The sequence below is a fragment of the Salvelinus fontinalis genome, chromosome 4, assembly GCF_029448725.1.
Source record: "Salvelinus fontinalis isolate EN_2023a chromosome 4, ASM2944872v1, whole genome shotgun sequence".
NCBI classification, from domain to species: domain Eukaryota; kingdom Metazoa; phylum Chordata; class Actinopteri; order Salmoniformes; family Salmonidae; genus Salvelinus; species Salvelinus fontinalis.
Window position 1 is genome coordinate 34792527 of NC_074668.1, and position 234380 is coordinate 35026906.

At 43.2% G+C, this 234380-nt stretch overlaps 8 protein-coding genes and 1 pseudogene across 17 annotated transcripts in view; 6 read left to right on the forward strand and 3 right to left on the reverse strand.

The window, feature by feature from the left end:
* The window catches only part of LOC129853616 (MOB kinase activator 1A), a 7975-nt gene extending 761 nt beyond the window's left edge, over nt 1–7214 (forward strand). Inside the window, exons 2-6 of the mRNA XM_055919828.1 lie at nt 36–202; nt 461–554; nt 4486–4619; nt 4728–4891; nt 5153–7214. Of these exons, the coding sequence (XP_055775803.1) occupies nt 36–202; nt 461–554; nt 4486–4619; nt 4728–4891; nt 5153–5230 (637 nt within the window). The 3' untranslated portion in view covers nt 5231–7214. The remainder of the gene's footprint in view (nt 1–35; nt 203–460; nt 555–4485; nt 4620–4727; nt 4892–5152) is intronic.
* Nucleotides 7215–7605: 391 nt separating this feature from the next.
* LOC129853615 (TRAF-type zinc finger domain-containing protein 1-like) lies at nt 7606–18318 on the forward strand. Of its 2 annotated transcripts, none has more exons than XM_055919825.1 (12): nt 7606–7942; nt 8311–8347; nt 8446–8581; nt 8725–8778; nt 8875–9316; nt 9514–9813; nt 10016–10080; nt 14681–14935; nt 15176–15335; nt 15936–16143; nt 17489–17555; nt 17649–18318. In XM_055919825.1, the coding sequence occupies exons 2-12, from the start codon at nt 8313–8315 to the stop codon at nt 17685–17687; spliced, it is 1761 nt and encodes a 586-aa protein (XP_055775800.1). In that variant the 5' UTR covers nt 7606–7942; nt 8311–8312; the 3' UTR covers nt 17688–18318. The 2 variants fall into 2 exon arrangements, with proteins under 2 accessions (XP_055775800.1, XP_055775801.1); XM_055919826.1 differs by having other exon boundaries at nt 7626–7942; nt 15197–15335.
* Nucleotides 18319–20302: 1984 nt separating this feature from the next.
* LOC129853617 (smoothelin-like) lies at nt 20303–109538 on the forward strand. Of its 6 annotated transcripts, none has more exons than XM_055919829.1 (21): nt 20303–20644; nt 20739–20803; nt 44754–44917; nt 46635–46713; nt 46962–47040; nt 47496–47575; nt 57644–57746; nt 63359–64167; nt 66804–66849; nt 73847–74500; nt 80290–80363; nt 98506–98700; nt 98997–99072; nt 99690–99722; nt 100703–100885; nt 101012–101074; nt 101192–101261; nt 101378–101533; nt 101620–101746; nt 102027–102178; nt 105945–109538. In XM_055919829.1, the coding sequence occupies exons 2-21, from the start codon at nt 20753–20755 to the stop codon at nt 106114–106116; spliced, it is 3366 nt and encodes a 1121-aa protein (XP_055775804.1). In that variant the 5' UTR covers nt 20303–20644; nt 20739–20752; the 3' UTR covers nt 106117–109538. The 6 variants fall into 6 exon arrangements, with proteins under 6 accessions (XP_055775804.1, XP_055775805.1, XP_055775806.1 ...); XM_055919830.1 differs by adding an exon at nt 104134–104314 and having other exon boundaries at nt 20303–20803; nt 105945–106034; XM_055919834.1 differs by lacking the exon at nt 99690–99722 and adding an exon at nt 104134–104314 and having other exon boundaries at nt 20304–20803; nt 105945–106034.
* Nucleotides 109539–110030: 492 nt separating this feature from the next.
* On the reverse strand, nt 110031–110644 carry LOC129852856 (selenoprotein M-like; annotated as a pseudogene).
* An 8434-nt stretch (nt 110645–119078) lies between these two features.
* Nucleotides 119079–162884, forward strand: LOC129853618 (phosphatidylinositol 4,5-bisphosphate 5-phosphatase A-like). Its single transcript, XM_055919835.1, has 13 exons — nt 119079–119661; nt 142180–142741; nt 146029–146136; nt 146440–146548; nt 155175–155291; nt 156445–156620; nt 156917–157028; nt 157176–157285; nt 157407–157614; nt 157845–157982; nt 158132–158215; nt 159915–160019; nt 160269–162884. The coding sequence occupies exons 2-13, from the start codon at nt 142194–142196 to the stop codon at nt 160590–160592; spliced, it is 2139 nt and encodes a 712-aa protein (XP_055775810.1). The 5' UTR covers nt 119079–119661; nt 142180–142193; the 3' UTR covers nt 160593–162884.
* Nucleotides 162885–172649: 9765 nt separating this feature from the next.
* On the forward strand, nt 172650–185325 carry LOC129853619 (S-adenosylmethionine synthase-like). Of its 2 annotated transcripts, XM_055919837.1 has the most exons (8): nt 172650–172898; nt 174162–174239; nt 174443–174678; nt 174795–174938; nt 175334–175552; nt 177464–177646; nt 181029–181162; nt 181879–185325. In XM_055919837.1, exons 1-8 carry the CDS (start codon nt 172805–172807, stop codon nt 181979–181981), a joined length of 1191 nt encoding a protein of 396 aa, XP_055775812.1. In that variant the 5' UTR covers nt 172650–172804; the 3' UTR covers nt 181982–185325. The 2 variants fall into 2 exon arrangements, with proteins under 2 accessions (XP_055775812.1, XP_055775813.1); XM_055919838.1 differs by having other exon boundaries at nt 181029–181972.
* A 7460-nt stretch (nt 185326–192785) lies between these two features.
* Nucleotides 192786–197282, reverse strand: LOC129853622 (UPF0561 protein C2orf68 homolog). The gene is made up of 4 exons (XM_055919843.1): nt 197022–197282; nt 196513–196628; nt 196284–196429; nt 192786–196204 (listed from the first exon to the last, which is right to left on the reverse strand). Exons 1-4 carry the CDS (start codon nt 197129–197131, stop codon nt 196082–196084), a joined length of 495 nt encoding a protein of 164 aa, XP_055775818.1. The 5' UTR covers nt 197132–197282; the 3' UTR covers nt 192786–196081.
* A 363-nt stretch (nt 197283–197645) lies between these two features.
* Nucleotides 197646–205278, forward strand: LOC129853620 (U4/U6.U5 tri-snRNP-associated protein 2). Of its 2 annotated transcripts, none has more exons than XM_055919839.1 (13): nt 197646–197896; nt 201591–201669; nt 201746–201840; nt 201948–202084; nt 202282–202434; nt 202703–202928; nt 203065–203139; nt 203312–203379; nt 203526–203714; nt 204231–204373; nt 204486–204621; nt 204781–204867; nt 204999–205278. In XM_055919839.1, the coding sequence occupies exons 1-13, from the start codon at nt 197848–197850 to the stop codon at nt 205050–205052; spliced, it is 1491 nt and encodes a 496-aa protein (XP_055775814.1). In that variant the 5' UTR covers nt 197646–197847; the 3' UTR covers nt 205053–205278. The 2 variants fall into 2 exon arrangements, with proteins under 2 accessions (XP_055775814.1, XP_055775815.1); XM_055919840.1 differs by lacking the exon at nt 197646–197896 and adding an exon at nt 200926–201274.
* Nucleotides 205279–205335: 57 nt separating this feature from the next.
* LOC129853621 (prosaposin-like) lies at nt 205336–212875 on the reverse strand. 2 transcript variants are annotated; one of them, XM_055919841.1, is made up of 11 exons: nt 212685–212875; nt 211166–211227; nt 210650–210724; nt 210122–210247; nt 209834–209968; nt 209602–209682; nt 209315–209498; nt 208949–209091; nt 208638–208718; nt 207624–207734; nt 205336–206079 (listed from the first exon to the last, which is right to left on the reverse strand). In XM_055919841.1, the coding sequence occupies exons 1-11, from the start codon at nt 212734–212736 to the stop codon at nt 206044–206046; spliced, it is 1086 nt and encodes a 361-aa protein (XP_055775816.1). In that variant the 5' UTR covers nt 212737–212875; the 3' UTR covers nt 205336–206043. The 2 variants fall into 2 exon arrangements, with proteins under 2 accessions (XP_055775816.1, XP_055775817.1); XM_055919842.1 differs by lacking the exon at nt 212685–212875 and having other exon boundaries at nt 211106–211179.
* Between the last annotated feature and the right edge of the window lie 21505 nt (nt 212876–234380).

A 234380-nucleotide genomic window follows, 5' to 3' on the forward strand; every position in this document is an offset into this window, starting at 1 on the left:
TGATATTACTCTTTCCCCCTCATCCCTTGATCCAGTGGCAGTCGTTCCTCTAAAACCTTCAAGCCGAAGAAGAACATCCCAGAGGGCTCCCACCAGTATGAGTTGTTGAAGCATGCCGAGGCAACACTGGGGAGTGGGAACCTGAGGCAGGCTGTCATGCTGCCAGAGGGGGAAGATCTCAATGAGTGGATTGCTGTTAATAGTGAGTGAAAGGGGTGATTGAGGGAGGAGAGCACTGGAGATTGAAAGGACACATCTTCTTAATAACAGCCTTCAGGTCCTATTGGCTGTAGCACAGTGTCTATATATGTGGCCTGAGAGGAGATTTGAGTCTGACTATTCAGTCTATGTGGTAATTGCCTCTTTCATATCAAGTACTTTGTCATTGGGAATTTAGTTGCCTGTTCAGTTGTGCTTTTACAAGAAATAATATGGGCCTTTGGTCTGCTCTACGTTTCAGCTGTGGACTTCTTCAATCAGATCAACATGCTCTACGGCACCATTACTGAGTTCTGCACTGAGACGAGCTGCTCTGTGATGTCTGCCGGGCCCAGGTAAGACAGGCAGACAGACAATTCAAATGGAAAAGGAAGCTGAACGCTCATCTATCTTTGCTGTGGATTTATTTGACCAATGTTTTGGCTAAAGAACCTTTATCAGGGTAACATACAGACAGACATTTGATACATGTGCCCTCTATTTCAATTCTAGTATTCTCTGAAATTACCTGAAAAGATTGATGAAAATGTTAAACTTTAATATGTTTATTTATCCATAAGCTACTGCTATGGTCAGCCCAGCGCAGACTCTCCCCACATACACATAGAAATGTTTTATTTTGGTCCCTAGTTTTAAACTTTGGTTCAGTGTGTTGGTTTCACTTCATGTTTTTACAATGTAAGTGCAGTACAAAACAAATAGTTTCTGGAGGAGGCTCGTATTCACAAAGCATCTCAGAGGAGTGCTGATCTAATCATGCAAACTTATTCGTTATGATATTAAAGGGGATACTGATCCTAGATCAGCAGTCCTTCTCTGATGTGCTTTGTGAATACTGATTCCTCTGTCAACTGAATCCACTTAAGTACTGTCATTAGTTTAGTGGTATCTAGTTTAGGCACTTCCTCAGTTCCTTCCCCGGCTCTATTTTTGGTCTCTAATCAGGGGGAAGAGACCTGTGCCAAATACCTGCCAAAATGGCCATGATCAAGGTCACTGTAGCATTTGACCTAGTCTCATCTGCTCCTTTCCAGCTCCAGAAACTTACTCTAGCATACTCTGTACTAATAATTTATGGTCAATAATTGAAAGTAACTGATTTTAATGCTATAAGTGTGTAATAGGACAACGTTTTGACCCCAAACTGGCTCTTGCCAAAGTCTTCTTTAACACTAGAATCCCTGGGCCTCGCGGGACCCCCATTCAAACTAATGAGCAGTCATTCTGGCTGCAACATTCTAACATTGTAATTAATACATTTCATATATTCTATCACAAAATAATCATTTGGTTGTGTATATGAAGGTCTTAAGTAACAACAATTGAATTATCATTCGTTTGTTACTGTAGACCAGGGGTTCCCACGCTTTTTTTGGCCCACAGCCCATTTTTTATATCTGAAAATTATCGCGACCCCAACCATGTGAGAAAAAAATCTATGACAGTCAATTGCAAGATAGGACATCATGCTAGACTAAATCTCACTACCACTAATGAGATGGGTTTGCTTGATGCATGTCGGGGCGTGGTCGACGGTGCACACGTCATCTCTGCTGTCACATCCAACCTGGATTGATACTGTATTTGGTTTTAATGCAGTCGAGAGCACTAAATCCAGTTTCACGCAGATATGAGCTGGCAAGGGGAGTCTACCATGAATTTATGGTGCTTTCCATACAACTGGGAGGTCAAATCATGACGTCAGTGATCTTTAGGTCGGAGCTCTAGAAAGAGACCCGAGTTGGAATTCTTAATTGGATGACCATTCAAAACGTATTTTCTCAATCTAAACCCATTTTTTTCTGAGTTCCAAGTTATTGTGAATGCCGCATTAATGCTCAGAGGGAGACGGCAGAGTATTCAGCTGTTCAATCAGACTTACCGGCATGTCAACTGAGCCAGGATCACAGTCAAACGGATTGGGAAGTAGGACCCAAAGTGCTCTTCCAAGCATTGGAGTTGGGCTGTCATCACTGGTGTGGGACACCTACTGATGCTGTTTTCTGTTCTTTTCTTTTCATTACACAGAAAGTCAACCAAGTCTTTTTTTATTTTATCTTTTATATAAATATTTCCTCAATGTGAAAAATCCAATAGTCCCCCTTGATACAACCAAGCCTTGGTGTGAAATAGAACATTGTCATGCTCTGATCCCATATATCCACTTAGTTTTGAGAACAGGAGTGGGCACAGTGGATGTAGTTTACAGTCCAAGTTACCTGCTGCAGTATTTCTCAAGAGTTTTGTGCTCAGCTCTTTTGCTGCCAGTTGCGCTCGGTGTATCATACAATGAATGTGTTCATATAGCAGAGGGTGATGCATTCATAACTAGAGTGCAGAGGCCTGCCTGCCATAGATGGAGCCCCATCTGTGCAAAAGACTACCATTTTGATCCCGAATGAAATCTGTTTTTCGGCAATATAGCCACGCAGAACACTGAACATCCCCTATGTCGTTTCATGCTTGGAAATCGTGAGCCAGAACAATATATCCTCGTGAATAGCATCCCCCGACATGTATAGGGAACAAAAATCAATGCATGGCCGTCTCGGCCCTCACAGCTAACGTCAATTTAGAGAGCAAAAGCTGGGGAGTTTTTGAGTTGTTCAGTCAGAGCATAAATTATTTTAGTCTTATCTGACAAACGTATTGATGTGAGTTTCTGTGCCTCTGCCTTGCCACACATTGTTTTCACCATATCAATTGTGGCCCGTAACATCAAAGTCTCTGCAATAGTGTGTGGTTTCATAGCATAGCGGGCCTAGCCACTCATCGTGGGAATGATTCAAGTGCTGCCTTTTCCCATGATCAAAGGGTGCACTCTGGTTGAATTTTGTCTTTTAGATTTGAATTATTTTCATTTAGATTTTTAAGGTTAAAAACATTACAGTGATTTTGAGGAGTGCCTTTGGTACAACTATGAAACAGAAAGCATATGTGTTGGAATGCGGTAACAGCTTATTTTTATGACAAAATAAATAAAATACTCCAACCACCAAGATGCACGGTCGAATGATAACATCTGTAGCCTCAACATCATTATAAGCGTCAAGTGTGCGTGATAGTGAAAATCAGCACACAAGCAATAATGGAATTATAATTAATGTGTCGATATGACAGCAGTCAATTGCCATCTTGTGCTTACATGGTGTGCGTCTTCATGCAATGGCATCAGTTGGAGCATGTCCATGTCACATAAACAACTCAAGCTGGTGAGTGCGTTGCTGATGTTTATTTTTGCTTGAAATGTAGGGCCCGCTCTCTGTGATGACATTTTGTGCTCCCAATCGGCCCGGAGCATTGTCACCGGCTTGTTCTATCCAAACTGTGCTCTCCCTTCTCTCCCGTTTCACTGTTTTCATTTGGTGGTGGCGCGGGCACCTACTCAATGCGTACCATTCTGGCTTTTTTGCGCTTAGGCCTCGGTGGTGTAGGTTCAGGTTGAGGCTCAGAAGAATAATCATCAGAGATGTCACGATTCATTTCTTCCCCGCCATCTGAGTCATTTTCATTCAGATTTAGTAGCGACGCTAACACGGCATGTGCATCCATTCGTCTTGGGCTTCTTGCCATTGTAAATTCCTCACGCTCTCACTGTCTACTCCAAGTAGACCAGAGTAGACTGAGAAGACTGCTTGGATTTGGTGGACTGATATAAGGCACATACCACTTTGAGATTAGAAATTATAATGGCTCAACACAATAGAATGGCCCATCCTGTTCTTCATTCACAATTAGGGATTACATAACAATGCATGTTCACTTCCCCTTGTTCATCAACTCACCCATCATACTTAACTTTAATCTGTTGTGTGAAATTAGTTTTGGCATAGTTAAGGTTTAGTTTTGAATAAATTATTGGGGTGATTATCAACTGGGCACAATACCTTCAACTGTTGTGAGAAGGAGGGGAGCAGCAGGACCTACTGTCAGGAAAAGGAGGGCAACAGGGAGGAAACCATTGCAAAAAATGACATGCCCTCCTCAATCTGGTTATTCCTCCGGGTTCTGTTTTTGATATTAAGATTCTAACAACGACAGTGTGTTATATAGACTTATTTTGTGAAATTCAAGGATAGAGGGGGGGTTACTTAAATGGCAGAGTAATATTTTTGTTTTATACATGAGCAGTCCAAATGACTGCTTTAGCAGGTCTAGTATTAAGCCAAGTGTGACATTGTCCAACAAACAGTGATGTTGAATTGTGCCAAAAACAGAGGAAGTCAGAATTGCATGTTATTAAAATTCCATCTCACCTCCCTCAAGGTATGAATACCACTGGGCTGATGGCACCAACATTAAAAAGCCCATCAAGTGCTCTGCTCCCAAGTACATAGACTACCTGATGACCTGGGTGCAGGATCAGCTGGATGATGAGACACTCTTCCCCTCCAAGATAGGTCAGTTGACATTTCACATTTGTGCAGATTAATTTTAAACCTTCACAACCTTAGCCTAGACCTTTGGCTTTGAGACAATGATAGAACTCCCCTGCTCTGTCTCCCCAGGAGTGCCCTTTCCTAAGAACTTCATGTCTGTGGCCAAGACCATTTTGAAGCGCCTGTTCAGAGTCTATGCCCACATCTACCATCAGCATTTTGACTCTGTGATGCAGCTGCAGGAGGAGGCCCACCTCAATACCTCCTTCAAACACTTCATCTTCTTTGTCCAGGTGACACTGCTAATACATTCGAAATATCAAATATTCTCTTTTATTGGTGTTTAGAAATGATTGTCATGATTCTATCACAGGGGTTCTTCATGTTTCCATGGATGTAGTAAATAGTATTATATTCCCATTGATGCATTGTGCAATTATTATTCAGTTAACAGGCGTAATTGTTACTATCCTGTGTAAATATAGCAGGAACCTTGATTTTATGTTCTATCACGGTCACGTATGGTCTTTTACCTTGGTTGTGTGTATGTTTAGGAGTTCAACCTCATTGATCGTCGTGAGCTGGCCCCCCTGCAGGACCTCATTGAGAAGCTGGGCTCCAAGGACAGATAAACTCCTTCCTCTCTCTCTTTTTCCTCCTCCCTCTCTCTATCTTGCTCTCTCTGTGCCTACCACCTCTCTGGGTTTTGGTAATTGTCCACTCTTTCACTTTGTGCCTTTTTTCTTTCTCCCTCCATTCATTACCTGTATGTTTTTTTTGTTCTGTTCCAGTTTCTTGCTCTCTCTCTCGTCTGTCCGCATTGTTTCAGAGCTTGTATTGTTAGAGTGAGCTCTATCTAGTCTTTAAGGTAAGATACCAGAGTGTAGTATATAAAAGGTGTATTTTGTAATTTTGGTAAACAAGTTATATAATTGGGACCTACTGACCTGTACTGTGGACCAAGATGTTTAAAGAGTTGAAATGGACACCAGCGTTTCTTTCCTATAAGATTTGGGTCAGTTTAAAGTATATCTATATTCTAAAACAGTTTTACATGCTTTTAAAAAAATGTTTTAACTCTCACGTTTTCAGTTGAAGTTTGGGTCAATAATGTACTAGAATACAGTTTTTTGGATCTGCATCTGACACAGTTTTAGATTTGTAGATTTTTTTTTTCTCTCTTAGGGTGAAAGAAGTTGCAAAAGCCAGGGAATGATCAATAAATATTTGCTGTGACACTTGATATACTTGTGAAATAGATAATCCTCCATAGTTCATAAACAATCAGTGATCATATTTGTATGCTTTACTTGACTACTTAGACATTTATAATATATGGTATTTTATGAAAAAGCAATCAAAGTATCAGAGGATACATTTGAAAATGTATATGAAATGTCAAAAATGAAATGTAGTATAATGTGAATATTTTGATCTTACTCATTCTGTCATTTCACTCAAATAGCACAAATGTGCCTCTGATGTTTTAACTGTGTCAAATTCCTTGGATATCTTTGTCCTTCCTACATGCTGGTACTTAATTTTAATATCAGTATCAAGTCAAACATTGTTTTATTGTTTATTAAACAATTTTACTTTACTCATGTATGCAAAATGCAATAATAGCAATAGTGCTTGCACCGATACATGACAAGGGTCAATGTACAGGATATTATTTTTTTTAGGTTATATTTTCTGTTATTTGTCTTATCTGAGTGTGACATGTTAATTCACCCAAGTCATTATCTATGTTCAATCTTGGCACACAGGGCTAAAGCAGCAGGGCTGTTTGTTGTGCCACCTTGACACAAATGCAATTTTGATCACCAAAATGGAATCTTAGGCAATGTAAATACATGTTACACTGCTTCTCTCTTTTGGCCCCCAGTTTGGAAAATACATCCTTGTAGAAATATGGTCTACTAGTCAACATTAAGCAGTTGTGAGATTGGCGTGTCTTTTCAAAACCCCAGCATGTTTGTGATATTCATCTTTCCTAATATGTGCTCATATGTTTGATCTGTCTGGATAAAGTGACCTAATATACCGCCGGTATGTGTACTTAATGATTTTATTGCATTCAACATTGTAATTTTGAATCTGGAGTTAGTACCTATAGGTAATGAGCTGTTGGGAATAATAAGACCATACACACTCCATATGTTTCTGGAATATATCAGGTGTAGTTTTCTTAATTTTGGGTGGAAAAGATGCGTACTTATGTTTCTTATTTTGATCTCATATGATTTATTTGACAGATTTACTTAATTTTGTCTACCTTTTTCTCCCATATATCCAATGCCATAGATTTGGAGTTCAATTTAATCTTTTTTTATTTTTATTGCTGTAAAATTAATTGTAACTTTGAGTAAAGAATTCGAAAAGGGTTAGATTTTTTATATATATATTTAGATGGTTATAGACCTTTTGAGGTAGCCTAATTTGTGGGAAATGAATGTTACAACTGTGAGTCCAATACTCTGCTGTAAATAAGATAATTTACAGTACATTTTGTGAACAAAACTGTGCCTTAGAAAAGAGAAAATAATGTGTCTGAAATTACAGTATTGATGGCACAATAGTTTGATAAACATTAAAAGGAATTTGTGGAGATTGTATGTGTCTGTTTTGAAAGTATTTTAAATGTGTATGAGAGCCTCAGAAAACATTTAATTGGTTGCTCAACGGATCAAAAAGAGTAGGGAAACTAAATTACACCTTTCTTGATAATAACTTTGCCTGGTGTAAGATCGCATCTACTATTTTTAACAACCACTCCCATCCATTATGTCTTAGGCTATTGGTTATTTATATCAACATTCTGTCAATTTAAATGTTTTTCTGAAGACAACATATTCACAAAGACTATATTAATTTTGTCAAAGTCTTTGCTAGGCGGGACCTTGGGACGTCGGAACTCGGAAGTTATCCCATTGAAGTTTACATTTACAAGGGTTAATGAAGGTTAGGTGGGGGTTAAGGATTTAGGATATGGACGTCCCAATGATCAAATGAGAAAATTTCACTCGGGTGATCTCATTGGTCAACTGTCTTTCGATGACTAGCGAATCAGATTTGTGCGTCAATAGTACTTTCAAGAAACGCTCTCACTTCGCTAGCTAGCACCCTAAAATGGCTTGCTTGGAAAGTAGCTAGCTAGGGTCAAAATCATACAAAGTTAGCAGCAGAAGAGCGTTATTTTCACCCCGGAAGTTTACTCTGACATTTAGCTATTCAAAACGGGGATTTAAAGCCGCCCTCCATATTTAACTAGCGTCTAGAGATACCTAAAGTTACGTTAGCCAAGTACAGTAAACAAACAAGGGACTGAACTCACAGCACAGGTAAACTATGTGACTTTCTCATTTATAGATACCGGTACAATCTGGTAAATCGAAACTACCAGCATCGAACTGAAACAATAGCTAGCTACGTTCTATGTTTGCTTGGTCATTGTCAGCCAAATGACGATAGTAGCTAAATGGGAACGTTTTCTAGCTAGCTAACGTTACTATTTATTTTGGTCAGATTGCTAGCTAGCGATAATGTGGGTCATTGTAACGTTATCTGTACATTCTGTAGTAAACTAACTATAAAAGGCGATATTTGATGCCACATACTTTTTCGGGGGATTGTTTGCCACCAGAGTTTTTCAAATGCCTATTGACAATTTCAACCTATTTTTCTTTCTCTCTTTTTATGTCAATACAAGCCATGGCAGATGAAAGCACAACGTTCTGTGCCAATTGGTAAGTATGAATATTCAGGGAAGTTGAGGGACAATGTGGATAAATGGACATTAGGGCTCTTAATCTGTCTCATTTTTTCTTTCTATCCCACTCTCTAGTCAGCATGACATTCCAGAGGCTAATTTCACTACTCATGAGATTCACTGTTGCCAGAACATTGCTCTGTGTGAGGTGTGCCAAGAGCCAGTGCCCCGTTCAGATCTTAAGCAGCACAAGGAGCAGGAGCATATGCAGGTACAGTGCTAAACACGGAGAGGGCGGGAGCCGGGAGGTGGTTAGGCTAGTCATAAGTTAGCATATTCAAAGCTAGGGAGACAACCCTAAGTTGCTGTACAGTTGTTGCAAAGGAGGCTTCAAACTTTTTCTTTAAATTTCAGGTGAAATGTAAGTGTGGTTTAAAGGTTGAGAAAAGCCGTATCGAATCCCACCAGGTATGTGAAACTTGTATCAGGATGGAGACTTCATCTACCTGACATGTGATGGTCATGTATTATACATTACATTATCTGACCTCCTCTCTTTTCCAGAGCTCTGACTGCAATCAGCGGATGGTGCCGTGTCAGTACTGTGACCTGGAGCTGGTTTTCAGTCAGTCTAAGGAGCATGAGGATTATTGTGGTACGCGCACAGAGCCCTGTCCATTCTGCATGTGCAATGTAATGTTGAGGGAGCAGGCTGTCCACCCAGCCTGGTGTGGTAGCCTCACGCCTCCTCAAGAGAGGAACAACAGCCGGGCAAGTCACAGCCCAGCAGAACCCCAGTCCCCAGGAGCCTGGTTTGAAGCCTACTCCATCCGTAACCTGTTGAGGGCCAAGGAGGGAGGAGGCCACAAGAACAACAACGCCATTTCATCTGACCGCAGGGCCCTACCACGGCCCCTGGAGGCCAGAGTGCACAACAGCACCCGGGGGCAAGTGGGCCTGGGAGGAAGGGGGGACATTGCCCTGAGGAATACAGACTTCAGCCACTGTACGTCAGCCAATGGCTCATACAACGTGTTCAAGTTTTTCTTGTCCCTTTAAATTATTCAAAAAACATCTATTAGAATTTGTATTCTGGTATTGACAAACTTCCCTGGCCTATATTAAAGTGGAACATTGCTTAAATGGAATATTTTTTGGTGTGATTTGTAAAAACATATTTCACTTGTGGTTTCACCTCCCCAGTGCTGGAACAGGAAGCATCAGTGGTGGGCAACAACAATTACAGCATGGCATCATTGGTATGGCCTACAGGCCAATCACTGGGAGAGGACTCTGCCAACCTGGACTACCTGCTGGCCCTCAGCCTGCAGAGTGATGGGGACACTGGGGATCTAGGGGGAGGAGAGGGGGCCTTGTGGACAGATGTCTGGGACCACAAACTTGGAAGGATGTCCAACACCGGCTCCCTCATCTCTCCCATCTCTCCCCCGAACAACTACCAACATATCACCACAGGCACCAATACAGACCTTGACCAGACAGGTGAGATACTATACAAAATACCACTTATTGTCCCAGTTTGTTTTCATGTGAGAATTATTTTCTGTTACAGTATGTTGCCCTCCTCTGCCTTTTACATTTTGATGTTTCCACCCCTCTTTACATTCAACCCTGTGATGTTTCTAAATAAATCTTGTGTTTTCTACTGTACCCATTATTCCTCTGCTCTTTTTCTCCTATGTAGACACCATGTTGCCCTGTGAATTCTGTGAGGATCTGTTTCCTGAAGTGGACCTCATTTTACACCAGGTTAGAAGGATCTTTTGACTCTTAGCCTACAAGTCAGGCTAACTCAGCGGCGGCTGAGTCTGATGAGACCTGGGAATACATTTCCTTTATAGGCTGCATCAGTTAGTTTTAAACTCAGGCCCTCTCCTCCCCCGTATTTCCTTCCTGTGGATGTTGTTTTTCTTTTGTTCACTCCCTCTGGTCTAATTTCTTAGTTTTCCCTCCTGATAACAGTTCATACTTGGTCACCGTTCATTTTGTGTCCTGCACTTGGTATTAGGATTGGGCGATGTCAACCTTTGTCCTATCGTGATTATGTACGTATAAAACGTGATGTACGATGGTATTTCTCCCTTTTGATTCAGAGGGGTTGTGTTAAATGGGGATAACACCTTTCAGTTGAATGCATTCAGTTGTGCAACTGACTAGGCATCCGCTTTGCCCCCCCAAAATACATTATACAAAAATAAAAACAGCTAAGACCACAGTAATGCTATAGCGTGAAATCACATGCTACAACTGGATGAATCAGGAAGAAAGATAATGTTGTTGAAAGCCTTGGCAGAGGCGAAGTGCAGGCAAATCTTTTCTAATATTTTTTTCTGGTAGAACGTGTGTGTCTGTCTCACGCACAATGGAGCAAAGTGACAGTCAACTGATAATGCACAGGCTGTCTTACCTTAGTGTGTTAGGTTATAGTCCATGAGCCAGGGCGTCGGTCGGGCTGACTTGGGCCGACGATGTCTCAGGGATTTCTTTGAAGGTCTATGTCTCTAGAGGTGGACAATGTGTGATAGCAGTGGAGCAATAGTAGCTCTCTTTGTGCTATCACTCTTTCTTTCATCACGCCATCAGATACATTTTTTCCATAGGGATTTTACCCTATGACAAACAGTCAGTATACAACAAGCCATTGCTCACTTATACACTTTAGTCATATCATTGTAAAGCTTAGATTCACTGCTATCCATCAGTTTTCAGAACTTTGACCTCTGTTAAATATCATAATTACCTGGTATAAATGGCTTTTAAAAAGCAAACATGATACATTTTAAACTTTGTTTGACAAGTGGAAATTATGTATATATACACTACCATTCAAAACTTTGGGGGTCACAGAAATGTCCTTGTTTTTAAAGAAAAACATTTTTTTTTGTTAATTTAAAATAACATCAAATTGAACAGAAATACAGTGTAGATATTGTTAATGTTGTAAATCACTATTGTAGCTGGAAACGGCTGATTTTTAATGGAATATCTACATAGTCATACAGAGGCCCATTATCAGCAACCATCACTCCTGTGTTCCAATGGCACGTTGTGTTAGCTAATCCAAGTTTATAATTTTATAAGGCTAATTGATCATTAGAAAACCCTTTTGCAATTATTTTAGCTCAGCTGAAAACTTGTGCTGATTGAAGAAGCAATGAAACTGGCCTTCTTTAGACTAGTTGAGTATCAGGAGCATCGGCATTTGTGGGTTCGATTACAGGCTCAAAATGGCGGGAAACAAATAACTTTCTTCTGAAACTCGTCAGTCTATTCTTGTTCTGAGAAATGAAGGCTATTCCATGTGAGAAATTGGCAAGAAACTGAATATCTCGTACAACGCTGTGTACTACTCCCTTCACAGAACAGCGCAAACTGGCTTTAACCAGAATAGAAAGAGTGGGAGGCCCCGGTGCACAACTGAGCAAGAGGACAAGGACAAGCCTTAATTTCTCATCATAGTGATGTAGAATACACAACCATGTGTGCCAGATATATAAAGATTATTCACATAAATGTGGTAATGTTCCCAAAAAGCTCTCTGAAACACTGATTTCTGAAGATGCTAAGATCAATAATTGCAATATTTAATCTTCAACCATGGTAAATGAATATGTACATGTGAATAGGCATGGATGTGATCTGATTAAAATGATATATGATGTTATCCAAGTAGCTGTTTTCATTATGAGGACTATACCGTGCATTCGGAAATTATTCAGACCCCTTCACTTTTTCCACATTTTGTTACGTTACAGCCTTATTCTAATATGGATAAAAAATCCCAAAAATATTAATCAATCTATACACAATACCCCTTAATAACAAACTGAAAACAGGTTTTTAGATATTTTTTCAAATGTATTAAAAATTACAAATACAGACCCTTTACCGTGAAACTCAAAATTGAGCTCCGGCACATCCTGTTTCCATTGATCATCCTTGATGTTTCTACAACTTGATTGGAGTCCACCTGTAGTAAATTCAATTGACTGGACATGATTTGGAAAGGCGCACACCAGTCTATATAAAGTCCCACAGTTGACAGTGGATGTCAGAGCCAAAACTAAGCCATGAGGTCGAAGGAATTGTTAGTAGAGCTCCGAGACAGGATTGTGTTGAGGCACAGATCTGAGGAAGGGTACCAAAACATTTCTGCAGCATTGAAGGTCCCCAAGAACAGTGGCCTCCATTCTTAAATGGAAGAAGTTTGGATCCACCAAGACTCTTCCTAGAGCTGGCAGTGCGGCCAAACTGAGCAATCGGGGGAGAAAGGTCTTGGTCAAGGAAGTGACCAAGAACCCGATTATCACTCTGAAAAAGTGAGTCTGTGTAGATGGTTGTCCTTCTGGAAGGTTCTCATCTCTGCAGCACTCCACCAATCAGGCCTTTATGATGGCCCGACGGAAGCCACTCAGTAAAAGGCATGTGACAGCCTGCTTGGAGTTTGCCAAAAGGCGCCTACAGGACACTCAGACCATGAGCAACAAGATTCTCTGGTCTAAGGTAACCAAGATTAAACTCTTTGGCCTGAATGCCAAGCGTCACGTCTGGTGGAAACCTGGCACCCCTCATCACCTGGCCAATACCATCCCTACAGTGAAGCATGGTGGTGGTAGCATCATGCTGTGGGGATGTTTTTCAGTGGCAGGATCAAGGCAAAGATGAACGGAGCAAAGTACAGAGATCCTTGATGAAAACCTGCTCCAGAACACTGAAGATCTCAGACTGGGTCTAAGGTTCACCTTCCCACAGGACAACAACCCTGAGCACACAGCCAAGACAACACAGGAGTGCCTTTGGGACAAGTCTCTGAATGTCCTTGAGTGGCCCAGCCAGAGCCTGGACTTGAACCTGATCAGACATCCTCTGGAGAGAGCTGAAAATTGCTATGCAGTGACACTCCCATCCAACCTCACAGAGCTTAAGATGATATGCAGAGAAGAATGGGAGGAACTCCCCAAATACAGGTGTGCCAAGCTTGTAGCGTCATACCCAAGAAGACTCAAGGCTGTAATCTCTGCCAAATGTGCTTCAACAAAGGTACTGAGTGAAGGTTCTGAATACTTATGTAAATGTAATATTTCAGTTTTCTTATTTAATACATTTGCAAACATTTCTAAGCCTGTTTTTGCTTTGTCATTATGGGTTATTGTGTAGATTTTAATCAATTTTAGAATAAGGCTGTAACGTAACAAAGTGTGGGGAAAAGTGAAGGGGTCTGAATTCTTATCGAATGCACTGTGTACCAAACACCTTACATTCCATTACAGTGTAGTAAAATCCAATGTTGTGCTTTTTGGTTTATTACATTACTTTAATATTCTAGTAACAGACCAATCTGCTTTGGCCCCATAGTAAGAACTTTAATGAACTACATATAATAGTTTGCTGCTCACATCAGGTGAAAACGGATTGGCATTCCAATGGAATTTTACGTTGTAATGTATTTAGCAAGTGTCTAGTACTCTACTACCGTTGCTGCACTGCTATTACATATTTTCCAACTCTATGGACATAAAACAAATTGTGGGCCCAAGTGAGCCTGAGAACACAAGTTTGGGGGTTTGGCTCATCGACTATTATATATCATGGTCTGGATAGAAGCAAAGTCTACCGTCTTCAGAACTGGATAATTGCTTTGCATCATCCTCTTCTCTTAAGGGAGAAATTACCCAAAATCAAATAACTCCAAAGTGATTTCATACATTGAAACTATTTCAGTGGAGTTTTTCCTCTCTCTCACTGTAGTGCTGTATTTAAATGGCTGCAAAAACGTAAGCGAGGTTTTAAAATCAAGTTATTCTGACAAAAAGTGATTGAATTCAAATGGATTGTGTCTGTTCTAAAACAGATTCTCGGTTTCAGCTATAAGGCCCATGCACCCGAGAGAGAGAAACAATATTTTCTGACTGGACATTTTGCGCCTCCCTGTCTAGCCTACATTCCTCTGTTCTGTAGGCCTATATAACATGTGCTATTTATTGAAATAGGACTAGGTAGATTACTCAGAATGTCACTTGTGTGCTGCCCTTGCCAGTCAAGTTCAAATAGGACAAACCATCGTTCGTCACATCACGATGTCATCATCGTCGATAGATGATACTACCGTAATATCACTCTACTTGGTATCCCACCCCCGCACCTTTTAAATTCACAATTATGTAACGTCGGTAGTTATGGTGGGATGCCACAATATGTAAATGTTTATAACTGTTAGTCATTTTCTATCTGAGGGCTGATTTGATAGGTAATTACCATACGATCCACACTGAGGGTAGGTAGCTAGCCACCTGATCTATCTGGTGAGCAGAAATACATTTTCCCCCTCATGGCTGTTTTTGTCTTTCAGACTGGCTGTAGTCCAGCCTCAGCCTTTGCATCTTTCAGCAAGCGTCCTCCATCTCCACGCTATGATGACAGGATTGCTAGGGGTGCTGTTGGTCTTCTGCACATTCCACCTGACACCCCTAGCTTCCCCACTGTGCCCCGTTCAGTCTCCCCGCTCTCCTACAGTTCACCTGCCAGTCCACTAGAGGGGGACGTGGTCATTCCCTGTGAGTTCTGTGGAGTGGCCTTGGCGGAGGCCGTTGTCTTTTACCACCAGGTAGGCCTATATTATTTGCTGTGCAAGATGTTGTACTGTAAGAACTAACGATCATATTCAAAGAGTGTATTCCAATAATTTAAAAAAGTCCTTAGTCACAATACAAATGAGAGAAGTCCTTTTGATGGGTAGAAAATCTGGTAACTTTGCTCCTATACCTGTGTATTAACATTGTAATTACTCAAGTATTGTTATTGCACTAACATGTTGCTCCATAGTAATTTCCTAATAATCGAGTAGAGCATGACACTTTTTTTACAGGATAAGTGTGACCTCCGACCCTGCTCTGTTCACTCAGTGGATAAGGTCAGCAAAGTGTCCTTTCAGAAACCATCTCTTCCTCCAAAAGAGAGCTGCGGACAGAACTCCCCTGAGGTGCAGAGGAGACTCAAGCACCAATGTAAGACACTGAACCCCATGTTCACCAATGCTCAATTTTTTTTTTGCTTGAGTTACATCTATCCACCTATGTTTTATTAAACCCTTATTTTACAAGGTAGGTTGATTGAAAACACATTCTCATTTACAGCAACGACATGGGGAATAGTTACAGGGGATAAGGGGGGAGATGAATAAGCCAATTGGAAGCTGTAGATAAGGTGGCTATGATGGTATGAAGGCCAGATTGGGAATTTAGCCAGGACACTGGGGTTAACACCCCTTCTCTTACTATAAATGCAATGGGATCTTTAGTGACCACAGAGAGTCAGGACACCTGTTTAACATCCCATCCAAAAGACTGCACCCTACACAGGGTTATGTCCCCAATTACTGCAATAGGTTATTGGGATATATTTTTTTAGACCATAGGAACGAGTGCCTCCTACTGGCCCTCCAACACCACTTCCAGCAGCATCTGGTCTCCCACATCGGGACCAACTCTGCTTCGCTTCAGACAAGGCAGCAGTGGGATGCAGGGTGGTATGCTGCTGTGTATAATTTGTACATCAAATTCAGAGAGACTGACTAATTTTGTGTGTGTACTCACTTGCATCTAAAGTGGACTCCTTGAGTGGGCTGGACAGAGAGAGGCCCCCGGTGCGAAGCCCAAACGAATGGCAGAGAGACCACAGTGGGCTGCCCATTACAGGGAAGATCTCAAACTGTGATCCCCAGGTGAAGAACAGACTCCAGCATGGCAGAGAGGCAGATGGGGGCCACTCACTTTTCAGTGAAGGCCACAAATCCAACTCTGCAGCAGATGTGGGGTAAGAACAATGACATACCTTCCATAATGTAAATTTAACAAACAATTTGTTTTGGTACAAAAACTTAATTTAAAATAGTTTGGATACCTAATATCTGGATTATGTTTTGTGTTACAGAATTAGTGTTAAAAGTTTTCATTAGTATAATATAGTGATGATAATTAAAGGATGTAACGATTAACCAATACACATCGATCCCTGGTTCAAATGTTTAATATATGAGTGTACATGTGGGAGCCCAAACCGATCCAAATTAAGCATGCATCGGTTAGAAAAAAATGACTCAAACGTTACAAATCGCCTGTTTACCAATGTGTTTTACTCATATTGTTTTATTCCAAAAATACCTCTTATCTGTTGTGACTGAATTGATGCCGCCTTCAGTTCAGTAGCCTATCGAACTTTTATGCATGTTTTGACTGTCAGATAACAACTGTGCTCAATGTGCAGGAGACACAGCTTCTCGCGCAAACGAGAGGTGGACCTATCCCCTGTTCTAATATCTGGCACTTCAGCATTCAGATGCTTGTACAATGGCTTTTACAATGTCAAATGATAGGCTTTATTAGTTACAACCTATGTAGTTTGCTGGATCATTGTTACCGAATGCACAGTAGAAAGTTGTTTTACCGGAGTTGTGTAGTCTACCAGAGTGGATGCAACTCACATCCAACTGCTGATTGGGGTTTTAAATAATTCTGATTTTATTTAGATTGTTCAGGTTCACCATAAATCATTTTGGTAGTTTTGCTTTAAACAGTTAGTATATTTGGTCATTTTTACATGAACATGGTAATTTCATAAAGGACAGCAATCATTTCGCATTCGTTGGTTAAAGCGGTAAAAACAGTCTTAACCATTCGGTTTCAAAAGCGGGGTAAAATCCAAAACTACATTGTTAAATGGCTAAATGAAATGCTAATATCTAAATATAAATTGACATAGTACTAGCTCAGCATTTTCAATCTGTTTAAAATGACAAGTTAATCAGTGGGTGATGGTGATCTCAGGTAAAAAGTGGGGGGGGACCGGACCAAAAGCATACATTTACCCCACCCCTAATCTGATAGTGGGATTGTAGATGCTCAGGCTGCCCATTGGCTGGGCTCAGGTGTCTACACACACTAACAGAGGGCCTCTCAGTTTAGGGAAGTAATCTCAGACAGATCCACCTCCTAATCAAAACGAATTGCACCAAATCATTTCAAACTAAAAAGTATCGTTCCTGTATCATATTGGAGCCAATGCATCTAGATAGGTGTCGAATCGTTCATGAAAGGAGAGATGCACGTCCCTAATGATAATGCTTCCAAATGAAATTCAATATTTTTCCTCTTTCCACCAGACCACCCCTAAGAGAAAATAATGGGGGAAGAAGGAATAAGTTACTAAGGAATGCAGGGCCATCAAAGGTAAACAAACAATCCTTGTTTCTTTAGAGCTTCTATGGGGGGGTCACCTTTTAAGTAAATTTGAATGTTTTATGTGACCACATTCATTTTTAGGTGCCTAAGAAGCTAAACAAAGAACAGGACGAGGAATGAGGTCGAGACTGTCGATGGAAAGAGCAGCAGGCAATCACCAAATGCTTTTGTGTGAGCTGTGGTCTGTCACTCTAAAAGTGGTGTTCCTGGCTGACAACATTGAAGACACCTCTGAGGTCTCACCATGCTTAAGTTGGTGTTTAACACTGATGCCCAACTGCGCAGCAGATTACGTGGTGCGCAACCAGTGGTTGATAAAATCCAATATAGTTGGCCTGGAACAGGACCAGTCTCTTTATTGCCTGTGTGTGTGTCGGTATGTATCAGTCGCTCTACCTTTTAAAAAAAAGAATAAGTATAAACAGTCGAACTGACATTTTTGTGATTCCAATATTTTGTTATAACTTTAAGCTTCTTATTGTAATCCTTTGTTTTAAACTTTTAATATAAATTGTATAGAATTGAAAACCCACCTTAATATACTCTTGAAAAAACAATGTAAAAAATATAAAATGTATATGTAAGACATTTTGAAGCGCCACAAAGTAATTGTACTGTTCTCTGAATAATGGAAAATCAATGACAAATAAATGCATTATCTAAGCATTATTTGTATTTCGGACTGCACCTATACGTAAAAAAAAAATGCTTTGTCATCTTCATACTTTTAATAAATCCTAGTATTGATGCATAGGTGCTTGTGGATTACTCTTAATGTAAAAGAATGTCCTAAATACAAAGTATTTATTCATCACATGGCCATCCTAGAATTGTAATATGCTAAAATGCTTTGAAACCTACACATATCACATTGGTTACTGCAGTATGACCAGAGAGTGAGATTTGCAGAGATTCAAAATTAGTACTTGGTCAATGGTCCTCTATTTTCCCCACCTGTAAAAGTATAGTTTGCAGACCATTGACATTCATTTCTTCAGTTCAGTGTTGGCTGTATCCCTCATTTTAATAGGTTAAATATCATCTGAATTATACTGAACAAAAATATAATATAACATGCAACTATTTCAAAGATTTTACTGAGTTAGAGTTCATAAGGAAATCAGTCAGTTTAAATAAATTCATGAGGCCCTAATCTATGGACTTCACATGACTGGGAATACAGATATGCACCTGTTGGCCACAGATATCTTTACAAAAAAAAGGGTAGGCATGGATCAGAACTAGTCATTATCTGGTGTGACCACCATTTGCCTCATGCAGTACATCTGCTTCGCGTAGTGTTGATCAGGCTGTTGATTGTGGCCTGTGGAATGTTGTCCCACTCTTCAATGGCTGTGCGAAGTTCCTGGAAATTGGTGGGAACTGGAAAACGCTGTCGATCCAGAGCATCCCAAACATACTCTATGGGTGACATGTCTGGTGAGTATGCAGGCCATGGAAGAAGTGGAATTGTGTACAGATCCTTGTGACATGGGGCCATGCATCACGATGAAACATGAGGTGATGGCAGATGAATGGCACGACAATGGGCCTCAGGATCTCGTCACGGTATCTCTCTGCATTCAAATTGACATTGATAAAATGCAATTGTGTTCGTTGTCCGTAGCTTATGCCTGCTAATACCATAACCCCACCTACACGATGGGGTACAGTAGCCTAGTGGTTAGAGCGTTAGGCCAGTAACCAAAAAGCTGTCGTTCTGCCCCTGAGCAAGGCAGTCAATCCACTGTTCCCCGGGCGCCGAAGATGTGGATGTCGATTTAAGGCAGCTCCCCGCACCTCTAATTGAGAGGTTGGGTTAAATGCGTAAGACACATTTCAGTTGAAGGCATTGTTGTACAACTGACTAGGTAAACTCCTTTCACACGATGCCAGACACATGGTCTGCGGTTGTGAGGCCGGTTGGACGTAGTGCTAAATTCCCTAAAATGACGGAGGCAGCATAGGGTAGATAAATGAACATTCTATTCTCAGGCAACAGCTTTGGTGAACATTTCCACAGTCAGCAAGCCAATTGCACGCTCCCTCAACTTTAGACATCTGAGGCATTGTGCTGTTTAATCAGCTTCTTGATATGCCACACCTGTCAAGTGGATGGATTATTTTGGCAAAGAAATGCTCACTAACAGGGATGTAAATATTTGTGAAAAATGTGAGAAATAAGCTTTAAGTGCATATGGATCATTTCTAGGATATTTTATTTCATCTCATGAAACATGGGACCAACACTTTACATATTGTGTTTATATTTGTGTTCAGTGTAAGTCAAAAGTTAAGCGTTGCCTGCTGGTAGTTCACATATTGTTCACTGGTGGGCAGAGTCTACTCATCTATTTCTGACATTCAGCACCTGAATGTTTAAGAGAGGTTCATGAGGTTCACATGATATCTAGCCAACGATTCCATCACGTTTAGGCGAAACAATATTTTCCAAGCCAAATATATTATAGCCTACTTTATTGACCATATCTAGTAGATATTGGATTTCAAAATGATTAGATAATATTTATTAAATACATTGTATCTAATAAAGGAAACATAATGATACTGTTTATCTAAATATTTTTGTCCTCTAGGCCTAGTTGTTTTTTTCAGAACGTAATTACGTTTGACTTATTGATTGTAATAAATACATCTTGAGTACGCACGAAGGGCCGCGGTTTTGAATAAGTTATTCAATTGGTCGATGAGTCTTTCAGGGGCGGGGCAGACATCAAATCTAGTGGGATTCCGTATTCAAACTCCTCAAACTCTGGTTCGCTTATTATAAAAATGTTAGGAGTGAGAGAAAAGTGAAGGAAGCCAGATAGAGTTGAGGTTTTTAAATATGTTTTCCATCTCTAAATCACTCCAATCGTTTTTTATTGACATAATCCAAAAGTTATTTTGAGGCAGGGATTTTCATTGTGATCAGACTCTCATAAATTATTTGTAAAGTTGCTTTGAAGAAACTCCGATTCGAGCAGGTGGAGCATCAATTCGGACTTGGATCTTCTTTTGGGATATAACTGTTATCAGCATTTCTATGCTACTGGTCTACGTTATTACATTGATAGGTCAGTTATTTGTTTGAAGGACGTTTCCAAAACAAAAGCCTGCTTTTTGTTCGTCGTTGAGTTTGAGCTTTTTACCTTTCACCTGTCATTGTAGCCTAAAGACTGAAAATGTCTGCTGACAGATATTCAACTTTGGATGAACCGTCGCTTCGGAATCTGGTGAGTATGGTGTGAAATACAAACGGCTTTATTTATCTTGTGTCTACCTCGGCTCATATAATAACACGTTACTAGAGGCTAATATGAACGTTTTCTTTTTTACACACCTGAGTATAATTGGGCATGGAATCTCAGGTTCTCCCCCAGTACCTATGAAAAGGGAGCCACAATGATTAGCCACAATAGTGGAATCTGCGATTTGCCTTCAAAATAAAAGTCACGCATTAAGTGATGCAAACTGTTACAAATAGTGTAATCATGCCGTATTTGGACTAGAATTATGAATTGGAATGTTACATAATTTAAAATGGAATCCAATTCATTTTACAATAAACAGAACTTTGAAATCACACTGTGGATGTATTAGACTGCATAATTGTATTGGGGGAATAATTCCAGTGTCAGAAAGCATTCACACTCGTTTACTTTTTCCACATTTTGTTGTTACAGGCTGAATTTAAAATGGATTACATTTAGATTTTGTGCCACTGGCCTACACACACTACCCCCATACTATGAAAGTGCATTTATGAAAACATTTTTATTAGTTAAGTCACAAGTTGCATGGACTCACTGTGTGCAATAATGGTGTTTTAACATGATTTTTGAATAACTACCTCATCTATGTACCACACAAATACAGTAAATTGTAAGGTCCCTCAGTCAAGGAGTGCATTTTAAACACAGATTAATCCACAAAGAAAAGGGAGGTTTTACATTGCCTCGCAAAGAAGGGCACCTATTGGTAAAAAAAAGAGAGAAAAAAGATTTTGAATATCACTGAGCAAGGGGAAGTTAACAATACACCCAGTCACTACAAAGATACATGCGTCCTTCCCAGAGTAAGGAAACCACTCAGGGATTTCACCATGTAGCCAATGGTGACTTTAAAACAGAGTAGCAGGAGAAGAACCTAAAACACAAGGCTGGAGTTTCTGAGTGGCCTAGTTCCAGTTTTGACTTAAATCGTCTTGACAATCAACAGCAATACTTGAAAATGGCTGCCTAGCAATGATCAACATCCAACTCGACAGAGCGTGAATCATTTTTAAAAGAATAATGTGCAAATATTGTACAATCCAGGTGTGCAAAGCTCGTACAGACTTAGCCAGAAAGACTTACACCTGTAATCACTACTAAAGGTGAGTCTAACATGTATTGCCTCAGGGGTGTGAATACTTACGTAAATGAGATTTGTATATTTAATTTGCAATACATTTACAAAAATGTCTAAAAACAAGTTTTCACTTTCGTTATGGAGTATTGTGTGTAGTTGGGTGATAAATTATATTTAATCCATTTTGAATTCACGCTGTAACACAACAAAATGTGGAATAAGTCAAGGGGTATGAATACTTGCTGAAGGCACCGTCTATGCACTGTACAGCCTTACTCCGTTTCATTGACTCACACTCCATAGGTTTCAGCTTACTCGGTGACACCCACAGAACAACTCTGAAGAGTACACAAGTATTAGCGTCGTAGCTCTTATTGCAGGACTTTGACACCATGCTAACCAGTCAGCCTATTATATGTATTGAACATTCATATTGGACTGTACTGCTTTACCTATGGAGTGTGCACCAATGACTATATACAGTTGAAGTTTGAATTTTACATACACCTTAGCCAAATACATTTAAACTCAGTTTCACAATTCCTGACATTTAATCCTAGTGAAAATTCCCTGTCTTAGGTCAGTTAGGATCACCACTTTATTTTAATAATGTGAAATGTCAGAATAATAGTAGAGAGAATGATTTGTTTCAGCTTTTATTTCTTTCATCACATTCCCAGTGGGTCAGAGGTTTACATACACTCAGTTAGTATTTGGTAGCATTGCCTTTAAATTGTTTAACTTGGGTCAAATGTTTCGGGTAGCCTTCCACAAGCTTCCCACAATAAGTTGGGTGAATTTTGTCCCATTCCTCCTGACAGAGCTGGTGTAACTGAGTCAGGTTTGTAGGCCTCCTTGCTTGCACACGCTTTTTCAGTTCTGCCCACAATTCTTTTTATAGGATTGAGGTCAGGGCTTTGTGATGGCCACTCCAATACCTTGACTTTGTTGTCCTTAAGCCATTTTGCCACAACTTTGGAAGTATGCTTGTTCATTGTCCATTTGGAAGACCCATTTGAGACCAAGCTTTAACTTCCTAACTGATGTCTTGATGTTGCTTCAATATATCCACATCATTTTACTTCCTCATGACGCCATCTATTTTGTGAAGGGCACCAGTCCCTCCTGCAGCAAAGCACCCCCACATGATGCTGCCACCCCTGTGCTTCACGGTTGGGATGGTATTCTTCGGCTTGCAAGCCTCCCCCTGTTTCCTCCAAACATAACAATGGTCATTATGGCCAAACAGTTCTATTTTTGTTTCATCAGACAAGAGGACATTTCTCCAAAAAGTAAGGTCTGTGTCCCCATCTGCAGTTGCAAACTGTAGTCTGGCTTTTTTATGACAGTTTTGGAGCAGTGGCTTCTTCCTTGCTGAGCGGCCTTTCAGGTTATGTCGATATAGGACTCGTTTTACTGTGGATATAGATACTTTTGTACCTGTTTCCTCCAGCATTTTCACAAGGTCCTTTGCTGTTGTTCTGGGATTGATTTGCACTTTTCGCACCAAATTACGTTTATCTCTAGAAGACAGAACGTGTCTCCTTCCTGAGCGGTATGATGGCTGCGTGGTCCCATGGTGTTTATACTTGGGTACTATTGTTTATACAGATGAACGTGGTACCTTCAGGCGTTTGGAAATTGCTCCTAAGGATGAACCAGACTTGTGGAGGTCTACAATTGTTTTTCCTGAGGTCTTGGCTGATTTCTTTTGATTTTCCCATGATGTCAAGCAAAGAGGCACTGAGTAGGAAGGTAGGCCTTGAAATACATCCACAGGTACCTCTCCAATTGACTACAATGATGGCAATTAGCCTAACCGCAACTTCTAAAGCCATGACATAATTTTCTGGAATTTTCCAGCTGTTTAAATGCACAGTCAACTTAGTGGTACATAAACTTCTGACCCATTGGAGTTGTGATACAGTGAAATAATCTGTCTGTAAACAATTGTTGGAAAAGTTACTTGTGTCATGCACAAAGTAGATGTCCTAACCGTCTTGCCAAAACTATAGTTTGTTCACAAGAAATTTGTCGAGGGGTTGAAAAATGAGTTTTAATGACTCCAACCTAAGTGTATGTAAACTGCTGACTTCAACTTTATCCCTCGAACTCAACCCTGGACCTCGAAGCCAGTTCCACTCTAATCAGGGACTGATTTAGACTTGGGACACCAGGTGGGTGCAATTTAATTAACAGGTAGAATAGAAAACCAGTAGGATCTGGACCTCGTAGGGTAAGAGTTGAATACCCCTAGTATATATGAATGGACAATGCCATCAATCACGTGACACTAATTATTGCTATGTGAAGACTCAATAGCGCATTGAAACCAAGAAGTCGGTTTATATGGCATCTCATTGACTCCAGCCACCCAATCCCATAGACTGTTCTCTCTGCTCCGCAAGCGGTACCGGAGCCGCCTGATACCAAGAGGCTCCTGAACAGCTTTCTATCCCCAAGCCACAAGACTGCTAAAAAGCTAACAAAATGGCTACACTCATGGTCTGCATTGACCCTCTGTTTTTTGCTCTGACCATACATATTTAACCCTACCACTCCAGTATCCCGGCACATTGTAAATATGGTATTGGCATTGTCCCTGTATATAGCTAGCTTACATTCTCAGGTTCTTATTTATATTTCTTGTGTTTCTGTTCTTCTTTACTTATTTAATTTTTTATAGTACTATAAATTACAGTGTTGAGAAATAGCAAGCAAGAAAGACATTTCACTGTGCACGTGACAATTGAAACATAACATGCGCAGTTTTAGCTACTCCAGGAAGTTAAGTTGCAGGCTAGCTAGTATAAGATGGCGCTGCTGTGGATAGCAGCCGTTTTATTCTATTTAAAAAAATAAGAATTTACGCTGAGCCTTACTTTTTTTTGGACATAATGTCTCCGCCATCATTTCCTATGACCAAAAACAGCTTCTGGACATCAGAACAGTGATCACTAACCTCGATTTGGATGACAATTTCTACGAGTCGTCAGCTCTGGACGTTGTGCTTATTCCGGACCAGGCCCTAATACCCAAGACTCTAAAGAGGAAACAACGGCGCAAGAGATGCAAATGAGCCGGCATCCTGATGTGACTATGTTGGCGAGCAAATAAACTGCCTCTACCCACTGTTCTATTGGCGAACGTACAATCATTAGAGGACTAACTGGACGAGCTCTGCTTGAGACTATCCTGTCAACAGGTCCTGAAGAACTGTAATATTCTGTTTTTCTGAGTTGTGGCTGAACAAGGACATGGATAATATACATCCCTGTTTTTTTTCATGCCTTTTCTAGACCGTACAGAAGCCTCTGGGAGGGGTGTATCTCTTTGTTAACAGCTGGTGCGCAATCTAATGTTAAGGAAGTCTTGAGTTTTTGCTCGCCTAAGTTAGAATACCTCATGATAAGCTGCAGACCATACTATTTACCAAGAATTGTCATATTTTTTTGTAGCTGTCTATTTACCTCGCATGTCAAACTCATTCCACGGACGGGCGAGCGTTTGCAGGTTTTCGCTCCACCCTTGTACTTGATTGATTGAATTAAGGTTATTAATTAGTAAGGAACTCCCCTCCCCGGGTTGTTTAACCCGCAGACACTCGGCCCTCTGTGAAATTAGCTTGACACCCCTGATTTACCACCACAAATCGATGTTGAGCACACACATTCCTCAATGCACCCCTTGACCCCTTAGGATGCATGTATTTGTAGCAGTTTGATCTACTGGTTCTAGAGTCTAGACACCCATTTAGAAGTATTTTAGCCAGATTGGTATTGCCTTGCTGAACACTAACAGACAGTACCTTTTTAAAAATCCCAGTTGCGGTGGAGGTGACATGACAGACAATGTTGCTCAACAGGCTTAGTCATAAAAGCTTCCAGACAGAAATGCTGATGGACAGGACACCCAGAGACGGGGCTTAATGGTGTTTACTTAAAGGCCCAGAGCAGTCAGCATTCAGTTTTCCTGTGTTTCATATGATATTGTACAACAGCTGATGACACCAACTGTCAAAGTGTGTTATTTGCTGATAATTGCTGGTTAAAAATACAATCTACACAGATTGTATCAGCAGGTTTGCATGGGGGAGAGTTCCGGCTTTTCATGGTGACATCACCATGCGATAAATTGGTTAATAGACCAATAAGAAAGAGTTCCAAACCTCTCTCCCAATAGTTTTCAGCTTTCCCCTCCCCACTCAAACCACCCCGACATTCCTTGCAAATGTCTTGCTTGAAAAAGTGTTTTGCTAAAAAGCCATTTTTGCCAATTTCTTTTTAATGGAAATCTGTTGCAGTAAAGTACTTCATTGTTTCCCAGAAAATATGTGATATTGATATAAAAATCGCTGCATTGGGCCTTTAAGAAAACTGCCGTAACATTAGTGTCTTATGCCTCATAACACCTGTCTGTGTGTGATCATTGGAGATGTATTAGGCACCTGGGCCTTATCAGACACTCTTACTCTCTGTATCTCCCACACACATACAACCATAAAACCAACTACTGTACACACTTCTACACTTCCACACTCAAGGGTTGTTGAGGACCATTACACCTTGGAATGAGGAAGGTATAACTGCTCTATTTCCAGCATGTATTTGAGGAACACAATATTACATCAGTCATATCACTATTTAAGTCACAGGTAATAATCCCCCAGTGACATCTGATACTGCTGATAAAGAGAGAATCCCTGCCTTGTCTAGTGCTGTTCTATGCTGCTGTGCTGGTAAAACACTTAACATCTGGGCTAGCTGAGGTCAGTTTGATTAGCTGGCCAGCTATCAGATGGGACTCAAGTTCTCCTTTTGTGGCAAGAAATAATGCTCAGGGTTGTTATCATTATAGGCCACTTTCCCAAGAATTGGTGTTCCGATACAAACACAGTCTGTCTACACGAAAAAGCAAAAAGGCCATCTTAAAATAACGTTATGATTTGCACTGTTAAAATTGCTCATTTTGGTAGAGGAATGCAAGCTGTTTGTGCAGAGGCGGATAGGGGTGTGATGATTTGTTGACCTGCTGAGGCTTATTTGATATTTTCCTGAATACCATGACTCATGAATCCCCTTCAGAAATATCAGATGGGAGGTATTGCCTGGGCAGGGACAGTGTTACTTTATCCAAGTAAATCTCGAGAGGGCAAACTTTTACCACAGGCAGGAATCTGACAGAGTGTAAACAGTACTAACGTAATATTCCCTCTCATGACTTTCTTTAATGTCCTCAGCTTGAAAATGATCTGAATTCAGTATGGACTATATATGGAATAGTTAGGCACGGGAATATGCACATCTGTAGCTTTAATCGTTTTTCCTCTTCACACTTCCCGCGCCTTTGTTCTTGACTGATTATATTTCCCAAATGAAAGGTGTATGTATTTTCCAGGATGGGAAGAAGATTGGAGGTTTACAAAATGTTGATCAAACCACAGCAGAGGAGGAATTGGAGGAACCTTTCTATACAAATGTAAACCCATGAGCCAGTAGAACAAAAGTAGACTGACAGTGAAGGAAAATATACCCTAAGGAATATACAATATCGACTGAACAAACATTTAAACGCAACAGGTAAAGTGCTGGTCCCATGTTTCATGAGCTGAAATAAAATATCCCACAAATGTTCCATACGCACAAAAAGTGAATTTCTCTCAAATGTGCACAAGTTTGTTAGTGAGAATTTCTCCTTTGCCAAGATAACCCATCCACCTGACAGGTGTGGCATATCAACAAGCTGATTAAACAGAATGATCATTACGCAGGTGCACCTTGTGCTGGGGACAATAAAAGGCCACTAAAATGTGCAGTTTTGTCACACAGCACAATCTCACAGATGTCTCAAGTTTTGAGGGAGTGTGGAATTGGCATGCTGACTTCAGGAATGTGCACCAGAGCTTTTGCCATATAATGTAATGTTAATTTATCAACCATAAGCTGTCTCCAACATTGTTTTAGAACATTTGGCAGTACGTTCAACCCGGCCCCACGTGTAACCACGCCAGCCCAGGACCTCCACATCCGGCTTCTTCACCTGCTGGAACATCTGAGACCAGCCACCTGGACAGTTGATAAAACTGTGGGCTTGCACAACAGAAGAATTTGGGACAAACTGTCATAAACCGTCTAAGGGAAGCTCATCTGCGTGCTCGTCGTACTCACCAGGGTCTTGACCTGACTGCAGTTCTGTGTCGTAACCAACTTCAGTGGGCAAATGCTAACCTCCGATGGCCACTGGCATGCTGAAGTGTGCTCTTCATGGATGAATCCTGGTTACAACTGTACCGGACAGATGGCAGACAGCGTGTATGGCGTCGTGTGGGCGAGCAGTTTTCCGATGTCAACGTTGTGAACAGAGTGTGGTGGCTTTGGGGTTATGGAATGGGAAGGCATAAGCTACAGACAACAAACACAATTGCATTTTATCGATGGCAATTTGAATGCACAGAGATACTGTGATGAGATCCTGAGGCCCATTGTCTTGCCATTCATCCACTGTCATCACCTTATGTTCCAGCATGATAATGCTGGAACATAATGCACATAATAGACCCCAGTGCAGTATGTATGGGGCTGAGCTAGGCCTTCACTGGTGCCTGCCCCCCCTCCCCCCATCTTGGTTGTGACCACAAACAAGGGTCGCAGAGCTCCCAGACCCCCCTGAGCTCTACAAAGACGCTTGATGTTTTAAGTGTCACTTTGTTCCATGGAAGAATCATCTCCAAAGGAAACAAAAGGCTGTCTGGGGCTTATTGCTCCAGTTGAGTTGTTGATATGGAGGTCTGATCTGATTTGGCCCTGCTGCTGAAGAGAAGGATGAATGGCGCCAAATGTTTTTTTTTGTTTTTTTTTCTTCAGCTGAATTATTTTCTTTCCCAATGAAAGATGGCCCACAGCATCCAAAGGTCTGTTTTTAAAAAGACTCCAGCAGCAGGGTAGCAGTTTGTGAACATAGGATTTGTAACATGTTGCTACTCAGGAAGATGGTAAAAAAATCCATTGACAAGAATTTAACGGTAGAACTGTGATTGGCCTATATTTACAACAGGCACTGTGGAGTGCGGGGTGTGGTTGATACAAAAACACATTTGGAATAACCTCACACACACACACACACACACACACACACTAACGGTACTTATCTCATGAATACTCTTGCATTCAGTTCACTGCCAGCTGCCTGCCTGCTGGTATAGTGCTCATTTGTTCCCCTCCACAGCAACCAGGAATAAACTTTTCAGTTGGACTCAGCTCCTTGAACACACACACAATCAGTTGGTGTCCTCTCTGGCTTTTTGACACCAAACTACTGGAGGCTGGTTCCGAGAGCTTAACTACATCTGTCTAGTGTGAAATGCAGAAAATAAGGCCATGGTCACAGAGCAGTGACAATTGCTAGGGTCAAGATTCCTTTGAAAACATGTCCCCTAATACTCATAAATGAACATGGTTTCCTTGCGATTTTTCATTTGTGACCTGAGTGTTTGTGCTGATCTGAAATATTTATGAAAGCAATAGGGGGGAAACGCTAAACTTGTTATTGCTATATCTTTCATAATTAGCTGCCCCAAAGGAAAGAAAAAAGGAAGCTGTTTAAAAAAATTGGGAAACAGACATGTTTTCTTTTCCGCCAATAGTCCCCATAGAGGCATTTTTTGATTACAAGCAAGTGTCACTTTCGAGTGATGTGCACACCCCGGCACCAAAAAGCTCTGTAGCAGCATAGCTAATGCTAAAGTCAGGACCTTGATAAACTTAAAGATGCACTATGCAAAAATTGCTCCGCCATTTCCTAGTTGCAAAAATGTGAATAGTTCACATTAATTTCAGTTTTCTGTGACCAAAACAAGCAAATATAGTGTAGAGAATCATTGTACCATTTTAAACCACTGTGAAAAATATTTTCCATGATCCAAAATATTGCAATTTGAGCTGTTTGAAGCTGGTGTACAAACACAAAAACTAAACTTAAGAAAGGGAAGCATAGACATAGTGGATATAAAACAGATCAACTGCTTCTTAGACTTGCTTTTTTAAATGTAACCTTTATTTAACTAGGCAAGTCAGTTAAGATCAAATTCTTATTTACAATGATGGCCTACCAGGGAACGGTGGGTTAACCTCCTTGTTCAGGGGCAGAACGACAGAGTTTTACCTTGTCAGCTCGTGGATTCGATCCAGAAACCTTTCGGTTACTGGACCAACACTCTAACCACTGAGCTACCTGCCACCCAAAGAGAATGATAGATCTATAACACCCATTTCTATGTTAATTTGCATAAGCTGCAATTTGAAGTTGAGTTTGATCGTATCAAACAAAGATGTTTCTGATGACAACTTTTCATTTGAACCTTTCCACGCGGCTGGGAATATAATAATCCATGATATTAAATAAACAGTAACCCAGTTTTTCAGTTAAGCTGGTTACTAGCTAGCTGTGTATGATGATTATTAGTCATTATGCTCTAAGCTGTGAGCCAATGTGACAGACGTGTAGGATGGGCCAGCCCACAGATGTTTTAGACAAGGGTACTATCAGTGCTGTGATCCCCTCCCTCTTGCCAGGGGCTGCTTTGTCACACCAGCACAGGAGGCAGGGCGCACCTGCTCACTCACATGAGATTGACAGTCTGACAGATCCCTGGCGTCAAGCAGCCTTCCCACCCTCTCTGCGATGCTTTGACCCTGCAGCGGTTACTCTCTCCCTCCTTCCTTCTGTGCTCTAGCCTGTGTGCAGGTGATCATCTGACCATTAGTTAACAAACCTTTTATATCTTATCTCTGAAGTTCGGATAATTAGCTGAAGATAGTGTACAAGCTTGGGCATTGAGCTCAACTTTCCCTTTGAACTGATGTTGGTGTTAAGATGGCACTTTCTGTGTCTCTAGTGCCAGATTTACAATACAGGGCTATTAGATTTTCTTTTCACATTGTTCTTGCCAGCATAAATCCAGCAACTATGGGAGACGCCTAACCAGGCCAGTCCAGTGCAGCTCGGTTCTGTTTTGCTCAGTGGCGTGAAAAGCGTATTAATCTGTATTGTGTTTTGTCACTGGATAAAGGGAAGGAGGATACCTAGTCAGTTGTACAACTGAATGCATTCATCTGAAATGTGTCTTCCTCATTTAACCCCACCCCTCTGATAGACATGATTGATATGAGGTCTCTCTGCCCCAGGCGCCATGTGGGCTGATCAGCTGTGTAGGATGTCCTGCATGGTGATTTGTGACTGGGCTTGCAGGCTCTGTGACCCACCATTTCTCTCCAGCGAGAGATTCACATGTTAAAAATAGAGTAATTACACTGTGTGGTTCAGGTCCGGCGATATATGGGACCCCTGGGCTGGAGGTTTATGGCTCTCTGGGCCTTTCTCTGTGTTGACAGGGGCTTGGGAGGTAAAGAGTGGAGAGAAGGAATGGGTTTGTTTTGGAGACTCACACACCAGTCCCATGTCCTCAGGTCCCAAGAGGCCTGCTCGGGAAATGCCAGCTCCATCATCAGAGAAAATTGGAAGAATTACACAGAATTATAAAGTCAGTCTTTATTTATATATGTTTTAGATAAAAGTGGGTATTCTGTTTTCATGTTTGTTATTCGCAGTAAGTCTGTTACATCCAGAGGCCAAGATTTTGGTTACAGCACACTGGCATTGGAAGGATAGAAATTCATTTTTGACTGAAGCCAACCTTTGAGGCATCAAGAAAACCAGCCCTGCCCTGGTTTCCCTTCTGAGGGGCTGTAAGAGGCTGAGGGAAGATGGTGTAGTTAATACTCACGTGTTTTCCAAGTAGGCTCCGGATTCAAGCTGCTGCATGCCTTACAGATACTCTCACAGCTCCAGGCTGACACGCACGTGTGCGCGGATAGGATTCCAGGTAGTGTCCGAGCAGAAACCATCGAGTCTTAGTTTACACCAACCCAGTAAACTGCTGATTAGTAGCTGAAATTACCTTTGACCTCTGGCTGTTTAGAACGTTTTATGGCTGGTGTTTTCCTCACCCAGAGTGAGCAAAGCTGTAAATGATGTGAGCAGAGTTCAGACGGCAGACGTGATTCTCCACTGGACCTGTTGTCATTCTCAGGCGTTACTAGTCACTTTATGTTGGACACAGCGCCTCTATTATTATTCCCATTCTCAAGTAGAACAAATGTATTCTCTACCTAGTGACCACTGTCTTACATCAGACAATGCCCAATGACTGTGTTGTCATTGGACTTGTGTGTGACAGCCACAATGCTTTGTCCCACTACTTAACTGACAACAGTGTATCACGTCATTGACTGACAGCAGTGTGGTGGTGGTGTCGTACATACGCTCTGACTATAACGTTAGAACACACTGGAACCAGAGCCAGCGAGATAAGGCAGAGCATATTTATTCGTTAAGATGGGACATTTCTGTCTCTGACAAGTGCTTAAAATAGTATTTTTGGCTCAGAAGTGGTGAGAAAAAATGCAATGAACTTTGAGATGGGCTATATTTATAGTAAGGGTTATTTTTAGTCCATTGTTTTGCACAATGTTTTTTATACAAGAACAAACGCTTTGAGTAAATATAGTATGGATGTTTAGTTTCATTTATTAAATATACTATGTGCTGTAGACTATTATGTATTAATTGAAACAAAATACCATGATATTCAGTCAAATATATTCTATTTGTAAATCGTGACTCCTTGAAAACCATAAGTGTACATGAAGTTCTTTGTATATTGGCAACAGAATAAGTTCTGTTACCCATTTGTCCTGCAGTTCCTGGAGAGGTTAGAGGAAAAGACCAGGCTTGAGCGATAAATTGAGGCTTTGGTCCCTTTCACTACCTGTCTCTCGGTGCTCTGGATATCTGTGTGTATGTGTGCCTCCCAGTCTGACTATGCTTGCTGCAGTTCGGTGCAGTGTTGACAGACTAAAGGGAGGACATCTAGAAAGCTGCAGGTTGAAAAGCAAGAGAGACCTCTACACAGCTGGTCTCTTCTGCAAGACTCTTAACCTGAACCACATCTGTAAGTGGCCAATGCATAACGGCATGTAATAATAAAACATATGTATAATCCCTCTTGAGAGAGGGGTGTCAGACAAGCTCTTAAATCCTAATTGATAGGTTAGTTAGCACTAGATCTTAGAGATATTCCACTGTCAGGGCTCAGCCCTGGTCTGTACTGGCTCTATAAAGTGAAGCAGCAGGCATGGCTTTGGGGGCTGCTCCCTGCTTGTCTGCAGCAACACCCAGTCAAACGGAAAGCTCTGGATAAGGGATTTTCTTCTCCTAGACGGATGGATAGGGACCTGGTTTGGCCCAGTGTTCCCAGTCTGACTTCATGCTTTGGGGGTGTTGAGTTTGGAAAGAATGTCTGTCTTCTGCTTCCTCTGGCTAATACTTGTGTCAGATTCATGGAGCAGGTGTTGTGATCCCAGTGGGGACATTCAACAGATATTTAGAGTCCTGTGTGACAACCCTCAGCCAGCCGTTGTCAGTGACTGCTGGTCCCCCAGCTGCCCTCTCCCTTCAGCCTGGCCATGACAGCCCTGACACTCCATGCCCAGCCAGCCTGGAAACTTATTGCATTTGTGGGGGGAAATGATGATGGATGCAGAACTGTCCCCTGTCCTCTATTACAATATCTTGTCTCTTTTCATCACTTCTAGGATCATCTTTGGCTATAGCTCCTTAGCAGCTCTCCTCTCTTCCACCAGGAGCTGTATATCAGACAGGCCTGTAAAGATCATCTCCAGGTGTAAGATGGGGATTTGCAGACCCCTTGTGACACACCACACACATAGTGATGTCATGGTCTCTACCCTCACTTGCCATAACCAATGTCAAGCATAACTTATTAACATGAAAAAACTTTTGCAAAAGAAACCATCGTCAAAACTAAAAACAAAACGGACAGACAGGCTAGTTATTTACAGACAGGGAGAGAGGGAAAGCACATAACTGTGGTTTTAGCCTTCCTGTCTGGAATCCCTCAGGATAGAGGCATTTCCTGAGATCCACCAAAGATGTCCTCGAGCGGATGTTGATATTTTCCTTTCCTTGTTACAGTGTTTAAAATGGTGGCGCTCCCTAAATAAACACAGCTGATTTGTAGATTGTGTTTTTTTTTCTGTCTGCCTGCCACTCTCTGCTCCTATCCATGTTGCGGTGGAGGAGAGGAGGAGGCTGGACTCACAGGGTTTATGGATCCAGCTGATCACCATGTTCCAGTTCTAGAACCTTCCAGTGTGCTACAATCACTGTGTTCCATCCCATGGTGCTTCCCTCTGTTGCCTCCGTGATTACGACAAACAAGTCATTCATGCAGAGCAACCCATCATGCTCCAGTTGGTCCAAGTTGCCGTGCTCTGGGACTTTAGAGTGTACAACGGCAGCAAGAGTTAAGAACCATAGCTTAGAAAGCTAATGTGACATGGTGTACAATGACGTTCTTTACAAAGATGAGGGGTCCTCTCCCTTTCTTTTGGGCCTGTTCACTCCTCTAATGTAAAGCCATGATGACAACATTAATACGTTGCTCTAAGCTGCGTGTAGTTGTGAACTTGGCAATACGTTTAAGATCACGTCGTCGTGAACTCCCATCTCATGTGCTGCACAATACGTTTAAGATCAGGTATGGAGATAATGGTCAGAAGAAAACGATATCAACAAAGCAAATGGAAACCGAGAACATGGTGATTTTGAGTGGGAGGCAGAAGATTGACGCCGGTGAAGATGAATAGATATCGAAGACAAACTAGGCAGGTCTGAAATGTCTTTACTTGGATTGGATAAGGATATATAGCGGACATTGGACTGGACAATGAATGCTAGTTTGATATTTGAGGGAGGAAAATGAACATGAGATATCAAGATTTTATGTTAAAAACAAAGATGGTTGAAATCAAGGAGGGAGGTGCAGAAGACTGAGGGAGAGGACAGTGAATGTGAAAATGTCTGAGCGTTGTAGGGATGAGGATATGGCATGGAATAGAACCATGTATCCTTGAACTCTCTTAGTTTGCCTGTACACCAGAGGAGGCTGGTGAAAGGAGCCATCCTTTTTAGAGAGTTGGTCCAGATCACGTGAACCATGTTTTCATTGGACATACAGTATTTAGAAAGTCTATACCCCCCTTGGATTTCTTCACATTTTATTGTGTTACAAAGTGGTATTAAAATGGATTTAATTGTCTTTTTTTTGGTCAACTATCTACACAGAATACTCATGTCAAAGTGGAAGACAAATTCTATAATTAGAATATTCATTTAAACAATAAACTAATATACACTACATGACAAAGTGTGTGGACAAATGCTTGTCGAACATCTCATTCCAAAATCATGGGCATTCATGTGCAGTTGGTCTCTCCTTTGCTGCTATAACAGCTTCCACTCTTTTGGGAAGGCTTTCCATGAGGTTTTGGAACATTGCTGCGGGCACATAGGCATGGCTAGCAGTCGGCATTCCAATTAATCCCAAAGGTGTTCGATGGGGTTGAGGTCAGGGCTCTGTGCATGCCAGTTAAGTTTTTCCACAACGATCTTGACAAACCATTTCTGTATGGACCTCGCTTTGTGCATGTGGGCATTGTCATGCTGAAACAGGAAAGGCCTTCCCCAAACTGTTGCCACAAATTTGGAAGCACAGAATCGTCTAGAATGTCATTGTACGCTGTATCGTCAAGATTTCCCTTCACTGGAACTAAGGGGCCTAGTCCGACCCATGAAAAACAGACCCAGACCATTATTCCTCCTCCACCAAACTTTACAGTTGGCACTATGCATTGGGGCAGGTATTCGTCCGTCGGACTGCCAGATAGTGAAGCGTGTTTCATCACTCCAGAGATCGCATTTCCACTGCTCCAGAGTCCAATGGTGGCAAGCTTTACAGCCCTCCAGTCGACGCGTGGCATTGCACATGTTGATCTTAGGCTTGTGTGCGGCTGCTCGTCCATGGAAACCCATTTCATGAAGCTCCAGACGAACAGTTCTTGTGCAGACGTTGCTTCCTGAGGCAGTTTGCAACTCGATAGTGAGTGTTGCAACCGAGGACAGACTTGCTACGTGCTACAAACTTCAGCACTTCAGTCCCATTCTGTGAGCTTGTGTGGTCTACCACTTTGCGACTGAGCTGTTGTTGCTACTAGACATTTTCCCTTCACAATAACAGCACTTACAGTTGACCGGGGCAGCTCTAGCAGGGCAGAAATTTGATGAACTGACTTGTTGAAAAGGTGGCATCTTATGATGGTGCCATGTTGCAAGTCACTGAGCTCTTCTGTAAGTCCATTCTACTGCCAATGTTTGTCTATGGAGATTGCATTACTGTGTGCTCGATTTTATACACCTGTCAGCAACGGGTGTGGCTGAAATAGCCAAATCCACTCATTTGAAGAGGTGTCCACATACTTTTGTGTATATATATAACTCCCTGAGTCAAAACGTAATAAACACATTTGGCAGCATTTACAGCAGAGTCTTCTTGTGTAAGTCTCATGAGAGATTACCACACCTGTATTGTGCAATATTTGCCTATTTTCTTTTCAAAATTCTACAAGCTCTGTCAAGGTGTTGGGGATCATGGCTGAACAGCAATTTTCATATCTTGCCATATGCTATATGTTTAAGCAGATTTAAGTCAAAACTGTAACTCGGCTAATTAGGAACATTCACTGTCTTCTTGGTAAGCAACTCCAGTGTAGATTTGGCTTTGTGTTGTAGGTTATTGTCCTGCTGAATGGAGAATTCCTCTCCCAGTGACTGGTGTAAAGCACACTTAAGCAGGTTTTCCTATAGGATTTTGCCTGTGCTTAGCTCCATCCATTTCTTTCATCCCGAAAAACTTTGCCGATGTCAAGCATACCCATACCATGATGCAGCCACTACCATGCTTGAAAATAAGGAGACAGTTACTCAGTGATGTGTTGGATTTGCCCCAAACATAAGGCTTTGCATTTAGGCCAAAAAGTGTATTCCTTTGCCATGTTTTATTTGCAGTATTACTTTAGCGCCTTGTTGCTTGCATGTTTTGGAAAAATGTTATTCTGTATATTTGTAGTCTTCTTTTCACTCTGTCATTATAGTGGAGTCACTACAATGTTGTTGATCCATCCTCAGTTTTCCCTAAGCGGATACCTTTCTGTCCTGTAGCTCAGTTCAAACAGACTACTGCATCATGTGTCTGGGTGGTTTAATACATCATCCACAGCATCATTATTAACTTGACCATGCTTAAAAATGTATTCAATGTCTGATTTGTTATTGTTACCCATCTACCAATCACTGCTCTTCTTTGAGGCTTTCGAAAAGCTCCCTGGTCTGTGCTTGAAGTTCAATACTTGACTAAGCGTCCTTACAGATGTTGTATGTACATGTATGGGGGACAATCCCTGTTATTTCACACTGAGTGAGTCCATATGACTTATGTGATTTGTTAAGCCAAATTATACTTTAATTTAGGGTTTGCCTAAACAAAGGAGGTGAATACTAATGCAACAACTATATTTTAGGTAATTATTTTGGATTCTTTTTTCTTTTTTTTCCTTTTCACTTTGACATTATGCAGTGTTTTGTGTAGATAAATGACAATGTAATCTATTTCAATGCCACTTTGTAACACAAGAAACAGTTCAAGGGGGTGTAGACTTTCTATTGAAAGGGTTGCATTGGACCCTTGACAATGGCCTCGCTGTAGGACTGAACCTACAGTGCAGCTGGGGCCACTGACCTCACGTCAACACTCATGTCCATGTGCCTCGCTAATGATTGACTACCTGCACATGCAACACTACCAGAACGTGTGACTGTACTTTGGACTCTAACACACCCAGCATGATCAGGCCCGATTACAGATCACACAATAGCATGAGGTCTCCAATCCTCTCTCAGTGCGTCATTACTCTCCCGTAGGGCTTTCCTTCATATCCTGTCCTCTCCTCTGACACACACACACACACACACACACACACATTCCTCCTATATCTACCATATCTTTATTCATGCTCACCAGAGTGGAAAGAGGGACACTGTTCCTCCTGGCCTGGTCCTCTGACTGTCCTGCCAATTAACTCTGAGGTGGGATAATTTCCCGCTTGCGTGGAACTTCCCTGACAACACAGGCCTGCATGAAGAGGATCCGTTTTCCCTCCCTCTTTCATATCTCATCTCTCTTTCTTGCTCTGTCTTCCCCCTCTCCAGACAATGGCTGCACAGTATAGTGAGGTGCAATCTGACCCTGGATTCTTCGGTACATAATAGAGGCCTTTGTTTTGGGTGTGGTACTGTATGTAGGACTTGCGTTGTTTCCTAGTGGCACCAGGGAATGGTTCATAAGGTTTTACCTGTCTTTTATGATGGACTTTGTTCTCTTTTATGACCGTCGATGGCTAGTGGAGGGATGCCAAGGTAATAACATGATGTTGGAGAGCAGGACACCAAGGCCCTCCAGTTATATATGTTGTTTATCTCTGTTGTCTCGATCACTCTCTCCTCTTTGTTTGTTTGTTTGTTTCTGTCTATCTCTTGGCTTGTGCCAGGCTGGCTTCCTCAGTGGCAGCTGGTAATCTGCTCAGGCTCTGACTCGCTTCGAGTGTCCTGTGACCTTATAAGGACAAACTGTTTCTGGGCTAACACTGGATTCTAAAGCAATGATCCGATCTGCTGCTTTGGCTGCACTCTAACCCCCGTGCTGGAAATTATTACACCCCCTTCACCATACACACAAACACCCGCACACATTTTTCATCATTTGTTTTTAATGTTTTTTTCAGCCGTATTCACTTGAGCTCTTGCTGGCTGCCCGTCAGGGTTCCCACCCTAAACACTCATTTTGATATACCTGTCAAATGATCTAGGTAAAAACAGTTGAACTGTAAATGAGAAATACTTTTTCATTTACAAACACCCGCTGTCAGTCAAAAGGTTAACGACACAGCCTGAGGGTCTGTTGTACTCTGAGACCGTTGTGGGAGGAGGAGAGGGGGATTCCTGCCAGACGTAGGCTGTGATGTAGCTAGAGACTGGAGTGGAGCAGCAGCATGACGTTGCTCAGGCCGTGTGATTGTGAGTCACTCAGTACCATGGAGAGGCTGGTGGCTGGTCCTCCTCTGCCCTGACTCACAGCAGTGAGACACTGTGTCTTTGTCGGTTTGTTTGCCTGGCCGTCAGCCTACAGGGAGAGGGACCAGAGCAGGGCTATATGTCTTTTGGTTAAGACACAGACTGCACTGAACATAAGTGTAGAACACTACAGAACATTCAGTCCTGACTATGTCTTACACGTTGTGGTGGTATGTAGACGCTCTGGTTTGTTTTCCCTACTGTAGTGTTTCACCACAGGCAGGCAGAGACTGGCATGGGCTGGGTGCTGGGCATCCTCAGGAGCCTTTCCCCAGCTGGTGGGCATTATGAGCGGGCTCTGGTGCACCATAATCACCCTCTATTTGACTGTTATTGATTGAGCTACAGCTGAATGCCTTTATGGACAATTTGGGAGTTTTAATTCCATGGAGATTTATTTATTTGGTGTGCTGTTAATCTACAGGAAGTTGACTCATAGAGGGCTGCGTGCCTTAACGAGGTTTCTTATGAAAAAGTAGGATTGTCTGTTTTTTTTTATCCTCGTGTTTACCACAGTATATTTACAGAGAAATTTGACAGGGTTCCTGTGGGCCATTCAAACAGGGTTTCCAGCTTTGCTCATAACTTTTTTGATGGAGGAAATGAAAAGTGTTGAAATGTCATTTGTTTGCTACTTCAATAACTTGACTTCGAGGCTGTATGGTAGAATCCACTGGCTATCACATGATTGGCTTCCTGCCCATCTTCCTCACCCTCTTCTCTCCTGTCTGCGGGAACCCCCCCCCCCCCCCCCCCCCCCCCCCTCCGTCCTGTTTCCTAACGCATCACTCTTCGTGCCCCAACCCTACCCCTAACCACCTGAATCAGGAGACTCCATCAAGGCCAGAGTTTAGTTTCCTGAGAGACTGGTTGTGTCATAACATGTCTCTCTCTGTTGTGACTCAGCATGCTCACGTTCTAATGATGTTTACTGTAGCTTTCTACTGTGTGTGACCCATTGCTAATCTCTTGTACTTGACTCATGCACATTTCCTCCAGATGTCGTGAACTGTGACATAGCATTTTGGCTTCCTTCCTTCCCACCAGTGTCACGGTGCTCAGGACAGAACAATCCGGTAGAGCGGAGTGCTCTTGGTCCAGCAGAGAGCTCAGTACTGGCTACAGAACATTCAGTCCTCTGAGCATAGGGCCTTGGCTCAGGAAACCCTGCCTTCTCCATCAATATTGTTTGGTTTGACCAAAGTGACGGTTGGTAATCCGGGAGCAACAGTGGTTCAGTTTGATAAATGCACGTTGGAGCACGTTCTGAACTGTGGACCTGTTCAATACTTTCCTTCTTTGAATCTCCCTTCTCTCCTGCCATATTCCAGTACAGTGGGTTCCCTGTATATGGGTTGACCTCTAGGGGTCAAAAGTCAAAGAACTCTGTGTGTGTTTCCGTGTCTGGTTTAGCAAAAATTATTTTGTGTTTTTCTTGGCAGACGCCCAAGTGAAAGGTGTGTTTTATTTGCTTTATCATTACTCAACCTTCCTGTACCGGCCCAGTCACTGGCCTGCTGCCAACAGACAGTAATATCCTCGCCCCCACATGTCTGGACCAATCAGCGTTGACGTTAGGTTAAGCTTTTTCAATTTACTGGCCAGTTGGAGGCTGTTTGGAACCCACCTGATGCTGTTAGTTGGTAAAGTGCTGTGGGCATGGGGGAAAGGTCAAAGTCCTGATGATCACAAGTTGTGGGTTATGTTTCATCTTGTACCATCACCCTGTGATCTTAATCCCTGTCTGTCTGTTTGTGTTGGGCAGGATTGGGGTAATTCATCTGGGCAGCTGGTAATGCCAGCCAGACCACTGTCAATCTGCAGTCCATCGCATTCTCTGTTCATCGGATTAATAAAGTTTTTTCATGGCATTCTTCATATTGGACTTGTTTTTTTAAACTGATCATCAACAGAAATTTATGTAATTTGGAAGTATTTGATGACCTCCCTCCCACACAGGCAGCGTGTGGTGGAGGACTTGGTGTGCTTGATTCATGCTCTAGCTAGACTACCTCTCACCTTTTGTCTCTCATTTTTCTCTCAGGCTCCAGGCGCTTTCTCTGTTATCTGAAACATGTATAAATACATCTCTAATCACTAGAAATAGATCACAAAATCCTGGTTAACAACTTGGCAGCATATTGGGACATGTAATCAAATTAAGGCATTCATGCAGCAATAAGCTCAATTGTGCAGAAAGGGAGAGCTGTCTGTGGTGTAAGTGTGTGAGAGAGAAACAGAGTGGAAGTGAGAGTGTGTTTTTCATTTACTCCTCTTCCTTCTGCACCCTCGACCCTCTCCTACTCTGGCCATGCTTCCAGCCCATGTGTCATCTGTGTAGGTCTGCCTGCCTGCCTGTCTGTCGGTCTGCCTGTCGGTCTGCCTGTCTGTCCCAGTGCCTGTCTGTAGCTGATTTCTCTCTCCTCCTGAGTCAGCAGGAATGTGAGGAATGACTGAACCTTTCCCACCCTACTCTTGTCTGCCCATTTTTAGGCATGACCGACTCTCTCTTTCTGCTTCATTCCTCTCTCTCCCTCTGTCATCCTATCCCACCATTAACTACTAATGTATTTAGCCTCCCACCTCTCCTTCCCTCCCCGTCATTTATATCCTTTCTCTTCTCTTAACCTCTCTGTCTCTACTCCTCTTACACATTTTCTCCTCGGCCAGCTCAACACCCCAAATTTCTCCAAATTACATGCGAGCCTATATTGGCTCTATATTCTACCAAACCGCAGAGAGGCCTCGAATCCAGCGACCCCCCCCCCCCCGTCCCCCGTCCCGTCCCCCCCCCCGTCCCGTCCCATCCCGTCCCGTCCCTCCCCATGAAGAGTACTGTACCTCCTCTGGTTCCTCCTTTACGATTACAGGGCTGTTCATGGGTGGTCTGTTTGATCTCCGGTTGTAAGTTATTACACCATTATGACGTGGCTGGGCCATGTGGGCTGGTCCAGGAAAGTGTTAAGTCTCCCAGTGCAGTCTGTCTGCCAGAGGAAATGGAGCTGTTCATCCCTCGTGCATTTGTTGACAGGTTTCTACAGTCAGTGCTGGAGTAGAGCTCTGCTACCTGTCATACCTGACAGAGAACTGCTCCCTCTCCTCCCTTTTCTCTCCCTAATCCCTCCCTCACTTTGTGCTGCTATCACTCACATTAATGCAGGCAGGTTGATTGGGATGAATCGTGTTCTGGAGACAAAGCGGAGCAATTTCCACTACATGGGCCAGCTGCAAAGTCAAAATTGACAATATATCCTAAGAATTCATGAATACAAAAATGTGCTTTTTGGTCTTAATTTAAGGTTAGGGTTAGGTATAAGGTTAACAGTGTGGTTAAGGTTAGGTTTAAAATCAGATTTTATGACTTTGTGGCTGTGCCTGCTAGTGACTACCCTGCAGAGCTGCCTCCAGTACATGAGTCATCCCAATAAATCTAGAAATCTAGAATTGGCTTCCTATTCCGCAACAAAGCATCCTTCACTCATGCTGCCAAACATACCCTTGTAAAACTGACCATCCTACCAATCCTCGACTTTGGCGATGTCATTTACAAAATAGCCTCCAATACCCTACTCAATAAATTGGGTGCAGTCTATCACAGTGCCATCCGTTTTGTCACCAAAGCCCCATATACTACCCACCACTGCGACGCCAAACCCACTGGCTCCAGGTCATCTACAAGACCCTGCTAGGTAAAGTCCCCCCTTATCTCAGCTCGCTGGTCAACATAGCAGCACCCACCTGTAGCACGCGCTCCAGCAGGTATATCTCTCTGGTCACCCCCAAAACCAATTCTTCCTTTGGCCGACTCTCCTTCCAGTTCAATGACTGGAACGAACTACAAAAATCTCTGAAACTGGAAACACTTATCTCCCTTTACTAGCTTTAAGCACCAGCTGTCAGAGCAGCTCACAGATTACTGCACCTGTACATAACCCATCTATAATTTAGCCCAAACAACTACCTCTTTCCCTACTGTATTTATTTATTTATTTATTTTTGCTGCTTTGCACCCCAGTATTTCTATCTCTACTTTGCACATTCTTCCACTGCAAATCAACCATTCCAGTGTTTTACTTGCTACTTCGCCACCATGGCCTTTTTTTTGCCTTCACCTCCCTTATCTCACCTCACTTGCTCACATTGTATATAGACTTATTTTTCTACTGTATTATTGACTGTATGTTTGTTTTACTCCATGTGTAACTCTGTGTTGTTGTATGTGTCGAACTGCTTTGCTTTATCTTGGCCAGGTTGCAATTGTAAATGAGAGTTCTCAACTTGCCTACCTGGTTAAATAAAGGTGAAATAAAATAAATGCCAACCTGCTTAATTAAAGCAGTTGGCTTTCATGGCTTCTGTGTGTGCCTGCACACATACAGACACATGCACACATGTACACTTCCTGTCTCTGTAGAATTAATACCTCTAACAGATGGAGCAACTTGAGGATGGGCACACAAACATTTTTCTCGAGGCAAGTCGAAGTTGATAGCCGAAGTCTCCACCCCTTCGTCGGTGATTGTTCAAAAGTAGGGATTCTTTAATGACGTGTTTTGTCATTTAACAAGAGACTAATTGTTTTCATGCACATTCTTCACTTGGGAAATACTGCACTAAACATCTTATTTAGATGTAAAATTGCGCGACAAAGATCTCCATGGCAAAAATGTAAATAATGTATGACAGATTTCTTGAGTTATCTTAGATTAACTCGGACTATGGGGGGAGGCTGGCCCAGCCTCCCTCCTACAGCCCAGTAGGTTTACAGTCAGATTGGCCCAGCCTCCCTCCTACAGCCCAGTAAGTTTACAGTCAGCCTGGCCCAGCCTCCCTCCTACAGCCCAGTAGGTTTACAGTCAGATTGGCCCAGCCTCCCTCCTACAGCCCAGTAAGTTTACAGTCAGCCTGGCCCAGCCTCCCTCCTACAGCCCAGTAAGTTTACAGTCAGCCTGGCCCAGCCTCCCTCCTACAGCCCATTAGCTCAGCAGCAGCTGGGAAGCTGTGGTCCTCACTCTGTGCTTTATTGAAGTTAAATCACTTGTCGCCAAATTATAAAAGCTCATGTAAGCCCCGCTGACCCCATGACTCCCCACCACACTCTGGAAGCTAAAAAAGGACCCACCTGCAGCAACAGCACAATGCTGCCTGGCTCTCACAGACATATACTACTGACACTTCCTTCTGCTCATGCTCCATGAACCTCCTTTTGACTCATTAAAGTAGAATTCCATGTAACTTTGTGGTCTACGACTGATCAGAGATCAGGGATAAAATGTTGCTGGGGATTCTGCCGTGTGTGCTCGGCGGGGCAGGGGCGCCAAAACTCTGGCCTCATGTAAACGCACATGTCTTAGCGAGCTTGAGAGTGGGTTAATTACAGAGGGCCAGAGGGCTACCATGCAAAGCAGGCTGGGGAGAAGAGAAGAGGGTAGGGCCTGTTTCCCATGGAGAGACTGGGATGAACTTGAAGAGGCTGTTCCAGAGGGGCTTCGACTGCCCTGCCTGCCACAGTGGTTTGACTTTACAGGGCAGAGGACACGGCGTGATATAAGCAGAATTCAATATAATTCCAATGCAAGAACTGCCCCCAAAATTGTGCCCCCGCACTGATTTCAACTGCCCCCTTAGTAACTTTATCCTGGTGCTGAGTCTGTCTCTTAGATGTGTGTGTCCCTATGTGCTTGCTCTCCATTGCTGACACTCCTACTCTTCCCCTCTGTGTGTGTGTAGCTGGATGGGACGATGGACCTGGATGAGCGGCGGCTGATCCGTTCAGCCATCAGAGAGCTGAGGAGGAGAGAGATAGAGGACATGGAGGCAACCCTGGCCAGCAAACGCTTCCGGCACAAACGCCTCAACCAGAATGACGACAAAGAGAACCAGCTCACAAATAGGTGAGCCGCCTGAATCTGAATACACACACACACACACACACACACACACGCTCTTGCACACAGACCCATTATCCATGACAGATTGTAGCAGTCCAGATGAGCTGCCTGGAAACTGAGACAACAAGCACACAAATCCAGATGCAGCACTCCCTCTCCTTCTCCAGGGAGGCCTTCTGGGAAGTTGGGCCACAACACTGCAGATCTGGAAAAACCATGACAGGGAGTCCATAAAAACAGGGGAGGTAGAAGAACTCATATGCAATTTTTCGTTATGCAAATACACACCTGTGTAGGCAACGTTTAATAAGTTGTGTGTACTGTATATATTCTCATACATTTACTCATACCTTTTAATTTCATATTCCTGACAGTATCACTGTCATGTAGCCTACAGACGAATCCACACACATTCTATTAGGCGGCTACCAGCCATATCCCTGGTGGTAAAGACGGCAATACAGTCGTTTACGTGTGTTTGATTTCTTTTGTATTTCATTAGTCTTTATTGACCCGTTACAGCAGGCTTGAACGTTTTACCGGTTCAGCGATGCGCGGCCGCCAGAACCCGTCACGCCGCGCAGCCATAGCAGATGGAAAAACTGACGAGTCTGCAGTCGTTGCCTCCTGTCATCTGTTTTTTACACCCATTTGTTTTTCATTAGAACCCAATCAGAAACAGGACTAACAAGACAACAACATCCCTTCGTGTGTCAATCATCATCACCATTGTACTTTTTACTGGTTTTCATTTGGCTGTAATGGTAGTGAGTGAGTTCAGGCTAGAGTGTCTAGGCTGAACCCTGTGGGCCATGCTGGTTTGCTGCTCCTCTCTGCTAATTCATGACTGGCTCTACTACAGCAGCTTACGGGAAGGGCCAGACGGGAAGGGCCCCAGCAGACAACTGCTCCTAGTTGACTCGTGTTCTGGGCTGCAGATCCACAACATGAGGAGGACGCTGGCCCTCCTACATCTCTGCTCCTACTGGATCATATTAGGGACGATGACTGTTAAATGGGATCCGTTTGCTGGGTAGTTGGATTACTTGGGTTACATAAATAACAGAGGTTCCCCTTTTTAAAGCTGGAAGAATATGTCTATTCGCCACATGCATGCACGTGTCCATACAGGCTTGCGAGCGAGCGCATACACACACACACACACACACACACACACACACACACACACACACACACACACACACACACACACACACACACACACACACACACACACAGCCTCCTGAAAGCAATATTATCCTTTTCTACTCACTGCGGGAATGTCAAATATTCTATTCCAAGTTCCACACATCCTCCAATCCCAATGAGGAGAGGGGGAATGAGTCCAAGAGGAAGAAAAAAGAGGCAGAGAAATGGAGAGCTATATGAGGATAGAGAGGAAGAAGATGTTTTTGCCTGGCAATGTGCTTCTCTCTCCTTTACATGTCTATCATGCTGTCACTTTTTCTAGGCTGGATTTGTGAATCTTTTTCTCAGAAAAAAAAGTTTTCTTCCCGGCCAAGAAAAACTGTCTGGCGTCTTGATTTACTCCAGGAGTGGAGCCAGTGAGGCCAACAACACTGCAGGATGCCTCTGAATGTGGATTACACTGCCCTTCTGGCCACCTTAACACATGAACAGGGTCAAGCATCACCAACTACCATGAAAGCAGCACTCTGATGTGTCAGTGTGTGTTTCTGTTTGTGTGTCTGTATCTCAGGTCAGATTTGGGTGACTCCCTAAACATCCTCTCTGTGAAACTACAAGCCATCCAGGACATCGAGGAACTGTCTGGACTGGTGAGAACAGTGATGTACACCACACACATTACTTGTGAATTTACAGTTAGACATCATCAATATCAATCTTTCACAAACCTCTATGCACATACTGCCCTAGATTAGTAAATCAATTACAAGTCAGCCAGTCTCACTCATCTGTTTCTTTATCTCTCTCTGTGGCCCTCTGAGTTTGTCTCCCCATCCACATGAATGATTCTGAGCATCACTCTCCCTGTGCTGATGGCTGTCCTGCCTGTGTATTCCAGCTGCGTGGGGCCACTGAGTATGAGGAGAGGAAACTGATCAGAGCTGCCATCCGCCGCCTCCGAGACGAGGAGCAGCAGGGTGAGTACAGAGGAGGAGGAGAAGGAACAGAGAGGGAGGTAGAGGAGGAGAAGGAACAGAGATGGAGGAGGAGAGGGAACAGAGATGGGGAGGAAGAGGAGAACACTTACAGTACACACATCTCTCCAGGGGGGCAGGCATACAGCACTCCCCTGCTACCTGATAAGTTGAAGGACATGTTAGGATACTACTCTCTAATAATCCTATCCCCTGTTGCCCAGAGGTTCTCCCTTTCTCTTTCCCTCTCTCTATTTCCACCCTCTTGTTCTCTGTCCTTCTCACCCTCTCTGGCTTGTTCATTCAGTAGTAAGCCCCTGTCTTGACAAATAAACAACTTTAGCTTCTCTTCTCCGTACGTGTGTCTCCTCAGCTCCCATTTGAGATTTGATAGGTTTGTATTGTCTCCCCCCCTCATCAGTCAGTGTGTAACCAGTTGGATGTGGTGTGTGTTTCAGGTACAGGGCAGAAAGGGAGAACCACCGACCGATGTCTAGAATCTGAGGGCCTGGATCTCCAAAACAGCCTGGGAGCAGGGGTGAGTTAAGAGAGAGAAAGAAGGGGTGAGTACAGACAGGCAGACAGACAGAGAGAGAGAGAAAGGGTGAGTACAGACAGACAAACAGAGAGAGAAGGGGTGAGTACAGAGTGGAAGAGGAGGTGGCAAACAGGTTTGATGATGACAGCTGTATGAAATATAGATAAACGGGAAGGTGATGAACTGATTAGGGCTGTGATCTGACTGGCTGTCAATGCCTCAAACTTTTTTATATGAAGAGAGATCATGTTCCAACTTACACGTCAACTTTAGTTAGCAGCACAGACTCAGTTGTGGGTGTTGAGTATATGTTTGCAGAGAACAGTGACCATTTAGGTTTTGTGCTGCCACAATGAAGAATGCAGACAACAACAACACCCAGGCATGTGACTCCGTCAGACACTGTCTGTCTCATGACTGTGTCTTCTCTTCACCATGTTCCAAACACATAAACTGACAGACACGCAGACGAGCTTGCGCCAAAGTGGCTGCCACGACGCAAGGAATGTATTTTCATTCTTCATACCTCATTCATTTCTGGCTAAGTACACCCAGAGACTGAGAGGAGAGGAGATTTGCTCAGGCTCTGGTGTTTGGTATAGGCAGTAAATCCTTGGTGATAAGAACACCCTGCGAGCCAGGCCTGTCATTCTACACACTACTAGTTACCCAGGCTGTCACTCTCCAAACTCTCACATCACACTGAAGGGAAATGATTATGTTTTGATTATGTGTGGCAACCAGAACTTGGGCGTGTTGTGCGTGCCTATCTGTCCATCTGTCTGTCGGAGATTGGAAGGGAAGAGTGATGGTAGTCTCTCTCCTATTCTATATTCCTCCTTCTCTCCTCTTTGGTTTTCTCTTTCCTCCTTTCAGACTTGAGGCTTTGCATGTCTAAGCCCTTTACACATTTGGTTAGGAGAGGCCCCCTTGTGGTCAGTGAAGTGAACTACTGTATTCATAACCCTAATAGCTACAGTTATATTCAATATGACAGTTTCCTGTGAAAGCATTGCAGATTGACTGATGAGTTTATGTGCTGAAAATGCTGAAAGACGAAATAGTAACAACGTAATAATTGCCTGGGGCTAGATGCTATCTTATCACTGTTGCTTGATCAGTTTGTCTGTACTCCCTGCTCTGTTTTCTTACAGGATCTCTGTTGGGTGAAGTTCATTCCTATTGTATGCCGTCATACCTGTAAGAATTGGGTTGGTGATGCGGGTTAGGCTGTATGCTCAGCCGGGAAGCTGTACCAACATGAAAAAAATACGACAGTTTACTATAGAATACGACAGTACTTATTATAGAATCCTATAGTAAACTGTAGTATACTCTAGAATACTATACTACAAATTGTAGTATCCCTCGATCATGTGTAGTACTTAATATAGAATTTGAATGCTACAGTATTATCTGCAAAAAAGCACTGTTGTAAATACTATATTAATGTAAAAAAAAAACACTACAGTCCATAAAAACACAACACTTTTAGTAGTGCTGAGCGATTAGTGCTTATTTTAGGTCGGTTCGATTTCAGTTTGATTATTAAAATTACTTGAATAAAAATTTCAGTTTTGTATCAGACCTCAGGATAAGACCCAGATACAGACAGTTCGAAAGTAACACAAGTTTATTACTAGAACAGGGGGCAGGCAAATGACAGGTCAGGGGCAGACAGAGGTTCAATTGAAGGTACAGAACGGCAGGCAGGCTCAGGTTCAGGGCAGGCAGAGGTCAGTAATTCAGAGCAGAGTCTGAAAGGTACAGAACGGCAGGCAGGCTCAGGTTCAGGGTAGGCAGAATGGTCAAAACCAGGAAAACTAGAAAACAGGGACTAGAGAGAAAAACAGGAGTACGGTTAAAACGCTGGTAGGCTTGACGAGACAAGACGAACTGGCAACAGACAAACAGAAAACACAGGAATAAATGCACAGGGGATAATGGGGAATATGGGTAACACCTCGAGGCGGGTGGAGACAAGCACAAGACAGGTGAAACTGATCAGGGTGTGACAGTTTTGTATATTACATTTATTTTATTTGATGACTTTATTATTTAATTCCAAGTCATCATCTCATCTCTGCCTATGCTGTCTGACAAAATCACTATTTTGTAGTTCTTCAAAGTAAATAAGGCATACCTCTATGACTGCTGAATACCAACTATCAATCAAAGATCATGTATTTTCATTTTAGAGATACCTCACGAAGCAACTGTTTTTCTATCCCTCTCGATTGCTCTTTCTCACTTCTCTCAGTGTCTGCTCCACACAGACTGGACAAGTAGGCAGGCGCACAATGGATTATGGCTATTGTAGGTAATTAATAACCATTTCTGAACTCCCTACTACATTGCACAGTTTGGGCTTGATCTGATTGATCTCTAGAGGAACTGCGAGTCGAACCCCCCCCCCCCCCCCCAAAAACAAACAAAATGGAATTCACCGACGTTGGTCAATTCCTTGTTGAAAAAAGAACAGACATTTTGGTTAATCGCTCAGCACTAAACTATAGTAAATACTTAAGTATTGAATTTGCATATACCCTGCCTATTTCTCTCCCCCATACTCCAATTTGTGTCACCCATAAATTAGAAACCTACATGCCAAGTATAGACCATATATTGTGTTCCCTGCAGGTTATAGAAAAGAGCAGAAGCTCTGAACTCTCTGTTCAGACCCCAGTCCTACCTTCCTACAGGTTATAGAAAATGTGCTATTTTAGTATTTCTGTGGTAGGTTTCCTGATAGGCCTCCACTTCTATGTCAAAGATAATAAAACACAAATACTACAGTAAATACTACAGGGATGTCTGCAATAACAATAGAGTAAAGACTACAGTATACTACATTTTGCTAAAACAATACATTACTATAGTATTTAGGGGCTCCCGAGTGCCACAGCGGTCTAAGTCACTGCATCTCAGTGCTAAAGGTGTCACTACATACACCCTGGTTCGAATCCAGGCTGTATCACAACCGACCGTGATTGGGAGTCCCATAAGGCGGCGCACAATTGGCCCAGTGTCGTCCGGGTTTGGCCGTTGTAGGCCGTCATTGTAAATAAGAATTTGTTCTTAACTTTTATTTTTGTATATGCTAGTTTTCCTTTACTACAGTATTTAAACTATAGGTAATTGTAAATACTACAGTGTACTACAGTAAATACTACAGTAAAAATACTACAATATACTATAGTAAAGTCTGCAAAAACACTACAGTGAATACTGTAGTATTTATACCATATATTATTTTTTCCATAGTATACTATAGTATGGGAAAAAAGTATGGAAATGTATGAACTCAGTACTGTAAGTTGCTCTGGATAAGAGTGTCTGCTAAATGACTGAAATCTTAATGTAAAATGTAAAGTACTTGTGGCTATACAGTAACTACGATGTAGCAATGCTTAACGCTCTAGTAGTCTTGTGTTGCTTCCTAACAAAATGCTTTAAGATGAGTTAGTCACCTTTTGCTCCTTCGTAAACTGTATTTCCTTTAGGTTTGGTTTTGTTTGTCATATATTTTGGCAACATATACTGGATTTAGTATTGTGTGAAACTATGCAATTGTAAGATGTTGGAGGTAACAATTCAGACCACACATTTAGCAGATAAGAATGATTGGTTAGAACAATCTAGAAAGGTTGTATGGTATACTCTGTATGTGGCTGTTCTTGTTCTTGGCTGTCTAGTTGTCAATGTTGGAGTGGGTCCCATATGCATTGGATATCTGAGCCAGTGTCTGTATGTTTGGAGTCTGGCGTTCTAGTCAGGAAGAAGCAATAGCTTCAGGTCATGGGGTACAATGCCTGCATCCTCTCAGGTGGAGGGGCTGACATGGCCCTCGTGCTGTCAGAGAGGGGCTACAGGTGTGGGTGGATGGGGTGAGGTGATGGGGGCAGACAGACATATCCAGCCCACTAGCTGTGCTCCAGCAGTCTGTCTTGAGTCAGTCTGCTATGTCTGTAATGGAGCTGTAGCCAACAACAACAGCAGCAACTGGCAGCAGGGCTCCTTCCATACATCACAGGAGTGGATCTCTTTGAGCTGCGCTCAATTGTCCCCAGGCAGATGGAGGCCCCAGATAATGGTCTATAGTTCACATAGATATACAGTACCAGTCAAAAGTTTGGTCAAACCTACTCATTCCAGGGTTTTTCTTTATTTCTACTATTTACTACATTGTAGAATAATAGTAAAGACATCAAAACTATGAAATAACACATATGGAATCATGTAGTAACCAAAAAAGTGTTAAATAAATCCAAATCTATTTTATATTTGAGATTCTTCAAAGTAGCCACCCTTTGCCTTGATGACAGCTTTGCACACTCTTGGCATTTTCTCAACCAGCTTCATGGGGTAGTCACCTGGAATGCATTTCAATTAACAGGTGTACCTTGTTAAAAGTTAATTTGTGGAATTTATTTCCTTAATGCGTTTCAGCCAATCAGTTGTGTTGTGACAAGGTAGGGGTGGTATACAGAAGATAGCCTTATTTGGTAAAAGACCAAGTCCATATTATGGCAAGATCAACTCAAATAAGCAAAGAGAAATGACAGTCCATCATTACTTTAAGACATGAAGGCCAGTAAAACCTGAAAATGTCAAGAACTTTGAAAGTTTCTTCAAGTGCAGTCGCAAAAACCATCAAGCGCTATGATGAAACTGGCTCTGTGGACCGCCACAGGAAAGGAGACTCAGAGTTACTTCTGCCGCAGAGGATAAGTTCATTCGTCTTTGTGAGACGCAGAGTAAGTGAACGGATGATCTCTGCATGTGTGGTTCCCACCGTGAAGCATGGAGGAGGAGGTGTGATGGTGTGGGGGTGCTTTGCTGTTGACACCATCAGTGATTTATTTAGAATTCAAGGCATACTTAAACAGCATAGCTACCACAGCATTTTGCAGAAATACACCATCCCATCTGGTTTGCGCTTAGTGGGAGTGTCATTTGTTTTTCAACAGGACAATGACCCAACACACCTCCAGGGTGTTTAAGGGCTATTTTACCAAGAAGGAGAGTGATGGAGTGCTGCATCAGATGACCTGGCCTCCACAATCCCCTGACCTCAACCAAATTGAGATGGTTTGGGATGAGTCAGACCGCAGAGTGAAGTAAAAGCATGGGAATTCCTTCAAGACTGTTGGAAAAGCATTCCAGGTGAAGCTGGTTGAGAGAATGCCAAGAGTGTGTAAAGCTGTTATCAAGGCAAAGGGTGGCTACTTTGAAGAATCTAAAATACAAAATATATTTTGATTTGTTTAACACTTTTTTGGTTACTACATGATTTCATATGTGTTATTTCATAGTTGTGATGTCTTCACTATTATTCTACAATGTAGAAAATAGTAAAAATAAAGAAAAACCCTTGAATGAGTAGGTGTGTCCAAACTTTTGACTGGTACTGTATGTGTGTGTGTGTGTGTGTACATATATACAGTGTGTGTATACATATATACTGTGTGTGTGTATATGTATGCAGTACACACACACACAGAGCGAGAGAGAAAAGGTCTACGGCAGCAAACTATAGACACACGGAGTGTAGTGATCAGCTGCTGACAAAGCAGTGTAGCTCCTTCAAATCTCACATTCAAATTAGAAATATGTATATACATGTTCAAGAATGGAGGGAGTTTTTATTTTATTTCGACTGTTTATGTATGCTTAGTTTTTTGCCAGACACCAGTAGGCCTGCTAGTGGTTACTGATGACTATGTTTATAATGAATGTGCTTGAATTGAGAGAGGATAGCTGAGGTAACCGTTTCCATATGGTAAGGAAAGAGAAGTTTGCACACCTAGCAGCTCAAAAATGTAATTGCATGTATGGGTGAAGGAATGTTGGCAAGAAATAACTACTTTTGTGGGACAAAAAAATATATATAATTTTTTTGGGGGGGGGGTACAGCTGTGCAGCTGTTTTATGCTAAATGTATCTTTTGTCTGAAGTAACATGCCAATTAAGGCAGACTCAGTCATCACAAAAACAATGTAGTATGCCTTGGTCAAAAGAGTGTGTCAAAAGTTAACTTGTCAACCAAGCAACCTGCTAACCTGTAAAGCCTGTCGGATGTTTCCAGTCGAAACTGCATATTTTGGGATGTTTTTGTTCATTTTGGTGTTCGGCAGACTGCGACCTCCTCCGCAAAAAACGTAAACATTTAATACAGATTTCTTGATTTATCTTAGCTTAATTCTGACTATTTTGAAGAAGTGTTACTGGCTATGTTGTTGCTACAGTGGCTCAAGGGGGACCAACAACAGTAATAGTGCCATTTTTCAATTGAAGGTCTTTAGGGAGTATGCATTGAGTTCTGCTAGGTGCAAACCGAACCTATGTATGCGGACGTCTTAAGGGTTGCAATATCGAGAGGAAGGAGAGGGGGAGGGAGAAGGAGGCTTAGAAGGAGCCCTGTGGAGACAGAAGGGGAGGGTGAGGGAAGTGAAGGGAGTGGCCTGTTGGTGGGTGTGTGTGGTATGTAGGATTGTGTGTGGTGACTGAGGGAGTGGAGAGGTAGAGTAGAGGATGTCATGACTACTAGAGTGCGAGCAGAGCGAGAGAGAGAAGACAGACAGACAGGTAGCAGGGCCAGGGAAAGAAGGTAATTGACACATTCTAGTTCTTCCACTCTCACAGACCTAGTTCTCTCTGAATACTTGTCCTTTTTTCAGACTTTTTTCCTCCTTGTCAAATTCCATCTACTTCTCTTTACACAATTTGTGCCTGTTTCTTTTTGTTTCTCATTGCGCTGAGACCCGAGGAGCTGCCTCTAAGGTTTAACTGAGGTTTAATTTTGGGATAATTGGGCAGTCATTTAGACCGTTTCTATCAGTTGATTTCATAAATCCAGAGTTAATAGTATACAGGTGTGTATTTTTTGGTACATTGTTGCAATTTTACAAAATGGTAATGTATCAGATCTGTCTCCATGGCCAGGTGTGTGTTGAATGGAGCAGGTGAGGTAGACCAGACTGGGGGCAGAGACGCTGTTTGTTTACTAATCTGATATGATCATAAACCTGTAACAAACTGATACTAGCAGTTTATGATGACAAGTATAATGGTAAGTAAGATCTGCTGTAGTGAGAGGATGGATGATGGAGAAAGGGGAAAAGAAACCGACACGCAAAGGGAGATAGATGGCAAAAATTGAGAGTTGGATGGAGGGAGGGAGGGAGAAACGGCTTTAACTGGACTTTGAATGATGTGTTAGTAAGTGAAATACGGGAATGAGGCTTATGGGTGAATTCTCTGAGTGTGTGTGATGCAGAAAGGATTGCTACTTCATTCCTGCTAATGTACTTCACTTACTGGAGGTCGGCCGAGTGTGTGGTTCCTCAGGTTTTGCCATGAAGTCATGGAAAAGGATCCTGTCAGACTTCCCTCAGAGAGCCATGCAGAGGAAAGCCTGACCTCATTGCATTCTGATCTCATTTGCACAATAATGGATTCTGCTTCCTTGGAAAATGTGTCCATTCTAACCCAGGTAGCTGAAGTAATCCCTGGTTTAGTTGAGCTGCCTTTGCTCTGCTCTACTCTGGGTGGTGCAGTAATCCGTAGTAGTCTGCCTCTGCTCCGTGCCTGTTTGTTCCGCCTCATTGTTGTTTCTGTGGCTCTGAGGGTTCAGATGAGTCCAGATGGCCCACGCCTTGGCTGTGGTCAGGCCAAAGGACAGTTGTCATGTTTGTGCATTTACGGGCCAGAGCTTTCACAATTAAAATCCTGACCGACCGAAACAGACTCGTGAACCCGTATGATGAGGCCACGAGCACCACAGGAGAGGAGCTCAGCTCTGATTCTGAGGCCTAAGAGCTGATGAGGCCAGGGTGCTGCAGTGGGACTGCCTCGGTTCCACTCTGTCAGGTCTGCACTGTCAGTCTGGGCCAGAGGCCAGTGATGACAGCGTGGGATTGGCAACAGGTCCTGGGATGGGATTATCTTGGGTGTATTCATTAGTCGCAGACCATTGCAAAATGGTTGGTCTGTTTCATGTTTTACAATGGAGACCATTTACCTCTTGCTAACAGAAGCAATCGGAACAAAACGGAACGAAACGCCGAGGGTCCTATCTGGATTTGTCCAATAGAAACGCAAATCGTTTTCCGTTTGGAGTTAACAGTTTCCGTTACAAAACATTTTGCAACAGCCCAAACATTTTGCAAAAATCTTTGACTAATGAATACACCCCTGCTCTCTCTTTCTCTCTCAAACACCACTATCAATGTTTTCCTTCTTTCTGCCTCTGTGAGAAGTATGTTCCCTGTGGTATAAGGGAGCTGTGAAATGATCACTGTCTGGGTGTTTGTCTCCTGTTTGTGGCAGCTGAGGGGAGGAAAGTGAAGAAGCGGGGTAGATGGGGGGGTTATTTCCAGCTCAAACGTCATTATTTCCCCTCAGCTTCTTTGAATGAAGAACCTTCCCCAGGGAGAGTATTTTAAAGCAACTTCTCTCATTCTTCTACATTTTTCTCCCTGAGACTTTCTCTGGATTAGCTATTCAGTTTTTTTGGTTTTTGTTGCTATAGTCACATTCTGGTCCAGGCTCATCAGACACAGGCTAACAAGTGATTAAGCTCTCTATCCCTCTCTCCCTTCCTCTATCGCCCAGGTGTGTTTGTGTTGTACCAGGCTTTGTGTTTGTTCACTCCCTCACCTGACACTCTCTCACTTCTCTCTGATCACAGCCTGATTTGATTGACTCTACTCACAAGGCTGTGATTTTTAACCTCCTCAATCTCCTGACACCTTTATCAGCCCCAGGATAACGTACATTAAGCAAATGTGCCGTGTTTGTTTAAAGATGGTGGATTTGAATCAAGTATGCTCCAGGCCTGTGTGTGTGTTTGTGTGTTTCGTTACACTAGGTATACATGTATTAGTAGTGGCACTCTGCTGTAATTCTGGCATTATGTCGTTTCAGGGCAGAGTATTTCTCATGATACCCGTTTATAGACCAGTGAACCAGACACAGATCTGGTTTGACTATTCTTGGATGCAATATGCGAAATACCTTGTGGTTATGAAGAAAAACTGGGAAGTTATTTATATATTTCTAAATAAGCGTGTGTAGAAAGCCCATAAAACCACCCAATCCTTTTCCACACAGATGCACTTCAGTGGAGAGGTTTGGGGTGCACTGGAGGGAGAGTGTGGTCGTGTGTAGGAGGGAGAGTGTGGTTGTGTGTGTGTCCGTGCGTGTGTTGGCCTTGGTGTTTGTACAGCTGCTCCTCCTGTAGAGTCTCTCAAGGTCAGGCAGCAGGGGCCTACAGCAGTGGCAGCCTCTACATTGCTCCCTTTCTCTCTCCTTCTGTCTCCACCTCCCATTTCCTTTCCATATGCCGAAACGTTGTGCGCTCGATTCTACCGTCTCCCTCCTACTGTGTCTTTCCTCTCTCATGGCAGATTTTGAGGCCCTGTGTGTTTCTCATGTCTGGGCTGGCTGTGCAGTGTGTACTGCTCTGTCTGTACTAAGGACCAGATGTTACTAACACGGCAGCCCAAGGTGGAGGAGTGAGGGGTCAGAGGTCAGGCAGATGCTAACCCAACCCAGCACAGTTTAATCATTACCCCCAACAGAAGGCCAAGTCCATACAGCTGGCTCACTAACTCCCTTGGTGTATTATGGGATGGTTGGTTGGTTGATTTACCTGCCTGGCTCTCAAGTGTGTTGTGCTGCGCTGTGTCTCTCCCGGGGTGAACAGGGACAGGGTAGAGGCAGCCAACAGCTGTCTTATCATCTCATCCGTAGGCAGGGCCTCATCATGGCCTCTCTCTTTTGAGGAGCGTTTGACCCTGACACACAACACTGTTCTGATTGGCCTATACAGACAGAGAACTTTGTGCACCTGATGGTACAACATATCTTCTGATCAGACCATTGAGAGGGATGGGATGGGTTCAGCTCACTGTTGTATCTGGGCTGACTGACTGTGTTCTGTCTATGTCATACTGCCTGTGAAAAGAACTAAATGCCCTCGTTTCGACTCCGTTGTCTCTGCATTGATGCGATGATGTATTGAAAAGCACCGAGTGTCTTTGATTTACTGTGTTGTTTCTGCAGGACACAGAGAGGGAGAGCTTTGGTGAGCGAGAGAGAATCAAGTCACAGATCCGGGAGCTGCGCAGCCACCAGACGCAGCAGGGCAGAGAGCTACATAGGACAGGTGAGCAACGTCAAAGACCATCTGAATGAGTGGTTGACTGTTCCTTTCCTCTCAGCCTGTCCATAGGTCCAACACACACACACACACACACACACACACACACACACACACACACACACACACACACACACACACACACACACACACACACACTTGCACTCAGACACATACAGTTTATATGCTTCCTACCATTTAAATCTGTTATATATATGACATGCTTTTATGATCATGTTTGCATTAGTTTAAGGGTCGAGTTTGGATAGGAAATTCTACTTAAACACAACATTGATTGAAATAATTTCCAGTATTTCCACACTTATGCACTTAGATGCAATTTCCTCTGGCCTCCAAGTGAAAATAGCCAGCCAATAGAGCCATTCTGCTGTAGGGGAGGGGAGTGAAGCTGAGGCGGTCGGTCGGTCACATTGGTTTAGCTCCTCCTTTTTATTTTGAGGTTAGAGGCACCCACGGTCATGGGACTAACACTGGTTTTGGGTGTGTAGTCATTTCATTAACCACAGTTAGCAAACACAGTGAATGCTAGGTGTACTGTAGGTGTGCTATTTTCATCCATGACCTTTTGACTTGTACACCCACTCCCTACACAAAGTGATCGAAATGTAAATGTTTAAATGAGAAAGGACCGATAAAAGGGCTAGAGTGAAAGAGCAGGATATAGGAGAGAGGAATAGTTGAGTGAAGCATGCAGTAGAATAGATCATTTGTTTACGCCCATACTGATTTGAATACCTGAATGTAAAGTGAGTATTTGTTGAACAAATATACCCGCCTCTAATACTTAAATCATTGTGTGCGTCCCAAATAGCACCCTATTCCCTATATAGTGCACTACTTTTGACCAGAGCCATACGAGCCTATGAGAATAGAGTGCCATTTGGGACGCACACCGTGTGGTCTGGCCTGCCCTTGGACCTCAGCATTCCACTCATCAGCCAGTGTCTGGTAGTAGTGGGGTTATGAGACGGAAAAGGAATATCATCTGTTCAAGGGGGAACCCACAGCCAGTAGTGATACCTCTGTTATTTAAACCACATACCAGAACTAGAACAGAATCCTTTCTTGACATGGACCAGAAACACCCAGCTCTCCTTGCTCTGCCCTCGCCCTACAATTTGTACCGGGTTGAAGTCAGGGCCAGCAGCTGTCAGGAGCAGACCTCCACAGAGCAGAAGGATTGAGGGTAGGAGCTGTTTGAAATGGATGCTGATACACAAAGACACAGGAAGTTAGAGGCTGGGAACAAACAGGATAGGGTGGGGTGGGTTCGGCCAGTGGCAAGGGGGGTGAGATGTCCTTTTTAACAGAGAGAAGTGGCTAGAAAGAGAGAACTAAACTTTGAAGATTAGGGGGTTACAATGGCACACACATACCTCTCTCTCTCTTTTCACACACACACACACACACACTTAAATATACAGCAGCATGTCCTGCACACATATGTATACATGCTCACAGTCCACAGTGTTGGTGACAAGGCTGTGATTTAGGAAATTACCCGTTTGAGAGACATGGCACGTTCCACTGAGCCCCTCTGAGTGACAGGGTGCCAGACTCCTCAAATTTGAACTTGACACTGAAAAGCCTGCTTTTGTTGTTGTTGCTATTTAAAGAAGGGTTAGAGGAGGGGGGCTCTCTGCATTATGCACTAGTGTGGTTATTTAAAACCATTCTCCAAGAGCAGTAGGGGTTTTCCGAGAAACCCTCACAACAGGGCACAATGGACTGGACACAATGATTTACAAACATCCTCCCTTTAACTATAGTTCTCTTTTCATTGGTGTTGACTGGGGCCTTCATTAGATCACGTGGTCTATTTTATAGGGCCTCATGTGAGAAAGGCAGCCATGTTGTGATTTTTGAAGTGAATGCATATAATTAAGCACATTTCTTATTCAGACCCCAGTCTATAACTATTTAATCAATCAATCAAGTGAACCTCATCCTGCTCCTGGCTCTGGGAGGCCTTTCGAGGGTCTTGAAAAGGCTGCGGAGGCTGTGGACGTCTTAGGCCAGAATGGGGCTTTCCCTCACTAATTTGGTTTGTAAATGACAGACCTGCACGCTTTGTGAACTCTGGATCGAACACATAGCTAGGGTATGCAGAGATGTGTTATCATACAATGATGTGTCTCTTGTAAGGACACTGTGATTTTCCACTCTGTCAGTGTCTTTTATGCAGCTAGTCTGTGGTCCCTGTACAGCCATCCAGAGTTAAAGGCACTGACCAGTGAGCATCACAGGGTAAGAGGTAGGTTGAGAGAGCAAGAGACGGAGCGAGGTAATCTGGATCTTGGAGGGGGAGGATGTGGGCACTGCAGTGTTGTTTGGAGTGTGGTTTCCTGATGAATGGAGGAGGAATGGAGGATGTTGGATAGGGACCGGGGGAGGGGAAGTACTTATCCTAGTCTCTATTTCACCCCCCCACTTCCCCCTATACTTCCTACTGCTCGGTTACCACCTACTGTTGTGACGCTTTCTCTCTCACATACGAACACGCACACGTAGACATCTGGTCCAGGAATTAAGTCAGACCTGGAGGAAATGCCTCCATCCTATTATGTCTCCATGTGTCTCCTCTCGTATACCCAATGACGCTCACATGTCTCTCCCACGCTCTTGGGGATTTGGCATATGCAGAAACCTTTCATATCCATCAGCAATCCACAAGTTCTCCCGCAACCAACCTCTCACGTGACCCCACATTCCATATTTTTTTATGTTCGGTCAGAGAAACAAAAAAAAAATGCAAGAACAGAATTGTACAGAGCAGAGCTGTATTTCCATAGTGTTCCTCTGCACTATAATCAAATTACATTTTATTGGTCACATACATATGGTTAGCAGATGTTAATGCGACTGTAGCGAAATGCTTGTGCTTCTAGTTCCGACAGTGCAGTACAGGAGAGGGCTGAGAATGCACCCTTGTGGGGCCCCAGTGTTGAGGATCAGAGGGGTGGAGATTTTGTTTCCTACCTTCACCATCTGGGGGCGGCCGTCAAAGTCCAGGACCCAGTTGCACAGTTCGGTGTCGAGACCCAGGGTCTTGAGCTTAATGACGAGTTTGGAGGATTCTATGGTGTTGAATGTGAAGTTGTAGTCAATGAACAGCATTCTTACATAAGTATTCCTCTTGTCCAGATGGGAAAGGGCAGTGTGATTTGCAATTGCGTTGTCTGTGGACCTATTGGGGCGGTAAGCAAATTGGAGTGGGTCTAGGGTGTCAGGTAGGGTGGAGGTTATATGATCCTTGACTAGTCTCTCAAAGCACTTCATGATGACAGAAGTGATTGCTACTGAGTGCACAATACGATAGTCATTTAGTTCAGTTACCTTAGCTTTCTTGGGAACAGGAACAATGGTGGCCATCTTGAAGAATGTGGGGACAACAGACTGGGATAGGGATCGATTGAAAATGTCCGTAAGGGGCCTCCCGGGTGGCGCAGTGGTCTAGGGCACTGCATCGCAGTGCTAACTGCGCCACCAGAGTCTCTGGGTTCGCACCCAGGCTCTGTCGCAGCCGGCCGCGACCGGGAGGTCCGTGGGGCGACGCACAATTGGGCTAGCGTCGTCCGGGTTAGGGAGTGTTTGGCCGATATCCTTGTCTCATTGCGCTCCAGCGACTCCTGTGGCGGGCCGGGCGCAGTGCGCGCTAACCAAGGGGGCCAGGTGCACGGTGTTTCCTCCGACACATTGGTGCGGCTGGCTTCCGGGTTGGAGGCGCGCTGTGTTAAAGAAGCAGTGCGGCTTGGTTTGGTTGTGCTTCGGAGGACGCATGGCTTTCGACCTTCGTCTCTCCCAAGCCCGTACGGGAGTTGTAGCGATGAGACAAGATAGTAATTACTAGCGATTGGATACCACAAATTGGGGAGAAAAGGGGGTAAAATGTATTTAAAATAAAAATTAAAAAAAATGTCCGTAAACACACCAGCCAGCTGGTCTGCGCATGCTCCGAGGACGCGGCTAGAGATGCCGTCTGGGCTGGCAGCCTTGCGAGGGTTAACACGTTTAAATGTTTTACTCACGTTGGCCATGGAGAAGGCGTGCCCACAGGCTTTGGTAGCAGGATGTGTCAGTGGCACTGTATTGTCCTCAAAGTGAGCAAAGAAGTTGTTTAATTTGTCTTGGAGCATGACGTCGATGTCTGCGACGGAGCTGATTTTATTTTTGAAATCCGTGATTGTCTGTAGACCCTGCCACATACGTCTCGTGTTTTAGCCGTTGAATTGCAACTCTACTTTGTCTCTATACTGAAGCTTTGGTTGTTTGATTGCCTTGCGGAGGGAAAAACTACACTGTTTGTATTCGGTCATGTTTCCAGTTGCCTCGCCATGATTAAAAGCGGTAGTTTGCGCTTTCAGCTTTGCGTGAATGCTGCCATCAATCCACGGTTTCTGGTTAGGGAAGGTTTTAATAGTCACAGTGGGTATAACATCTCCGATGCACTTGCTAATAAACTCACTTACCGAGTCAGCCTATACGTCAATGTTATTGTCCGAGGCTACCCAGAACATATCCCAGTCCATGTGATCAAAGCAATCTTGAAGCGTGGAATCCGATTGGTCAGACCAGCGTTGGATAGACCTGAGCACCGGCATTTCCTGTTTTAGTTTCTACCTATAGGATGGGAGCAACGAAATGGACTCATGGTCAGATTTGCCGAAGGGAGGGCGGGGGAGGGCTTTATATGCATCGCATTCAATATGCTGATAGAATTTAGGAAGCCTTGTTCTCAGATTAGCTTTGTAAAATCCTCAGCTACAATAAATGCAGCCCCAAGATATATCGTTTCCAGTTTACATAGAGTCCAGTTCTTTCAGGGCCGTCGAGGTATCTGCTTGGGGGGGTATGCACGGATGTGACTATAATCGAAGAGAATTCTCCCAATGTGGACGGCATTTGATTGTATGGAATTCTAAGGTCAGGTGTTGTTATGATTACACCATGAGTTGTTAATAATAAGGCATACACCCCGCCCTTCTTACCAGAGAGATGTTTGTTTCTGTCGGCGCAATGCATGAAGAAACCTGGTGGCTGTACCAACTCTGACAACATGTCCCGAGTGAGCCATGTTTCCGTGAAACAGAGAATGTTACAATCTCTGATGTCTCTCTGGAAGGTAACTCGTGCCATATTTTCATCCACCTTGTTTTCTAGAGATTGGACATTGGCGAATAATATACTCGAAAGCGGTGGATGGTGTGCTCGCCTTCTAAGTCTGACCAGTAGGCCGCTCCGTCTGCTTCTCCTGCGGCGACCGCGTTGTTTTGGGTCGGCCTCTGAGATTAGATTCCATGTCCAGAGTGGAGGTCCGAACAAAGGATCCGCTTCGGGAAAGTCGTATTCCTGGTCGTAATGTTGGTAAATTGACGTCGCTCTTATATCCAATAGTTCTTCCTGGCTGTATGTAATAACACTTGAAATTTTCTGGGCTAACAATGTAAGAAATAATACATTAAAAAACTATTTACTGCATAGTTTCCTAAGGACCTGAAGCGAGGTGACCATCTGTCGGCGCCATCTTGCACTCCAACTAAATCATGGGTATGTTCCACTGTGTCCACTCACTGTATTGTTGTGGTTGTGTTCCGTAGGCTCCAACTCAGGCATGGTTCTGGTTCTGGACCCCCTGGTGAGGAAAGAGGTCTCCGGCCCTCTGCTGAACCATCCAAAGATCTGGGACCCTGTGACATCATCAGAGCTGGATGTGGTCCTGTCCCACCGCCAGTGCTCTGATTTGACATCCTCGGACTACACCCTGGCCTCCAGGCCCCGTCTCGACTCAGGAGCCTCAGAGAAGAGCCTGGGTCTGGGCTCAGCCTTCGGAACCAGGGTAGACTCAGGAGCGTCAGAAAAGAACCTGGGTCTGGGCTCAGCCTTCAGGACCAGGGTGGACTCAGGAGCATCAGAAAAGACCCTGGGTCTGGGCTCAGCCTTCAGGACCAGGGTGTACTCAGGATCGTCAGACAGAAGCCAGTGTTCAGTCCACAGAGGCAGACTGGACTCTGGGGCCTCTGAGTCCTGCTTCAGACCGAGACTAGACTCTGCCACGTCAGACTCCAGCACGGAACCGCCAGCCCCTCTAGGCTCTGAGACCTCTGACAGCACAGGGCTGCTGTCACGGAAACGACGGGACTCTGGGACTTCTGACCTGAGTGTGGGTGTGTCTTCTGTTGAGCAGGGCCGTGTGGAAGAGCCAGAGGTGACCATGAGTAGCTCCTCCTCCAGCACAGATTCAGAGGCTGAGAGCACCAACCACCATTCAGCCCAACCCCGCCAAGACCGCTCCACTACCAACTGTGATCAGCCTGGTGGGGCCGTCCTATCCAGGAAAGCCTCAGACTCCCACAGTACCCTGCTCAATGGCAGTTCCAAGGGAAGAGGAGACATCCAGGAACAGAAGGTACACTCTTGTTTAATCTTCCAGGGTGATGCTTGCTGGTATGATCTGCTGTGTCTCTAGGTAGAACAGGAGAATATGTACAGTATATCACAAAAGGGAGTATACCCCTCACATTTTTGTAAATATTTGAGTATATCTTTTCATGTGACAACACTGAAGAAATGGCACTTTGCTACAATGTAAAGTAGTGAGTGTACAGCTTGTATAACAGTGTAAATTTGCTGTCCCCTCAAAATAACTCAACACACAGCCATTAATGTCTAAACCACTGGCAACAAAAGTGAATACACTCCTACGTGAAAATGTCCAAATTGTGCCCAAAGTGTCAATATTTTGTGTGGCCACCATCATTTTCCAGCACTGCCTTAACCCTCTTGGGCATGCAGTTCACCAGAGCTTCACAGGTTGCCACTGGAGTCCTCTTCCACTCCTCCATGACGACATCACGGAGCTGGTGGACGTTAGAGACCTTGCACTCCTCCACCTTCCGTTTGAGGATGCCCCACAGATGCTCAATAGGGTTTAGGTCTGGAGACATGCTTGGCCAGTCCATCACCTTTACCCTCCGCTTCATTAGCAAGGCAGTGGTCGTCTCGGAGGTGTGTTTTGGGGTCATTATCATGTTGGAATACTGCCCTGCAGCCCAGTCTCTATGAAGGGAGGGGATCATGCTCTGCTTCAGTATGTCACAGTACATGTTGGCATTCATGGTTCCCTCAATGAACTGTAGCTCCCCAGTGCCGGCAGCACTCATGCAGCCCCAGACCATGACACTCCCACCACCATGCTTGACTGTAGGCAAGACACACTTGTCTTTGTACTCCTCACCTGGTTGCCGCCACACACGGTTGACATCATCTAAACCAAATAAGTTTATCTTGGTCTCATCAGACCACAGGATATGGTTCCAGTAATCCATGTCCTTAGTCTGCTTGTCTTCAGCAAACTGTTTGCGGGCTTTCTTGTGCATCATCTTTAGAAGAGGCTTCCTTCTGGGACGACAGCCATGCAGACCAATTTGATGCAGTATACGCCGTATGGTCTGAGCACTGACAGGCTGACCCCCCACCCCTTCAACCTCTGCAGCAATGCGGGCAGCACTCATACGTCTATTTCCCAAAGACAACCTCTGGATATGACGCTGAGCACGTGCACTCAACTTCTTTGGTCGACCATGGCGAGTCCTGTTCTGAGTGGAACCTGTCCAGTTAAACCGCTGTATGGTCTTGGCCACCGTGCTGCAGCTCAGTTTCAGAGTCTTGGCAATCTTCTTATAGCCCAGGCCATCTTTATGTAGAGCAACAATTCTTTTTTTCAGATCCTCAGAGAGTTCTTTGCCATGAGGTGCCATGTTGAACTTCCAGTGACCAGTCAGTATGAGGGAGTGTGAGAGCGATGACACCAAATTTAACACACCTGCTCTCCATTCATACCTGAGACCTTGTAACACTAACAAGTCACAGGACACCGGGGAGGGAAAATGGCTAATTGGGCCCAATTTGGACATTTTCAATTAGGGGTGTACTCACTTTTGTTGCCAGCGGTTTAGACATTAATGGCTGTGTGTTGAGTTATTTTGAGGGGACAGCAAATTTACACTGTTATACAAGCTCTACACTCACTACTTTACATTGTAGCAAAGTGTCATTTCTTCAGTGTTGTCACATGAAAAGATATACTCAAATATTTACAAAAATGTGAGGGGTGTACTCACTTTTGTGATATACTGTAGGTATATGTACACCACTAGAGGGGGATGTTGAGCAATGATGATGAGGCTACAATGTTCGCTCACTCTCCTAGTGTTCCTCTCCTACACCTCTCTGATTCAGAGGGCTTGGGTTAAATGTGGATGACACATTTCAGTTGAATGCATTCAATTGTGCTCCTGACTAGGTATCCCGTTTCCCTTTCCTTCCACCCCTCCCTCTATTTTGAAACACCAGTTCTCAGTACCTTCATCATGTCGGCAACTATAAACATCTCATCTTTCTCTGTATGTCTTTAATAGCTTTGATAAGCTATGGTTAATTTGCTACACAAATAAACTCAGCACCTCAGAGCCGGGCCCAAGTCCTTTGTTGTGCTCAACTGGTTCTGGTTCCCCTCACATCTCTGTCTCCCTCACCTTCTGTCAGAGGGAGAGCTGCTGGGGCTGGCTAGAAACAGCCAAACACACAGGCAGGGGAATGCTGTAGCATTCTGAGTCTCTCTATTGTTTGCTCAAAGCCCTCATCAGGGACTTGGGTCACCATGACACCAGGTCGTCGCCCTTATCGGGAGTGTTTACCTAACACAGGCTACAGGCTCTTTTATAGGGGCCTGCAATATAATATGCTTGTGTTCTGTATGTTTACATTACGCTGTGGAAGTTCAGGCACATCGTGGCCCCATGGTCCCTTGATCAGCCCAAAAAAGAACAGAGACACAAACTTGTCTCCCTCGCTCGAAACACTGTTACATAATGCAAACACTACCCTGGTCACCTGTATGTGTGTTCACGTGGTTGTCACGATGACCAGTCTGATCCTCCCTGCCCCCAGTGCCTTGCCATCCCATGGATCTGCACTATTGCCCTGTGATGCTTTACTGCGTTTTATTTTCATCTAAACTCTCTCTCTCTCTCTCATTTTCAGGTCAGAGATACTTTATTCACTACTCTCAGCAAAGCAAGCGATGCAGGTGAGCATGTTTACAGATAAAAAAAACGAATCTATGTGTGTACAGTGCCTTTAGAAAGTATTCCTAACCCTTGACTTAATTGACACTTTGTTTTTGCAACCTGAATTCAAAATGGATCAAATATATTGTTGTCACCCATTTACACACAATACCCCATCATGCCAAAGTGAAAATATGTTTTTAGAAATATTTTCTTATTGAAAATGAAATACAGAAATATCTTATTTACATACTGTACCTATTCACACGCCTTTGCTATGACAGTCCAAATTGAGCTGCCTCCAATTTCCTTTGATCACCCTTGAGATGTCACTACAACTTGAGTCAACTTTTGTCCAATTCACTTGTTTGGACATGATTTAGAAAGAAACACACCTGTCTATATAACGTCCCACTGTTGACAGTGCATGTCAGAGCAGAAACTATACCATGAAGTCCAAATAACTGTCCGTAGAGCTCCAAGATATTATTGTGATGAGGCATATATCTGGGGAAGGGTATAAATCAATTTCTAGAGTGTTGACAGTTTCCAAGAGCACAGTGGTCTCCAGCATTTGGAAATTGAAAAAATACGGAGCTACTAGACTATGCCTAGAGCTGGCTGTCCGACCAATCTGAGAAACCAGGAAAGAATTACCTTTTTCAGGGAGGTGACCAAGAACCCAATGACCTCTGTTGTAGTCAGTTTCTATATTTATTTGGTTATGCAAATATTTGTTTATTATACAACGGGTGGGTCTAATCCTAAATGCGGAATGGTTTAAACCGCATTCCAGCCGGTGTCTATTCCACAAGTTACAACTGGATAAATCTATGACGTTTAAAATGCTTATTTACTCTGTTCCATCTGACTGCGCAATAAACTGTTTTATCAGCCCAGACAGGCAATTTATAAACTTGATCTCCACCATAAAAACCATCTAGACATTATCTCACATTTTTTTAGGTTAACATTTAGTTTTCAACAGTGGAGATTTGTATAAACCTTGCCGTCTGTCCCTCCGACATTTGCAACATTCTTTCAATATTCTAATTAGATCTCCAGCTTTCGCACAGTAGTAATAAACATGTCGAGAGTCGGGATGAGACAGACAGGCAGGCAGCTTTTCTCAGCCAGTCGAAATCAGGAATCGGCCACATTTTTATGCATATATACAAAGAAATATCAATAGAAAACAGGTCAAATGAAACAAAGTGGAGCTCGTTTGCAGTCTTTGTAGCTTTAGTTTTAAGTGATTTTGTTAGCTGGTTTGTTTGGTAGCTCCTCTTAACAACCGTGTCCGGACGAGACAGCCCATTTTCTATGTCAGGTGAAATCATGCCTCATTATCTCATTGTTATGGATCTATCCAAATAAATGTCACTAGAAAACAGATTATGCAAATGTAGCTACTTTGTTGTTATTCTGGCTGCACTGTTTGACGTGACTGTAAATTAGCTGTAGTTGGCTAGCTAGCGAGGGATAAGAACGTTGCCAGCCAGTAACGTTATGCCAATAGAACATTTAAAATTAACGGCTGGGTCGCGTCCATATGTAAATCATTATTTTAATATGTTGGTAACCCGTTGTAATAAAAGTGATAATGCCCTCAAAGCTGGTGTTTGGAGGATATATACCTTCATAGGATGCCACCTTTCCAACAAGTCAGTTCGTCAAATTTCTGCCCTTCTAGAGCTGCCCTTGTCAACTGTAAATTCTGTTATTGTGCAGTGGAAACGTCTAGGAGCAACAACGGCTCAGCCGCGAAGTGGTAGGCCACACAAGCTCGCATAATTGGACTGCTAAGTGCTAAAGCCCGTAGCGCCTTCATTTTTTTGTCCTCGGTTGCAGCACTCACTACCGAGTTCAAAACTGCTCATCTGGAGCTTCATGAAATGGGTTTCCATGGCCGAGCACGCAATCCTAAGATCACCATGTGCAATGCCAATCGTCGGCTAGAGTGGTGTAAAGCTTGCCCAACCATTGGACTCTGGAACATTGGAAATGCATTCTCTGGAGTGATGAATCACGCTTCACCATCTGGCAGTCCGATGGACAAATCTGGGTTTGGAGGTTGCCAGGAGAATGCTACCTGCCCAAATGCATAGTGCCAACTGTAAAGTTTGGTGGAGGAGGAATAATGGTCTGGGGTTGTTTTTGATGGATCGGGCTTGGCCCCTTAGTTCCAGTGAAGGGAATCTTAAGGCTACAGCATACAATGACATTCTAGACGATTCTGTGCTTCCAACTTCGTGGCAACAGTTTGGGGAAGGCCCTTTCCTGTTTCAACATGACAATGCCCCTGAGCACAAATCGAGGTCCATACAGAAATGCTTTGTTGAGATTGGTATGGAAAAGCTTGACTGGCCTGCACCGAGCTCTGACCTCAACCCCATCGACAGAGTTTGGGAAACCCTGCTTTAGAGACCTTCACCAATCTGGGCTTTATGGGAGAGTGGCCAGATGGAAGCCACTCTTGAGAAAAAAGCACAAGTTTGCAAAAAGGCACGTGAAAAACTTTGAGAGCATAAGGCAAAAGATTATGTGGTCTGATGAGAAATGTTATTCTTGGGCCTGAATGCAAAGCGCTATGTCTGGAGAAAACCAGGCACAGCTTATCACACGTCTAACACCATCCCTACCGTGAAGCATGGTGGTGGCAGCATCATGCTATGGGGATGCTTTTCAGCGGTAGGGACTGGGAGACTGGTAAGAAGAGAGGGAACAATGAATTGATGAGAACCTGCTTTAGCGTGCAAACAACCATAGACTGTGGCAAAGATTTATGTTCCAACAGGACAATGACCCCAAGCATACAGCCATAGCAACGCTGGAATGGCTTCAGAACAATAATGTGAAAGATCTTGAGTGGCCTAGCCAAAGCCCAGACTTGAATCCCATTGAAAATCTGTGGAGAGACTTGAAGATTGCTGTTCACTGCCGCTCCCCATCTAATTTAACAGAGCTTGAGGAATTCTGCAAGGAAGAATGGGAGAAAATCCCCAAATCCAGACATGCAAAGCTGATACAAACATACTCAAGACGACTCAAAGCTGTAATCGACGCCAAATATTATTCTACAAAGTATTGACTCAGGGGTGTGAGTACTTATGTAAATTAGATATTTATGTATTTCATTTTAAATATATTTGCAACAATTTCTAAAAACATGTTTTCACTTTGTCTTGGGGTATTGTGTGTAGATGTGTGATTTATTTTTTCTCATGAATTTTGAATTCAGGCTGTAACACAACAACATTTGGAATAAGTCAAGGGGTATGAATACTTTCTGAAGGCACTACAAGATCATGTATTTTTTTGTCCTGTATACTTTGTAAATTAATCGTTAGGGTGAAATTGGTGGACAATGTGCACAATTATCGATATATTCTATACTAGTTATTGTACAAATAATTATTTAAAGTCCCACCCATGGCTGCACCTCTGCCCAGTCATGGGAAATCCATAGATTAGGGCCTAATGATTTATTTAAATTGACTGATTTCCTTATATGAACTGTAACTCACTAAAATCTTTGAAATTGTTGCATGTGGTGTTTATTTTTTTATCAGTACCTGACCAAATTCACATAGAAATGTGTGTTATATATATACACTGCTCAAAAAAATAAAGGGAACACTTAAACAACACAATGTAACTCCAAGTCAATCACACTTCTGTGAAATCAAACTGTCCACTTAGGAAGCAACACTGATTGACAATAAATTTCACATGCTGTTGTGCAAATGGAATAGACAACAGGTGGAAATTATAGGCAATTAGCAAGACACCCCCAATAAAGGAGTGGTTCTGCAGGTGGTGACCACAGACCACTTCTCAGTTCTTATGCTTCCTGGCTGATGTTTCGGTCACTTGAATGCTGGCGGTGCTTTCACTCTAGTGGTAGCATGAGACGGAGTCTACAACCCACACAAGTGGCTCAGGTAGTGCAGCTCATCCAGGATGGCACATCAATGCGAGCTGTGGCAAGAAGGTTTGCTGTCTCTGTCAGCGTAGTGTCCAGAGCATGGAGGCGCTACCAGGAGACAGGCCAGTACATCAGGAGACGTGGAGGAGGCCGTAGGAGGGCAACAACCCAGCAGCAGGACCGCTACCTCCGCCTTTGTGCAAGGAGGAGTACTGCCAGAGCCCTGCAAAATGACCTCCAGCAGGCCACAAATGTGCATGTGTCTGCTCAAACGGTCAGAAACAGACTCCATGAGGGTGGTATGAGGGCCCGACGTCCACAGGTGGGGGTTGTGCTTACAGCCCAACACCGTGCAGGACGTTTGGCATTTGCCAGAGAACACCAAGATTGACAAATTCGCCACTGGCGCCCTGTGCTCTTCACATATGAAAGCAGGTTCACACTGAGCACATGTGACAGAGTCTGGAGACGCCGTGGAGAACATTCTGCTGCCTGCAACATCCTCCAGCATGACCGGTTTGGCGATGGGTCAGTCATGGTGTGGGGTGGCAATTCTTTGTGGGGCCGCACAGCCCTCCATGTGCTCGCCAGAGGTAGCCTGACTGCCATTAGGTACCGAGATGAGATCCTCAGACCCCTTGTGAGACCAAATGCTGGTGCGGTTGGCCCTGGGTTCCTCCTAATGCAAGACAATGCTAGACCTCATGTGCCTGGAGTGTGTCAGCAGTTCCTGCAAGAGGAAGGCAATGTTGCTATGGACTGGCCCGCCCGTTCCCCAGACCTGAATCCAATTGAGCACATCTGGGACATCATGTCTCGCTCCATCCACCAACGCCACGTTGTACCACAGACTGCCCAGGAGTTGGCTGATGCTTTAGTCCAGGTCTGGGAGGAGATCCCTCAGGAGACCATCCGCCACCTCATCAGGAGCATGCCCAGGCGTTGTAGGGAGGTCATACAGGCACGTGGAGGCCACACACACTACCGAGCCTCATTTTGACTTGTTTTAAGGACATTACATCAAAGTTGGATCAGCCTGTAGTGTGGTTTTCCACTTTAATTTTGAGTGTGACTCCAAATCCAGACCTCCATGGGTTGATAAATTTGATTTCCATTGATCATTTTTGTGTGATTTTGTTGTCAGCACATTCAACTATGTAAAGAAAAAAGTATTTAATAAGAATGTTTCATTCATTCAGATCTAGGATGTGTTATTTTAGTGTTCCCTTTTATTTTTTTGAGCAGTATATGTCATTCTCATCTAAGAAGCGGTAGATCTGTTTTATGTGCGCTATTTCTATATTTCCCGAACTTACATTTTGTTTTTGCCTTTCAATTCTGGTTTTGGACACCAGCTTCAATCAAAATACAATATTTTTGGTTATAGAAAATATATTTCAGTGGTTTAGATGGGACAATGATTCTCTACACTGTACTTGCTTGTTTTACCACAGAAACTGAAATTAAGCGAACTATTAGAATTTTAGCCACCAGGAAATGGCAGAGCGATTTCTGCATAGTGCGTCTTTAAAATATTTCTGAGATATGTGATGTAGTTGTTTATTTTCTCGAGCCTAAATGGTCAACAATGTTTTCTGTGTGTGTGTACAAAATGTTCTGTACATTGTGCCGCAGTAAAGGGGTGTCCATTCTACTCAGGAGCACTTCTAGTTTCCAAATCCACAGAGTTTACACCCCAGTCATCGCTGCTAATTTTGCGGCCCGTAAAGCCCCCATGCAGTCTTTTTAATTGTATTTTTAAATGATCACTCTGTCTAATAAATCATTCTGTGTGTTTATTTCATGAAAACAACTCCAATATATATATATTTATCATTTATTTCCCTTAGCCTCTTTTGGCCATTGTAATGCTCAGTCTGATCATGTGGGAGTTAGGAAACAAATTTGAAGATATTTTCATACTCGGCCCTGATTTTGTCATTATGGGGTATTGTTTGTAGATGGGTGAGAAACTAAATCTATTTAATCCATTTTGAATTCAGTTTGTAACAAAACAAAATGTGGATTGAGTCAAGGGTTATTAAATACTTTGAGGGCACTATAGATGTAATAACCTAACATTTAAAGTGGGAGCCAGCCAGGATGTGTGCCTCATTACTTGTGCTTTACTGTTAAACTCCACCGGCAGTGTTGATAACATCACACCAGAGGACCTGTGAGCTGGAAGCCCTTAGTGCTGCTGAGTTATAGCTGTTATAGTTCCTCTAATATCAAGACGCCCTGCTCCCTAAGTCCTATCAGTTGAATGGCTTCCATTCGAAGGAGCTTTCCAGGGCCAGCATGGCCGTATAGGGCCTTTCATACAGGGGAGGGTGAGGGTGCACCACTAGAGGACTGGATAGAGATAGAATATGGAAGATACGAGTGCACAGGATCGTCTGTGTGTGTGTGTGTGCACGTTTGTCTTTTAACTCTCTATCCCGTGTAAACACTGGTCTGTGTCCGCAAATGTTTTGCCTCCATAAGGGAGACGTTGTCTTTCGCTCCCTAGTGCTTCTTTATAATCTCCTCTCTGTGGCCCCACTGCTCCTAAAAGCTTGTGATTCTCAAGCACACTAAATCGAGATTATTAAGCGGGAGGGAACTTCCCTAAATGAGTGTGGAGCTTTTCCCTATATGTGATGAAAGCAGACCATCATTTTACTGTACATAAAGTAGCAGGAATCCAGAAACACTCAGGCAACCTAGACATCTGTCAGCTTATGGCCAAAGCTGATGCACTAAAAAAAGAGGGAGAATGAGGGAGGGCGAGTGAAGAAAAGGAGGGGGGCTGGAAAAAGGAAGAGAGAGAGAGGGAGTGTGAGAGAAGGGAAATAAAATAAAGGGATTTGCAGAGAGCTTTAGGATGAGGAGACAAAGGCAGTGAGTGTGCTGTTTTGAGTTTTGGAGATTTTAGTCATGTTGCCCTGCTGAAGACTTTGAAATGTTTCCAGTCTTTGTGTGTCAGCTGTACCGGGGAGCTGGGTAATTAACTACTGACTTTGTATTACTTGACTGTGTCTGTGGTCCTCTGTTCTTTGCTACTGTGTGTAAGTAATTTACACTAATGTGTTGTCTGTGTTTTGCAGTGCCTGAAAAGGAGCCGGTTGTCTTGGCCCCATTTGGCCGGGCTAACTCTGTGCGGGACCGTATGCGTAAGTTCACAGAGCCCAGCCCAAGCCCCAGTGTCCCGTTCCTGAAGAGGGGCTCTCAGTCTCTAAGGAATGGGACAGCCCCCAGTGCCCGAGTCCTAGGCAGAGCCACCGAGCTGAGTGTGGGACGAGCAGCAGCGCCAGTCAACCAAACAGCAATGACCACAGCAGAATCCATCAGATCCCTTACAGACAGGCACGGGAGACCCCATGTAGGTTCTACATCGTACTCTTCATCCTCCTCCTCCTCAGAGAACCTTGTCCAATGCCAGGGCACAATTCAGCCAGGGGGCGTGGCCACCAAAGATCTGCAAACCGCTGCTCAATCCATGAGCACAGTAGGCGGGGCGAAGCAGCCGGCTAAAAAGCTGCAGCACTCCTCGGGCATCTCAAAGGAAGACAAGACCCTAGGGAACCAGGGAGAGGCAGACCCCGACATGAAGACCTTCCTAACTATCGAGATCAAAGATGGACACACCATCACCACCTCCTCCTCCTCCTGCTCCTCCTCCTCTTCCTCTAGAGGCAACCTGGCCTCCATGACCCCCATGGCCCCACGCATCACCACCAACTCCATGGGACAGAGAGCAGGTAGGAGCACTGCCTAATGGATGCTAGATAGACTTCTGGTTCCAGATTCTTTGTATGTACAGACCATAGCTTTTGATAGATTTGTGTTAAATCCAAAAACAGAAGTTGATATTTGAAATGATGCGTTACCAGTGGTACCAGGCGGACTGAGTGCCTTGAGCCTACATCAGTCATAGACTTGCCTTTAAATATTTTTCTCCCTTTTAAATCTTAGAATAGATCAGCAAACATTAACAGTGGAGCCATTTTTCATCCCTTCAGCCCAGTGTACTGCAGCAGATCATAGGAACTGTGTCTGTTTGTGGAGACAGATTGTGTAGATACTGGATGTTTCCTGTTCTGTCCCAGCTCCACCTCTGCATGCTAATATCAGCCTTGAGATCAGGGACAGGGTTCAGTCCATAGAAATAGAATGCATTTGTATGGGTAAGTCAGCAGGGCTGAACCCCAGGCTGGGGACAGACCAGGGCCAGGGTTAGGGCCAGGGAGTGTGTGTATATATGTGTGTGGGAGCAGGGTTCTGCTGTGGACGAGCAGCATTGTCTCTATGATGAGCAGGCACGCTGTGTGGAGGTGGAGGGGGGATGGAGGGTGGTAAGGGATCAAGGACACACAACAATGGGCAATTATTGAGTAAACTGTATGGTCTAACAGCACAATACACTGTAGTCTTTCTGTTGCATTCCTGCAGTGTTGGCAACATCCACAACAGACTATGGTCTGTATACCACTCTGTAAAAGCCATACAAACACTCACACTGTACTCCAGTACTCGGGCATACGTTGTCAACACAAACGTTGAAAACAGGTGTTATCGCTAAACGGTACTTTATCCTACTCCTGAGGGGTATGTTGGCAAGGTAACGTTAGTCAACTCTCAGTTCAACTTTGGATAACCAGTCATATGAAAGTGGCTCACCTTTTAGCCAGGTAAATTTCTATGGCAAGAAATCCTTCAGAACTAACCTGCTCCGGGGCAGGCTAACTCGTGGCTAACTCCACTTACCCTGAATGAAATGACTGAGCCGAGAGTTGAGGACCAATGAAATCGGATTCCTTCCCTCTTGCAAAGATCTCTTAATAAGGAAGACAACTGATAAAATATTTTATTAATAAAATGTTTTGTTTTTTATATGTTAAAATATATCACTTTGCACATTTAGTAAACTTCACACAATGTAACACTTTCTTATGACTTAATAAAAATATATATTGATATGAGTGGGGGAAAAGGTGTTTGTGCATTGATAAGCACACCAAAGACTGTATTAACGATAATAATAAGTAATAAAATAAAGACTGTATTAACGATAATAAGTCATAAAAAAACAAAGATTGTGTTAACGATAATAATAAGTAATAAAATAGACTGTATTAACAATAATAAGTAATAAAATAAAGACTGTATTAACGATAATTATAAGTAATAAAAACACAAAGACTGTATTAACGATAATAATAAGTAATAAAATAAAGACTGTATTAACAATAAGTAATAAAAACACAGAGACTGTATTAACGATAATAATAAGTAATAAAATAAAGACTGTATTAACGATAATAATAAGTAATAAAAAACAAAGACTGTTAACGATAATAATAAGTAATAAAATAAAGACTGTATTAACGATCGATAATACAGTCTTTATTTTATTATTTATTATTATTGATCGTTAATACAGTCTTTATTTTATTACTTATTATTATCGTTAACAGTCTTTGTTTTTTTATTACTTATTATTATCGTTAATACAGTCTTTATTTTATTATTTATTATTAACGATAATAATAAGTAATAAAAAAGTACGACTGTATTAACGATGATAATAATAAGTAATAAAAAAGACTGTATTAACGATGATAATAATAAGTAATAAAAAATAGGCTGTATTAACGATGATAATAAGTAATAAAATAAAGGCTGTATTAACGATGATAATAATAAGTAATAAAATAAAGACTGTATTAACGATAATAATAAGTTATAAAATAAAGACTGTATTAACGATAATAATAAGTAATAAAAAAACAGACTTAACGATAATAATAAGTAATAAATAAAGACTGTATTAACAATCAATAATAATAAATAATAAAATAAAGACTGTATTAATGATGAGAATAATAAGTAATAAAATAAAGACTATTAACGATAATAATAAGTAATAAAATAAAGACTGTATTAACGATAATAATAAGTTTTAAAAAATAAAGACTTAACGATAATAATAAGCAATAAAATAAAGACTGTATTAACGATAATAATAAGCAATAAAATAAAGACTGCACTTCTAAAAGCCTATTTCACAACATGAATTTGCAAGATAACATTTCCATCATTTTGTTTTCGGCACAAATTAAAATATGATGTTTCAGCATTATCTCAGTTAAGATTTTCGACGTTCAACTAGCCATCTGCGACATGCACGCACAATTACAGACAAGCAATATCCACCTTTCTAATACGTACAGTATGATGTCTGAGCTGGAATGTGAAGCTAACTGGAGCTGGTTAGCTTCAGAAAACCCTGAGTAGATCTACCTTTCTTCATCCCTCTGGACACCTACTTGTCTGGTTATGTTTCTGTTCATCTTTCTGTGTATGTGGATGTTAGTGTTTTGGTGTGTCTCAGAAGCGGCCTGTTCACAGCTGCTGTGGACATCTGTCCAAACAACCAGTCTTGTGCTCCAGCACTTTCCAATCACCAGGACCTCCAACCCAAACAGTTTACTTAAGACCCTGCCTGGAGCAGGACTATTACAGCACCCAGTCAGACTCTGATTAGCCCCCTCGTCTCATCTCCCTCCTCCCAGACCCTCTGACAGCTGCACTGGGCTTCTTCAAGAGGCCGGCTTTAAGCCCAATTTTGCTCTAATGCCTTTGGGTTCCTTTTTTGGAAGCTCCCTGCCACTGACTGAAGACCGGTTTGGAGAATGTCTTGTGGTCACCCAGCAGCTCCTAACAACAGTCCTGAGTGTACAGTACAGAACACTGGTACGGATCAAACAGGCACTTCTGTTTTACAGATGTGGTTAAACTGACATAGCTGCTGTCTTATGTAGGGATTTGTCTGCTATTGAAATCCTAAGAGAAAGCCTAAGAGTTTCAGGAAGCCTAAGTCCAAACAGTGTAAAAATATATACAGTGCATTCGGGAAGTATTCAGACGCCTTGACTTTTACGTTACAGCCTTATTCTAAAATTGATTAAATTCATTGTTTTCCTCATCAATCTACAGACAAAACCCCATAATGACAAAGAGAAAAAAATGGTTTTTAGACATTTTTGCAAATGTATTAAAATAAAAAAATTACGGAAATACCTTATTTACATAAGTATTCAGACCCTTTGCTAAGAGACTCAAAATTGAGCTCAGGTGCATCCTGTTTCCATTGATCATCCTTGATGTTTCTACAACTTGATTGCAGTCTACCTGTGGTAAATTAAATTGATTGGACATGATTTGCAAAGGCACTCACCTGTCTATATAAGGTCCCACAGTTGACAGTGTATGTCAGAGCAAAAATCAAGACAGAAGCTACTCCTCACTAAAAGCAGGTAGCCTAGTGGTTAGAGCATTGGGCCAGTAAACGAAAAGTTGCTGGATTGAATCCCCGAGCTGACAAGGTACAAATCTGTTGTTCTGCCCCTGAGCAAGGCAGTTAACCCACTGTTCCCTGCGCGCCGAAGACGTGGATGTCGATTATGGCAGCCCCCCGCCCCTCTCTGATTCAGAGGGGTTGGGTTAAATACGGAAGACCCATTTAATTTGAATGCATTCAGTTGTACAACTGACTAGGTATCCCCCTTTTGCTAACCCTGAAAGGCACCTAACAGCCCACATGGAGTTTGCCAAAAGGCACTGAAAGACTCTCAAACCATGAGAAACAAGATTCTCTGGTCTGATGAAACCAAGATTGAAGTCTTTGGCCTGAATGCCAAGCGTCACGTCTGGAGGAAACCTGGCACCATCCCTACGGTGAAGCATGGTGGTGGCAGCATCATGCTGTGGGGATGTTTTTCAGTGGCAGGGACTGGAAGACTAGTCAGGAATGAGAGAAAGATGAACGGTGCAAAGTACAGAGAGACCATTGATGAAAACCTGCTCCAGAGCGCTTAGGACCTCAGACTGGGACGAAGGTTCACCTTCCAACAGGACAATGACCCTAAGCACACAGGTTCACCTTCCAACAGGACAACAACAAAGGTTCACCTTCTAACATGAAAACAACCCTAAGCACACAGCCAAGACAACGCAGGACATGCTTCAAGACAAGTCTCTGAGTGGGCCAGCCAGAGCCCGAACTTGAACCCTATCTAACATATCTGGAGAGACCTGAAAATAGCTGTGCCTCGACGCTCCCTATCCAACCTGACAGAGCTTGAGAGGATCTGCAGAAAAGAATGGGAGAAACTCCCCAAATACAGGTGTGCCAAGCTTGTAGCATCATTCCCAAGAAGACGCGAGGCTGTGATCGCTGCCAAAGGTGCTTTTAACAAAGTACCGAGTAAAGGGTCTGAACACCTATGTAATGTGTTATTTCATTTGTTCCTTTTTTATAACTTTGCAAAAATGTCTAATTTCTTTGTCGTTATGGGGTATTGTGTGTAGAATGTTGAGGGACAAAAAACAATTGAATCAATTTTAGAATAAGGCTGCAATGTTGTTACGTTCTGAATATTTTCCGAATGCACTGTATATTTTTTTTAATTCATTTTCAGAATGGAAAAACGCTTAATTAACTTATCTATATATTGTTTAATAATCTAATATTTGAATACTATCAATCACCTAAATAAAAGCTAGACAGTCGGGGAGAATTGAAAATTGCCAAAACAATGAATTTAGCAGTATTGATTTGATTATGTTTGAACAAAGGAACACAGCATTTGCCATGTCAAAATGCATAGAATTGCAGGAAATTAGCTTTAAAACGGCTAAATTTTCTCTCTGCTCTATGAGAAAATGTGTAGGATTGCAGAAAATGCTTTAAAACTGAAACATGAAACAATTCCTCTTCATCTTCATGGAGAAATTTTGAGAATTACAGGTTATTGGCTTAAATATTAAAGCATTTCCCTACACTGCCAAGGTGGAGGACTCTAAAATGTTCTCCACCGGGCTGACCGTGCCCATTACCACGCCCCCCTGCCACTCCCCTTGCCACGCCCAACCACCTAAGCCCCTTTTTGATCCAGAAAAAAACGTATTATGTTGGTCCCCAGTTTACTGTGTGTGTGTGTTGGTGTTGGTGCACAGGTCACATGACATTGTATGTGTGCAGAGAAAGATGGAACATGGGTGTTTGTATTAGCGGTGGCAGGGCCCATAGTGTGACTCACTACCATCCTTTATGACACCATTTAAAGTTTTTTTATTAGTCATATGCTCAGGATACACATGGTTTACCCCGTCCAAAGAAATGCTTACTCGCAGGTTCCTTCTCAACAATGCAACAACAATAAGAAATAATACAAGGTATGAATATTATATAAAGTAAATGGCTCAGTAGAATATTTTTTGGTTTGTTGCATAAGTATAATACAGGAAGGCACCATGACGGCTTAAGTGAGTGATGGTCCCCTCATGGACACTCAGAGCCATAGGCACATCATCATGTACAATATACAAAACGAATACTGTATGCTTTGGAGACTTGAGTCCATTTAACATGTAACTATTTATGGTTAAACACTGGTGGTGTGCTGTGACATTGTTTTATAGAGATTTTGACACGTCAGCTCCATGTAAGTCTCTCACTGTATGGCTCTCTCTTTCTCCCTGGCAGAGTTGACCATGGATCTGAGAGCGACCCCCTTCAAGACCTCCTCCTCCAGCCTCACTTCTGGATCCTCTTTCAAGGTACTGTAACACTCCACTCCTCCTGTCCTGGCAGAAACGCCGGGTTAAAGACACACTACAGCAATTTTTTGACTTTTCCAATTGAAAAACAGTATTCCAAGTATAAATACAGTAATGTGTACACACTGAAGGGTAAAAATATATATATTTTCAGCAAATCATTTTTTTTGACACAACTGCAAAATTCAAGGAATAGGGCATTTAAGTAGATGGTCTGATGTGATGTCATCGGCCTCCCCTCTTGCTTGACAAACAATAGAGGAGCAAAAGAGAACAAAAGAGGAAAGCCCCCCACTTGTGCCATGACATGTCATACCTGGACCACCTATTGAGGTGTGCCTTTTGTTAAGTAAATCAGATGTTAAATGAGGTGAAAAGGAGACTGGAGTAGGACTTTAAATGACTGTAACGTGTCAAACCTGAGTTATGCATGTGATGCCTTTAAAAGCTATCAATAAATGTTGGACTCTAAGTTGAACATTCATGGTTTACCTCTTGCCTTAAAATGTCATACTTATTTCTATTCTATTCTTAATTCCCCCAAAAATGTATCATCGTTGTCGCAAAGCACTTGCTTTGCCCCTGAAAGCAAGTGCCTCATGCGCCTTATAAGAGAGGGAGGGAGGGAGGGAGGGAGGGAGGGAGCGAGCAGGGAGGACTTAATGTTTATCAAACAAAGAGTGTCCTTGTAGGGTATGAGAAACAGACAGAGAGGGAGGGAGGTGCACTGGGCACTTCATTCTGTCTATGCCCCATCCCTCCTGAGATTTATCTCTGCACCTCCCTACAGTCCATGCCACCTCCCTACAGTCCATGCCACCTCCCTACAGTCCATGCCACCTCCCTACAGTCCATGCCACCTCCCTACAGTCCATGCCACCTCCCTACAGTCTATGCCACCTCCCTACAGTCTATGCCACCTCCCTACAGTCTATGCCACCTCCCTACAGTCTATGCCACCTCCCTACAGTCTATGCCACCTCCCTACAGTCTATGCCACCTCTCTACAGTCTATGCCACCCCTCTACAGTCCATGCCACCTCCCTACAGTCTATGCCACCTCCCTACAGTCTATGCCACCTCTCTACAGTCTATGCCACCTCCCTACAGTCTATGCCACCTCCCTACACTCCATGCCACCTCCCTACACTCCATGCCACCTCCCTACACTCCATGCCACCTCCCTACACTCCATGCCACCTCCCTACAGTCCCATGCCACCTCCCTACAGTCCCATGCCATCTCCCTATAGTCCATGCTACCTCCCTATAGTCCATGCTACCTCCCTATAGTCCATGCTACCTCCCTACAGTCCCATGCTACCTCCCTACAGTCCCATGCTACCTCCCTACAGTCCCATGCTACCTCCCTACAGTCCATGCCACCTCCCTACAGTCCCATGCTATCTCCCTACGGTCCCATGCTATCTCCCTACGGTCCCATGCTATCTCCCTACGGTCCCATGCTATCTCCCTACAGTCCAATGCTACCTCCCTACAGTCCCATGCTACCTCCCTACAGTCCATGCCACCTCCCTACAGTCCCATGCCACCTCCCTACAGTCCCATGCCACCTCCCTACAGTCCCATGCCATCTCCCTACAGTCCCATGGCACCTCCCTACAGTCCCATGGCACCTCCCTACAGTCCCATGGCACCTCCCCACAGTCCATGCCACCTCCCCACAGTCCATGCCACCTCCCTACAGTCCCATGCTATCTCCCTACAGTCCCATGCTATCTCCCTACAGTCCCATGCTATCTCCCTACAGTCCCATGCTATCTCCCTACAGTCCCATGCCACCTCCCTACAGTCCCATGCCACCTCCCTACAGTCCCATGCCACCTCCCTACAGTCCCATGCCACCTCCCTACAGTCCCATGCCACCTCCCTACAGTCCCATGCCACCTCCCTACAGTCCCATGCCACCTCCCTACAGTCCCATGCCACCTCCCTACAGTCCCATGCCACCTTCCTACAGTCCCATGCCATCTCCCTACAGTCTATGCCACCTCCCTAAAGTCCTAGCCACTCAACTAGACGATGACACAGGGATTGTTTCACAAAATAGGTGCCTTTTGCGTACCTATGATATTTTTCAGTAGAAATTGTGCACCAATATGATATTTTAAAAGCCTGTTATATAAATTAAGTGACCTTTTATATAGACCACATAGAGAATTCAATACATCTGCAAAATTCAGCAAATTCACAAGTCCCTCCGTCAACCCTGTGTCATTTCTAGGAAGATTTGAACCCACTTAATTCCAACATTTCTCCAAGTTTCACCATCATTGTAAAGCCCTAGATGCTCTGACAGTCATTTCTGAAGATGATTACAGGTATCCCTCGTTTATCGCGGGGGTTACGTTCCGAAAATGACCCGCGATAAGTGAAATACGCGAAATAGAAAACTTTTTTTTTTTTTTTACAATTAGCAACTATTACATGTATACAAATACAGTGACTCACGTGTAGGCCGTTTCACTGCTCTTCAGAGCGTTTCGTCGACATTATGGGTTTAGGAGATGTTCGAAATTACAAGATAATTTGGCCAACTTAATGTAAATTTGCCAAGCTGTTTTATGTACGTACACATAACTGCACGAGACGACAAAATGATAGCACAATTCGTAGCATGTTTTGATACAAGAAGCGGGAGTGAGTTTTTAGCGAATCAGAATGCAGAGCACAATGCACCAAAAAAAAAAAAAAAATGCATTATGAAAATCCGCGAAATAGCGAATCCGCGATAAGTGAACCGCGAAGTGGCGAGGGATCACTGTATTTGTTTCATGTGATTATTGATTCATCTACGTCTGTCCCTCATTTTAAGGTAATTCTGTCATGTGAACTAAACTCTTGTTTTAATGTGCTGAATCTATTCCTTACAAAATATATATTTTAAAAAGAAACTTTGAACCTAACATTAAATCCAATAGTCAAATCATATAGTAAAAGCATGTGAGCTGGTTCTACTCTATTTGGCCTTTCCTGGTGTTTTGTGGTGGGAAACTGAGTGGGTATGATCATAACATGTCAACCATGTTACCCATACATTTTTTTCTCAATTGCCACTCCCTGTTGCACACAACAAGCTTAATTTCCCCCTGTCACAAGGGGATTTATGTCTGACTTAAGAAATAACCCTGTTACTTTGCGGCACCTACTGTAATAGGCACTTACTATAGTTTTTTTAACATTTTTTATAAGAAAACGTGTTATTTGCTATACATTTGAACATGCACTGTTAATGACAGAATGTTACAATTTAGATCAAAGTTACACTTCTTAAACGGCACTTCTTAAAAGGAAAAAGCTCTGTCATGAGTGAATGAAGGGAAGCGAATGTAGGGTAAGGGAAAAGTGTAGTCTAGTTTCCTCACTCCTTAATGGTTTTCTGTTCCACCCCCCATGTAGAGCGGAGCAGTAATCTGGTTAGGGGATCAGGGCTGGGCTGGGAGGACGCTGCCTGGGATTGGGGCTGGGAGGCGCGGGGGGGGGGGGGGGGGATTAAAGATGTTGCATAGAGACTGTCTCTATCAGTTAACCCTGCAGTTACACACATCCAGACGGATACAGACACCGATAGGTGGCTCTTACACACAGACAGACTGAGCGAGATGCTGGGGCAAGAAGACATGTATTCATTCTGCAGAAGATGAGGTGTGTGCTTGACCCGTGCTAGGCATAATAGGTAACTGGTCGAGAGGCTTGCATGGCTGTGTATGTGATGTGTTACAATTTAATTGAAAACATTTCCCATTTTCAGTGGTAAACTTTGGTGGCTCGTTGTGAAAGTCATGGATACGACCATTGGATTCTTTTGATGTCCTTTTTGTAAGGGTTTACACCGAGACAGTTGCGCTACATATGTGCACTTGTCCTTGTTTCCAGGTACTGAGACCATGTGTTGAGGTTTAGAATGTGTTTGTGAATAAGAGCACAAGACGTGCTCCTTGTTGTGTAGGCAAACAGGGGACACTTTTTCAGCCCAAGCCACCAGCATGGTATATCAGCCGGGCTTATTCAGGTTATTAGACATGGTATATCAGCCGGGCTTATTCAGGTTATTAGACATGGTATATCAGCCAGGCTTATTCAGGTTATTAGACATGGTATATCAGCCGGGCTTATTCAGGTTATTAGACATGGTATATCAGCCGGGCTTATTCAGGTTATTAGACATGGTATATCAGCCGGGCTTATTCAGGTTATTAGACATGGTATATCAGCCGGGCTTATTCAGGTTATTAGACATGGTATATCAGCCGGGCTTATTCAGGTTATTAGACATGGTATATCAGCCGGGCTTATTCAGGTTATTAGACATGGTATATCAGCCGGGCTTATTCAGGTTATTAGACATGGTATATCAGCCGGGCTTATTCAGGTTATTAGACGTGGTATATCAGCCGGGCTTATTCAGGTTATTAGACGTGGTATATCAGCCGGGCTTATTCAGGTTATTAGACGTGGTATATCAGCCGGGCTTATTCAGGTTATTAGACATGGTATATCAGCCGGGCTTATTCAGGTTATTAGACATGGTATATCAGCCGGGCTTATTCAGGTTATTAGACATGGTATATCAGCCGGGCTTATTCAGGTTATTAGACATGGTATATCAGCCGGGCTTAGTCAGGTTATTAGACGTGGTATATCAGCCGGGCTTATTCAGGTTATTAGACATGGTATATCAGCCAGGCTTATTCAGGTTATTAGACACACGTGGAAATAACTCTGTTAATGAGATTTGTGAAGGGAAGCTGGCAGATGCTATACCTCGCTCTAGGTTAGCATCAAGCAGGGCTGCTGCACTGTACCTCTGTCCTGGGTCTAGGCCCCACCACCTGTCCCACATAGTCTCTCAGGCCCATGGAAGTTCAAGGGTGCGTGATAATGATGGACGATGGATTTGTCTGGATTGGCTTCCAGTCCCACCGTTAACAGGCATTGACATTGATCCTCATTCACATTCCTCTGTCCTCAATAGGATCGTAGGGTTGTATACACACTGATGGAAGAGTCCTATTATGGAGGTCTTGCAATCTAAGCTGTGTGATAAGAGGGTTGTTTTGGATGAGTTAGTCTTTATTGGTGTTTGGTAAAGGAGAAGCCATGGGGTACACAGACGGTTTGTGATCTGTGTGGGTGGTCCTCTGCTCCTCTCTGGTGGTATGTACTCAAACCTTATCATCGTTATCACCCCTATACACAACCAGTTACTTAATGACGGCTCAGGTTCAGATAGGCTTTTAGACTGGGATAATGCAGTGAAGGTAGCATTGAATCTTACAATGTGCAGAATAATCAAAACACATCAACTCTGAAGAAAGCGAGCAAGAAGCGGGTTAGGGAGAGATGATAAATAATGGTAATGACAAGGACAGAAAAGGTGGGAGCATTAAGGATGGAAATGGAGGGTAAGATCAACAAACAGGTGAAAGGTGGAACGGAGACTTAAGCTAAGTGAGAAAGAGGGAGTGCTGTTGGAATAGCTCTGGGTGTGTGTAGCAGATGGGACCGGCCGTTGGTGTTATTGATGCCCACGTCGGCCCTGGATTAAGTACCCTCACCTGTGCCCACTCATCTCTGCCACCCGTCCAGGCTGTCTGCTGACCCGTGCCCTCGGGCGTAAATAATGCCGTCGTTCTATCTCTGCGGCGACGACGGACAAGCAGTGGCTCTCCTGCGGGCATGGAGATTACAGCAGAGCCCTGGGTCACGCTGGTAACGCTGGACAGGGGTTTATTGCCACGGTCCCACAGTGAATGATCAACTGTCAGTCCTGGCCACTCACTGTCATACAGCACACTAATCTCCCTATTGTCAGCACAGCCTGAACAAACACTGAGCACGGGTTACCCAACCAGCACACATGTTCCCTAGTATATGGCCCCTGTACAGGGCTTTTATGGAGGACAAGAGAAAGAGAGAGAGAGATGAGGTCTCTTTTGGAGATGATCCTGGTCTGTGGATTTTGTTAGTGGAGCCGTAAGTCAGATGCAGTGTGTTACTGTTTTATCCCTGGAGTTTTATGGCTATATGACTTAAAGCTGTGGCCTGAGATCATTTATCTCACTGTGCTGTTCTTCTCTGGAGGGGGGCCAGGGTGAATTCCCAGATGAATTTTATTGGTGTGTTCTGGATAAAGCTGCTGACTATTTTTAGACACTCTCTTGTAAATAACTGCAGCGGGGTCACAACTAGAGGTCGACCAATTATGATTTTTCAACGCCGAAACCGCTTATTGGAGGACCAAAAAAAGCCGATAGCGATTAATCGGACGATTTTTGAAATTATTTTTATTTAAATTTTCTCCCCAATTTTCGTGGTATCCAATCGCTAGTAATTACTATCTTGTCTCATCGCTACAACTCCCGTACGGGCTCGGGAGAGACGAAGGTCGAAAGCCATGCGTCCTCCGAAGCACAACCCAACCAAGCCGCACTGCTTCTTAACACAGCGCGCCTCCAACCCGGAAGCCAGCCGCACCAATGTGTCGGCGGAAACACCGTGCACCCGCCCCCCTCGGTTAGCACGCTCTGCGCCCGGCCCGCCACAGGAGTCGCTGGAGCGCGATGAGACAAGGATATCCCTACCGGCCAAACCCTCCCTAACCCGGACGACGCTAAGCCAATTGTGGGTCGCCCCACGGACCTCCCGGTCACGGCCGGCTGCGACAGAGCCTGGGCGCGAACCCAGAGACTCTGGTGGCGCAGCTAGCACTGCGATGCAGTGCTCTAGACCACTGCGCCACCCGGGAGGCGCTAATCGGCCGATTTATATATATATTTTTGTAATAAATTACAATTACAACAATACTAAATGAACAATGAACACTTATTTTAACTTAATGTTCAATTTGGTTAAAATAATGCAAAAAAACTGTGTTGGAGAAGAAAGTAAAAGTGCAAGATGTGCCATGTAAAAAAAAGCTAACTTTTTAAGTTCCTTGCTCAGAACATGAGAACATATGAAAGCTGGTGGTTCCTTTTAACATGAGTCTTCAATATTCCCAGGTAAGAAGTTTTAGGTTGTAGTTATTATAGGAATTATAGGACAATTTCTCACTATACCATTTGTATTTCATATACCTTTGACTATTGGATGTTCTTATAGGCACTTTAGTATTGCCAGCGTAATCTCAGGAGTTGATAGGCTTGAAGTCATAAACAGAGCTGTGCATCCCAGCATTGCTAAGAGCTGCTGTTTGAATGAAGCCTGCTTCTGCCTACCACCGCTCAGTCAGACTGCTCTATCAAATATTAAATCGTATACTTAATTTTAATATAATAAACACAGAAATACGAGCCTTTGGTCATTAATATGGTCAAATCCGTAAACTCTCATTTCGAAAACAAAACGTTTTTTCTTTCAGGGAAATAGGGAACCGTTACCTATTTCATCGAACGGGTGGCAACCCAAAGTCTAAATATTACTGTTTGTTACATTGCGCAACCTTCAATGTTATGTCATAATTATGTAAAATTCTGGCAAATGAATTACGGTCTTTGTTAGGAATAAATGGCCATTCAACAGTTCGCAACGAGCCAGGTGGCCCAAACTGCTGCATATACCTTGACTCTGCTTGCACTAAACGCAAGAGAAGTGACACAATTTTCCTAGTTAATATTGCCTGCTAACATGAATTTATTTTAACTACATAACAGGTTTAAAAAATATAATTGTGTACTGATTTTAAGAAAGGCATTGATGTTTATGGTTAGGTACATTATTGCAACGATTGTGCTTTTTTCGCGAATGCGCTTTTGTTAAATCATCAAGTTGAAGTAGGCTGTGATTCGATGATAAAATTAACAGGCACCGCATTGATTATATGCAACGCAGGACAAGCTAGTTAACCTAATATCATCTAATATCTAGTAAAATCATCAACCATGTGTAGTTAACTAGTGATTATGTGAAGATTGATTGTTTTTTATAAGATACGTTTAATGCTAGCTAGCAATTTACCTTGGCTCCTTGCAGCCACAAGGTCCTTTTGATGCTGCACTCGTGTAGCAGGTGGTCAGCCTGCCACGCAGTCTCCTCGTGGATTGCAATGTAATCAGCCATAATCGATGTCCAAAAAGGCTGATTACCGATTGTTATGAAAACTTGAAATAAGCCATGTTGATTAATCGGTCAACCTCTAGTCACAACGATCAAAGACATTGTCACTTCTCTGAGACGGAGGCAATTAATGTCTATCTGATTTACACAGGAATGCCTTAGGGCATAAATACAGTCACTTGCTTATTATACAGATACATAACATTTAGAGATATAGAGAACATTCACACGCACAACACATGCTCTCTCTGTCTCTATTTGTCCCTCTGCCTCTTTCTCGCTCTCCCTCTCCAACACACATGCTCAAATATGCACAAACAAAACAGACTGTGTTTTGACAGACACACACACACACACAAACACAAACCTTGTTGCAGTGTTCAGATGTGTGTGTGTGCGTGTGTGTGTGCACCAGACTAAAGTGATGTCCTTGATGGGGTCTGACCCACTTCTCCTGGCCTGCATGGCCACAGTCTCTCTGGCCTGCTCCCCGTTCCTGGAAGCCGTTCTGCTGTCCTCTAAATCCCAGGATCAGTAGCTCAGTTACACACTCAATATAAATATTAAGGAATGACTAGGGGTTTGATGAAATCACCAGGGTTGGGGTCAATTCCATTTAAATTCCAGTCAATTCAGGAAGTACAATGATATTCCATTTCTAATTCTCATCAATGCTTTTCAATTAGGAACGTTTTGAATTAGAATTAGAATTTTGTTTACGTACTGAATTTAAATGTAACTGAACCCAACCCTGGAAACCACCATGCCAAATAACTACAAAAATTCTGGCTTTTCAGTGAACACAGTTTTAGCTATATTGCTTATTAGTCAAGCACTATTTAGGTGTGTGTACCAGAGATTAAGAACAACATTACGTGCTAAGAGGGCTTGCTTGTATGGCGCTGACCTTGTTCACCTGATATCACTGTAGATCACTGTAGTTTGAGTTCAAATGATTTGATTCATGCAGACCTACAGTGCTATAATTTTCTAAAATTGGAATGGTTATAACCATTCCATACATATACACAAATGCATGCTGGAGCCACACATTCATATAGACACAGACTGTTCAACACTCTCTCAAAGCATTCAACTTGACACACAAAGCACTTGAAGAATGCACACGTAACAGCAGCTGGTCAGACCACTGTGATATTATATTCTATCAGCAAGTTCCAAAGCAAGCACACGGCAGAGAGCAGCTGGCCTTTAACAAGAGCCTTCCCCACGGCCAGGGTCAACCAGAACCAGGTTCAGGTTGTCAATAGCCCAGCACATTGACCACCCTCTGTCTCTCACAGCTCGATGTGCTTCTTAGGTTCTCCTAACCCCTGGTGACCTGTCCTCTGACCTGACCCATGCAGCTCAACTGACTCATAATGTCAAGCCTGAGAGGCTGCAGTTTGTCAAACACTTTAAGTAAAATTCTGTCGGCCCTCTGTCGGCCAGACACAGACACAGCCCATCCAAACCCCAGTCGCCTGCCAATCGAGGTGTGAAGGACAAGGGTTCTAAATAAAAGGGGAGTTGAGAGGGGGGGGGGGGGGTCTATGAATTGTTGTCACCCGTATTTCCCCTCTGGCCCCCCACCAGACACCCAGGCCCTGACTGGCTCAGTGGAATAATAGATGGGGCTAGTGATAAATACACATGTCTATGGCACCTGAGGGAAAAAAAGGGGTGGGGGCCTCTGCTGCCTTGGAAACGGGATTCCGTGAATGCTCATTGGCTGTCTGGGGTTTGTGGGGGGTATAAAGAACTAGAGTTGTTTTGGAGGGTCTTTATAAACAGGCAGACTGAGAGAGAGCCTACTGTCTTCTTCTCCCAGGGGATACGTACTGAAAACTCAACAAACATCGCTCTTGGATTGTTTAACTCTTAGCTCGATTTGGTTCCTAGCGCTTAGTTGAAAGAGAGGGACTTTGCATCTCATTGTAACGAGATCCGACCTTCGGTGTGACTTTTGATATTGAAAGCAGTTACCCACCATGCCTGGAGTGAACCTGGACTTCCTGTCGGCCTCAGAGGCTCCACAGCCCCTGGTGGGCAATCCAGACAGCCTGTGTGCTGAGTCTGGTTTGGAGGAGGTGATTGGTGACCTGCTAGCCCAAGATCAGGTTGAGGAGGAGGAGAGTGAGGGTGGTGAGTGTGGGCTGGAGCTGACACTGCGCTGTGCCGTGGGGGAGATCCACAGTGACCTGCAGGCCTTTGGGAAGCGGGTGGATGCACGGCTCGAGGAGGCTGCGGCGCGTGTGGCTCCTCTGTCTACAGCTTTGGCAGCTCTGCAGGAGGAGAACTTGAGGCTGCGTATCCAGCAGGAGAGGCTGGCCCGCCAGGTGGAGGCTCTGTGTCAGGCCATGGGCCTGCCTGAACCACCACCTTACACAGCCTTCGTCCCGGAGCCATCACCCAGTACTCCCAATGACCTCCAACTTTCATCCAGCACACCCCTCAGCCCTAAAACACCCGATGGACCAGATTGTGAACCTGAGGCCACACCAGTCCCACACTGTCCCACCTTTGCCACACGTCGTTCTTCCTCCACCTCCTCCCTGATAGGACTAGGAGGCATCTCGCACAGCAACAGCATGGTATGCCTCTATCTCTATGCCTGTATGGATCCCCTCCTGACAAAATATTTAGAATCAGTTCCAGCCTTTTATTCTTTACTGACACTCTCTTCCCTATCCCTCTTTGATGCCTAGATTTTCCTCTAATCTTGGATGACAGGTTTTCGCATCTATAAAGAGCATCTGATCAGTCTAGGTTAGTTTCTGGTTTTAGTGTTCAGCTTGACAGCAGATTAGAGCACATTGTCAGTACAGATGGCTGGTTACAGGGTTAGGGGTATCATTGTGAAGAAGGGGATTTGACCGTAACCAATCAACTCGCCAGCTTTATCTGCATGCCTTTCTGTAGCCCCTCCTTCTCCCCTGCTGTCTTTTCCCACCCTCTACTTATGAGAACAGTTCCAACAGGATCTCTATCATCCCACATCATCCCCTCCCATCCACATCATCCCCTCCCATCCACAAAGCATGACCTTTTCTCTCTTCCCTCACTGTTTCGTGCCAGACCCTCTCTCATTGTCTGTGAGTGTGTGATACCTGCGTTTGTCACTGAAATGCATTAATCCCATTGGGTGGATGTTGGGGTTTGTGGAGGGGCCCTCACTGCCCTGAGTGTTTGTGCAGGTTTTCTTGTTTGTTTCCGTGTTCTGTCAGGGGACACACATCCTGCGGTGCCACAGAGGAAGTATCCTGTTTGCTGTCATTTAATCTTCTGAGTAACCGCCTGGTCATGATGAAATCCTCTGGTCTACTGCCCAAACACTGGGCTCCTAAGATCTCTGTGGCACTATCCTCCTAAAATAGGTCCCTAACATTGTGTTGGACTTGGACTACCCTTCAGTCTTTTAGGAACTCCTCACCTCTCTTTGACATTACCATTTGATTTGGGATACGTGGCTCAGAGTTCACACTTCACACACAGTGATCCTGGTCAGATACTGAACCATACCCTTCTCTGTGGCCAAATGATGGTTCACAGCCTGGGTGCTCTCTCTGATTACATCTCAGGTGTGTGACACACCAATGGCACTCCATCAGCCCCCCCCCCCCCCCCCCCCCCCCCACGTGGTCCAGACCCTTTGTGATTAGACGACTCTAGGGATTGGACCTGATGTGCTCCTTAGCCTTCTAGAGGCAGTCAGACTGCTCTTGAACCCTGCAGCCTGCTGTAGTCCAGGTCAAGAAGGTCAGCTCTGCTCTGTGTTTTGACTGGGGTAAAGGGAACCCAGCCAAGGAGCTGGCAATGTAGAGGCTCTCTCTCTGTCCTATATTATTTACCTTCTAATTACTCTGATGGTATTAGTCTGGTATTATGTACATACTCGTATTCATTCCTTTACACTTCTGTGTAAAAAGTAGTTGTGAAATTGTTGGATTACTTGTTAGATATTACTGCATGGTCGGAACTAGAAGCACAAGCATTTCACGACACTTACATTAACATCGGCTAACCATGTGTATGTGACAAATAAAATTTGATTTCATTTTGATTTGAACACCGGTACCGCTAACACTGACACAGATAGGCTCTGAAACCTGTTGACCTCTCTGCTCTGTTGGTTGGGAAATCAGACTGTATGTTTCTGTAGATTGGTGTGTGTGAAGGTTTGCCAAGTATGTTATTCCTAATAATGTAATGTATTCTGAGCTGCTCTGAGTGACAGAGCATCCTGGCTTTATAGTGTATGTTTATTGTTGTATGTTGATGACATTTTGAGGGATATTGAAGGGAATTGATGTGGTATTATTCAGCTGGACAGGGTCCTTAGCCCAGTAATGCTCCCAGACCAGCTGGTCCTGTCCGTCAGGACTCTCCCACCCAGAGGGAAGCTGTTCTCCTTTACTTCAGTCATGTCACAGACTGGAAGCTGATCTTACCCGACCCCTACGCTTCACAATGCCGTACTATATAGATCCGCTTCTGCTTCAACACCTCTTATATAACCGAGTCCTGTAGGTCTAGAGTGTACGCACACTCTCAATGGCGTAGTGTTAGACTCAACCGGACACCCTTAGCACAATGTCCACTCTCATGCCCATGAAAGAAGATAAGAAAGCCTGTCTCTTTCTAATCATCAATGAATTAGAGATGGGGTTCTGTTTTCCCAGCTCTTATATAACCCAGTGCTAAAGGTGTACGGACACGTCACACAATGGCATAGTGTTAGGCACACCAGCCACTCTTAACCTATGTCCACTCTCACAGAAGAAAATAACCCCATCTCTCGTCCTAGGGTACTATAACTGGTACCCTAATCACTAATTAATTATATAACAAGCCATTTAAAGTGGATCGGTCCTCTCCCTCACCCCTAACCCCACAATGCCCACACATGTCCAAGCATCTGTTCCAGTGAGGCCCTGTTTGTTTTGGTGTTTTGTTGCAGGGCTGTGTCCAATAACATTCCACTGCGGTCAAGTGGCTCTCACTCTGACCTGTCCCATGGGTCAGACCCCTGAGTCTCAGTCCAGACCTCCAGAACCAGAGGCCACCCTGGATCACACAGCTCTGTCTGCGCTGGGGCTGGGTGGGGCACCCTCTCCCTGGCTGGTCTCTCTGGGAGGAGAGGGGGTGGGGGGGCTGATGGGGTCAGTGCCAGCAGTCTGGGGCTAAATCTGGACCTGGACATCTACAACAAAAGCATTAAAGTCTAGCAGACCAGCCCAGCCTCTATAGTCTGCAAAAGGCATGTGGCACGATATGAAAATCTATTTAAGAGGTGTTATCTATAGGCTTCATGCCCTCTTAATAGAAATGGTTACAAAGCCAGTGGTATCTTAATGGAAGACTGTGCTGTGTTTATGTCCATGTCTCATTTCCTTTCTTCGTCTGTCAGCAGTGGGAGGACACAAAAAGCCTACATCTCTCCTGTCTGTAACAGCACTGACTGAGGTGCACCATCTGCTCCTGGACATTGTGCTTGTGCTTTTACAGTACTGTAGTGTGTGTACTACTATAGGAGTAAAGCTGGCTTCAATCCTACACAGTTTACATTATTGCACCTCTACAGGCCCATAGGCAAAGTAGTGCTTTACTCCTGTCACATGACATGAGCCCTCTGTTCCTCATCATACTGCTTAGACAGACTGAGAGGGCCAATGATGGGGGAGCTAACTGTTGCTTGGCAGGGCAGGTCAAACCGCTGTATCTCTCTGCCCAATAATAATCCTCACGCTCTGTGGCAAGGCAGGAAGACCGAGGAGCTGGAGGGCCTGGGGAATCATGAGGGGTGCAAAGGTGTACATCAAGTTTCCCCAACTGGTGGCCCGCAGGCTGAATTTGAGCAACAAAAAAATATATATACGGTGCCTTCGGAAAGTATTCAGACCCCTTGATTTTTTCCACATTTTGTTAGGTTACAGCCTTATTTTAAAATGGATTAAAATGTTTTTCCCCTCATAAATCTATACACAATAGCCCATAATGACAAAGCAAAAACAGGTTATTATTTTTGCTAATAAAAAAATTAAATGAATACTGAAATATCATATTTGCATAAGTATTCAGACCCTTTACTCAGTACTTTGTTGAAGCACCTTTGGCAGCTATTATAGCCTTGAGTCTTCTTGGGTATGACGCTACAAGCTTGTCACACGTGTATTTGGGGAGTTTCTCCCATTCTTCTCTGCAGATCCTCTCAAGCTCTGTCAAGTTGGATGGGGAGTGTTGCCGCACAATGATTTTCAGGTCTCTCCAGAGATGTTCGATCGGTTTCATGTCCAGGCTCTGGCTGGGCCACTCAAAGGCATTCAGAGACTTGTCCTGAAGCCACTCTTGCATTGTCTTGGCTGTGTGCTTAGGGTCGTTGTCCTGTTGGAATGTGAACCTTCAACCCAGTCTGAGGTCCTGAGCGCTCTGGAGCAGGTTTTCATCACAGGATCTCTCTGTACTTTACTCCGTTCATATTTCCCTCGATCCTGACTAGTCTCCCAGTCCCTGCCGCTGAAAAACATCCCCACAGCATGATGCTGCCACCCCCATGCTTCACCATAGGGATGGTGCCAGCTTTCCTCCAGACGTGGCGCTTGGCAATCAAATCAAATGTTATTTGTCATGCGTCGAATACAACAGTGAAATTTTTACTTACAAGCCCTTAACCAACAATGCCGTTTTAAGAAAATACCTAAAAAATATATTTAAAAAATTTAAAAAGTAAGAGATAATAATAACAAATAATAATAGTAAAAATTAGCAGTAAATAACAATAGCGGGGCTATATTCAGGGGGTACCGTTACAGAGTCAATGTGCAGGGGCACTGGTGTCGAGATAGTTGTGGTAATATGTACATGTACAGTAGGTAGAGTTATTAAAGTGACTATGCATAGATAATAACAGAGCAGCGTTCCAGAGGGGGGTAGCCAAAGACTTCAATCTTGGTTTCATCAGACCAGATAATCTTATTTCTCATGGTCTGAGAGTCTTTAGGTGCCTTTTGGTAAACTCCAAGCGGGCTGTCATGCGTTTTACGGAGAAGTTGCTTCTGTCTGGACACTTTACAATAAAGGCCTGATTGGTGGAGTGCTGCAGAGATGGTTGTTCTTCTGAAAGGTTCTCCCATCTCCACAGATGGTGACCATCGGGTTCTTGTTCACCTCCCTGACCAAGGCCCTTCTTCCCCGATTGCTCAGTTTGGCCGGGCGGCCAGCTCTAGGAAGAGTCTTGGTGGTTCCTAACTTCTTCTATTAAAGAATGATGGAGGCCTCTGTGTTCTGGGGGACCTTCTTTATTTTTTTATTTAACCTTTATTTAACCAGGTCGGCTAGTTGAGAACAAGTTCTCATTTACAACTGCGAACTGGCCAAGATAAAGCAAAGCAGTGTGACACAGACAACAACACAGAGTTACACATGGAATAAACAATAAACCAGCCAATAACACAATAAACAAGTCAATGACACAGTAGAAAAAAATAATGTATATATACAGTGTGTGCAAAAGGCATGATGAGGTAGGCAATAAATATGCCATAGTAGTGAAGAATTACAATTTAGCAGATTAACACTGGAGTGATAAATGAGCAGATGGTGATGTGCAAGTAGAGATACTGGTGTGCAAAAGAGCAGAAAAGTAAATAAAAACAGTATGGGGATGAGGTAGGTAGATTGGGTGGGCTATTTACAGATGGACTATGTACAGCTGCAGCTATCGATCGGTTACCTGCTCAGATAGCTGATGTTTAAAATTGGTGAGGGAAATAAAAGTCTCCAGCTTCAGCGATTTTTGCAATTTGTTCCCGTCACTGGCAGCAGAGAACTGGAAGGAAAGGCGGCCAAATGAGGTATTGGCTTTGGGGAGGATTAGTGAGATATACCTGCTGGAACGTGTGCTACGGGTGGGTGTTGTTATCGTGACCAGTGAACTGAGATAAGGCGGAGCTTTACCTAGCAAAGACTTATAGATGACCTGGAGCCAGTGGGTCTGGCGACGAATATGTAGCGAGGGCCAGCCGACGAGAGCATACAGGTCGACAGTGGTGGGTGGTATAAGGGGTTTTGATAACAAAACAGACGGCACTGTAATAGACTGCATCCAGTTTGCTGAGTAGAGTAATGGAAGCTATTTTGTAAATGACATCGCCGAAGTCGAGGATCGGCAGGATAGTCAGTTTTACGAGGGTATGTTTGGCGGCGTGAGTGAAGGAGGCTTTGTTGCGAAATAGAAAGCCGATTCTAGACGATAGGGGACCTTCAATGCTGCGGAAATGTTTTGGTACCCTTCCGCAGATCTGTGCCTCGCCACAATCCTGTTTCTGAGCTCTACTGACAATTCCTGTGACCTCATGGCTTGGTTTTTGCTCTGACATGCACTGTCAACTGTGGGACCTTATATAGACAGGTGTGTGCCTTACCAAATCATGTCCAATGAATAGAATTTTCCACAGGTGGACTCCAATGAAGTTGTAGGAGCATCTCAAGGATGACCAATGGAAACAGGATGCATCTGAGCTCAATTTCAAGTCTCATAGCAAAGGGTCTGAACTTTTTTTCTGTTTTTTTTAATACATTTTCAAAAAAAATCTAAAAACCTGTATTCGCTTTGTCATTATGGGGTATTGTGTGTAGATTGCTGAGGATTTAAAAAATAAATAATTTTAGATTAAGTCTGTAATGTAACAAAATGTGTGTGTGTGTACTACCGTTCAAAAGTTTGGGGTCACTTAGAAATGTCCTTGTTTTTGAAAGAAATGCACATTTTTTGTCAATTAAAATAACATAAAATTTATCACAAATACAGGGTAGACATTGTTAATGTTGTAAATTACTATTGTTGCTGGAAATGGCTGATTTTTAATGGAATATCTACATAGTCGTACAGAGGCCCATTATCAGCAACCATCACTCCTGTGTTCCAATGGCATGTTGTATTAGCAAATCCAAGTTTATCATTTTATAAGGCTAATTGATCATTAGAAAACCCTTTTGCAATTCTGTTAGCACAGCTGAAAACTGTTGTTCTGATTTAAAGAGGCAATAAAACTGGCCTTTAGACTAGTTGAGTATCTGGAGCGTCAGCATTTGTGGGTTCGATTACATGCTCAAAATGACGGGAAACTTTCTTCTGAAACTTTCTTCTGAAACTCGTCAGTCTATTCTTGTTCTGAGAAATGACGGCTATTCCATGCAAGAAATTGCCAAGAAACTGAAGATCTCGTACAACGCTGTGTACTACTCCCTTCACAGAACAACGCAAACTGTCTCTAACCAGAATAGAAAGAGGAGTGGGAGGCCCCCGGTGCACAACTGAGCAAGAGGACAAGTACATTAGAGTGTCTAGTTTGAGAAACAGATGCCTCACAAGTCCTCAAATGTCCTTCTTTTTCCTTGTTGCAAGTAAAAAACACTAGGAAATCAACTTCAAGTGATTTAATTTTGGAAATCTGTTCCGAAGTATTACCACGCAAAGACACGTGATCAAATACAAATGTAAACAAGGTTTGAAATGGTTATGTTTTAGTCAAATATGATCTGTTTGGCCTTCTTGCGGTCAATTTGCAGCCTACAACTTATTTATAATTATGTTCCGGACTCCCCGACCATCCACTCAAGAACAAATCATCCCGCGGCTGAGTCTAGTTGATCCCTGGTGTACATGCTCCCCCTCCCACCTCCAAAAGTTCCAGGAAGTTTTCCTGAAATCCTCCAGTGCTCATTCCATCCTAAATGTCAGCAAGCCTCTGTGTCTTTTCTGTAAACACAGCTGTAGGGGTTGACGGATCAGAAGCCTCCCTTGTCTGTCCCTCCCCTTGCCTTGTGTGTCCTGGTCCCATGGTTTCTCACCAGCTGGAGAATGGTCTTTGAGTATGATCGACCACCTTTTGTATCTGTTTATGTCTGTGCTGCCACTAACATTGACCCTCAGCTGAGGATAAAACATTATTAACACTCACAGTCTAAAATGGATACCAATCCTGATTTAAAAAGCTGTATAACCTGAAAATAACCCATCATTCCCTCGCCCTCTCTCTCTCTCTCTCTATCTGTCGGTGTAGATGGAGACAGAGCCTGTGATGGCCTCAGAGCCAGTGTTTGCAGTGGAGCCCTCGGTGCAGGTGGCATGCTGTCAGGCCCCGGCTACTGTACCCAACGGCTCTTCTGCAGCTCGGGCCAAAGTCGAAGAACGCTCCGGAAAACTGACTGCAGAACAGCTGGCCGCCATCGACGACGAGGAGCTCCTGGATAAAATGGTACCTCCCCCTCCCCCATATCACACATGCTTACAGTCCTCAAATCCTCAAACGTAAATGTGTTGCAATGTGGTGGTGTTGTTGTTTTTGTGTATTAGTGAAGAGTTTAATCTGATCTGCTGAGAGAACTTATATTTGGGAAAGTCATACCTTTACATTTCAGTGTGTGTCTGTGGGTCTGTGTGTGTACACTACACTCTGTGTGAGTGTGCTGTGTGTATTTGGAGCTGTATGACTGAGTTTGTCTGAAGACCGACCCCTCTAATTCCTTCCGTCTGTCCTGTTCTTTCCGACAGCTGGATGAGTCCAGGGACTTTGAGGAGAGGAAGATGATCCGACAAGCCATGAGAGATCTGCGTAAGAGGAAGAGAGGTGAGAGACCACAGCCAGACTAACCAACCTCGTGGCCCTTCCCTCTCTCCAACCTCGTGGCCCTTCCCTCTCTCCAACCTCGTGGCCCTTCCCTCTCTCCAACCTCGTGGCCCTTCCCTCTCTCCAACCTCGTGGCCCTTCCCTCTCTCCAACCTCGTGGCCCTTCCCTCTCTCCAACCTCGTGGCCCTTCCCTCTCTCCAACCTCGTGGCCCTTCCCTCTCTCCAACCTCGTGGCCCTTCCCTCTCTCCAACCTCGTGGCCCTTCCCTCTCTCCAACCTCGTGGCCCTTCCCTCTCTCCAACCTCTAACACCTTTCCATTTTTCACTCTCTCTACTTACTTGACCACTCTATACTTCAACCTCATTTCTTTATTTACCTCCTTTATTTTCTTCCTTATCCATCTCTGTGTTATTTTCCCCCTCTGGTTTCATATTTGTAGCTGTTGTCTTTTCTCCATCGTTGTCTTATTTTAATTATGATATTAACTGCTGGGTCTTTCTGCTGGTAGTTTGACCTTCATCAAATCTAGTCTGCATTATGTACCTGCCTCATCTCTCGCCATTTTCCATCCTTATTTTCTGATCTTATTTTCACGTTCTCCCATCCTGCTCTCAGAGGCCGTACTGGGATGTACACAGGAGGAAATAGGTAGGAACATCCTGTGTGTTTGCGGACTATGTTAATACAGTATATGCATCCGTGTTAGTCATTTATCAATGTCCCACTTGGCTGTATCCCCTCATTGTTAACCATACTGTCCCACCAGTGCTGTTTCGAGCTTGTCACTTGAGTTTTCTCAATGATACACATTGATCATGAACTGACCAGCAGCAACCATGAACATGCGGAACCTGTATGGTGGACGATGAGGGAACGCATGAGTCTTCATGTTTTCTGTAGATGTTGGAGTGACTACCCAGCACTCACTACAGTGCCATATGTGATCTATCAGGATGATGCGGGACTTTATGATTCACTCACTGTCTTAGGGCAAACACACCTCATGCTGTTCCACATATGGATGGCTGGGTGCAAAGTGCTGACTGTTTGTTGAGACTCCAGACAGGACTCGGAACTCTGTATCAGAGACGTTTCCATGGGCATAGTAGCTAGCCAACCAGTTCATCCCTGTATTACCCTTAACCCTAGCCAATCTGTTGAAACAGTAAGTGAGAGACCGGAGGTATTTAGTTCCATTATAATGAGCGCTTAACTGTGTCTCTGGGGATTAGGAAGGTATATGGACAGGTAAGACTGCTAGAGCTCCCAGGCATCGGGTAACAGTAGTGTTGGACAGTGTTCAATAGCCTTTCTATGCCAGTGTCTCACTGGTCTGACGTGACGTTCAGGGTCTCTGTTTGCACTCTTTGATGTTTGTTCAGCACATGCCCCACCACAGCACAGCCTGGGGTTGCTTCTGTTTGTCTTTCACCTGTGGGTGGCTGTTTGTGTTCCAAGGCATTTGATGGTGCTTTGGAAAGAATCTTGAAATGTACTGCCGCAAACATTCAACCCATGTTTAGTTTGGCTTTGTAGCAGATGAGATGCTGTCAACTTGTTGAGTGCCTCTTCTCCCTCTTTTTCCACTGACCTTTTCCTCCTGTCATCCCTCCTCTCCTCTATCTCAGACCAGAGAGAAAAGGAGAGAGAGGTTCGTCTTGTGGAGCTTCGGCAGCAGAGAGAAGAGCGCGCTCAGAAGGGTCGTACGGGAGGAGGAGGAGCTGAAGAGGTCGTGATGAGGAAGGTGGAGAAGTCAGCTGATGGCTCCACCCTCAGCCAAGTCACCAAGACAAACCACTTCGCCCAGTCTGGTAGGCCAATCATACACCATGTCTTAGGCTGACAACATGGCTGATACATTTGGGCAGTACACTAGCTCGTGCATGATCTTCCCAGGTCAGTTGAAATGGTTCTAATGTGTGTGTTTGTGTGTCTAGGGGATGGCAGCAGGACAGCTCACAGCACCATCATGGAGGCCAGTTATGTGAAGAAAACAGACAGTGAGTCATCAATGCATCTTCCTCCTCATTTAAATCATCATCATTTGATTGCTATCTGTTCTCATCCATATATGGTGTTGTGTGATCTCACCACCACCACCTCCCTGTGTTCTCTAGTGGGGACAGTCCAGTCGAAGTCCTACAGCTACTCGTCTACCTCTTCCAGCTCCGCCAGGAAAGTGGGCAGGTGAGAACTGAACCCATTGAATTCTGTGCCTAAACCCTCCTCCTCTGCAACCCCTATAGGATTAACGGACATTGTGTTGAACTGTAATTTACCCCTTCTCTATCTTCCTCCATCAGTGTGTTTGACCGTGAGGATGACTCGGCGTCCCGTGCTGCGGAGCGCCGGCAGGCAGAGAAGCGTAAGGAGCTGATGAGAGCCCAGAGTCTGCCCAAGACGTCCGCCGCACAGTCCCGCAAAGCCATGATCGAGAAGTTGGAGAAGGAGAGCGGAGGGTAAGGATAGAAAGAACTGAGAATAGCAAAGAATGAGAAGAGTTTAAACAGGTCTATACTAACATAAACCAATCCCCCTTCTTCAGTCCAGGGAATAAAGCGGTTGCCAAGGTGAACATGGTCCAGCGCTCCGCTAGCTGTGTGGTGCCCAATGCCAACTCCATCAAACAGATGCTGCTGGACTGGTGCCGCGCCAAGACACGCTCATACGAGGTGAGTCAACCCACTATGGCACTATGCTGAGTGTCCAGTCTCCTTAAAGATCAGAGGCATTCACACTTCACACTAGCTCATCCTGCTATGAGGCTTAGGCCTTTATATAACCCCTCTACTGCAATCAAAACCTGCCACCATGTCTTCTCTGTCAGCAATGCTGTGTTCTCTCACATACTCTTGAGTCTAGTCTGAGGTAACTAATGACATTTGGAAGTATCGGTTAATGCTTTGTGATTTGAATATAGTATTCCTCTCTTCTTCTTCTTTCCTCCTGCAGAATGTGGACATTCAGAACTTCTCGTCCAGTTGGAGTGATGGCATGGCGTTCTGTGCCCTGGTCCATAACTTCTTCCCAGAGGCCTTTGACTACTCCTCTCTCACCGCTGCCAACCGCAGACACAACTTTGAGGTGGCCTTCAGCACTGCAGAGTGAGTACACACATACACTTGTAAACTGTACATCATGCGTGCGCTCATAGACGTACTGAATGTGATGAAGTATGACATGCAGCCAGAACTTCAGCCCTGGGTTAAATGGAAGCTTCACTCTTGGAGTTGTTCCATGGCCATTTACAGCAGAATGGACCAGGGTCTGAGTGAACCATCCTCCGTCCCAAAGACCATCAATCGCCTGACCACCCCAAGGTTCTGTAAGTGGGAAATTAGATCCACTGTAGCTGTCTAGCCAACCCCCCCCTCCCCCCAATTGAACTCAAAATCCGTCAAACATCTTGAGAACCAGAACTTCCCTCGCCTTTCTCTGCCCCAGACCCCCACACTCCTCTTTCTCTGCCCCAGACCCCCACACTCCTCTTTCTCTGCCCCAGACTCCCACACTCCTCTTTCTCTGCCCCAGACCCCCACACTCCTCTTTCTCTGAACAGATATGATCCCTCTATTGGGTATGTTTGTTTGACCTCTGTAAAATCAACACTGAGCTGCCAGTCTATGGATTCCTCAGGCTCAGCAGGACAGGACCTCTGGGTTCTCACCATCATCTCTTAGCCTTAAAACCACCTAACTACCACCTAACTACCCATTCATGTACAGTAAGAATGCCTGCCTGAGGAAGGAAAAGAATGTGAATCCACAGGATACAGCCTTTGGATTCAGCTATTGGACTCAACTCACTGTTTCCAGAGGCCCTACAGTAAGAGGGTTGGGGTGGGCCTGGGCCCAGTGCTATTTTGTTTTATCCCTCGTCTCTCTCATGTCTGTACAGTCAGCTCCTGGATCTGTTACCACTACTACTACTACTATCTCCTGTACCTTTAAACCTCCACTCTCCATCCACTCTCTCCTCTCAGAGACGTTCTCCTCAGTAACCGCTGTGTGATGTGACCCTCCATCCACCAACCCTGATCTAAACCAGGAAACTCCTGAGACTGACCCCTCCCCAAACAACAACCACCAGGTTACTACAGTACAGGAAGAGCACTCGAGTAACTTCCTCCCAGACCCCTCTCCTTCCCTCTCTCCTTTAATCTGTCCCTCTCCTCCTCCTCCTCTTCCTCACTCCACCTCTGTCATCTCCTCTTTTGATGAGGTCATGTACTGCCGACCTCTGTCCTGTCACCCACCAGTGTCTGCTGTGTTCACCTGTCCTTAGAGCCACTGTGATGATGCTGCTCATGACGAGGACCATGATGACGTAAACACCGGATTGTCAAACACGTTTTCCTCCTAGCTAGACCCCCAACCCCCTCTTTGCCACTGTGCTGCACTGTCACTCCCTTACCAACCTCACCCCCCCGCCACTGTGCCTCATCTGGAACCCTCTCTCACACCCCTCCAACACAAACACACCACCCTGTGCACCACCAGTGTGCTTCTCTTCTAGGTTCACCCTGTGGTCCATGTCTTTATGTCAGTGTAGGATTCTTCTTGTTTTTTCCTTGTCTCTTGTTTTGGTACTGGACAAAACAAAGCCAATGTTCTACCGTTGATGTCTCTATAACCCCATGCCCAAGTCTTTTGTCTCAGTGCACAGAAAAATAGAACAAAACAAACAAAAAGGCAAAATGGACGTCGCCTGACGCTTCATTTGCCATTTTGTTGTGTCTGCGTGTGTGCACATATGTGTCATGTTGTTCATGAAGCATGTCAACTCATGGATATGTTTGTCAACACAAGGAATGTAATGTTATGGTGTGTTTTTGTGTCTTCTCTCTCCCTCTCTCCACACCCTGGCTATTCCTCTCATTTGGCTGCTCACTGCTCACTCTCTCATCCTCCTTCCTTCTGTCTCCCTCACTTTACTTCTACCTGTTCACTTTTCATATATCTGTATTTTCTCTATTTTCGGCTTTCCTCCCTCTTCTCTTTCTCTCCCCCTCCCTCACCCCCCTCTCTCCCCCTGCTCCCTCTCCGGGGTGCGGGTGCAGGAAGCTGGCTGACTGTCCCGAGCTGTTGGACGTAGAGGACATGGTGCGGATGCGTGAGCCAGATTGGAAGTGTGTGTACACGTACCTGCAGGAGTTCTACAGGGGCCTGGTGACCAAGGGCCTGGTTAAAACCAAAAACTCCTCCTAGAGTCACACCCCTAGGACCCCAAATGCACTCATGGTGAGAGAGGGAACAGGCCCACGGAGGAACCTCACGCTGGTGCTGGGGGTTTATGGAGTGGGATTGGTGTGAGTGGGAGATTCTCAATTGAGGGAAAGTCTATACTCTACTCGTGTCCTCCGTCCTCTTCTCCGCCATGACCCAGAAACCAATAAATGGTCGCCATATGTAGGATAATTCATTAATTGGTTAACCGAGGAGTTTCCTCATCTCCTAGATTGCCTCATCCAGCGGAGGATACCAGAGTTTTTCCCTCAAACCCTTGAATCAGCTGTTGTTTACTCTGAGAATAAAAACATACACACATTTGAAACAATACGCTACTTATACATTTATCCATAAAATGTCTAGCACAACTAGCTAAATGTATTTTTACCACTTTACACATGACATTTGCGTGATGACCAGCTAGTTGCGAAGGAGAGTCTTATTTCATACATGAGCATTTGTTTCCACGTTTCCTCTCCTCGATGACTCCTATCCTCGATTACCACTGACCTTTTTCAAAAGGAGGCGAGGAGAGGACGTGAGGAATTGAACAAATCCAATTGAGATTCTCCCAGTGTGTGACTGTGGGTGTATGAGTGCATGTTGTCGGGGGGGCAGGATCAACAACAGTGCCACCAGTTCCATCATATAATGATGGTGAAGTCAGACAGGAGAAGAGTGAGCCATCCAATAATACAATCAAGATCATTATCCTGCAGGAAGTCATATGAAGTTGTAGGAAGCGTACTCTTAGTGTAGGTCAGAGCTCAGTTTTCTCCGCCCTGTGAGCCAGTGCTGGGGTCCAGAGGCCCAAACATGGACTGTGAGTGTGTGACTGCAGTCAGAGCCAGGTTCCAGGCTCCAGCCAGGCAGAGGGCCAGCCATCAGCACACCCCATCTGCAGCTCCACACTTTAAAAGGAGCTGCCGCAACACAACACTGGAGTGGAAACAGAGATTGGAAACAAAGTGGAGAGGAAAAAGAAATGTCAGACCTGTGCTGTGTGAAGCATGTGTATCATCTCCCCTCATTTAGTGACTTCAGAATTACTGATGTTTTTCTACTTGAAGTGTATAAAGCCCGGTCAGTTTATATCAGCCATTGCTGAATGACATAAATAGACTTATCTCCTTAGTATCGAACACAACAAAGAAAAACTTCATACAGAGTTTTACAGGGTTGACATTTGTGTTTGTCTTTGAGGGGCTAGGTTACTATCTGCTGGTATAGTAGCTGTGCTCTCTGTGACTCCCTCCCACCTTGCAGCTGTTTCCCAGAGCTCTCCCTCTCCTCCTGCTCTGCGCTCCTGGTTGGGCAGCTCACACTGCCATACTGTTGTCTTTGTCAGTCAACTACAGTACTTTTAGGATTTAGTAGTCAAGTGGGCCTCCATGTGGTTATATGCATGCATTGCACATAGATTATTTGGTTTACCAAATGGCAGAATATGTTTGGAACAAATACTTTGTAGTGTCTCCCTCTTGCCTGGTTAGGTTGGGTGGATAAAAAAGCTTTTGTGAGAGAAGTGTTTGTGGAGAGTGTCATATTTTATCCTTACCATCACTCTGTTCATCTCTCTCTTTCGCCATCTCCCCACCTTTCCCTTTCTCCATCTCACCATCTCTCCATCTCCGTTCCTTAGGGAATGTGCCAACTGCATGCCCCTACTGGAAGTGGAGGACATGATGATCATGGGGAGGAAGCCTGACTCCAAGTGTGTGTTCACCTACGTGCAGTCACTGGTCAACCACCTGCGCAGGCACGAGATGAATCTCGCCAAGGCCTTTGCCAAACTCCAGGCCACCGACTTCTGATCTGCCCCTGAGCTCACAGTGTGTCCTCTCCCATCACACCACTATACTGTACCCCTCCTGTCCTCCTGAGCCCTGTCCCTCAACACCACCCCTGTCCCAACAGGCTGACAGCAGCCCAGACTCTGAGTGAGGGGTGTTACTGATTTGCACATCTCTGATGGCCAACGACAGAAGAGTGTTTGTGTAGGAGTGTCTATCTCTGATGATTATCTTTGTTGACAGTGGTGGCATGTCAGACAGAAATTCCCCTCCTCTGGACACACATTTGTTCAGGCTGTGCGAACCTTCCCAATGGAAAACTCCACCGTTTTCATTATAGAGAATCTTTTTAAGCTTTAATTGATACGTTATACTGAAATGTAGTTGTAGTCCATCAGTAGGCAATTCTATTCATGCTTTGGAAGTCCTAGGTTTATGGCACCAACAAAACCCTGCATGAAATGAACATGAGAAAAATATGCATTTTATTGTACTCACTCACCTTAATGCCTACATTTTTTTTTCTGTGACAATTGTAAGATGTTACTCAAGCTGTTGGTGATGATGAAGAAAAATAATATGCATCTGTTTTATATTCCTTCAGTCCCCACTCTGGTTCTGTTTAAGGTGTTAACAAATCTGCTTGCTTTTTAAAACACATCTACTTGAATTGTTTTAAATAGTCCTTATTCCTATTTTGTTGTTAATAATTATCATTATTACTATTTAAGTTCATTCATAAGCACTGGTATGGAGGGATGTTATTCAGTCATTGTGTTCTATAGTAGTTAGCATTATGACATTGGTGGATCTGTTTGTACAGCCCTATGCTGAGTAAGAACCATATCTGAATCTACAAACCCAGATGACGTTAAAGCCAGACTAGGTTGTAATAGCCATTTTCTAATACTGAAATGTTATGAAAGTAGTTGTGTAACTATAATTAATTGTGTATTTACACCACTCATATTTACATCATTCTGGTCAGAGTGGAGAAACACCCGTGTTGAAAAGTAGGTGCCCAAGTGCTTCTCAAACAGGTAAAATCACACATTGGTGTTGTTTCTAGATTATCATGTCTTTATTTCAGCTTTTCTCCCTGTCCTTACCTCAGTTTGTTACATTGGGTCATCAAAAGAATCAGCATAGGGTTGTCACATTCATGTTTGAGATGCCAGCAAGAATAAGGCTGTGACCTCAACGATTTCCCTTCAAAATAAAAGTCCAACAATGAAGATGCTAGAAAAATAATACAAATGGTCGAAACTCGTAACATTTTATTAGGACATTTTCTTTCCTAATAACAATTTTTTATTTTGTTTAACAATATATAAAAAAGGAAAATAGTTTCCCAAAGCCCATACGATCAGACTGAGCATTCCAATGGCCAAAATAGGCGCAGGGAAATAAATGATAAAAAATATTTTTTAGTTATTTTCTTTAAATAAACACACAGACTGATTTATTAGACAGAGTAATGATTTAAAAATACAATTAAAAAGACTGCATGGGGGCTTTAAGGGCCACAAAATTAGCAGCGATAACTAGGGTGTAAACTCTGTGGATTTGGAAACTAGAAGTGCTCTTGAGTAGAATGGACACCCCTTTTACTGTGGCACAATGTACAGAACATTTTGTACAGTCCAATAAATTATAGAACATACACAAAAAAACATTGTTGACCATTACGCCTGGAAAAAAAAGACATATATCATAGAAATAATTTAAATAATTATTTGTTTGATAATGTATAAAATATATTGATAATTGTGCACATTTTCCATAATTTTCTCCCTAATTATTAATATACAAAGTATACAGGACAGGACTCAAAATCCGTGACCTGGAAGTGCTTAGTTATTTTTGCCAGCTTCACAATGGTGTCACATTCACACTGCCAGCACCATATGCTTTGAAGTTTTGTTTCATGAGTGTTTCTTTTCTATGAATCAAACCTATAGCCAGAACAAAGTTTATGGTAATGTAATTATTTGATTGAATATGAAAGGTTTGTTGGCGAGGCCAACTTCTCTTCTCTACATCCTTTGGCCCAATGAAGGCTGGCTTTCAGCTCAGTCGATTCTATGACCGATGAACAGGAGAGTATTACTGATAAAGGCTAAATGTACTTTATTTCCAATGTATATTTTCTGAACTTAAGTGAAGAAAAAAATATATATTCCATTATATATTATGATTTATTTATCAAGAATTGTAATACTTTTCAATTAGATGTAGAACTGGTTTTGATGTAATTAACTGCTTTGTTATCTGTAATTGAGACTTGAGAAAGTTACACTTTTTCGATATTCCGCTCCTGCCAATTTAGCAACCAGAGAGAGCTTTCTCAAACTAGTGAATCCTGTACTGTACATGCAGTGCATTCAGAAAGTATTCAGACCCCTTCACTTTTCCCACATTTTGTTATTTTACAGCCTTATTCTAAAATTGATTAAATAAATACAAATCCTCAGCAATCTACACACAATACCCCATAATGACAAAGCGAAAACAGGTTGGTAGAAATTTTAGCAAATGTATAAAAAGAAGAAACATAAGTATTCAGGTCTTTTGCTATGAGACTCGAAATTGAGCTCAGGTGCATCCTGTTTCCATTGATCATCCTTGAAATGTCAGGATCGAGGGAAAGATGAACTGAGCAAAGTACAAAGAGATCCTTGATGAAAACCTGCTCCAGAGCGCTCAGGACCTCAGACTAGGGCGAAGGTTCACCTTCCAACAGTACAAAAACCCTAAGCACACAGCCAAGACAACGCAGGAGTGGCTTCGGGACAAGTCTCTGAATGAGTGGCCCAGCCAGAGCCCAGACTTGAACCCAGTTAAACATCTCTGGAGAGACCTGAAAATAGCTGTGCAGCGATTCTCCCCATCCAACCTGACAGAGCTTGAGCGGATCTGCAGAAAAGAATGGGAGAAACTCCCCAAATACAGGTGTGTTATGCTTGTAGCGTCATACCCAAGAAGACTCAAGGCTGTAATCGCTGCCAAAGGTGCTTCAACAAAGTACTGAGTAAAGGGTCTGAATAAATTTGCAGAAATTTCTATAAACCTGTTTTTGCTTTGTCATTATGGGGTATTGTGTGTAGATTTCATATATTTTAGAATAAGGGTGTAACGTAACAAAATGTGAATGCACTGTACATGCTTGGACACATTGTTATAATTCCTTGTTTTTGTAGAAGAGTACTGGCCACCCCTCAGTGCCTGGTTCCTCTCTAGGTTTCTTCTGAGGTTCCTGCCTTTCAAGGGAGTTTTTCCTAGCCACTGTGCTTCTACATCTGCATTGCTTGCTATTTGGGGTTTTAGGCTGGGATTCTGTATAAGATCTTTGTGACATCTGCTGATGTAAAAAGGGCTTTATAAATTCATTTGTACTCCACAATTAATTGTAAATTAACAATTAAAACCAATTTAAGACAAAATATTTGTTGATTGTTTGTCTTTAAATGGTCTGTTACTGTAAACATTTTTCTTTTACAACTATTTGTCATCCCCTTCACTTTAATCCCCTTGTGCCTAAGCCCCACACACCAGGACACGTTACATCAGCCCCAAGCCAATCAGGAGATGTTACAGCTAGAGGCGTCATTCAGTTCCACAGTGTACAGGAAATCATTTTACACACGAGATCAGCAGAGAGACCCCATACTTGACACTTTGTGGTTAACCAACACATCACCAGAAATAAATGGACAAAGAGCAGAAAAAAATGTACATGCAATTTTAGTGTGACCTTCAAAACCTTTGCTGATGCTACAGAGACTGTTCCCCCAAGTGCAAATCCAGGACCTGCTTGTCATTCTGATCCAAAACATTTCTGTTATGAGATGCAGAAACAAACTGGTCTTGGACCAGACCTGGGGGAGAGTAGCCCTGTCTGTCCAGGTCCACACTCCTCTTTACTGCTGTGAGGGTTATAGGTCAGAGTGTTTGGCCTCTCCGTCGGACTCTGAGGAAGCGTTGTCTGTGGGGGCTGAGGGGGAGGACTGGGACTTGGGGGTGCCTTTGAAGGGGCTGTTCTTGGCGGGGGAGAAGCAGAACTCCACTGGGACCTCATCCTCAGGCTGAGCCTTCTTGTAGAAGCCCAACTTCTCCAGCAGATCGCTGATCTCAGAGCAGGCCATGTCAGACAGGGCGATGCACTGAACAGGGCAGTCATACAGGTGAGACGCATATCCTCACAAGAACTCTCTATACCCTATTCTTTCACAAGATATATCATTGCACAAATAGGGTTTTCATACAATTTCTGTGCAATAGTAGGCCCACCCTTTACATGCTTGCATCTCTATGACAAATATTTTATTAACCATTATAACTCACTAGTGGAAACCTACAAACAGCACAGAAAAGTATTAACACCAGAGATGTGATAAAGATACAGTAAAACTTCAGGGTGTTTCAGCAGCTCACTTATGTCCAGCTCTTCGTAGTAGTGGTTAAGGAGGACAAGCTCAGGTTCGGCCCCAGGGATGTGCTACATTACCAGGTTATGGCTGGGGTGGCATGGGTCAGGGGTCACAAACATAAAAAGAAGGCAAACAGGGAAATGCAATGCCCGTGGACAGGCTTCTGACACCCCAGTCCAGAACAACTTCCTTCACGCCCTAGTGCCCTGCCTGCTGTCTTGTCAGACTAGCTATACTGAGCAAAACTATTAACGCAGCATGTAAAGTGTTGATCCCATGTTTCATGAGCTGAATATATATAAGATCCCAGAATGTTCCATGCACACACAAAGCTTATTTTGCTCAAAAGTTGTGCACAAATCGGTTTACCTCCATGCTAGTGAGCATTTCTCATTTGCCAAGATATTCCATCCACGTGACAGGTGTGGCATATCATTAAGCTGCATGTTCATTACACAGGTGCACCTTGTGTTAGGGACAATAAAAAGCCACTCTAAAATGTGCAGTTGCCACAGATGTCTCAAGTTTTGAGGTAGCATGCAATTGGAATGCTGACTGCAGGAATGTCCACCAGAGCTACTGTCAGATAATTTAATGTTTATTTCTCTACCATAAGCTGCCTCCAATGTCGTTATAGAGAATTTGGCAGTACGTCCAACCGGCTTCACAACCGCATACCACGTGTAACCACGCCAGCCCAGGATCCACATCCAGCTTCTTCACCTGCGGGATCATCTGAGACCACCCACCATGGATAGCTGATGAAACTGTGGGTTTGCACAAGTGAAGAATTTATGCACTAACTGACAGAAACCGTCTCAGGGAAGCTCATCTGCGTGCTCGTCGCCCACACCAGTGTCTTGACCTGACTGCAGTTCAGTATCGTAACTGACTTCAGTGGGCAAAGGTATGGTATGGTATGGGCAGGCATAAGCTATGGCCAACGAACACAATTGCATTTTATCAATGGCAAAGAGATACTGTGATGAGATCCCGAGGCCCATTGTTTTGCCATTCATCCGCCGCCCTCCCCTCATGTTTCAGCATGATAACACACAGCCCCATGTTGTACACAATTCCTGGAAGATGAAAATGTACCAGTTCTTCTATGACCTGCATACTCACCAGACATGTCACTCATTGGGCACGTTTGGGACGCTCTGGATCGACGCATACGACAGCGTGTTCCAGTTCCCACCAATATCCAGCAACTATCCACAGCCATTGAAGAGGAGTGGGACAACATTCCACAGGCCACAATCAATAGCCTGATCAACTCTATGCGAAGGAAATGTGTCGCTCTGCATGATGCAAATGATGGTCACACCAGATACTGACTGGTTTTCAGATCCACGCTCCTACCTTTTTTTAAGGTATCTGTGACCAACAGATGCATTTTTGCATTCCCAGTCATGTGAAATCCATAGATTAGGGCCTAATGAATGTATTTTATTTGGCTGATTTCCTCATATGAACTGTAACTCAGTAAAATCTTAGAAATTGTTGCATGTTGCGTTTATATTTTTGTTCAGGTAGTAGGAAGGTCTTTCATGTGAGGTTTGGACATTGTGCTCCATACAGGACAGGGATCCTGAAGTGTCAGCACAAGAACTGTTCTTCGGGAGCTTCATGAAATGGGTTTCCATGGTCGAACAGCCGCACATAAGCCTAAGATCACCATGCGCAATGACAAGTGTTGCTTGGAGTGGTGTAAAGCTTGCTGCCATTGGACTCTGGAGCAGTGGAAAATGCGTTCTCTGGAGTGATGAATCAAGCTTCACCATCTGGCAGTCGAACAGACAAATCTGGGTTTGGCGTATGCCAGGAGAATGCCACCTGCCCCAATGCATAGTGCCAACTGTAAAGTTTGTTGGAGGAGGAATAATGGATGGGCTGTTTTTCATGGTTCGGGCAAGGCCCCTTAGTTCCATTGAAGGGAAATCTTAACGCTAAAGCAAACAATGACATGCTAGACGATTCTGTGCTTCCAACTTTGTAGCAACAGTTTGGGGAAGGCCCTTTCCTATTTCAGCATGACAATGCCCCAGTGTACAAAGCGAGGTCAATACAGAAATAGTTTATCGGTGTGGAAGAACTTGACTGGCCTGCACAGAGCCCTGACCTCAACCCCATAAAACACCTTTGGGATGAATTAAAACGCTGACTGCGAGCCAGGCCTAATCGCCCCAACATCAGTGCCGACCTCATTAATACTCTTGTGGCTGAATGGAAGCAAGTCCACGCAGCAATGTTACAACATCTAGTGGAAAGCCTTCCCAGAAGAGTGGAAGCTGTTATAGCAGCATAGGAGGGACCAACTCCACATTAAATCCCATGATTTTGGAATGAGATGTTCGACGAACAGGTGTCCACATACTTTTGGTCATGTAGTGTAGTTTATAAATCAGTGAAAAGGCTGTTAATGATTTATTCTAAGGTGGCTAAATCAGATATAAACATGGTCAGCAAGTTAATCCAGACCTTATCCAGTACATGGCTTCCATATCACGGCAGAGCCCCTACCTACCACATCTCTGCACGTCTGCCATCACAAGCACCAAAATGAAAAATATTCTAAAGAGGAATATCCTGTATCACAAAGGCTTTGACCTGAGGGAAGAAGAGTGTATGATTAGTGTATCTCTGCTTTTTTGGGCAAACCGCTATACATTTTACAAATCCTTCAGCACTTGCAATACATCAATCAACAAACCTATACAATGTTGGCTGGAGTAGTGTAAAGCTCGCCGCCATTGGACTCTTGAGCAGTGGAAACGTATTCTCTGGAGTGATGAATCACGCTTCACCATCTGGCAGTCGGACAGACAAATCTGGGTTTGGCGGATGCCAGGAGAATGCTACCCTCCCCTATGCATAGTGCCAACTGTAAAGTTTGGTGGAGGAGGAATAATGGTCTGGGGCTGTTTTTAATTTTTAATTTGTTTACAATAACCATATAATAGATTAGAATATATGAACACAACTGCATACGATATCCTACCTCCAGCTTTGCTTCTGCGAGACCATCCAGTTTCTTCAGATCTACACCGACACACAGTGAAGTAAGCTGGCAAAAATGAACAAAAACATAATTTCCTTTGATTCCTGCACGACGAGTAGATTCGTGCAGAGCAGACGGTCTTGCTCATTCGGATTCGTGCAGAGCAGACGGTCTTGCTCATTTGGTCTTGCAGCAGGTACTCTTGAAAAACACAATGTGCTGCTAATGTTCAACTACTGTCTAGTCCGGACCCTTTGACACGTCAATCGCATTCCTGGGCCACATTCAGTTGCAAAACGTTTTTGAACGTTGCAGATAGAAATCCCATGAATAGAGTTGCCGCGATTCCTTATTCTACATGTTGGAGTGGCATGTTTGTTCTACATAGCACATTTACAGTTCATTTGGAAAGTATTCAGACCCCCACTTTTTCCACATTTTGTTACGTTACAGCCGTATTCTAAAAGGATTAAATAATTTTTCCCCCTTATCAATCTACACACAATACTCCATCATGACAAAGCGAAAACAGGTTTTTAGACATTTTTCAAATGTATTTAAAATCAAAAACAGATTACATAAGTATTCAGACCCTTTGCTACGAGACTTGAAATTGAGCTCAGGTGAATCCTGTTTCCATTGATCATCCTTGAGATGTTTCTTCAACTTGATAAATTCAATCGATTGGACATAATTTGGAAAGACACACACTTGTCTATATAATGTTCCACAGTTGACAGTGCATGTCAGAGCAAAACCCAAGCCACGAGGTTGAAAGAATTTGTCTTAGAGCTCCGTGACAGGATTGTGTCGAGGCACAGATCTGGGGAAGGGTACCAAAAAATGTCTGCAGCATTGAAGGTCCCCAAGAACACAGTGGCCTCCATCATTCTTAAATGGAAGAAGTTTGGAACTACAAAGACTCTTCCTGAAGCTGGCCGCCCGGCCAAACTGGGGGAGAAGGGCCTTGGTCAGGGAGGTGACCAAGAACTTGATGGTCACTCTGACAGAGCTCCAGAGTTCCTCTGTGGAGATGGGAGAACCTTCCAGAAGGACAACCATCTCTGCAGCACTCCGCCAATTAGGCCTTTGTGGTAGAGTGGCCAGACGGAAGCCACTCCTCAGTAAAAGGCGCATGACAGCCCGCTTGAAGTTTGTCAAAAGGCACCTAAAGGACTCTCAGAACATGAGAAACAAGATTCTCTGGTCTGATGAAACCAAGATTGAAGTCTTTGGCCTGAATGCCAAGCGTCACATCTGGAGGAATCCTGGCACCATCCTTACGGTTAACCATGGTGGTGGCAGCATCATGCTGTGGGTATGTTTTTCAGCGGCAGAGACTGGTAGACTAGTCAGGATCGAGGGGGAAATGGGAAAAGTCTCTGAATGCCTTTGAGTGCCCCAGCCAGAGCCCAGAGTTGAAACCGATCGAACATCTCTGGAGTGACCTGAAAATAGCTGTGCAGCAACATTCCCCAGCCAACCTGACAGAGCTTGAGATGATCTGCAGAGAAGAATGGGAGAAACTCCCCAAAAAGAGGTGTGCCAAGCTTGTAGCGTCATACCCAAGAAGACGCAAGGCTGTTATCGCTGCTGTACTGAACAAAGGGTCTGAATACTTATGTAAATGTGATATTTCAGTTTTACATTTTTTATACATTTGCACACATTTCTAAAAACCTGTTTTTGCTTTGTCATTATGGGGTATTGTGTGTAGATTGATGAGGTAAAAAACAAACAATTTAATAGATTTTAGAATAAGGCTGTAACAAAAATTGTAGCCTAGAGCCGTTGCTCAATTCCTCATGTACATTTTACTACACCACTTTTATATTCAAGAGGGGAGGTCCACGGGACCAAGGTTGATTACGAATAAGACACAGTAATAAATACAAGTCATAGATCCCACAGTCACACACACACACTCACTGGCTAGACTTACAGTGCATTTGGAAAGTATTCAGACCCCTTGACTTCCTCCACAATTTGTTTACATTACAGCCTTATTCTAAAATTAATTAAATACATTTTTTCCTCAGCAATCTACACACAATACCCCATAATGACAAAATGAAAAACTGTTTTTTTTTAATGTTTGCACATTTATTTAAAATAATAAACAGAAATACCTTATTTATGTAAGTATTCAGACCCTTTGCTATGAGACTCAAAATTGAGCTCAGATGTGAGCTCAATGTTTCTACAACTTGATTGGATGCCACCTGTGGTAAATTACATTGATTGGACATGATTTGGAAAGGCAAACACCTGTATATATAAGGTCCCACGGTAGATAGAACATGTCAGAGCAAAAACGAAGCCATGATGTTGAAGGAATTGTGCGTAGAGTTCCAAGACAGGATTGTGTCGAGGCACAAATCTGGGGAAGGGTACCAAAAAATGTCTGCAGCATTGAAGGTCCCCAAGAACACAGTGGCGCTCCGCCAATCAGGCCTTTATGGTAGAGTGGCCAGATGGAAGCCACTCCTCAGTATTAAGCACATGACAGCCCGCTTGGAGTTTGCCAACAGGGACCTAGAGGACTCTCAGACCATGAGAAACAAGATGATCTGGTCTGATGAAACCAAGATTGAACTCTCTTTGATCTGAATGCCAAGCGTCACGACTGGAGGAAAATTGATAAAAACCTGTTTTTGCTTTGTCATTATGCGGTATTGTGTTTAGATTAATGAGGGGGGAAAACAATTTAATACATTTTAGAATAAGGCTGTAACATAACTAAATGTGGAAAAAGTCAAGGGGTCTGAATACTTTCCGAATGTACTGTATACATGGAGAACACACAAATCATTAGCAGCAGGGAGCAGGGTGGGATAAATAAAACATTATGCACACTCTTTAAGATGAACACATGATGATTAAACACTCTTGATATGATAGCACGCTGATGCAATACTTTTGTGGATAACATACTTGTGGTAATTAGCATGCAGGCACCCACTTGAATACATCACACTGGGCACACACTGGTTGAATCAATGTTGTTTCCACATAATTTTAACAAAATTACGTTGAACCAACGTGGAATAGATGTTGAATTGATTGTCTGTGCCCACTGGGATAGGACTCGCCTCTGCTCTCCAATCAAATAGCTTTCTCTGAAGAAAAGCCTGATGTAATGGACACAAAGTAAACCTGATAGTAAGAGCAGCAAAGGCTTCTCTGAAGCTCTGACAAATACAAACATAATTATACCCCGGCTCGTTTACAAAATAGCAATACCAAAACTTTTATACTTTATTAAATACACAACATTATCAAATAGACTCAATTCACATTATAATGTTACAAGCAATGCTGGTAGGCTATACTTTCTCGGCCTACACAATCATCAAAACGGTGTCAATACCACATCTTGCAGACAGCGTTGATCATGTCACTGAAACACAAATCATTGTTTTACATGATGGCTGTCATATACTTTAGCAAGCGGTATAACATTCACAGAACCAGAAACCAAAGTTATCTTACCCAAAGTTCGACAAACATTCATAAACACAGTCAAAAGGTGTGAACAGGGAATGTGCACCCTTCGCTGTCCTCTGGGGTGGAACCAACACTCCTCCTAATAAGTACGCTTTAGTTATATGTGGAAATTGCTCAACTCATCTCATAGCAGCCGCTAGGTGCCACTGACTACACTCATTTTACCAAACAAAAGTGGGTCAGACTGTTGAAATTACATATTGTACCGTTGAAATTACAGATAGTACCTTTAAACAGTAGCTTATTGGTGGGTAAACAAGTGAGAATAATAAAGTATACAGGTGCTATGCCCCATGGCCACATTGGGGATAGAACTGAGCCAGACTCATCCACAACAATAAATGGGGGAAGGTCATGAATTTTACAGAGGTTTTACACTGTCATTCAGGAAGTCATACAGTAGGCCTTATGTGGTGGACAGGAACCCTGGGATGTTGCCTTGGTAACTTAATGTTGCTGGTAATCACAGCTTCAGAACAAGGTTATATGTGGGTTATAGCTCATTAAAAGTGAAAATTTCATTAGTGTTGATGCTGACGTTAGGATTCTGTTTTTTAAAGGTTTAAAGGTTCCTAGGCCGTCATTGAAAATAAGAATTTGTTCTTAACTGACTTGCCTAGTTAAATAAGGGTAAAATAAAAATAAAAACCTGGAGTCTACTTAGTGTCATTTCAGCTCAAAGATTCATAGCTATTTGTCATAGGATATACACAGTGCTTATGCATACAGACAGTGGGTAAACCTATTCATGAATATGAATAATTAATCATTTTCAATTATGAATGCCTGTCTCCTTGTTGCATTGCAAATTATCTCTGTATTGTCACTAGAAAAGCAGAGCTTGTATTCTGTGACCATTATGGCCTAGGCCTACTCCACTATAATTTTACGTTATTGTCATTTTAATAGATGGTGAACATATGTTTAATGATAATACATTTTGCAATATTATAATGCTGTCGCTTTAAATGAGACATTCTATTCCCTCATTATCAAGAGCTTGATGGTTTAGCTCCGGCCCGAGGTAATTCTTTATTGTGTAGTTCGTGGGAACTGAAGTGTAGCCTACTGCCTCTCCTAACTGAGAAACACAAGAAGTCCACACTCGGCCCATGTTTACATAATAGGCCACATGAGACATAACAAAACCTGCTCTAGTATCAATATGACATTTAAATATGGATACGTCGCGCATGGAGTCTTTGAATGGACGCACGTGTAGGATAGTGGGCGGCCTGTAGCCTAGGTATACAGACCCCTGAGAGGGGTATAGACTAGCCCTTGTGTAACAGTATAACTTTAGTACGTCCCCTCGCGCGAACCAGGGACCCTCTGCACACATCAACAACTGACACCCACGAAGCGTCGTTACCCATCGCTCCACAAAAGCCGCGGCCCTTGCAGAGCAAGGGGCAACACTACTAATAGGTTTCAGAGCAAGTGACGTAACTGATTGAAACGCTACTAGCGCGTACCCGCTAACTAGCTAGCCATTTCACATCCGTTACACTCACCCCCCTTTCAACCTCCTCCTTTTCCGCAGCAACCAGTGATCCGGGTCACGGCACCAATGTAACAGTATAACTTTAGTATGTCCCCTCGCCCTGACCTCGGGCGCGAACCAGGGACCCTCTACACACATCAACAACTGACACCCACGAAGTGTCGTTACCCATCGCTCCAAAAAAGCCGCGGCCCTTGCAGAGCAAGGGGCAACACTACTTCTAGGTTTCAGAGCAAGTGACGTAACTGATTGAAATGCTAGGAGCGCGTACCCGCTAACTAGCTAGCCATTTCACATCCGTTACACTTGCACACGGATAGGACTGAATGTAATACATTGTAAATAAAAGGTATCAAGGCACATTTATTATATTGTTAATAAAAATAAAATAAAAATATTGTAAAGATGTGCAAAGACGCACGTTCCACCTCGCCAAATTGCACGACATTGAGCAACCTTCACGGTTCCATTTCTGTAAAGAGCCAGTTCACAAATCTAACCGCTGTGCGGCGGTAAAGCTCCACAATCGCTACTGTAGGCTGTCTGAGTAGCTACTCATCATCAACAGAGCAACGCGTAGTCGTAGTGGACGTTCGCGTACGGAACCGTCCGACAGGGTGTTCACATTCATAATTTAAAGGGCAAAGGCTACCAAACAGTCCAAGAAATAACGGTTTAATCGACGCAGTACTTGCATTCGGCGTGTAACGGTTGTTTTATCATTCAGTCTATAAACTGATAAGCGCAACGGGTGAATATGAACGTACGCCTGCTTTGTTTATGAAATGTAGCCTGTCTTTTTCTCGTGAGCGTGTATTTGGAACCTTGCAAAAGTTCACTTGGTAGCTCACCTGCTCTCTATCGCCAGTGTGGAACGCGCTGTGATGCCAATGGTTTCATTTGAAGAACGTCAGGCAGGTCTGATATTATAACAGTATTGTAACCTGGAAGGCTATTTAAACCTCATCCTCTGACAAGGCGTAAATACAGTAATAGCTCAGACCTATTCATCCTCAGGAGAGGAACAAGCATCCGGCTATACTCTACATTAACTAACCAACCCTTCATTCGGAGGGTTTATCTCGTCGCCTGTCATCCGTTCATCTGTGATATTGACTGAACAGGTAATTTAGTTCTGTAACTGTGTTATAGTAAAGACACGTCATTGCATGATGCCGCCAATCCTAGACATTTACATTTTAGTCATTTAGCAGACGCTGTTATCCAGAGTGACTTACAGTAGTGAGTGCATATGTTTTCATATTTGTTCGTATTATATTATTTCGGATGTTTAAATGTATTTAATCTGGTGTCCTCTGACTCACTGTAACATCCAGAGTTATTACCTAACATAACCATGACCACTACAAGCTGTACAGTAAAAAGAAAATCTTGATCACTTGATTGTAGGGTACTAGGGGGTAACTAGCCCCTGGGGTAACTGCCAACCCCCCCCCCCACACACACACACACAGTATTTTGCTCTTGAATGTCATTTTAAAGACTGCTGGGATTCAATCTTGATTTATTCAAATAATATTTAGTGTAATTGTACATAATGGATTGTATAGAAAATAAACAAAGAAAATAAATGTGCAGGTGAGTTAAAAAGAGTATCTTTACATCAAATATCCTCATAGTGCGGATATTAATGGTGACATATGCAACCCCATTTCCCCCCATATTATATTTAAATTATTATTACTATATAAGTATTACTATTAGTATTACTAGTGTAACGGATGTGAAATGGCTAGCTAGTTAGCGGGTACGCGCTAGTAGCATTTCAATCAGTTACGTCACTTGCTCTGAGACTTTAAGTAGGGTTGCCCCTTGCTCTGCAAGAGCCGCGGCCTTTGTGGAGCGATGGGTAACGATGCTTCGTGGGCAACCGTTGTTGATGTGTGCAGAGGTTCCCTGGTTCGCGCCCGTGTCGGGGCGAGGGGACGACGTAAAGTTAAAACTGTTACATTGATGCTGTTGACCCGGATCACTGGTTGCTGCGGAAAAGGAGGAGGTTGAAAGGGGGGTGAGTGTAACGGATGTGAAATGGCTAGCTAGTTAGCGGGTACGCGCTAGTAGCATTTCAATCAGTTACGTCACTTGCTCTGAGACTTTAAGTAGGGTTGCCCCTTGCTCTGCAAGGGCCGTGGCCTTTGTGGAGCGATGGGTAACGATGCTTCGTGGGCAACCGTTGTTGATGTGTGCAGAAGGTTCCTGGTTCGCGCCCGTGTCGGGGCGAGGGGACGACGTAAAAGTTATACTGTTACACTAGTTATTAGTATTACTAGCACTACTAGTATTATTATAAGTATTACTTACTAAAGAATTTCTAAATAAAACGGATTAAATTATATTAACACACTTGTGTGAAACCCTTAATCTTCTACCCATGGGGGGTGTCACAACCTGGCTTTTAGACGGTGACAAGCAAGGGAGTCTACACGTTGGCAGTTAAGGAGTAACAAAAATATTTATTTAAATAACTAACAAAGTGTAAAACTACAAAGGAAAACTAACCTGTGAAGTGTGAAAGTAGGCATGTGAGGGGTGTAATGGAGATGCATGGATGAAGGTAAAATGTGTGTAAGTGTTGAAGGGTGCACCTAATCCAAAAACATAATCAACCAGATCACAAAACAAAATGGTGCTTGTGGAGAGAGAGAGAGCCAGGACTGGGCACCAGGAACTTTTATCTCCTAGATCCAAAACCCAGGTGCAACTTGTCACCTTAAAAAACTTATTTGGGCTGCAAGCCCGAAGCCGGGCACAATATGACAAGAGCCACTTCAAGTGCAGGGCGCGAAATTCAAAATATATATTTTTTAGAAATATTTAACTTTCACACATTAACAAGTCCAATACAGCATATGAAAGATAAACATCTTGTGAATCCAGCCAACATGTCCGATTTTTAAAATGTTTTACAGCGAAAACACCACGTATATTTATGCTAGCTCACCACCAAATACAAAAAAGGACACATTTTTCACAGCACAGGTAGCATGCACAAAACCAACCTAACTAACCAAGAACCAACCAAACTAACCAAGAAACAACTTCATCAGATGACAGTCTTATAACATGTTATTCAATAAATCTATGTTTTGTTCGAAAAATTTGCATATTTGAGCTATAAATCAGTTTTACATTGCAGCTACCATCACAGCTACCGTCAGAAATAGCACCGAAGCAGCCAGAGTAATTACAGACACCAACGTCAAATACCTAAATACTCATCATAAATCATTTCTGAAAAACACATGGTGTACAGCAAATGAAAGACAGGCATCTTGTGATTCCAGCCAATATTTCCGATTTCTTAAGTGTTTTACAGCGAAAACACAATATAGCATTATATTAGCTTACCACAATAGCCAGAAACACAAGCCATTCCCCAGCAGCAAAAGTTAGCGATCGTAACAAACCAGCAAAAGATATATAATTTTTGACTAACCTTGATAAGCTTCATCAGATGACAGTCCTATAACATCAGGTTATACATACACTTATGTTTTGTTCGGAAATGTGCATATTTAGAGCTGAAATCAGTGGTTATACATTGTGCTAACGTAGCATCTTTTTCCCACAACGTCCGGATATTTTTCTGACACCCACATATCCTGACCAAATAACTATACATAAACGTTACTAAAAAATACATGTTGTATAGGAAATGATAGATACACTAGTTCTTAATGCAATCGCCGTGTTAGAATTCTAAAAATAACTTCATTACGACATCCAGCTTAGTTATAGCGAGAGAGTGCCCAAAATCTGGGCGCAAACTACTAGTACAACATGTTCGACAGATATATGAAATAGCATCATAAAATGGGTCCTACTTTTGATGATCTTCCATCAGAATGTTGTACAAGGGGTCCTTTGTCCAGAACAATCGTTGTTTGGATTTAGAATGTCCTCTTCTCCAGTCAATTAGCACGGAAAGCTAGCAAAGTGGCGCGAAGCTCTCCTTCCTGAACATACGCAGACAAAGCAACACGCCTAACGTCCCGAAAAAAGTTCAATAATCTAATAAAACTATATTGAAAAAACATACTTTCCGATGATATTGTCACATGTATCAAATAAAATCAAAGCCGGAGATATTAGTCGTCTATAACGACAGCTTTACAGAAGGCAATACCAGGTCCCTTCTCGCGCGTTCCAGGAAACAGGAAATTGGGGTCACGTCATGCCAAGAGCTTTTATTCGACCCCAGATCAAGTTATACACTCCATTTCTTCTCTCACTCCCTGTTGACATCTAGTGGAAGGTGTATGAAGTGCATGTATACTGATATATATGAAGGCCATTTATAGGCAGGCACTAGAACAGAGCATCGATTTCAGATTTTCCACTTCCTGTCAGGAAGTTTGCTGCAAAATAAGTTCTGTTTTACTCACAGATATAATTCAAACTGTTTTAGAAACTAGAGAGTGTTTTCTATCCAATAGTAATAATAATATGCATATTGTACGAGCAAGAATTGAGTACGAGGCCGTTTGAAATGGGCACCTTTATCCAAGTTACTCAATACTGCCCCTGCAGCCATAAGAAGTTTAACAACCCAATCAGCTCCACCTGTCCCCAATCTACAAATAAAAGCACAAAAACACAGTGAAGGAGGCAGGGAGAGCGTAACAGGGGGTACTTACAAGTACAGTTACCCTGGTACTTTAAAAAAAACTCCCCTTTTCTAAAAACAACATTTCATGAAATAACTAAAAAAGTGTAAAATGTAGCCATTTATTTTCCTTTATAATTTATTTGTCTAAGCATGACCTTAAATCACATACCAATTTTTTTCTCCAAACGTTGCTTTTTTGTGTCGGCAATTAGACGTTTTTTTTGGGGGGGGGGCTAGTTACCCCCTAGTACCCTAACATGCAAGGAATAATGTAAATAAACATTGACAGTGTTCTTCTTTACATTATCAGATTCAGTTGTCTTACTCAGAAGAGTGGTACAAATCATATTATGCTAATAATACTAGACTGATGTTCCCTCATGCATCCGTGTTTGTACACATTTGCACTAATTAACATGGTCTAACTCTTGATTGAAATAGCCACAACACCCATATACTGGTCATGATTTATAATCATGTTGTTAAAACACACAGATGCACTCTCTCTGTTGTTATCTACCTGACATATAGACAAACATGCTCTGAGATAAGATCTGAGACTGAAACACCAAATTAAACTAACCTTCAATTTTTCTCTCACAATGCCCTTGAAATAGGAGCAGAAATAGGCCACACAAGCGACTGGCCTCATTCAGTCATTGGATGATTGGATTCCTGAAGAAATCCATTTATACATCTCTTCAGTCAGTCACTTAATTTAGAACATGCGGACCAATGGTTGTTGCACACAATTCAACTTGCCAAGAGATCTGTGTTAGGCTAAAGTACATGAGACTGAAGTCAAGATATCACCTCAGAATGGCTTATTTCATTCAGTTAGCTTTCTTTTTCTACTATACTTAACTTGCTGTAGCTTTTTTTTCTTCTTTTTTTTCTCTCTGACTGGCAGAAAGCATTTACAACCCCGGTTACTGTTATTTTATTAGCGTGGCCTATGCCCTCTGGCCTGATGAACTAGTGAACTCACAGTGCTGACCTTTTTCCCTTTTTCACATTTTATGGATTTTTTCAAACGATTTACAGATTGATATTGTTTCCTGCTGACATTCAATTATTTTTAATGCCAAAAGTACATACAAAATACATTCACTATAGTTTGAAGAAGTAATTAACCCATTTACATGTACATGACATATTGCTACACGTGTTATAAGAACAGGATGTTTTTTATATCATAACTTCCAAACACAACTTCCAAAGGCATCTGCAATTCAAATAATGTATAGGTAGTTTTGTGTTTCCAGTTTATAAATATGCTTATTGTACTGTATCTAATGGCTCCCAGACATTCACACCCCTAGTGTCTCATCATCAGCCTGTTAGACTCCTCGACTGGGTCACTGCAGCTCCTGCCAATAGCTCTGTCCTACAGGCCTCTCATGGTCTCATTCTGCTGCCCACAGACTGAACAACCCTTAGCAGATAGGGATTCACTTTTTTGTTGTTAATGTGCAGCTATACGCCTCTGTTTGCCTAAAGAGAGAGATAAATTATTTCAGTATGTGTCCTATTTTCTGTTCAAGACAAGAACCAAAATATTTTGTGCCTATCCAATCCTGCTCCTGTAACCACAGGCCCACCAGTTAAATTGTAGTGTCCAGATTATGAAGTCACCCCCCTTCACTCTCATCCACTATCACAAACCCAAAACCCCAAATCATGTTGTGTTGTTACATCCTCTGGCAAGGCCTTTTAAAGGGAATTCATATTTCTAATTTTAAAAGATAGCAGCGGGGCAAGAAGGAACTCTTGGGTATTTAATTGACTTCCCTTTAAGATTGCAAAAGCCTTTGATTCCACGCACATGCAGGCATTAGTCGTCCAGATCCATGGAGCCTGTCTAATGTTCCAGTCATCCAAGCACAACTTCCTTGTGTTCTGCCTCTACTGATTCTCCTTAATGACTGGAGCCCTTTATTTTATATTTTGACACTATCCGGTACAATTTGTTGGATTCCATCAGGTGACTGGCATCGGACATGGTGCCTCTGCATAAAGACCAAATCCTATTACCCAGACATGACTTGTCCTTCACAGTTAACATCATGAGCAGTCTTCTACTACTCTGTCCAGCCAAAGTATACCAGCTTCTCAAACCCTACTGAGGATCGTTTCTTCCATTTCTCGGGTATAGAATACCTATTCACTTTAATTTTCAGACAGTCATGTTGAGAGTTGTCAGGACTGCATGCAGTGGTTCTAGTTAGACTAGTTAAGTGAGACAAGAGGTATGGCCTGGGGTCTTGCAACGAAGGAGGATACATTTACAACATTATAGAATATCTCTGGTTCAGCCTCCCGAGTGGCGCAGTGGTCTAAGGCACTGCATCGCAGTGCTAGCTGTGCCCCTAGAGATCCTGGTCAGAGTCTAGGCTCTGTCGCGGCCAGCCGTGACCAGGAGACCCATGGGGTGGCACACAATTGGCCCAGCATCGTCCGGGTTAGGGGAGGGTTTGGCCGGCAGGGATGTCCTTGTCTCATCGCGCTCTAGCGACTCCTGTGGCGGGTCGGGCGCAGTGCACGCTGTCACGGTCACCAGGTGTACGGTGTTTCCTCATTGGTGCGTCTGGCTTCCGGGTTAAGCGGACATTGTGTCAAGAAGCAGTGCAGCTTGGCTGGGTCGTGTTTCGGAGGACGCACGGCTCTCGACCTTTGCCTCTCCCGAGTCCGTACGAGAGTTGCAGCGATGGGACAAGACTGTAACTACCAATTGGATACCACGAAATGGGGAGGAAAAGGGGTAAAAATAATAAATAAAATAAAAAGAGTCTCTGGTTCCATGACGAGGTTCCCCCTTGTATTTGAGTTTTCTGAAAACCAGGGTCTGGGATGTGGGGGGGGTGGGTGGGTGGGGGCAGTTTCTTCTGACTCCCAGTAGCACTTTCCAACAAAGGCAGATTCACATGCAGTGGTTCTAGATAGACTAGTTAGATAGACAGTTAGGGCCTGGGGGGTCTTGCGAGGGAGGATACGTTTCCATGACAGGGTGGCCCTTCACCCCCATTATAATTGAGGTTTCTGGAGACAGAGGTCCTGGATGTGGGGTTGGTTTCTTCTGGGTCCCATTAGCACTAGGACCTTGAGGAGGTTGGTCTACAGTGGTGGCTGCAGCTGGAGGTGCCACTTCTTTGTTCCAGGACATCATTTGTATCTCTGTCAGGAGGGACATATGGCCCTGGAGGGCGGCAGAGCAGAGCAGCACGCTCTTCAGCTGTAATTTTAACCATGAGCACTGAAGATGTAGGCTGAATGTGATCAGTCTTAACAATTCTGCCAGAGTGATTTACTTTAATGAAAACCTGTGGAGAGACCACCACTGTTCAGGATAGGGGTTTATTGCTTTGGTTTAGGTAATGATATGCTACATAAGGACGTATATAGGACTTTATTCAGAATAACCTTGAATAGAATGAGATACGGTATTGAGTTATTTAAATGCTATATCTGGGATGGCCATTTCAAATCATCAATATAAGACACCTCGCATGGAAAGCTTTGGTTATGACTGGTAATGTAGGGCCATTTGTTTTTGTTATTTGTTCTACAGTCTTTACTTAAGCTATACGGCCTGAGGAGGTGTGGTAAATGGCCAATATACCACGACTAAGGGCTGTTCTTATGCACGGCGCAACACGGAGTGCCTGAGTAAAGCCGTTAGCCATAGTACAGTGCATTCGGAAAGTATTCAGACACCTTGAATTTTTCCACGTTTTGTTACGTTACAGTCTAACTCAAAAAATATATATATATATTTTTTTACCCCCCATCACTCTTCACACAATACCCCATTATGACAAATAAAAAACAGGTTTTTGGAAAATTTTGCAAATCTATAAAATAGAAAAATGGAAATATCACATTTACATAAGTATTCAGACCCTTTACTTTCAGGTCTCTCCAGAGATGTTCGGTCGAGTTCAAGTCTGGGCTCTGACTGGGCCACTCAAGGACATTCAGAGACATTCAAAGCCACTCCTGCGTTGTCTTGGCTGTGTGCTTAGGGTCGTTGTCCTGTTGGAAGGTGAACTTTTGGCCCTGTCTGAGGTGTGAGGTGCTCTGGAGCATCAATGATCTCTCTGTACTTTGCTCAGTTCATCTTTCCCTCGATCCTGACTAGTCTCCCAGTCCCTGCCGCTGATAAACATCCCCACAGAATGATGCTGCCACCACCATGCTGCACCGTAAGGATGGTGCCAGGTTTCCTCCAGACGTGACGCTTGGCATTCAGGTCAAAGAGTTCAATCTTGGTTTCATCAGACCAGAAAATCTTGTTTCTCATGATCTGAGAGTCCTTTAGGTGCCCTTTGGCAAACTCCAAGCGGGCTGTCATTTGCCTTTTACTGAGGAGTGGCTTCCGCCTGGCCACTCTACCATAAAGGCCTGATTGGTGGAGTGCTGCAGAGATGGTTGTCCTCCTGGAAGGTTCTCCCATCTCCACAGAGGAACTCTGGAGCTCTATCAGAGTGACCATCGAGTTCTTGGTCACCTCTCTGACCAAGGCCCTTCTCCACCAATTGCTCAGTTTGGCCAGGTGGCCAGCTCTAGGAAGAGTCTTGGTGGTTCCAAATTTCCTCCATTTATGAATGATGAAGAACAATTTTTGGGAACCTTTCCCCAGATCTGTGCCTCGCCACAATCCTGTCTCTGAGCTCTATGGACAATTCCTTTGACTTCATGGCTTAGTTTTTGCTCAGACATGCACTGTCAACTGTGGGACCTTATATAGACAGGTGTGTGCCTTTCCAAATGATGTCCAATCAATTGACTTTACCACAGGTGGACTCCAATCAAGTTGAAGAAACATCTCAAGGATGATCAATGGAAACAGGATGCACCTGAGCTCAATTTCGAGTGTCATCGCAAAGGGTCTGAATACTTATTTAAATAATGTATTATGATTTTTGTTTTTTGGGGGGGGGGCAAAAATGTCTAAAAACCTGTTTTCACTGGGGTGATGTGTGGGGTATTGTGTGTATGGGGTATTAGGGGTATTGTGGCGCAGTGGGGTATTGTGTGTAGATTGATGAGGGAAAAAAATAATTTAATCCCTTTTAGAATAAGGCTGTAAGGTAATAAGGTAATAAAAAGGAAAGGGGTCTTAATAATTTACGAATGCACTGTATACCACAAATCCCTGAGGTGCCTTATTGCTATTATAAACTGGTTCCAAATTTTTATTAGAACAGTAAAAAGTCTTTATTTTGTTAAATACATGGTATACTGTCTGATATACCACAGCTTTCAGCCAATCAGCATTCAGGGCTTAAATCAACCAGTTTATAATTAAGCTATAAAGCCGAAGGAGGTGTGGTATATGGCCAATATATGGCCAATATACTACTGCTAAGGGCTGTATCCAGACACTCTGCGTTGTGTCGTGCATAAGAACAGCCCTTAGCCGTGGTATATTGGTAATTTATACAATGGGTGGGTCTAATCCTGAATGCTGATTGGTTAAAAACGCATTCCTGGGCCTCCCGTGTGGCGCAGCGGTCTAAGGCATTGCATCGCAGTGCTTGAGGCGTCACTACAGTTCCAGGTTCAATCCCAGGCTGTGTCGCAGCCGGCTGTGACCGGGAGACCCATGAGGCGGGGCAAAAATGGCCCAACAACACCCGTGCCAATATATCCTCCAAACACCGGCTTCTCGGGCATTATCACTTAAATACCACAAACCCCCAAGGTGTCTTATTGCTTATTATAAACTGGTTACAGTACAAATAAATACCAGTACAAATAAATACCCATGTCAGCCAATCAGCATTCAGAGCTGAAACCATCCAGTTTAAAATTCTGTTTATACTTATTTGTGCTGTATTCTTGTCTGTTGTTTGCTGTACGCACTCCCTCTCTTTTGCTCTCGCTGTCACTCTTGCTCCTGCTCATTCAATGGAGGTGCATGTAAACATCATAACAGATTTGCTATTATTAAATCATTCCGCTCTCTCTCCCTGTAGAACGTGTGTGGAATGAGAAGTAGCTGCTGTCAGTCAGAGCCTGTCTATTCAGGCCCATGTGTAGTCCTCAGGAGGAAAGACATTAGTAAATATTTTCTTAACTCTATTTTCTTTAAACTGCTTTGTTGGTTAAGGGCTTGTAAGTAAGCATTTCACGGTTGTATTCGGCGTTTCCTAGGACATTTACGCCTTTCCTAAGCACGCCTTTCCTATGCACTTCTAAGATGGCGCCGACAGAGATGGTCGCCTCGCTTCAGGTCCTTAGGAAACCATGCAGTAATTTGTTTTTTCATGTATTATTTCTGACATTGTTAGCACAGGAAATCTTAAGTGTTATTACATACAGCCAGGAAGAACTATTGGATATAAGAGCGACGTCAACTTACCAACATTACGACCAGGAATACAACTTTCCCGAAGCGGGTCCTTTGTTTGGACCTCCACTCTGGACATGTGATTTAATCCCAGAGGCCGACCCAAAACAACTTTGTCGCTGCAGGAGAGGCAGAAGGAGCGGCCTCCTGGTCTGTCACGCCCTGACCTTATCTATGTTTTCTTTATTATTTTGGTTAGGTCAGGGTGTGACGAGGGTGGGTATGCTTGTTTTGTATTGTCTAGGGGGTTTTGTATGTCTAGGGGTTTTGGTAAGTCTAGGTATATGTATGTCTATGGTGGCCTGAATTGGTTTCTAATCAGAGTCAGCTGTTTATCGTTGTCTCTGATTGGGGATCATATTTAGGTTGCCATTTCCCTTTTGGTTTTGTGAGTTCTTATTCTGTGTTTAGTTGCCTGTCTGCACTAGCCATATTAGTGTCACGGTTCGTTTTGTTATTTTGTTCGTTTTGTTCAGTGTTCATTCTTTAAATAAAGAAGAATGTACGCTTATCACACTGCGCCTTGGTCTCCTCCCTACGACGGCCGTGACATGGTCAGACTTAGAAGGAGAGCACACCATCCACCGCTTCCAAGCATAATACTCGCCAATGTCCAATCTCTAGACAACAAGGTGGACGAAATTATGCCACGAGTTGCCTTCCAGAGAGACATCAGAGATTGTAACATTCTCTGTTTCACGGAAACATGGCTCACTCGGGACATGTTGTCAGAGTCTGTACAGCCACCTGGGTTCTTCATGCATCGCGCCGACAGAAACAAACATCTCTCTGGTAAGAAGAAGTGTAGGGGTGTATGCCTTATGATTAACGACTCATGGTGCAATCATAACAACATACAGGAACTCAAGGCCTTTTGTTCACCTGACCTAGAATTCCTTAAATCAAATGCCGACCGCATTATCTTCCCATAGAATTCTCATCGATTATAGTCACAGGCGTGCATATCCACCCCCAAGCAGATACCTCGACGGCCCTGAAAGAACTTCACTGGACTCTATGTAAACTGGAAACCATATATCTTGAGGCTGCATTTATTGTAGCTGGGGATTTTAACAAAGCTAATATGAGAACAATGTTACCTAAATTATACCAGCATATCGAATGCGTGACAAGATCTGATAGCATTCTTGACCATTGCTACTCTAACTTCCGCGATGGATACAAGGCCCTCCCTTCGGAAAATCTGACCATGACTCCATTTTGTTGCTCCCCGCCTATAGGCAGAAAACTTAAACAGGAAACGCCCGTGCTCAGGTTTATCCAACGCTGGTTTGACCAATCGGATTCCACACTTCAAGATTGCTTCGATCACGTGGACTGGGATATGTTGCGCATAGCCTTAGACAACAACATTGGCGCATACGCTGACTCAGTGAGTGAGTTTATTAGCAAGTGCATCGGAGATGTTGTACCCACTGTGACTATTAAAACATTCCCTAACCAGAAACCGTGGATTGATGGCAGCATTCGAGCAAAACTGAAAGCGCGAACCACCGCTTTTAATCATGGCAAGGCGACTGGAAACATGGCCGAATACAAACAGTGTAGTTATTCCCTCCGCAAGGCAACCACACAAGCAAAGCGTCCGTATAGAGACAAAGTAGAGTTGCAATTCAACGGCTCAAACACAAGACGTATGTGTCACGATCGTGTGGTGGATTGACGGACCAAAATGCAGCTCTTGGAAAATAAGCCATCTTCTTTATTAACACACAACACGAAGATGAACACGAAACGAAAAAACACTATTACAAACAAACAAAACAACAAAACGACCGTGAAGCTACAAACGTTGTGCACATACAAACAGGCTACAAACGTTCTGACATAGACAATTACCCACAATTAATGAGAGCCTATGGCTACCCTAAATAAGGCTCCCAATCAGAGACAACCGACATCAGCTGTCTCTAATTGGGAACTCATTCAGGTAACCATAGACTCTTCTAGATCACTCACCAACATAGACAACGCTAGACATCTACACTAAACACAAAACCATATTTTACACCCCATAACCCCTTTACCAAATAAACATCCAAAACCAACAAAACATAAACATTACCCATGTCACACCCTGACCTAACTAAAATAATCAAGAAAACAAAGAATAATAAGGCCAGGGCGTGACATAACCCCCCCCTTGAGGCGCGAACTCGGGGCGCACCATACACAGTCTAGGGGAGGGTCTGGGTGGGCTCCCCTCCACGGTGGCGGCTCCGGCTCTGGTCGTAGTCCCCACGTCACCACAGTACCTAACCACCTCCTAGGCCTCCTCCAAACGACCCCCCTCCACATTAACCCCATTGCATTCAGGGGCAGTTCCAGACTAAGGGGCAGTACCAGGGTAAGAGGCAGTACCAGGGTCAGGGGTAGTACCAGGGTCAGGGGCAGTACTAGGGTCAGGGACAGTACCAGGGTAAGGGGCAGCACCAGGGTAAGGGGCAGCACCAGGGTAAGGGGCAGCACCAGGGGAAGGGGCAGCTCCAGGGTAAGGGGCAGCTCCGGACTGAGGAATGGCAGCTCCGGACTGAGGGACTGCAGCTCCGGACTGAGGGACTGCAGCTCCGGACTGAGGGACTGCAGCTCCGGACTGAGGGACAGCCCATGGCTGGCTGACAGATCTGGCTGCTCATGGCTGGCTGACGGATCTGGCTGCTCATGGCTGGCTGACGGATCTGGCTGCTCATGGCTGGCTGACGGATCTGGCTGCTCATGGCTGGCTGACGGATCTGGCTGCTCATGGCTGGCTAACTGATCTGGCTGCTCATGGCTGGCTGACGGATCTGGCTGCTCATGGCTGGCTGACGGATCTGGCTGCTCATGGCTGGCTGACGGATCTGGCTGCTCATGGCTGGCTGACGGATCTGGCTGCTCATGGCTGGCTGACGGATCTGGCTGCTCATGGCTAGCTGACGGATCTGGCTGCTCATGGCTAGCTGACGGATCTGGCTGCTCATGGCTAGCTGACGGATCTGGCTGCTCATGGCTAGCTGACGGATCTGGCTGCTCATGGCTAGCTGACGGATCTGGCTGCTCATGGCTAGCTGACGGATCTGGCTGCTCATGGCTAGCTGACGGATCTGGCTGCTCATGGCTAGCTGACGGATCTGGCTGCTCATGGCTAGCTGACGGATCTGGCTGCTCATGGCTAGCTGACGGATCTGGCTGCTCATGGCTAGCTGACGGATCTGGCTGCTCATGGCTGGCTGACTGATCTGGCTGCTCCTGTCTGGTTGGCGGCTCTGGCAGATCCTGTCTGGTTGGCGGCTCTGGCAGATCCTGTCTGGTTGGCGGCTCTGGCAGATCCTGTCTGGTTGGCGGCTCTGGCAGATCCTGTCTGGTTGGCGGCTCTGGCGGATCCTGTCTGACGGACGGCTCTAGCGGCTCCTGTCTGGCTGGCGGCTCCTGTCTGGCTGGCGGCTCTAGCGGCTCCTGTCTGGCGGACGGCTCAGTGGGCTCATGGCAGACGGGCGGCTTTGCAGGCTCATGGCAGACGGGCGGCTTTGCAGGCTCATTGCAGACGGATGGCTCAGATGGCGCTGGGGAGACGGATGGCTCAGATGGCGCTGGGGAGACGGATGGCTCAGATGGCGCTGGGGAGACGAGCAGTTCAGTCAATGCTGTGCAGACGGCAGACTCCTGCCGGCTGAGGCGCACTGTAGGCCTGGTGCGTGGTGCCGGGACTGGTGGCACCGGGCTGGGGACACGCATCTCAGGGCTAGTGCGGGGAGCAGCAACAGGACGCACAGGACTCTGGGGACACACAGGAGGCTTGGTGCGTGGTTTAGACACTGGTGGTAAAGGGCTGGAGACACGCACCATATAGCTAGTGCGTGGAGGAGGCACTGGTGGTACTGGGTTGGGGCGGGGAGGTGGCGCCGGAAATACCGGACCGTGCAGGCGTACTGGCTCCCTTGAACGCCGAGCCTGCCCAACCTTACCTGGTTCTCTGCTCCCCGTCGCCTGACCAGTGCGGGGAGGTGGAATAACCCGCACCGGCCTATGTAGGCGAACCGGGGACACCATGCGTAAGGCTGGTGCCATGTACGCCGGCCCGAGGAGACGCACTGGTGACCAGATGCGTTGGGCCAGCTTCATGACATATGGCTCAACGCTCAGTCTAGCCCGGCCGATACGTGGAGCTGCAATGTACCGAACCGGGCTATGCACGCGTACAGGAGACACCGTGCGCTCTACTGCGTAACACGGTGTCTGCCCGTACTCCCGCTCTCCACGGTAAGTACAGGGAGTAGGCGCAGGTTTCCTACCTGACTTCGCCACCCTCCCTTTAAGGCCCCCCCCAAGAAATTTTTGGGGTGTACTCACGGGTCTCCAGCCTTGTCTCCGTGCTGCCTCCTCATATCGCCTCCTCTCGGCTTTCGCTGCCTCCAGCTCTTCACGAGGGAGGCGATATTCTCCAGGTTGTGCCCATGGATCTTCTTCCAATTCCTCCTCCCAACTCCAGAGATCCTGTGTAGGTATGTCCTGTTGCCGCCTTCCATGCCGCTTGGTCCTATGGTGGGTAATTCTGTCACGATCGTGTGGTGGATTGACGGACCAAAATGCAGCTCTTGGAAAATAAGCCATCTTCTTTATTAACACACAACACGAAGATGAACACGAAACGAAAAAACACTATTACAAACAAACAAAACAACAAAACGACCGTGAAGCTACAAACGTTGTGCACATACAAACAGGCTACAAACGTTCTGACATAGACAATTACCCACAATTAATGAGAGCCTATGGCTACCCTAAATAAGGCTCCCAATCAGAGACAACCGACATCAGCTGTCTCTAATTGGGAACTCATTCAGGTAACCATAGACTCTTCTAGATCACTCACCAACATAGACAACGCTAGACATCTACACTAAACACAAAACCATATTTTACACCCCATAACCCCTTTACCAAATAAACATCCAAAACCAACAAAACATAAACATTACCCATGTCACACCCTGACCTAACTAAAATAATCAAGAAAACAAAGAATAATAAGGCCAGGGCGTGACAGTATGTGGCAGGGTCTACAGACAATCACGGATTACAAAAAGAAAACCAGCCCCGTTGCGAACATTGACGCCTTGCTCCCAGACAAATTAAACAACTTCTTTGCTCGCTTTGAGGACAATACAGTGCCACTGACACGGCCCGCTACCAAAGCCTTTGGGCTCTCCTTCTCCGAGGCCAACGTGAGTAAAACATTTAAACGTGTTAACCCTCGCAAGGCTGCCGGCCCAGACGGCATCCCTAGCCGCATCCTCAGAGCATGTGCAGACCAGCTGGCTGGTGTGTTTACGTACATATTCAATCGATCCCCATCCCAGTCTGTTGTCCCCACATGGTTCAAGATGGCCACCATTATTCCTATTCCCAAGAAAGCTAAAGTAACTGAACTAAATGACTATCGCCCCGTAGCACTCACTTCTGTCATCATGAAGTGCTTTGAGAGACTAGTTAAGGATCATATCACCTCCACCCTACCTGATACCCTAGAGCCACTCCAATTTGCTTACCGCCCCAATAGGTCACACTGCACACTGCCCTATCCCATCTGGACAAGAGGAATACTTATGTAAGAATGCTATTCACTGACTACAGCTCAGCATTCAACACCATAGAACCCTCCAAATTCATCATTAAACTTGAGACCCTGGGTCTTGACCCCGCCCTGTGCAACTGGGTCCTGAACTTTCTGATGGGCCGCCCCCAGGTGGTGAAGGAAGGAAACAACATCTCCACTCCACTGATCCTCAACACTGGGGCCCCTTAAGGGTGTGTTCCAAGCTCTCTCCTGTTCTCCTTGCTCACCCATGACTGCGTGGCCATGCACGCCTCCAACTCAATAATCAAGTTTGCAGATAACACTACAGTGGTAGGCTTGATTACCAACAACGTCGAGACGATCTACAGGGAGGAGGTGAGGGCCCTCGGAGTGTGGTGCCAGTAAAATAACCTCTCACTCAACGTCAACAAAACAAAGGAGATGAGCAGAGGGCGCACCCCCTCATCCACATCGACAGGACAGTAGTGGAGAAGGTGGACAGTTTTAAGTTCCTCTGCGTACACATCACGGACAAACTGAAATGGTCCACCCACACAGACGGCGTGGTGAAGAAGGCGCAACAGTGCCTCTTCAACCTCAGGAGGCTGAAGAAATTTGGCTTGTCACCTGAAACACTCACAAACTTTTACAGATGCACAATCGAGAGCATCCTGTCAGGTTGTAGGGCGGTCTGCACAACGCATCACCGGAGGCAAACTACCTGCCCTTCCATTACACCTACAGCACCCGATGTCACAGGAAGGTCAAAAAGATCATCAAGGACAACAACCACCCGAGCCAGCCACTGCCTGTTCAACCCGCTATCATCCAGAAGGAGAGGTCAGTACAGGTGCATCAAAGCTGGGACCGAGAGACTTAAAAACAGCTTCTATCTCAAGGCCATCAGACTGTTAAACAGCCATCACTAACATAGAGAGGCTGCTGCCAACATACAGACTCAAATCTCTGGCCACTTTAATAAATGGATTAATGAAGGTATCACTAGTCACTTTAAATAATGCCACTTTAATAGTGTTTACATATCCTACATTACTCATCTCTTATGCATGTACTGTATTCTATACCATGGACTGCATATTGCCTATGCCGCACAGTCATCACTCATCCATATATTTATATGTGCATATTCTTATTCATCCCTTTACATTTGTGTGTATAAGGTAGTCGTTGTGATTTTGTTAGATTACTTGTTAGATATTACTGCACTGTCGGAAATAGAAGTACAAGCATTTCGCGACACTCAGATTAGCATCTGCTAACCATGTGTATGTGACCAATAAAATTTGATTTGATATTTGGTATTCAGATTTACCTTATTCAGTCGTGTAACACGCTCTGCAGGTGTGGCTACCTTGCACGCTCTGAATAAATGTATTTCAACTGCTGAAGACCTTCCCAACTGATGACCAACAGATTTTTTTTATTGAGTTTTCGTTCAATAGGGTTTTCAGTACATTTATCTTTAAATTAAATAAGGTGTATTTTTTTGTTGTACATTTTGTCGATAGACTCAAATAAAATGTAATGTTATTTGTCACATGCACCGAATACATGCTCACTTACAAGCTCTTAACCAACAATGCAGTTTTAAGAAAATAGAGTTAATTACTAAATAAACTAAAGTTTAAAAAAAGTTACACAATAAAATAACAATAATGAGGCTAAATACAGGGGTACCGGTACCGAGTCAATGTGTCGGGTTACAGGTTCGTAGAATAGTAGAATATAATATTTAGTAGATTATTTCGAGAGGTGTTCAGAATATTCTAGATCAATGAAAGAAAGCTAGCTAAATATATGCATATTCCTCTCCGTTTCAGCACCAATTGGTAGATTTAAAAATACTCTGATCTTGTAGATTATTTAGGGTTAGGAAAATATTTCTGAATCATAAAAAACAGGTTTGTAGTGCCTTTATACACTAAATATATTAATTAATAAAAAATACAGTGGTTTGATTAATCCTGAAAGTTGCCACATTCAGTTCTTCAACCCATGATATTATTGGAAGATTATTGTACAAACGTGTAAAATTATAATAGGAAGAAAAGTGTACAATAGTAGGCTATACCCTCTTCTGTTGCCTGCTCTAACTATGGAACTGTGTGATGACACCGCCAAGTATTGCGCCATGTGTTGGGTTCAAACTGTTACGACTTGGTCAGCGCTCTGCTCCATAACGATTTAATTAGCCTACATTTCAACTGTTACTAATGATACTCAGCAACAACCACACCGCGGTGACCGCGTTTACAGAGGAAGCAAATGAAGGTAAACGAAACAATGTAATTAAATGGAAGGATAATGTAGGCTATACCAAATGAAGCGAACTAACAGTAAATTAGCAGTTGAATATGTATGTTTATTAGGCCTACTGACTGTCGATTTCTGTTATTGGCTAATATTGAACATGATAGAAATAGGAAACCGAGAAAGTCGGGCTAGCCTACAATTAAGACATTCGAGAGTGCCCATCCCTGCGAGTTTAAAGGCCGTACAATTTAAATTCTGCCAAGTGGCACAGCATTTCATGAACTTTACTGTGGGAAAGTTGATATGTTGATATGCTTCAGTTTTCACATTTCACATTTACTGCCATTTCACGATTATAAGGTAAAATAGATCTAAAACAAGTGTAATTTATATTTACAATTCCCTTATCCAAACGGATGACTCATTTACCTGGCTCTTATCAATAGCCATTATCAAGTTGTAAATTATAGTGCATAGATAATGGTGTTATTTCCTGCGAAAAAAATAGATGCTTTTTCCACTTGGAACCGGTAGGTTCGCAAGACCTTATTCATAGTTTCCTTGCTCGTAAAGGTGGTGGAATTTTTAGGGAATTACGTCAAGGTCAGAATATGGGGTATCTATAGACACAACGCAGCCACACCTTCAATGATTCGATCACCCCAAACGAATAGCTGTTGAATAGCATGCTATTCTCATGCTTACATTCAAGGTCAGAATACACGTAGAGAGAAAAGTGCATCAATGTGAATAAATGAAACGGCAAAACAGATATGTATGAGAATACCATCAAATAACTGGCAACCTTCTGTACTGTCGCCTCATATGAAACATTAGCTCTTTAATCCAAAATGCTGGAATATAGAACCAACGTTTTAGCTTCACTGTCCAAATAAATACGCAGGGAAGTGTAGGTATAAAATACCATTCCTTTACTTGTTAGTTACTGTGATTGCATTTTTCCCAAATAATATTCACAATTTCATATTTTCTTACTTTCCATATTGTTCACTAGCAGTCATACTACCACTACCTCCCATATACTCCCTTTTCAGTCATCCAGCATTTCTTTCCAGACCTCACCCCCTCCCGTTCCTCCATTGGCTGCTGATAGTTATCTCTAGCTGTATGTGAAAGCGGCCATGGGGACTGTGACAGCCAGCCGAGTGCACAGCACATGTGTCATCTTGGCGTGGAGAGAGACGGAGAGGCAGAGCGTAGGGTAATTTTAGGTATAGAATTAGATAGACAGAGAAAATGACAGGGATGAGGCAAAATATAGGATAATAAATAAGAGAGATACAGTGTGTGTGAGATGGAGACGAACAATGACGGCAGAGGAGACGTTGGAAGTACAATGGAAGATAAGGAGTCGGAAGAGCGGGGGTTAAGGCATGGTAAATGAGATAGGACCAGAGGATATGTGTACAAATGGGAAAGGAACAAACATGAGATAGGCTACTGTATATGCACGGTTGACAGACATTGAATGTTGTCATCGTAGGTACTGTCCAGCCTGCCTGACTCATCCCCAGTCAGCGCTGCTCGTTTTGTACCCACCCTCTCCCACGTGTGCCGAATCACCAGACACCCCCCTCCGCATTCCTCCACAAAAACACCATACATGGACTATAGGCATGTGCCCAGGGACCAAGCTATTGGCCCACATACAAAACAAAATGTTACCATGCATGTACAGCTCAGGGGGACTTGTCACGTGAGTTGAACTAACCTCCAGGAGCTGTAGCTCCACTATCAGCTCTGCATCAAGGTCACAACCCTGCCTCCAGAAGGTCTTGTAACATATTTTAAAAGCAGATGACAAAAAGTATTCACACCACTTGAATTTTTCCACATTTAGTTGTGTTATGAAGTGGGATTAAAATGGATTTAATTGTAATTTTTTTGTCAACGATCTACACAAAATACTCTGCAATGTCAAAGTGGAAGAATTACATATACACTACTGGTCAAAAGTTTTAGAACGCCTTCTCATACAAGGATTTTTCTTTATTTTGACTATTTTCTACATTGTAGAATAATAGTGAAGATATCAAAATTATGAAATTACACAAATGGAATCATGTAGTAACCAAAAAAGTGTTAAACAAATCAAAATATATTTGAGATTTAAGGTTCTTCAAATAGACGCCTTTTGCCTTGATGACAGCTTTGCACACTCTTGGCATTCTCTCAACCAGCTTCACCTGGAATGCTTTTCCAACAGTCTTGAAGGAATTCCCATGCTTTTACTTCACTCTGCGGTCTGACTCATCCCAAACCATCTCAATTTGGTTGAGGTCGGGGGATTGTGGATGCCAGGTCATCTGATGCAGCACTCCATCACTCTCCTTCTTGGTAAAATAGCCCTTACACAGCCTGGAGGTCTGTTGGGTCATTGTCCTGTTGAAAAACAAATGAAAGTCCCACTAAGCCCAAACCAGATGGAATGGTGTATCACTGCAGAATGCTGTGGTAGCCATGCTGGTTAAGTGTGCCTTGAAGTCTAAATAAATCACTGACAGTGTCACCAGCAAAGCATCCCTACACCATAACACCTTCTCCTCCATGCTTTATGGTGGGAAATACACATGCAGAGATCATCTGTTCACCCACACCACGTCTCACACAGACACGGCTGTTGGAACCAAAAATCTCAAATTTGGACTCCAGATCAAAGGGCAGATTTCCACCGGTCTAATGTCCGTTGCTCGTGTTTCTTGGTGTCCTTTAGTAGTTGTTTCTTTGCAGCAAATCGACCACAAAGGCCTGATTCACGTAGTCTCCTCTGAACAGTTGATGTTGAGATGTGTCTGTTACTTGAATTCTGTGAAGCATTTATTTGTGCTGCAATATCTGAGGTTGGTAACTCTAATGAATTTATCCTCTGCAGCAGAGGTAACTCTGGATCTGCCATTCCTGTGGCGATCCTCATGAGAGCCAGTTTCATCATAGCGCTTGATGGTTTTTGCGACTGCACTTGAAGAAACAAAGTTCTTGAAATTTTCCCTATTGACTGATCTTCATGTCTTAAAGTAATGATGGACTGTCATTTATCTTCTGTATACCACCCCTACCTTGTCACAACACAACTGATTGGCTCAAATGCATTAAGAAGCTAAGAAATTCCACAAATTAACTTTTAACAAGGCACACATGTTAATTCAAATGCATTCCATGTGACTACCTTATGAAGCTGGTCGAGAGAATTCCAAGAGTGCAAAGCTGTCATCAAGGCAAAGGGTGGCTATTTGAAGAATCTCAAATATAAAAATATTTTGATTTGTTTAACACTTTTTCTGTTTACTACATGATTCTATATGTGTTATTTCATAGTTTTGATGTCTTCACTATATTCTACATTGTAGAAAATAGTTAAAATAAAGAAAAACCCTTGAATGAGTAGGTGTTCTAAAACTTTTGACCGGTAGTGTATATATTTTTTAATGAATGGAAAATAAAACACTAATATATCTTAATTAGATATGTATTCAAACCCCATGACTCAATGAATTAGTAAAAAATTCTAAAAACCTATTTCCAAATTATGGGGTATTGTGTGTAAATCTAAATGAATCTAAATTAACATAATAACCCTTTTTGGTTCCAGGTAGAACCCCTTTTCTGTTCTATGCAGAACCCTTTCCACAGAGGGTTATACATGGAACCCAAAAGGGTTCTACCTGGAACTAAAAAGGATTGTACCTGGAACCAAAAAGGGTTCTTCGCTTCTGAGATTGTTCTGTTACACTGCACTGGCATTTGCTTTGTAATATAGGTACAATATAGTGTCAGTACTTTCAGATATACCTTATAGAGGGTGAGGTGATGTTGTGTTGGATGGATGCCCAGCAGTCTTGGCATTCAAGAGGTGCCCTCCTTATATCTCCTGGTCCAGTCTGAGAGATGGCATCTCTCCTCACGTCTCTGTCTCCCAACCACAGTGGATGAGTTATGTGTATGGCCAGTGTCCCAGACTTGTCATGAGTCACCTCTCTCAGGCCCAGGGGCACTCACAGGCCAGAGGCTGGCTCATACTCCACGTGCACCCCCCCCCCCACCCCCCCCACCCTCTCTCAGTTGTTATTACCATGCTATCAGGTTGTTTTGCTGCAGACCCTACAGCGGTTTCTGTGACTTGTGTCTATCAGGTGTTCTGAGCTGATATGAACTGTCTCTGCGTCTCCGTGGTTACCGGGGAATGACAGACGAGGTGGCTCAGGTACAAAGAGAGCTGCTGAGATAAGCCACGCCCTGTCTTGTTCTCCTCATTCTATTTCTGAGTTGGTCCAAGACCTGTGTGAGGTGTGAAGTGTAGGAGGTTATAAATAAGAGTGTGAAGTGGATGACCCGTCCTTTGCGCTCTTTCTCTCTTTTCTCTCCTGTTTTTACCTCCTCTGCTCATCACCTGCTGCGTCTCACCCTCTCCTCCCCACCCACTTCCTCTTATTCCCCTCGATGCTCTGCTCTCATAAAACACCTTCACCCTTCTCTCTCTCACTGTCTCTCTTCCCTCTCTCTCTCTTAATTACCTGTTTCAGACGCTCTCAGTCGCCCACGAGAGGGCAGACAGCCAAACACTCAGGGCTGGCATTATGCTGCCAGAGCAGCCTAGGAATGGGGAGAATGTGAACTGCTCAATCACATGAACAGCTGAGTCAGTGAGAGCACATGATAACCCTCCCCACCCTCACCAGACATTTGGAATTCTTGTCTCCGATTGCTTCTTTAGCATCTAGTCTGTCTATACTGCGTGGCACACTGATGGAATATGGTGAACATGGCTTTCCCCTGCTATTGTTTTTCAGTGAGCTTCTGGGAGATGGATCCAGACAACCAGAACCAATGCCAGCCCCACCCTGAGAACCCATCTGGACTATCAGAGGTTTTAACCCCCACTCCAGCAGCACCTCCAGGCACAGAAACGCCAACCTCTGAACCCTGCGCCAATGCTCCTGCTCCTCAGCCGTCAGTCCCAGCCCGGCCTCGACGGCCTCAGAGGACCCCCAGAGTAGAGGGCTCTGTAGATATCTGTGAGCCCAAACCTGACCCCACAGAGGCTAACCAGGACAGATCCACGCCTGATGCTCCAGCTGGGGCCAGCGGTCATAAGCCCATGCGCCCTGGAGCAGCCAAGCCCCCTGGGGGACCTGGAGAGACAGTGGGGTACACTGAAACCACTCTGAAGGCTGGCCCTAAAGTCCCAGGCCACCCCCCAGGGGCCCGGAACCCCATCTCAATGAGGGCAGCCTCAATGCCCCAGCCACCGTCCTCCAGGCCTATACCTCCCCACCTCAACCCTCATGCCCAGAGGGCCTTCTCCGTGTCGGGCACCGCGGACACACAGGCCCAGGTGGTAGAAGACTTCAGGTGAGCTCCAGGCTCTGTGTGTTATCTGTCCAATCCAGCTTTCACTAATGCATAATAGTTTTTTAAAAACATGAACAGAAAACGCTTTTTAAGAGCAGGCTTCAGACCTTCAGTGTTGTGGGGGCCCAGTCATTTGTCAATACATAGCTCTAAGCACCATAGTAAAGGCTGCAGTGGCACTAAACTTTTACTGGGGTGTAGTTTCCATTAACAAAGTGAAAGGGGCAGGGAACTGATTGACTACTGTACATACCACCAGAGTACAATAAGTTCCTGGTTTAGTGACTACTTCTTCTCAAGGTCTCTTCCTCCTCTCTTAACTCAAGCTCAACTCAAGTCAGTGGGTGTTTCTCAATATGCATTCTACCGTGCTCCACACTCTCATGCTCCAAGTGCATTCTCCAAGGACGTTCACTTGAGTACATTCTTGTGAGGATGAGAGTGTGGAGAACGCATTAAACATTACATTTGAGAAGCACTCACACTTCCCCTACTGTATTAGCTTATGCTGCATCTCCCCATTCACTGAACATTTTTCCAGTCAGGACAATGGAAACAATAGAGACGTAACAAGATATACACAAAGCAAACGTTTTACTTCATAATTATTAGCTAGATATATGTGAATCGTTGTAATCTAGCTAGCCAGCTTATACTAATGTTATGCAAGGTACAGTAGATGTCAATTCTTCGTGGGTAGCTAGCTAACAATTATTCGTGGCTAGCTAGCTATGGATTTACCCATTCACTGAACCTTCCTTCTAGCCAGGACAATGGAAATAGAGACGAAAAAAGATATACACAAAGCAAACATTTTACGTCATAACTATCAGCTAGCTATATGTGAATCATAATAATGAAGCTAACCAGATAGTATAACAGGCAAAAATTACCTAAAACCAATGTTATCCAAGGGAGATGTTAATTCTTTGTGGGTAGCTAGCTAACAATTATTTGTGGCTATCTGGCTAGCTAACAGTAGTAACTATTGACTTACTATGAGCTTGCGACCTACGCACACTACAATGGGTATTGTAGGCATGTAACCATGACAAAATTAACACAGCATGTAATTATTCATGTATCAAGATAAAATAGTGTAGTCAGGTAACATACAGTGCATCCGGAAAGTATTCAGACCCCTTCCCCTTTTCCACATTTTGTTACATTACAGTCTTATTCTAAAATGGATTAAACTAATTTATTTCCTCATCAATCTCCACACAATACAACATCAGGACAAAGCGAGAACAGGTATTTAGAAATGTTTCGTAATTTAAAAAAAACAAACAACAGAAATACATTGTTTACATAAGTATTCAGACCCTTTGCTATGATATTTGAAATTGAGCTCAGGTGCATTATGTTTCCATTGATCATCCTTGAGATGTTTCTACAACTTGTTTGGAGTCCACCTGTGGTAAATTCAATTGATTGGACATGATTTGGAAAGGCACACAACTGTCTATATAAGGTCCCACAGTTGACAGTGCATGTCAGAGGTCGAAGGAATTGTCGAAGGCACTCCGAGACAGAGGTCAGAGGTCGAAGGCACTCCGAGACAGGATTGTGTCGAGGAACAGATCTGGGGAAGGGTACCAAAAAATGTCCGCAGCATTGAAGATCCCCAAGAACACAGTGGCCTTCATCATTCTTAAAGTTTGGAACCACCAAGACTCTTCCTAGAGCTGGTCGCCCGGCCAAACTGAGAAATCGGGGGAGAAGGGCCTTAGTCGGGGAGGTGACCAAGAACACGATGGTCACTCTGACAGAGCTCCAGATTTCTACTGTGGAGATGGGAGAATCTTCCAGAAGGACAACCATCTCTGCAGCACTCCACCAATCAGGCCTTTATGGTAGAGTGGTCAGACGGAAGCCACTCCTCAGTACAAGGCACATGAAAGCCCGCTTGGAGTTTGCCAAAAGGCACCTAAATGACTCTCAGACTGATAAAACCAAAATTGTCTTTGTTCTGAATGCCAAGTCTTTGACCTGAATGCCAAGCATCACGTCTGTAGGAAACCTGGCACCATTCCTACTGTGAAGCATGATGGTGGCAGCAGCCTTCTGCTGTGGGGACGTTTTTCAGCTGCAGAGACTGGAAGGTTCACCTTCCAACAGGACAACGACCCTAAGCACACAGCCAAGACAACGCAGACGTGGCTTTGGGACAAGTCTCTGAATGTCCGTGAGTGGCCCAGCCAGTGCCTGGACTTGAACCCGATCAAACATCTCTGGAGAGACCTGAAAATATTTGTGCAGCAATGCTCCCCATCCAACCTGACAAAGCTTGAGAGGATCTGGGAGAAACTCCTCAAATACAGCTATGCCAAGCTTGTAGCGTTATACCCAAGAAGACTTGAGGCTGTAATCGCTGCCAAAGGTGCTTCAACAAAGTACTGAGTAAAGGGTCTGAATGCTTATGTAAATGTCATATTTAGTTTTTTTGTCAACGAGTTTTTTTGTCAACAATTCTAAAAAACGTTTTTTTTGCTTCATCAGTATGGGGAAGCAAAAAAAATGTGTGTAGATTGATGAGGGGGGAAAACTATTTAATTAATTTTAGAATAAGGCTGTGATGTAACAAAATGTGGAAAAAGTCAAGGGGTTGAATAATTTCCGAATGCACTGTGTGAGATGTGGATAGGCAGTCAGAGTATATTTTCTCTCGCGTTAGCTAAAATAATGATCTGTTGTTTCAAGAAAATGTGCGTTCTTTTAACGTGGTTGCGTCATATTTTTTTGCTTACTTTCCTTTGAAGCTTGCACCGATGCATGCTTCAAAATATGTACAAGCGTATACTCATTCGAGAAGTGCCCTCCGTGGTCCGTTTCGCGTACTTTGATTTGGACTCATTCTCCGGTCCTACCCTGCTCCAATTTGTGTGCTGGGAGCACAGTAGTATGTATGTTGAGAAGCACCCGTCTTTGCCACTGAAACGATGAAATCGAGCAGTCCCACTCTGTGTTGTTTTTGTGTTATTTTCTACTCACAGCACAGACCCAGTGTCCCGAGGCTTTGTCAGAGCTCTCTGCTAACCTCTCTCATTTATGATGCTAATTAAGCTAATGGAGAGAGTGGATAATCAGTAGATCAATAGAATTATGTCAGAGAAAGACTTTGTATGTGTACAGTATGTTAAATGCTTAAGGATGTGCCCACCCAAGTCCTGAAATATGAATTAAATGTTCTGCAGTTCATTAAGAATCTGTTGCCTAATTATTTGGTTACGGGTTGAACCAAGCTTCTATTGATTGTGAGTTTCTGTGTTCCTGCTCTATGATAGAGTGCACATAATCACATGGAATGTGGGCGGTGCCATGCCGCCGGATGACATCACTGCTCTGCTGGGATTGCACGTTGGGGATGGAAACACAGACATGTATATCATTGGGTGAGCTTTTCCCAGGTGGCAGTCAGCCAACCATCTCCCCATTGCCAACTATTCCAGAAGACCTCTCTTGTCCCTTATATCCATCCCCCTTCGATATACAGTCCCCTAGGTTATGAGTGGTTGGGTTTACTGTCAAACAACATTGATCCATCTATCTAGCTCCCTTTAGTTGTGTTTCTGTTTCCCCCTACATATTTATTCTTGTTGCAGTCCTTTCCCTCTCTCTCTCTCTCCTCACCTATCTTTATCGCTCTCCCTATGGCCTCCGTATAATGACTGTGTGTGTAACTGCTGCTCTCTCAGGCTACAGGAAGTCAACTCCATGATCAACAAAAGGCTGAAAGACGTTCTCTTCACAGACCAATGGAGTGATGCCTGCATGGAGAGACTCAGCCTCTTCGGATACATACTGGTCAGTAAAGGGTTGACACAGAGACACGCACACTTATGCACAAGCACGCTAACACATACACCACATGTTTGTGGTAAACACACAAAAAGATAATTAACTACAGAGCAAACAAATGGAGCTCACGTTATATACATTTGTGGAAACTGTTTTGAAATGTAAGTGCAGTGTGAGCCAGTTTCGGCACTCTGTGCTCATATCTCTCCCAATGCATGCGAGATAATATGCTAGGGCATAGTGGAGCGTGGAGGCTGACTACAATCAAGCGTGCAGTGTTGGTTTATCTGTTATCTTCCTCTGTCTGCCAGGCTCTCATACAACACACACACTCTCTCTCTCTTCTCTCTCTCTCTCGCTCACAGCTCTGTGGCTTATCTTGAGCCCCTCACCCAATGGCATGTTGCAGCACTCTTGGTTAGGGAAAATTTCTCATCCGTTTCAAATGTGCTTATTTATGCTCCATCCATTAAAATGTGCTTGTGTGTGTGTGTGTGTGTGTGTGTGTTTATTTGAGAGACAGAGAGAGAGACAAAGTAATGGAGAGGAGGGGTCCTGGCCACAGCTGGTGCAGTGTGGTTGGTTGGTGTTTGTTGACCTGTCAGTGTCTAACACATTGTTTAGGCCTGTTGGAGCTGTAGGGAGAGCGGATGAACCTGCTGCAGAGAAACAGCAGAGAGCTAGACAAGAGAACGTCTCCCAGGGTGCTGGTTTATTTCGGGACTTTAATGCTCCCTCCATGTTGATGGCTCTGTGACAGTGAGACTGATGCTGTCCCCTGGCCATCTCATACCCTGCTTGACTCCAAAATGCTCATGAGAACATTTTATGTGCATTTGTGTTCACATGCATGCATGGGTAGGCTTATTTGTTAGAATTGAATGTCTGAGTGGTTGTTAGTGTCTGTAGTCTACCTCAGAACTTGAACCATGACAGTACTACGTTAATAGTCTGTCTAGTCATGGCATGTTGCACAGACATGAGGTTTCCAAAAATGGCCTGTAGTAACCCAACACCCCCTCTTTCCTCACAGTCAGTAATATCCCACCTCCTTCTCCTCTTTCCTCTCTCCTCTGCTCTCACAGCCCACTGTCAGAGCTGGCAGTCAATTAGACCAATCAGAAGAGAGCTTGCCAAACCATCCACCCTAGAGACAAATCAGTCAATCAAGTATTTTTCTCTGTCCAGCACCGTCAACACTAGGAATCACTTACAGGGCAACATATCAAATCAAATCAAATTGTATTTGTCACATGCGCCAAATACAAAAGGTGTAGTACCGTGAAATGCTTACTTACAAGCCCTTAACCTTTTTAAGAAAAATAAGAGTTAAGAAAAATATTTACTAAATAAACTAAAGTCCAAAATATTAAGAGCAACAATAAAATAACAATAACGAGGCTATGTACAGGGGGTGCCAGTATCGAGTCAATGTGCGGAGGCACAGGTTAGTCGAGGTAATTGAGGTAATATGTACATGTAGGTAGGGGGAAAGTGACTATGCATAGATAATAAACAGCGAGTAGCAGCAGCGTACAAAAAAAGCGGGGAGGGTCAATGCAAATAGTCTGGGTAGCCATTTCATTAGCTGTTCTGCAGTCTTATGGCTTGGTGGAAGAAGCTGTTAAGAAGCCTTTTGTACCTAGACTTGGCGCTCCGGTACCACTTGCCATGCGGAGGCAGAGAGAACAGTCTATGACTAGGGTGGCTGGAGTCTTTGGCAATTTTTACGGCCTTCGCTGACAGCGCCTGGTATAGAGGTCCTGGATGGCTGGAAGCTTGGCCCCAGTGATGTACTGGGCTGTACACACTACCCTCTCTAGCGCCTTGCGGTCGGAGGCCGAACAGTTGCCATACCAGGCGGTGATGCAACCAATCAGGATGCTCTAGATGGTGCAGCTGTTGAACTTTTGGATAATCTGAAGATCTATGCCAAATCTTTTCAGTTTCCTGAGGGGGAATAAGCGTTGTCGTACCCTCATCACGATGGTCTTGGTGTGTTTGGACCATGATAGTTTGTTGGTGATGTGGACACCAAGAAACTTGAAGCTCTCAACCTGCTCCACTGCTGCCCCGTCGATGAGAATGGGGGTGTGCTCGGCCCTCCTTTTCCTGTAGTCCACGATCATCTCCTTTGTCTTGATCACATTGAGGGAGAGGTTGTTGTCCTGGCACCACACTTCCATATCTCTGACCTCCTCCCTATAGGCTGTCTCATTGTTGTTGGTGATCAGGCTTACCACCGCTGTGTCGTCGGAAAACTTAATGATGGTGTTGGAGTCCTGCTTGGCCACGCAGTCATGGGTGAACAGGGAGTACAGGTGGGGACTAAGCACGCACCCTTGAGGGGTCCCCGTGTTGAGGATCAGCATGCCAGAGGTGTTGTTGCCTACCCTTACCACCTGGGGGCGGCCCTTCAGGAAGTCCAGGATCCAGTTGCAGAGGGAGGTGTTTAGTCCCAGGGTTCTTAGCTTAGTGATGAGCTTTGAGGGGACTATGGTGTTTGAAGGCACTATGGTGTTTTTGTCCTCTATTGTAGCTTGGTCCCATATCTATTTGTGTTCTTGCCAACTCCATTGCTATCATTTTGTTTGGCATGACAATTCCATAATGAGTTGGCAAGAGAACAGAAACAGACTATTACCTAGGCTACCTCTATTGATATTTTGTTGGACGTATCAAACATTGTTTTTCCGAGACAAATCACAGGCAAAAATGTAATATAGAAGGAAATAAAGACAAAGCTTATAAAAGATGAAGAGTACATGAAAATTCCTATGGTCGTCAGAGCTACGCCCCAGCGGTAAACTGGATTTGCACTTGACTTCCACTGCAAAACTCCAGGACTGCCCTGTTGAGTTTTGGCACACACTCATACACTCAAACACACACTCACACAAACACATGCCTAGGGGTCCGTAATGTATTTTCTATTATCAACCCAAAATGTGGTTTGGCAGCCCAGGCAGCGCTCCCAAATGTGTTTACTGAGGAAGGGGAAGGATGAAGCGTTACTGTAATCTCTGTTCTGGAGTGAAAAATGCCATTTTGTACCTTTGGCTTGTTTCCATTAGGAAACCTGTACTTCATTTCCCCCTTCTATACCTTTATTAAAAATCAAATCAAGGTTTATTGGTCGCAAACACCGATTTGCAGATGTTAACGCAGGTACAGTGAAATACTTGTGCACTCCACCAATCAGGTCTTTATGGTAGAGTGGCCAAACGGAAGCCACTCCTCAGTAAAAGGCACATGACAGCTGATAAAATAATTTATACGTTTAAAGATAATGATTAAATAATTCTACCCTGAAACGTAACCATTAGGGAGTATAGTTTATGTAGCATGTATAAGGAATAATTAAATTATTAAACATAAGTCCAATTAGGTTGGACTGGGAGAGAGAGAAATGTGTGTGTGCCTAAGAAAATACCGAAGAACAATTAAACTGTGTTTGAACCGACCTGGCTAGAACTCTGAGAAACTTATGAGGACAGGGAGTACTTCTCAAGGTTTCCCTAATCTCGAGGGAATGGAACTGTCGGCTGGGTAGTGATACACAGTGGTGAAAACTATGGAGAAGGATAAAACTCACCTACTGTTTGTGTGTATGTATGTGCGTATGATGTCTACTGTTTGTGTGGAAGTATGTGCGTAATTAAGGAGGATGGTATAAAATGGATGTCTTTGTATTCTTGACTTTAGAACGTTCTCTGAATAAACTGTACTAGCCTTGTGCATAAGCTGAGTCTTTGCCTAATTATTATTATACCCATGGTCTTACAACCCTCGGGGATTGGTCAAAGCTATTGATTGATAGTTATTATCATTGGGATTGAAAATTCTCATGACACAGCCCGCTTGGAATTTGCCAAAAGGCACCTAAAGACTCTCAGACCATGAGAAACAAGATTCTCTAAGACTTGGCATTCAAGTCTTTGGCCTGAATGCCAAGCTTCATATCTGGAGGGAATCTGGCACCATCCTTACGGTGAAGTATGGTGGTGGCAGCATCATGCTGTGGAGATGTTTTTTCAGCGGCAGGGACTGGGAGACTAGTCAGGATCAAGGGAAAGATGAATGGAGCAAAGTATAGAGCGATCCTTGATGAAAACCTGCTCCAGTCAGGACATCAGAGAGCCCCCACACCACTAGAGGGATACCTTCAACCACCAACGTACCATCCTGAGACAAGGCCGAGTATAGCCCATAAAGATCTCCGCCACAGCACAACCCAAGGGGGGGGGGGGGGGGGGGGGCAACCCAGACAGGAAGATCACGTCAGTTACTCAACCCACTCAAGTGACACACCCTCCTGTAATAGGGTTAGAGGCAGAGAATCCCAGTGGAGAGAGGGGAACCGACCAGGCAGAGACAGCAAAGGCGGTTCGTTGCTCCATAGCCTTTCCATTCACCTTCACACTCCTGGGCCAGACTACACTCAATCATATGACCCACTGAAGAGATGAGTCTTCAGTAAAGACTTAAAGGTTGAGACAGAGTCTGTGTCTCTCACATGGGTAGGCAGACCATTCCATAAAAATGGAGCTCTATAGGAGAAAGCCCTGCCTCCAGCTGTTTGCTTAGAAATTCTAGGGACAATTAGGAGACCTGCGTCTTGTGACCGTAGCGTACGTTTAGGTATGTACGGCAGGACCAAATCGGAAAGATAGGTAGGAGCAAGCCCATGTAATGCTTTGTAGGTTAGCAGTAAAACCTTGAAATCAGCCCTTGCCTTAAAACCTCTTGAGAATACAGGGGGTGCTGTTTACCATTAGCATAATTTCCTCTACAGATTAAACTGCCTCTTATTCAATTATTGCTCCTACTATATGCATATAATTAATACCATTGGATAGAAAACAATCTATAGTTTCTAAAAACCGTTTCAATTTTGTCTCTAAGTGAAACACAAGTCATTTGACAGCACTTTCCCTGATCAAGAAGAAGAATGCAAGATGTGTATGCTCGCTTCAACGCTCTGCCTATATATGGTCACGCCACCTATGACCCGAAACACACTTCATTCGTCTTCCTCTGGGTGTCAAGAGGACGCCAGAGGAGAAATTTTTTGTTTATCTTGTACTGACGTGAAATAAGACCTATTTCTTTGGCGTGACCAACAACTTCCGGTTCTCTGATTCGCGGGATTTGCAGGTGCGATTGTCTTCTGTTTTGCTGCCGTTAAGGATGAAAACTATCTCCGTCTCGAAGTTTGTTTGATACATGTGACCATATCATCTTAATGTATGTTTTTTCAATATAGTTTAATCAGATTATTTGAATTTTTTCGGGAGTTTTGCCAGATGTTGGGCTTTCAATATCTGTACGCTGTGTATTTTTTCTGAAATGTTTTAAGACAAGTAATTAGTTATATGACGTTGGTCTCTGTAATTGTTCTGGCTGCATCGGCATTATTTCAGATTGCAGCTGCAATGTAGAACTGTGATTTATACCTGGAAAAATGCACATTTTTCAAAAAAAAACTATGCTATACCATAAATATGTTATCAGACTGTCATCTTATGAATTTGTTTCTTGGTTAGTGGCTATATATATTTTCATTTAGTCGAATTAGTGATAGCTACTGACGCAGGAAAAAACTGTTGTGGAGTAAAAAAATTGTGTCTTTTGCTAACGTGTTTAGCTAATAGATTTACATATTGTGTCTTCCCTGTAAAACATTTGAAAAATCTGAAATGGTGGCTTTATTCACAAGATCTGTGTCTTTCATTAGGTGTCTTGGACTTGTGATTTAATGATATTTAGATGCTACTATTTAATTGTGACGCTATGCTAGCGATGCTAATCAGTGTGGGGGGGGTTGGGGGTGCTCCCGAATCCGGGGTATGTGCTTGGTAGAGGTTTTAACAGGAAGCCAGTGTAGGGAGGCTAGAACTGGAGTAATATGATCACATTTTTTACTTCTAGTCAGGATTCTAGCTGCCGTATTTAGCACTAACTGAAGTTTACTTTGTGCTTTATCCGGGTAGCCGGAAAGTAGAGCATTGCCGTAGTCTAACCTAGAAGTAACAAAAGCATGGATTCATTTTTCTGCATCATTTTTGGACAGAAAGTTTCTGATTTTTGCAATGTTACGTAGATGGAAAAAAGCTGTCCTTGAAACAGTCATGATATGTTCGTCAAAAGAGAGATCAGGGTCCAGAGTAACGCCGAGGTCCTTCACAGTTTTATTTGAGACGACTGTACAACCATCAAGATTAATTGTCAGATTCAACAGAATATCTCTTTGTTTCTTGGGACCTAGAACAAGCATCTCTGTTTTGTCCGAGTTTAAAAGTAGAAAGTTTGCAGCCATCCACTTCCTTATGTCTGAAACACAGGCTTCTAGCGAGGGCAATTTTGAAATGTACAGCTGTGTCATCCGCATAGCAGTGAAAGTTAACATTATGTTTTCGAATGACATCCCCAAGAGGTAAAATATATATTGAAAACAATAGTGGTCCTAAAACGGAACCTTGAGGAACACCGAAATTTACAGTTGATTTGTCAGAGGACAAACCATTCACAGATATAAACTGATATCTTTCCGACAGATAAGATCTAAACCAGGCCAGAACTTGTCCGTGTAGACCAATTTGGGTTTCCAATCTCTCCAAAAGAATGTGGTGATCGATGGTATCAAAAGCAGCAATAAGGTCTAGGAGCACATGTGTTGGGCTGACCCCAACCCCCTCTGGAGAGCCTGCAGTTGTGGATGGTGCAATTGCCATGTTATGTGGTGTTACAGCCCAACAGGATGTTCTCAATGCTGCATCTGTAGAAGTTTGTGAGGTTCTTAGGGACCAAGACAAATTTCTTCAGCCTCCTGAGGTTGAAGAGGGGCTGTTGCGCCTTCTTCACCACACTGTCTGTGTGAACAGACCATTGAGTGATGTGCACGCCAAGGAACTTTAAGCTTTTGACCCTCTCCACTGCGACCCCTTCGATGTGGATGGGTGTGTGCTCTCTCTGCTGTTTCCTGTAGTCCACGATCAGCTCCTTTGTTTAATTGATGTTGAGGGAGAGATTTTTTTCCCACCAAGGCACTCAGCTCCTCCTTGTAGACTGTATCGTCGATGTTGGTAATCAGGCCCACCACTGTTGTGTCGTCAGCTGACTTGATGATTGAGTTGGAGACACACATAGCCACGTAGTCATGGGTGAACAGGGAGTACAGGAGGCGGCTGAGCCTGTGGGGCCCCTCTTGTTGAGGATCAGTGTGGCGGAGGTGTTGTTGCCTACCTTCACCACTTGGGGTCGGGCCCATCAGGAAGTCCAGGACCCAGCTGCACAAAGAGGGGTTCAGACCCAGGGCCCTGAGCATTTTAGTGATGAGCTTGGAGGGCACTATGTTGTTGAAGGCTGAGCTGTAGTTGATGAAAGGCATTTTTACATAGGTATTCCTCTTGTCCAGGTGGGATAGGAAGGTGTGCACTGAGATAGATTGCATTGTCCATGGATCTGTTAATAGATAGTGAATAAATCACTTTATTACCTAGAGTCTAGACTAATGAAATACAAGTGCAGGCTGGGAGGCTCAATGTGATCATTGTGAGTACATACCTACTGTGTACTGCTGTAACATGTATTCCACAGTGCAGTATTGCAAAATCAGGCACCATGTTTTTCCCTCACATTTACTGTTTAGACAGAGACGTTAGACTGCTGGCTATGGCCTCCTTTATGTTCACTGCTTGCAAAACAGAGGAAAACAGAGGAAGAGCTGGGCCACTGGATCCTGCAGGGCACAATACAAATGTGAGGAGAGAGAGAGGAGGAAAGAGAGACATCACTGGTACACAGAGACGGAAAGGCATACAGTTAGCAGGCTTCAGACAGACAGCATAGAGAGGTTGCGTATATAAACTCAGTGGCCAATTTATTAGGTACACCTATCTAGTTCCCGGGTCGGACCCTTTGGCTCTAGAACAGCCTGAATTTTTCGGGCATGGATTCTACAAGGTGTGGCGTTCAAACATTGCTCAATTGGTATCAAAGGACCTAACATGTACTAGGAAAACATTCCCCACGCCATTACACCACCGCCACCAGCCTGTACCGTTGACACCAGGCAGGATGGAGTCATGGACTGATGCTGCGTACGTCAAATTCTGACTCTGACATCAGCAACAGGAACCGTGATTCGTCGGACAAGGCAATGTTTTTCCACTCCTCAATTTTCCAGTGTTGGTGATCACGTGCCCACTGGAGCCGCTTCTTGTTGTTTTTAGCTGATAGGAGTGAAACGCAGCTGCAATAGCCCATCCATGACAAGGAACGACGAGTTCCTTGTCATGCGACGTTGAGCATGCGACCATGCTCAACATCGCTTAGGTCACTCGTTTTGCCCATTTTAACGTTCAATCGAACAGTAACTGCCTGGATGCCTGTCTGCCTGCAAGCCAAGGCCACGTGTCTATAGGAGCGAACCATTTTCGTGAACGTGGTGGTGTACTTAATAAACTGGCAACTGAGTGTAGATTACAGTAGTAATTATCCATTGAATGGTAGCAGGACACAAATTACCACCACCATCACTAATATTTTCTCTCTCTCTCTGTCTCTCGGTCTCTCTGTCTCTCTCCCTCTCTGCCCCTCCTCTCTCCCTCTCTGTTGGTCCCTCTCTCAGGTGACATCCCAGCGGATGCAAGGGGTGTTGCTGCTGGTGTTTGCTAAGTACTACCACCTCCCTTTCCTCCGAGGGGTGCAGACAGAGACCACCCGCACTGGCCTGGGGGGCTACTGGGTGAGACAACTGCCTGTTGAGACCTCATCCAACTGACCAACTGACCAACTGGCGGAGAACCACAACCAACTGACAGAACGGACCCATCCTACTGACCAAGTGACAGAGAAGCACACCTAAATGACCCAACTGATAGAGAACCACAGTCAAACAGCCACACCAATGAAGACTCAACACTCTAGGCTAGATAGAGTAAAATGGCATGCCAGCATTACTGAAGTTCACATTCAGAACTGGCCCACCCTTAAAACCTCCACACAGCCTGTCTAAGGACAGCCAGACAGTGCTAATGATGAAAAATGACCTGCCTCCAGGTTTGCTTCTGTTGGCCTCTTTGTTTCCCTTACTGTTCATCAATTAGTAGGAAGGGTTTAGCAGGAAGGGTTTTGGGGGGCAGGCTGTACCCAAAGCTTGTATCTGTGCTCCCTCCATACCTCTGATGTCCACAAGGTGGTGCTTTAGTGTTTCGAAAAATAATGTTTTTATGGTTCAAAGCATTAAACACTCCTCAGATAATATATTTAGATATAATAAAACGTGTTTTCTAATGTTTACATATCTACTCTTTAAGAAGTTAAAATAATCAGTGTACCCTTTAAGGCTAATGAAATCCCATGCAGTTCATCAAAGTGTTCAGGCAGGGGGATCTGTCTGCCTGTCTTACTGAGAGATACATAGAGTTCCATGTAGTAATGCACAGTGAAGTCTCTATTGCCTTCCCTGTATGAACTCAGATAAGCATCAGCACATTCTGCAGGTCTCCCTCTGCTGTGTCATCTCTTGTATTTTAGTAGGTCAGAGCTGTAGAGGGAGAGCAGCAGGAGGAACCACACGGCTCCATCCTGCCTCCATTCACACAGATCGCTGCACGTGAAATATTGATCATGTCATTCACTAGTCATAAATGTATCCGCAAACTTCCTGCCCTCAGATGTGTTTACGCACCAGGGGTTGTATTTCATAGGCTAGGCTACTATTCATACTATTTATTCTCTCAGTTTGCAAATTGAATGTTTTATCCCATCATACTAATCCTGCCATTCTTCTGCGCCTGTCCCCAATCTTCAACCTTATTCTGTTTCTCTCTTTTTTCTCTCACTCTACCCCTTCCTTTATTCTTTCTCCCCTTCTCCTTTCTCTATTCTTGTTCTAGGGTAATAAAGGGGGTGTGAGTGTGCGCATGTCTGTGTTTGGTCACACCATCTGTTTTCTGAACTGCCACCTGCCGGCCCACATGGAGAACTCTGAGCAGCGTATGGAGGACTTTGAGAGCATCCTGCAGCAGCAGCAGTTTGAAGGCCAGGCTGCCACAGGGGTGCTCGACCACGAGTTAGTCACTCTACACATGAACGCGCACACCCACCCACTTAAGTTTCCATCCAGGCACTTGCACAAATAAACAAACACATAAGAAAGCATGCTCAGAGCGGTCCATCTCCCTTTTATCCAGCAAAGATATAGAGGGTATAGTTACTGTTACACTAAAAGAAGTACCTCATTTTGCCATCAATATACCTAAACAATATATTTTGTGTGATCTAGAGGACATACCTTATCATTAAAAAGGCGTCTTTGCAGTTCCGCTCTGTCCTAAATCCACTCCATACTATTCTCCTCCTCCACAGTGTGGTGTTCTGGTTTGGAGATCTGAATTTCCGCATTGATGAACTGGAGATTCCGGCAGTGAAAACAGCCATTGATAACAACAAACTCACCATGCTGTGGGAGAAAGACCAGGTGAGATGCCTGTTCAAGATAAAGGCCCATTACACGGTCTTTAACGGAGCTTGTAATGCATAGACGATGCCACTAGAGGGCCTACAGAGACCAAAATAACAGAGACACTTCATTTAACATTATTAATTGTTATCCCCCATTCTACAGCTGAACATGGCCAAAGACAGCGAGACGGTGCTGGTGGGCTTTCTGGAGGGACCTCTCAAATTCCCTCCCACTTACAAGTTTGACGTGGGGACAGATACATATGATACAAGGTTTGTGGTGACATGGGGGGTCCACCTTGCAGCTCTTTGAATTAAAAATTTAATGAGATGAGTGTTCTGATCGTCACAGTTCTTACCCTCCCTGCTCTCTCTATCTTTCTCTCTCTCTCAGTGGGAAGAAGCGTAAGCCTGCGTGGACAGACAGGATCCTGTGGCGTCTGAGGGCCACAGCTCCCTTTGGGCAGGCCCCTAATGCTAAGAAGAGAGGCTCTGTGTCAGGATTGAGCAGCGGGACCAAGGTCACCCAGCACTTCTACCGCAGCCACATGGAGTACATGGTCAGCGACCACAAGCCTGTCTCTTCCATCTTCACCCTCCAGGTGAGACACAGCCTCTCTCCCTCTCTTTCCCCCACACGTCCTACTTGTCACCTGAGCTGTGACATGCACATAACTGTGCCCGAAACCTGTAATAAACTGGGATAACCATGGTAGTAACAGATACAGATACAGACAGTATGTTGATGCTGTGTTATCGCAGAGAGATGTTGATGTTGTGTTCTAATGATTGTATACCATGATGATATTGATGTCCAGAATGCTGTGTGTAGTTCCCCTATAAGGTGGACATGCCACTGGTGACAATCATGGTGGAGGATGAGTGGAACAGCATTGCAGACGCCACGTGCACATTCAAAGCTGCACCTAATTTCGCACGCAGCTCCTGGGACTGGATTGGACTGTACAAGGTACTCACTCTTCCTCTTAACCTTCTAGTGCTGATTTCAATGTTTAACGAAGTTTGAAGTATCCCAGATAATGTTTATTGATAAAGTAATAATTAGCTAAGACATTAAGTTTTTTAAATCAAGAATTGGTGTTGCCTTTGCCTCCCCAGGTGGGATTCAAACACCATAAGGACTATGTAGGCTATGTATGGGCCAAGCAGGAGGAGGCAGATTACCATAGAGTAGAACACGAGGTAAGGGCGACTTTTAATATATAATATGTGTATAATATATATACAGTTGAAGTCTGAAGTTTACATACACTTAGGTTGGAGTCATTAAAACTTGTTTTTAAACCACTCCACAAATGTATTGTTAACAAACTATAGTTTTGGCAAGTCAGTTAGGACATCTACTTTGTGCATGACACAAGTAATTTTCCCAACAGTTTTTTACAGACAGATTATTTCACTGTATCACAATTCCAGTGGGTCAGAAGTTTACATAAACTAAGTTGACTGTGCCTTTAAACAGCTTGGAAAATTCCAGAAAATTATGTCATGGCTTTAGCCTACCTTCAAACCCAGTGCCTCTTTGCTTGACATCATGGGAAAATCAAAAGAAATCAGCCAAGACCTCAGAAAAAAAATTGTAGACCTCCACAAGTCTGGTTCATCCTTGGGAGCAATTTCCAAACGCCTGAAGCCTGAAGGTACCACCTTCATTTGTACAAACAATAGTACGCAAGTATAAACACCATGGGACCACGCAGCCATCATACCGCTCAGGAAGGAGACGCGTTCTGTTTCCTAGAGATGGACGTACTTTGGTGTGAAAAGTGAAAATCAATTCCAGAACAACAGCAAAGGACTTTGTGAAGATGCTGGAGGAAACGGGTACAAAAGTATCTATATCCACAGTAAAACAAGTCCTATATCGACATAACCTGAAAGGCCACTCAGCAAGGAAGAAGCAACTGCTCCAAAACCGCCATAAAAAAGCATGACTACGGTTTGCAACTGCACATGGGGACAAAGATTGTACTTTTTGGAGAAATGTCCTCTGGTCTGATGAAACAAAAATAGAACTGTTTGGCCATAATGACCATAGTTATGTTTGGAGGAAAAAGGGGGCGGCTTGCAACCCGAAGAACACCATTCCAACCGTGAAGCACGGGGGATGGCAGCATCATGTTGTGGGGGTGCTTTGCTACAGGAGGGACTGGTGCACTTCACAAAATAGATGGCATTATGAGGAAATAAAATTATGTGGATATATTGAAGCAACATCTCAAGACATCAGTCAGGAAGTTAAAGCTTGGTCGCAAATGGGTCTTCCACATGGACAATGACCCCAAGCATACTTCCAAAGTTGTGGCAAAATGGCGTAAGGACAACAAAGTCAAGGTGATGGCCACTCCAATACAAAGCCCTGACCTCAATCCCATAGAAAATGTGTGGGCAGAACTGAAAAAGCTTGTGTGAGCAAGGAGGCTTACACACCTGACTTAGTTACACCAGCTCTGTCAGGAGGAATGGGCCAAAATTCACCCTACTTATTGTGGAAAGCTTGTGGAAGGCTACCCAAAACGTTTGACCCAAGTTAAACAATTTAAAGGCAATGCTACCAAATACTAATTGAGTAAACTTCTGACCCACTGGGAATGTGATGAAAGAAATAAAAGCTGAAATATATAATTCTCTACTATTATTCTGACGTTTCACATTCTTAAAATAAAGTGGTGATCCTAACTGACCTAAGACAGGGAATTTTTACAAGGATTAAATGTCAGTAATTGTGAAACTGAGTTTAAATGTATTTGGCTAAGGTGTATGTTAACTTCCGTCTTCAACTGTATAATATGAAACACATAAATGAACTGGAGAACCTTGTCATGGTATCTTTGTTTGTTTTGACTCTTCTCTCCCTGTCTTCCTGTCTTTACCTCTGCAGGTGACCTTTACCGAGGAAGAATTGCCCAAGGGCTCAGGAGACTTCATTTTGTGTTACTATAGCAACAACACGAGCACCCTCGTGGGTGTGACAGAACCTTTTCAGGTACCTACAATGATGCTCTGGTTTTAGGGTAAATATATCAAATGTTGAGGTATAATGGGAGCACTGGACTATGATGGGATTGGTAATTTAACTCTCCTTTGGTTCTTCCATCCCCCCCCCCCCTCGTCCTCTTCTTAATTTTGATCTACACCCTTTTCCTATGCTACTCCCCTATGCTCTTATTTTCTTGATCGTCTCTTCTTTCTCTCTCTTCCTCCTCCACCTCCCTCTTCTCTCTCTCCTCTGCAGATCCAGCTGCCCACCTCCAGCCCCGCCGGTAGCCCCTCTGACGACAGTTCTGACTTCACCTCTGAGGACGACAGCACAGTGGTCGGTGTGAAGACCAAATCCCGCAGTCCCAGCCCCCGGAAAAAGAAGCACAGAACACGACACAGCCAAAGCCGCAGTCCCAGCCACAGCCGCAGTGGCAGCCCTGCTCTGCCCGAAATGAAGGGCCTCAAGCTGCAGCCTGGCTTGGCCCAGAACACCACTGATGGCTCTGCCTCTGGCAATGCCCCAGAGGGTACGGATCGGGAGAAGGTCTCAGCTGAGGCTGGAAATACAGGGTTGTGATGGAGCCCCTGTTATCCTGCTCTCACATTACCAACTATGTGTGGTTTCTTTATACATGATGCACTGTAGTGTATTGTATGTTTTCTTTATTGAAAATGTACATTTGCGGATGCCATTTGTTTCAGAACTGGGGTTAGGCTTCAGGTGCAGGAAGACTACTTTATCTTGTGTGATTTTTCTTAAGCGGTTTTCAAGTGTTTATCTCCCTGTAGGTTCTCTCATTCCTCACTCTGTCACTCTTCCCTCTCAGGCATAGAACATACAGGGAGCTTTTGGCTGATTTCAATTGGTTCTTACTTGGCAAATCATTACCAAATCCCAGGCAGAGGGAAATTGCTGCCAAATGCATTTCGGGTCCATATCGGCGGCAGTTTCACAGATATTTTGAAGCAGCATAATATTTCCCCCTCTATATCAGCCCTGGTGGCTTAGTCAGCAGATCAGCATGTGTGTGAGCATGAGGAAATGCTGTCTCCCGATGAGGTAAACGATTGGTTTGACTCCCAAAGGGAACATTCCTCGCAAATAGGAATAATCCCTATTTGCTTTAGCAGGTCCTGTCCTACATTTTAATACAGCATTGTGTCTACTGCTACATACATTCTCTAAGGGACCAGGTTACCATGGACAAAACCATTTGGTTCCACAGTATGTGCAACCCCTTGTGAGTTGTGAGCGCACCTCTGAGCGGCAGGTCTTTGTAAAACTATCCTGAGGCCTGACCGCGTGGGTCACTTAAATGCCATGATGAAAAAATAAGGTAAAAAATGGCAATGTTCACCTTCAGGTTACTGATGTTCCCAGGTGTCCTCTTTCCTTCCCTCCCCATCTCTATCTGTCTCTCTGTCTCTCTTATGTCCCCTCTCTCCCTTTTTCCCTTTGGGTGATGGTGATTAGCAGACACTGTTCTGTCACTAGTAGTGATGTGTTGAATTGTTAGCGTGTGACCTCCAATGAGCCATCCTAAACACTTTGTACCTATGGGCTGTTAGCTTAGGACAGTGTGTGCTGTTGTACTGTAACCTCATTGTGTGTGTGTTCATGTAAGTATGCCACTGAGTGTGTTTTATGAAAGTTTGGGTTTGCAGAAGTGCGTGTGTATTTGTGTGATTGATAGTGATGTGTATGTGCTTGCATGGTTTTCTGGACTGTACATTCCGGTACTGTGATTTTGTGCTGTTAAAAGTGCTGTTTTAGATTCCTCTTTGTAAGATACTTAGCTGTTGAGAAGTGTTAGGAAAAACATGTGATGATGACTGTGTAAACACAACATTATATGGTAGATATAGCTACATAAGGAAAATGAAAGAATGAATCAGTTTGCTAGCAGAATAACAATAAATACTTGAAAAAATTGAATAAAATAAATACATCTTATTTAAAATATAGAAAACACAATGTAGATAGTTTGAAGCTCATCCAAGGTAAAGGATCAGTGCTGCATACAGTATGTGCAAGTGAACTTGACTTTTGTTGTTGTTGTTATGTATTGATTATGTGTATCAATCAATATAACTGAATTGATCCAAAATACGGTTATAGAAAAGGTGATAAGACAAGACTAGATCTGAAAATCAAGTTGAATTGTCCTTTGTTGTTTTAGTCTTTGGCAACGTCTCGCTCCCATACTGTACGTGCAATGAAAAATATGTGAGTAGTAACTAAGAAATGTTATTGAAAGCTTATATTATGTTTTTTAAAAATGAGAGTAGGTTATGTATGTAAAGGACAAATATCAAATAGAGAACAGATGACAATCAGTGCCCAAAAAGATTATTATACTTAAACATTATGCATTTATTTTCTTATTTTGTGTCAAAAGAGAGCCTGAATTCTGCTGGCCAGTGTGGGTGAAAAAGGGTTTAAAGTTCAAGTTCTATTCAATTTAATAGGCTATATTGTGTATACATATTTGTTTTATATTTATTTTACTTTTATATTTATTCATGCACAACAGTTTTATGTGGAGGCAAAAATAAACAACCTATTTTCACTTGGTTTATCTGTGATTTCAGATCAAAAGTAGGTTATGTGCATTGTATTGGCTCTGCAAGCTTGTATGTCATTGGGATCTGAGGAGACTGTCTTAAAACATCTGGGCAACATTACAGCAACATTGTCAGAGGCATGAATTGATTACTTGTTGAATGTTGATGTTGGAGGGTGGTGTGTGGACTCGTCCGCTGGGGTCAGGGCACAGAGGGGGAACTCCTCTGCTTTCCAGCTCAACACCTCTGTCACACACACACACACACTGTTCAGAGATAAAATAAAACTCCTCGTCAAGCTGTACAGCTGGTCTGCTCTCTGAGTCTTTCTTGTTTTCAGTCAGCCAGATCAAATGACATTGACCACTCTGATAAGGAATTAATTATATTGCACTACTTTGATGTTGTTTCAGTGTATTGTATGTGCTCTCTTAAAAAACATAAAATGCTCTGACACCTCATTGTATTGGGGGTGTTTGCTTGCAGGGGAGAAGACCCCTAGAAATCTTACAAAGGAAGAATACGCTATGAGGCACGTTCAGTGTTGGTTGCTATTGAAAAATAACCAGGTCAGATCTACGATAGTCATTGTAAAAAGCATTAACATTATTTAAAAAATTCTACCAACATAGTATCCTACACCTAAAGACCCACAACTCTGCTTGTATTGTAGTCTGCATAAAGTATGTGTACAGTCAGGTCATTAATTATTGGCACCCTTAATACCGATGAGCATAAAATACTATTGCCACCCCTTTTTATTGCCACCCCTTTTTTCAATACTCTAGCACCCTCCCTCCTCTTGCAAGGATAATGACACTGAGCCTTTTTCTAGAATGTTTTATGAGATTGGAGAACACATTGGTAGGGGTCTTAGACCATTCCTCCATATATAATCTTCCAGGTCCTTGATATCCTTACTCTGCTCTTATGGATGGCCCTCTTCAATGGGTTTCAAATAAAATCCAAATAAAATCACATTTTATTTCTCACATGCCCCGAATACAACAGGTGTAGATTTTACTGTGGAATGCTTACTTATGAACCCTTTCACAACAATGCAAAGTTAAAAAGTAAGAAAAATTGTCCAAAAGGAATGGTAACACAATACAATAACGAGATTATATACAAGGAGTACCAGTACAGAGTCAATGTGCAGAGGTACGAGGTTGTTAAGGTAATTGATGTAATATGTACATGTAGGTCAGGGTAAAAGTGACTAGGGAATCAGGATAGATAATAAACAATAGCAGCAGCGTATGTGAAGAGTCTGAAAGTGTGTGTTTGTGTGTGTGTGTGTGGCATAAAATGCATGTGTGTGTGTTTTATGTGTATGAGCGTATGTAGTCATATGTAGGCTATGTGTGTGTTGGAGTGTCAGTGTAGTATGTGGGAGTTTGTGGGGAGAGTCCAATGAGTCTGCATAGATCCGGTGCAAGAGAGTCAGTGCAAATATTAAGGGGGTCACTGCAAATAGTCAGGGTAGTCATTTGATTAACTGTTTAGCAGTCTTACGGCTTAGGGGGTAGAAGTAGTTCAGGAGCCTTTTGGTCCCAGACTTGGCGCTCCAGTACCACTTGCCATAAGGTAGCAGAGAGAACGGTCTATGACTTGGATGGCTGAAGTCTTTGACAATTTCTAGGGCCTTCCTCTGACACCGCCTGGTAAAAAGGTCCTGGATGGCAGGGAGCTTTGCCCCAGTGATGTACTGGGCCGTATGCACTACCCTCTGTAGTGCCTGGCGGTCAGAGGCCGAGCAGTTGCCATACCAAACGGTGATGCAGCCAGTCAAGATGCTCTCAATGGTGCAGCTGTAGAACATTTGGATGATCTAAGGGCCCATGCCAAATCTTTTTAGCCTCCTGAGGGGGAAGAAGCGTAGTCATTCCCTCTTCACGACTCTGTTGGTGTGTTTGGACTTTTGATAGTTTGGACTTTGTCCACATGACTTTTGATGTGGCCACATCCTTAGTGATGTGGACACCGCAAGGAACTTGAAGATCTCAACCCACTCCACTACAGCCCTGTCGATGTGAATGGGAGCGTGCTCGGCCCTCCGTTTCCTGTAGTCCACGATCAGCTCCTTCATCTTGCTGACGCTGAGGGAGAGGTTGTTGACCTGGCACCACACTGCCAGGTCTCTGACCTCCTACCTATAGGCTGTCTCATAATTGTCCTATCATCGTCGTGTCATCAGCAAACGTAATGGTGGTGTTGGAGTCGTGCGAGGCCATGCAGTCATGGGTGAACAGGAGGGGACTAAGCACACACCCCTGAGGGTGTTGATGTTGTTGATGGTCAGTGTGGCGGATGTGTTGTTGCCTATACTCCCCATATATATATATATATACTCTTCCTGGTGGCCCGCCAGGAAGTCCAGCATCCAGTTGCAGAGGGAGGTGTTCAGTCCCAGTGTCTTTAGCTTAGTGATGATCTTGGAGTGCACTATGGTGTTGAACGCTGAGCTGTAGTCAATGAACAGCATTCTCACGTAGGTGTTCCTTTTGTCCAGGTGGGAAAAGGCAGCGTGGAGGGCAATAGATATTGTCATCATCTGTGGATCTGTTGGAGTGGTATCCAAATTGGAGTGGGTCTGGGATAATGGTGTTGATGTGAACCATGACCAGCCTTTCAAAGCATTTCATGGCTACATATGTTAGTGCTACGTGGCAATGGTCATGGTAAGAGATGATGTCATGTTTGTGTAAAGATCATAGCTTGTGGTTGGACTTTGAATGTGCCATTGAATGTGTTTTTGAGAAACCCCCACAAGTAATGCTGTTGCTGGAATACATACAGATGCCATATCTACATTTGAAAATAATCTTGCAGCAACAGGAAATGTGAATTGTTATGGGGATTATTTAATGGACATTTTTTGTAGAGGTTGATACATTTGTCATTAGGGCAAATCAAGTCAGAAATTTGAACGTGGAAATTACAAACGTTAGAAGTCTTTTTAAACCTTGAATACACTACTAGTTTGCATTTCTTGTGCAGGAACAATTCTGCAACAACAGGATGATCAAATGAAGATACGGCATCTGTAAGAGGCAAGTCCGGGCCACAAGTCAATAAGCACTCTGATAGCGCTGGTGATGAAACAGACGACATTGCACTTTGTATGGGTTTTAAGTAAATGGTTTATGCAACAGTCATAGTTAAACGACCTAAGGGCAGATATACTCACTGCAAAAACGTGCATTATTATCACTTCACTTATACAAGCTCATGAAACTTCCTTTAAACGTTTGTGTAATAACCTGATATGGTTGGAATCTTGGCCCTCCCACCCCTAAGGGAGGGCAGCTCCCGCTCAGCCTAGTCAAAGCTCTTCTCTGTCCTAGTACCCCAATAGTGGAACCAGCTTCCCCTTGAAGCTATGACAGCAGAGTTCCTGCCCATCTTCCAAAAAACAACTGACAACAGCTTCTACCTCTTCAAAGACTATCTTGAATTTCAATCATGCGGTAAAGCTATACTTCCGCGATGTGGATTGAATAGAGCCCTAAATGGGACACTGGTTGAGTAACCGTTGTTGGCTTGATTGATAAGAATGACTTCAGTTACTTTGTTATTTTTCTCAGACCTGTGTGTAGGTGGATTGCCAGGATCATTCCACCTCAAAAGGAACAAGAAAGAGGATTTCGACACCCACCATCTCAGATTTTTCTGAAATTGTTTCTGTAGTTAGTAAGAGATACAATTAACATTCCTGAAACATTATTTTGTTGAAATATAATTTGATTTCAGAGAAATTCAACTAATTGATTGTAACAAAATTGGCCACTTTCATTTATAGGATTCAGGTAATATTCAATAAATATAATATCCAAAGTTCTTCCAACCAATGAATAAGACATGAGGAAACCAAACACATGGCTAAAAGCCACCCACGGACACCCCCCACCCTATGCCAATCCCACCCCAACAACCAGTATACAGGAGCAGTTCTCTATGTTTGACAATTAGTATGAAGCTGTGGCTTGGAGTATTGCTTCTCCGTGCTATGAAATGTGTTCCTTGTGAATCTGGTGATTGTTTTCTTCCCCGTTCAGAGAAATGTGTAATTGAAGTCACTGCCATTATTTGGCGTGGCAGGTAGCATAGTGGTTAGAGTGGTGGGCCAGTAACCAAAAGGTTGCTGGATCAAATCCCAAAACTGACAAGGTAAAAACCTGTTATTCTGCCCCTGAACAAGCCAGTTAACACACTGTGCTCTGGTAGGCTGTCATTGTAAATAAGAATTTGTTCTTAACTGACTTGCCTAGTTAAACAAAAATAACAATGTTACCATCAAGTAGTGTGAAAGTACCATGTTTCCACCACTAGATGGGGCTGCTCCTGCTATACCGCCACACTATTTTATACATTTTCTGGTATCTTGTGTTTATTGAATAGATCACAACATTTCCTTTTACAACTTTGCGTAGGCAGTCCTCCATGAAATAAATTCAGTTTCTCCTTTTCTTAGCAACCTAATGCTTCAATCCAACTCTCCTTGAATAGTCTAACAAGTGGCTGCTCTCTGCAAGGGCTATGCCTATTGTGCAATTCTCATATAAAGATGTTTTCTAGCCCAAAACTTTGATGGAGAAATGGGATAGCGACTAAAATGTTGTGACAACCCTAATAAAATAATACATTACATGGCAGTCTTATGTTTTTCAATAAAATAGGAAACAGTTTTATATACACTGCTCAAAAAAATAAAGGGAACACTTAAACAACACAATGTAACTCCAAGTCAATCACACTTCTATGAAATCAAACTGTCCACTTAGGAAGCAACACTGATTGAAAATAAATTTCACATGCTGTTGTGCAAATGGAATAGACAAAAGGTGGAAATTATAGGCAATTAGCAAGACACCCCCAAAAAAGGAGTGATTCTGCAGGTGGTGACCACAGACCATTTCTCAGTTCCTATGCTTCCTGGCTGATGTTTTGGTCACTTTTGAATGCTGGCGGTGCTCTCACTCTAGAGGTAGCATGAGACGGACTCTACAACCCACACAAGTGGCTCAGGTAGTGCAGTTCATCCAGGATGGCACATCAATGCGAGCTGTGGCAAAAAGGTTTGCTGTGTCTGTCAGCGTAGTGTCCAGAGCATGGAGGCGCTACCAGGAGACAGGCCAGTACATCAGGAGACGTGGAGGAGGCCGTAGGAGGGCAACAACCCAGCAGCAGGACCGCTACCTCCGCCTTTGTGCAAGGAGGTGCACTGCCAGAGCCCTGCAAAAGGACCTCCAGCAGGCCACAAATGTGCTCTGTTTCCCATCATGTCTTTGTGTGGAATTGTTTGTTTTGTGTTGTGGATTATTGTCGGACGCTTTACTTTTGTCATGTTCCGTGTTTTTGGCACATTAATGTTTTTATGTGCTGTATTTTGTAGAACGGAATTAAAGTGTGCCTGTTCACTACACTCTGCTCTCCTGCACCTGACTTCGCCTCCCGTACACACCGTTGACACCTATACATTTAAATGGTCACATTTGGTGCAATCAATTAGATAAAATAAAATGTAAACAAAATAATGTTATAGGATGCCAATCGAACTTGTTTCTAACAACAGAAATGATTTTGGAATAATGTAAGAGGGTGGGTGTCATGACTTGTTGAAATTATATGGAACAACTCAGCTCTCTGTTCTCCCTGATGCAACATTGGGCTGGTTTTGAGACAGTGGGGAACGTGACAGTGCCATTGTGTGTCAGTCACATACCCAGGCACAATCCCTCCCAAAAAATGCTTTGTCATTCTAACTGGGGTGGCTGATGTGGAGCAGGATGTTTGGATTAACACATGGCTTGATAATAATAGAATCGACGGTTGACTCATACTGTATGGCCCTCCTCTGCTCTTGTCAAATGACAATGAGTGAATGAGAAAAGTATCCAACTAAAGATGATGCTGCAGATTCAGTTCAGATGCAACATGCTTTCTTTTGCAAATCAATTTTGTTGGAACAAATTCTGTAGGGTTTTCACTCGCACTGTACTTCACTCGCACTGTACTTTTTGCTCCTAAATTGGGATGAGCAACTCATTTCTGGCAAGGTAGACATTTATCTCTGTCATGCATGGCATTGAATGAGGGAGGGGTACCACATGTAACTGTCTGCTGTTGAACATTTGAACATCTTGGCCATGTTCTGTTATAATCTCCACCCGGCACAGCCAGAAGAGGACTGGCCACCCCTCATAGCCTGGTTCCTCTCTAGGTTTCTTCCTTGATGTTGGCCTATCTAGGGAGTTTTTCCTAGCCACCGTGCTTCTACACCTGCATTGCTTGCTGTTTGGGGTTTTAGGCTGGGTTTCTGTACAGCACTTTGATATATCAGCTGATGTAAGAAGGGCTATATAAATACATTTGATTTGACTGCTAATGACTAATATGTATCTCAGTGTTGTGCCAAGTGGTCTCATTTTTATTTTCTGTCATCCTCTCTTTGACTTTCTTTTAGCATCCTCACAATGACACTCAACACCCCTGCTGCACAACCTCTGCCCTGTAAATTGTCCTGTGACTAGGGTTGCAAAATTCTGGGAACTTCCAATAAATTCCCTGGATTTGCTGCTTATTCCCTCCTGATTCCGGGAATCCTCCAACTGGGATTTCGGAAAACCAGGGAATGTATTGAATTTTGCAACCCTAGCCATGACCCTTCATTATCAGTAACCACTAGGAAATATAATCCCAGTCTTAATCCCATATTTTGAGAAACAATGGAAAATGTTGCAGGCTGGATGAAGGTCTCTCTTGATGCAAGACTAGAGGCAAGCCCAGGACTATATTGGACCCTTCTATTATAGAAATAACTTTGTTGGTGTCCGTGTTGCTGTTGGTGTCATATTATGTAGGTCATACAGTGATGCCAAACACACGCCAATCAAACACTCACCCATACTTGACGTAGTTCCCCAAACCACGGTTTCCCAAACTCGGTCCTGCCCCCACCCCTAGCACTACACAGCTGATTCAAATAACCAACTCAACACCATTATTTGAATCAGCTGTGTAGTGCTAGGGCAAAAACCCGAAACATGCACCTGGGAGGGTGTTGGCCTTTGCCAGATTGGCTTTTACTTAAGTATCGAGTGGTGCAGTGGTCTTAGGCACTGCATCTCAGTGCTAGAGGCGTCACTACAAACCCTGGTTTGATCCCGGGCTGTATCACAACCGGCTGTGATCGGGAGTCCCATAAGGCGGCGCACTATTGGCTCAGCATCGTCAGGGTTAGGGGAGGGTTTGGCCGGGGTAAGCCGTCATTGTAAATAAGACTTTGTTCTTAACTGACTTGCCTAGTTAAATAAAGGTTAAATCATTTTTTATATTGTGTATTGCTAAAGTGTTGTACTGGATGTTTGTCATTTGATGCTGCTGATCTACAGTGCCCCTTGCTGTGGCCAGACCATCTGTGGTCCGAATGCTCGCCTGGTAATGGAGCACTCTTTAACCCTTACATGCCTTCATGTCCCCAGGTATTTTAAGGAGTAGAAAGTACAGCTGGAAAGCTATACTGTACATGCAGACATATTTCACATGGCCCAGCAATCAATACTAGTGATAATGAATCCATCAGTGAATGAAAGCTGTAATGGGTGGGTTGATTGTAATGTCTAAAATGATGTACTTTCATCTCTCTCAGAGGTCTTATGTCACTGATATGCCATGAACATAAGTTGGGAGGTCCATTTAGAGAGCACTAAGTGCCTCCATTTTCTGACTAGGACAAAGCTCATACAGTATCTACCACACAAAGTGGACTGAAATAGGTGCCTGTGCTGATTTTTGGGTGTCGATGCTCATTTTGTGATGCTGGTACTCTTATTTTAGAGCCAATATTCTATGAGGTTCTGGAACAGACAGGTACTTGAGCATGTGCAAATTTTAGGTGTGCACCAGTTCATATAGAAGACTTAAAACAACCATCCAAAATGTGATTTACAGTTCTACCAACCATTGCAGTGATTAGGGACATACATGCCCGGAAGCAATAACCTGATAAACCTGAAAATAAGTTTATGACAAAGGCAGTGTGTTCTCTTGCATAACTGAATTCCAGGTTTCACAAAAAGCTTCCATTTCACCAATCCCCTTTAGGCTAGATTGACCAGCTCAGCCTCTTCATTTTGTAACTTAATCAAAAGCTCTGGCTTTGAACATTGAGTACCTTTTTGAGGGCACAGATAACATTAATAATGTCTGTGCATGGAATGATTTGCAGTCACTTTAACTGTAGTGACACAGTTTGGTTTCATTGAAGAGCAAAGTATTGAGAGGAGCTGGATCTTGGCCACCTGTTTATAAATTCTAAACATTTGATGCAAAATAGAATGTGATATCTGCAGTTTACAGACCAAGCTAATAAATCGTGAAATTATAAAAAAGAAACATCTGTGATGTTTCTTAATGCAAATAAATGTAGGGTGCACATCAGAATCATGCATTATTTTACTAAATTGAGTAAAGTTTCTTCCTTTTTTGTACAGATTGTGTTTTATATACCTCCTGCCCCTGAACCTTTCTCTTGGTTACCGGTTACTCAGCTTGAACTGAGTAAAGCAGTATGTAAACATTGTTAAAGTGACTAGTGTTCCATTATTAAAGTGACCATGTTAGCTAACCCCTCCCCTAACCCTTTAACCTAATCTTAACCCTAACCCCTAACCTAACTAACGTTAGCCAGCTAGCTAATGTTAGCCACCTAGCTAGAATTCGTAACATAGAATACGAATTACAATTCGTAACATATCATACGAAATGGGTAATGGACAACCACATTAATACATACCATATGAAAGGTAACATACGAAATGTTTTGTCTCGGAATGCACATTCACTTGTACTTTGCGATTTAGAACGCGTCTCAACGAATCTAAATGCCTGTGTTGGCCAACCCGTTGTATAATATACATTTCGTAATGCTTAGGTTGTTATGAATGTACTGATATTAGTAGGACACGTGACATCCCGGCAATTTTGAGAAAAAAACACTTTATATCGAAGTTGTGTCTGTTCTTCAGACGCATATCTGCATGGTCCCATATCTGTTCTTGCCTCCTCCCGACTGCCTTCCATTTTTTAAATACATTTATTTTCATTGCTAGAGCGGCCATTTGAGTATCTGGTCAATATAGTGGGTGATATAATATACCCTATGCCTGCAAATATTGAGGCGGCTTATTCTAATCCTTACCCAATCAATAAAAATGCACTAAATCACCGATTTGACACATCATTGCGCACATGCTAGGCTACACATCATGAAATATATTGAGACAAATTACAAACAGTAGCCTGCAAGTAGCAAAACATAATTAAATTCATGGAACGTATTTCAATATGAGTTAAATAGTCCTATAGTCTACTGTTTATATTTAACAGTCATCTCGGTTTTCATTTTAAGGATATTTTTAATCGTCGTTTGTTTGATTCAATTGCAAATACATTGCATGGCAACTTCGTATTCGTAGCTAATTTGTCCTGAAGTTATCAGCGGTCACAGAGACTGACAAACCATGTGATTCTATGTTTAGCGGAGATATTCTGTTTATGAAGTGATGCGGGAGGGCGAAAAAGCATCTAACGACGCACTTAGCAGGCGTTAGATTACGAGCGTTTTCAAGTGCAACATTAATACCATTGGTTTTGAGAAACAGCTCGGAGATTTAACGATGATCCTTAGAAGGTTCTAACGATTAATTTAGCCTTAATATGCTTTTTGGAAACCAGGCCCTAAGCATTACGAAACTTCTATTAAATCAAATAAGCCTCGTATCAAAACAGCAATTAATTGACTAAATTCGACACTCTCATTGCCCACACATACAAAACTACTCCCTTGCTTAATAATTAATGACCTGCTTAACGTGGACATATTTTGGTGTGAGTAAACCCTCTCGCTTCGCCTCTTCCTCTCTGATTACACGAGAAGTATGACGTTGAGCCGCACGATACACAACTGCGTTCCTCTCAGTGCACCTGGTCAACGTTTCCACCCCATGTTTAAAATGGTATCGTCCAATGCGGCCGACAGTGACGTCTGTGAATTTCTGAATAAATACCAGAGCGCCACAACTAAATGACAGTGAATGCTTGGAATTTACTGACAGATGAGAAGCTGTGTGTGAACACCAACGCAGAAAAAGAATCAATAAAATACGCATTATTTAGCTAGCTACAAAATTACTTTATTATATCTGCCAAAAGAAAGCAACAATGATGAACGGAGAGATGAACGGTTTTCACAACTCCCTTATCGACGAGGACTGCTTCCTATTCACCTCGGAGTCAGTTGGAGAAGGACACCCTGGTGAGAAAGCTAATTTAGCTACAAATACAGCCGGTGTGTTATGGCTTGTCAGCTATTTGTTTAGATGGCTTGTTTAGCACACCTGCGTCGGTGTTGCTTAGCCTTAATTAGCTGATTAACGTTAGCGACCTACTCATCTCTGCTGATCAAACCACACCGGCGTCAGCATCTTGCATAAGCCGCATGTGAGGCCCAAATTGTTCTTAGTTTATTAGCTAACCAGCTAGCTACTTTGCTGAGTGTTGTTCACATGGCCTATATTGTGCAATTACGAACGTTATCCGTCCTTGGGATATATTCTATTTAAAAATATTTGTATCCTGTCATCATGCTTATTTCACGATCTCCCGAAGATTCCGACCCGTTTGTGCGCTGGCTCTCGGGGAACAAGGCCATGTGTGTTGTCTATAGCGTTTGGTTGCCATGTTAGGGGCACTACATTGGATGTATGAAGAGTTCCGTGCCACTACTTGTCTATACCGGTAGTAGTTCATCTTGGAAATCCAAACAATCAGATTTTTTAGTTGCATGTGAACCCGCGGAAATGTTGGCGGTTTCAGGCTCATCGCTACACCACATGTATTGTTTTAATAACTGAACAAGATGAACCACATGTCGTATCCAATGGAAGCAAACGAACCATAGTGGGCAGAGCCAAGCACGTTCTAGCGAGAACCGATTGGCGCGTTCTAGCATGTATTTGCATAATTCTTAGGGAACGCCTACTGTGGGGTGTGCAATAACTTAATTCGACCTTGTTCTCCTTCTAAACAACTCAATTTTTGGAAACTTTGTCAAATGGTAAACAATACTAAACGTTGTCCACTCTGTTCATAACAGTTTATAGTTTTGGTAACAACAAATGTTTAATCGACGACAACTAGCAGAATGTCGGCCAAAATCCACCTTCACCCCTTAGGCTGCCCCCCTCATCACCATATTTGGTGGTGAGTGGAAACGCCAACCGGATGCTTCAGACCAATGAAACAGATTTTATAAATCTCTGTGGCTACACATGCCGTTAGGCCCCTCCCACCATCGCCATAATCCTGATATATGGTACAGAATATGTACAACTCAAACTGTAGTAGGTAGACCAGTGTACAATACAAACACTTCCAGCATAATCCAAACCTATTGGAGAACTTTAGTTATTACCAATTGTGCAATGCTTTACATGCTCTTGAACAAGCAACCTACCACTAAATTGCACAAATGTTGATGCAGTGTTGTGAACTGGTACCTCTATTTTTTATTTTACAGATAAGATTTGTGACCAGATCAGTGATGCTGTGCTTGACGCCCATCTAAAGCAGGATCCTGATGCTAAAGTTGCTTGTGGTAAGGAAAAAGCGCGTTTTCTTTTCTGATGCAACTTCTAGCTGCCTTGGAGTCAGCTGTGAACACCACATGAATGGAAGAATCTCAAACTTGCTGCATCTTAATAGTAGTAGGGCTATATTGTGTCAACTCCCCAAAGTTTTACCAGATGAGTATTGATTGATATGGTTCTAATGTACTATTTCCCTCTCCACCTTTTTCAGAGACTGTTGCTAAGACTGGGATGATCCTGCTGGCAGGTGAGGTGACATCGCGTGCTACAGTGGACTATCAGAAGGTTGTTCGCGACACTATCCGCCACATTGGATACGATGACTCCTCTAAAGGTTTTGACTATAAGACCTGCAATGTGCTGGTGGCCCTAGAGCAGCAATCTCCAGACATTGCCCAGGGTGTTCACATTGACCGCAATGAGGAGGATGTTGGGGCAGGGGACCAGGTATGAGTTGGGGTGCAGAGGACCACTGCTCTAGTGACGTTAGCTGTACATTTATCAGTAAGCTAAATATGCAGCTTTCCTTTCAGATGGTGAAGTTCTACTTTTTCTATTGTCAGGGCCTGATGTTTGGCTATGCCACTGATGAGACGGAGGAGTGCATGCCCCTCACAATTATGCTTGCCCACAAGCTCAATGCTAAGATGGCTGAACTGCGTCGCAATGGCACCCTACCCTGGCTCCGGCCTGACTCCAAGACCCAGGTAAGCTGCCTGTGTGCAATCGATAGACTATTTACATAAGGCTGAAATGACTAGAAGAAACTAGTTTGTTTATCATACCAGCTGATGAGTGCAATATTAGTATTCTTACTCATGCTCTCCAACCTTTGTGGCCAGCAGTAACTCCAGAATGTAACTCGTTTTAGGTTGTTCCCCTGCTCAGACATTGCTGACACATGCCAGAACTTACAACACCTGGATTGGTAGTTTACGTCTCGGTTTAACCACGTCATATATTTTCGCCTTCTGGTGCAAAAATATTTTTGCTTCCATTGGTTGATGCGTGCAATGTCTGAGCAGGGGAAAATAAACCTTAATCTATGCCTGCAGTTGAACAATCCTGCTGTCGGTCTATCTTGGTCTGCTTCTGTGTGCAGGTGACCGTTCAGTACCGCCAAGACCGTGGTGCCATGTTGCCAGTGCGTGTCCACACCATCGTGGTCTCTGTGCAGCATGATGAGCACATCTGCCTGGACGAGATGCGTGACGCTCTCAAGGAGAAGATCGTCAAGGCTGTGGTGCCCTGCATTTACCTGGATGATGACACCATTTACCACATGCAGCCCAGCGGCCGCTTCGTCATCGGAGGCCCACAGGTGAGACTATAAGTCAGGGTTCGAAAAGTCATAAATCCTGGAAAAGTCGTTGAATTTAAATGGTTTTCCAGACCTGGAAAAGTTTAGGGTAATTATACAATTTGATACATTTCCATCACTTCGCCAAAACTCATATCTATTAACTTTTTAACATGTACCAACAAATGGGTGTGATCATTCTAGTGGCCCCTGCAGCATACGTTCAAACCGCTTTTTTTTTAGTTTTTTTTTTTTTATACAGTCCTTACAAAGTCATGTACTGAATGTGACCAGTTTATTTGTGGATGCTATGTTCAGACATTCAGAGGTAACGACAGTATACACAATCATCCAAACTGGGAAATGTAGGCTACATTAGTCCTAGCGCTAACAGAGGAAAAATTGACGTAACACAACTGGTCATATTTAGATAACTAGGCTGACATAAAACACGATACGAATTAGCAATTACTATAAATCATTGGTGAGAACAACATGGATTGAAATAACACTTTTCTAGAAATCTAAAGTAATCCGATGATGGGTAGTTTGTGCACACCGCCATATTTATTTTTCTTCACATCAACCAAAGATAAGAGGAGACATGAGTTTGGGCTGTTTGTAGTATGCATGTTAAAGGGAAAGGGGATACCTAGTTGGTTGTAAAGTGTCCCCCGCTTTGGTGTGTCTACGATTATTCACTTCCAGAAGTTTACTTGCAAGATGAGTGGACCATTCCTTCACCTCATAACATCTTTAGTCTTACAGATGTTTAAGTTACACCCAGAATGCGTTGTAGAATGTCAACAAACATGGCGAATAGCTTAGCATTAGCTCAATATAATCAGTACAACCTTCAAAAGTATTTTACACTCATCATAGGTGTGCATTACAATCATACAAAAATTGGAAGGTATTATTTGTCACCAGTACCTAAATGTGAATAAAACTTAAAATATATTATGCTCCGTACATGCATACTACAATAGAAACGACAACATGATATACAGGAAATAAGGCACTTTGATAGGAACGCACATGTCCAATATTATTTGTAAGGATAACAATGGAGGCAATGAGTGCCAGCCAGAAAATGGGCAGGGCAGGACTGTGCAAATGTCTGTATACTTGATGTGCGGAAATAATGGGGAGGGAACTTTGTCCGGCTCAGTAAAGCCTCAAACATAAATTGTCTGACACTGAAATGGATTAATTCTATATGAATTAATGAGGCGGAACACCTCAATTCAGACTGTTAGAAAATACAAGTTGTTAGAAAACAGCCTATAGATAATTAGCAGGCAGTGCGTGTTAACTATCCTGTTGCATAACGATCACATTTTGGAACGGTGCATTCTTAAAACCACTCACGCTGGGGTGACCGTTAGAGATATTTGGAACTCAAGAGTGAAAAAGTTAATGTAGTTAGGCACATTAAAAAGAAAATCTACATAACAGATTGACATGCATTTGTTTCCCCAAAAAATTCCACCGATACTTGCGAATAAGGTCGTACAAAGTTGATTTACTTTTTGGAACAATTCATTTAAACTAATATTTTTGACAAAACAAACAATTCACTTCGCCATTATATTAGTTGTGATTCAGTTCAATCACATTTAATTAAATCGAAATAATTTGACTTGTCATTTTAGGTAACTATTTGTAGCCTTCTGGATTATGTGGCTTCAACTTGTTTGGTAGATACTTCCAGTTGATTTGGGCATCCAATGTATGGGACATTGCAGGCTAACATAATCTATTGAGTTGAAACGCTAAAAACGCTAAAGTAACTTTGATGCATGGGCTTGTTTAACTGTTCATATTAAGTGTTTTTACATGAGATTTGATCTATATTTTTTTTACTACGTCAGAATATTTTGGGGTAAATTGAAAAGGACTCAGTATGAACCATTACTCCTTCCCCTGCAGGGTGATGCTGGCCTGACGGGCCGTAAGATCATTGTTGATACTTATGGAGGCTGGGGTGCCCATGGTGGAGGAGCCTTCTCAGGGAAGGACTACACTAAGGTGGACCGCTCTGCTGCCTATGCTGCCCGCTGGGTGGCCAAGTCTCTGGTGAAGGCTGAGCTGTGCAAGCGGGTCCTTGTCCAGGTGAGGGCAGGGTGATCCTAATAAGGAGACTGATATTGATGCACCTCATGTATAGAGCATTTGGAATGTATTCAGACCCATTCACTTTATCCACATTTGTTACAGCCTTCTAAAATGGATTAAATAAAAGTCAATCTACACAATGCCCCATAATGACAAAGTGAAAACAGGTCTTTAGAATCTTAATGCATTTCTAAAAAATAAACTGATGCCTTATTGACATAATTATTCAGACCCTTTGTTATGAGACTTGAAATTGAGCTCTGGTGCAGTGCAGCCTGTTAACACTAATCATCGATGTTTGTACAACTTGATTGGAGTGCGCCTGTGGTAAATTCAAATGGTTGGACATGATTTGGAAAAGCACACCTGTCTAAGGTCAAGTGACAAGTGCATGTCAGCGTAAAAACCAAGCCATGGGGTTGACGAAATTGTCCGTAGAGCTCAGAGACAGGATTGTGTCGCGGCACATATGGGGAAGGTCCCCAAAAACACTTGCCTCATCATGCTTAAATGTAAGAAGTTGGAACCACCAAGACTCTTCCTAGATCTGGTTGCCTGGCTAAACTGTCTTCTGGGGAGAAGAGCTTTTGTCATGGAGGTGACCAAGAACTAGTAATTTATGCTATATCGGTGAACATATCGGAATCGTCCGATATTAGCTAAAAATGCCAATTTCTGTATCGCCGACATTAAAAATCGATTTCAAAGCTAACGTGCATACTTGTATAACGAAGGTACATGACATAATGACACCACGTAAAATTTTGTGCTACACGGTCAACACAGCATTAACTTAGCACACAATGTCTGCTGTGTGGCTCAAGCAGTCATTTAAAAGAGTAAGAATTTCAGTGAACTCAAAGGCGAAATCCATTAAAGACAAGATGATGGCATTCATTCCCCTTGACAATCAACTGTTCTGTTGTGGGTGATGTTGGCTTTTGCCGACTGGTCGGGCACCGGTACACACTACCGAGTGTGCTATTTTTCAGATGTTGCCCTACCGGAGTTTCGCAGTAATAGCTTCACAACATGCTATGGAAAGCCATTTAGGTACTTTGCTTGTCAAAGATAGTAGCACTGTCAAAGCTGTACAAAAGTCTGTAAACACCGGCCATGAACGATGTGTTTACAATACCGCTTTGGTAATAAAGCATAATTTGTTCGACCGCAACTTCTAGGGTAACTAGCAAGCTACTTGGTAGCTAGCAACAATACAACAAGCCGGAAAACAATAGCCAGTAGAAACTGCAGTAATTTTCATTCTTAGAAATTATTTTGGAATCCTTGTAAGTATTAGCTAGGTTGCCACTTGTTTATCTATTTAAATTGAACTTCAGTTCATGAAAATAGCTAGCCAGCTACTTAACCCTGTTGCCCAAAGCTTACGGTATAAGCGGCCAGCTAGCTTCATCTGGCTAGTGATGCTCGACCAGGTTGTGAAGCTAGCCACAATAGTGGACTTTGGATTTAGCCTTCAAAATAAGTGTGGCATAATTCTACTCTTTGTATTCATTTGCATCACTGTCAATGACACTTTCATTTTTAAGGCAAACTGCATGTCATTGCCAGTGACGCAAGTGAATACAAATGGAAGTGTGCCGTACTTTTATTTTGAAGGCTAAACCTAAAGGCCACTATTGTGGCTAATCGCTATTGTGGCTAGCTTCACATAGATGGTACGACCACCATTAATGAAATAAGAACGGTCTTATAAATTAAGGTTATTTTAGATGACACCGAGCTATATAGTTAGCTAACTATAGCTACTGAAACAGATGTCGTTTTGCTATGTTTTTGGGGAAGGACATTGTTTGCATCCATGAGCTAGCTAGTTTATTTTTTGTTTTTATGACCAGCACTGTAGGTACGTGGACTTTACCAGCATCATAGCATATGTATCGATGACTTGTGACATGTGCAGTAACTACGTACATAGTTAATAAACGCGTTAAATTATTGTGACGTGCAGTCATATTCAGGTCCTGATTGGTCAGCAAGCTTATTTGACACGCCAAATAGCCTTATTTGACGAGCAAAGACCCAAAAGGCCTTCCATAGAAATCCTGGTTGAGAATGAAACGACTGAACAAAAAGGTTTTACTGGTAATGGGGACATGCGTAAATGCGAACAACTTTTTGGTCAGGGTGTGTGTAACCTTTATTTAACTAGGCAAGTCAGTTAAGAACAAATTCTAATTTGCAATGATAGCCTGGACGATGCTGGGCCAATTGTGCGCTTCCCTATGGGACTATGATACATCCTGGATTCACATTGGGACTGTAGTGGCGCCTCTTGCACTGAAATGCTGTGCCTTGGACCGCTGCGTCCGTGTGAACTATTTAACTGTACTAGAATGCTTAAGGCTGATAATTTTAAATATCGGTTATTGTTTTTGCAAGGAAATGTCATATCGGTGCAGCACTACCAAGAACCCAATGGTCACTCTGACAGAGCTCCAGAGATCCTCTGTAGAGATGGGAGAGCCTTCTACAAGGACAACCAGCACTCCAACAATTAGGCCTTTATGGTAGTGGCTAGACGTAACGCACTCTTCAGTAAAAGGCACATGACAGCCCGCTTGGAGTTTGCCACAAGGCACCTAAAGGACGCTCAGACCATGAGAAACAAGATTCTCTGGTCTGGTGAAGCCAAGATTGAACTATGGCCTGAATGCCAAGTGTCACATTTGGGGGAAACCAGGCACTTATCACCTGGCCAATACCATCCCTACGGTGATGTGTGGTGGCAGCATCATTCTGTGAAGATATTTTTCAGTGGCAGTGAGATTTGTCAGGATCGAGGGGAAAGATGAACAGAGTGCTCAGGACCTCAGACGGGTGGTGAAGGTTCACCTTCCAACAGGACAACGACCCTAAGCACACAGCCAAGACAATGCACGAGTCGCTTCAGGACAAGTCTCAATGTACTTGAGTGGCCCAGCCAGAACCTGGACTTGAACCTGATCGAACATCTCTATAGATGTGAAAGTAGCTGTGCAGCAACACTCCCATCCAACCTGACAGAGCTTGAGGTTCTACAGAGTAGAATGGGAGAAAAGGTGTGCCAAGCCTGTAGCGTTATACCCAAGAGGACTCGAGGCTGTAACCGCTGCCGAAGGTGCGTCATCAAAGTACTGAGTAAAGGGTCGGAATACTTATGCAAATGGATTTCAGGTTTTGGATTTCATGTTTGGCTTAAATTTCTTAACCAGTTTTTGCTTTGTCATTGTTTGTAGGTTTTGTTTACAAAGGCTAACTTAACAAAGTGACGGGCCTGAATGTTTTCCAAATGTACTACACATAAATCAGTCACAAATGGGTGCCACGAAATCAAACCTAAAGTCTGCATGTTTGTATGCTCACGATTATACATCAGGTTGCCTATGCCATCGGAGTAGCCCATCCCCTATCAATCTCCATTTTCCACTACGGCACATCCCAGAAGAGTGAGCGGGAGCTACTGGACATCGTCAAGAGAAACTTTGACCTTCGTCCTGGTGTCATTGTCAGGTAAAGTGTACCCCTTAAGTTGTGTGCCTCTCTGAATCTGCCCCTTCTGTCACTCCCCTTTTTAACTCACGCTTCCTGTCTTTCTGTTCTGCCTGAGCTGTCAGCTGGTGTTCAGATGGTTCTAACCCGTTACTGTATGATTCGCTACTGTGATTAATGACATACCCAGTAGCTACTGACACGTAAGAAAGCAGCAATCTGGGGTTGTGATCAGTTTGCCAATCCTGATATTCCACCCCTGCCCAAACTGTCTTGCTTTAAATGCCAGTGAAGTATAGTATGTAATGCCAAAGGTTAAAGCTTCGAGAGCTACAGTGGAGGTTGTCCGATCTGTCAGATGGCATGATAAATACCCAGCACGATGAAGGGTTTCCTGCTCACATCCAACTGAAAGGTCATTGGTTTCTCAGACCTTGTTAAAGTTCAATGACATTTCATAAATGGGATCAGTGCGCTTTCAATCTCCAAGCTCCAGTCCCCACACTGCTCAAGGATGAGTTGGTTAGCAGGGTAAGTGTTGACGCTTTATCCCTTCCTCCCCCCTCTTTACTAGCTGGCCTAATGATCCTTTCTGATTGTTTCTTTCCATGGCTCTTGACACTCCCTATTGCCTTTTCTTAATTTATTTTTTCCCCCTTCATTATGGCTGAGAATTTATGTTGATCTGAGGTCTTTTCCTGTGATGGGCTGCTAAATGAGTTGATTGTGTATTCCAGGGAGCTGGAGCTGAAGAAGCCTATGTATCAGAGGACCGCTGCCTACGGCCACTTTGGCCGGGACTCCTTCCCATGGGAGATGCCCAAAAAGCTAAAATACTAAACTTGTGAAGCTTTTCCCCCCCAGGCCTGTTGGTGTATACTACAGAGAAGCTTACATGGTCTTGGGGGTGAAAGGCCCTTAACTCCCTTCCCTGTTGATGGGGTATTAGAACCCTACCCTCTTTCTACTTCCTCTCTCCAGACATCTGTGCTGCATTTTTGCTGTTAGTGGTCAATGTAATACTACCAACATTCTCAAAATATTTCAGGAAAGTAATGTTGAGAGGATAATATGTTAGCTAGCTAATCTCTTCCACCAGCTGTCTCGCTCTGTTGACTTGTCTGGTTTCACAGCGCATCAGAAAGGGACTTGAATGGAGGTTATGGCAGGTGCGGACAACAATTTCTGATTTTAATTGGCTGATCATCTAGCGCAACACTTAGAACCTCTCCCCCCCCCCTACATTGTGGACTTAAGTGTGAACAGTAAAAGTGATTTTTAACAATTAAGTTATGAAAATCTGAAAGTACTTATTAGGGTTTTGCAACGGTTACAATATTGAATATGATTGATGGCGATATTGTGACGTGACCAATGACTAGCCTATTTCAACTTGACTGGCATCACGCTGTAAAGAGCTGGCCAGGCAAGGACATGCCAAGTGGCCTATTCCTTTGCTATAGCCTGCATAACCTATTTCAATAAATGTTATAAGCAACTTACTGAATGCAAGAGCATAATTTAGACGGGGCTAAGATTTTCTTGCTTGGCTACCCAAACTCCTTGCTCCGGCCAAATACTAAGCCACAGACGTAGTTTCTTCTCCGCACTGAGTTTGGATACTTCACCGATTTCTAGAACGCATTCTAACTGGAAGGTAGCTGGATTAAATCTCCGAACTGGCAAGGTAAAAATCTGTTCTGCCCCTGAGCAAGGCAGTTAACACACTGTTCCCCAGGTGCCGATAACGTGGATGTCGATTAAGCCCCGCACCTCTGATTTTAGAGGGCTTTGGTTAAATGCGGAGGACTCTTCAGTTATACAACTGACTAGGTATCACCCTTCCCTTTTTAATTGGTCCCAGAAAACAATGGGTTGGTCCAGAGCCAGAACACACCTGGGTAGCGAATTGACTTTGGTATTCTGATTTGGTTAGGGATGATCTAATCACTGACTTTGTTTTGTTCAACACCCCATTTTGAGGTCACCAAAAACAACTTCAATGATGGCATTCCGACTGCTGTATGTCCAGTCGAATTGTTTCCCCCCTCAATGTTGGAGGATCTGGGCTATATAGCCGCATCCTTTGTTTTTTTTGTTGCAGATTTGGTGTTTATTTTAAAGTTAATTTTATATTTTCTCTACATTTCATATGTATATGACTTCAGTTTTTATGCGTGCAGGTTTTCTCCTGCCACTACTTCAATGAATTTATCTAACGGTGCTCAAGGCTCTCAAAGTTGAGGTGTTTTTGAATGACCTAAACATGATGGTAATGAGGTAGAACAAACAATAGAAAAATCAATCAGTAGTTTTGAACATACCTTAGTTGCGAAGCTTGCCTTTGCAGGCCATTTTTAATAAGTAGGATTTGGCTTATCAAAAGCAGTAAGGCAAGTTAGTTATGAAGCGTATTTCTCAAATAGGCTATTCTAATAGTGTTTAATGTTGTAAAATTGCAGCTGTCAAATGGGAACACTTGTGAAAGTCAGTCTATAGATTCTCTATCCACCTTGGGGTGGCAGGTAGCCTAGTGGTTAGAGCGTTGGGCCTGTAACCGGATGTTGCTAGATCGAATCCCAGAGCTGACAAGGTAAAAAATCTGTCATTCTGCCCCTGAACATGGCAGTTAACCCACTGTTCCTAGGCTGTCATTGTAAATAAGAATTTGGTCATAACTGACTTGCCTAGTTAAATAAAAGAAAATATCACAGCTTTATTTTGATCAAATACAGATGTAGCAGTCTCGCTCCCTTTATTGCCTCGACTTCTAAGCTGCGCCCCATTCAAGTCCCACTTTGTTGTACAGTGTTACTAGGCTCTTTATGCGGTTAGCCTAGTCTTCCTCTTCCATTGATGTCTTTCACACTACAACGCCTAGCCCCTGCCCTGCATGACTGAGGAACTGTAAATACTGTAATGTTATTTGGGCCTAGCTGTCCTTATACTTAACAGACGCAAAATATTCCAAAGTTAAGTCTGACTTACCAAGGCTACATGTTGATATCATGTTAATTTACTGGTGCTACTGAAGGCCCCCTGCCCCTTAATCGTTTCCCTTTGGTTGACACTTACTTCTGGTATTGTGACCCACCCCAAATCCCTTTTGAAGCTTCATTTCACTCCCCTTATCATTTGTTGAGGATGCAAGAATGGAACAGTTAAGCGTCAGTAGTTGTTGCTATTTTCAAAGAAATGCTATGCGTTGCAGGCTGAGAAATGAGACCATCTTGATTATTTTCAAGTAATGTTCTTGAATATACGCAGTAAAATCTGGGATGCCCCTGCAGATGTCTGCGCTGTTCTGACGTAATACAGAAAAGTCAGAAGCTGCTATGTCACTGCTAAGGCCTGTAGGGGTGTTGGTTATACTTGATTGTTTAAAACCTGTTATTGGCTTGTCATGTTAAACTCCTTCAAAAGGTTTTTTTTTTCAAAATGGTTTAAGGTCAAGGCTCTTCTTCCTTGGGTATTGATGGCAGGTGTAGCTACAGAGAAACCACCGTCTTTATCCTGAAGGAAAGCCGTCTTTGCCACAATGAAGAGCTCTTACTACTGGCACAACACCTTATTCAAATATTTATTTGTTCTCTGAATCTTGGCGTGGATACAGAGAAGCCAAGGATTCAGAAGGCAGCTTAAACCCAAAGGGTTTTTATTTTTTATCTCACATAGACTTTACTGAATGCTGTAACTAGGTAACATTGTCAGTGGTTCCAAAGTGTCCTACAGAAAAGCTTTGGTCTACCTCCACAGAACTCAATGGCTGATGTGATGAGTATTTTGGACTGCGATTTTATGGGGTGAGTGTCTTGACCAGACATGTATAGTCAATACAATGAGGCCATTCTTAGCCCCCCCCCCCCCCCCCCTTATCCTTGCATAAAGAGATGGCAACGTTTGGCTGGTGTGGTACAGAGAAACCAGCCTCGTTTACAAGCTGTCACTTGTTTGTATGGATAGGGTTTCCCATGGTGCTTTTAAATATTTTGACACTGGCTAGTCTTCTGGCTACTGAGTGTAAGAGTGCCTCCCCCTTGTACTTTCTCCCCTCCTGCTCTTCATCAACATAGGTCCGACATCCTGAGGAACAGGTATCTTGTCTCAATGCTTATGTCTTCAGAGGTTAGATACTGATTTCTCATGTCAAAGATCTGCAATAAATGTCTGCTTTCCTTCATGAAGCATGTTTTTGGTGTCATTCATTGTCAGTGTGCATAACCTTTTTAAAATGCATACATTAAATGTCAGTGTATGCTGTAGCTAGATCTTTGTGCACATTGAATTATCTTTGACCAGTGGTGCCACAAATCCATCAATAAGTAGTGACTGGTGTTATCAAAATCAGGTCTATCATGGGTGTTGAATATGAAAAATGGCAGTGCAATTTGGCATTCATGTGTTTCTGGGTATTTGAGCCATTGAGTACACCTGTTCCATAACTGGGTCTGCAGCACATTTTTTTTTTCTTTTTTTCCCCCCTGAAAATCCCTGGGAACATTACTTTCCTTTAATAATGTAATGGTCATATTTTGCCTTGAAAGGTGATTCCAAAGTCTTCGACAGTTTTATGATGGCTTTGCCAGTGTTTCCCCCAGCACAGTGACTCGTAAGGTCAAATGTATTTAGTCAACAAGCAATGGTAAATATTGTGGTGGGAATTTACACTTGTATAGTGACTTGTATTGTCAGATGGTACAGTATGAAGATGGGGAGAGACTGCTTCTCCAATAGAAATAACCGATCACACTTGTAGGTGATGTAATGAAGCGTTTTTTAACGTCATATGTTAACCATCCTTTGTCTAATGCTGAACTTCTATGGACTACTGAATTTCCATACTCTGACATGTTCCCAAGCCCTGGGTGCATGTTTTGCCCTAGCACTACACAGCTGATTCAAAGCTTAAATTAGTTATTTGAATCAGCTGTGTAATGCTAGGGCAAAAACGTGCACCACGGGTTATAGAAGCGGCCTTTCACATCTAGGTGTGATGCCATGTTACCTCACAGGACTAGAAAAAGCACTGCTCCCCCTCTTAGCCTCTTATCCTGCTGGACCTTTCTCGAGGGAGAAGAACCTCCATCTTCAGTAGGCTGACCGCAGGGCCTGGACCTTCGGCTTTGATGGCAAGAACTGGTGAACTGATAAGTTACGCAAAGTACTTTTTGGGGGGGGGGGGGGAATAGTACCTGTAGTTTTTTCTTTTATTTAACCAGGTAGGCCAGTTGAGAACAAGTTCTCATTTACAACCGCGACCTGGTTAAGATTACACAAAGCAGTGCGACAACAACAGTTGCACATGGGATAAACAATTGGCTCTGCGTCATGCGGGTTAGGGTTTGGCCTAGGTAGGCAGTCAATGTAAAGAATTTGTTCTTATCTGACTTGCCTAGTTAAATACAATTTACAAAAATCATAAGTGTCATGGTGACGACGGCTAACTAAGCTCATGCACAGAAAAACGTCATCGGAGCTAACGGTCTTCACGCAGAGAACTGCGCAAATGCAGGCCATATCAGAGGCACTCTTAAGATAAATGAAAACGTGTCACTTTCATTAGGTTGATTGGACCGTTGGAGTAATATGTTCAACTTTAAGACATTGGTTCGAATTTAGGTTGTGCCTTTAGATTTCTAGAAAAAAAATCGACTTGGTCCGTTTAGCGAAGGGTTTAAATTAGAAACTGGCACCGTCCTGACTTTGTTACGTGTGAGATCTGGACAATTAAGGTGACTAATAAACTTTTAAAATATGAACCACCCAATGGTTTTCTGAGTAGATTTTATACTTCAACCTGGATTAATCAATTCTTTTAAGTTGATGGACAAACAATCTTTAGGATAATATGTTATACTGCCGTTTTTGGTTGAATTTGTGTCTGGGCCATGGGGTACACGCCAGTGCCTAGGCTGCAAAAACTACTCCGACCACACGCACCTTCAGATGTTCGTAAACCAATCACCTCACAGAACGCAGACACACCTCCTTGGCCCACTGACATAAATAGTTCCTTCAGGCAGGGAAGGGAGTACAGTATGGTACCAAAACGAAATGATCTGTTTTAGTTATACGTGCAAACTAAATCTGTGCTTTACTAAATGTGCTACCCAGAGGCAGTCAGTAAAGGCTGAGGACATATAGCGCTGTCCTTTTCGAGAGTAAAACGTGTTTTCTGAGGTGGTATTTAATGTGCAATGTACTGTTTTAGGTAGTGATGGGGGGGGATCAATACAAGTTACATATTATTTTTGATGAAATATCGTATCATTTTGACAATATTGCAATATTAGTTGTGTGCTATATGGCTGTACCTGCACCAAAACTCCAGTATTTTTTCCTTTATAGCTTGTTTTCCATCTTTTTACGTATGGAGACTATTTGTTTTCAGCACTTATTTCCATGACTGATCAACACTCATGGCTTTCTCTTGTTCCTCTTCAGAAGACATATGGTGAGAAATATCGAAACGCAGTAAAATCAGAGTATCGAATTATAGAATCGTGAGAATCGCTACATATATACATTGCGTCTTGTCGTGACAATATCGTATCGTGAGGTTCCTGGCATTTCCCAGCCCTAGTTAGCCCAGTTATGTTTCACTTCCTGATTACAAATAAAAGGCCGCCCTTGTCTTCTGTACGGATTTTTCTACCAGTAATTCTTAGAGTAATCTACATCCCAAAGAATACAACGGCTTCGTTGTCCTTCTTGTGACCCTCCTTGACTCTGGTTCCAAGCATTTAGTGTCTGATTGGCAATGGAAACACTTTCTGAAGCAGGCCATTTATCACCAGCAGCCAAATCCTGTTCAGTTTGTTAATAAAATTTCAAACCAGTAGGTTGGCTAGCTGTTCAAAATGAGTAATCATTTGAGCTGCTTCTCTTATAATTACTTCGGTGTTCACCGCTCTGTTACATTGTACCGTATTTGTCTGGCTGGTTTTTGAATGGATTTCATAGTATGCTCAACCCAGAGTCTGTCTAATCTCGAAGGAGATTGGGTATCAATGTTGTGCTATAGCCTGGGCACCATTCTGTTTCTGCCTGTTTCGGTTTATCGCCATCTTGGCAAAGGCAACAGTCGTTCAATCTAACTGGTCTATACGTGAGTACAATAACTACGAGCAGTATCTTTATTTTTATTTATTTCTAGCTTGATATGCCTTCACATTACAAGCGTGAGAGACGCTTTCCTCGTGAACACCCAAATTCCCACAGGCCCTCATTAGCATATGACCAATCGAGATGCAATATGCAAATAACGCCACAGCAACAACATACAATTGTTGAACGCATAAACAGTCAAACCTGACTTGTGGTTTTATTTGTTTGTTTTATGCCCTTCTCTTGTTCCTCCCTAAAGAGTTTGGCAAACCTATGCCTTAACAGGAGTGGCTGCTACAGTGTGGTTGGCTGTATGTGGCTCACATGGCTTGTCCACGTGTCTACCCTGAAGGAAGACTCCAAAGCACAGGTTACATTCTTTGTTTTCTTCTGATGCTTCCCTGAGAACTGGAATATGTCCGGAGACAAAGAGATCATCAACCTCATATAATTACTTATAGAATCCCATATAGTAATTTAATAGGTTCTCTGTAAGTGTGATCAACCTGTCCAGGTCATCAGTCTAACTACTCCCCTGTAAACACCAAATAAAACTGTGACATTAATGGCTCCCCTTGACTCTGTCATTTCCAGGAACCTCCAGTAGGACTACCTAAGCGCATTTTATGGATCATGAGGTAGTACATTACTACAGACACACTGTACTAACCAGGGACCATGAATAGCTTCGATACTCAAGTTACTCATGTGACTAGTGTCCAAACTGTCTGCCACTAATTGACTACACTCTGCTGCTGCTGTCCACTCACACCGTCAGGAATGTTTTCTCAGACTTCTATTTTTAACTGGCACTGTTAGATTGCTGGGGTTTGCATTATGGCTGCACCATGGCAGCCTCAATCCACCACATCCATGAATTTATTCACTATTAGGTATACCAGGGGTGGGAAATAATTTTGAGTTGAGGGCCACATCAGGATTTCTAAATTCAGTGGAGGGCTCACCAATTTGTTCGTCAAAACAAATTTGTGGGCCAGAAAAGGGGCAGTTATTTGAAAACGTAAAGGTCCATTATAACTTTCCATCTAGTTTGAGATGTTCAACAGTGGCCTGGAGTGTTTAATTAACCCAAAATGGGTTAAAAAAAAGCAGACTGAACCAGATTTTCCTCTAGGATTTTGCCTGTGCTTAGCTCTATTGCATTTATTTTTTATCCTAAAATACTCCCTAGTCCTTGCCGTTGACAAGCATACCCATAACATGATTCAGCCACCACCATGCTTGAAAATATGAAGAGTGGTACTCAGTAATGTATTGTGTTGGATTTTCCCCAAACATAACGCTTTGTATTCAGGACATAAAGTTAATTTCTTTGACACATTTTTTGCAGATTTACTTTAGTGCCTTACGCAAACAGGATGCATGTTTCGGAATATTTTTATTCTGTACAGGCGTCCTTATTTTCACTGTCATTTGGGTTAGTATTGTGGAGTAACTATAATGTTGTTGATCCATCCTCAGTTTTCTCCTATCACAGCCATTAAACTCTTTAACTGTTTTAAAGTCACCATTGGCCACATGGGAAATCCCTGATCGGTTTCCTTCCTCTCCGGCAACTGAGTTAGGAAGGACGCCTGTGTCTTTGTAGTGACTTGGTGTATTGCTACACCATTCAAAGTATACTTCCATTCAAAGAGTACTTCACCCAATTAGAGACACAAAAAATACCTATGTGACCAACAAATATGAATGGAGGGGGTAGGGGCAGAGTGGTTTAATCAAGCCTGAGCCACCTTTGTCGATGCACAATTCGACTGTTGTTGACACTCTCTTGAAAGGGGTGTAGTGTTATAAAACTATACTGTAGCTAATGTTATCACCTAGGGAAGGATGTGTATCAGCTAAGTGGGTTTTGTTCAAGAGGTAGAAAAAACAGAGGTGAAATGACAGTACATGTGTTTGACAGGTTTATACAGCCATGGAGCACAGAAGGTTGGTGGCACCTTAATTGGGGAGGATGGGCTCGTGGTAATGGCTGGAGCGGAATTAGTGGAATGGTATTAAATACATCAAACACATAGTTTCCATGTGATTGATGCCATTCCATTTGCTCCATTCCAGCCATTATTATGAGCCGTCCTCCCCTCAGAAGCCTCCACTGCCTTGGAGATGAGACTAAACAAAAAACCTATGGAAATTATGTTATTTTACATTATATTACTGTACATTCTTAGTTTACAAACTTTGGTATGAAGAGTTGGAGTCTAAAGTTCTCTTGAGTCTCAATGGACTCCAAGAATGGGCGTTGAGGGGCAAGGGGTAGTGTCATGGAGAAAGTCATGATCAGTCCAGTTGGCTCTTTGGCCCGCGGTCAGGGGTGTGGCTCTGCAGGGTTAGGTAGACGGTATGATGCAACATTAGTAGAGATGTCATGTTTGTTGGGTGTCTATGCAGGATAAAAAAAGTAGCGTCTCCCAGCCTGATGCCGTGCTTCCATCCAGAATAAGGCTGGTGGGAGGAGCTATAGGAGGACAGGCTTATTGTAATGGCTGGAATGGAGTAAATAGAACAGTCAAACATGTGGTTTCCATATGTTTGAGACCATTCCATTTATTCCATTCCAGCCATTACAATGAGCCAGTCCTCCTAAGGCTCCCCCCACCAGCCTCCTCTGGTGTATGGATGACACTAATCTAATCTGTCTGTCTTTTTCATTACCTCTCAAAGCCCATAGGTCTGTGGCCTCAGGGCAACTTCTCTAGCTACAAAAATACAATTTATAGGGTTATGCAGTGTGGTTACGTGAACCATAGAAACATAATTAATTTTACTATTGGATTTGTATGCTTTTGTAAATTATAATAGAAGGAACTTTTGACATCTATGCATCTCTGATCTCATCCAGTATCTCAATTTAATGGAGTTACACTGGTTTTATTTTTACAATTCCGTCATTGCTGGAGGAATATTGTTGTCTAGTCAGTCATGCAGTCTTAACATGTGAACCTTTTATAACACAGGAGTCCAAAGGGGGGTGGCCTTGTTCCACCAATAGCATCAGAGACCACTCCTCCTGAAAAGGGGTTTTATGTAAAAGCAACAAAGACTGGCCAGGCATGTGGCTCTGGGATAAAAGTTACATATTTTCATGCATTGCTGAAAACAATGAATTAATCGTCCACAAACGGTGGGAATCAGCCGTTTGTCCACTGAAATGTTAGTTCTAATCTGCCTTTCTATTTTTCTTTGGATGGGATTGTTGAGTCCCTTAGGAACAAGTTGTTCCACAGATCAAGGAAAAAACATTATTTAGTTAGTTCTTTAATCTAATCTCTAACAAAGTTTCCATACCTTGCACATAGAGTTGTGTTGAGGACTCTAGTGCCCCAAAAAACATTTTAGTATGGGCAGCACCACTGAGGACCATTTTAAAGTAGTCAACTGACTTCCTATGGGTTAGGGAAGGATCACATAATTCCATCCAGGTCATCAGGAGGGATCAGCCAATTAATTATACTTGTGAGAAAACATTCCATAAATGCAGGTGGCAGTACATTTCCAACCTTGGCTTTATACCTGTTCAAACAACACAGTCCAAGTGGCAGTATCCACGCTTTTAGTTTGCTTACCAATTTATAGAAGTAGTAGATGAAATTTGGCTACTTCAAAATGGAAATGGCCTCAATGGCGCTGTCGTGCGATCACAGACGCTAATGGGAAAGATACAATGTTGCGATCTCTATACAACTCTGACCTTGCATTAGTGAACTAGTGTCAGTAGGCCTGTGGTATGGAGGTTAGCCATGTGACTTCTTAGGGTTGCAGGATACTATCACTCTGGTTCAATGGCTGACTCTGGTTACACAACTTAGCCATGCTAGTCAATTTTCCAAAATAAGGAACCAAAAAAGTATTCCAAAATAAGTAACATTGCAGTGCAATACTTATAATTATTTGATGGGTAAGAAAGTGTCGAGGGCATTTAACTCAAATGCATGTGTAAACCTAGTCTAAACATGTTCACACCTGTCATTATTGAAAGAGAAATTGTAACCGTATAAATATGGGAATGGTGTAAGAGCATCAAGAAGGAGAATAGATGGAAAAATACAAGTTGGATCAATTGTGTTGTATTGAACATCAAACTGGAACATTTCAGTACCCTGTCTAAGTAAAAATTATAGATGCTGCCCCCTAGTGACAAATAGTAACATTACATTGCCCCTAGAGAGAAGTGAGTTATTTTCCCATTATACAGGCCTGTACTTTCTGTTCACTCCATAACATTCGCTAGTCTAATCTGGCCATATAATTTAGGATTGCATGAAGCACATCTAGAATTTCAACCATGACAATGACCTTATCCCCCACACTAATGGCACAGCCCTCACCATACATCACCCAGGCCATAAATTAAAAAATTGACCTGGAAAATAGTTTTTTTTTTGTGTGTTGGAGAAAGAGAAGGATAGAGTAACGTACAGTCTCGCTCACCTTTAACAAAACTGTGTACTCACACACTAAATCTGTATACAGTGAACATCCAACCATTTTTTGGAAATATACAATAAACACATTTGGAAAATAAATATTTAATATATGTAATACTGAAACAATAAGGATCTCTCCGGAAAATGACAGTATAAAAAAAATAACTCTTAGAACATATAGGCCAATCAAAAATAAATTAGATAAGTCATGACCACGGCACATTTTTTACACAAACAAGAATCTGCTACGACCAATTGATTTGCTCTCCTGCCTTAGTCATATTGAGTCATCACAAAACACAACCATATCGTTTCAGTCACAGTGACCTCAAATGTAACCCTGCAGACAGCAAATCAACATGGTAACTTTTTCATGAAAACAACAAAAAATACATAACTGCAATGACATCCCAGTCACATCACTTTGCCAAATAAAATGTAAACACAGGAGGTTGGTGGCACCTTAATTGGGGAGGACGAGCTCGTGGTAATGGCTGGAGCCTAATGGGTGGAATGGTATCAAATACATCAATCACATGGTTTCCATGTGTTTGATGACTTTTCATTTGCTCCATTCCAGCCATTAAAATGATCCGTCCTCCCCTCAGCAGCCTCCAATGGATTTAAACCACATCCATATAAACAAAAGGTACATTTTGTAAACACAGCACACTTTCTATGGGGAAGAGGATGTCACTGTGTGGTGAAAGACACATTCACAGGGGTGGCGTCACAGTTTCTGGGGATTGGGGCCTCATTTATCAACGTGCATACATTTCAAACTAAATTCTGGCGTACGTGGAGATTCTAGGATTTGCATGCAAACAAATTATTGGGATTTATCAAACATTCGCACAGAACATATACATGTTTGTTTTGCATGCATGTTTTCATTGGTAAATCAGAGCTAAACCATATGTGTGTGTGAACGAGCGCTACAACTCTGCTGGGAAAATGCCCTCCATTCACCTTTTATGGTAACAACGCCCTCATTTGCTGTATTATTTGGAGATGTTGGAACTGGGCCGTGATAGTTGCTAAAGGAAAGCGCAATGGCAAATGTGATCACATTTCTGTAGAGGTGTGGGCAGAATGTTTTAATCTTTTGCAGTTACTTTTTTTTAAACAAATAATGCATGACGTCTACAGTGAGAAAAGGCCACGCATTCTGCAAGATTGATTTTCTATTGAACAATTTCAAAGTAAATGCTGCCTACAATCCACACGTCTATGCAAAATATGAATTGTTGTGAAATATTTTGTTTATCAATACATGATTGTGAGTCTATCTCCGTGGTATAGGCGTTGAGATTAAATTATATTTTATGTAGCGGCATCTCAGAAAAGGAGAGACATGCCCTGCAATAAGATGATGATTTAGGCTTACATAATAAGGTAAAAAATATATTGGGTGACATGTTGCTATGCAATCTTTTTACCAATTACAAATGCATCTGTTTTATAATTAGGCCTATAGGTTTTAATGATATTAGCCTACCATTATTATAATTCCTGTGCATCAAACACCTCAATTTCCCCCAAAATAACAATATTTGCTTGCAATACAGTTGATCAGACAACAACTAGAAGTTGTGGGTACGCATGGTCTGAGATTTGCATGGGAATAGTTCAAAATGTATAAATACCAACCTTTGCGGGAAAACTGCCACATGCAAGGTTTGTGTGCACGCACCCTTGAAACTGCCACATGCAAGGTTTGTGTGCACGCACCCTTGAAACTGCCACACACAGCGGTCTAAGGCACTGCATCTCAGTGCTACAACTCACTACAGACCCTGGTTCGATCCTGGGCTGTATCACAACTGGCTGTGATCGGGAGTCCCATTGGGCGGCGCTCAATTGGCCCAGCCTCGTCCAGGTAAAGGGAGGGTTTGGCCGGGGTAGGCAGTCATTGTAAAATAAGAATTTGTTCTTAACTGACTTGCCTCGTTGAAATAAAGGTTAAATAAAAAAAGGAGGCCTCTGGTGGGTAATATGGCCAAAATATCACATCACAGTATAAAAACAAATAGTGGACGGTATTTTATGTTTTAGAATAATAAAAGCTCAAAATGTTATTTATGAGTAGTGTATGACTTTAGGGTGGAAACACATACACTCTAAGTGATTTCAATGGGTCTTTCTCCATTCGGATTGTTTTATACTGTTCAATTGAACTTCAACACCACCCCAAAAAATCTGCATTTTAATACCTTTCTGCATTTGTTGCACTCATTTGAGATCATTTCCACGTAAGGCTGCACGATATGGGCTAACAATCTATGCCTTATTTTTAACCAAATGTTGCAATTGCAATTTGACTTGCGATTTAGAGAAAAACACTTGGGTGAACTGATGGAATTATGGAAAAAGAATGATTATTATTCTAACTATAGAATTAGAATAGTTGGCACTTTGAATACAGTGTTGTTTGACATGACAATTAATGAACATGCCAGGTAGGAGTTATTGTGACAGGGTAGAAACTAGGAACAAAAGTGTTGATAAGTGTTTCTAGGGAATCCTTCAATCTGTGGCTACATTGGATGTTTTCTCTTAGCTTCTTCATGTAGCTAACATTCTTGCTTCCTCTTTGATTTAGAAGATACTGTTGCACAAACATGCTGTTTTAGGTCTACACTATCACTGGTATTATCAGGCTGTATAGCTAATTACGTTTGCTCTGATTCAGTACATTTATTAGCTAGCTAGCAATTAGCATTAGTGGCTAACAGGATTTAGTCCCAACTTGCTAAGAAAAGTCAAACTAGCTGTTTACAGATGTAAGAAACAGAAACTAAGTGTAATTATAGAATGCTTGTAGATTTATATTAAGAAGCAAAATGAAAACAGCATTGTTGTCATCAACATTGTTGTATGTGCTGCATTGATCATGCAGAAGATAAAGTAAAACCCCAAACCAGTCCGTGTATCAATACCGGTATATTATAAAATACAGTATACTGCCCAGCCTTACCCTGGTGTGGCTCAGATAGGGGCCCATGTTCTCAGCTCTGTCCTTTGGAGCAGTTTGACAGCCAATGGTCCATTCAACCACAAGACAACGGCAGTTTCACAGGGCCCCTTACAGACATGACCCAGGGTCAGAGATGCCAGCCCAATACAAGAGATGTGAGGACGGCTCCATTTTTACCCTTCTGTAAGTCAGTCTTTTCCCCATGGTTGTACACTAGCACAGAGGGGACGGCGTGGCTGTGTGACGTCATTCAGATCCTGGTTAACAGTCCCTCAGAATGTGGGTCCACAGTAGTCCTCTGCTACTAGCATTCATTACATACAGGAAGAGGGTTGGCTGGAGGGTAAACAGAGGCCTCTGACTCCTCCTCCCCCCTCTCATCACTGTTAACTTCATTCACTTCCTTCAGCGTTTGTCCAGACGTTTATCCATTTCCTTTCGAACCCGGGCCTGCAGTGCCACCCTCATGGCTGAGTCCAGAACATTTTTCTCTGCTACACGCTCCACCACCCTCTCTGGCTTGTCCTCCTAAGAGACAGGAAACAGGTCACGAGGGCACAGGATGAGCACCATCATAAAAAAATAGACACTAGACAGACAGACAGACCTTGTGTACAATGAAGGAGGTGACACAGCCAGAGTCAGCCTGGTAGTCCAGCCAGAAGAGTTCAGTTCCATGGGTCTCTGGCTCTGTACTCGACCCACTCTCATTCCACTCTTCAGTCTCTGCACCCACTCCTGACTCAGATCCATCTGGAGACACATACATACACATCACCACTAAACTGTGTCTTCCAAGTTGACAGAAGTTCATACTAGCAGCAGTGTTTTCTTACTTCCACGTCGAGGATGGTACACTTGGATATCTGGCCGGCGGGGGCGTCGGGGGGTAGTGGTGAGCCTGGCCCTCTGACGCTCATTGGCCTGCTTTACCTGCTTATCATAGTCATCTCTGCAAGACATCAAAGTGATAAGTCAGTGTCTGAATCTTGCAGTAAGATAAACATTATTTATATGAATTAGAGAGTAACAAGGCAATTTAATTCAAACCATTGGAATGATTGTGAGTGTCCAACTTCTAACAATATCCATGATGGGTGTAGTTGTACACAGCAGAGAGCAATATCTGTTAATGGTATTGATACTCTGAAGAGGGGCAGTTCTCTGTTAGACGTTGTGCGCATGCCCAGTAGAGGTTGGAGTGAGTAGGCGTACTAGCGATGAATTTCAACATTATCAAGAAAACCCTCGAAACTAAACAACTGCACGCTCTCATAATTGATTACATTGACTAAATAGATCGACAAATATACACCCCGCATGTTAGCTCAGATTAGTGATTCACCTGGCAATCTGGTTCCTTCGAATGTGGTGTAAGAAACCATGGCTCATGTCCAAACGACCCGTACGTTTATATTTGAGCTCTTGTTCTTCATCATCCCGCAAAATCTCCATCGTGAGAGATGATGGACAATGTATTTAGTATTTAAGATGGAACATTAGTACTTCTTTATATGCACAACACCACAAGCTGCATCATAACGTTAATCAATCTTTCAAAGGGATTTACCACTAGTTATCACATCCACTAAGTCAAAATGGGCTATCGTAAAAACGAATCAAAACAAAAAGGAACGTGCTTTTTGATCTTAATTTAATGTTATGGTTAGACATTAGGTTATCATTGTGTTTAAGGTAAGGTTTAAAAATCACATTTTAAGAAGATAAAAATTATAAATAGGCGGGGTGTATGACTTTGTGACTGTGGTAACTAGTGACGACCATTCCAAAGTGGGCTGGGCTGCTGTCTAACTGGAATTACACACGGAGTTACAAGCTTGTCCATAATTTATTTTTTCGGATCAAGCTTCTACCCCTGCAAATTATTTTTTTTCTCTCACATTTTTTATTCTCATGAATTATATTATTTAAAGTTGTTTGAAAACTGCGTTGCTCTTTAGAGGCCCAAATAAAAATATTTAGAACTATTCAATCTCCGCCGTTCTGTTTTTGCCAGAGTCAACTTGAACATATGGGGTTAAACTCTGGTTGGCCATTTTGATATTGAAACCGGGAGTTTTGGAGGTGTGCAACTAGCAAAATCAACTCAACCCTGGCTTTAGTTATATTATTATCAGCTCTGTTTTTAATACGCAACAAAGATTAACACGATGGTCTCTGTAAAACGGGAGAGAGAACTTGACTTGGATGACGACGAAGGTAGTTAACGATTTCAAACCGTGTATAACCTAACGCAAGCTAGTAACAAGCTGGTGTTTATTTCCAAACGTATATATTAATGTTTGCTTGCCCAGTTAACCTAAATAACATTGTTGGTAGGTAGCTAGTTCTAGCTGACTAATGTATTGTTAACTAGCTAAGATCCCAGCATCAAAAGTGTCCGTCTAGCTTTGCCAGAAGATACCGACCCTACCGTTACGATTGTTTACACTGAGCTGCACAGGGGTCGGGAACGCAATGCATTAAGACACGTCTTCTTTAATCAATCGAATGTATTTATTTATAAAGCCCTTTTTACATCAGCATATGTCAAAATGCTATACAGAAACCCAGCCTAAAACCCCAAACAGCAATCAATGCAGATATAGAAGCATGGTGGCTAGGAAAAACTCCCTAGGAAGAAACCTAGAGAGGAACCAGGCTCTGAGGGGTGGCCAATATCTCTTCTGGCTGGGCCGGGTGGAGATTATAAGAGTACATGGCCATTTAAAGGCAGATTGTTCTTCAAGATATTCAAATGTTCATAGATGACCAGCAGGGTCAAATAATAATCACAGTGGTTGAGGAAGGTGCAAACGGTCAGTACCTCAGGAGTAAATGTCAGTTGGCTTTTCATAGCCGAGCGTCAAGAGGTCAACAGCAGGTGTGGTAGAGAGAGAGTTGAAAACAGCAGGTCCAGAACAAGGTAGCACGTCTGAACAGGTCAGTTGAAACTGGAGCAGCAGCACGACCAGGTGGACTGGGGACAGCCAAGAGTCATCAAGCCAGGTAGTCCTGAGGCATGATCCTAGGGCTCAGGTCCTCTGGGAGGGAGAGAGTGCATACTTAAATTCACACAGGACACCAGATAAGATAGGAACTATTGCAGCATAGAAACTGGAGACAGGGATGGGTCGGGGGACACTGTGGCCCCGTCTGACGATGCCCCCAGACAGGGCCAACCAGGCAGGATATTACGCCACCCACTTTGCCAAAGCACAGCCCCCAAACCACTAGAGGGCTATCAACTTACCACCAACCTACTACGCTGAGTATAGCCCACGAAGATCTACTCCACCGCACTAGCCTGAGGGGGTGCAAAACCAGACAGGAAGATCATGTCTGTGACTCAGCCCACTTCTATGGTATATTGCAGATCGCACAATTTAATGTGCATCCCGCCACCTACTGTGCCGGGTGAAAACAGGATTTCCCCAAAATGTAACAAAAAATCAACTAAACGAACCAACTTTTCTGTTAAAAAATAAAACGGATCTGATCCCTACACGGGCTCAAAGGGAACCTGGGAGGGCGGGTCTTCCGGAGCCAGTACCCCTTGCAAGTCTTCAGATGTAAAATCATTACATCCCAAAACATTTCTGCCGCAGCCACAATAATGTCCAGACTTCTTTGAGACTTGTGCCATACAGTTTATAACTGTGGCAATGAACACCACAAAATCCACCTTTATCTTTTGACTGGCAGCAAACATTTACTACAGGCTGTGGTGCATCCACTACCATATCTTCACTAGTGTCACTTGTTTTCTCAATTATTTTAATCGCCTCCGCTCTAACTTTTGCCACCTCAATCTCCTTCACCCTTATAGGGCACTCCAGGAACCCGGGATCATAATCCCCACCACAATTGCAACACCGTTGTCCTTCCACACACCGTTCTTCAGTATACTCTGTCAGGACTGACAGACTTTCATATTTTTCTCCATTCACCCAGCGTGTCAGCGCCGGGCACCAACCACACCAGGAATTAACTTCAGGTATTCAGCCTGAACATCGGTCGTCACCCCTGAGATGACTCCTTTGACGGGTGCTCTACTCCGAAGTTCAAAACACAACATTTATGTTGTCCAGATTCTTTTGAGGCTCAGTGCAATCTTCCTCTGTTCATCAGAAATACAATTGATCAAAATAAGACCACTCCTGGTCACTCTGACAGACTCTACTTTTCCCAGAGCATATTTCACAATTTTCAACTCCTCAAACGGGTCTCCCACATATGTATCCTTACTCAACAAACGCATCCCAACAAGAAGCGATTCATTATCATACATACACATATACTCCAATTTCCTTTTTGTTCCAGTTTTCGCTACTACTGTTGGCCATTCAGAACATTCGTCTTCACCAACTTTGCTCGACGCGCTGCTTGATTCGAACAAGGCATCCACTTCCGCCATCTTTCTTTCAACAGGAGTTGAAGTATCAACTGTGTTCCTGTCGTGACATTGCACATGTAAAAAAAAAAAAACTACATTAAGACACATTGGAGCCAGTGTGAGAAATGGGGTCAGAAAAAATTATGTATATAAACCCTGGATTGCTGACGCTATATATTGGCTGTTGAGAGGCTTTAGTCACCGGTCGGCCATATTGGAACTCCCCAGTAGGAGCAATCCCCCATAGGAATGAATGGAATTCTACATTACTTCAGTTAAATGTTTCAAGGACAAAATTACATGTATTTGTTTTGTTGTAGTGGGGACAGTAACATAAATACTTTAAGGAAAATGTGTTTTATATATTTTTCGTTTTTATGTTAAGCTCACAACTCAGTACTAGCTGTGCCACTAGAGATTCTGGGTTTGAGTCCAGGCTCTGTCGCAGCAGGCCGCGACCGGGAGACCCATGGGGCGGCGCACAAATGGCCCAGCGTCGTCCGGGTTAGGAGATGGTTTGGCCGACAGGGATTTCCTTGTCCCATCTCGCACTAGCGACTCCTGTGGCGGGCTGGGCGCAGTGCACGGTTGCCAGGTGTACGGTGTTTCCTCCAACACATTGGTGCGGCTGGCTTCCAGGTTAAGTGGGCATTGTGTCAAGAAGCAGTGCGGTTGGGTTGTGTTTCGGAGGACGCACAGCTCTTGACCTTCGCCTCTCCTGAGTCCGTATGGACTTCGCCTCTCCTGAGTCGGGGGGGGGGGGGGGGGTGAATAAATAAAGAATACAGCGGACCCCCCCCCCCCCGGTCATCTAATGTTTATACACATCAGGTTGGAAAACGTACCACAATGCAGGGCTGGGATATGCCACTGAATTCCAAATTTTACCTTTATCCACGCCGCTTCACTGAGAAGATTGAAATACTGCCAATTTCCCCGGAAAATTGTCATTTTCGTCCTCATGCTAGATACCAGTAGCCACCGTCATTGAGGTACATTTTCCAACTCGTATCTCGCTCCGGCTCCACGGTGTCTTATGCTTCGATCACACCGACAGTATCATTGCATTTTGGCACACCAGAATTACACTAATTTTCAATGAAACGCTGCGTTTACCTTGCAGCGTTGCAGATGCAGTTTGCAGTGTGTTCGGTGAGGTGCATACTTATGCGTGGATGTCTTGACAGAAATGGTAGCAGAAGGTGAATGTTGAATTTTTGGTGCATACATATCCAGATGATGCTGCAAACTATTTTGCGCAAAACGCTGTCAGTGTGTTCGAAGCGTTAATGTAACCATGACTGTGTTCCGAACTCAGCGCAGTTCAAGCGTAATGGTATAGTAAATATCTTCTGGCAACTTCTAGCTAAGTTAGTGTTACCCACAGGCCTTTTGTAAACAGAAATCTCTGGTGTAACGTAGCTAATGTTAACTAGATACCTACGATTGTTGTCATTGCTAGGCATCAAATTAGCGAGTTACACTGAATTGTTTGTTGATATGTTCTTTGTCTTATAGCTACAGTGCCTGTGAAAGTTGGCCGTTCATCCGAGGATCGCAGAAGTCGCCACTGTCCCTACCTCGACACAATCAATAGGTAACGTTAAACGTCCACTGGTTTTAACACTGAATGTGTAATATTTGTCATTCACCTCTAACACCTCTGTCTTCAGGAGTGTGCTTGACTTTGATTTTGAGAAGCTGTGCTCCATCTCGCTCTCCCACATCAACGTCTATGCTTGTCTCATCTGTGGGAAATACTTCCAAGGTAAATCATCCAATACTTCAGATTAACGTTGTTACCTCCCTCCCTACCTGAAAAATGTTCAGAAATGATTTGACCTCGACCTAAACTGGTGTGTGTGTCTCTTCCAGGTAGAGGTCTGAAGTCCCATGCCTATACTCACAGTGTGCAGTTCACCCACCATGTGTTCCTCAATCTGCACACACTTAAGTTCTACTGTCTGCCAGATAACTACGAGATCATTGACTCATCGCTGGAAGACATCACGGTGGGTCCACAGAGATGGGTTTGCACACATTAACCCTGTAATAAGAACATTTCAGAGGTGTCAGATGCATTAATTCAAACATGCACTGATTAAATGGTGCTAAACCAATAGTTCTGAAATAAAGTTGAACAGTTTATGTTCATCCATGGGTTGTGCAATAATGGAGGTGGTCATATATTTTTGTTCTTTGTGTTTAGTATGTACTGAAGCCCACATTCACCAGACAGCACATCTCTGGATTGGACAAGCAGGGCAAGCTGTATCGAGCCTATGATGGCACCACCTATCTGCCTGGCATAGTGGGGCTCAACAACATCAAGGCTAATGACTACGCTAATGTGGTGCTGCAGGTAAGACTGTTATCCACCACAGAGTATCCACTGGTGAATCAGACCTCTCACCATTCACATGCTGCTTAACCTTTTCCTGTATGATGATCATCCATGTGACTCAGTTGGTTGAGCATGGCGCTCGCAACACCAGGGTTGTGGGTTCGATTTCCAAGGGGGACCGGTACGAAAATGTATGCACTCACTACTAAGTATCCCTCTGGATAAGAGCGCCTGCTAAATTACTAAATTGTAAAATGATTATGGTGAGCTGTCTTTAACCCTTCAGGCCCTGTCCAATGTGCCCCCACTGCGGAACTACTTTCTGGAAGAGGAGAATTACTGCGGCATCCGTAGGCCACCTGGTGACATCATGTTCCTGCTGGTGCAGCGATTCGGTGAGCTGATGCGCAAGCTGTGGAACCCCCGGAACTTCAAGGCCCATGTGTCACCCCACGAGATGTTGCAGGCCGTAGTGCTGTGTAGCAAGAAGAACTTCCAGATCACCAAGCAAGGCAGGATTTTATTATATCACATTCAGTTAGGCCGAGAGCCTTGTTTCTCAAGACCAAATGTTTTTAGTACAGTAAAATGTATGTGTTGCCCTTTGTTGCAAATAAGCAAATCTGCTGATTGGTCTCTGTCCTGCAGGGGATGCTGTGGACTTTCTGTCCTGGTTCATGAACGCTCTGCACGGTGCACTGGGAGGAACCAAGAAGAAACCTTGTGAGTGGGAGGTGGAGGGGACTGATGACTGGGGTCGAGGGAGTGATTTGGGGAAGGATATGACTTAATCCTTTTTCATTGTCCTTATAAGTCAGTGTTGTCTGCCTCACTGTACAACCTGTGATATTAACAAAGATATCTCCCTCTTCTTTCTCATCTCTCGCCAATATAGCAAGCCTCACCAAAGTGTTCCAAGGTTCCATGCGTATATTTTCCAAGAAGCTTCCTCACCCAGATTTGGCGAGTGGCTTATTGTCAGACCTTTGTAAAAGGAAGACTGCATCATTGTATCAAAGTTTAAATCTTTACTTGTGAATTCATGACTTCAATATGATTACAGATTTTAAAAGCTAAATTGTTAATGTTACATGCTTTTCTCTCTCCAGCCACCAGAAGAGAAGGTGGCTCTGCTGTTGAAGGAGGAGTACCAGGAGGAGATGTCGGAGTCCACCTTCCTCTTCCTGACCCTTGACCTTCCCACAGCCCCACTGTACAAGGATGAGAAGGAGCAGCTCATCATCCCACAGGTTCCCCTCTTCAACATCCTGGCCAAGTTTAACGGCAACACAGAGAAGGTACTGCCCTCAAACTCCTACTTACATTAACTCAGAGGATTAGCACTCCTATCTTCAAGCCAACCATCTCTCCCACCAAATTAAATGAAAAGTAGCCTCAGAAGCCTAGGCTTCTCACGTTTTGTTTGAAAGCCTCAAACAAAAAAAACGTGACGGGTGGGCTAGATGGAAACTAGTGATGCGTTGCCACTTATTAAGCCAAACAAATATTTAGCATGACTTGCTCTACCAACCAATGTTGTTTCTGAATTTTTTTCTGACTTGCATCAAGCTAGCTACCATAGGGTACAAAACTAATGCTGCATAGGTTATTAAAACAAAAGTGAGTGTTAACAGCCAGCGCTCCCATCCTAAGCAAAATCTTTCAAATGTCGAGTCAACGAGACAAGATTTAGAAGGATGGCCTGTGAGACTTCAGCTTCTGTTTGACATAATCTTAAGTGCTTTATCACCTCTTGATTTTCCTCACCTCTTTGCCCTTTCCTCTGGTCCCTTCACACTCCTGTTTTCTTTTAGGAGTATAAAACCTACAAAGAGAATTTCCTCAAAAGGTTCCAGTTGCTCAAGCTGCCTCCCTATCTCATCTTCTGCATCAAGAGGTTCACCAAGAACAACTTCTTTGTGGAGAAGAACCCCACCATCGTCAACTTTCCCATCACGTAAGACACTGTTGCATACTTTCCCCATGTACTCAATGATAATTTAGCATCATGCTCAGCCTGATGAGTTCATGTCTGTGTTTTTGACTCCTTGCATTTGCTCCTTGACCAGGAACGTAGACCTTCGTGAGTACCTGACAGAAGAGGCACAGGTCACAGAGAAGAACACCACCTATGACCTGGTGGCCAACGTGGTGCACGATGGGAAGCCCACTGAGGGGGCATACAGAATACATGTCCTGCATCATGTAAGTGACAGCTGCATTTTCTGAACTTTCTCCTAGTGTACTCTAGAGGGGCACATTTGCAGAGCTTTAGATGTGCAGTATTTTATGACATTGTGAAATAAATACTCATCCTGTTCAGTTATTGGTGCTAATGTGTGCCTTTTGTTTTGGTCACTGAAGGGAACTGGGAAGTGGTACGAGCTCCAGGACTTGCAGGTGACAGATATCCTGCCCCAGATGATCACACTGTCGGAGGCATACATTCAGGTAAGCTCTATTGTGTCACATTCACCACTGATTATACCATATGCTGTTCTCTAATTTACAGGTTTATGTCTAGATAAGTTACTGACTCCCTGTAACTGTCAGTTATGTTGATGTGTGGTTCTGTGTTCCAGATTTGGAAAAGAAGAGAGAACGAAGATGACACAACTAACCACACAGGGGCGTGAATAAGGCATTGAAAGATTGATTGTACAGGAGAGAGATGTCAGACGAGCCCCAAAAAGCCACTAGAGTGGAACTGGACACTGTTCAAGATGACCTCAGGGTAAGCCCCCACCACATGAGGACCAGGACTTTTTATTGGTGGATTTTGGATAGAGAAAACAAAGTCTAATATTTTTTGTTCTTCAACTTCTAACTGTAAATGGTGGAATAAACCAGCTTTGAAATGTCTTTCCAGTCATTAATATTATATGTTTTACCTTTTTGGATGAAATGTATTGATTTAGGTTGGGTCTTTTATTTATTTTATTTGTGAAACAAGGAAGTAAAAACAAGAAATAAAATGTTGACATTACCAAATAGTTTGGGTTGCAAAAGGATGTTCCTATTGTAAGCATTATAGGATAAATACTCACATGTACATTTAGTTGGATCACAAAAATGAAATCTAACAATGGTACATTAAATGAAGGTAATGCATTATTAAAATGTTCACATTACTGATTTCTCAACAGGGCACTTTGCCACTTTCATTTACTGTACTATGTTCTTCCTGATTATGACGATACTATTACCTACCTTTATTACAGACAACTGAAAAGTCACATTTCAAATGTAAATTGTTATACTTGTGGATATGTGCTTAAATAGGTCCAATATTATTTAAAGTCAATTATTTACATTGCTTGACTAAATGACTTACTGTACTCAAGCCTACCCAGTGCAAATCAAACCTGACATCAAATCATCTCAGTGCTACAACAGCCTACCAGAAGTGAAAATCAAGGAGTTAAATAAACATTTTACTCAAATTGCTCAGTGCAATATCAGATGATCTGTAAAATGAAATTGACAAAATATTTAATTTCAACTGTGGCAAAGAAAAGTCATTAAAGGCAATAGTGCAATACTAAAACATATATCTGGCAGTTAATAAATGCAGATAAATCATCAGCTTCATCCATGGAGGGAGAACTCTGGGAGTGGTTCTCAGCTCTAGTTCCTCATCAACTTCTGGCAGAAGTCTACCATCTGGAGTTGTTTCAAAATAAAACCAGATCAGAAATAAGGCAGCGAAACGTTGTGGGTCGGGTTGTTTTTCAGACAATACACCACGGCAGACATGACTTGTACTATATTTTTTGTTTACTTATAGCTTAGGTTGTATTAGATAAGACCATGGCCCAGTTTCCCAAAAACATCTTAAGGCTAAGTTCGTTAGAACCTTCGTAGGAGCATAGTTAAATCACCAAGCTGTTAACATTGCACTTAATCAAATCTAAGGAAGTCGTAGTCTGCTACAGACGTGCTCACATTTGTTGGCATCCCTCCACAAAAAAACAAATGCACAATTTTCTCTGTAATAACTTGAAACTGACAAAAGTAATTGGCATCCACCATTGTTCAATCTGGGGTTGATTTTCCTATTGCGGACACGCCCAGGGAGGTTGGCTACAGTTCCATGGACCTTAAACTTCTTAATATTTGCAACTGTTGTCACAGGAACATCAAGCTGCTTGGAGATGGTCTTGTAGCCTTTACCTTTACCATGCTTGTCTAATATTTCCTTTCTGATCTCCTCAGACAAATCTCTCCTTTGCATTCTCTGGTCCATGTTCAGTGTGGTGCACACAATGATAAACAGCACAGTGACTACTTTTATCCATTTAAATAGCCCGAATGACTGATTACAAGATTGGAGACGCGTGATACTAATTAAAGAAACTAATTCGTTTGAAATATCCCTATAATCCAATTATTTATATTTTCTATGGGGTACCAAAAAATGTGTCCAGGCTATTTTAGAATAAGCAATAATTCATCTCTTTTCACAGCTTCATTCTATGACATACCAAGGCATGCAAGTATACATGATAAAATAGCTTTTCATTTCATCACTTTTCAGGAGGAATTAAGCATTATTTCAATGAGCTGTAAGGGTACCAGCTGTTGTCGTTAGTTTGTCGTTAGATGCTTTTATACACAGAAGATCTTCGCTAAACATGGAATCACATGGTTTATCCGTCTCTGTGACCACCAATAAAAAAAACTAAGTTGAATAAAGTTGACTACAAATACAAAGTTGCCAATGTCTTTGCAGTCGATACAAACAAGCAACGTACAGTATAACATATTGAAATAACTGATTGAACATGAAATGTAGGTGAGTTATTTTGCTACTTGTAGGCTACTGTATAATTCATCTCAATATTTCATGATGTGTAGCCTAGCAAGTGTGCAATAATGTGCCAAATCGGTTATTTAGTGCATTTTGATTGGGTAAGCATTATAATTAGCCGCGTCAATATTTACAGCCGTAGGTGGAAATATCTCTGTGCTGATCCGTCAGTATTGTGAAATAATTCTAATGTTAAAGATTTGAAAGGAGAAACCTGATCCGAGAGCAGCACTAGTATCGACACACGCTCCAACGACACACTTAGCGACCGCTCTCTCTGCATGGTTTTGGGAAACGCATGTTACATCTACGATCGCTGTAGGAAAGATGCATCGTTAAAAACACTTGTTCTATTGCCATCGGGAAACCGGGCCCATAGCAGATCTAGTTTACTTACACCACACCCCTGAGCAGTTTTCAAGTCCTTGCAGATGTAACTGGGTCCCCAGGTACACTGGTTCTTCCCCAGAAGATGCTGCTCTTTCACAGCAACACACATATCAGCTCTCTGGAGGACAAAGAGATATACACTGAGTGTATAAAACATTAGAAACACCTTATTAATATTGAGTTGCACCCCCTTTTGCTCTCAGAACAGCCTCAATATGTCGAGGGCATGCTCTACAAGGTGTCAAAAGCGTTCCACAGGGATGCTGGCCCAGTTTGACTCCAATGCTTCCACAGTTGTGTCAAGTTGTTTGGATGTCTTTTGGGTGGTGGACCATTCTTGACACACATGGGAAACTGTTGAGTGTGAAAAACTAATAACCCTGTTCAAAGGCACTTAAATATTTTTCACCTTTTGAATGGCACACATACACAATCCATGTCTCAAGGCTTAAAAATCCTTCTTTAACCCGTCTCCTCCCCTTCACCTAGACTGATTGAAGTGGACTTAAAAAGTGACTGGGATGATCAATAAAGGATCATCCCATTCACCTGGTCAGTCTCGTGGAACGAGCAGGTGTTCCTAATGTTTTGTACACTCAGTACAAAGTTTTGTATAGTCAGCTGATATCCGTATATTACATTTATTTAACTAGGCAAGTCAGTTAAGAACAAATTCTTATTTACAATGACAGCCTACACCGGCCAAACCCGGACGACGCTGGGCCAATTGTGCGCCGCCATATGGGACTCCCAATCATGGCCGGTTGTGATACAGCCTGGAATCGAACCAGGGTGTCTATAGTGAAGCCTCAAGCACCGAGATGCAGTGCCTTAGACCGCTGCACCAGTCTGGAGCCCATACTAACTAAGACAAGACTCAGTCATCTTACACACAATCAAACCACTTGTCAATGGGACAGTGGTCATGGTTAGTAATTAGAAGAAGTGGTCTGGGGATTATAGACACTGTAGAATCAGAGGAGGACCCTCTCCTACGGCTGGATGGGAATGGTTTAATTACCTCGCATGTATCCGGAGCATCCATTTGGCTTCCCAGAACCTTCTGTAGTCTGAGACCGTAGAGTTTGGTGAACATTTCACACTGGATAGAACACAAAGACCGGCACAATGAAACTGACGTCAATGCTTTAAACACCACTGAAAGCTTTTTGTTATATCTTACGGTGACTACAGCAGAGAGCACTATATTTAGGCCTATTCTCCTTCTACTGGTAGTAGAGGAAACTTGCGTAAGCTCTGTGGGGCTTCTCATACACTAAATAAACATGTAGGGGCTAAGGGGTGGATGTAGGGCATAGGGGCTGGGCAGACCTTGGGGATGGCATTGGGGTGCTGCAGGCAGACAGACTGGAGGAAAGAGGAGGTCTGAGGTTCAGTGGCGTTGAGACCCAGGTGTAGCCGGCTCAGAACCGCCAGCGTACGGCAGGAATCACAGTCAGAGGGGAGGGGCATCTCTGGAGAGGAGGGTCAGGGTTACAGAGGGCTACAATGTGGAAGAGCAGTGCCAAGGGAGACAGAGATAATCTACAGATCAAGGAGAGCATGAACGATGAGGGTAGAAGAGGAGAGAGTAGAAAGGAAATGTGTAGCCCACATAGTCATATCAGTATGAGACCACACACATATAACCTTATGATTGAAACGAGAGCTCTGGTCTGACCAAATCACCCCACTCACCCATGCTGGGGGTCTCCTGGAACAGACACAGGTGCAGCAGGGCACAGATGGAGTGAGGGGCGGCTGACGACAGCAGGAAGTCAACAATCTCCTTTCCATACTTGTTGATGAAGTCCTCACACTTGTCTTTGTAGCTTGCAGGTAGGAGGCCACACACCTCATCCATTAGCTTCACTATGGCATCCTGTAAGGGTCAAGGGTGTCCAACAAAATGTGTCTGCGTGTTAGTGAGTGTGGACACTTGTGAGAAAAATTTAGACTTAATATAGACTTATTGAGAGCGTTACCTCAGTCCTCTCTGTAGGCAACATGCTCTCCAGTTTCTTCATAAGATAAACACAGAAGGTACACTGTGGGCTGATCTGCACCTAGAGAGGAGATCAGCTGGTGAGAGAGCATTCAGTGCAGACAGAAACATTACAAATCATGCAGAACTAGAAAAACACATTGACAAAAACAAAGAAGGGCAGGGAAGAGACTTCCGTTCCTAGACTGTACAAAAGTTCAGCTCTCACACACCTCTGGGCTGGTGCCTGAGTCAAGTACAGCATTCAAAAGATGGATGTCAGTGAAAGTGGGAGGAAGCGGTTCAGGCGCTCTTCTCTCTGAGCGGACAGCACACAGGCCCAGAACCATACACGTCTCACCTGGCTTCTACAGATATGAAGGAGAAAGACAATTTAAAAGTCCTTATGTTATAGAATAACAACATTATTGCCCATGATACAATGTAGGAACATTTTTGGATGGTTACGTTGTAAACCAGACTTCCCTTTCTCTGCATGTTTGCAGTTCTCAGGCACTCACCAGTATGCCAGTGAGGTACTGGAGGGCTTGGGGCAGGTACATATGCACCTGGGACATACAGTGGCTTTTCGCCTCATCTTTGGGGAGGCGCAGACACAGGGCATCCAGGGTGTTGTGGATCAGCTCCTAAACAATTAACATAGGTACATATACAGTTACAGTACACTATTGGTGGCTCACTGTTATGAAGTGAGATGCACAATGACATGTCAATTTGACATCCTAGTAGACTTTGTTTCAAGCGCAGAGTTCAACATAATGTGGTCTCTCTTGACTATACTGTAAGGGAGTTGCTGCAAGATATGGTATTCTATATTTGCACAATAAACAGGAACTGAAAGATGGGAGGGGGGGGGGGGGGGGTTGAGATGGGAACAATAAACGGAAACTGAAAGATGGGGGGGGGGGGGGGTGAGACCAGAAGGCTTTTTTCATATTTACTTGAAGTACCACTTTCTGGTCAGGGTGTTACCTCTGGCTACAACAATAAAATGAGAGAAGAAATACTTCAGCAGAATGGGTACTCACCTGGGTGTCAGTGTTGGAGATCATGTCTGTGAATAGCTCAATGATCTGGCTGCAGTCTGAGCAGATGTCAGTTGTCTGGTAGATGGGGAAGGTCAGAGGTGAGAGGTCAGCGAGTAACTATCAATTAACATTTTCAGTCATAACCCCCTACATCTCTCACCTAACAACCACATGCTCTACAGTTCAGGTATGGAATCTCTGATGAAAAAATGCACACAACTGTCTTTCTGAAGTTGAAAAATAACTTGTTTCGAGTGTGTGAAAGTACAGGCTTGGTGAAACAGGCTTGGTGTTACTAGAAATATGTGGCCAAGATATGGAGTTTTCAATAGATGTGATGAATGCTTTATGAACCAAGTACTGGGCTATATTCCCTAGAATAGAGAATACAAGTTATACAATTGGTAACTGTTAACAGGGAACTACTTGAGTTAATCAGTGTAGTTTCCATCAAACCTGGTCCTGGAGGAGACATGTTAGATCTGTTGGTTTCACACATAGTCATTTATATCTTACTGAGGACAGCTGTGTGATGCCCAACTTGGGCCTGGTAGGCTCACCGATGACCATGGTCTCACCTGTGAAAATCCCACAGTTTAGTTAGTATAAATAAAAGTTGTTAACTAGGTCAGATGCAGACTTTAGTATGAGACATCATTTCTATTCAGATATTGGAACAAGGCACTAGCCTGGGTGCCAGTCTTGTTTCTGCCCTCTTGCCAACGGCTATGTTTCCATTGACTTGTCCAGAGATTTTTTTTCTTCCGCCATTTAGAACGTTTGGATGTACTGCCAAATTCCCCAAAACGACGTTGGAGGCAGCTTATGGTAGAGATATTAACATTAAATTATCTGGCAAGAGTTCTGGTGGACATTCCTGCAGTCAGCATTCCAATTGCACCCTCCCTCATGTAACGGATGTGAAATGGCTAGCTAGTTAGCGGGTGCGCGCTAGTAGCATTTCAATCAGTTACGTCACTTGCTCTGAGACTTAAGTAGTGTTGCCCCTTGCTTTGCAAGGGCCGCGGCTTTTGTGGAGCGATGGGTAACGACCGTGCTTCGTGGGCGACCGTTGTCGATGTGTGCAGAGGGTCCCTGGTTCGCGCCCGTGTCGGGGCGAGGGGACGGTTTAAAGTTATACTGTTACACTCAAAACTTGAGACATCTGTGGCATTGTGTTGTGTGACAAAACTGCACATTATAAAGTGTCCTTTTATTGTTCTCAGCACAAGGTGCACCTGTGTAATGATCATGCTGTTTAGTCAGCTTCTTGATATGCCTCACCTGTCAGGTGGATGGATTATCTTGGCAAAGGATAAATGCTCACTAACAGGGATGTAAACAATTTTGTGCACAACATTTGACAAATAAGCTTTTTGTGATTTTTTTTTATTTCAGCTCAAGAAATGTATACCATTCTGTTAAGAACCAGACCGCATCATGTGCCAAATTTAAAACAGACCTAATGTATTGCTGCAATAGTTGCAGCGAATATGGTATTCTATATTTGCACAGTAAACGGGAACTGAAAGATGGGGGAGGAAAGGTGACACCAGAACACTTTTTTAAATATTTACCTATATCTCGGGCTACAAAAATGGGAGTTGCATAAAGAGACTGGTATACTAATCTGGCAAGAACCAGACTGCATCATGTCACAAGCATTGAACAGGCCTAATGTATTCTACGTTTTGCAAAGAAAAACCCACTGGGCATGGACGTCAATTCAACGTTTATCCACGTTGGTTCAACGTAAATCAACGTAATTCCCACCAGTATGTGCCTAGTGGGAATTAAGCAAAAATATCTTCCATGATCTGGCATTACTAATTGAAGAAAAAAACACTGTGGTCAAAATCTGAAAATAGCACGACTGCTTCATAGCGCAGTTTTAACTGATGTATTTGTGCAGAATCCAAGTCTAATTTTGTAACTGTTAATATATAGTGACAGCGACTCGTTAGACAAGGAAGGGTTTGCCAAAAAGACTGTAAACATAGAAGAATATATATGAGCTAGTCAAGTAGCTACTTACCAATACAAAAAGATGCCATGAAGATCAAGACAATAAATTGTAAAAACGCCATTGTAAGGGAGGACAGAGAATGATTTACAGTCGGTCCTGTATAAAAGTGACTGTAGTATGATCTTTCTGACGGCTATGAGTACGGAAGCACAGATTAGAGACAGAATAATGCGTTTAGGCCATAGAGTTAGATAGAGGACTCTAGTGCCCCAAAGCATATGTTAGCATAGGCAGCGCCATTGAGGACTTTCATAATTTTGAAATTGTCAACTGGGTGGGACTTCCTATGACAGCGTTTCCCAAACTTGGTGCACGTTTTGCTTTTTGCCCTGACACTACACAGCCGATTCAAATGATCAAAGATTTATGATTAGTTGACTATTTGAATCAGCTGTGTAGTACAAAACCGAGTTTGGGAAAACCTGACCAATGGGTTAAGGAAGGATCACATAATTCCATCTGTAGCCAATTAATTATGCTTGTGAGTTAACATTCCATAACTTCAGGTGGCAGTAAATCGCCAATCTTGGCATTATACGTGTTCCAACAACTAATTCCAGGTGGTAGTATTCACCGGTTTAGTTTGTTTACCAACTCATAGAAGTAGTAGAAGAATAAAATGGACTACTTCAAAATGGAAATGGCCTCAATTGCACTGCCCGTGTACTTACGGACGCCATAATATGAAAGACACAAAGAAGAGTCCTCTATCATTCTTGATGGTTTAGGCAGAGTCGAAAAAAACAAGAGTCACATGTTATGGTTTGCTGTGTCAAATTTTCCTTACCAGGAGTGTATCCACTACATTATTCTGTTGAAAAACGCTTCAAAACCATTCACTCCAAACGGAGAACGTTTTGCAACACAAACGAGAGTTTCTATTGGCCTATATTTTGGGTTCTCATGGGGTACAACCAATAATTTGTATAAACACTAGATTACTGATTGGGGGCGCTGTGTTGAAGCCACCTTTCCTCCATTTTGGCACTCCCCCCACCGTTGTAAAACATATTTTGGAAGCTATAGTTTCAAGTTATGTCACATGCACAAGCACAGTGAAATTCCTTTCTGCAAACTCAAAACCCAACAATGCAATAATCAATAACAATGTAATACTAGAAAAAACACCCAAGAAATAAGAAGAAATATGAAGAACACAATAATTAAGCAAATAAGCATACTGTACAGGGTCAGTTACAATACCATATTTACAATTTACAGGAATACTGGAGGTAGATATGTATAGGGATAAGTTGACTAGGCAACAGGATATATGATAAACAGAGTAGCAGTAGCTTGTATGTGAGTGGGTGTGCATGTGTGTAGAGTCAGTATACATGTATGTGCATACTATGTGTAAGTGAGCATATGGTGGAGTGAGTGTGTGTGTGAGTGTGTAGGGCCCTGTAAGTGTGCAGAGACAGTGAACAACTTAAAATAAAGGGTAATTAAAGATACAAGGTTAACTCAGATATACAGTGTAGCTATTTTGTTAGCTATATATCATTCTTATTGCTTGGGGATAGAAGCTGTTGAAGAGCCTGTTGGTGATAGACTTTATTCACCGGTACTGCTTGTTGTGTGGAAGCAGAGATAATAGTCTATGGCTTGGATGGTTGGAGTCTTTAACGATTTTCCGGGCCTTCCTTCCACACCGCCTGATATAGATGTCCTGGATGGCAGCGAGCTCGGTCCCAGTGAGGAATTGGGTTGTCCACACCACCCTCTGTAGCGCCATGCGATCGAGGGAGGTGCTATTGCCATACCAGGAAGTGATGCAGCCATTCAATATGCTCTCAATGGTACAGCTGTAGAACTTTTTGAAGATTTCAGGGCCCATGCTAAACATTTTCAACTTCCTGAGGACAAAGAGCCATAGTCGCGCCTTCTTCACGACTGGGCATGGGTGTTTGGACCATTTTAAGTCTTTAGTGATTTGGACACTGAGGAACTTGATGCTCTCGACCTGCTCCACTGCAGCCCCATCGATGCGGACGGGGGCATGCTCGCCCCCTATTTTCCTGTAGTCACGATCAGCTCCTTGGTCGTACTGACGTTGAGGGAGAGGTTATTGCTCTGGCACCACACTGCCAGGTCACTTACCTGGCAGTGTAAGTCGGTGATCATCGTAGCCGGTGATCAGGCCTACCACCGTTGTGTCGTCAGCAAACGTCAGCAAACAAACGTGCGTGGCCATGCAGTCGTGGGGGAACAGGGAGTACAGGAGAGGACAAAGCACATACCCCTGTAGGACCCCCGTGTTGAGGGTCAGCATGGCGGAGGTGATGTTGTCTACCCTCACCACCTGTGGTCGGCCCGTCAGGAAGTCTAGGATGCAGTTGCAGAGGGAGGTGTTCAGACCCAGCGTCCTAAGCTTGGTGACGAGCTTGGAGCGGACAATGGTGTTGAACGCTGTAGTCAATGAACAGCATTCACACATAAGTATTCCTCTTATCTAAATGCATTTAAATGCATTTATTCATGCATTTATTAGCTAGAAAGGCATGTATTCATGTCTGCATTTGTTTTTGCTACATTTTGTGCCCCCCCCGGATTCCTACCGCAAACTCTGAACATTTTCATCTGGATCTTCGCAACTAGCTAACCACAATCCCGGGTGACCACTCCTGGCTAGCGTTTCCATCCCGGAGCAGGCACCGGAGCAGGCACCAATTAGCCTGAAGCTAATTGGCTAGGGCTCCTGTGCTACCACTGAAGCCCACTCCTGGGCTACAAGACCTGGACCCATTTACTGCCGGTACGGAGCACGGAACCCCGCCTATCCTCTACGACTGGAATACCGACATAATCTGCCCGGGGACTCCAACAGGCCCCTCAGGCGTGACGCCCGCTGAAGGCCCATTCCGCTAACCTACTAGGCCTGTTAGCTACCTAGAGCTACCTGGAACCCTACTAATTCCACGACTGGTCTATCGACGTCACCGCACGAAGAGGCAAAAACAGACTTCCCCCCCATCGCGACGTCCCTCAAAGGCTAACTTGCCTGCCCCGGTCTGCTAACTGCTAGCTTATCTTGCAGTTAGCGCAGCCAGGAAGCTAGCACCAGTTAGCAAACACAATTCTACAATTCACAACCTCTCTTTCGCCATCACTATCCGGCTTGGATTCTCTGTCGACACGACCACGTCTGGTTTGCAGACGTGCCCTCAACCGGTGCCCTCAACCGGCCTCCGTCTGAGCAGACCCCCTCCGTCTGAGCAGACCACCCCCCCGGGCTACTAACTTTAAACGCGTGCTAGCTTAGTGGAGGCCTCACTACTCCATCTACGGCTGCCCCCTTGACACTATGATCACTTGGCTACATAGCTGATGCCTGCTTGACTGTCCATTAATTCACGGTACTCCATTCTGTTTATTTGTGTTTTATATGTCGGCTCTGTGCCTTAACTCAGGATCTGTGTGTAGTTAATCCGACCCTCTCTGCCCAGTCGTCGCCATTTTTACCTTCTGTTGCTGTGTTAGCTGACTAGCTGCTGTTATTTCACCTGCTGTTTCAGCTAGCTCTCCCAATCATGACCTGCAATCACTTTATGCCTTATTGTATGTCTCTCTCAAATATCAATATGCCTTGCATACTGTTGTTCAGGCTAGTTATCATTGTTTTGGTTTGCAATGGACCCCGTAGTTCCACTCTCCGTACCTCTGATACCTCCTTTGTCCCACCCCCCACACATGCGGTGACCTCACCCATTGAGACCAGCATGTCCAGAGATACAACCTCTCTTATCATCACCCAGTGCCTGGGCTTGCCTCCGCTGTACCCGTGCCCCACCATACCCTGGTCTGCACATTATGCCCAGAATCTATTCTACCACGCCCATAAATCTGCTCCTTTTATTCCTTGTCCCCAACGCTCTAGGCGACCATTTTTGATAGCCTTTAGCCGCACCCTCATCCTACTACTCCTCTGTTCCTCGGGTGATGTGGAGGTAAACCCAGGCCCTGCATGTCCCCAGTCACCCTCATTTGTTGACTTCTGTGATCGAAAAAGCCTTGGCCTCATGCATGTCAACATCAGAAGCCTCCTCCCCAAGTTTGCCTTACTCACCGCTTTAGCACACTCTGCCAACCCTGATGTCCTTGCCGTGTCTGAATCCTGGCTTAGGAAGGCCACCAAAAACTCTGAGATTTCCATACCCAACTATAACACTTTCCGTCAAGATAAAACTGCCAAAGGGGGAGGAGTTGCAATCTACTGCAGAGATAGCCTGCAAAGTTCTGTCATACTTTCCAAGTCTATGCCCAAACAGTTCGAACTTCTAATTTTAAAAATTAATCTCTCCAGAAATAAGTCTCTCACTGTTGCCGCCTGCTACCGACCCCCCTCAGCTCCCAGCTGTGCCCTGGACACCATCTGTGAATTGATCGCTCCCCATCTAGCTTCAGAGTTTGTTCTGTTAGGTGACCTAAACTGGGATATGCTTAACACCCCGGCAGTCCTACAATCTAAGCTTGATGCCCTCAATCTCACACAAATCATCAAGGAACCCACCAGGTACAACCCTAAATCCGTAAACATGGGCACCCTAATAGACATTATCCTGACCAACTTGCCCTCCAAATACACCTCTGCTGTCTTCAATCAAGATCTCAGCGATCACTGCCTCATTGCCTGTATCCGCCACGGGTCCACGGTCAAACGACCACCCCTCATCACTGTCAAACGCTCCCTGAAACACTTCTGCGAGCAGGCCTTTCTAATCAACCTGGCCCGGGTACCCTGGAAGGATATTGACCTCATCCCGTCAGTTGAGGATGCCTGGTCATTCTTTAAAAGTTACTTCCTCACCATATTAGACAAGCATGCTCCGTTCAAAAAATGCAGAACCAAGAACAGATATAGCCCTTGGTTCACTCCAGACCTGACTGCCCTCGACCAGCACAAAAACATCCTGTGGCGAACTGCAATAGCATCGAAGAGCCCCCGTGATATGCAACTGTTCAGGGAAGTCAGGAACCAATACACGCAGTCAGTCAGGAAAGCAAAGGCCAGCTTTTTCAAGCAGAAATTTGCATCCTGTAGCTCTAACTCCAAAAAGTTCTGGGATACTGTGAAGTCCATGGAAAACAAGAGCACCTCCTCCCAGCTGCCCACTGCACTGAGGCTAGATAACACGGTCACCACTGATAAGTCCGTGATAATCGAAAACTTCAACAAACATTTCTCAATGGCTGGCCATGCCTTCCACCTGGCGACTCCAACCTTGGCCAACAGCCCCGCCCCCCCCGCTGCTACTCGCCCATGCCTCCCCAGCTTCTCCTTTACCCATATCCAGATAGCAGATGTTCTGAAAGAGCTGGAAAACCTGGACCCATACAAATCAGCTGGGCATGACAATCTGGACCCCCTATTTCTGAAACTGTCCGCCGCCATTGTCGCACCCCCTATTACCAGCCTGTTCAACCTCTCCTTCGTATCATCTGAGATCCCCAAGGATTGGAAAGCTGCCGCTGTCATCCCCCTCTTCAAAGGGGGAGACACCCTGGACCCAAACTGTTACAGACCTATATCCATCCTGCCCTGCCTAGCTAAGGTCTTCGAAAGCCAAGTCAACAAACAGATCACTGACCATCTCGAATCCCACCGTACCTTCTCCGCTGTGCAATCCGGTTTCCGAGCCGGTCACGGGTGCACCTCAGCCACGCTCAAGGTACTAAACGATATCATAACCGCCATCGATAAAAGACATTACTGTGCAGCTGTCTTCATCGACCTGGCCAAGGCTTTCGACTCTGTCAATCACCATATTCTTATCGGCAGACTCAATAGCCTCGGTTTTTCTAATGACTGCCTTGCCTGGTTCACCAACTACTTTGCAGACAGAGTTCAGTGTGTCAAATCGGAGGGCATGTTGTCCGGTCCTCTGGCAGTCTCTATGGGGGTACCACAGGGTTCAATTCTCGGGCCGACTCTTTTCTCTGTATACATCAATGATGTTGCTCTTGCTGCGGGCGATTCCCTGATCCACCTCTACGCAGACGACACCATTCTGTATACTTCCGGCCCTTCCCTGGACACTGTGCTATCTAACCTCCAAACGAGCTTCAATGCCATACAACACTCCTTCCGTGGCCTCCAACTGCTCTTAAACGCTAGTAAAACCAAATGCATGCTTTTCAACCGTTCGCTGCCTGCACCCGCACGCCCGACTAGCATCACCACCCTGGACGGTTCCGACCTAGAATATGTGGACATCTATAAGTACCTAGGTGTCTGGCTAGACTGCAAACTCTCCTTCCAGACTCATATCAAACATCTCCAATCCAAAATCAAATCTAGAGTCGGCTTTCTATTCCGGAACAAAGCCTCCTTCACTCACGCCTCCAAACTTACCCTAGTAAAACTGACTATCGTACCGATCCTCGACTTCGGCGATGTCATCTACAAAATAGCTTCCAATACTCTACTCAGCAAACTGGATGCAGTTTATCACAGTGCCATCCGTTTTGTTACTAAAGCACCTTATACGACCCACCACTGCGACCTGTATGCCCTAGTCGGCTGGCCCTCGCTACATGTTCGTCGTCAGACCCACTGGCTCCAGGTCATCTACAAGGCTATGCTAGGCAAAGTGCCGCATTATCTCAGTTCACTGGTCACGATGGCTACACCCACCCGTAGCACGCGCTCCAGCAGGTGTATCTCACTGATCATCCCTAAAGCCAAAACCTCATTTGGATGCCTTTCCTTCCAGTTCTCTGCTGCCTGCGACTGGAACGAATTGCAAAAATCTCTGAAGTTGGAGACTTTTATCTCCCTCAACAACTTTAAAAATCTGCTATCCGAGCAGCTAACCGATCGCTGCAGCTGTACATAGTCCATCTGTAAACTACCCACCCAATTTACCTACCTCACCCCCATACTGCTTTTATTTATTTACTTTTCTGCTCTTTTGCACACCAGTATCTCTTCTTGCACATGATCATCTGATGATTTATCACTCCAGTGTTAATCTGCTAAATTGTAATTATTCGATTTATTGCCTACCTCATGCCTTTTGCACACATTGTATATAGATTCTCTTTTTTCTACCATGTTATTGACTTGCCTATTGTTTACTCCATGTGTAACTCTGTGTTGTTGTCTGTTCACACTGCTATGCTTTATCTTGGCCAGGTCGCAGTTGCAAATGAGAACTTGTTCTCAACTAGCCTACCTGGTTAAATAAAGGTGAAAAAAAAATAAAAAAATATAAAAAATAAATAAATTCTATTACAGACACCTTAATGCATACTTTTAAATTATATTATCTGAGCTAAACACAAATTTCAAATGTAAATATATATAAAAACGTTTTCCATAAAGTATACTTTTTTTTAAAGATTACTAAAGTTACTGTCCCCACTACAACAAAAATACTTCAATACATGTAATTTTTCCGATGAAAAATTTAATTTAAATATTGTAGAATTCCTATGGAGGACTGCTCCTACTGGGGAGTGCCAATATGGCCAACAGATGGCTTCAAAGCCTCTCAAAGAACAACAGATGCCTTTCTGTGTTTTGCAAACATTGCCGCACGAGGGCGATGCACTTCAAGTTGGTGGCAGAACAATGGGGAGTTCTTATAGAACGCCAGCAAAAAAAGCCTCATTTTACATGTTGCATATGAGTGCATGGATTATGTTTGGATTTTAAGGCTCGCATGAATGTCCTGCTTAAAACCTGTTACGGCTAGACGTTCATCTAGCGGAACATTTCGACAACATCCGGTGAAATTGCAGTGCGCGGAATTCAAATTAAATTATTAGAAATATTTAACTTTCATAAAATCACAAGTGCAATACACCAAAATAAAGCTTAACGTCTTGTTAATCCAGCCACCGTGTCAGATTTCAAAAAGGCTTTACGGCGAAAGCAAACCATGCGATTATCTGAGGACAGCACCCTACCATACAAACACATGAAAATCATATTTCAACCAAGCAGATGCGACACGAAAGTCAGAAATAACGATATAATTCATGCCTTACCTTTGAAGATCTTCTTCTCTTGGCACTCCAATATGTCCCAGAAACATCACAAATGGTAATTTTGTTCGATAAAATCCTTTTTTATATCCCCAAAATGTCAATTTATTTGGCGCGTTTGATTCAGAAAAACACCGGTTCCAACTTGCCCAACATGACTACAAATTATCAATAAGTTACCTGTAAACTTGGTCCAAACATTTCAAACAACTTTCCAAATCCATCCTTACGTATCCTAAAACGTAAATAATCGATAAAATTTAAGACAGAATATACTGTGTTCAATAGCGGATAAAATCAATGTGGAGCGAGCTCCAGGTCGCGCGCCCTAAACAAAAGAGTCCACTTGGCTTGATACTCATTCTGAATAGCCGTACTTCTTCATTACTCAAAGGAAAAACATCAAACAATTTCTAAAGACTGTTGACATCTAGTGGAAGCCATAGAAACTGCAACCAGGTGCCTCAAATCTAGTTACCCATAGAAAACCAATAGAAAACACAGTGAACTCAATTTTTTTCCCCTGGATGGTTTGTCTTCTGGGTTTCGCCTGCCAAATAAGTTATGTTATACTTACAGACAATATTTTAACAGTTTTAGAACTTTAGAGTGTTTTCTATCCAAATCTACCAATTATATGCATACCCTAGCTTCTGGGCCAGAGTAGCAGGCAGTTTACTTTGGGCACGCTTTTCATCCGGACGTGAAAATACTGCCCCCTATCCCAAAGAGGTTTAATATGATGTTTGGGTCATCGTAGCTAATCAACTGCATTATACCTAAAAAACACTTCAACTTCAACCAGAAAAATGGCTCTTTGGCTAGCTTTTGCTACAGCCTATATCAATGAGCGTTAGCATTCTAGTTAACAAGTGCTGTATCCAAAACAGTTATTTTGCAAAGATCACAACCAAATATAATATTATCAACTGTGCAAGCAAGAATTAAAATATAATTGAAAGCGCGAGAACCCAAAAAACTGATTTTGTTTAGAAGTAATAAAAACGTTAACCTAAGCTATGTTGAGTGGGCACGCGCATCTGTGTGTGACGTCAGTGTGTCGTGTACTGGAAAATGGTCTATACATAGAATCATCAACACAGGGTTTATATATATCATTGGGTACTACAGTTACAAATATAACAATGGTTGCAGTACCCCTCAGCCCTCGTGCTAGACATATTCCCTTGGGGGAATCCCCGTCGAAACCATATGCAGTTTGATTGCCATTTTAAGTGGAGGTCCAATTCACTAATGTTGCACACTCTGCCCTCCATTCAGCTCCAGGGAGCAAGTGTAGAACTTTGATGACTTGTGGGGTTGATATGACCCACAACTCAATGCAAACTATAGTCACGTGTCATACTCCGGTGGCCGCAAAGTGTCACATTTAATCAACATGGCTGCATTTTCGGCCTGTCAGACAAAATTATGATGCTAGCTTGCAAAAAACAATATACAGTATATATATTTAGAAACTGGGTGGTTTGAGCCCTAAATGCGGATTGGCTGATAGCCGTGGTATATCAGACTGTATACCACAGGTATGACAAAACATTTATTTTTACGTTGGTAACCAGTTTATAATAGCAATAAGGCATCTCGGGAGTTTGGGGACATATGGCCAATATACGACAGCTAAGGACAGTGTCCAGGCACTCCACGTTGCGTCTTGCATAAGAACAGCCCTTAGTCATGGTATATTGGCCATATACCACACCCCCTCGGGCCTTATTGCTTAAATATATGACATTGATTTTAGCATTGGTAAATTGGCTTAGTCTCGTAGTGAGGAGCCTATAAAACGTAGCTAGCTTCATAAACATATGTTTGGGAATTCTGAAAATGTATTGGAATAAATGACCAAACAATAAAACTAGCTAGCCAACTATGGGTAACTGTAGCTACCTAGCTACGTTAGCTTGCTTGTTACATGAATAGCTTTAGGTTGGTTGTTTTTCATCTCAACTTCAACATTCCCACCAAGGATGTTGCTTCTCCGATCATCACTCTCACTCGCTTGGGCCTGGGACATTTAAGGTACACTCAGATGTAACGATGTAAAACGTCATTCAAGGGCTGAGGGGTTAGGGCCGAGGGCTGCCAATGAGCCAGATATTTCACCGGATGCATAAATGTGAAGCATGGGGTTGGCATTTCCAAGGATTTAGAAAAGATTGCAAATGTGAATCGAGCTATTGCACACGCACTTCACGGAGTAGGCGTTCCCTAACGGAAATATGCAAATATATTTTAGGATCTCACTGGCTTGTGCTTGGCTCTGCCCTTGCTTGTTCTGCCTGCTATGATTAATTTATTCCCATTGGAAACGACAGGCTCTGTTCTATCTTGGGTTAGTTACAGAAAAGATTTGGTTACTAAGCTTTTCTAAGAGGTTGGTTATGTTTCTACTTGCCTCTGCAGAATTAGATGTTGATGTATTCTTATTGGTTGGTTGAATTTACTTATCAATAAGGTGTTATGCCATTGGTCATGCTTGGAGATATGGGGAGATAGCGTACAGGATTATCCTAACCTGCTACGTAAATTCTCCAAGTTCCCAGCTTGCCTGTTTTGCATGTTATTTTGTGACATATCAGTTTGCAAACAATGTAAAAATGTTTTTATATATAATGGCGTTAATAAACCCGCATACAAACATGGTCTCTTTTTTGTTTTCTTGAGTAAGGCAGCTCCAAAATGGAGGTGTTTCAGCCTAGCTCAATGCTTTCTTTGGTGGTGGGGAAAGCCAGCAGAAAATATGGAGCGTTGCGCCGTGATTGGCTCAGTGTTCTGTCACTCATGGGGACACTGCGGGACACAGCTTTGATTGGACTGATCATGTCAACATCATACTTTCAAAATCTTAACTAGCAGTCATCATCATGAAGGACACCATCATTTGCAAATAAATTCATTAAAAATCCTACAATGTGATTTTCTGGATTTGTTTTCTCATTTTGTCTGTCATAGTTGAAGTGTATCTATGTTGAAAATTACAGGCCTCTCTCATCTTTCTAAGTCGGTGAACTTGCACAATTGGTGGCTGACTAAATACTTTTTTGCCCCACTGTATATATATTTTGCCCCACCAAGATGTACATGCTAAAATCGCCACTGTACCTGTTAGATATTGCGGGCTTCCTGTGATAAGCTTTTGTATGTATGATTGCTATACAAGTGAGTTAGCTAGCATGCTCGAGATGTAATGGTTGCATTATCCCTAGCTGAGGAACCCTCAACCAAAGACGGTACAGTATGAAAATAGCTAAAACAGCTTCTCCAATAGAAATCCCCGATCACACTTGTTGGCGATAGTTGTTTAATCAGACAACAAAATCTTATAGTCTTTGGAATATGATACCACATTTAATTTTCCAGAAAAATGGGGGGGCTTCATTTTTTACTCCAATGCCCTTATGCTATGGGTTAACTTAAATTAGCAACATTTCATTAACAAGCTCTAATTTGCTAGTTTACACAAGCACAACTTCTCTACACACAAATATTTTATTTGGAATTACGGTGTGTAACGATATTCCTCTTCGTCTGATGAAGAGTAGTCAAGATCGGACCAAAATGCAGCGTGGTAAGTGTCCATGTTAAATTTATTTAACTCAGAACACTAAATAACAAAAACAACAAAAAGACGAACAAAACCGAAACAGTTCTGTCTGGTGCAGACACAAAGACAGAAAACAACTACCCACAAAACCCATGTGGGCAAGAGCTACCTAAGTATGGTTCTCAATCAGAGACAACGATAGACAGCTGCCTCTGATTGAGAACCACACCCGGCCAACCAACAAAGAAATACAAAACATAGAACACAGAACATAGAATGCCCACCCCAAATCACACCCTGACCAAACCAAAATAGAGACATAAAAAGGATCTCTAAGGTCAGGGCGTGACACGGTGATATTAAATATAGAAATAAAACCTTCTTTTTTTATAATAGTTCGCCAATAATATCTTTGTGGTTAGTGAATTTATAACTGATAATAGTAATCTTTATACTTACAATGAATTATTAGCCAAATATAGCTTTATGTTGTGTAAGGAATATATTTTAATGAAAGCTATTCCCAATGGAAACTTTACTTTACTGAAGGATCGATCAAGCTTTTCATTACATGCACTAAGTTACAGGGATAGTATAGAATTTAATGGCATAAACATAGAAATTATTAACCGGAAGACTACCTCTGCTGCAATATTTCTATGGGCATTTTCATTTGATGTGAAATGACAACGTGCGTGGACTAATCCACATAAATATTTGATAACTAATAAGGTAGAAGTCTCTTACAAGATCCTTAAATATTCCTAATAGTCTTATTTCTAAATATGTAATTCATGTAGAACGTGAATGTAGCTTTTGTGAATTGGAAAATGAGACTGTAGAGCATTTATTTAGTGATTGTTTGCATAGTGAAATATTATGGACAGATATGAAACTATATATTAGTGATAAGATGTGTAAAGCATGACCAAATTTGATATTCTTTTTTATTTTACATACACGCACAGTCACTGCCAATACATTGTGAATTTTGTAATTTTATTGGGAAAATGTTTCATCATAAAAAATAAAAAAACATCATAAAATCATTTCATTCATAAAAAATACACTTTAAAATATATTTCTAAGTGATTTACAATATTATATAACATCCCTAAAATATATAAATCCAAATAATCAAAGAAGTGTCTGCAGTATTTGTCAAAATGTAACTTGTATATAGCGTAATATATACTAAATAAAAATATAAACGCAACATGCAACAATTTCATAAATGTTATTGAGTTACAGTTCACATAAGGAAATCAGTCAATTTAAATAAATTAATTAGGCCCTAATCTATGAATTTTACATGACTGGGAAGAGGTGCAGCCATGGGTGGGCCTGGGAGAACATAGGCCCACCCACTTGGGAGCCAGGCCCAGATAATCAGAATCAGTTTTTCCCCACAAAATCAGTTTTCCCGCACATTTCTGTCTGACTTTAGTACAGACAGAAATTCTCCGTTTCATCAGCTGTCCAGGTGGCTAGTCTCAGATGAACCTGTAGGTGAAGAAGCCAGATGTGGATGTCCTGGGCTGGTGTGGTAACACGTGGTCTGCAGTTGTGAGGTCAGTTGGATGTACTGCCAAATTCTCTAAAATGACTTTGGAGGCGGCTTATGGTAGAGAAATTAACATTCAATTCTCTGGCAACAGGTCTGGTGGACATTCCTGCAGTCAGCATTCCAATTGCAAGCTCCCTCAACTTGAGACATCTGTGGCATTGTGTTGTGTGACAAAATGGCACAAGGTGCACCTGTGTAATGATCATGCTGTTTACTCAATTTCTTGATATGCCACACCTGTCAGGTGGATGGAAAATCTTGGCAAAGGAGAAATGCTCACTAACAGGCATGTAAACACATTTGTGCACAAAATTGGAGGGAAATTCTCTTTTTGTGCGTATGGAACATTTCTGGGATCTTTTTTTTCAGCCCATGAAACATGGGACCAACACTTTATATGTTGCGTTGATATTTTTGTTCAGTATACTTTTTTTGTGACTGGATTTATTCATTATTTATGCATTTTGGGGGGGTCTTTTGTTATGTGTGATATTTGTATATTATTTCGTACAATGTTCGTGTAATGCAATAAATAAATACAAATGTCAATGTCATGGCGATGTTGGCTAGCAAAGCTCATGCTTAGAAACACATCATCGGGAATAACGGTCTCTCGCACCAAACTGCGCATGTGCAGGCCATCAAATCAAAGGCATTTCTTCGTTATAAAGTTGTATTTGACGAAAATGAAAACGTGTCAGTTTGCCACTTTCATTAGGTTGGAGTAATAACATGTTAAACTACTTAAGACATTGGCTCGAATCTAGGTTGTACCTGTAGATTTTGAGAAAAGGAACAACTAAAGAATAATTTTTCTTCTCTCATTGACTTCTCCAACCCCAAAACCCGGCCTGTTGCGCCTCTGGGTTTAGAAACTGCCTCAACCCCATTCTCATATTGAGGCGAACGGAGTTGAGAGTTCCTCAGCTACCTTAGCCCCTGCTAATACACGTTATTTCAGGACTTCTGGCCTGCACTTGGGCAGCACATCTAATAATGTGTTTCCTTAAATCCGTTTTTTCCTATTTTGCACCTACCCCAGAATTTGAATAATATTATGTTACTGAATGTATCTAGAGTAATTTTAGATTTTGTTATTGACAAATGCTGGAAGAGTACAGTAAATGTAAAATGCACATAACATCAACAGTGTAATGTTTGCATTCAGTGTTGTGTCAGGTGAACTGTTGTGTCCTCACATTTGGTTTGATAATTTCCCGTAATCTCCAAAGCGTTCCCTTTCAATTGCTACCATGTCCATGTATATGCGTTTTAAAGTTCTTCTTTTCGAAACATTGCAATTTGGCCCTATCCATATAGGCCAATTTCCACGAGTGTGAAGGGTTAAGCAAATCTATGAATGTAATAGATATGTTCTACATGACTATAGAGTTATTATATATAATATATATATAATATATATATAATATATATATATATAAATATGCCGGGGCGGCAGGGTAGCCTAGTGGTTAGAGCGTTGGGCTAGTAACCGAAAGGTTGCAAGTTCAAATCCCCGAGCTGACAAGGTACAAATCTGTCGTTCTGCCCCTGAACAAGGCAGTTAACCCACTGTTCCTAGGCCGTCATTGAAAATAAGAGTTTATTCTTAACTGACTTGCCTAGTTAAATAAAAAATAAAAAGGTAAAATGTAAGTCGCTCTGGATAAGAGCGTCAGCGAAATGACTTAAATGTAAAATGTAAATGTAAATATTAAATTACTTTGAGACTAACGGTTATTTATTTGTGTCATTTAATTTTCCATTAAGATGTGGCCATCTATTGCTTTTATGTAACTAAGTAATCAAAGTAGCCTAATAATTGCTCAAAGAACTTTGCATGGTTCTGTTAAAGTACATTTATTTTGGTTTATTTGTTCTAAATCAAATCAGCACTTGTGTTTTTCCATGGGTTGTTTCACCTCTAAGTAGTCCTAGTGCAAATTTACAATGAACGGTTATACCTATTATTCCAGATCTAGGCCTGCAAAGTAATAACAAAAAATCTATAAACTCCTTTATTCACTTTTTAATAACATTGCACCACTATATGTTTCTGGAAAGAAACTGACAGAGAGCCTAGCAGATGGGCAATGAATGACAATGGTAGTAGTCTAATGCTGCACATCATTCAGGGGTTAAACTACTAAAGTTAACCCCCTCAGTTTACACATCAAAGGTTGTAATACAAATGTCTTTCCTTTTTTTTGTTATACTCCCATATTAACATTAAATACATAGATTCATGAGGAAGATAGGTAAAATGATACAGTACAGACAGTATGAAGGAACTGAATGGCTTCAACAGACAAAATAACACGTGTGAAATATAGTGAGTGACCTCTAGTGAATGATGTTAGACATCGTAGTATGACCATTTCAGTTTGCAACACTTATTTTCGACGTAAAAGCCGGAAGCAGGGGTGCTGAGGGTGCTGCAGCACTCCCTGAAAAATCATAATAATAATACGAAAAATTATACAAAACATATTATTTTACTGTGCCTTTACTAGTATTAGCAGACAGATAGACAACTGTACCAGGGCAAAACAAATATTTCAGCATCGCCGCTTTGGCAAAAAATGTTGTTGTATAATTAAGAACAGGAGGATTCAATAGTTGGAATTGAAAAAGTTGTTGCCTGTATTGTACATAGGCTGGTCATCTTGGTTTGTACATGTAGAAAAAAACATAAAGAAAAACAATGCACAATACAGTATTTGAGTACATTTAAGTGGTTTGTGATGATGATGTGGCTAGGTTGGTAAAGCATAGCGCTCGCAATGCTATGGTTGTGGGTTTGATTCCCATGGGGGACCAGTACAAAAAAGTATGAAAATGTAGGCACTCACTACTAAGTTGCGTTGGATAAAAGTGGCTACTAAAATGGAAAAGGAATGAATAGACCATTTCAGTTTTCAAATAGAAATAAGTTGCATTTGCAAAGTATTTCAAGAAACTGGAAAATATATATCAAGTAAGTATTTTTATATTCCACAAGTATCATCAGATTAACTGTTTTGTACAGATAATTATCAGACTCAAGTTACAAGTGCTGGTAAACACTCTAATACACTATATATACTCAAACATATGTGGACACCCCTTCAAATTAGTGGATTTGGCTATTTCAGACACACCTATTGCTGACAGGTGTATAAAATTGAGCACCCAGCCATGCAATCTCCATAGACAAACATTGGCAGTAGAATGGCCTTACTGAAGAGCTCAGTGACTTTCAACGTGGCACTGTCATAGGATGCCACCTTTCCAACAAGTCAGTTCGTCAAATTTCTGCCCTGCTAGAGCTGCCCTGGTCAATTGTAAGTACTGTTATTGTGAAGTGGAAATGTCTAGGAGAATCAAAGGCTCAGCCGCTAAGTGGTAAGCCACACAAGCTCACAGAATGGGACCGCCGACTGCTGAAGCGTGTAGCACTTCAAAATCGCCTGTCCTCGGTTGCAACACTCACTAGAGAGTTCCAAACTGCCTCTGGAAGCAAGGTCAACACAATAACTATTCACAATGCCAAATGTCGGCTGGCGTGGTGTAAAGCTCGCCGCCATTGGACTCTGGAGATGTGGAAATGCGTTCGCTGGAGTGATGAATCATGCATCACCATCTGGCAGTCTGACAGACAAATCTGGGTTTGGCGGATGCCAGGATAAGGTTACCTGCCTGAATGCATAGTGCCAACTGTAAAGTTTGGTGGAGGAGGAATAATGGTCTGGGTCTGTTTTTCATGGTTCGGGCTAGACCCTTAGTTCTAGTGAAGGGAAAGCTTAATGCTGCAGTGTACAATGACATTCTAGACAATTCTGTGCTTCCAACTTTGTGGCAACAGTTTTGGGAAGTCCCTTTCCAACTTCAGCATGACAATGCCCCCATACACAAAGCGAGTTCCATACAGACATGGTTTGTCGAGGTCGGTGTGGAAGAACTTGACTGGCCTGCACAGAGCACCCTGACCTCAACCACATCAAACATCTTTGGGATGAATTGGAACGCCGACTTCGAGCCCGGCCTAATTGCCCAACATCAGTGCCCGACCTCACTAATGCCCTTGTGGCTGACTGGAAGCAATTCACCGCAGCAATGTTCAAACATCTAGTGGAAAGACGAGTGGATGCTACAAAGGGGGGACCAACTCCATATTAATGCCCATGATTTTGGAATGAGATGTTCGACGAGCAGGTGTCCACATACTTTTGGTCATGGGGTGTACATTTAGTTTCAAATGTAGTGCACTGGGCCTTTGCCCGCGCTGAAGACGTTTAAATCGGTCCGCTAATACAGGACTAGTAAAAATCTGCATCCTCCTCTGCAAAAAGATTGCAGAACCCCCACCCCTAAACTACTTCCCGCGGATATGAGCTGAGATGTCACCTCAACTTGATTCACCTGTGGCCAATTCAATTGTTTGGACCAGTGGAGGCTGCTGAGGGGATGATAGCTCAAAGTAATGGCTAAAATGGAGCGAATGGAATGGCATCAAACACATGGAAAGTAGAGGTCGACCGACTATGATTTTTCAACGGCGATAATGATAACGATTATTGGAGGACCAAAAAAAGCCGATACCGATTAATCGGACAGTTTTTTAAATGTATTTGTAATAATGACAATTACAACAATACTGAATGAACACTTATTTTAACTTAATATAATACATCAATAAAATCAATTTAGCCTCAAATAAATAATGAAACATGTTCAATTTGGTTTAAATAATGCAAAAACAAAGTGTTGGAGAAGAAAGTAAAAGTGCAATATGTGCCATGTAAAAAAGCTAACGTTTAAGTTCCTTGCTCAGAACATGAGAACATATGAAAGCTGGTGGTTCCTTTTAACATGAGTCTTCAATATTCCCAGGTAAGAAGTTTTAGGTTGTAGTCATTATAGGAATTATAGGACTATTTCTCTCTATACGATTTGTATTTCATACCTTTGACTATTGGATGTTCTTATAGGGACTTTAGTATTGCCAGTGTAACATTATCGCTTCCGTCCCTCTCCTCGCCCCTACCTGGGCTCGAACAAGGAAAACATTGACAACAGCCACTTTCGAAGCAGCGTTACCCATGCAGAGCAAGGGGAACAACTACTCCAAGTCTCAAAGCGAGTGACGTTTGAAACGCTATTAGCGCACACCCCGCTAACTAGCTAGCCATTTCACATCGGTTACACCAGCCTAATTTCGGGAGTTTGAAGCACTGCGAAGAGCTGCTGGCAAAACACACGAAAGTTCTGTTTGAATGAATGCTTACGAGCCTGCTGGTGCCTACCATCGCTCAGTCAGACTGCTCTATCAAATCATAGACTTAATTATAACATAATAACACACAGAAATACGAGCCTTTGGTCATTAAAATGGTAGAATCCGGAAACTATCATTTCGAAAACAAAACATTTATTCTTTCAGTGAAATACGGAACCTTTAACCTCTAATGGCATCCCTAAGTCTAAATATTGCTGTTACATTGTACAACCTTCAATGTTATGTCATAATTGTGTACAATTCTGGCAAATTAAGTATGTCCTTTGTTAGGAATAAATGGACTTCACATAGTTCGCAATGAGCCAGGCGGCCCATACTGCTGCATATACCCTGACTGCTTGCACGGAACGCAAGAGAAATAACACAATTTCCCCAGTTATAAGAAATTCATGTTAGCAGGCAATATTAACAAAATATGCAGGTTTAAAAATATATACTTGTGTATTGATTTTAAAGAAAGCCATTGATGTTTATGGTTAGGTACATTGGTGTAACGACAGTGCTTTTTTCGCAAATGCGCTTGTTAAATCATCACCCGTTTGTCGAAGTAGGCTGTGATTCAATGAGAAATTAACAGGCACCGCATCCATTATATGCAACGGGGAAAACGCTAGATAAACTAGTAATATCATCAACCATCTGTAGTTAACTAGTGATTATGTTAAGATTGATTGTTTTGCCCTCGCGTAACAGATAGTCAGCCTGCCACGCAGGCTCCTCGTGGAGTGCAATGTAAGGCAGGTGGTTAGAGCGTGGGACTAGTAACCTAAAGGTGGCAAAAACAAATCCCAGAGCTGACAAGGTAAAAATCTCTCATTCTGCCCCTGAACAAGGCAGTTAACCCACCGTTCCTAGGCCGTCATTGAAAATAAGAATGTGTTCTTAACTGACTTGCCTAGTTAAATAAAGGTGTAAAAAAAATATATATATATACACTGCTCAAAAAAATAAAGGGAACACTTAAAAAACACAATGTAACTCCAAGTCAATCACACTTCTGTGAAATCAAACTGTCCACTTAGGAAGCAACACTGATTGACAATAAATTTCACATACTGTTGTGCAAATGGAATAGACAAAAGGTGGAAATTATAGGCAATTAGCAAGACACCCCCAAAAAAGGAGTGATTCTGCAGGTGGTGACCACAGACCACTTCTCAGTTCCTATGCTTCCTGGCTGATGTTTTGGTCACTTTTGAATGCTGGCGGTGCTCTCACTCTAGTGGTAGCATGAGACGGAGTCTACAACCCACACAAGTGGCTCAGGTAGAGCAGTTCATCCAGGATGGCACATCAATGCGAGCTGTGGCAAAAAGGTTTGCTGTGTCTGTCAGCGTAGTGTCCAGAGCATGGAGGCGCTACCAGGAGACAGGCCAGTACATCAGGAGACGTGGAGGAGGCTGTAGGAGGGCAACAACCCGGCAGCAGGACCGCTACCTCCGCCTTTGTGCAAGGAGGTGCACTGCCAGAGCCCTGCAAAATGACCTCCAGCAGGCCACAAACGTGCATGTGTCAGCATATGGTCTCACAAGGGGTCTGAGGATCTCATCTCGGTACCTATTGGCAGTCAGGCTACCTCTGGCGAGCACATGGAGGGCTGTGCGGCCCCACAAAGAAATGCCACCCCACACTATGACTGACCCATCGCCAAACCGGTCATGCTGGAGGATGTTGCAGGAAGCAGAACGTTCTCCACGGCATCTCCAGACTCTGTCACGTCTGTCACGTGCTCATGTGCTCAGTGTGAACCTGCTTTCATCTGTGAAGAGCACAGGGCGCCAGTGGCGATTTTGAGAATATTGGTGTTCCCTGGCAAATGCCAAACGTCCTGCACGGTGTTGGGCTGTAAGCACAACCCCCACCTGTGGACGTCGGGCCCTCATACCACCCTCATGGAGTCTGTTTCTGACCGTTTGAGCAGACACATGCACATTCACAGACACACAGACACACTCCTGAGAAGCATGGTGGTGGCAGAATCATGCTACAGGGATGCTTTTCAGCTGCAGGGACTGGGAGACTAGTAAGGATAGAGGGAACAATGAATGGAGCCAAACACAGGCAAATCCTTGATGGGAACCTGCTTCAGAGTGCAAACAACCTTAGACCTGGGCAAAGATTTAACAGGACAATGACCCCAAGAATACAGCCAAAGCAATGCTGGAAGGGCTTCAGAACAAGAATGTGGAAGTCCTTGAGTTGCCCAGCCAAAGCCCAGACTTGAATCCCATTGAAAATCTGTGGAAAGACTTGAAGATTGCTGTTCACCGCCGCTCCCCATCTAATTTAACAAAGCTTGAGAAAATCTGCAAAGAACAATGGGAGAAAATCCCCAAATCCAGATGTCCAAAGCTGATACAGATATACTCAAGATGACTCAAAGCTGTAATCGCTGACAAAGGTGCTTCTACAAAGTATTGACTTAATACTTATGTAAATTAGATATTTCTGTATTTAGTTTTCAATACATTTGCAAAAATTTCTAAAAACAAGTGTTCACCTTGTCATTATTTATTTATTTATAATTTTTATTTCACCTTTATTTAACCAGGTAAGCTAGTTGAGAACAAGTTCTCATTTACAACTGCAACCTGGCCAAGATAAAGCGAAGCAGTGCGACACAAACAACACAGAGTTACACATGGAATAAACAATCATACAGTCAAATAACACAATAGAAAAAAGAAAGTCTATATACAGTGTGTGCAAATAGCGTGAGGAGGTAGGCAATAAATAGGCCATTGTAGCGAAGTAGCAAATTTAACACTGGAGTGATAGATGAGCAGATGATGATTTGCAAGTAGAAATACTGGTGTGCAAAAGAGCAGAAAAATAAATAAAAACAATATGGGGATGAGGTAGGTAGATTGGGTGGGCTATCTACAGATGGGCTATATACAGCTGCAGCGTTTGGTTAGCTGCTCAGATAGCTGATGTTTAAAGTTAGTGAGTGAAATATAAGTTTCCAGCTTCAGCGAATTTTGCAATTCGTTCCAGTCATTGGCAGCAGAAAACTGGAAGGAAAGGCGGCCAAATGAGATGTTGGCTTTGGGGATGACCAGTGAGATATACCTGCTGGAGCGCGTGCTACGGGTGGGTGTTGTTATCGTGACCAGTGAGCTGAGATAAGGCAGAGCTTTACCTAGCATCGACTTATAGATGACCTGGAGCCAGTGGGTCTGGCGACAAATATGTAGCGAGGGCCAGCCGATGAAAGCATACAGGTCGACAGTGGTGGGTGGTATAAGGGGCTTTGATAACAAAACAGACGGCACTGTAATAGACTGCCTCCAGTTTGCTGAG

Excerpts from the sequence above, each read along its gene's own strand:
- LOC129853622 (XM_055919843.1), bottom strand. The coding sequence starts at position 197,131 with ATGGAGATTTTGCGGGATGATGAAGAACAAGAGCTCAAATATAAACGT. Across the intron at positions 196,629-197,021 it reads CGAAGGAACCAGATTGCCAG|AGATGACTATGATAAGCAGG; the intron begins GTGAATCACTAA and ends GATGTCTTGCAG. Across the intron at positions 196,205-196,283 it reads CCTCCTTCATTGTACACAAG|GAGGACAAGCCAGAGAGGGT; the intron begins GTCTGTCTGTCT and ends CCTGTCTCTTAG.
- LOC129853621 (XM_055919841.1), bottom strand. The coding sequence starts at position 212,736 with ATGGCGTTTTTACAATTTATTGTCTTGATCTTCATGGCATCTTTTTGT. Across the intron at positions 209,683-209,833 it reads ACTCAGGCACCAGCCCAGAG|GTGCAGATCAGCCCACAGTG; the intron begins GTGTGTGAGAGC and ends TCTCCTCTCTAG. Across the intron at positions 206,080-207,623 it reads AAACTGCTCAGGGGTGTGGT|ATGGTAGACTTCTGCCAGAA; the intron begins GTAAGTAAACTA and ends AAACAACTCCAG.
- LOC129853620 (XM_055919839.1), top strand. The coding sequence starts at position 197,848 with ATGGTCTCTGTAAAACGGGAGAGAGAACTTGACTTGGATGACGACGAA. Across the intron at positions 203,140-203,311 it reads AGGAACCAAGAAGAAACCTT|CAAGCCTCACCAAAGTGTTC; the intron begins GTGAGTGGGAGG and ends TCGCCAATATAG. Across the intron at positions 204,622-204,780 it reads GAATACATGTCCTGCATCAT|GGAACTGGGAAGTGGTACGA; the intron begins GTAAGTGACAGC and ends TGGTCACTGAAG.
- LOC129853617 (XM_055919829.1), top strand. The coding sequence starts at position 20,753 with ATGTCTGCTGACAGATATTCAACTTTGGATGAACCGTCGCTTCGGAAT. Across the intron at positions 46,714-46,961 it reads TCGAGGAACTGTCTGGACTG|CTGCGTGGGGCCACTGAGTA; the intron begins GTGAGAACAGTG and ends TGTGTATTCCAG. Across the intron at positions 102,179-105,944 it reads GTGGCCTTCAGCACTGCAGA|GGAATGTGCCAACTGCATGC; the intron begins GTGAGTACACAC and ends TCCGTTCCTTAG.
- LOC129853615 (XM_055919825.1), top strand. The coding sequence starts at position 8,313 with ATGGCAGATGAAAGCACAACGTTCTGTGCCAATTG. Across the intron at positions 8,779-8,874 it reads GCCGTATCGAATCCCACCAG|AGCTCTGACTGCAATCAGCG; the intron begins GTATGTGAAACT and ends TCTCTTTTCCAG. Across the intron at positions 16,144-17,488 it reads AACTCTGCAGCAGATGTGGG|ACCACCCCTAAGAGAAAATA; the intron begins GTAAGAACAATG and ends TCTTTCCACCAG.
- LOC129853619 (XM_055919837.1), top strand. The coding sequence starts at position 172,805 with ATGATGAACGGAGAGATGAACGGTTTTCACAACTCCCTTATCGACGAG. Across the intron at positions 172,899-174,161 it reads AGTTGGAGAAGGACACCCTG|ATAAGATTTGTGACCAGATC; the intron begins GTGAGAAAGCTA and ends TTTATTTTACAG. Across the intron at positions 181,163-181,878 it reads CGTCCTGGTGTCATTGTCAG|GGAGCTGGAGCTGAAGAAGC; the intron begins GTAAAGTGTACC and ends TGTGTATTCCAG.
- LOC129853618 (XM_055919835.1), top strand. The coding sequence starts at position 142,194 with ATGGATCCAGACAACCAGAACCAATGCCAGCCCCACCCTGAGAACCCA. Across the intron at positions 155,292-156,444 it reads CTGGCCTGGGGGGCTACTGG|GGTAATAAAGGGGGTGTGAG; the intron begins GTGAGACAACTG and ends TTCTTGTTCTAG. Across the intron at positions 157,983-158,131 it reads ACTGGATTGGACTGTACAAG|GTGGGATTCAAACACCATAA; the intron begins GTACTCACTCTT and ends TTGCCTCCCCAG.